Source organism: Rhinopithecus roxellana, chromosome 15, assembly GCF_007565055.1.
Source record: "Rhinopithecus roxellana isolate Shanxi Qingling chromosome 15, ASM756505v1, whole genome shotgun sequence".
NCBI classification, from domain to species: Eukaryota; Metazoa; Chordata; class Mammalia; order Primates; family Cercopithecidae; genus Rhinopithecus; species Rhinopithecus roxellana.
This window is the reverse complement of record NC_044563.1, coordinates 14,604,251-14,892,608: the sequence shown is the minus strand read 5'-3', so window position 1 is coordinate 14,892,608 and position 288,358 is coordinate 14,604,251. Positions and strand designations below refer to the sequence as shown.

General features: G+C 39.8%; 3 protein-coding genes and 2 pseudogenes across 7 annotated transcripts in view; all 5 read right to left on the bottom strand.

Annotated features, from left to right (window-relative positions):
* The window catches only part of C15H11orf96 (chromosome 15 C11orf96 homolog), a 20,936-nt gene extending 5,880 nt beyond the window's left edge, over positions 1-15,056 (bottom strand). Inside the window, exons 1-9 of the mRNA XM_010378054.2 lie at positions 14,975-15,056; positions 12,583-12,686; positions 11,618-11,774; positions 10,892-10,988; positions 10,471-10,585; positions 6,883-7,036; positions 5,816-5,934; positions 4,002-4,055; positions 1,290-1,369 (exon numbers count right to left, since the gene is read on the bottom strand). Coding sequence (XP_010376356.2) covers positions 1,290-1,369; positions 4,002-4,055; positions 5,816-5,934; positions 6,883-7,036; positions 10,471-10,585; positions 10,892-10,988; positions 11,618-11,774; positions 12,583-12,686; positions 14,975-15,056 — 962 coding nt within the window. The remainder of the gene's footprint in view (positions 1-1,289; positions 1,370-4,001; positions 4,056-5,815; positions 5,935-6,882; positions 7,037-10,470; positions 10,586-10,891; positions 10,989-11,617; positions 11,775-12,582; positions 12,687-14,974) is intronic.
* Positions 15,057-16,738: 1,682 nt separating this feature from the next.
* Positions 16,739-57,172, bottom strand: ALKBH3 (alkB homolog 3, alpha-ketoglutaratedependent dioxygenase). 5 transcript variants are annotated; one of them, XM_010378060.2, is made up of 10 exons: positions 56,802-57,172; positions 55,259-55,407; positions 54,801-54,904; positions 53,953-53,987; positions 51,334-51,381; positions 48,147-48,250; positions 45,821-45,909; positions 35,828-36,037; positions 17,880-17,978; positions 16,739-17,117 (listed from the first exon to the last, which is right to left on the bottom strand). In XM_010378060.2, the coding sequence occupies exons 2-10, from the start codon at positions 55,335-55,337 to the stop codon at positions 17,067-17,069; spliced, it is 819 nt and encodes a 272-aa protein (XP_010376362.1). In that variant the 5' UTR covers positions 55,338-55,407; positions 56,802-57,172; the 3' UTR covers positions 16,739-17,066. The 5 variants fall into 5 exon arrangements, with proteins under 5 accessions (XP_010376362.1, XP_010376358.1, XP_030774183.1 ...); XM_010378056.1 differs by having other exon boundaries at positions 16,739-17,095; XM_030918323.1 differs by having other exon boundaries at positions 16,739-17,095; positions 51,334-51,378.
* Positions 37,483-40,407, bottom strand: LOC104673888 (annotated as a pseudogene).
* A 23,455-nt stretch (positions 57,173-80,627) lies between the features above and the next one.
* Positions 80,628-252,490, bottom strand: HSD17B12 (hydroxysteroid 17-beta dehydrogenase 12). Its single transcript, XM_010378061.2, has 11 exons — positions 252,063-252,490; positions 179,675-179,721; positions 176,544-176,619; positions 138,816-138,923; positions 121,200-121,264; positions 120,311-120,355; positions 106,364-106,398; positions 98,968-99,049; positions 97,300-97,365; positions 82,362-82,511; positions 80,628-82,082 (listed from the first exon to the last, which is right to left on the bottom strand). The coding sequence occupies exons 1-11, from the start codon at positions 252,220-252,222 to the stop codon at positions 81,978-81,980; spliced, it is 939 nt and encodes a 312-aa protein (XP_010376363.1). The 5' UTR covers positions 252,223-252,490; the 3' UTR covers positions 80,628-81,977.
* On the bottom strand, positions 199,336-200,146 carry LOC104673890 (annotated as a pseudogene).
* Positions 252,491-288,358: the final 35,868 nt, after the last annotated feature.

Genomic DNA, 288,358 nt, shown 5'->3' with positions numbered 1-288,358 from the left:
TTCATGGCATGTTTGTCGTTATCTAAAGAGTCTTCCTACTTGTCTGTTGACACTGTACTGTCCGCCTTCCCCACTAGGTGGTCAGTGTTGGCCACTGCCTTTCCAGCACCCAGCACAGAGCTGGCACGCAGAGGTCCCTGTGGCATGGACTGCTACCACGTGTGCCCTGCTCCCACGGCTCCCAACAGGCCAGCCAAGGTGCTACACCGTCTCCAACACACACAGCTCCTCTGGACCCCAAATTCTGAGGCCAGGGACTAGGGTACCCTAAGTCAACTTCCTCCACTCCCCTGGATGGGAGGTTCCCCATCCTGCCCCAGGGCAGTGAAAATAAGAAAAAGGGTGTGTGCTTCATAGCAGAGGTCCTAAATTAGCAATAAGATCATCCCCTCCTGGGTCTTGGGCCCTGCTCACTGGGGGCCTCTTAGAAGAGGGCAGGAGGGGAGGGTGGGGAGATTGAACCTCCCATGGAGGACCGAGCTCCCATACTGCCTAGAGCCCCGGGTCCTGCCACCCACCCTTCCCAGCCATGACTCCCCCACCTCAGGATGTCCCTAGGGCCAGGACCACCCCTCCCCGCCGTGGCCTTTTTATGCTTTCTCTGCCCTTCCCTGCCCAAGGAGCCAGCCAAAGGCCACCGTCAGGTAAGGAGAACAGAGACCTAGATTCTAACCTAAGCGCTGCCATGGACTCATTCTGTGACCTTGGTGGGTCTTCCGCACCTGGAAAGCAGAAGCAATGCCCCTGGGTGCCAGTGTGTAGGAAAGCGCCTAGCACAGTACCCAGCATGTCATAAGCATAAAATAAAAGTTCCTTTTGCTTTTATGATCTCATCCTAAAACCTACCCAGCCCCCACCTTGGTTGAGAAGATATCAGGGAAAGGTTCCAAGAAATTCCTGCTTCAGAGGGCATTTGGGGGTTTTGGTGGCTTACACCTTCCTGCCTGACTCACAATTTAAAAGAGGAAGCCAGCCTGAGCAACGCTGTGCTCTAATCATGTCTTCAAGGGTGGAGCTCCACACAGCAGCAGGGAACCAGGTTGGGGTGTTGTTACTGCTGATGCCCAAAGGTGGCCCTCGGGGGCCTTGGCAGATATCAACACCTCTTTCAACATTTTTCCTTCCTCCAAAGGCCTGAGAGCCAAGATGCAAAGGGTGGGCAGGCCTGGGAGGATTAGGGGGTCCTGCTTCCTCTTGCCCTCTGGGCCTTCCTGGGACTTGCTGCGTTTACAGGAGCTCAGAGCTGTGGGAGGGGTCAGTGTGGGCTTTTCCAGGCTACACGGCCTCACCCAGCCACCCCGGGACAGGGGTCGGCCCTTAAAAGGGATGTAGGACAGTCCCTCTTCTCAGCAGGTCTGTAGCTCTGGGGCTACAGAGGAAGGACACAGAAATGTCATTTGTTGCTGAGCATGGTGGTGCATGTCTGTAGTCCCAGCTACTCAGGAGTCTGAGGCTAGAGGATCATTTGAACCCAGGAGTTTCAGGCCAGCCTGAGCAACATAGTAACATAGTGAGACCACATCTCTAAAAAAACGAAAAATAAAAATAATAGTCATCTGTTGAACACTCACTCTGTGTCTGGCCTTGTGCCAACTGTGATTACGCTTGCACATACCACCTCATTGAAGTCATCCTCACTGTGTCCTTCCAGAGGAACCCTAGCATCACCACATTTTACAGCTGAGGACTCAGGTGGCGGGGGGGACTGACCCGGGTTACACTCAGTGCTGAGCACTGAAGCCAGCATTCAAGGCCAGGCCTGCCTGACTCTGAAATTGGTGCTCACTGCTTGCGCTAACCCATCCTGTAGTCTCTCTGGTGCAATGAGAACAGCAGTGGCCTGGAAGCCAGAAGCCTGGTTGCAGGTTAGTTGTTTGGGTTGATCTACACTTTGGGTGTGTTTGGCTCAGCCACCGCTTGTACGTGTGTGTGTGTGCACGCGTGTATACACACTCTGTGGCCTTGAACCATTGCTTCCGATCTGAGCCACAGTTCCCCTATCTGGGAAGCAAGGAGGCCAGACTGATTCACTGGGGATCCCTCTTGCTCTAACGTCCTAGAATCCTCTGGAGGATGAGGGCACCCATTCGCAGGAGTAGTTGCCTCCCCTTCAGCCAGAGCAGCCTGCACTGGGGCTGCAGGGGAAGACTGGCTTCCATGGAGGGGTGTCCTGGGGAAGCAGATGGGGTGGGGAGATGGAAGCAGAGAGGGGAGGGGCTTGTGCACCACCTCCCCCATCGTCCCTACCCACACTTTGGCTTTTGGGCAGAACTGGAATCTTAAAAAAAGCAATCACCAGTTCTTCAGCCATTAGCCGGGCTTTGTTTCCAAGGGAGCCTATGGTAACCTGGGCCTGATCACAGGGGAGCAGGGATGCACTGTGTCCTGGGATGCACATCAAGGCTGGAAGAACCAGGCTGGGGCAGTTCTGTTTACAGGTCCTCCTCTGTTTTTCCCTGGGGGGTGGGCAGGAAGGTCAGGCCCCTTCCCATGGCTGCTCTGTTGCCCTAGCTCAGACCCAGCACCAGCTAGAAGCATTGGGCAACTGGCCATCCCTGCCTCACCCAAAACTCTCCCCAGAGTGGGTCTCAGAGTTCCAAGCACTGAATGAGGTGATGATTATTCCAGATGGTACTGTTTGGGTCGATCTACACCTTGGGTGTGTTTAGCCCAGCCACTGCTTGTACGTGTGTGTGCGCGCGCGTGTGTGTGTGGAATGCAAATGTCAATGTGGCATAAGGGGTGGGGACGGGATAGCAACACACACAATGTCTCTAGCAGGTGAGAGACTGAGTCTTTTCTGGGTGGTCCTGCCCCTGTGCCCAGCCCTCACCTCCCACTGGTGCCCACTCCACCCCCAGGGGGGCCTCCACACAAAGTCTGTGACTTCAGCATTTAACCAACTGCTTCAGCCTTACTCAGAATTAGCACTTCGTCTGGTACGATTGGGAGCATAAAAGTGTTTTGATAATTTTGCTGGAGGGTTGCCATGACAATTCCAGGCAAGCTCCAAGAAGGGGTGTAGAGAGAGGAGAGGGAGAGAGAGAGAGAGGGAGGAAGAGAGTCCAAGACACACAGGGAGGGAGAGAGGGAGGGAGAGGGTCCAGGGAGACCCCCCGTGATAGCCCCCACATCGGTCCATCAGTTTCCTATGCCCTGCCCCAGTGGCCCCATTCATGCTGGGATGAGCTCACTGTAATCTGAGCCTCACTGTAACACTGCAATGGGATACCAGCTGCAGCAGCTGCCATGGCAGGGCTGGTCCCACTGGAGGAGGCACCCTGGCACCCCTGATTCCCAGGATGAGTTCCAGGGAACACTAGGCTGGAGTCAGGGGCTTGGAGATTCTTGGGGACTCTGAGGGAGTCAGAGCCCAGGGAGACCTCCCAAGAATCAAGCCCAGCCTGTGGATCTGGGGTGCTGATGTGAGTAACAAGAGCTCATTTCCCTGCCCAGGGTCTGCTTTCCAGCACAGCTTCACCCACCCAAGGTCTGTGGCTCAGCCCCTCCCACACGCTTTCTTGCAGGCCTGAGTGTTCCTCTTCTGGGACCACCGGTCTGAGAATCTTTACACGGCTGAGAATAAAATCCTTCACAATCTTTGGCCCTTAAACTTTGCAAAGTAGTTTCACCCGCTGTGACTTCAGCAAAACAGGAATATCTTTGCTGTCTTTTGAGATGAAGACAGAGAAGACCAGAGAGGGGAGGGGACAAGACCAAGGTCACACAGCCAGTGGCAAGGCAGGGCGGAGTCAGGATGGGATACCCCATCCTGGACTTTACCTTGAGCCTGGCTGCCTCCTGGGAGGGCAGGTTCTCTGGACTAGGTCCATCTGACATTACTCCCTCATATGTGGACAGGGACACAGAGGTCCAGGGACATCTGCCAGCTAGTAAGCATAGAGACTGGGCTTGCAGCCTCGCATTCTGAGACGTTTCGCTGCTCCTACTGAACCATGAGCCAGTATCATGATTCCATAAAGCAAGCCTGAGCGACTTACCTTATGCTCCAAGGTTAAAGTGCAAGTCTCTTCCTTGGAAGCAGAGTCTTCTGGCTACCGGAAAAACAGAGAAGAGGGCAGCTGGAGCCAGAAACGCAGAGGCAAGAGGGCTAGAGGTTTTCCTAGGTAGTACCAAGTCCCAGCTACACAGCACAACCCTCCAAAGGGCCTCTAGCCTCTGCTATTAAAGCTGTGTGACCCAGGGCAAGTCACTTTGGCTCTCAGAACCCCAGGCTCTGAAGCTATCAGGAGCTGAGGTGACAAAGCGGGTGGCTATTGAGTCAGGAGCCCTGGAAGAAACCACTTCCAAGTTTCTTGGAAAGCAGCTACCCTGGCATGGCAGTCCCTGGTAATGGAGGTGCTTACATCCCTTGTCTGTCTCCCAGCTTGGTTCAAATCCACCTTTCAACAACTTACCGCTGTGGGTGGCACCAAAAAAACGTGCTGTGGGCGCTGAGGACACCTGCAAAGATGACTTTCACGAAGCCTTGCTAAGAGGTAACAGCGTGAGGGTATGCAAACAGCATCTCAGGACTGCCTGCTCCGATACTTTGGTTCTGGTGTTTGCTAGAAAGTTCTTCTCAGCTGGGTGCCATGACTCACCTGTAATCCCAGCACTCTGCAAGGCCAAGGCAGGCAGATCGCTTGAGATCAGGAGTTCGAGACCTGCCTGGGCAACACGGCAAAACTCTGTCTCTACTAAAAATACAAAACATTGGCCAGGCATGTTTGTGCACATCTGTGGTCCCAGCTGCTCAAGGGGCTTAGGTAGGAGGGTCGCTTGAACTCGGAGGCAGAGGTTGCCACGAGCCAAGACTGTGCCACTGCACTCCAGCCTGGGTGACAGAATGAGACCCTGTCTCAAAAAAAAAAAAAAAAAGGTCTTCTCATGACCCCGGGATTTGGAAGTCTCATCTGTGCCCCATCCTCCTCCCTGGGTGGCAGTCCATAAGGATCTCACCAGACATTTCTGAAAACATACTAAGATAAAACGAGGCCACACAGGAGGACACACCACCATCCTTACAGGCCCACTTTTGGGGGCCCAGAGCCCCTTCTCCCTAAGCCCTGCCTGTGCTCCTCCTCAGACACAGCCTCAGGCTGCCCTGTGAACACTAGAGTGCTGCTGCACCCAGTTCTGCACTTTTAGGACAGGTCTGGGGCTGGGTGGGATTACTCCCGGTGCACCCAGTTTGGGACAGCCTCTCCCTGATGTTGTCCCCCTGTGGAAGGCATCTTCCCCTTCTTTATTCAAGATGGCAACAGCTGCCATTTCTCCAGCCATTCCCTTAAAGGGACGTGCAGGGGATGAGATTTAAAGGCACGAATTTTTCCTGAGCATCTAACTCTTGCCAGGCACCAACAAAAAGCACTTTGTGCCTATTATCCCACCCTTAAATTTATCTTCCCAGAGCAGTATGACTATCTCCAAGCTTTTTTCAAAGAAAGAGACTCAGAGATGTCAGGGAACTTCCCCAAGGCCACACAGCCAGGCAGAAGTGGAGCTGGGATGCAAACCCAGGTCCATCTGCTGCCAAAGCTCTTTTCACCCATCAGCACTTCCCACAGTGGTGACTTCTGGACCTGCCCAGGGAGAGGTTCAGTGGGCAGAAGGAGAAGGTGAAGAGGGAGCTAGCTGGGCCTGGGAAGGGTCGAGAATTCTAACCGGCAGCCGGACTCCAAATCCCAACCATTTTTCCAGGGAATAGACTGATGCAGTAGAGTCTTGCGACGGGGCACGGAGGGGAGTGTGGATGACACACGAACCCACTCTGTGATGATGGCAGAAGGCATGAAGGCCCCTCCCCACTCACAACACCCCAGCAGGTGGCTTTGAAGGCCTCATGCTGCTCAGGCAGGGGCGTGGGGGATGCACCTCCAGCAACTGGGCTCATGACCATGCCCTCAGCGCAGAGTCTGAGATTGGAAACCACTGTTAGAAGAGTACAAAGAAGAAAACCACAAAGACTTGGCTGATGGGGTCGTGAGGCTACAGGAAATGGAACAACACTGCAGCCTGCCAGAGCAGGAAGGAACCTTCTAGATGAGCTGGGTCAGTGTTTTCAGACCACGGAGTGTGGCTCATTAATGGGCTGCTGTACAATCAGTTTAGGGGGCCATGGTCAGCATTTTTTAATGATATACAACGGAACACAAAACATCAGAGTAAACATATGCCATCCAGTATTGTTTCATGAAGCTTTCGTTTTAGTTTTTGTGTGTGTGTCCGTGTCTGTGTGTGTGTGTGTGTGTGTGTGTAAAAACTTTTTCTTTTTTACCATGGGTTGTGGTCAAAGGATTTTTAAGTTGGTTTGTATCAGTCCATTTTGCATTGCTATAAAGGACTACCTGAGACTGAGTAATGTATACAGAAAAGAGGTTTGTTCGGCTCACCATTCTGCAGGCCATACAAGCACAGCACTAGCATCTGCTTGGCTTCTGGTGAGGCCTCAGGAAGCTTTTATTCATGGCAGAAAGTGAAGCAGGGGCAGGCATGTATCACACAGGGAGAGAGGGAGCAAGAGCGATACCTGGCTGTTTTAATTAACCAGCTCTAGCGTGAAATAACAGAGCAAGAACTCACTCCTTACTGCGGGGAGGGCACCAAGCCATTCATGAAGGATCCACCCCCATGATCCAAACACCTCCCACCAGGCCCACTCCAACACTGGGAATCACATTTCAACATGAGATCTGGAAGGGACAAATATTCAAACCATATCATGGCTCAATCCCTACATTTTACAGATGGGAAAACTGAGGCCAAGGGCAAGAAGAGGCTTTTCCCAGGAGCCAGAGGCAGGACAAAGATCCAGAGTGCTCTATGCCAGGACACAGGCCTGGTGTCTTTATGGACACTGACCACCTTGCCAGCCCTTACCCCAGGCTAGTGCGGAAGAATCCAGGGCTTTGCAGGGGCTGGGGGCCAGGTGGGAATCCAGCCCTGCCTCTGGCTGCTGGGACAGACGCTTTCGGGAGTGCCTTCCTCTCAGGGCTGCTCCTTCTCTGTTGCTTTCTCTGTGTTTCCTCTTCTCCTTTCAACAGTGAGAATGGCCCAGATTGAGGTCCCTTTCTGCCTTCCTCCCTTTCCCCAAGTCCTTGCTCTCAACACATTTACACAGACGTTGCTCTATGACTGTAAGACCTGCCCAAAGCCCACACAAGAGGCCAGGTACGGTGGCTCACACCTGTAATCCCAGCACTCTGGAAGGCCTGAAGCAGGAGGATCACTTGAGGCCAGGAGTTCAAAACCAGCCTGCACAATGTAGCAAGACCTCGTCTCTACAAAACATTTAAAAATTAGCAGTCAGGTGTGGTGGCTCATGCCTGTAATCCTAGCGCTTTGGGAGGCCAAGGTGGGTGCATCACCTGAGGTCAGGAGTTCCCGACCAGCCTGGCCAACACGGCAAAACCCCATCTCTACTAAAAATACAAAAATTAGCTGGGCGTGGTGGTGGGTGCCTGTAATCCCAGCTACTTGGGAGGATGAGGCAGGAGAATTGCTTGAACCCAGGGGCAGAGGTTACAGTGAGCCAAGATCATTCCAATTCACTGGAGTCTGGGCAAAAGAGTGAAACTCCGTCTCAAAATAAAGTAAAATAAATAAATAAAGTTTAAAAATTAGCTGAGCATTATGCCATGTGTCTATAGTCCCAGTTACTTAGGAGGCTGAGGTAGGAGGATCATTTGAGCTTAGGAGGTTAAGGCTGCAGTGAGCCACAACTGTGCTGGTGACTCCAGCCTGGGCAACAAAGGAAGACCCTGTCTCAAAACAAAAGCAAAAAACAACAAAAATCAAGGCCACGCACGCTCTTTCCTTCGCATCCACACACTGTTCCATAAGAATAGCTGCCGGTACTGAGTCAGATACATTTTGTCTCTCTCAATTCTTGTAACAACTCTGTTTTATAGAAGATGGAGAAACTCAGGCTAAGAATTTGCCAAAGATCATGTAGCAGTCGGTGGAGGAGCTGGGACTAGAACCAGGTCTACTGGACCAAAATTGCCACCACAGCACCACCCTGTCTGGCTGGTTGCTGGCAGTCTTTTCTCTGAAGCATCTTGGATTGGGCTGGCAAGAGCGACAGCCAGCATGAGGGCAGGGGCTGCCTCTCCTACCTTGTGTTGCGATGAAGGGAGGAACGCTGCACTCCCAAAAGGGAAGAATATTGGAAAGGCAGCTTCCACCCTTCTCCCAGCCTCCCTAACTCTCTTTCCCGAGAGCGGAGGAATGACTCATAAGTAGCTTGGGAGAAGGAGCTGACCTGGGGCATGGGGAATCTGGCCCTTTCCTGCCCACTCTGAGCCGCTTGCCTACAGAGAATGGCTGCTGCCCAGCTCCTGTGTCCCCCATGGGGAAGGGATGCCTGGGAAGGGCCAGCATCCACCTTTGGGAGACACACCTGGAGGCCCACCTCCTCTGCTCCCCGCTCACAGGCTCACCGAGGGAGGCAGCGATCCTCCTGGCGGTTAGCAGAGACCGGGCCTGCAGCACAGACTGTTTCCTCGGACAGAGTGCCCCGAGGCCTCGATAGGGTGAGGGCATATCAAGAAGTCTGACTGTGGTCATGGAGGTAAGCCAAGGTCTCCTGGCCTTATCGGTAATAACCTTGATATGCGGACCTTGTAGCTGAGTCCCGTGTCTGTTCTGTTGTTTCGGCACTCATGGGAAGAAGGGGTGTTACTGGCACTAGAAAATCCAACATCTTTTGTTTTCACCATTCCTAGAGGTGCCTCCCAGGCCACATGTGCAGCCTCTAACTTGGACTCCTACAGTCTCTCTCCCAGGTCTTCTCACCTCTGCCAAGTCAGCTCCTACGCCTGATGTGGGCCATCTTCCTCCCCAACCATCTCCCCTCCAGCTCAACACAAGCGACCAAGGGGTCCCTCCCTGCTCATCAGCCTTTCAGCTGTCACTTCACAGGATGCTCCTCCCCATTCTCCAAGTGCCTCCCCAACAGGCAGACTTCCCTGGCCACCACCTCACATTCTGCCAGCTCTAAGACTCATCATCAGGACCCCTCGTTCCACTTTCACCTTATTATTGATGTTTTTCAAGTGTGTGTCTTGTTTTCTCAACAAATGACACACAATATAACACCACCACCCATACTGGCTGAGATGTCCTGAGTTCTTGCTTACTCTGTGCCAGGCACAGCACAGCTTCTTCTCTGAGGAGGGAAATGGTATAGAAGACTAAGCATAGGGCCCAGCACACAGTCGGTGCTCAAGCAGGGCAGGAGTTTCTCAGATCTGCTCAAACACCACTGGCAGGTGGATATATTGGTGTACCCTTTCTGGAAAGTCATTTCCATTATGTATTCAAAGTCTTAAAATATGCATAGCCTTCCGGATCTGGGCCAGCGACCCCTCTTTTAGGAATTTATTCTAAGAAACAATCAGAGATGTACTCAAAGGTTTAACTACAGGACTGCACCCAGCCACACTAGTGGAAGAGCTGTGCCTCCGATTAACTGTAAAATGGAGATAAAAATAGTGCCTAGTCCATGGGCTGCTGTGAGGATTCATAAATCAGGTACCGATATACGTAGAGCACTGAATGCAGTGCCCAGAACATATTCCAGCTCTTCAAAAGTGTTACCTGCTCTTTTTATTATTTGAATTGAAGTCTGAATGAGGTCAAAGCCTGAAGGGGCTCCCTACCTCCCTCCCTCCATTCTCATGATTTCCAAAACCAACAAAAGGGTTACTAATGGCAAAAACAACATCAACACCAACCACCGTCTAAATATCCAACACAAAGGAACTGGTTAAATAACAATACAACTGTATACAACACTATGCAGCCACTCAAGATGATGTCATAGAACAAGAATTAATGGCAGGCACCATTGTACCTAAGTAGAAAAAGGCCCCAAAACTATTAGTTTAGTAAGCTGGTACTTTTTTCTTTGAAAAAGCACATAAATGTATAGAAAAAATATATATACTGCAAGTTGTGAAAAGTTGGCTGGGCTCTGTGGTTCACGCCTATAATCCCAGCACTTTGGGAGGCTGATGGGGTGGATCACTTGAGCCCAGTAACTCCACACCAGCCTAGGCAACATGGCAAGACCGTCTACAACAAATACAGAAATTAGCCAGGTGTGGTAGGGTGCACCTGTAGTTCCAGCTACTCAGGAGGCTGAGGTTGCAGGATCACCTGAGCCTGGGGAGGTCGAGGCTGCAGTGAGCCATGATTGTACCACTGCCCTCCAACCTGGGCAACAGAGTGAGACCCTGTCTTACACACACACACACACACACAAATGTAAAGAGTTGCCATGTCTAGCTTGTGAAGTTACAAACACTTTCTCTTTTTATCTTTCTTTTTAATTTCTTGCAAAGAACACAAACCTCTTTTGTAGTAAGGAGAAAAAACTAATTTTGCCAAGGAAAATAGAAGTCACATGGGTTTATTTCTATCTTTAATGGAAGGGACTGTGTCTTCCTTTCATGGATTCCTCACCGCATCTGGCCCACAATCTCTGGATATAAAAGCCCTGGTCTTGAACGGAATTCCAGCCTGGTAATCTTGTTTACTCTTGCAGGCCAAGGCGTTCTGTACAGAGTTTGGAAGTGGCCTGCAAGAACAAGAAAACAATACAGTCCTGTGGCAGTGCGTCTGAGCCTGGTCGGTGACCCTTGCCAGGTTAGGAAACGTCAAGAACTAACCCCAAGGGGACAAGGCGCTGGAATCCTGGCAACTGTCCAGGAATAGTGCATTAGGAAACCAATTACCTGGGGAGCATGTGGTGGGGCAGCCGAGAGTGAGCAGAGCATCACTGTGAGGCCACTTTGGCATCTGGGAGCTCTCTTCAGTTTGGCCTAAAGAACTTCCGAAGGGGGCTTAAGTGCAGCTGGATCTTAATACGATCAGCTCCACTCACACACAATTTTCATTTTGGCCATTCCCCAGAAAGCCTCTGCCCAATCCCACCCCCGCTCCCTTGCCGATTGCAACAGATGCAAGGGCATCAGGGGAGCCTGCCAAGGGGAAAGGCAGGGTCACAGGGCCATCCGTCAGCCACAGAAGGACCGCCCATTCAGCATAAGGGTTAAGGTTGGGGTTAGCAGGGCATGTGAAATAGTGCACTTAAAAAATCATATTACCAAGCGGGTGACTGTCAGGCACTATATGCATGGTCTCAAGCCTCACAGGACCCCCAAGAGGGGGCTGCTTCTGAGTCCATTTCACGGCGGAGGAAACTGAGGCTTGGAGGCTGACTGGTCTGAGGTGACTCAGCTAGAAAGGGCGAAGCTGGGATTCAACCCTGGGTTCACCTGACTGAAGCCTAGGCCCTTTCCACCTCTCCCCACAGGGCTCGGGCAGGCATTCCGACAAATGTGGAGGCGAGGGTAGGGGTGGGGTGTCAGAGCTGCTCCCCAGTTCTACCCTTGCAGGCACTACTGTGACTGTAAGAGGGGGCATGTACCCCCTTGCAAAGGCGAACGGGGCCAGTCTTGTCTGAAACTGTCCAGCTAATTCCCCTCATCAGTTGGTGCAGAGCTCAGCTGGCAGTAGATTCAGGAGGACGACGCTACCTCAAGCTGCAGCAGGGATCCTTGCCACATATCCAGCCACCTGGCTGGTGCGGCATGGAGACGATCAATACCGCTCCTTGGAGGGCGGTCCCGATAGGCACTGTGACCTTCTGGGGCTGCTTGTTCCCTGTGTTCCCTCTTGTCACCAGTCCTCTCAGAGTGGCAGAAAGAACACTGGCCAAAGCATTTGACTACTTGAGAGTAGTCCCCTATGGACACCCCACAGGGCTTCGGGGAGTCAAAGGGCAGTATGTGCATGGGAGTTCACCAGCTCTCCTCTCTGCGCCCCTCCTCCCAGCACAGGAGCCTGGAGGAGGGCACTGCTGGGCAGGCTAGTGGAGCGAGAAGCCACACATTCATGCCTCCCCTCTTGATTTTTACTTCCGGGCCAGCTGTCCTCCCTTCCCTCTCACTCCAGGTAAATGGAAGCTGAAAGTCAAAGAGAAAGAGAGAGAAAGCTGGGAAGAAACTGGTGGCTAGTCCCTTGACATGTTTTCAGAGGAAACATTCCAGGAAACAACCTGAAGGAGACACTTCCGTGGGGTTCCCCTCCTCTCTCTGACTTTCCTAAGTTCTCCCCGTTTGAAAGGCCCCATGGCATCCTTCCTCCAGCTATCCTACATTCTCCAGGCCTGCAGAAGCCCTCAGGGCAGATCCCACCTTCAGTGGGTTCACCCCTAGGTGGCCCCACAGCCATCCTCCAAACGCGGACTGGTGGCGAGGCTGGTGTCCTGACCGAGCCCCCAGGCAGGCGGTCAGACTCAGGCAGCGAGGACTCAGCTGGCCTCCCAGGGCGTGGGGGGCCTGGGCGCCTTCCTGCAAGGCGGCCCTTCTGGCTCCGCCACTCATGCCGCAGGAACGGGTTTGGCCACACATAGCCTGGAGGCTGCGGGGCTAGCGCTGGGTTCCCGGCCTCCGGCCTCCAGGCCCTTGTCCCAGCTCGCCTGCCCCTGTCCTTCCTGCGGCGAGCAGCCCCCCGCAACAGTCACAAGGCCCTCGGGTGCCCGTGCGGCCCAAAGCCTCCTCCTCCCGCTACCTGGCCCGTGGCGAGCTCCCACCGGGGCTCCCAGAAAAAGATGGGCACGGGGGGCTCTGGCTGCAGCGCTCCTACTGCCCAGGCTGCCGGCCCCGGGGCCAGGGCTGGGGGGACAGAGAGGTCACACAGGCCACAGCAGCAGGCATGACTTGGCTAGCCACCCAGGGCTGTCTCTCCCAGCCCACCAGGGACACCGGATCCCTGATCTGATAAATCCTCTGGGTACCTCAGTTTCCTCAGGTGTTTAAACAAAAACAGCCATAGGAATTCTTTTGGGAATAAATCAGATTATGGATGTTGTGGTCCCAAAGGAGTACTCTATAAGCTCCCTACCCACTTTCCCCTTTCCTTCCCTTTCAGATACCAGAATTTGCATCCAGAGCTAAAAGTCAGTGGGCTCAGCCACAGCAGTGACAGCAGTGAAGGCGTGTCCACATTCCTGGAGGCCACATGAGAACAGGGACTGTCCCTGTGCTGAGAGAGCGTGACATCACTGCTCCTATGAGGGGGAGTGATGGCACAGAAATCATCCTAACAGCGTCGTACACACAGGCCTCTGCCAGCTCCAAGCAAGCTCATTTGAGAAAACAGCCTTCTTGGTAATGCTGGCTACAAAGCTACAGCCTAATTTATCCTGTTTTCCTCCACTGTGCTCTGACACTGCCTCCTCTTCCCCCTCCAGCTTAAACGCTAACCGACAGCTCAGCCCAACATGGGGCTCTATTCACAGGCTTGGGAAGGCTTTTATAAATGGAGGCACATCAGCTATAGACCAGCTGGAAAAGGCACCATTAGTCACTCTAGTAAATAAACACTGAAGTCATTTCCCTATTGACACCAGGGGCAGGAATCACATCTAAGAATGGATTCCAGCAGCACCAATCTGACAAGGGTCTCACATGCGTGTTCCTTCCAAACAGAAAATGGGGTGGGGGAAGAGGGCAGTTGTAGACCAGGTCCCTCTGAGGACAGCATGTGGGTGGAATCATGTATAAGTAAAGTTTTAAATAAACAGAATGCATCACTATGGAAACATTCAGCTTTATCAAAGCCACCATTAAAAAAATAATCAAGACTTAAGATTCAACACTACAAGTGTTTATGACCAGAAAAGGCAAAGTGGGTCTTAGATATTCTGCAGCCAAGTAATAGCTGCCAGAACTCAAAGAAGAAATATTCCCAGCAGGGCAGGAACCTGTCATTTGTCAGGACTTTCTCTGAAACCCTCCAACTGGAGCATTCAGCGCACTGCAGGGCCTACTTAACTCTTCCAGCGTTGCAATGACACAATTCAGGAGACGGCTCTATAGTTACTGTGTCCAGACAGACCTGCCATGTACTAGGGCTGGATCACATCAGTCACAGAGGCAGAGAGTGGGTGCCACAAGGAAAGGGCAGGTTTATTAGCTGTGACTCAAACTTACCAGGAATTGTCAATGCCAGCCGAGCTAGTGGGTTAACAATGGATCAATGTGGATCCTGATTTCAACACTGGGGATGCAATCTGGTGCTAAGTGTTGAGTGTTCCAACCCATGTTTGGAGGCAAGTTGCCTGTCATAAAGAAGACGTTTTTAGTGTGGAGCCTGATGTTTCTTTGGGCTGCTGACTGGAGTAATGGTGTTGGTAAGTATTGTGAAAAAGCCTGATATGAGTTTGGTGTCATTCAGGGTCCCCAAGTATACTCACAGATAAGAATGAGGTGAGAAAGGATCACAGGGGAAAACTCATCTGTCTCTAAAAGTTTTGTATCTCTGAAGGTGGATATGGTCAGAAAACACTTGCCAGAAAGTCAAGGAAAGTTGGCTGAGAATTTGTCTAACTCCAGAAGTTGGATTCTGCCTCCCAAAAGGAGCTTCCCCAATGAAATGGGCAACTGCTAGTCCAGTCACCGGCAGTTTCTGGCTAGAAGATGCTGATGCTGATTAAGGGAAGATGAGATGCAGATGCCTGCCCTGATGCACAGGAAAGCCAGGGAACAAACAGGTGGCTTGTGGTCAACTGTGACTAGCTGGGCAGGAGCCAGCCCTGATGCTCAGGCTCCCAGGAGTGCTCAGCAGACCATTCTGCCTACATTCAGCATGGCAAAGGAAAACCAAACAGGCCGAGAGACTAGCCTGCAGTCTGAAATCCGGTTCTGCCACTACAAGCCCTGTTAACTTATCTAACGTCTTGGAGACTCAGTTTCCTAGGCTCTACAATGGGAATGGAATCTCTCTCTTGCACCGCTGTGGGAAAGATTAGGGATTATGTATAAAAGCTCCTAGGACAGTGCCTGCTGAAGCTCAGAAAAAGGGCAGCAAAAAACAAAACAAAACCGAAACTTAATTCATGCCACTGCTGTTATATTTGCTTCCTCAGTTTTACATGTAATGTAAGCAAAAACAGCTTCACCTCTAATTCCTAGTTCAGATTTAGCACCAGCAAAACACAGCAACAGGCTGCTGCAGTCACTGAGCATACTGCCCTTTGCCATGGTCTGGAATTCCTGTCTATGCCTACACCCTGTAGTTTTACTCTATGGCAAGTACCTGCGTGACATTTCAGAAGGGACATTATCTTACGGGTAAAGAAAAGGGCAGTTCTGGCATGTGGTATCTGGAGTGACAGCAAGAAAAACAAAACCAAAGGTTTGCTGCTCTCAGACCAAGAAACCCAGGTGGTGGCCAACCCCATCTGCTGTATAGTAGAAATGTTTCCCTGAAAGACATGGGTGTGACAAGTGAAGAGATCAAATGCACAGCTGCCGCAAGGGGAGATCATGACCCTCCATTAAGAAAGAGGGACGCTGGAAGACTTGGAACCATCTGCCAGTTCTTTCATCAGTAAGGAAGGGAAGATAAATGTCCTAGTGCCATGCATCAAACTTATCACCAGGCTGGCTGTATCACCTGGCCAGGTATTGTTTGCATTAATAGGAGAACAGCTAAGAATTAAAAAGAGGCTTTATTTTACTCTTACGGTGATTTGAACTTCCCTCACATGAAAGCTTGGTATGGCGCTCACATTTTATAAAGCATTCCATATTTCTTAGAGAAACAAGCTAGGCTCATTTTGTTTGTTTGGTTTTTTTTGTTTGTTTTTTAAAAGGGCAGGGGGACTACAATGCCAGGAGCCAGACAGCTTGTCAGAGAACAGCCTGGCCAGGCATGGTGCTCCATCTGAGTGCCGAGTCAGAGCGTGCCCAGCCTTTGGCATTTTCCTATGATCATGGGGAGCATCACTCTTACAGTCTGGAATGGAAACAGGATAAACAGCAAGAAGGCACTGTACCTTGCCCCGACTGGCAGAGAAACTGTTAACTCTCCCGCCCTATTTTCGTCCATTTAAATTCATTTCCTTTCTCTCAGGTTTTCTGTATCTTGGTTTGGAATTAATCTGGTACACAGCTCCTGAGTCAAGAGGTCAAGATGACACGTGGTTTTATGATGCAATAATCGGCAGTCACTCTGTTTTGTTTTGGGAACCTCAGTGACATCACAGACTAACCCTTGTACCTTGGGACCTTGTATGTAAGAAAACATTGAGTCAGAAGACAGCGTTAGTCATAGGGCTACTGAAACACAAGGTGAAGAGAACTATCAGGCAATTCAGTGTATTCCCTGCAGGGCTGCTCCCACTTCCATCTGACTTGGGTCTAGATGACTCAAGTGATTCCCTACGGGAAAATAATCTATGTGGAACAGCTGTCATGAGTAGGGCTTCTGCTGTTCTTCAGTCTCAATTTCAGCCTGCTATTTCCTGTGACATCATTCAGTGATTCCTCCCTTTAAGGGGACAGTTTTCTCTTGTATTACAGGTGACTGCTTGAAAGTGGCTAGACGAGAGCATACTGCCACCACTCTTTCTTTGGAGGCCTGTAACTGTCTGAGTGTGTCGCAGGAAGACTCAGTTACAGTGTTCCCTGGATATGTAGCTTTCCATTACAACAGTATGCAAGCCAAGATGAAACCACCTCTGTTTGGGTTTCAGCAGCTGTCTGCCTACGGAAGGCTCCAGAGTCCCTGACGCATATTTATATCTCCACTTCACTGAAGTCACAAGGAACAAACACGTGGAGATTTTCCCCAGAAGCACAAGTCCATTCTTATTTCTTCAAATGAAGGTGGGTTGGGGGGAGGGGGAGGGCAGGAGGAAAACTGCTTACGAACAAAATCATCCATGAGCACTGCCACATAGATTTTAATTTGCCTAAAGATGATAGCGATTTTCAGCTGTGATTAGGGATAACAGTTCCCACAGTAGACCTATTACCAACATGAGTTGCTGGCTCTCATTTAATAGGACTCCAAGCTGGGAAACAAAACCCACCATCTTCCCAACAGCCACATCACGAGATCTAGCAGCACCAGCCTCTTGAAGTTGCTTCTCAGTGAAAGGTTTGCTCCATTTCAGTGAAGCTTCTCTCTCAAAGCTCTGATGTCACCAGGGCGCCCTTCGAGGGTTTGGATAGACTGTCCGAAAGGTCAGGTTCACTCTCGGTTCTCTAGAGTGGTATTCTTTGGGCACTCGATGCTAAATGGAAATACACATAACTCTGACATAAATACACACACACACACACACACTTTTAGTTCAAAGCGGCTTAAAACTTATTCATGAGAATACAGAAGTATTTCCATCTAACCCCCTTAAAGAGCAGTAAGCTCTTTGAAGTCTTATGGAGAAAGCTTCCTTCTTTGAAACACATTTCCATCCCCAGCCCCACTGTGCTTTGCCAGCACCTCTGAAGTGAGATATTTTCATCTTTTCTAATTGTTGCTGTTCCTCTCAGACATCTGCCATTTCCCAAATCTCATAAATATATAAATGGATGAGACCAAAGAGAGGCATGAGATTCCATTCTCATGGTAAGTGTTTTGACATTAACATGTGCACCTTAGAAATGATCTGGCCTAAAAATGGCATGGCCTAGCTGCGGAACTGTGTACTCCAATAAGATAGTCACTAGCTACCCTGAAGCTATTTAAATTTAAATTAATTAAAACTAAATTAAAAACTCAGTTCTTTATAGCATGCAAGCCACATTTTAAGAAGTCAGTCATATGTGGCTAGTGGCTACTACATTAGGCAGCACAGATACTGAACACTTTCATCATCACAGAAAGTTCTACTGGACACACTAGTGTCCATCTGGATTGTCAGTAGTATCAAAACTCCTTGGAAAGAATGTCAGCTCATTCCCTCTGGCTCATTATAAAAGCAGCTTGCTTTTCACGATGTCTACTTAGAAACAGTCCTCAGAGTCGGGAAACTGCCTCCACATGAGAGTAGATTCATACTACTCGTACATCCTCACCTGCCAGTCAGCTTGTGTCGCTCCTTCCATGATTAACAAGGTCCCGTGATCCAAGGGTATCTTCACTCTTTCCACATATGTGTAGTCTCCATTCTCTTCCTAGAAAACAGCATTTGTTGCGCTAAATTTTTTGCCTGTGTAATTAAGACACAACAGAACCTGACAGAGGTCAAAAAAAATGGAAACTTCTGCTCAGCCAGACTGTGGGAATCCATATATAGCTCTGTCACTTGCAGCTGCTTGACTGTGGGCAAGTTACCTCACCTCTCTGTACCCTGACTTACTCATTTGTAAAATGGGGAGGATGACAGTAACTGCCACCTAGGGCTATGGTGAGCCTCCATTGATAGAATATGTGTAAATCACTGGAGATTGGCATGCAGTAAGCGCTAGCTATCAGTGTCATCACCATAACCCAAAATGCAGAAAAGCCCATTCTGGCCTACGAAGGAAATAAAAGTCACGTGTACAAGAATTCTTTACATCTGACTGATGCTGTGCTCTACATTTTGACATACTCGGTGTGGGGAAAATGTCCTTTTAACCAAGACTTGATGCGATGACTTCCTTCACCTTCTCACCATGGATGCTAATTTACTAATTGGCACCTACAGTCTCAGTTCTTCTCATGGCTACTTTGGAGTTTTGGAGATATACTCCTGCCTCTTTCCAGAACAGCCAACAGCAGGATTTTCTCAAAGGGAGCTCTGGCTTGACCAAAATAGTGCTGTCAAACTGAGATTGGCTGTTTACATCTTTGGGGACGGATCACGACTCCTGCACATTTAGGATACGAATGCCTTGTATTTACAGAGAGAGCACAAAAGCAATTTATGTCCAATATTCTCAGGAGTCTTCACAGCATAGGCTGCGAAGCAATCAACTGGTAGTGTGACTCCTCCACAGCTGAAAACCAGGCACATTAAACAACTTCTGTGCTCGCAGCGTCAAGTGCTGAGACTGGGACAGATCCGAGCTTCCAGATTTCTTCACCTCCATTCTGGGCAGAACTGATGGGTCTATTCATTCATCTGCTTCTCTTCCGATACAAGGGGTTACATTTGGGTTACTGCAGGAGTGATTTCAGTGCAAACTGTGTTTATGTTTATTATTGTATGGGTGCTTCTGAGAACTTAACTGTTTACAAAGATTTTCCCTAGGAAAATCAAAATCAAAACAATCATGAACTTGCATAAACAGTCTAAGTTCCAGGCCCCAACTTTTGGCAGTAACTTTGTCAAACATAGTCATAATTTTTATAGACAGAAGATAGAAGCAATGTTTAAAATCACTTTGGTTTCAGTGACTGATTTTAATTGTGTCTGCCACCTTTTCTCTTCCAGTAATAAGTGGGCACCGAAACATTTACCTTTGACCCCTCAGACAACCAGAGGGCAGTGGGAAGGTGACCCTGCCCTCACTGCAGCCCAGCTCCATCTCAGAAAAGCAAAAGGCTGCTCTCTGATTTAAAAAAATAAAAAAAAAAAAAAAAAAAAAAGCCAGACAGAGGAGACACATGTCTTACTGGAGAAAAGATATCTGGAGGGAGTGCACTGACCATGAGATTAGAGAGTCCAAGGCTCCTTAATTTAGGCTGTACAGTCAGCTACCAGATCAAGGTTCAACACAGCTAGAAGCAGAAGAATTTCTGCTACCCTCTACATAATCAGGGAGTATAACATGGGCTTAATTTACAAATCAAGTGCAGACACTGAGACAGAAGAATACAATAAAGTAGAAAGGAAAGACACTTAACCACAACATGAAGGCAATTCTGAGATGAAGATCTCTTAGAACATTGAAAACACTGTTGGGGGGAAGGGAGTGCTGGATCAGTGGAAGAGAATAGGTAAACACTATAGTTCCACCTGGAAACATGAAGCAGGAATGCACCTCACAAGTGAAAGAGAATTCCGAAATGCAAGAGAGAAATATCAGCACCGATGGAAAGTGATGTTCAACTATCACATTTCACATACTGTTCCTAAGATCTGAACTTTTCAAATGAGAGAAAGCCTCAGGTTGGTTTTGAACACATTACATTCAACAAAACCATTAGCCATACCAAAAAGCAGACAAGGGTGAGCCTTCATCGGGGAGGGAGCCACTCATCAGTCCACAAAGGAGACACCAATACACAGTGCACCCTCTGTGAGAAGTGATACCATTCTTCGCTGCTTGTTTTTATTCCTTCTAAGATCTTTGACTTAGAAGATGCATTCCTAATTTGCAAAAGGAGACAGACAGGAAAGAGGGCAAGGGATCCTACTAATACAACACAGAGCTCACAAATGCATCCTTCTCTTGAGGCTAGAGTGGCAACAGACCATACAGCCACCCTTCGACTGAAGCAAGATGCATGGAGACTTTTTCCACAGAGGAGTCAGATAAAAGGCCAGAGGAGCCCACATGGCTGTGCATAAAGGCTCCAGTTGATAAATGGATAAGCAACAGTGGAAACACAGGTCAGACTGTTTAGAGGAGCGCCTTCCTAGTATTAAGCGTGGTTAAGTTACCCAAACACATCTCTGTAGCCCTTTTGATTTACTCAGGGTTTTCTTCAAAACAAAACAAAACACACCCCCCCAAAACCAGGGCTAAGGATAAAATTTTCCATCCCTCATCCTGGTTAAAAGAAGCTTTTAGGGTCACACTCAAGCTACAGGGTGGGTTTTGTTATTGATGTTCTTGGTTTTCCAAATATTTGAAACCCTACAAGTACAAGGAAAAAGCGAAAAACATATAATTTTATACTAATGCTGATCAATATTCTCATTCCTCCAACTGCAGCCAGTTCATCTGAAGGCTTAATTATGCTTTTCTAAGGCTTCCCACAACTCTTACCTCCACCTCACAAAGATATTATCCTATTCAATTTCCTTTAAGAAAATGCTATTTGGGGTGAAAAAATCCGGGTGTATTTACTGTTATGTCATTATTAACCATCCAGCAGACGGGAAACCTAAACATTTTTCTTTTCATTGGAAAGGTAATTCATACTGTATGAGATTTGGATTTTTCTTATAATCATCCCTTTCTTGTCCTAAAATAATGCCTTAGAAGTTACAAACAATCATCAATGCTTTAAAATCATCATACAGGTTTTCTTTCTAGAATATAAAAAGTAACATAAGTTTACTAAAGTAAATGATGCACTTGTAATTACTTATTCGACCTCTGCTCTTATAAACTCCATGAGGGAAAGTTTATGTGGTCTTCCTGTTAAACATTCTCAGTGCCTATCACACATATCAATAAATATGTACTGAATGACAGGAAGAGTACACAGAAAATGTAGAAAATCGCCTGCAATCCTATCATCCAGAGTTTATACAACATACACACAGAGGATTCCAGATATACAATCGTGTACACTCCATTTTTAATATTTTATTGAGCATTTTTCTATATCTTTAAATATACATTTCAAAAATATAAAATATTCCTTTGTATGAAGATACCCTTCCTTTAAACTCACAAATACCTTTCGACCACCTGTATACATCAGGCATTATGCTAGTGCTAACGATGGAGCAGTGAGGAGCACATGCTTGGAGATTGATTTTCATACACCAGTTTTTTTTTTTTAAAAAAAAAAGGGAAAATAAACAAAAAGCTGCTGCAAGTAGATTTTTGGACAAAACATTTCTGCATATATTTCTAGGATATATTCTTAAAAATGGAATTACTGGAGCCAAGTGTATGAACTTTAAGGCACTTGATTTATACTACCAAACTGCTTTCTTGAGAAGGCTGTAGCAATCTGTAATCTCACCAGGGAAACATGACAGTATCTTCTGGCTGAACATTATCAATTGACAATAATGAAAAACTATTAGGGAGAAATGACAACTCATTCAAACTTAGAGATCTTGGATTACAAGCCAAGTTTGGTTTTTTTTTTTTTTTTTTTTTTTTGAGACAGAGTCTTACTCTGTCGCCCAGGCTGGAGTGCAGTGGTGTGATCTCAGCTCACTGCAACCTCCACCTCCTGGGTTCAAGCGATTCTTGTGCCTCAGCCTCCCGAGTAGCTGGGATTACAAGTGCCTTTCACCATGCCTGGCTATTTTTTTTTTTGTATTTTTAGTAGAGACAGAGTTTCACCATGTTGGCCAGGCTGGCCTTGAACTCCTGGGCTCAAGTGATCCGCCCGCCTCGGCCTCCCAAAGTGCTGGGATTACAAGCGTGAGCCACTGCGCCCAGCCCAAGTTCAACTTTTTTTTTTTACATTCTGTTTGCTGTTTGTGTTTCTTCTGCTGTGAACACTCTCTGTTCTTGTCCTTTGTCCATTGTTCCGTGGGGGTGTTAACATTGTTTTCTTATTGATCTATAACCACAGATAGTAAGACATTTGTTTGTCATACTTTTCGCAAATGCTTTTGTCAGTTGCTATTTGCCTGTTAACTGTACTTATGATATTTAACACAGAATAGCTCAAAATTTTACAGTCAACTCTACTGATCTTTCTTTGGCTCGTCTTCATGATTTTTATGCTTAGAAAGTCTTTTCCTATCCTGAGGAAAGTTAAATATACAACTGCACTTCCTTTCAGTTTTTTTTTTTTTTTAAAGAGTTTACATTTTTTAGATTTAACTCTTTAATCTACATGGAGTTTGTTTTTTGGTGGTGGTTGGGTTATTTTTTTTTTTTTCCATGCTTCTTTTTATAACAGTTTCCAGGTACTTAAACCAAAGCATCCTGCTAGACTTTTCCACAACATCAACCATGGCATGTGCTCAGGTGCCAGGCACATCTGGCACTCTATATCTGTTATTGCTAATGTTCACTACAACCTTGTAAGGGAGGCAAGGAAGGTGATGTTATCCATTTTATCATAAGCAAAGGGGACTGGAGGGAAAACACTTCTCTAAGGCAAAAGGCTAGCAGGAGGGCAGGCTAGCATTTGAATGTAGATCGGCCTGGCTCTAAAGCCCTATTCTTTCTACTATACCCTGCTCTCGAAAGTAAGCTCTATTCCTTCTGAGATCCTAATATTTCCTGTCTTGATTATATGGCAACCTGACTATACTGTAGGGGTCACAAACAGCAGCAAGTAGCATTAAGTGAGAGGTGTGGGCTGGGTGCAGCACAGGGAGGAGAGGGAGCCATGCAGAACCAGGAGCCTGCAGACAGGCGGTGGCTGCTCTGCCAATGAGCCGTTTCAGATCACTGTTCCCCTCAGTGCTTCCCCCTCTTCTGGGTTTTCCAGGGAAGCTGACAAGTGGGATTTTTATGTGAAACTTTCTGAGTCATAAATTTTGGCAAATAATTCAGTGTCTTTAAAAACACTGGGCAATTTAAACAAGTCTGAGGGCCAGATTCGGCTCCAGGGCTGCCCAGCTCTACTGCTGATGGGTCCATGACATGACTGCCTTCTTTGATTCCTTTGTCAGTCACCTTAGCTGACTTGTAAGCGTCTAAGACCAGTTGTCATATGATGTGCTTCTTGCATCCCCTTTGCCATTCCATGAAGTAGTGCCTGAGAGACACTTAGAACACAGGTACTCCTTCATCTTCAAGTATCATCTTCCTTTACTGAATTAAATCTAGAGGTAGAAACTGTGGGGAAATATCAAATACACGTACAATTGCTTTTAGTTAGCAACTGATTATAGCATAGGTTCCTCCAAGGTTTCAAGCAACAGGCAGAGTTGTAAATTATAGCGGATTTGTTTACTTTATTATTTTATAGTAATTTGAATAAATCTTAGGGGCCACTATCACTTAAATAATAGTATATCTAGGTCTTTCAAATTAAAATTATACCTGAGTAATTGAGGATGGAGGATGGGAGGGGGGTGAGAATGGAAAAACTACCTATCAGGTACTTTGCTTATTATCTGGGTGATGAAATAATCTGTATACCAACCCCCAAGACAAACAAGTTACCTATATAACAAACTTGCACATATACCCTAACCTAAAATAAAAATTAAAAAAAAAAATTAGACCTGAATGAAGCTGTCTGTACACATGAAGGATATCTGTGTACAATGGCCAAGTTTGTCCCCTGTACATTTTTTTTTTTAAACTGGAGTTATTTACTGTATTTCATTTGTGTCTGTCTATCATAAAGAATTGACCAATATGTAAATATGTGATTTGAACCATAGTTGACCTATGAGTCTTGCTACAACATTTTAGAAAACATAGCCTGTTCCATGTGTTAACCAAGGCCCAGGAGGGCCGGTGGGCTTGTCCTTTGTGTAGAGCTGGGAGAGGCCATCCATCTTGTCTCTCAGTGGACAATATACTTTCCTGATAAGGAAGGGAAGCGCCATGGAAATACACCTCAACTGTTTTATTGCAGTAATTTTTTTTTGTATCTGAAACTATATTGTTTAATATATTGAGTAAGATTTAAAAAAATAAATGCCATGATTTAAAAAAATTATCACATTCTTCATCTCACCCCCAACTCAATCAGAAAAAGTCATTTAAAGCAAAATATGCTTCCAAATTACTGATCTCAGATAACAGTGAGGCATTTGGTTTTCCACATGATTCCTTAGATGAGCGAAATAGAAAAACCTCCATCTTTGTACTAAGAAGATACTTATAAAAGTAAAACACAAACGAGCAGAAAGGACAAGGTAGAAGCCTACTACCTGTTTCTCATTTTCCAGGTTCACAGGAAGCACCTCACACAGTAACTATTATTAATTTCTGCACTGGAGGCATCAGGAAAGGCTTCACGCTACAGGGGGCCCTTTTAAGTCAAGAAGTTGGAGAACAAGCCTTGCGGAGAACAAAGAGATAACTCAGTAGAATAGAGCAACCATACAGGAACAGTGAGAGTCCATGGATCTCTCTGGGTATAGATCATGTATGGATTTGATGGTCTGGCTAAGGAGTTTCTATTTTATCCTTTGTTCCAACAGAAGCAAATTAAGATTTTTCAGGTGGAAAACAAAATGATGAAAGCAGTGAGCTCAACCTTTGAAACTCTATGCTCCCTTCTTCTTCTTTTTTTTTTCTGAGACGGAGTCTTGCTCTGTCACCCAGGCTGGAGTGCAGTGGTACAATCTTGGCTTACTGCAACCTCTGCCTCCAAGGTTCAAGCGATTCTCCTGCTCAGCCTCCTGAGTAGCTGGGATTACAGGCATGCACCACCATGCCCAGCTAATTTTTTGTATTTTTAGTAGAGATAGGGTTTCACCATGTTGGTCAGGCTAGTCTCGAACTCCTGACCTCGTGATCCGCCCACCTTGGCCTCCCAAAGTGCTGGGGTTACAGGTGTGAGCCACGGCGCCTGGCCACTCCCTTCTTTATTCTCTTTCTCTGAATGATAACGTACAATTCCACAGTTTTACACATGGTCTATATTATTAGTTTTAATTCGATTCAACATTCAACAAATAGTTGTCTAAGCCATCTTGGGCAAGTGATTTAACACTGAGTCTCAGCCACCTCATCTGTACAATGGAAATAATAACGGCATCAACTATATAAAATTATTGGAGAATTCAATGTAAAGAGGTAGAATAGAGCCAGGCACAGTCAGCACTATACACTTGTTATTTATTATTAGCATTTTACTATTGTGGTTATTCCAAAATTCCCAAATGACATCTCCAGCCAGGCCTGTTGTCTGAACTCCAGACTTATATAGTCGATTGCCTACTTTACATTTGGAGGCCTCAGGCATCTCAGATTTTGCATGTAGAAGAAGGAACTCCTCAAGCAAGGACAAAATCAAATGCAGAAATCCTGGCTTCTCTTCCACCTGAGTAAACAGCAACTCCACTCACCACTGCTCAAGTCAGATACCTGGGAGTCTGGATCCTTACCCCAACATCTAACATATTATTGGCAAGTTCTGTTGATTCATCCTCAGAAATATACCTCAAACCCATTAACTTCTCTTCATCCCCAATGCCAACTTAGTCCAAGCTAGCAGTCTCCCACTGCGACGACTACAACCACCTACTCTTTTAGTCTCCTACTCTTGCCTCTTCCCAAATTATTCTTCACACAGCAGCCAGAGTGATCTTCTAAAATAAAAATTCAGAGCTCTAACCATGAGTTGTAACTATCTATCTCTGTTCATTTGATTATAGTCTAGCTCCTGTAACCCCCATGGGGGCAGGGACTATGCTTGTCACGTTCACTGCTATATCCCCAGAGCTGAGCCTAGTATAATATTTGACACATAGTAGGGGTTTAATTAATATTTGGAGAGGGGAGAAGGAGAGAAGACAGTGAGAGAGAGGCAGGAAAGAACTGTTTCTGGAAATAATACCTGACATCTGGGTAATGGACAGAAGAAAGGGAGCAAAGATTGGAATTAAGGACATCAGGGTGAAAAAAAAAAAAGTCATTTTAGTACTGGAAGTATGGGGTAAAAAGTGCCTGGGATAAAGATGGTTGCTATAAGAGAGACGGATTCTTTAGATAGTTCGAGAAAGAATTCAGATGACTTGGGACTTGATAATATATGAGAAACAAGGGAACAAGGAAGAGCTGAAAATAACTTACGGTGTTAACCTGACCAAGAGAATGGTTAGGTTAACATGAACATAAATGAACTTACCAGCAAATGTGGAGTTTTTCTGAGAGAAAAATATGAATCTGATTTTATCATTACAGGGTGGAAGCCACATGTGCTGTTATTAAGTGGAAATGTCTCCTGAACACGTGGAAAGTGATGACTGGAACTTCAGATGAAAGTCAAAGCTGGAGATCAGAGATTCAGAAATCACCCCACCAAAGAAGGAACCGTTAAAGCTATTAAGAACTAAGGAAATCCTATTTATTTGCTTATTCAATCAGCAAATGTAGTACTAAATGCTATGAATGTAATGATAAATAAGATAGAAAGGGACCTTGACCATACGGTATTTACAAACTACTGCCAGTTCATAATCTCCTAAAATACAATGTAGAGAACAGTAACAGAATCAAAGATAATTTTGAACCTCTATATTTAAGGGGTTGAATGTAAAAGAAAAAGCCTTAATGGAGGCAGAAAAATAGCAATGAGAAAAGTTTGGGAATTCTAAAACAAGACAGTATTTCAGAGGAAGAAAACGCAAGTAATATACGGGCAAGTTTCACACAGTGATGATGCATCCTGGTGACCCATATTACAAGGAAGAGAGATGGTGACTGAGGACAGGCTGGTGGACTTGATTTGAGGTCAATGGTTTGAGGATAACTTCAGCAGAGTGGTGGGATGGAGCTAAAGAGCAGGTGTGTCAAGAATGAGTTAAGCTTTGAGAAAGGGGAGACTCCAGATGCAGACAACTCATTCCTGAATCTGTGCTTCAAAAACAAGAAAAAGGCCAAGATGTCAGGATATCTGCAGGGTCAAACAAAGGGTGTTTTCACGATGGTAATAGACAAAAGAGATTTCTCTAGCCCGCTGGTCTAAGGATCAGAGGGTGGAGGTGTTTGATAAGGACAGTCATGGCATGTTTTGCAGACTGAAATGATATTTGAAAATGAAATGCTAGCCTGTGTTATAGCTACTTACCTGCTGCGGACCAAATGTACATGTTTGCCCTACTGCCCAACTTATGGCTATGCCAGTTATGTCCTCTTTTTTTCCTTATCATTTCTTTTCAGCTTGTTTTCCCAAATTGTGGTGTTGCCTTGCCCTTGAGAACCCAGCTGAGGTCTAGATTGTTTCATGGATCATCTAAGCTTGCAGCTATAGTTGGGCTGCAAAGTTGTTCCTCTAGTGCTGATACAAGAACATAGCTGGACCTTTTGTTCATAGTGGTAAAATATTTTTAAAATCTGACATAAACACAACATATTAATTACAGAAATGATGGAGAAAGAATAAAGCTGGGACCCCACAAAGTCATCTTTGCAGTTATTCTGCTGACTCAAACCACACTTTAACTGATGACATCCTAGCAACGATCAGAAATACATTACTTTAAAAACAGAAGCTGTTTCTGAAATAAGATCTGCTAAAGTAAGAAGCCAGCTAGAAAAACACAGATTTTAAGTCACTGAGGTTATTGGTTCAAAACAGTTTTAAATTCACTTGCCACATACAAATCTTTGAGCTTTTCTAAAACTCTTTACTGATTTTTGGCATTTATTTGGCATGGAAAGTTCTGGCGAGGCAAATGAGAAAGGTAAGCAGAAAGGACTGGTGCAATCAATCATCCTATACCAGGCACACCCAGTGATATTAAAAGCTCAGTGACATGGGACCTCACCAATGTTTCACTAACTTAAGAGCATTTGGGAGGCCTGGGAAATTGTTGGCTGCGGCAGAGGCTCTCTCAGCAGGCATCGAAAGCACAGCACTGTAGCCCAAACTACCAGGCAGACTACTGCCTTTCCTTCTGGACTGCACACATTGAAATGTCAATGAAATTGAATTAAATATCTGCTGACAGGGTTTACTGTTCAGACTTATTGTCGCAATAGTACTAGGGATAGGGTGGGGGTGAGAAGTTACTGAATTTGGGCAAAAACAAACCTGGTTTTACACTCACAGTTGTAGCTGTTCCAGCTACGCTGAATGTGCATGTGAAATCAGAAGAGATCATGTGATGAAGATTCCATTCTTGGCAATATAATATTTCCAAAAAAATGCAACTTAAAAGAACTGCTATCTTGAAAGAGCTTCTATCTCAGGCCCTAGCACCAGAAACAAACGCCCTTCATCCTCTGAAAGTGTATGAGAATACATTCCGCCATACCTCACCTCCAGCTGAGCCCAGTCACTAGCAGAAGTGCAAGCCTCTCCAGCCATCTGTTAATACCAGAACACTAATTCCCAAACTGTTCCTGGACATAATCTGATCAGACACAATCCCCCGAAACTCTTTCCCTCCTGCACCCTTCCACTGTGTCCTCTGGAATTCCCATTCAAAGATGAGCAAACTCACCTGTATCTTCAATCTCAATGAGCTCTGAAGGTTCTCTCTGCTTCCTCATCCTAATTGAAACCTGGCTATCTCTGGAAGACTGCAAATTCCCTGAAACCCTCTCACATGGAAGGTGATCATGCCTCTCAACGCAGTGGCTCACAGAGCCAGGTGACAGAGTATTCCCCTTAATCCTCAATAACACGTTCAGATCATGATTCTGCAGCAGAGAATAAAACTCCCTGTTCCTCTGAGCTCATGCCATTGAATCGTCCCTTTTTTTCCTTCTCTACCTTGGTCCCAAGGTATATACAAAATCTAACAATGTCCTAATTGACCTCCTTGTTTCTTTCTAGTCCAGGCTCCATGCAGTAGCAATAGTGACCTTTTAAAATTGCCAATCAGACCATGTCACTCTTCTGCTTACTACACCTCACTGGCTCCCTGATGGACATAAAACAAAATCTGCTCCTTCCTGAGGCTCATGAGTCTCTGCATGCCCTGGTGCCTGCCCACTCTCCCAGTCTCACCAGCTATGACACGCCTCAAGCTGGCTCACTCTGCTCCAGGGCAGGGCCTCCTTTTCCTTCCTCAAACACACTTTGCTTTTCTCTGCCTCAGTGAGGCAGCCATCCTCCGTGAAAATGTGACTTGTGAAAGATGAAAAAAATCACCAGATGGTTTAGGAATAGTCCTTAAGAGTATGGCAAGGGGAGAAAAACCTCTACCACTGGGGCAAAGTTTAAAATAGTCAGGTTTGCAAGCCAAATCATGGTACACACAGAAACAACAATGAATCACTCAGTTTTACAAGGAAACACAAGTTTGTCCTACTAAAACTAAAAGTGCTGTCACTAGTTATACAAAACTGGGAGGCTTGTTGCAAAAATCAATTATTCCTAGTGGGAGTCAGGGCATGGATTCTAGCTTAAGACAAGGCTCCAAGGAAGCAAATGAGGACTCCAACTCCTAAAGGATCTCAAGTATGAAGACAATTCAAGTCTTACCAGGACTACCAATCTTTATCTGCTTATACACACACACACACACACACACACACACTCTCTCTCTCTCTTTTTCTACTCACCCTCACACTCTCCAAACCATTAAATGGTCCTAGAGATGGGAGCTCAAAAACTCAATCACCATTTATGATCCACAGGCCACCTTACCCTCCCTGAGGCTTCCCTATACTCTTTCAATGAATGCCATTTCACAGACCAAGGGTACCTTTGAGCTTAGTTTCACCGCTATTTCCTTTCTCAGTTTCTGTATCTGAAAAGTCACCATAGCATCTACCATTTACAAAGGCTTAAACATTCACTGATTACTGCAGCAACTTGTTTCAGTAAGAGTAGGAAACTTGTTATCTCCATGAAGTAGCTACCAATGATCATTCCCATTTTTTAAAAAAGGAATAAGTATCAATGAGACAGTTGAGTGCTTTTTGCCAATATCAGGGATAGAAACAGGAAATACAATCCAATTTTTAAAATTTCATTAGTATGTGTTTATAAATGATTGTGGCTATCAACAATTTATTTCAAGTATTTCTTTTTATTACTTATTATTTACTTGTATTTATTTTATTTACTTTAAAAAAACAGAGATGAGGTCTCACTATGTTACCCAGGCTAGTCTCAAACTCCTGAGCTCAAGTGATCCTCCCATCTCAGCCTTCCAAAGTGCTGGGACTGCAGGTGAGAGCCACCATGCCCAGCCTCAAGTATTTCTGATAATCTCTTAGAGGAGGTGCGATAATCAGCAGATGGATTAACAGGAAGGAGAGATGACTGGAACAGCAGCAACGAGGCTGCTGGCTAAGGTGGGGGTTGTTTCCACGCTATGAAATCCTGCATAGTACTAGCTTATCTAATTTCCAAATTTACATTATTTAGTATCATATTATTTTGGATTCGAATATCTTCATTTTTTCTAAAGTCTTACAAAAAATAGCAGTATTTATGACTTGACTGACCTTTTTATACTCCACTCTTCCCAGTAGTGTATAAAAAACCCACAACAATTAGCAAGGGAAGCACTAGGACCTCCAGTTCATTGGGTGCTCTCATAGTCTCTACCGTTAGACTTGGTTTTACAACCATCTCTCCTGGCAATACAAACAGGATTCACATTCTTCACTAGGGCTAAAGACAGGAGTGGTTAGAGGGCTCAACTTGCCACAGCTCAATCACCTCGAGGAGAATAGGAGCCCCTTGCCACAGCTCAATCACCTTGAGGTGAATAGGAGCCCCTAACATTTGCCGAATTCAGCTGAGGAAGGATACAGTTTATCCAGAGGTAATTTGCTACAAAAACAAGGCTTTTGGCATCTAAACCTCCAGTGCATCACAAACTTCCTGCTATTATCTAATAACACCCCCCAGCCATCACTGTTTCCATGGTAACCGACAGAGAAATAGCAGCCTGCCAAATGGCTTTTGTAGTTCCTTTTCCAGCTTGTTTTTTTCAGTATAGAATTAAAACTAGCTGGAAAAAGAACCAGACTAATCCTTGCAAACAGGAACACAATGCAGTTTGAAAAGTACAACTGGGTTTGGGACAAGAAGTATAGAAAACCTTTAATAAAGTCAGCCTGATAGAATAAAAAAGGTCTATTGAAGTATACTTGATAAGCTTTATGACAGTCTTAAGACAATATGGCCTGACATCAGCCAGAATACAGATAAGGTGCCCTTCACTTAGTCTTTGATTTGAACTAAACAAAAAAAGGAATCGGAATGAATGTAAAAGCAAGCTTAAACAAGTCTACTATGCCCCTGAGGAATGACAGTAATATCATTAAAGGAAAGGGTAATTTACTCTAAAATCAAAATGAATGAGCCGTAGTTGGCAGACTTGGACTACAGGACAGTGAAAAAAAAAAAAAAACCAGCACCTTGGAGGAGTGAAATGTTTAATCCAAGGGATGATGTCTACATGAAGCTGACTGAGCTGATGCATGAATCAGAGGGCACTGGTGCTTACAAAACAAAGACCTCCTTACTGTCTCAGCACAGGGCGAAATTGTTAGGAATACAGTGTGTGGAACTGGAGCAGCTTTCAGCAGATCAGCAGTTAACGGAGATCTGCTCAAGGTGCCAGACTACAAAATAAACAGCTGCTGCAAGGGTGGAGGAGTTTGAATTTTTAAAAAATCAAGACTATTTCTCTTTGAAAGTGGCCCCAAACAAATGCTTTTCTGTTTCAAAACTGCACACTTGAACAAAGTGCAGGAAATCTCATGACTCTTCCATGTCCGCCTGAGAGGAGAAACTGTGACTCAAGTCAAACAGGCATTAACTTCTCCTCCGAGGGGTCAAAGCTAACAGGGGTTTGAAAGATTCCCTCCCACAACCTCTAATAAACCCTGAATGTCTCGGTGACAGACATGAAAATTACAGTCTGTAGTAGTACACCGAGATAGGTCTCTAAGAGTTACAGGAAGTCAGACTCCTACAAATCCCACACAGAAGACTAACCTAATTTGTACTTTTTAAATTATGCTTTACCTTGGGCTGTATGAATCATGAGTCATGTTCTCATCGCTTGAGTTTATAAAGAAAAGTAGATAAAAATTTGCAATAATCACTTTCTTTCAATCCTTTGGAAAAGAGGATTATTTATAAGATAAAAATGATGCACTCTAAGATATATTTCCAAGGCCGTCAACTCAAAGAAAGGGTTCTGCACTTCGAGTTTAGCTACATTTGTAGAACTCCAGGTTTTTGGAAATCTGTTAGTGAGACCTGAAGGAATCTTCAAAAGTTTTAACTTGTATCCTGTTTACACAAAAATGGAATTTACAGGTTCTGGGGAAAAAAGGTCACTTTTTACTCACATGTGATTATAATTTCAAACATATTAATATTCAATTTCCCAATGTTAAACAAAAGCCAGAATTGAGATGATACTGCAAAATTTGCATGAAATTCAATCATAGTTAAGACTAGGCCAGAAGCCAAAACTTACTACAGTCAACAACCTGAAGTACCAACATGTTTATATTTCTTCCCAAATCCCTTTCCTCAGCCAACTTCGTAAGAATCTCAAATTTTCTTACTTATTGGATCAGTATTTTAATCAAATCAGCTACCATCGTCATAGTGCAGATTCCCTTGCCACTGGCAGACAATTACGTGGATGTTACCACTTCTGAGTATTTCATGGCCTGTATTCTCATTCATGTTCATCAAAATAAACTCCAAGAAGGCTGAGGAGAAGAGAAAGCTACAGCATGGGGCACGGCACGATAAGGTGCCGTTCCAAATGGTTGCCCACAGAAACAATGTATGCAGTAGTTATGCTCTCCATCTACTTGTTACCCTATAACATAACTGATGTGTACTACCAGGTGTACATGGTACCAGGTCACCATGTGTCACATCTTTATGTGAGAAAATGAAGAAATTCAGCTTCACTGGAGGGGAGAAGAAATGGGATATTTCTGGGCACCAGAATATTGTGAATGCATAATATTAGGAAATTGCTTGTACAGTAAAATGATTTATCCAAAAATCATACTTAGGGAATTCTTAAGCTCCAAATCTATAAATAGGCCCAAATTTTTAAAAAGGGTGGTGGTAGTGGTGAATGTCTGTGTGTAAAGAAACAGTAACTGAATACTTAAATACAGAGCAACAAAGAAAGTAAGTGTGAAAAACTAAAAACCATTATTATACCAAAGGCTATATATACTCTTTGCCAATCCGGCGGCTAGAAGGATGACTCTAGGAGGAAGGTGCAGTGCTAGCATATGCTAGATGAGCTCCAGGAGGAGAGAGATGATTTCATCTTACTCATTCACTGCTACAACCCCAGGTCCCAGCACAGGGCGAAATTGTTAGGAATACAGTGTGTGGAACTGGAGCAGCTTTCAGCAGATCAGCAGTTAACGGAGATCTGCTCAAGGTGCCAGACTACAAAATAAACAGCTGCTGCAAGGGTGGAGGAGTTTGAATTTTTAAAAAATCAAGACTATTTCTCTTTGAAAGTGGCCCCAAACAAATGCTTTTCTGTTTCAAAACTGCACACTTGAACAAAGTGCAGTTTTGTTCTGGCAACAAGCTGAGGTTCCATATATCCAGCTTCAGAAGAGGTTCTGAACTTAAATAATGAGACATACAGTGTTTCTCTACCATTTATGTAACAGGAGTCTTACTAAGGGCAGGATGAATTTTTCACACATGTGAACTTGGTATTTAACTGAGTGGAAGCTGTGTACAGAAGTATAATCATATCTAAAACGAATATAGCAAAAGTTGGTTTGTCTGATTCTCAAGTGGTACTCCTTGGTACATGAGAAGGCTGCTTGCCAATGAAACTGAAGGCTTAGGGAGCAAGTTCAGTCAGAAAAACACTGGCAACTACCAATCCCCTAACAATGATTCAACTTTTTATGTAAACATAACGAAAGAAAACCTAATCAATGGAAATTATACCTACAAAAGGTGCTTAATGGCATATATGCAAAATTACACAATATGCTTTAAAAATGCCACGCATGGAACCCCAATACACACCAGGAAAACACTCAGTCTGTTAACCGCATTCTTATGGAAGTATATCTGAGGAAGAACTGACATGAGTGCTAATAATGATGTGCTCTGGCTTAGGTCTATTCAAAATTCAGCCTGGGCCAGGTGCAGTGGCTCATGCCTGTAATCCCAGCACTCTGGGAGGCAGAGGTGGGCGAATCACCTGAGGTCAGGAGTTTGAGAACAGCCTGGCCAACATGGTGAAACCCCATCTCTACTAAACATACAAAAATTAGTTGGGGGGCCTGGCACGCGCCTGCAATCCCAGCTACTCGGGAGGCTAATGCAAGAGAATCGCTTGAACCGGGGAGGCAGAGGTTGCAGTGAGCTGAGATCGTGCCACTTGCACTCCAGCCTGGGTGACAGAGTGAGACTGTCTCTAAAATACAAGCAAACAAAAAAACAGCCTGTGGGTTGGCCTTCCACACTGACTGGGTCTGGTTTAATATTATAAGCTGAATGATCAGGAATGCTGGTTAGGAAGAGACACAAATCCTGAAAATAAAATAAGTTGTTCTTTTCTTGGCGTTACTATCTTTCTTAGTCCTAAGGTGCTACACTTTTGATTTTTAAAAAAATTAATAACCCGGCCGGGCGTGGTGGCTCAAGCCTGTAATCCCAGCACTTTGGGAGACTGAGACGGGCGGATCACGAGGTCAGGAGATCGAGACCATCCTGGCTAACACGGTGAAACCCTGTCTCTACTAAAAATACAAAAAACTAGCCGGGCGAGGTGGCGGCGCCTGTAGTCCCAGCTACCCGGGAGGCTGAGGCAGGAGAATGGCGTGAACTCGGGAGGCGGAGCTTGCAGTGAGCTGAGATCCGACCACAGTACTCCCGCCTGGGTGACAGAGCGAGACTCCATCTCAAAAAAAAAAAAAAAAAATTAATAACCCTAGTATTCCTCAAATGTCACACAATCGAGGTAAGAGCTGGGGTGGAAACTGAAGTTATTATATAGTTATTAATTTTCTGGTCACTGTTTTTCTACCTGAATGTGGACAGATCACCATCTCTGATAATCTGGCTTGAGTTTCCTCTCTCTGAAAGAGTTACAGATTCACATGTATTTCAGGAGAAGGCTGAGAAGGAACAAAGATACATGTAATGCTCCCTTACAGAAAAGTGGCCATATTACCATGAAGAACATTTAAAACAAAGGCTTCTTCAGGGACGTCTTCCTTAGCCTCCTTCCTCTTCCTTAGCCTCCCACTAGCTTGAGTCATCCTTCTAAGGCTTTCCTTCACAGCATTGATCACAATTGCAATAATTTGAGTAATTAGGAATATTTACCTACCCCAACTAGACTGTATCTCCAGGAGGACAGGGAGTTTATCATCAATGAAATGAGCCCCCAGCACCTAGCATAAGGCTGTCAATTCTTCTTGTATATGTAAATAAATGAAGGAGCACTTTGGAAGTCAAAAGTTAACCATGGGGAAGTAATCACTTGAAAATGTTTCATCAACAAAATGTGTATTCCCATGCTCGAAATCTGAAAGTAGAAGCTTTTAGGGGTTCTCCTTTTTTCACAGACTAATAAGAGGCAGGAAGAGCGTAAGAAGAAGAGAATACTCACTGGTGGTGGCTTCTTTCTCATCTCAAATATGCGTGTGGCACCAAAACTGAGTGAAGCAATAGTAGGGCACCTCCCTAGTGAGGGTTCATCATCACTGTGCCAGTCCACACTGTCCTTCTCATTGCGGTAAAGATTGCAGAGTAAGGAGTTGAAGGTGTGGCCAGTGTTCTCTTCAATGCGGTTCTTTAGTGTGCACAGCACAGGATGCCACTGCGATCCACAGACCAAGAAAAGGGCAGAGACAGTCACATAGCACACAAAATGGCAGCCGCGTGGAAAAACAGAAAGAAAGGGCAAAATCAGCCAAGTTATAACCAGGGCATGAAATAAGCAAACCATTTGGAATGCAATAAACAGAAGGCAAGAAAAGTAGTTTAATTCCCTCCCATCGTTTCTATTTTGAAGCAAGTTGATCTCTGCAATGTTATAAAAGTACTAAATTTAGTACAGCAATATCATGAGGACCAGAATCTATCTATCCATCTCATCCTTTCCATGTTAAATACATGGCCTTTGCAAAAAAGCAAATATCAGTATCTTCAGGGCAGCGACCTTGGTAAGTCATTAAGGTGGTAAGTGGAGCAGCAAAGCTGATATGTCACTAGGTAGTCAGCAGACCCAGACTAAAGCCTGAAGACTGGAAAAACTTTCTTGCTGGGTGGCCCTCTGTTCGTTCTATTCCTGTTTTATCTTGATTGGGAGAACTGCTTTTTAAAAATGATCTTTAATATTTCCAGAGTGGCTAACTTCCTAAAAACATAACCTGAAGAGTAAAAACATTCTTTTCTAGAGAATGAGAATCATAATATGCTCTTGACAAGTGTACGAGACGTCAACTACAGAAGACAAACAGGTTCCATGGACCTGCCTCCTGGGCACTGGTTTCACTGATGTAATTCATATTTGGAACTGTCTTGCCACGTATACTACAGGAAGCGATGAACCCTGACCTTAGATTGTACTTGAGAACTACAAACAACATAGCTTATATTGGTTCTTGCTAGAATTCTGTCTTTTCTCCCAGAAATCTCGAGGACTTTACAAAGCTTCCTTTAGAACAGTGGTTCTTAAACTTTACATGAGAAATTATTGAGGAGCCCAAATAACTTTTGTTTATATGGGTTACGGCCATCAGTTTTTACCATATTTAAAATTGAAACTGAAAAAATTTTCAACTACTGGTTAATTCATTTAAAATGCAACGACAGGCCAGGCACCATGGCTCACGCCTGTAATCCCAGCACTTTGGGAGGCCGAGGCAGGTGGATCACGAGGTCAGGAGTTCAAGACCAGCCTGGCCAAAATGGTGAAACCCTGTCTCTACTAAAAATACAAAAATCAGCTGGGCGTGGTGGCATGTGCCTGTAGTCCCAGCTACTCAAGAGGCTGAGGCAGAAGAATTACTTGAACCCGGGAGGCAGAGGTTGCAGTGAGCCAAGATTGTGCCACTGCACTCCAGCCTGGGTGACAAAGCGAGACTTCGTCTCAAAAAAAAAAAAAAAAAATTAAATTAAAATTTTTAAAAATGCAATGACAAATCCATTACATGTTAACATCAACATTTTAATGAAAAATAACTATAATTTCCAATACAAATAACTGAATAATTGATGAGAAGGGTGACATCATTTTGCAAATCTTTTTAATATCTAACTTAATAGAAGAGAGCTGATTCTCATATTTGTTTCTGCATTCAATCTGTTAAAATAGGTCATGTTTATTGAAGTATATGAAGGAAATTGGCTTCACATAGGTATGTAGTTCACAGCCTTTTCAAATAACTGTACATATTCCTCTTTGATATTATACCAAAACTCAACAAGTGCTGGTTTCTTTTTTCTGAGACCACGTCAATCATTTAATTGGTATAGAAACTACTCTTATTTCAAGAGAGCCCTTGTGCTCTGGTTTGATTTTGTGTACAACATATACAAAATCTATGGCTATTGAGTTAAAGTAGGATCAGAGTTAAAACTACCTGGCAAGATAGTTTTGGGATGAAATGACTACATTTACTATCTGGAGAGCTATTTGCTGTCTAGAGGTGAGAGGAGTCTGTACAATGTCACCACTGGGCGGGAGGGTAGAGCTGGCTGTCGGAGGAGGGTCAGCCATCCCCTCTGCACACTAAGCGAAGGCGGCGCGGCACTATCTGGAAACCATGGAGCTGGAGTGGGACTGGCTGGAGGAGGTGGTGGTGTGCTCAACTGGGAGAAGCCACTGTGGCTGGACTCCAGGCTTGTCATGGAACCTCTGAAACCCTCGGAGCCTATCACCTTGGTGTAGTACATCACTTTACAGTTGTGCGAAGAGATCTGCAGGGACGCAAGCACATCATCCACCTGAGGCAGGCTACTGGCGGTGTACGTGGGCATGCTGTGGAATTTCTACTGCAGGATGTAGAGGCCCGGCCAACTGGTCACATGGGAGCCTTGCACACCTTCTCTTTCTTTACAGATCAGAGGCAACTCCACCATGCTGCAGTTGTGGCCCCGCTGCCAGACTGTGTCTATGAGCTGCACATTGTTCCCACCTGGAGAGGTGGGGCCCCCAGGGAGTCCTTTTTGGGTGGCTGTGGCAACCTCTTAGAGTGATAGATGTTAAAGACAATGTCCCCTTTGTACACGTCGAAATTCCAAGTGATGACTGAAGAGGCATCCACAATCTGAATGAGAATCTTGTGTGGGGCTCCTTTGAAGATGCTTGCAGACTGGTAGACAGTCTCAGTTCAAGCTTGAAGTCTTCGTTCTCCAGCTCCTCCACGGTCCAGTACAGAGATCTGGGGACCAGTCCACCCTCTGGCGCTTTGCACATGCACTCTCCACTCAGGAAATCTGGAATAATCTGTCAGTGTAATCCAGCAGACCTCCAGGGCCCTGGTAGTCATTTCCTGCATAAATGAGGAATTTCTTTCTGGTGTTGTCATCAATAAATGGACTAACTAGTGTCCAGAGCACAGGAAATACCCTGGGTGCCCGCAGGATGAGAAGTCGGCTCAGTCTCTCATGGTAATTGGCCTTCACCACCTCGATGATCCGCCACAGCGCTTTGACATCAGGTATCCACAAGTGGCGCATGTTCAGCCCTTCCAAGTCCACCAGGCAGGTCCATGAGCTGATATGCCAAATAAAGACTTTTATATTCTCTTCACATTGCCTTAGCCCTTCTTCATTTATGGAGAGGATGTATCTCAGCAGGGCTTCCTCCCCAAACACTCTCACCAAGCCGTTGGTGTCCATCTGCCCCAGCCTGAGCACGCAGAGGGGCCGCCCACCTTTGTTGTAATGATGCCAGCCTCCCGTGTAGTAATCCTGAAGGAACCAGTGGAGAGGTCCAGGTAGCAAGAATGTAGTCTACCTGGTGCTGCTTCCTCCACGTCAAAGATTGACAAATGATCTCTCTGGCTTTGTCAATATTAAAATCCCGTGCACGTAGGAACTGAAGAATATGCTCATCTTTTGGAATTTTGCCCTTGTGGGTCTTCTGGAGCCACAGGTGAAGTCTAATGAGAGAGCTCTCCTGTAGCAGAGTCAAATTGCCCAGGTATCTCTTGATGTAGTCGGCATCTACATCATTTGTTGTCAGGGGTGCCCACCACGGGCTCAGGTGCACTGGGGCTGCTGACAGCATCGCCACTCAGGCCCTTCTTGAGGGCAGCATCTGGGATGACGACGGCCATGGACGCTGTTTGTTTCTTGCAGGATGACGAAGATGTCTCTGAAGAGGGCATGATGGAAGGCGGAGTCCAACAGGGCACAAAGGTTATGCGTTCTTCTTCTAAATGACGAAGGTAGTGTTCAATGATTTCCTTTCCTTTTTAAATGTTGCTGGTATATTGTTTCATTGCAATTTTTTTCCAGGGTACTTTCAAAATCAAAGAAGGATTTAATATCTAAACTTGAAGACTATTCAAAACAGGTCCAATCTTCATTTTCAGGGTGAATGGTGTAGCGATTGGAAAATGTTTCATTAAGAGCCTCAATATGCAAAGTACGCTTCCAAGAATTCAGTGAGTTCTTCTGGACGAAATAAACGTAATCAAATCCTGCAATGTTCTTCAGCAGTCTTTGTGCATCTACATCCAGCTTGCAGCACCTTTCAATGACATGAATAGCCCCATCTTCACTCTTGAATTCATTCACAGTGTCACTGCCCACAAACATCAGAATCAAAGGACACGTAGGGAACCTCCTTTCATAGGCAGCCATAATAATTCGAAGGGGTATTCGTACACCCTCATTGCTGACTGGTATTTTTGCGCCATGATTGTAATACAACACCAATCCCTTCACACCTGTCTTGCCAAAGATAATCATTAAGAATGGTATTTTATGCTGAACATGGTGAGAGGATATTCAAACATACAAAAACTGAATATCCTCAAGGAGCCCAAAGTCTAGCTCTTGCCAGAAAGGCTGGGCCTGGGATGTGGGGTGGCAAGGGGCACTCTTACCAACGGCTCTGTGGGGCAGTCATGGTTCCACTAACAAGCGCTGACTTCTTAAAAGTTAATTGCAATATGGAATTGGAAACCATATCAAACTTTTCATATTCTTTTATATACAAAGCCACTGTCAGCTGAGGCAATAAAGTGAGACCCCTCTCTACAAAAAATAAGCCAGGCACAGTGGCACATGTTTGTGGTCCCAGGTAGTTGGGAGGCTGAGGCAGGAGGATCACTTGAGTCCACGAGTTCAAGGCTACAGTGATCTAGGATTGAGCCACTGTGCTCGCTCCAGCCTGGGCAACACCTGAACAAGACCCTGTGTCTCTAAAATAAATGCTTTAAATAAAAAAATAATAATAATAAAGCCATTGCTCCAGCCTGCACTTTGAATAAATCTTTAACCTTGCATGGTTTTGTAACATCAACCACTGGTCATATGGAAAATATTAGTTCACTAAGTTATACAGATCTTCTAAAAGGTGACACATTTCATTATACAACAACAACAAAAAATTCTCATCCAACAGTATTACCACTGATCTCAGCAGAAAAGCCTAAATAATGGGAAGAAGTCAGGCTCAAAGTGGTTGTGATGGTTAATATTGAGAGCCAACTTGATTGGATTGAAGGATATAAAGTATCCTGGGTGTGTCTGTGAGGGTACTGCAAAAAGAGATTAACATTTGAGTCAGGGGGCTGGGGAAGGCAGACCCACCCTTAATCTGGTGGACACAATCTTATCAGCTGCCAGCGAATATAAAGCAGGCAGAAAAATGTGAAAAGGAGAGACTGGTCTAGCCTCCCAGCCTACATCGTTCTCCCGTACTGGGTGCTTCCTGCCCTCAAACATCGGACTCCAAGTTCTTCAGTTTTGGGACTGGGACTGGCTCTCCTTGCTCCTCAGCTTAAAGACAGTCTATTGTGGGACCTTGTGATTGTGTAAGTTAATACGTAAAAAACTCCCATATATATGTATATGTATCATCCTATTAGTTCTGTCCCTCTAGAGAACCCTAATAGTGACGGATACCAGTTTTCCAAAATTCTAATTTTTGCTTGAAAACTCAACTTTTATCATTAGTAAAAAATCTTGTCCATTGTTTTCCTTGAAGTGACATTCACGTCACTCATTTATGAGGAAATGTCTGCCAAATACTCAAGTTTGAATAACCACAGTCGGTCTGCTGGTTGTATTTTAAGTAAAAACAATCCACAACAAAAGTAGCTAGTTCAGCTTACAGCTCAAACAATCACACTTCAGTTTGTAGCAGGAGTGCTTTAGGTATACTTTTAATTTCATCAAGAAGACTATTTGGAAGACACATACTCAAAGACCAAGATTTAATAAAAGGAATAATGTTTCATCAACAGACATTCTTAAATGAAACTGGCATTTTTAAAAGTTTACATTGGAAGGGCATGATGATGATTAACACAATGACTACTAGTACAGTTTGGTGACAATGGCTTGATTCATGCTAAGACGCTGGCAGCTTTATCCACCATTACCATCAGTGCAAACCCAACACAGTGAAAATGCCATATGGACTTAGTATTATTATGAAAATAGTTTTACTTGTAGATTCCCAAAAAAGGTTTCATGAACCCTCACCAGGGATCTATGGATTATACTCTAAGAACTGCTACTTTAGGGAACTCCTTGAATGTGAATTGTATTAGTCTGTTCTCATGCTGTTAATAAAGACATACCCGAGACTGGGTAATTTACAAAGAAAAAGAGGCTCAATGGACTGACAGTTCCACATACCTGGGGGGGGGGGGCTCACAATCAAGGCAGAAGGCAAAGGAGGAGAAGCAAAGTCACATCTTACATGACAGCAGGCAAGAGAGCATGTGCAGGGAACTGCCATTTATAAAACCATCTGATCTCATGAGCCTTATTCACTGCCATGAAAACAGTAAGGAGGAAACTGCCCCCATGATTCAATTATCTCCACCTGGCCCCACCCTTGACACACGGGGATTATTACAATTCAAGGTGAGATTTGCATGGGGACACAGCCAAACCATATCATGTTATGTGCTTCGTAGTGAGGAAACAGATGTTCAGCAAAGGAAAGACTATTGCTGTTACTATTAAGTATATCCCATGGTTGTCAGGTAAAACTGCCAGGGAAGCTTACATAATCACTCAGCTTTACTCTGATGTGAAAACCATGGTTAAAGATGGAATTCCTTGTTGTGGATATTACATTATAATATTATATTCTAAGCAGAGGATTTTAAAAAATAAACAGCAAAAATAACATATAGTTGGCTAATGGAACACCTGCGGAGACTCAGGAAGCCTCTGGAAGTTGGAAGTTTCTGTATCTCTTGTTCTCCTTTTTTATTGTAGTAGAAAAACACATAACATGGGATCCACCCTCATAAAACAAAAATATTAAATTAACCTTTATTCAAGAGAATAAATTCAAAAGTGAAATTCCAATAATAATGTCAGCAGGCTGCATTTCCTATTTACTTTACAGTTTTAAATTTATCTTCATAGAGATAAAGATCAGATGCTAGAATTACACACTTAACAAGAAAAACAAGAATGTAAAGGAGGAAGATAGGTTTTTTTCCACAATGTCACCGAGAATCTAATTAGCACTTCCCTGACTTGCTTAAGGACTGAGTACTGAGATAACATAAAGTTTGCGTTATGTTTCTAAGTAGGTATTTTTTTTTTTCTGGGTTATTTTTGGTACTGAAATAGAGAGAAAGGAAGAAAAAGGGGGATAATGAACTAGAGGATTAATTTAGACTCTCCAACCAATACTCTATATACAGATGCCTCAGAACTGAATGTCTAAATTAAAATTCAGCATTATCTCACTGTTCAGTGAAGACATTTTATCCTTAAAAGACATTTTAGGAAAAGAATACAAAAAACATGAATCACAGAAGTGAAAGGGTCTATTCAGTGGATTTCAAACAGCGTTGTATAGAGTTCTAGGTACCTCAGAGGTACCTCTGGGTCTACAGGAGAAGAAAGGAGAGGTCAAGCTGGTGGGACTCCCAGCCAGTCAAGGCTCTGATCTGTTTTATACACTGGACTCATATGAGATTTAGTTTGAACAAAAACTAAAACAAGTTAAAAAACCCATGACTGAAATTGCTCCTTTTGTATGGGATATTAAGCTTCAGGTAATGACAATTTTTAAACTAAACAAGTACCCCCAACATATATATACACACATTCGTGAATCTACCTTTAAAAAAATCTGAGAGGTCGGCGTGTGGCCGATAATCACAACTATTCAAGGAAGCTGAGGCAGGAGGATCACTTGAGCCCAGGTGTTCAACACCAGCCTGGGCAACATAACAAGACCTTATATCTAAATTTAAAATGAACGTAAATAAAAATCTGAAAAAGGGCACCTCTTTTTTGTTCAATATAGTATACACATGAACTAAATATATTACCAATAAAGACAAAGTTATGAGCCAGCCAAATCCGAATTAAAGAATTCTAATTTGACCACATTAATATCCAACAAGAGGGCTGTTTGAATAAGCTATGGCACACATAGATTACAGAATACTGTACAGTGATTAAATATGTTGTAGAAAAGTAGTGATAACATGTTAATGATACACAGTTAAATGAAATGCTATATACATATATGTATGAATACATATATACGTATATGTATGAATACATACACGTATACTGTATATGTATATATGTACATATACACACATACATATATACGTGTATATACACATATATATATATTTGAATGACAGAGTCTTGCTCTGTCTCCCAGGCTGGAGCACAGTGGTGTGATCATAGCTCACTGTAACATCAAACTCCTGGGCTCAAGCGATCCTCCTGCCTCCACCCAGCTAATTTTTAAATTTTTGTAGAGAAGGCATCTTGTGATGTTGTCCAGGCTGGTTATGAACTCCTGGCCTCAAGCAGTCCTTCCACCTTGGCCTCCCAAAGTGTTGGGATTATAGACGTGAGCCACCACACCTGGGCTATTTTATTATTACAGAAAAAAAGATTCTTTAGGTATATTTGTCTAAAATAACAAGATTGGAACCAAAACATCGGGCAGAATTATCAAGAATTTTAATATTCTTCATGTTTATCTGCAGTTTCTAAGTTTTCAATAAGCACATACTACTAACATTAAAAAAAAAAAAAGGATTGTCATAAATTCTTTTGAAGAGTTGTCAAAATGTTGCCAAAGTGTCGGACAACAAGAGGCTACTTTACTCAGCAGATCCTATGTGCATTGTGTTTATTCCCACCGGTTCTTAACCACGGGCAATTTTACCCCCCAGCAGATGTTTACCAATGTCTTGAGTTGGTTTTGGTTGTCACAACTGGTGAGGGGTGCCACTGGCATCTAACAGGTGGAGGTCATGGATATTGCTAAACATCTTACAACGCAAAGGATAGACCCACAAGAAAGAATTATCCAGCCCAAAATGGCAATACTACTGAGGTTGAGAAATCCTGTTCTAAAAGATTAACTAGAATGAATGAGAAAGAACTTCCCCACAGCCCATTTAATCCTCAAATTCTCTGCTATGACTACTAACAAGAAGATAAATTAATTCTGACAGAAACAAGGAAAGCAGGCTCTGTTGGACTGGCCTAATTCCATTATCTCCATGTTTCAAAATCAACCTCAGATGTAAAGGTTCTTGGCACTTCCCCGGCTCACATTCTAAATGAAGCCCTCGAAACCAAAGCATGCAGCTATCTCCTTACGTGAAAAGGCCATGTTCCCTCGATCAATGCTTTCTCCCTGAACATTTTAGTAAATTGGTAGCTTGCAATTACACATTTCTAGAAGCTCTGAAATGTGTCACATTTCTGTGTATTCCAATGCCATAAGCAAAACTCCATTTTCTTCAAAGCCTCTTTCAATAAAACATAACATTATTTGCCAAAGGCAAGATTCCAGGAACTAAACAGGGAGCTACTTCTTGGACCTTAACTCTGTCCCCTGGATGAGCTTGATTTATACACTAGAATATCTTCATCTACTTTCATGGAAATTTTTTAAAAGCAAAAGCAGCAGCAGAAACAAGCCAAAGCAGTAATCAGATGGAAGTCTGAGAACTGCAGCCATAGAATAAATACAAAGTTAACAAGAAAAACACCAGATTTTTTTTTCACAAATAGCAAAAGAGCCTGAGAAACAGAAAAAGACATATTGACCTCACTCGTCAGTCATAAGGACTCAGCCCCACAGCAAATGCATACTAGCGTGTACACAGAAGGATTACAGCCAGAAAAGCTTGGGAAAGGGATATGAGGAGAAGAAATAGTTCATTTTCCTGAAATCCTAGACTCTGGTTCAGTTTACTCTAGTTCTAGTTTTTTCTCATCCTCTAGCTCATCTATGGATCAAAAGCACATGAAGGATGACAAGCACAAAGACTCAATGTTTCAACCCAGAGAGGTTTTTTGAACTAGGAACCAGCATGCATCTCTGCAAGGTAATCTGTTGTTATTTTATAGCACTCAACACATAGTATATTGTCTATAAAACCATACCAATGACAATATTTTGACATACGTGAGGATTTGGTTCCATAGTGATTCTTGAATAAGTGTAAGGAAGTTCTCCATACCATGCTGTAAGTCTCGGTTGCTGATAAGTTATATCTAAGAAAGAAAATACAGGCCTTTGAAATGGTTTCATACTATTTAAGGTGTTACTACTGAGTGCCAACTCTGTGCCTTGCAATGTGCTATGAGGAATACAAAGGAAAAGTAAGAATGGGCTCTGACCCAAAGTTCCACCTTCACAGAAGAGATGGGACTTGGCAAGTAGAATGAACAAGAGAAACCACTACGTTGGCAGACACTGCATGGGCAAAGGCTCTGAGATGAGAATGTGAGTGACTTGCTTGTATTAGTGATGACATAAACAAGAGAGGGCAAAGAGTCACACTGGGGAACAGTGGGGCTCAGACTAGGGGCGGTCTCAAAAAGCAGAATATGGAGCCTGAACCCGTCTGCAGAAATTTGTGTCACCAACATCCATATGAGAAACAAGACAAACTGCTCATTCATGTGTCCAATGTTGTGTAAACCTTTTTGATTCAAAGGAGGAAAAAGTGTCCTGACCAATGTAGCATGCAATTGATTTTCGTCAGAAGGCTTTGATGTTCCAATTTATAGAAGCAGTTATCCATAGATCTACTCTTTTTCCCACAACTGGTATAACCACAACAATAAGAACAATAATAATAATAATAATAATAATAATAGCAGCAGCTAACACTCACTGAAGGCTTACTACGTACCAGGCAATCTTGTGTTATCTCATTTTATTAACACAGCCACCTTATAAGGTAGACAGTATTATTAGTTTAATTTTACAGATAAGAAAACCGGGGATCAGAGTTACTTAACTGTAATTTGCTTAAAATTAACAACTACTTTGAATGAAAGAGCCAACAATCAAAGCCATTCTGTCACCAAAAGCCCTGCTGCAGAAACTGCGGGAGTTGAGAGAAGGCTGTCCTGAAGGCTGAGAGAAAGCTGACTCCCATTCTGATGCATGAGTAACAGAAATGAAGCCAGTACAGTCGGCCTTTCGTATCTGTGAGTTCCACATTCACCATGATCAAAAATACTCAAACCATGGATCAAACACACACACAAAATATATAAAAATTAAAAATAACAATACCATGGATGAAAAATACTCACAAAATATATAAAAATTAAAAATAACAATACCACAATAAAAACAGTATAACAACTATTTACATATCACTTACATTGTATTAGGTATTATAATAATTTAAAGGATACTAGAGGATGTGCATAGGTTATATGCACATACTATGATAGTTTTTTTTTTTTTTTTTGAGATGGAGTCTCGCTCTATTGCCAGGCTGGAGTGCAGTGGCGCGATCTTGGCTCACTGCAACCTCCGCCTCCCGGATTCAAGCAATTCTTCTGCCTCAGCCTCCTGGAGTAGCTGGGACTACAGGTGCGCACCACCATGCCCAGCTAATTTTTGTATTTTTAGTAGAGATGGGGTTTCACCATGTTGGCCAGGATGGTCTCGATCTCCTGACCTCGTGATCCATATGCCTCAGCCTCCCAAAGTGCTGGGATTACAGGTGTGAGCCACCACGCCCAGCCACTATGATAGTTTTTATAAAAGGATTTGAGCATACATGAATCCTGGAACCAATCCCCTGTGGATACTGAGGGACAACTATGTATACTTTGCCTCTTTACAGAAAATTTAAATTCACTCAATGTGCCAGAAAGAAAATTCTATGCTAGAGCACAGACGCCCCCCCGTGACTGCCTGTGGTATAACAGGCACTGTTGGCTTGTGGATGCCCACAGAGATTCAGGTTCCAACTCAGGTAACAAACTGCTGTGTCACTTTTACAAGCTCAGGAGAGTACAGATGCTGAAGCTAGAGGAGACTGGACTCTTCTGGTGAAAGTTAAAGAAGAATACAAAGTCAGCAAGGAGTGTGAAAGAATGTATGCAAAATGGGATCAGAAAAAAAGAAAGCTCTGTAAGTTTCTATGAAGAAAGTAAAAAGTTGGCACCATTTGAAGCAACAGTCAGTGAACAAACACAAAAGGAGGTAAGTATATGAGCCATAGTTCAGCCAACCAAATTTCTTTTGGTTCCTTGAACTCTCACCTCTATCCTCTTGCCATGGTCTCTCTGATCTCTGGGCCTTCCACCTGCTGTTTCTCCTGCCTGGAATACTTTTCCCTGTCCTTTCTGGCTAATTCTACTTTCTTAGGATCTCAGGTTTTGAATTTCTGTTTAAGACTAGCTAAGCAGAGGCGATGGTATTAGGAAACATTCCAGAGAGGGAGAACACGCAGCACCAACTGTGACCTCTGGGATCTACTTACCCTCTCTGATGCCGGTCCTCTGTTTCCAGGGAACATCTTGACAAAGCTGCTCCAACATCCAGTCAGCTTCTTTTACATCAACAAAGCCAGGATATAAACAGACCCTGGGTGTAGAATGAACCATTGTTACCCAAAGAACATGGAAAATATAAGTTAGACTCTAAATGTTAGCGGAAACAGTTAATCGGGATGCAGCCTCTAATGGGTAGATGAAATCATCTTACCACAGCTCCCACAGCAAGCAGAGCCTAACATCACCCAGGTCATGAGGCTCCATATGTAAAATAAGCTCCTTTCATGTTGGGACAAACAAAAGAGGCAATGAAGGATAAAGGGATGATAGGTAAGGGCTTTTATAGATCATAATTCAAACACTACTCCAGTACTGCTTAGCTGTGAAGCCCTGGGCAAGTTACTGAACCTCTCTGAACTTTGGTTTTCTCATCTGTAACCTGAGATGACATCAACCTCATAGGTTCACTGTGAAGAGTAAACAGAATAAGGCTGGGTGCAGTGGCTCACACCTGTAATCTCAGCACTTTGGGAGGCTGAGGCAGGTGGATCACCTGAGGTCAGGAGTTCGAGACCAGCCTGACCAACATGGTGAAACCCCGTGTCGACCAAAAATACAAAATTAGCTGGGTATGGTGGTGCACACCTGTAGTTCCAGCTACTTGGAAGGCTGAGGCAGGAGAATCGCTTGAATCCAGGGGCGGAGGTTGCAGTGAGCCAAGATCATACCACTGCACTCCAACCTGGGCTACAAGAGCAAAACTCCGTCTCAAAAAAAAAAAAAAAGAATAAATAATAAAATGCCTGGCCCTGTTTTATTTAAACAATTGGTAGTCTTCTGAGACTACACTAATTCTAGGGAAAGCTAGAGCTCATTATGACTGTATCAAAATAAACACAGCTAATGAGGGTTCTTTCTCCCACTGAATATGTGTTTATTTCAACAATGCCAACTCAGCTCAAAATAATTTTGGATATCTTTCTTAAGACATTTTCTGAAAGCCCACGGAAGATTGTCTTAAACTGCCTTAGTAGCAAATCTTCACTCTTTGAAGGTGCATCTGATTTTCTGAAAGAGCCAAAGCTTACCTGAAGCCATACCTAGTTAACAGTAAGATATGACCAAAATGATAAAACTGGTTTGAGTGACTTGCTTTAAAAAAAAAGTTCCAAAAAGGGTTATAACCATGGCAGAGCCATTGTTCCAGCAGAAGCTCTTAAGAAATTCATTTAGGGCTGGGCGCGGTGACTCACGCCTGTAATCCCAGCACTTTGGGAGGCCGAGGCGGGTGGGTCACGAGGTCAGGAGATCGAGACCATCCTGGCTAACACAGTGAAACCCTGTCTCTACTAAAAATACAAAAAATTAGCTGGGCGTGATGGCGGGCGCCTGTAGTCCCAGGTACTAGAGAGGCTGAGGCAGGAGAATGGTGTGAACCCCCGAGGTGGAGCTTGCAGTGAGCCGAGATCGCGCCACTGCATTCCAGCCTGGGGGACAGAGCCAGACTCCGTCTCAAAAAAAAAAAAAAAAAAAAGAAAAGAAAAAAAAAAGAAATTCATTTAGATGTGTAAGTTCTAATATATTTGTTTTAAATGTCTCATTATTTTTTAGTGACAATTAGTATACTCAAGCATTAAGGTGATTTTAATGTTTCAATGTTTTTAAAACAATGACTAATGCCTAATATACCCTAAATAGTATATGTTTAACTACTGAAATCTACCCTAGGCCAGGTATGGTGGCTCACGCCTGTAATTCCGACACTTTGGGAGGCCAAGGTGGGCAGATCACTTGAGCCCAGGAGTTCAAGGCCAGCCTGGGCAATATGATGAAACCCCATCACTACCAAAAAAAAAAAAAAAAAGAATACAAAAATTAGCCAGGTGTGGTGGCACACACCTGTAGTCCCAGCTACTCAGACGCTGAAGTGGGAGGGTGGCTTGAGCCCAGGAAGCAGAGGTTGTAGTGAGCCGAGATGGTGCCACTGCACCCCAGACTGGGCGACAGAGCCAGACCCTGTCTCAAAAACAAAAAGACAACAAAAAAAGAAATTTACCCTAGTGTAGCAATATGTAATATTATATTCAATAATATATAATATGTAATATACATGAAATACAATAATAATATAACGTAGCACTCACAGCACAGAAGTCCAGGCTAGACCCAACTCTAATATCAAGTTACTATGTGGCACTAAGAAAAAATATTCAGGCCAGGCACGGTGGCTCACATCTGTAATCCCAGCACATTGGGAGGCTGAGGCAGGTGGATTAGCTGAGGTCAGGAGTTGAGACCAGCCTGACCAACATGGTGAAATCCCATCTCTACTAAAAATATAAAAAAATTAGCTGGGCTTGGTGGCACATGCCTGTAATCCCAGCTACTTGGGAGGCTGAGGCAGGAGAATCTCTTGAACCTAGGAGGCGGAGGTTGCAGTGAGCCGAGACAGCACCATTGCACTCCAGCCTGGGCTAACAAGCAAAACTCCGTCTTGAAAAGAAAAAAGAAAAAATATTCAATCTTCCTAGGTCTCATTTCCTCATCTAAAAAACTGGGGAAGTAATAGCTATGATATCTCACAGAAAGGTTTGGAACTATATCTGAAAATGTTTTGATGCTAGAAATATTATATAAAAAGGAGATACTATCAAATTTTTGCTCCCCAAGAATTTAAGGGGCAGAAGTTACCTATTTGAAACAAGGGAGTAGATTTTTTTAAACTTTAAGTTTGGGGTACATGTGCAGGTTTGTTATATAAGTAGGCTTGTGTCATAGGGGTTTGTTGTACAGATTATTTCATCATGCAGGTGTTAAGCCTAGTGCCCATTAGTTATTTTTCCTGTTCCTCTCCCTCCTCCCACCCTCCACCCTCCGACAAGCCCCAGTGTCTATTGTTCCCCTCTGTGTGTCCCTGTGTTGTCAACATTTGGCTCCCACTTACAAGTGAGAACATGCAGTATTTGGTTTTCTGTTCCCACGTTAGTTTACTGAGGATAAAGGTCTCTAGCTCCATCCATGTTCCCGCAAAGGACATGCTTTCATTCCTTTTAATGGCTGCATAGTATTCCATAATGTATATGTACCACACTTCCTTTATCTAGGGGAGTAGACTATTTTAAGAGACTATAACTCAGTGATAATTACAGTTACTTCTTGTGAGGATTCGCTTACCTAGATACACCTGTGGGTGACAGGCTGATTTCATACACACCCTCTCTGCTAAAGAAACAAAGGAAACAGACGTGTTAGTTTGAAGCAAAACAATATGCTCTACCCAGTGAAGAGTTATCCTTCCTAACTGCCAAAGTCCTGGCTCACCAAAGTCATTTAATTATGAGAGAGGCACAATCCCCACCTTCTTCTACCACTGAGATAAAGGGCAAGATCATGGTATATCATTAATGACACTGGGAATGGAACTGTGACAGGATCAGGCCATGGAGACAAAAACTGGGATAAAATCAATTCTGACTCTACCTCTTTTATTCTGCCCATAATTGAGGCAGATATGGTCCAGGAATCTATTGCCCAAAGAGGGGTCAAATAGAGCACTGCTCTGGAGAATGTGGAATAGGGGATACATTTAACAGGCAGCAAGCACATCTCAGGGCTCTGGGCTTCTGTTGCTTTCAAAAATATACATCTGATGAGGTTCCTCTTCTGATTAAAATCCTTCGATGGCACCCCAAAACTGCATTCAAGGTCCTCATAATGCAGCTCTATCTTCTGACAGCTCCAATAAACTCATCATCCTCTAGCAGCAATCAACTGCTTGGAATCTCCTGAATATACACTATGTTTCTAACTCCATGTTTTTCAACATGCTGGAATGCCACCCCGTCACCCGGCATCCCCAAACCAATCCACCTTCAGTTATGGTCTAGTGGAAAACTCTAATTCACCTTTCAAAAATCCTAGCTTCAGCATCACCTCCTTTAAACTTTTCCTGACCTTTAATCTAGGCAAATAATATTAACCTCTCATCCTCTGTGTTACCATTAGACCTTAGATACAGTCTATTTTTTCATGATGTACAAGATTACAATTTATCTGATTAAATGTCTATTTCATTTACTAGACAGTGGGGTCCTGAGGTACAAAGAATAGGTAGGTTATTGTTTCCCAGTGTCTGCACATAGCAGATGGGCAATAAAGGTTTACTGAATTTAATCAAATGTGAAAATGTATAAAGCTGTTGCAGAACTGCCAGGTGGTAAGGCCCATAATGAGAAAAGTGACACAGACTGGATAGGTATATCAAGACAATTGTGTCAGATCCTTCTCAGAGAGAGACACGTTATAGAGAATAATGCGAAGGGGCACTTTTCACATCACCTTCTGTCACAGGAGTTAGTGGTTCATGATCTGAGCTAGGCTTTTAAGTAGACGTATGAGTGCCTTTCAGTCAAAATGTAGGTATAGCTGTCATACATATTTACTACATTTTCTCCATGCATTGTCTATAAAGTTTCCCTGAGTATACGGAGAACAAAGTGTTTCAATATGATATATTTTTGGCCCACATTCAGAAATGGCTCACGGAAGACATTTCCGGCTTTTTTTTTTTTTAACCTAGCAAACTTTAGATAACCAGAATTAAGATTCCAGGACCAAGTAGGAATGAGTTCTGTCCTTTTTCTCTGACAATTGCCAGTTTTTGGGGGGCTGAATGTCGCATCTGTAGCTTACAACATGTTTCATGGTTTTGTTTATTCTCCTTATCACCAATGAAGGCACTAACACACTTGTTTTTTAAAAACAACCAATGGCCTGGCATGGTAGCTCATCCCTGCAATATCAGCACTTTGGGAGGCTGAGGTGGGAGGATCATTTGAGCCTAGGAATTCGAGACCAGCCCACGCAACATAGGGAGATCCCATCTCTACAAAAAATTGTTTTAAAAATGAGCAAGGCATGGTGGTGTGCGCCTGTGGGCCCAGCTACTCGGGAGGCTGAGGTGGGAGGATCATTTGAGCCTAGAAGATGGAGGCTACAGTGAGTTTTGATTATGCCACTACACTCCAGCCTGAGTAACAGAGTGACAGCCTGTTCCAAAAAACTAAAAAATAATAAACAACCAAAGACTATTAGAACTAGCCTGTGACTTTTTCTAATATATACAAGCCAATCTGCAAGCAAACAGCATAACAAACAGATTGATCATGGGCAAGAACATATATCTAATGCTAATTTGCTAAGATAAAAGAATAGTTTCTACTGACAATTTATCTACATCAGATGAAAATTGACAAGCATAAAAAGAGGAGTCAAAGCATCTCTCACCAACTTTGGACAAGAACATTTAGACACAGATCAATATAAGAAGAATGTTTACTATCATTTAAACTGTTCTGGAATAATTACACGGTTTTAATAAATGGACTGTAAGCTCATCTACAGCACTAGCAGCTTTCACAGCATTGCTAGTAAAATGGCAATTAATGGCTTCTCAAAGAACCATGCTTCAATGACTCAAGAAAAATCCCTCTCTGTCTTTGCCTGAGAGGTTTAGCTTACTGTCTACAGATATTAGTGAAACAGGGCCAGGAAATCTACACGAGTCAAAGTTTAACATATGGCTATCTTTGTTGCATTTTCCATACCATCAGCAAATTCAGAAAGTCTTCTCAAAAGATCAAGTTTAAAGACATTTGAGATGGGAATATCCCAGACTAAAATTAAGACACTTATTGGGCCATTCTCTTCCAGACAGAAAAAACAGTAAGGAAAGATTCCAGTCTCTTCATTTCACTGTGGGCAACAACTACAGGAAGACAGCAAATTACTTACTCAATCACTCGTGGCTCGGGAGCTCTACGTACTACCTGCAAGGGAATAGGTGGATCTTACTTCTGGAATGTTCTTAATCCTCACAGATACTGACTTACCATATCTTCCCATTTCTGGTCAAAATAAAGTTAAAAACTATCTCTTTTCTATTCCAACTTCTCACTAACCCACCAGAGATCCTTGTCTCTGCTCTTCTTAAAACTACTTCACATTTGCTAGTAGACAGTAAAAGAAGATACAATTATTAATAGAATTAATAAATTTTCCTAGCAGCCAGCAGCTCTGGAAAATCTTGACAATAATCTTTTTTAAAATAGAAAATATGCTATAAAATAAGGAGTTTCAATAATTATTTATAGAGTTGTTACTATGGCAAGATACCCAACTTTTTAACTTTTCCACATTATTAAAAAGTAAATCTTCACTGTTTCCCACATTTTTCCTCATGCGAAAAAAGGGCTAAAAATCAGGTATTTTGCTATAATAACTGAAATTTTAATCTAATTCCAAAGACGCTGAAGTGCAACAGCACTGAAGACAGCACAGTTTTAGAACTGCTGGAGCTCAAATAACAAATGCAAGCAGGCTCTCATTATGGTGTAACCTCCTTGCCAAAAATACGGGAATAACTAGAAGACCATTAACTAGACCGTTAACTAGAAGCAGACTACGAAGAATCCCCAGACATAGAAAGGAACTGAAATACTTTGCATTTCATTATTATTAGAGTTCTTCTGCTCTGCTATTAGTGAATTTATTCAGTCATTATTTATTTGAGTGTCCACTGTGTGAATATCACTTTTTAAAGCAAATTTTTGTCACTATTGAAGAAAAAACCAAGAATTTACCTGCAGAGGTTCTTTGAACACAAACTCTCTGTCAGAGAGATGATGCTCTTTGTTCTTCCAGGTCTGACCAGGCTTCTGGTGGAGATGGCTCTTAGCAGTGGTAGCTGAAGCAAGAGAGGGGACAGCCCCAAACCAGGGGAAAGTCTGTTCTCAGCACCTTCTACTGAGCAAGGGCCAACAAAGCCCACTTGCAGATGATCTCTATGACATGTAGAAACTAACTGGTAAAGTCAACAGAAGACACTGAAAGGTTTGAGGGTGTGGACTAAATATGAGGAACACTAAAGACCCACCCTTAGCTCACCATCAACAAAACAGACAACATTTCAGCCACATTTTAAACAATTCCTTGACATCAATTGAAATGGAAGTCCATTATAAACCAAAAGGATATAAAGAAAAGAGAATGAGAGTTGTCCATATCCACACACACACACAAAATCCCTACAGATTCTTGCCTGGCTGAGCAATGGCCTGGCTCTTAGCAGGGGCAGCCCAGGCTCCCTGAACTCGAGCTCGCCGTCTTTTTTCCTCCATGTTGACCAAAAAGGCTTCTGCTCCGAGCTTGGGGAAGATTTTGTTTCTGCTTCAAACTACTCCATGATATCTGTTTATTAAAACAAAACACTGTTTTTAGTTACGGTTGTGAACAATTACTCCTAAGGCATAAGTAATTTCAGGCGGAAGACTCACAATGGCAAGAGCCTCTATGTAAAATCAGTTTCTGTCATCACAGCATTTCAATCAAGAAGCCTAAGTCATTTGGGGCTGCTGGCTTTAGCATTTACCTTTTGTAATCTTATCATCGTACTTTTGTTTCTTTCACAAGAAAGTGCATTTTAAGAAATTCTAAAATCAGGACCTATCATAAACCACATTCCTCTTAATATTCTCCAAGAGTAGAATATAAGGAAACTGTACTATTCCCATTTTCAGCTACATGGACATTGAGAAATAGGCTAAGACTGTTTCCAGGCATATATTCCATTATCACTGGCTGCATCAAACTTCCCTGGAAGTTTGTTCAAAACACCTACGGTCCACCTCCAGAAAATCTGATTTAGGATGGATACAGGTATTTGTCTTTAAAACAAGCAGTGTAAGATTTGACACTATGCAGGTATGCATGTGGACCGCAAAGTTTAGTGATGTACCCAAAGTCACTCAGGAAATCCACAATAGGCAGATTAACATTCAACTTTTATTAAATTCCTGTCTCCAGCTAACTGATAAATCCACCTCATAATGGCTAATAATACTAATTTGACAGTTGTACCAGTAAGTTTAGCCTACAGCAAATACAGAAGCACGTACAGCTACCAAAACAACAAGGAAATTCAAGCCACATGTTCCAAATCTGTAATCTATTTATTTATGCTTCTAAGAAAGCTTCACACCTCAAGTTCTCAAAGGTAAAAGCTCATTTTATATTAATAGCTTGCTTAGCCTATAGATTTCCAGGTCCCATCTCCCACCTCTTCTGACTCAGTAGAGCTGAGCCAGGTCCAGGGATCTGTGTGTTTAACGAGTTCCCCCAGGTGATAAGCATGTAATTAATTTCATTTAATAGGTGGGGAGACGACAGAGGCTGCCATCTGCCCAGAAGAGTTAATGACAATCAAATACCAATTCTTCAATCCCAGGAGCTCCCGTTTGACATGTTCTCTCAATTGAGGCCCTAAAAGCGTAACACAATTACCTACAGTCCCCGCAGAGGATACAACTTGCTCACCTTCTTGCTCCGTTCACTGGGGAGCCATATGTTATTTGTCAGGGAACAATTGTCGACAATACAGATTCCAGAGCCCCATCCCAGACCTACTCAATTTGAAGAGTCCCAGAATTTGTTAACTAACGCCACCCTCAACCCAGGAATTCTTAATGCACACAGAGCTTGAGAACCAGTGCTGTAAAGGACAAGGACTCTGGCGCCAGCCAGAACTCGCTTTGAATCCACATCTGTCACTTCCCAGCTGCAAGACCCACAACAAATGACTTCACCTTTCCGAACCCCCGTTTTTCCTCAGTAAACAGGGGAGTCACTTTCCGCACGGTTGAGGTGCAGACAGCGAGCTCCGCAGGTGGAAGAGCTTGGTCCTGGCTAAGGGTACTTCCTTTTCCTAATTTAGATCCTTCTCTTTCAGGAGGCCTAGAATCAGGCCCCGGAGGTCGCCCAGGAAGAGACTTCAGGGGTGGTCCTCACACCTCCAGCCCCGCGCACCCAGCAGTAAGTGGGAAAGGCGCACTTACGGGCGGAGCTGGGCGCGCCAGTCCAAACCCGCTAGGACTTGGGGCACCCCTCGCAGCCCGGTACCCACTCCGCAGTCTGTGGTCGGAACCTTAAGAGTGAAGCACCGACTCCAGCAACTCCCAATTACAGGCCGCGGCGTCAGGCACTTCCCTTCGACGTTACGCGGCGCAGGCACCACTTCCGGTGCACCGTCCTCAGTCCGGGTAGTCCCACATCCCCCGCACCTGAAGGGCCTAATCACTGAAGGTGCTGATGAGGGTATAGGGGTTGCAGCGGACAGGGATTGACAGTGCGGTGGAGCGGTGTGAAGGGGTCGGGGTTTGGCAAAGATGGAAGTGAAGGCGTGTCTCCTACGTGAGTTCCTCGAAACTGGAGATGTTTAAGCATAGGCATCTTTGTGGAAGGAAGAGCGACCGGGTCCCTGCGGGGCTAGATAAAGGGAGAGGAGTTTGGGGGACCTGGTTATAATGTGCTAGGCAAAAGGATTTGCATTTTATCCTAAAAGCCACGGAGAGGCTGAGATGAGCCTCCTTTGCGTTCCTATTGCAGCCTGTGCACGCCTCCGAACACAGAATTTACAGCAGGGCATAGGACCACGCCTTAATTCGCCTTGGCTCTCTCCAGTGCTAAGCAAATTTTGCTTGAGTGAACAGACCTACTTTTTGGTCCAGACAACTACCATTTACTAGGTGTATAATCTAGGGCAAGTACTCTGCCTCTGTTAAATGGGTATCGCTCTAGTAGGGAGGATTAAGTGAGATAATGCATTTAAAGAATATAGCACAATGCCTGGAACACAACAAAGACTCAAAAAATGGAAAAGAGCTCACCCCATTTAAGCTCCTGAGAAACATCTTTAAAGTGGTCATGTTAAACCATGTACTTTACAGTATGAAAATAGCAAAAGTAGCACTGAATTGACTGTTTTATGCAAGTCATTATCTAAGATCTGCCAAAGTATAGTCACTGTGGAAATCTTTAAAATAAGCCTGGTACGAGTGTTTACCTGCAGGAAGCTCATTATAGGTACACCTCATTAATGTACCTATATTGTTGCTACTATCAAATCCATTTTCACAGCACTTATTATTATTTGTTATACTTTGTGACACTGAAGGAAAAAATGATTTATCCTAGAGCTGAAAGGAGAGAAAATGCAAAGGCTAGATTACAGTTTTTTTCCCCATCAACTAATTTGTCAGTGTCTGCTTCTGGCTCAGGAACTTTGGCTGTATCTTCTAAAAGATGTCATTTCTTTCTTTTCAGTGATTATAGTTTTGGAACAGGAACAAAGAAGTCTGGATTGAGGAGATTCCTAAAAGTAGTGATTAACACCTCTTCAGCCTCTAAGTAGTGTATTTCTCAAAAATCAATCCATGATTTACTTGCATCTGAAATCACCGCTATTTTTTCCAGAATCACCTGCGTTTTTAACAAGTACCCAAGTGATTCTGGTGGACAAAATTTTTGAAAAACTCTAGGACTCATGTAGAAAGACAAATTATTCTGGTTTGAGTGGGCCTGAGGAGTTTCCCAGGACACAGGACTTTAAGTGCTAAAGCCAGGACAGTCCTGGGCAAACTGAGATGGTTGGTTACCCTAGACAATGCGAGTATTTAGTATTAGATGTTCTTAATGGTCTTGGCATTCTCATTAGGGTCTTGATTTTCTTATTTCTATTTGTAGTATTTGGGTTTTTATCAGGAGTTGGTGGTAGAGACCATGGGAGAAGGAATGAAGGCGAAGTGTGTTGCCAGTTTTCAACCTATTGAGTCTCTATTCCAAATCCACCCTTCACTACCCTGCTTACAATATTGGAAGGTTTCTCCCTTGCCTTTTGGTTCAATGGGCAGTAAGCTTCATCAGTTGAGGGTGCTGGAGGAACTTTAGAGGAAGAAGGGGCTCTTTTCTTCTGGTTCCAGTGTGCTCCTCTCAGCTGTCTCTTTTGTGCACAGTGGCCCACAGTATGTGACTACTCCGTGTGGGCTGAATTACAAGGTTAGTTTCTCTTGTGAAAGTTAAGGCATCAATTGGGAAGGAATGGAATCCCAAAATTTGAAATAAGCATTCTGCTTAGACCCAGATAACTGACAGTCTTGAACACCCATATCACTCTGAGCCTTCCTTGGCAGTGGAAGTAGCTTGCCCTCCCAAGTCTGAGGAGACTAGTCATTCTTTGCTTGAAGACACTGTTTTGCCCTTAGTTGGGGCAGATGACTTCAAAAGGGAAGCTCATTCTCTACAAGACCTGCCAGAATTTACTTCCCCTTCTTCTGCCCCATTGCCACTAGACCCTAACTAGGTTCAAGCCTCATTAATGTTTCAGGTAGGCTGATACACACTATGATCTAGGATAAAACAGTTTGCACGCTGAAAGAATTATACTAATTACACATACTTTGCTAATGTGTGGAATGTGTGGAAGTAGATTCTAAATGTTTTAAACTAAGGAAGGCAGTATATATTACCGTATCAGGCCAAATTATATGGAGGCACTTACTAGAGTGCCTTTACAGACATTGTGTTGACTCATGCAACTGGAAATGACTTTAACAGCATATTTGGTGGATTTCTTGAAGATTTAACTCAACAGTAGTCTATAGTTAATACTATTGAGATGCCAAGGCATGATGTAGAGGAGGGAACCCAAAGACTGAGAGGGGTAGAAATGTTGGACTGAATTTATCAAATGTGACTTTGACCCACATGCAATAGACACAAACACAAAAACTATATCCTACAACAAGATCCAGAAGATGCTCCTGTTTCTAAGGCATTGAGAAATACTTTAGACAAGGGAGCGCTTGCATCCTTGGAAAGCTCTGTGGTTGCTCTCCTTTGCAGGCCAGGTATGATCATGGAAGATACCAGCATTGAGTTATGTTCCCTGGTTTTAGTGGAGATGATGAGTCCAAGTGGCAGTACTTAATTGTTAAAGGTAGGGACATCGATCCTATACAGAAGCCAGGACATACCAGTAATCAGAATATGTTAGTCTATAAGGATCTTTGGTAGTGGCCATGGTGTCCCTAGGAATGAAACAGATGGGCAGCCTACTAGAGAATTGTTTGATCTATCTAACAGAAAAGAAGTCTATGTCTAGTAGCCAAAAACCTTACCTGAGTGCCACAGTGGATAGACATAGTCTCTTACCTAGTTTCCAGACAAGTCATATCACAAACCCAAACCTCTTGATTGACAGGGAAGCCACATCTCTTGGAGGAAGGACCCTGCACCATTGACACAAGTATATACTGTAAATTTTCCTCCAAGCCTTCATCCAAGTGAATGCAGCCATTTACTCAAATGGTTACGCATTGGGGAAAAGTAAGTACCCAGGTATTTTAGGGTTTATTGGGCAATGGCTCTGAACTAATTCCTGGAAACCTAGAACACCACTATAGCCCACGAATGAAAGTGAGGGCTTATGATGTTCAGGTGATAGATGGAATCTTAGTTCAAGTTTGACTCTCAATGGACCCAGTTGTCCACAGATCCATCCAGTGGTTACTTCTCCAGTTCCTGAATGTATACAGATGCTCCCTTGACTTTTGATGAGGTTGTATTCTGATAAACCCATTGTAAGTTGAAAATATCATAGGTCAAAATGCGTTTGCTACACCCAACCTATGGAACATCACAACTTAGCTTAGCTTGCCCTAAACACACTCAGAACACTTACATTAGCCTAAGCTGGGCAAAATAATCTGACACAAAGCCTGTTTTATAATAAAGTGTTGATCGATCATGTAATTTATTGAATACTGTACTAAAGTACAGTTGTACTAAAGTACCACTCTTCTAGTATTGTCAAGTCAAAAAATCAATGGAACCATCATAAGTCAGGGACCGTCTATAGTTGGATTAGTTGTATTTGGCAACTGGCAGAATCCCCAGATTGACTCTCTGACCCACAGAGTGAGGGCCAGTTGGTAGAAAAGGCTACAGGGAGACTCCTGGAACTTCCCCTCCTTACTAAGATAGTAAAGACTAGCAATACCGCATTCCTGGAGGAATTGCAAAGATTAATGCCACAATCAAAGACTTGAAAGAATCAGATGATAATTCTGTCACATTCTCATTCTCATTTAATTTACTGTTGGCCTGTGCAGAAATCAAATGGATCTTGGAGAATGATTGTTGGCTGTTGTAAATTTAATCGGGTAGTTACTCCATGACTCCAATGCAGCTGCTGTCCCACATGTGCTATCTTGACTGAGGCAATTAACATAACCTTTTGCCTTTGGTATGCAGCTCTTGACCTGGCTAATGCCTTTTTCTCCATATTAATTTACAAGAAACATTCTGCCTTGGCTGGGCGTGGTGGCTCAGGCCTGTAATCCCAGCACTTTGGGAGGCCAAGTCGGGCACATCGCCTGAGGTCAGGAGTTGAAGACCAGCCTGACCAACATAGTGAAGCTCCATCTCTATTAAAAATACAAAGAATTAGCCAGGCATCGTGGTGCACACCTGTAGTCCCAGCTACTCGGGAGACTGAGGCAGGAGAATTGCTTGAACCAGGGAGGTGGAGGTTGCAGTGAGCCGAGATTGTGCCACTGCACTCCAGCCTGGGCGACAGAGCGAGATCCTGTCTCAAAAAAAAAAAAAAAAAAAAAAAAAAAAAAAGGGAACATTCTGCCTTTACTTGGCAGGGCAAACAGTATACTCTCACAGTCTTGCCTCAGAGATACCTCAATTCTTCTGCTGTCATAGTATAGGGCCACCTCTTATCCTGACATCCTACAAAACATCACACAATAATGATGACATTGTGCTGATTGGATATGGTGAACAGAAGGTAGAAAGTGTTTTAGATGCTTTAGTAACACATGTGTGAGCTAGGTGTGGTGGCTTATACCTGTAATCATGGTGGCAGGGATGGAGGATAGGCATGGGCTCAACAATTTGAACTTCATTTTCTCAAAGTTGGCCTGGCTAACGCTACTGCTGCATACTTACCCTACAAATAGCCAAGACCAATACTGAGCTCTCCATATGTCACCATTCGTCAGGCAACCATCCAGCCACTTGTAGCAGTTTGATTACATTGGACCTTTTCCATCAAAGAGAGGGTGGAAATTCATCTTCACTGGGATATACTCATATTCTGGATATGGGTTTATTTATCTTCCTTGTATATACTGCTTTGGCCAGCATACCATCTGTGGACCCACCAAATGTCTTATTCCGCTTCATGGTATTCCCTGATCAAGGAACTCATTTCACAGTAAAGGAAGTACATCAATGGGCTTAACTTCTCACCCATTGGAAACAGTTTGGCTAATTGAAAGATGGAATGGCTTACTGAAGACTTAGTTATGGCCCCAATCAGGAGACAACCCCTGAAAGGTTAGAGTTCTGTATTATTGGATGCAGTTTATGCTTTGAATCAGAGATCAGACTATGGTGCTCTTTCTCCCTTAACCAGAATACATGACGCTGGGAATGAGGGTGAAAATGAGAGTGACCCCTTTCAGTCATATAATTATTAACCCACTTGCTTCCTGTCCCAGCAACACTGAGCAGTGCTGGTTTGAAGGTCTGCTTCCTCAGGGTGGGAATGCTTATACAAGGACTATGTCTGGAACCAAAAGTATTTTCGCAGGTTCCTCCTGGTACTTTGTGTCCAGTAAAAAAAACATAAAGAAAACTACAAAAGCAGCAACAACAAAACAACAGAATGATGAATAACTTGGATTAAGAGTGAAGATTTGTGTTGTACCATCAGGTAAATAAATCAGTCAACTGAGGTTCTGGCTAAGGGCAAGGGAAATATGGAAGAAGTAGTGGAAGAAGCCACCTGTGATGTTATAACCAATAACAGAAACAAAGACTGTTTGAGCTTTGTATGTTTTCTCTTTGCTAGTTATATGTATGTGCCTTTGTATATGCAAATCATGTTCTTCTCTTTCCATTATTTTATACGCATGTAGTTGGAGATTACATTTACAATTTAGTTTCTAGGTAGCAGAACATTCAATAGGATTATGGTTGAATTTGAAGATCATTTAATATGGTCAGTAGTAGACGTGGTGACTGTTGGAAGTTCATTTGGGGGGAAACAATGAGAATGCATTCACTTCTATGAAGGATAGCTGTATCTTGTTAGGTGGAAACAGAGATGTTGTGTTGATCCTACAGAAGTTGAAATGTGTGTGGAAGGGTGGTGCATACAGAAACTGAGTAGCTGAAGGAGTGGACTCTGTGAATCATCAATCCTTATTAACTCTCAGCTCCAAACCCACCCTTTATTGCCTGCTTGTTATACTGGAACATTTCTCCCTTGTTAGCTGATTCAATAGTAAGCTTCATTAGTCAATAGTCCTGAAGAGACCCTGAAGGAGGAAGGGGCTCTTTAAAATTTTTTTTAAATTAGCCTTTATAAAAGAGGAAAAGGCTCTTTTGTCCTTTTCCCTTTCCCTTTCCCTTTCTTTCTTTTCTTTCTTTCTCTCGCAGAGTCTCACTCTGTCTTCCAAAGTGTTAGGATTATAGGCATGAGCTCTGTTGCCCAGGCTGCAGTGCAGTGGTGCGATCTCTGTTCACTGCAACCTCCGCCTCCCGGGTTCAAGTGACTCTGCCTCAGCCTCCCGCGTTGCTGGGACTACAGGCGTGCACCACCACACCTGGCTAATTTTCGTATTTTTAGTAGAGATGGCGTTTCACCATATTGGCCAGTCTGGTCTCAAACTCCTGACCAGAAGAGGCTCTTTTTCATAGTTCCTGTGTGTTCCTCTGTACTAAGTTGAATAATATCCACCCCTAAATTGATGTCCACTCAAAACCTGTGAACATGACCTTATTTGGAAGTAGGGTCTTTCCAGATGCAATCAAATTAAGATGAGGGCAGAGTGGATTAGGGTAGGTCTGAATCCAGTGACTGCTGTCCTTATAAGGAGAGGGAGATTTGGAGACAGAGGGACAGAGAAAGACAGGAGAGGATGCCATGTGAAGGTGGAAGCAGAGCTTGGAGGGATGTTGCCACAAGCCAAGGAATGTCTGGAGCCACCAGAAGCTGGAAAAAGTCGGGGAAGGATCATCCCCCAGAGCCTGTAGAAGGCACATCCCTGCCAATACCTTGATTTGGGACTTCTGGCCTCCAAAACTGTGAGAGGATGAATTTTTGTTGTTTTAAGTCACCCCATTTGTGGTAATTTGTTATGGCAGCCCTAAGACATGAACACATCTTTGCAGCCAGCTCTGCCATGCACCGTGGCCAGCAGAACTCGGTACCTCCTCTGAGCAGCTTCCCAGCACCACAGTGAGTTCTCCTGGTGCAGCACGCCAGCAAATTTCGCCATCCAGCAAAACACCTCCATGTCTCCTCCAGTGAGGTTTGGATCCTTAACCCTGGCAGATGGGAGCTGTTTCTGAGTTGTTTCTTCCTCGCTGTTCTGCCTCAAACTAGAGGTAGAGGCTGTTCCCTGCATCTGTTACACCGTCTGAAAGGAAAATAAAATCTCGGGAACCTAATTCACTCTGCCAAAAGGAAAAATAAAGCTCAAAGCTGAGTCATGCAAGAAACTGCCTTTCCTTTTGTTCCCCAACAGAGAGCTACAGATTTAGGTTAAATATCTCCATGGGTAGCCCCTCTGTGTTCACCCTATCTAATGTAAAATGCCAATTTACCGGGTGCAAGATGAATACATAATTGACTATTCCCCTACCTGCTCCTTTTCTCTAGTGTCGTGGATCACCAGACCCTCTGTCTTTCCCCTCCAGCCCACTTTTCCCCTTTAACTATTAAAGCCCTCAAAAATCATCTTTGGAGAAAGGCACAGACCACAGACTTTCTGTGATTCCATGTTCTTTTCTTCCAGATGTGTTCATAACCTTGGCAAAAATAAACCTCTAAGTTGATGGAGACCTATCTCGGATACTTTTTGGTTTACACTTGTGTTCTTAGAGTTCTCTTTTTCCCTTTGTCAGTAATCCCCTATTACAGTTAATAATTCTTTCTTTCTTTTCTTTTCGACAGAGTCTCACTCTTACCCAGGCTGGCAGGCTGCAGTACGGTGGTGCAATCTCAGCTCACTCCAACCTCCACCTCTTGGGTTCAAGCAATTCTCCTGCCTCAGCCTCCTAAGTAGCTGGGAGATGTGCACCACCAAGCCCAGCTAAATTTTTTATTTTTAGTAGAGACAGGATTTTGCCATGTTGGCCAGACTGGTCTTGAATTCCTGACCTCAAGTGATCCACCCGCCTCGGCCTCCCACGGTGCTAGGATTATAGGCATGAGCCACCCCGCCTAGCCTATTTCTTTCCTGTCCAAGTGATTATGTAGCTTCTGTCTCCTGATTGAGTCCTGATGGTTTCAGTGGGAATACGGCATCAGGAGTTGAATGCAAAGGCTAACTCCCTGGGCCCCAGGTTGGCCTCTGTACATCACTGATTTGCCTCTGAGTTGGGTCCTTGCTATCCTAGCCCATCACTCTTGTGTTGCTTGCTCTCTCTAGTTTGTCCTCACCCAAGACTGCCCTCCTAAAGTAGATGTTGCTGGTTGTCTTGCTACTTTGAAGCCAGCATTTCTTAGCATGTGGTTGGAAGGGTAACTGCATGAGAATCACTAGGGGATGCTGCAAAAATGCACATTCTGGGTTAAAAATGCACATTAGGATTCTGGGTTAGTAGGTCTGGGGCAGGGCCCAGCAATGTGTGTGTGTTTTTTTTTTTTTTTGAGATGGAGTCTGGCTTTGTCACCCAGGCTGGAGTGCAGTGGCACGATCTTGGCTCACTGCAACTGCCACCTCCCAAGTTCAAGCATTTCTCCTGCCTCAGCCTCCTGGCCACCACGCCTGGCTAATTTTTTGTATTTTAGTAGAAACAGGGTTTCACTGTGTCTCAAACTCCTGACCTCAGGTGATCTGCCCGCCTCAGCCTCCCAAAGTGTTAGGATTACAGGCGTGAGCCACCCACGTCTAGTAGTAATGTGTATTTTTAACAAGCTTTGTTCCGTTTTGCAGGTACCTGCACCATTCTCTGTACCCTTTCCCTCTGTTTTCCAGAGGTGATCCCTTCCCACTCAACAGTTATCTCATACCTTGGATGGCAAAGCTGATAGATGCTTTAAGTGCTGGTAACTCTTAACAGTGATTCTGAGTGAGCTACACCCTCTAGCCTATTTTCAGTTGCCGATTTTCACACCAGGTTCTTGCCAAACGTTCCCTGTTTCAATCATGTGCAGCTTGTGGAGCACCTGCTGCTGCATTCCTGAGAAAATCCAACCCAAGGAAAATAAGGGCACATCATGCTAATAGCTCTCAGTGAAGGTGTTGCATAGAGAAATTCCCATCCCATGTCTCACTGCCAAAGGTTTAGCAGCGCCCAGCTTGAGCAAGGAGGGTGGGAAGGGAACTTGCCAACCCTGAGGCAGTTTGCTATGAGGCTTTCAGCTCTCTGCCAACTTTCAACAACGTTGAAGGGTAGAGGACACTTTCCCAGACTCCAGACAGGAATACCTTCTGTTCAATGCCCAGCATGGTTGTAGATGCTGCAGGAGGTAAAATCTCCTTCCAGTGAACCACAGGGTAAACTGTGTGAGATACAATTACAAAACAGTGTAATTGGATGTGAAATTATGGAGGGCAGACAAAAATCTGGGGAACAAGAGATCACTAGAGGTTATAGTCATTAGTAAAATCATTATGGAGTATAGGGAATTATGTCAAGGTTTTAAATTATGTAGCATTCAGACAGCTTGAAGATATTCTGATAGTTACATAACCCCTAAAAAGAGTAGGCAACATTTACACATTCTTATTTCTAAAAAATAGCAAATAATAACATTAGTTAACATTTCATGAGCGCTTCTTACATGCCAAGTGCTGTTCCAACCACTTATATGCCTACACTGATCTAATTCTAAGAACCCAGTTACACAGGCATTATTATTATTAGACCCATTTTACAAAGAAGACTGAACCACAATGCCACATGATTCCACTGTGCCACTTCTCTGCAAATACATGCCAGAATGAAAGCCAAATTAGGAAAGATAGGACTATTCCTGAAATGACATATGAACTATTTCTTGGGACCTCATTGCTGGTGTCTTTCAGTGACTTCAAAAAAGAAGAGTTGGTAGCAGTGTAATCCAGCAGCCCCTGAGTTATCAAGCATTATTGATGGTTTTATCTGGAGAGCTTAGCAGATTGCTCTGTAGAGCTGCTGAGTCCTCAGAACCATGGGAATGGCATCATTTTGAGTCTCTGAACTATGATGTCAGACAAGACTTGGTTCAGATCTCAGCTTCACTACTCCATTGGTGGGTAACTTCAAACAAGTCACTCAGTTTTCCTCATCTGTTAGACTGTGTGAAGATCCACCCATATATTCATTCATTCATTTAATCTGCACATACTGAGTACTGACTGCAGCTAGCAGTGTGCCGGATGCTAGGGACAAAGTAGTGTTCAAGACAGACTTGGCTCCTGCCCTCATGGAGGTTATAGTCTAGCAAGGGAGGGGAGGTAGACATTTTTAAAATAAGCAAATGTTACAGTTGCCGTATTTGCTATGAGTCTATACCATGGGGGACCTAACCTAGCAGAGTCATATCCCCAGTGTGTGCTGAGTCCCAGGCTGGCTGGGAATTTTGCCGATCTGGGTCAGGTTCAGCTGGGAGGTCAGCAGCTGAGGGCTGGCTGGTCTAGACTAGCCTTGACTCCATGGGGTCCCTCAGCTTTGAACAAGCTCACCAGGCATGTTCTGATATCAGTGGCAGAGAGAGAGAAGTGGGTAGAGGAGGGGGTCATGCATGCAAACACACAAGAACTTTTGAAACCCAGGCGTGGAAGTGGTATGAAATCACCTCCACTTCATTTATTGGCCAAAGCGAGCCAGCTCATGTTTAAGGAGTGGGGAAATTGACTTCATCTCTTGACTGCAGTTGTTGAAACGTCACATCACAGAGGGCATAAATACTGGGAAGAGCAGAGTAGAGTAGAAAGAGCCATTTTTGAAATCAATCTACCACAGTCAGTGAGAAACTGAAAGGGGGTTCTGTGGGAGTAGAGAGTGAGGAAATGAGTCATGAGATGGGGTAAAAAGAAGCCACACCATGCAGGCGTTAAGAGGCACTAAACAGTAAAAGTTAATTTAATTGCTTCTTGGCCTTTGGCTGAGACCAAGTGTAGTAAATGTTAATTTACATATGGCAGGAGCCATATGATAAACATTGAACACTCACTCTCCCCTTATTTTCCGTCTCATAGAATGATGTCACTTGGACATTGTTGTCAGGTTCATTTGTTTTAGGTGTGTACCTTAGGCAGGGATTGTTCTTTCCAGTGCTTAGGATGCTTGTCAGCAAATATTCAATAAAAGCTTCTTACTGAATAAATAACAAAGTACCTGAAATTATTAAGTTAATGATTAGTAGACCATTGCTTCCTGTGTCGTGGGAGTAAATTATCCACTTTCTGGAAGCAAAGTCATTATGTTGAGAAGCGTGAAAACTAAATCAATGTGCCTAGGTTGTCTTTTGCACTGAAAGAACCAAAGAAAGCATGGCTGTGAAATACAATATTCATCTGAGTTTCCATTTACAGCTTTTCCATAGGTTGTGTGGTGCTTGGCATTAATGACCATTGATTTGTCCATTTTTTTTTTCTTTGAGACGGGTTTTGCTCTTGTTGCCCAGGCTGGAGTGCAATGGCGCGATCTCAGCTCACCGCACCCTCCATCTCCCGGGTTCAAGCAATTCTGCCTCAGCCTCCTGAGTAGCTGGGATTATAGGCATGCGCCACCATGTCTGGCTAATTTTTTTGTACTTTTAGTAGAGACGGGGTTTCACCTTGTTGGCCAGGATGGTCTCGAACGCCTGACCTCATGATCTGCCCACCTTGACCTCCCAAAGTGCTGGGATTACAGGCATGAGCCACCACGCCCAGCCTGGTTTGTCCGATTGTTAAATGCAGCCAACATCTGCACTCAGCAGGGATGCATGAATAAGAAACACAATAAGCTCAAATTATTACCATACACTCTGGATGAATTGAGCATTTAAGAAAGTGGCCTTATAGCTTTCAGAAGATTTCTAGTACCATTAGCTGGGCAGAAACCACATTTATAAGGTGTGAGTCTGAAAAAATTATTCCAGGTCTTGCACCATTGTTTTCCCAGGGACAGAACCATGGTTTTGCAATGATGAACTAGTTGGTGATACATTAGATTAGGTAGGAGAATTTGAGCTGATGTATTGGAGCACACAGAGCTGCTACTTCTAGAAATGAGATAAGTTGGAGATCTTGAAGGCTGTCTTCTACAAAACACCTCCAGATGAAAGATAAAATACCCCTTTAAATGAATTAGCCTGTGCAAAAGATACTCTTCTGATATCAGGACAACGTAGGAACATGAGCCCAGAGAGATGAATAAGCTGGCACATGTACTGCTCCTGGGTGGCCTAATTGCTTGGATATTCCTGGGTACAGATGGAAGTAGATGGATTGGGACAGAATAGGAGACAAAACCCATGAAGGGGAATCATAGCAGAGACCTTCTGCATAAAGCCGGGACCCAGGAAGGGGCTACACGTGCAAAGGATGAACCAAGGAAAAATTAAACAAACAAAAAAAAAAAAAAAAAAAAAAAGAAAGGAAAAAAAGAGGAAAAGAAAAAGAGAGAAAAAGCCCAAAGAGGAAAACAGCAAAACAAAACAAAACAAAAAAACCCTTTCTCTCTTGAGTTTAATTCAGGGTGAGGGGAAAAGTCTCCCCCAGGAATTCATGGTGACCCAAATCTTTACATAGGTGTGGGGACTGAACTAACTCCATTTGCCCAATGCTCTTCCCCATCCACCAAAATATAAATAGATAAACAAATATCCAACACACAACAAAAACCCAACAACTGTGTAAGCTGAGAATTTTAATTTAAAGATCAAAATTGGTAGTGTCCCCATGTCTGCTGCAAACAAACACGAATTCTCCCATGAAAAATTTACATTTAGGGCCTTGAATAATTTGCATATAGTTCTAATGAGCATAAAGTCACACACATACATACACATCATGAAAAATACAGGGGAATAAAGCACCATTAGCAAGAGTCAGCATAAACAATAGAAATATTGGTAAAGATTATTGGATTACTGGAACTATCAGATACAGAATATAAAGCTGCTTGATGTGTTTACATAAATAAAGGAAAACATTTAAAACATAATTATAGTTCATAACTACTAAATAATGCATTTTTGAAAAACATCAAAATATAATAATTAAAATTGAAAACTTAATGGAGCTTTTGCTTTTTGGACATAGCAACAGCAAGCCATTACTCCACCATAACTTAGAAGTACATTGTATATATTTTTTTCTTTGAAGACACTGGAGACCTATGTAAACAATGACTTAGCTTACCTAAAATTCTTAGGAAGGAAAAACACTTCCTGAGTGAGCTGGCCATATTGTTCTCTGAGGACATTTTTCAAACATGAGAGCTGAGGACTGGGCCTGCTAATAGTACTGGAATCTTTACTAGAGGAAAGAGAATCCAACAGACATTTTGACAGCCATTGGGATGGCATAATGGATTGGAATCTAGAAAATCCCACAAATGCATGGCCAGTTTGCCCTATGGGGCATTTGCTGAGTACTAGGGCAGCATGGAAGGGTGGAGGGTGGGGCTGGGAAGACAAGAAAGGCAAGGTAAAACCTTTCATAGTCTTTTTTTTTTTTTTTTTTTTTTTTGAGACAGGGTCTCACTCTGTCACCCAGGCTGGAGTACTGTGGTGCAATCACAACTCACTGCAGTCTCAATCCCCCGGGATTAAGTGATCCTCCAGGCTCACCCTCCTGAGTAGCTGGGATCACAGGCATGCACCACTACGCCTGGTTAATTTTTGCATTTTTACAAGAGACAGGGTTTCACCGTATTGCCCAGGCTGGCCTCGAATTTCTGGGCTCAAGCGGTTGGACCACCTCAGCCTCCCAAAGTGCTGGGGTTATGGGTGTGAGCCACAGAGTCTGGCCCCTTTCATAGTCTTGATATGCTTGGAAACAAAATTCTGAGAAAGACAAGTCCACAATAAACACATGGCAGGCCTCATTCTGTAGACATTTGAAACTATAGAGCACTGAATCTAATCAAGGTGGCTTCCTAGCCCTAGCCCAGTTCAATTCCTAATGAAGTGACGAGTTCTCACCCTACTCAGCAGGGAAAGGGCAAATCCTCTATGGAGGAAAATACGATCAACTTCAGTCTTTATGGGTCTTTAAAAATGGAATGTCTGCCATACACTTAAAAAAAGCTGTGGAACGTGCAAGGAAGCAGAAAAATGTAACTGATCAAGAGAAAAAAAAAAAAAAAACACAGAAGCAGACCCACAGATTATCCAAATGTAAAAGTAATCAGACAAGGACTTTAAAACAACTATCATGAAAATTTATGAAAATAGAGGAAAAGAACAAAATGTGTGAAAAGGGAGAATTTTAATAGCGAATTTGAATTTACTCATTTATTTTTGAGATGGAGTCTCACTGTGTCGCCCAGGCTGGAGTGCAGTGGTGCCATCTCAGCTCACTGCAACTTCCCCCTCCTGGGTTTGAGTGATCCTCCTGCCTTAGCCTCCTGAGTAGCTGGGGCTACAGGTGTGCACCACCACACCCAGCTAATTTTTGTATTTTTAGTAGAGACGGTGTTTTGCCATGTTGCCCAGGCTGGTCTTGAACTCCTGACCTCAGATGATCCACCTGCCTTGGCCTCCAAGAATTGGAATTTATATAAAAGAATCAAATGAATATTCCAGACATGAAAAACAAAATACCTGAAATTAAGAGCTCATTAGATGGATTTAACAGCAGAGTATACCCTAAATTTAGTAGGATTCGTGAATTTGAAACATACATAGTAGAAAATAAGGTAAACTAAGCCAAGCTAAACTGTTCTTACCATATGATCCAATAATCATACTCCTTAGTCTTTATGCAAATGAGTTTAAAAAAACTTTTGTCCACAAAAATACTCACAAATGTTTACAGCAGCTTTGTTTATAATTGCCAAAACTGGAAGCAACTAAGATGTCCTTCCAAAACTGGAAGCAACCAAGATGTGAATGAACAAAGTGTGATACATCTGGACAATGGAGTATTATTCAGTGATAAAAGGAAATGAGCTATCAAACCTTAAAAAGCCATGAATCTTAAATGCATACTGCTAAGTGAAAGAAGTTTGTCTGAAAAGGCTACGTACTGTGTGATTCCAAGTATCTAAGATTCTGGAAAAAGCAAAGCAGTAGAGACAGTCAAAAGATCAGTGGCTGCCAGAGGATTGGGGATGGAGGAAAAGAGAGGGATGAATAGGTGGAGCACAGGGGAGTAAAACTATTCTGACATTAAAATGGCAGATACATGAATGCATTTGCTAAAATCCATAGAAAAGCATGACACCTAATGTAAACCGTGTACTTAGTTGTTAACAATGTAACCATATGAGTTCATCAGTGGTAACAAAGGTACCACACTAATACAAGATAATTAATAGAGAAAACTCTAGGGGTAGGGAATTCTGTACTTGCTGCTCATTTTTTTCTGTAAACCTAAAACTACTCTAAAATACAGTACAATTTATTAATCTGTTTAAAAAAAGTTAATAGAAACTATCTAAACCAAAGCACAGAGAGGAAAAAAGAAAACCATGGAGACTTCTGGCAGTATAGCTAAAAAATCCTAGATTCCAGCTAAATTAGAATAAACATGAAGAGTGGCCACAAATACCCTAGGTATGCTAGTGAGAAATTATCTGTATTTCTCTTCTGTTCTCTGTAGAAATTTAAATTTTCCCCATGCTGTCTTATCATCTACCTGCTATTATACTGAATCCCTACCTAGGAAAATGCAAAACAAATAATTAGCTCAGGAGCCAAACTCCTGCATAATTAATCTGTTACCACTGTATACATTTTTAATGCAAGGTTGAATTCACAAGATATAAATGAAATTCTCCAAGGACAAGAAAACAAAACAAAAGGGAAAAAAAACCTGAAATCAGAACTTGAGGCAGTGAGCAGTAAAAGAATAGGAAATCAGTGGTCGCCCCTTGGGGATACTGGCAAAACCCACTGAAATCACTAGAAGGTAAGAGAACCAAGCCTGAGACTCCTGCACTGGGGTAAGAGCAGTGCCAGCCTGGTAGCAGCTCCAGGCTGGTGAAAGCAACAAAAGAAAGTCAATATCCGAAGGAGAGCATCCCAGTTTAGCCCTCAGAATTAGCTTCCCCGGATTAAAATAAAACAAACAGGATTTCAAAATAAAAACACTAGCCCGGTGCAGTGGCTCATACCTGTAATCCCAGCACTTTGGGAGGCCGAGGCAGGTGGATTGCTTGAGCCCAGGAGTTCGAGAACAGCCATGGGCAACATAACAAGACCCCATCTCAAAGGAAATACAAAAATTAGCCAGGCATGGTGGTACCCACCTGGAGTCCCAGCTACTTGGGAGGCTGAGAGGTGGGAGGACTGCTTGAGCCCAAGAGGTCAAGGCTGCAGTGAGCCATGATTGTGCCACTGCACTCAGGCCTGGGCAGCAGAACATGACCCTGTCTCAAAAAATAAAATACCAAACAAAGAAGAAAAGTAAAGCGCTTTGAGTGATAGCCACCAGAAATACAATGGGTTTAGACTCCTAAGAATTTAAGATATTGGTATCATCAGATGTGGACCATAAAATACCAATGTATTACATAGTTATGTAAACTTTTAGCACTGAATTTTAAAAATGAGCAAGTAGTAAAAAACTATTAGGACTGACCAAGCAGGTTTAAGTGAGAACCAAACAGACTTCCCCCTCCAGCCTCCCAAAAGACAGGGTCTCGCTCTGTCGCCTAGGTTGGAGTGCAGTGGTGCAATTGTAGCTCACTGCAGCCTCAACCTCCTGGACTCAAGTGAGCCTCCCGCCTTAGCCTCCCAAGTAGCTATGACTATAGGTGAGCACCACCACATCTGGCCAATTTTTAAATTTTTTTGAAGAGATGGGAGTCTTACTTTGTTGCCCAGGCTGGTCTTGAAAACCTGGCCTCAAAGAATCTTCCCACCTTGGCCTCTCAAAGAGCTGGGATTACAGGCATGAGCCATTGTGCCTGACCCCAAATGGAACTCTTTAAAATGAAAAACATTTTAAATTAAAATTATAGTGAATGGTTTTAACAGCAGAAAAGACAGGAAAATTAGAGAAATGGAGTATATATGTGAAGAAATGATGTGGCATGCAGCTCAGGGAGACAAGGATGGAAAGTACAAATGTAAGATTAAAAGACAGAATGGGCCAGGCGTGGTGGCTCACCCCTGTAATCCCAGCATGATTTGGGAGGCCGAGGTGGGTGGATCATTTGAGGTCAGGAGTTTGGGACCAGCCTGGCCAACATGGTGAAACCCCATCTCTACTAAAAACAAATACAAAAATTAGGCAGGCATGGTGGTCGGTGCCTGTTGTCCCAGCTACTCGGGAGGTTGAGGCAGGAGAATCGCTTGAACGCAGGAGGCAGAAGTTGCAGTGAGCTGAGATTGTGCCACTGCACTCCAGCCTGGGTGACAGAGCAAGACACTGTCTCAAAACAAACAAACAAACAAACAAAAAACCAAAGAAACAGAATGAAGACTTGACACTTGTAACTTGAGTCTCAGATAGAGACAATGGGATAATGCCTGATAAATTTTCAGAAATGACAAAAGGCATGAATTCATAGATATAGGAAGCATACTGTAAACCAGGTAGGATAAATAAAGAGTTCCACACTTAGACACCTTGGCATGAAACTGAGTAACACTAAGTCAAAAGGTATCATAAAAGAGGCCAGAGATATATCACCTACCAAAAAAAATGGCATACTGATTTCTGAAAACCAACAATGGAAGCCAGAAGTCAGTAATATGATCCAGTATTTCATTAACTTTAAGTTGCCATCAATGTTAAATTACACCACTATTTTATACAGCATCAGTAAAGAAAAAAAGTAATGTCAAACTATGATATGCACCAGAATATCTCAAATGTAAGAAGTAAAAGTATACAAGGAACTTGATAAACAGGTGGTAATTTATTTGATACAAAAATGTGTGTATAAGATAACAAAATTGTCTAACTTATGGGGTTTTAAAAATCAGAGGTTAGGCCAGGCACGGTGGCTCACACCTGTAATCCCAGCACTTTGGGAGGCAGGATTACAGGCAGGTGAGGTGGATGGATCACCTGAGGTCAGGAGTTTGAGACCAGCCTGGCCAAAATGGTGAAACCCCATCTCTACTAAAAGTACAACAATTAGACAGGCATGGTGGCACACACCTGTAATCCCAGCTGCTTGGGAGGCTGAGGCAGGAGAATCGCTTGAACCCAGGAGGCAGAGGTTGCAGTGAGCCAAGATTGTGCCACAGCACTCCAGCCTGGGTGACAGAGCAAGACTCCATCTCAAAATAATAATTATAAAAATCAGAGGTTAGAATATTGGCCTAAAATAGCATGTAAGTAGGGAAGGGTTGATCAGGCTTACGATGTTCCAAAGTCCATTATTCTTAAAGAAGGGGTTATGATACCAGATAACTTTAGATTGTATTGAGTATGCATTGAAAAAGCTCAGGAGTAAACACAAGAAAAACATAAATAGAATGTAAAACTTTAAACTTAGTACAGAGGGAGAAATGGAATAATAACAATAATAAAATCAGTCAATCAAGAAGTAATGGAAAAAACGCATGAAAGATAAACAAATAGCACAAAATAACATGATAGAAGTCTTCATGTTTTAAGAATTATAATAAATGTAAATGTATAAACTTGTCTACTAAAGGCCAAATGAAAAACCAAAATCCAGGTTTATTTGACTTACAAGAGACAAAACTAAACGTCAACACGTGGGAAGATAGGAGGTAAAAGGATTGAAAGATACACACTAAATACCAACCCAAGTTATATTGAGATCACAGAAAACAGATTTTTTTTTTTTTTTTTGCTAAGGCAAAAAGCATCAGCAATAAGGAAGTCACTACATAACAAGAAGAGTTCAACTCACCAGGACAACACAAGAATTCTAAACTTCATTCACTCAATAGAATGTACAAAGTTAAAACTGATAAAGCAGGGGAAATTGGCAAATCTACCATTACAGTAAGATAATTCGAAATACCTTTATCAATTATTAATAGGTCAGACGAAAGTTAGTAAAGATATGAAATATTTGAACAACAGAATTAACAAGCATTGCCACATATGTAGAAAACAACAATTAGAGGCCAAGTGCCTTGGCTTACGCCTGTAATTCTAACACTTTGGGAGGCCAAGGCCAGAGAATCATTTAAGCCCAGGAGTTCCAGACCAGCTTGGGCAACGTACCCAGCTACTCAGGAGGCTGAGGTGGGAGGATTGCTTGAGCCCAGGAGGTTGAGGCTGCAGTGAGCCAAGACCGTGCCATTGTACATGCCTAGGGGACAGAGTGAGACCAGTCTCAAAAAATAAAGAAAAAATAAAAATAAAGAAAACTAAGAACAATTAGGAAGCATATGTGAAACACTTAAAAAACTGGCATACCATGGCCGGGTGCAGTGGCTCACGCCTGTACTCCCACCAGTTTGGGAGGCCAAGGCGGGTGAATCATGAAGTCAGGAGTTCGAGACCAGCCTGGCCAATATGGTGAAACCCTGTCTCTACTAAAAATACAAAAAATTAGCTGAGAGTAATGACTGGTGCCTGTAATTCCAGCTACTCAGGAGGCTGAGGCAGGAGAATCACTTGAACCCGGGAGGTGGAGGTTGCAGTGAGCTGAGATCGTGCCACTGCACTCCAGCCTGGCGACAGAGTGAGACTCTGTCAAAAAAAAAAAAAAAAAGAAAAGAAAAAGAAAGAAAAGAAAGACAGAAAGAAAGAAAAGAAAGAAGGAAGGAAGGAAGGAAGGAAGGAAGGAAGGAAGGAAGGAAGGAAGGAAGGAAGGAAGGAAGGGAAGCAAGCAAGCAAACAATAAAAAAAGTGGCCATACCTGGACATAAAAAAATTTCTAGCTAGGTGGGGTGACTCATGCCTGGAATCTTAGCTACTTGGGAGGCTGAGGCAGGATTCCAGGAGGCCAGGTGTTCAAGACCAGACTGGGCAGCATACTGAGACCACCATCTTTAAAAATAAAAATTAAAAAGCCAGTGCCTATAGTCCTAGCTACTCAAGAGGTTGAAGAGGGAGGATCACTTGCAAGAACCCAGGAGTTCGAGGTTGCAGTGAGCCATGGTCACGCCACCACACTCCAGCCTGGGCAACAGAGGGAGACCCTGACACTAAACAAACAAAACCTCTAGTAGGTCATACAATTTACATTTGTGTTTCCTCGGGCTGCTGGAACAAATGATCACAAACTCAGTGGTTTAAAACAACAGAAATTTATTCTCACAGTTTCCTGGAGGCCAGAAGTCCAAAATGAGTATTACTGCACCAAAATCAAATTGTTGGTGGGATGCTTCATCCTCCAGAATTTCTAGGAGAGAATCTGTTCCTTGATCATTCCCTTTTTTTTTTTTGGCTACTGATATTCCTTGGTTTGTGGCTGCATCACTCCAATCTCTGCCTTCACGATCACATTGCCTTCTCCTCTTCTGTCTGCACTCTCCCTGCCTCTGGTTAAAGACACTTGTGATTGCATTTAGGACCTACCTAGATAATTCAAGAAAATGTCCCCCTCTCAAGATCTCCAATTTAATTACATCTGCAAAGACCTCATTTCCATCTAAGGTAATATAGGGTTCATGGATTAGGACCTGATGTCTTGGGGGCCATTATTCAGCCTACTGCAACATATATTTATATACTTGTGCCTGGATGAGTTCTCAGTACACTAAATGTCTTAACTTCCTCTCAAACAATATATGACATTATTTCCATTTTCAGATGGCAGAGCTGAGGCAGAGAAAGGTTATAATTTGCCCAAGCTTTATCATACTCGCATGTTCTTTGACCACATGCAATTATTTAGAACCAACAACAAAAGCTATTTTTAAATTTTCTATTCTGAAATGATTCCAGATTTACAGTAAATCTGCAAAACAGTACAAAGTATTCATATACCTCCACTTAGATTTTCCAAAGGTTAACATCTTACCCCATTTACTCCACCATTTTCTCTCTATAATTTTTCCAAAACGTTTTGTGATTCAGTTGCATATACAATATTGTTAACCCTAAATGCTCCAGTGTCTATTTCCTAAAAATCAAGGACTTTTTCAAGTAACCATGATGTTATTATCAAAATCAGGAAGTCACACTGATATAATGCTATTAATAATTTACAGATCTTACTCAAATTTTGCCTATTGTCTCAAAAATGTCCGAAAGAACAAAAGTTTAGAAAATGCTTTCTTGACCAGGATCCAGTCCAGAAACACGTGCTGCAGGTACTTGTCACGTCCCTTTAGTCTCCCGAAATTATCGACAAGTATAGGCTGGTAATTTGGTAGGATATTCCTCATTTTAGCTTTTTCAGATATTTCTCTCTACTATGTTCATGTTATGCATTTTTGGCAGGAATATCACATAATTAATGTTGTGTCTTCAGCACATTTTATCAGGATTCACAAAATATAAAATTGTCTTATTGACAGTAATATTAACAATACAAAATTTTTTTGAAAAAGAAATACATTTATAAGACTCTTAAGTCTGTGCATTTAAAAATACTTTAAAATAATTAACAGGTCAAATAAATCATAATGTAAAGATATAAATGGAAAATCAATAAAAATGTGAATATACATGTTTGTATACACGCATACACTCAATCATGGGGTGAAGCAAAGGATATAATTCAAATAAACTCAGATACTTACTAAAAATTGAAAAAACCTTGAACATGAATGAGTTAAATGTCCAATTTATGGAACAAGAAAAACAACAGAACAAACCACCAGAAAGCAGAACATAAAAGAAAGAATGAACAATGCTAAGGTTGGTTCTTTAAAAAAATAAAATAGACAAACTTCTGGTAAAATGGCCAAGGAAAAGAAAGTGAGAAGATACAAATCGTATCAGAAAAGGAAGTATGCATATCCAGGAGAGGTTTAGAAATAAGAAAATTCCTTAAGCTACTTTATGCTAATAAATTGTAAAATGGGTAAATGCTTAGTTTTTCTTTTCAAAATTTACTCAAGTAAAAAATAGAATTCCTGAATAGTCTAATTACAGTGGTTAAAGTCTTCCCACCCATAAATACTAGGCCAGACAGCTTTACAAACTTTTAACAAACAGATCATTCCAATCTTTTACAAATTCTTATGGAGAACAGGAAAATAGGCAACACTTTCCAATTCATTTAATAAAGTTATAATCTTGACACCATAAACTGACCAAAAAAGTGTAAGAAAGGCAGGCTGCAGCCCAATTTCATATAGATGCAAGAATCCCAGGTAAAATACTTGAAACAAACTGATTTCAGTAGTGTATAAAGATAATGAAATATAACCAAGAATGGAGAAGTGATTCTTGTCTACTCTAGTCTTTCTGTGTTCAAATCTTTTTTTTTTTTTTTTTTTTTTGAGATGGTGTCTCACTCTGTCGCCTAGGCTGAAGTACAGTGGCACAATCTCTGCTCACTGCAACCTCTGCTTCCTGGGTTCAAGGGATTCTCCTGCCTCAGCCTCCTGAGTAGCTGGGACTACAGGTACGCACCACTGTGCCCAGCTAAGTTTTGTATTTTTTAAAGGCAGGGTTTCACCATGTTGGCCAGGCTGGTCTTAAACTCCTGACCTCGTGATCGGCCAGCCTCAGCCTCCCAAAGTGCTGGGATTACAGGCGTGAGCCACTGCGCCTGGACCGTCTGTGTTCAAATCTTACCTAGTATGCATTAGAACATAAAATCAAGTCAACATAAAATTAAGTTTAAAATTTTTACTTCACTATTTTGAAGGTTTGGAGTATACTGTTTTCTCTTTTAACATAATTTTTCTTTTCGTGTGCCTAGAAAAATACATTTTTACGTCATCATCTTCACCCTTGAATGTCAAATACAAGTGGGTGCTTGCCAAGTTGAAGCAATCAAAGCCACAGCTCAGAAGTTTTGAAATTGTTAAGGGATTTTCCAGCCAGAATTATAACTCTTTTCTTTATTTTAAGAGGGTCTTACTGTGTCAATCAGACTGGAGTACAGTAGTCCAACCATAGTCACTGTAGCTTCTAATCCCTGGGCTCAGGCAATCCTCCTGCCTCAGCCTTCCAAGTAGCTGGGACTACAGGTGCATGCCACCACACCTGGCTAATTTTTTATGTTGTAATTTTTTTTTGTAGAGACAAGAGCTTGCTATATTGCCCGGGCTGGGCTTGAACTCCTGGGCTCAAGCAATCCTCCTGCCTTGGCCACCCAAAGCATTGAGTTTACAGGTGTAAGCCATTGTGCTTAGCCTACAAGTATTTTCTAACTGGGATAAAAGAAAAAGTATTTTATATACTTGCAAACGAATCCCTCCTCTATCTACCACCACTACCAACTACTACACCAAAACCAACGCACCAACCAACCAACCAACCAACCAACGTGTGAAAGCAGATACAATACTGCCCACATCATTGTGGTGTCACCATTTCTACAATAAAATGAGAGGAAAAAAGGGCAAACAATGTGTTTTTCATAAAGCTATGTTTATTCAATTTAAATGACAATCTTTATTCTGAGATTACATTCTGCCTAATTTTAGGGGCTAAAATATATTTTCTTTTACATAATGATGCTGATAGCAGATGGTTATTTGTTTCTGTTTGTTTGTTTTTGTTTTATGTCTTTAGCTGGCAAAATTAAAAGCCAGAAACTAAGGCCCCATTTTTTCTTTTTTTAATACAAATCTACAGGTGCTTAAAACTCAGAGCTTAGGAACCACAGCCTAGGTAAAGGCCAATCTTCTTGCTGCATATTTCACAGTATTGAATTCTTTCTTGGTGAGTTCCCCATACAAGTTATGAAGCAGGATAAAAGTCAGCCTTATATTAAGTCATTGTAAATATGGCCTTAATTTCAATCACCAAATAAATGTATTTTTGTTGGTTACAGCATGTTTTATTAAAACTAATTATATCAGCACCTACCTACAGAGTATCAATTTAAAAATTATAATGCCATTTTTATGAAGTCATTACTTTTATAGGACTAGCCTGTGTCACATGTGTGATCAATATTGGTTCAATGCAGAAACAAAGAAGACTGGGTGTCCAAGCAAGCCACTTTTCTGGGTCAGGGTTTCAGTGGTACATAGATGGGTGCCAGTCTCAATGTGCACTTTGGCCCATTTATCTTTATAAATCATACCATATAGCTTTGATATTTACATACATTTAAACTGAGAAGAAATATGCGTTATAAGAAAGCGTAGTTTGGTGGGTTTCATGTGTCAGAAATAACTCCATATCTCACAATTACTTTCACGTCATTAGCTACCCTTGATAAAGAACAATTCCATATAAATGTACAAACTGGAAGATAATTTTATAAAACCTTAAAGAGATCTTTGTAAATTGCAGTGTGTCTGCTTATAAACAAATCAAATCAATCTCCATTTCTTCAAAGTGTCAAACACAAAAGAGTAGCTGGACATTGGTTTTTACAATCAGCTTCAGAGAAAATACAGGAATAATGATCAATGGCATTTTGAAGCAGATAAAACTGCCGAGTTTTATGTTTGAGTCTGTGATTTGCTATAATAGTATTCCTTCCTATTAGCTGTTCTCAACAATATTAGTTCTATATTCATTTGATATGAGCATTTATATTAAACTTCAAAATTACCTCTGGTAGTATCCAGAATGTATGTCAGAAACCCCTAAAAGCAACTTGTTTTCCTCTTAGTTAAGATAATATTTAGTCATGTTAATAACTATTGAAATGACAACTTCAGATTTTCAAAATCAGTAGGGTGTCTTGCAGTGAACGTGCATATGCTGGAGCATCTGGCCAAGTTACAACGCAGTTATCAATGCTTAGTTCTTCTTGGCTTTCTTCAGATAGTGAGCCCGTGTAGCCTTGTTCATATTCATGACTATTTTCAAATAAATCCAAGAAGGCAGGTTTGAGATTATCCATCCCTAGGGAAACAGAATGCAAGAGATATGTAATTATAGCCTACAATTTGGGCTAAACTGAAGCATATGATTTAACATTTTATTATAGTGTTGTTTTTATTTAGAGGTAGATTGTAAAGTTCTTGGGTATACAACCATTATAATCATAACAGGACATAGATGTCTTGTTACTATGGCTGGACAATGTATATATGCTAATCTATTACATACTATCCTGTAACTCAATGGGAAAGAAACCCCAAGCCAGAAAGTACTGATTTGTGACTCAAACAATCTACCTACCATAAGAACATGGATCAGGTATCCATTGGTTCGGGATTGCAGGCCGACTGTTTTAATTGCAGACTTCACAAACGTCTCTGGAGTGGGTTTATCCAAAGTTGGCTTTCGGATTTTAGCCAGTTTTGTAGCTACGAAGTACGGCAGGACACTCTAGAAAGGTAACACCCACCCCAGAAAACATGCTATTGATTAGTCAGGCCACAAACTCAGAATGTACAGTGGTGCTTGACTGCTCTTAGTGGCAGAAACATCTGTATCTTTACAGAGAGAGAAGAAAAGAGAAGTGGCTATCTAAAGCCAACTTGATAGAACGTATGATACCATAAAACAAATTGTAACAAACCAGTCTCTCAGTAAAACAGAGTTTGAGACCAGAGAAAGTATTAAAAATAAGCAGAAATCTACCTTTTTGAACCTTTAGAAAGGAAAGCATTAAATAATCTAGATAGCACAGATTCAGGATAGGATATTTTTTCCACTTAGTAAACTGAACATTGAGACAGAACCACCAAGTAGGAGATGTTTGATACTTTATTCTCCTAACGGGATAATACCAACTTTCTCTATAATTCATGGCTAATTAAGTTTGTTCTATCAGCTTTGAACCTTCTAAAACAGACATCTTATTTTCTCAGCCTTGCGTTACTACTTTTCTTCCCTAGTTTCTCACCATTCTACTTCTGAGTTTTACAAAGAATTTTATTGATATAAAAGACAGAACCACCTCCCTTTTTCTTCTTTTTTAGAGGGAACACAGTCTAACAATATGGAAACCGTTTGAGTAACTAAAAGACACCTGACTGGATGGGTGTGGGGTGACAAATCTGGACATGACCTTTAGAGGAACTTCAATAATGTTAGGTTCTTTATTGCTTATGCTTTCTGCATTTTGGATGTGATTCAACACAGAGTGTAAGGAAACCCTGTTATAACAAGTCCTGAGTCATGATACAAGAGGTCCTTCCATAGTTTGAAATAACCTGGGCATGGTAGTTCAACAAAGGGTGAATGTATTGTTTATCTCACATGTGTGAAGTATCATTGCAATGATACTTCTTTTTTTCTTTTCTTTTCTTTTCTTTCTTTCTTTTTTTTGGGGGGGGGGGCAGGGTTTTGCTTATTGCTTAGGCTGGAGTGTGGTGACACGATCATAGCTCACTGCAGCCTTGACCTCTTGGGCTCAAGTGATCCTCCGGTCTCAGCCTTCTGAGTAGCTGGGACCACGGGCGTGCACCTCCATGCCCAGCTAATTTTAAATTTGTTTGTAGAGAAAAAGTTTCAACATGTTGCCCAGGCTGGTCTCAAACTTCTGGGCTCATGTGATCCTCCCACCTCAGCCTCCCCAAGTGTTGGGATGACAGGTGTGAGCTACCACACCTGGCCCAATGACACTTCTATTAAAGAAAAGGAATGGTTCTAACACATGGTGGTCAAAATCTTAAAAGTTCAATCAAATTGAGATCTGTTCCATTCTATGGATTTCCTTCATGCTGAGACCTAGAAGGAGTGGTCTCATGTCTCTGGGTTTTTGTGTATGTGTGTGCTTTGCATTTTTCCTACTCCAAAGTGTAAGTCAAGGAATGCAACCCACTCTCCTTGACAGGTTAGATGAAACCTCAGCCTCCCCATTAGAACCAACAACCCCAGATGGAGTGCTGTCACTCTCCAACTTTCTGTTTCCCTGTCCCTGCAGGCATGAACTCATACTAAGTAAACTAATTTCACTGAAGTACTTCAATATTTGAGCCAACTTTGATTAGGTAACTTTTGATTTCTGAGAATTTGTTGATTGGGATTATCACTATACATTTATCCCTCACTTAGCAAAAAAAAATTTTTTTTGTCAAATCTTTTAAGAACCATTTTGCCACAAGGATATAGTCTATGAGAGCACACACTATGGTGAGATCTCAGACTCAGACCGAGTAGGAAATGCAGAGTTCAATGAGGATCTCACAATGGGTCAGTAAAGAAAAGGTTATTCCCCAGAGCAAAGCTGAGTAGTAAGGAAAAAAAGAGCATATGCAAATACTCTGGTCTCACATAATGAAGGAACATAAGCAAACCATTTCTCATTTCTATGTGTTAGGTTTAAAGGTCACAAAATAGTGAAGATTTTTTAAAAATCCCAAATATAGATCGCAAGCCTGCTAAAGGTATTGTAAGATTTTAAGCTTCTAGAGGTAGAGATGGTCTAATCATTACACTTCTCAATTGCATTATAATTCTTTGTTCCTTTCTTCCATCCTTTCTGCCATCTTCTTCCCTCCCTTCATAGGTACATGGTATAAATTGGACTACTTTGATCTTGTAGGAGAACTAAGTTGCACTGCCTGACGGAACCACTTGGTGGTGCCACAAGTTAACTCTTCATGCAGCTAAACCACAGAGAGAGTCTGGAGAACCCCCAGATCAAGGGGTGGGGACGAGAGAAGCATACTCAGGAATTCCAAGCTGGGTTATGTTTTTCCAGCTAAGAAATTGTAAATTCTTTTCTAGAAAGGATACTTATTTCCACAATGGTTTAAAATCAAGGCAGTTAACAGTTATGGCCTAGTGGAGGGTTCAAAGATGAAACAGCATTTGAGCTAAGTCTTAAATGAAGTGCAAGAATTTGCCTGATTGTAAACAAATAAGGGAACAGCAGGAGCCAAGACACAGCCACAGAAGAGCATGATGTTTTTCAGGGAACTGCATAGCTCAGGATGGTTCAAATGCTGGAAATGTGTGAAGAGTAGCAGGAGGGAGGCAAAACGGTACAGAAAACTGAATCCATTCACCAAGCTGTATCCATTTCTAGAACACAAACTCCATGAAGACTTGGTCATATTCACCACTATATTTTTAATGCTTTAGAACAGTACTTGATACAGAGCAGGGACACAATTAATATCTATTGAATGAGTTGGCAAAAGACACTTCATTATGGACAGCACTGAAGAAGAGCACTGGGGTCTCTTTCCACTACTGCTATGATCCAGAAAATTAATTACACCAAGAAGTTGATAATATGAACATTCGAGCCAAAATTTTAGAAATTCTGAAGCATATATAAGACCACCCATCTAAACAGGCATACTTATTGCTACTTGCCAATGATTTAAAAATAAATATTCCAAGTTATGTGAAAGTAAAGAAATATCTTAGATATCAAAAAGCCATCTAGGTACACCCTTAAAATGTTAAATAAAGCCCAAAAAGTGGCTGGGCGTGGCGTCTCACGCCTGTAATCGCAGCACTTTGGGAGACCGAGGCGGACGGATCATGAGGTCAGGAGACCAACCTGACTAACACGGTGAAACCCCGTCTCTACTAAAAATACAAAAAATTAGCCGAGCGTGGTGGTGGGCGCCTGTAGTCCCAGCCACTCAGGAGGCTGAGGCAGGAGAATGGCGTGAACCTGGGAGGCGGAGCTGGCAGTGAGCGGAGATCATGCCACTGCACTCTAGCTTGGGCGACAGAGCGAGACTCCGTCTCAAAAAAAAGAAAAAAAGAAAAAGAAAGAAAGAAAAAACCCCAACAAGTGATAATTAATTGATTTATCCTGCTTACTCAGGAAAACATTATGGGAAACAGGTCAAGAAGATACTCATACTTTTATAGGAAACTGTGGGCAGAACAAATTTTTCAAGTTGCTCAAGCTCAACAAGTTCCCATTACAAATACTGCCAGCTCAGAAACAACCTGACCTTGAGAGCTGCAGATGTGGGCAAGTACCCTGGTCTTCAGATTTAGAATTCCCAAATGGCAAATAATTAATTAGGCCATAAAGCAAAGCTGTTGGTGCTTCCTTGCTTAGCCTATTTAAAAAAATAAAAATAAAAAAAATAAAATCACTGGAGACAACTTGGACAACTTGGTTTTTTTTGTTTGTTTTTGTTTTTTTTTTTTTTGTTTTTTGAGACAGAGTCTCGCTCTGTCACCCAGGCTGGAGTGCAATGGCGCCATCTCGGTTCACTGAAACCTCCACCTCCCTGGTTCAAGCAATTCCCCTGCCTCAGTCTCCCAAGTAGCTGGGATTACAGGGGCCTGCCACCACACCCAGATAATTTTGTATCTTTAGTAGAGACGGGGTTTCTCCATGTTGGTCAGGCTGGTCTTGAACTCCTGGCTTCAGGTGATCCGCCTGCCTCGGCCTCCCAAAGTGCTGGGATTACAGGCGTGAACCACCACACCCAGGCCCGACAACTTGGTATCTTTTTCTCACCCACTGGAGAAGCTTGCTTAGATAACTGGACTTCATAGTACACTTCAGGGGTGCTTGATTCAGAAGAGGAATGCTTATGGCCTTGGAGTAGTGGAAAGAAAGATGCCTGAAACTGCATGGCAGATATTCAAAAATCAGGGATTGAACCTTGGAACTTAACATGGTAGGGCATCTTTCAGGTGCCATCATCTGTGTACTAAACATGCTTTTCAATGGAAAAATGACCAGAATATCACAAGACAATGACTTGGGAAAATGTAGACCCAGAAGACACCAGGGTCTAATGTATTTGCACAGTATGAGATTTCAGACATGGTGTCACATCTGCCTTTACTGAGCATTAAATTCAACCGTGTAGCCAGCACACACTCTTAAGGCAGAAGCTGGGGCTCCTAAGAAGAATATTAGGAAAACTTCTTTTCCTGAAATCTGTGTATTCATCTACTATTTCAGGATCTGGTATACAAAAACCTAAATAATTATACACCTATATTCTAGTTTTGGAGTATGTATTGCTTTACTTGCAGAGCATGAAATTAGCCTTTCCACATAAAGGCCCTTGATTATCTACTTGGCAGAAACCCTTAGACTTTCTAGAAATTTTAGGAAAAAGGAATCGTTCTGATGGTGCAGAGATCCCTGGTTACACAGCAATGAAAAAAGGCCCTGTAATAACAATACATATAAATCTTAGCATCAAAATCCAAAATGAAGGAGTTCAAAATATGGTGCTCTACACAAAGATCCTTGATAAATGTTGGCTGATAATCTTGTAAATAACCTACCTCCAAAGATATGGAATTTGTATGTTAACATTCAAGGAACAAAAAGAAAAACAGTGTAATCTCACAAAAGGCATTCACTTAACACTAAACTATTTCCTGAGCACCTACTAGAACAATGTTTTAGGCAATGGGAACTTAATGAATACAATTCATTGTGAATAAAAACAGAGTCCCTCATCTTACAGAGCTTACATTTCAGTAGGCGGATATAGACCACAAACAAATAATAATAATAATAATAAGATGTACAGTATTGGCAGGCGATGATAAAAAAGGAAGATGAAAAAAATACCTAGGTAAAAGAGCTAATAGAGGCTGAGCCTGCACATGGGTTCTCAAGAAAGGCCCCTTTGATGTGGTGACTTATAACCAAAGATCTGAACAAAGAGACAGAGTTGGCCAAAAGGATATCTGGGTGAAGAGCCTTTGAGACTGAAGGAACAAGTGCAAGGCCCTGAAGTGAAGGTGTCCTCAAGGTATTTCCAGAACCGCAAGGAGGCCACGGAAGTAGGAAGGCAGGGAGGGGACATGATAACGTGGAAGTTTGAAATCAGAACATTGAGGGTCATAAGAACTCACGGTTTTATTGTGAAAGAGATGAGAAGCCATGGGAGAATTTTTAGCATAGCAGTGAAGTAACTGGATTTTTTTTTTCTTTTTTCTGAGACAGTCTCACTCCATCACCCAGGCTGGAGTGCAGTGGTGCGATCTCGGCTCACTGCAACCTCCACCTCCTGGGCTCAAGCCATCGTCCCACCTCAGCCTCCCAAGTAGCAAGGACCACAGGCACACACCACCATGCCTGGCTAATGTTTGTATTTTTTGTAGAGACAGGGTTTCACCATGTTGCCCAGACTGGTCTTGAATTCAGTGAGCCCAAGCAATCCATACGTCTCAGCCTCCCAAAGTGTTGGGATGACAGGTGTGAGCCACTGTGCCCAGATGGATTTTATTTTAAAGAGATCACTCTGGCTGCTATAAGTAGACTGTAGGGGCTGTTAAACCACAATGGGTGTAGGAAGGCCAGATAGTAAGATACTGCAAAATGTCCAGGACAAGCTATGATGGTGGCTCAGATAGAGTGGTAGCAGTGGAGGTCATGAGAAGTAGTCAAATCGTGGGTATGCTGCAAGGATTTCCTAAAGGATTAAGTTTGGGATGTGAAAACAGAGGTGGTAGGGTAACAGGAAAAAAAAATCAGCATTGGTTAAAATCAGACCAACTTGGATTCAAATTCCAGCTTGACCACTTACTAGTTGTGTGATCTTGAGCAAAACACTCAATGACTGAGCCTTAGTTTCTTCCTCTGTAATTAGAGGCTATAGAATCTTCCTTATTATACTATCGTGAGAATTAAATAAAATATTATCAGTTAGAGAGTGTGGGATTTGAACTCTAGTTATGTATTAGCAATTATTTTCTAAGTTTTCCAATATCTATATTTTTAGAATGAATTTGGAAAGAAGAACTTGGCTGACTTTTTATATCGAATAAGACATATAAGAATGCCACTTTCCATGGAGAATATCTGACTGTTGAGGTAACCAACTGAATATTAGTTCTCCTGGACACACATGTAATGGTTTGGAGGGACCTCTTAAGCTTATAGGTCTTGTGGTACAACACTGTTGTAAACGGCCAAGAAAAAAGGACATTATCACTGAAAAAAATCAAGATTCAGCTGGTTGGAAGGGATCTGAGTTCAATGATCCCAACAGGACTAATTTTACTATTCTTAAGTCATTTTTCAAAACTGGTGTAGTTGGCCATACATGAACATTTCCAGTGAGAATCTTTGTATTGCTTTATAACTCTCCCTATGTAGACTCCATATGCACAAAAGATACACTCTATTAACTCCTTTCATAGTCATTGGCAATTAACAGGAAGAAAGGATGGAGACTTACATTTGTAATCCCGGTAGCCATTTCTCAATATTTAGCTTTCTAGTTATTTGAAGCCCAATAGAACTATAAGAATACTCTAAGCAATAAAATACTGTAACAAAAATACAAAGGAGGAATATCTTCTTTCATTAAAAAATTCTTAAATTTTGTTTTCGCTCATCTCAATTTGTCCTATTTGTTTTCTGAATTTCATGGATTAACGCAAATCTAGTCTATTCTGATTAAAAACTACATTTTTACCTGAATTAACTAAACCACCAACTCTCATCACCAAGACAAAGGCACTGGAAGGTAGTAACAAGGGAATGGAGCCCAGAGGATTTCTTTTTTGTCTCTCTCCTTTTTTTTTGATGAGACAGGGTCTTGCTCTGCCACCTATCACCTGGGCTGCAGTGCAGTGACACCATCACAGCTCACCTTCAACCTCCTGGGCTCAAGTGATCCTCCAGTCTCAGCTTTCTGAATGGCTGGGACCACAGGCATGCACCACCATGCCCGGCTAATTTTTTTCTACTTTTTGTAGAGACAGTGTCTCACTATGGTACCCAGGCTGGTCTTAAACTCCTGGGTTCAAGCGACCCTTCTGCCTTGGCCTCCCAAAATGCTGGGATTACAGGTGTGAGCCACAGTTTATAGCCCCTAGTGGATTTCTTCAGGACAATAAGTTCAAATGCAAATGGAGTATTCTTTTGTAATCTCCTTTTAAGAATGAAAAAGTCCACTTCATTTTCAGGGCAGCTGAAAGTTCTCTGGGTTTAGATGGTCTCTATATGCATCCCCACCTTTCTTCTGGTAAAGAAAACCTCAAGGGATGGTGTCCCTTGGTAGATGACCTCCTTGTTAAGAGCATTTCCAGAGACCCGGCCTCCCAGGTCAAAGGAAGGAAACTGCATGGCGCAGAGCAACACCTCTTTGCAGATGGAGTTACTCACACCAAGATCGGTACATTCTCTACACTTCCCCATGTTTTTGAACATATCACTCTTTTTTAGTTTCTTTTCGAGAACATATCACTCTATACAATTGTCTTATTCGTGGATTTGTTTAATGTCTGTCTCTCTCCTGATAAATGTAAATTCAACCACAGCAGAGGCTCTGTCTGTCTTTGCCAGATTATTCGGTGCTTTCTAAATATTTCCTGACTGAAGACATGTGGAACATGATATATACCTCTAGTTTTGGACTTACTGTGGGTATGTGTTTAAATATCTGTTTTTTCTCTGTGTGTGCCTTCAGGACAGGGACTGGGTCTTATTTACCTTTGTTTCCTAGATGTCTAGCCAACGACCTGGTAAAAGCAGGCACGAGCTGTTTGATAAACTAAACTGACCTTAAGCAAGTTTCAAGACTCCTCTTTATTTTCATTTTTTTGAGACAAACTCTTGTTCTGTTGCCCAGGCTAGAGTGCAGGGGTGCGATCTCGGCTCACAGCAACCTCTGCCTCCCAGGTTAAAGCAATTTTTGCACCTCAGCCCCCTAGAGTAGCTGGGTTTATAGGCACGCACCACCACACCTGGCTAATTTTTTTTTTTTTTTTAGGAGAGATGGGTTTCGTCATGTTGGCCAGGCTGGCCTTGAACTCCTGACTTCAAGTGATCCACCTGCCTCGGCCTCCCAAAGTGCTGGGATTACACGTGTGAGCCATCGCGCCCAGCACAGGACTCCTGTTGATCTTGTTTCCTATTTGTAAAATGGGACTAGGTTAATATCTGTGTAAAATGAGAAAACAAAGGAGGTGAAAACATGGGCATATTGCAGATACCCAATAAATATAAGTCTCTTTCCTCTCTTCTTCACCCTTATATATCATTTCCCAGCTTGGAGTGTTTTTATCTCATATCATTTATCCTACTTGCCAGAAGGGGAGATTAAGGTGTAAAGTAATGAAGCAACTTTCTGTAGGTCAGATGATCACTGGGCGTTGAAGGCAGAACTCAAACCTTGGTCCACCGACTCCAAGCTCAGTGTCCTTTCTTCTCTGCCTCTAGGCACACTGATGACCAATGCAGTTTTCATAAAACCACAGCCTGGACTGAGGACACTGTGACCATGCTTTAGCTGTGACTTTTCATCTTGAAATGATGAAATATCCAGGCAGGGCTTCAGGGATTCTTTAGCATCAAAAATCTCTTTATGAGGCAGGTTTGTGAAGAAACATCACTGATGCTATATCTAGGGGAAATTTTGATAAGGGCCAAAATATCTGCACGGTTTTAGGTCTCCCTACAGATTGCTTCTTAGTGCAAGGGAACTAATGGTAATTATATGGCAGAGGAGTTGGGTAGCACCTGGAGTGGGAGGTCAGAAACATCGCCACCAATGAAGAGCAGATGGATCTTGTGTGTCTCCCCACGTGAGACCCTGAGGACACAACATCACATACATATGTGATACTTTGGCCGGGAAAGCATAACCCGAATCTCACTTTTGGGTTTCTCTAAGGAAGCATCAAAGAAACCCCAAATGAGGAATGTATAATTAAAAAGGAGGAATACTGTACTCTTAAAAAAGTCACTGTCATAAAACAAAGGTTTTAGATATATCCCAGGTTAAAGGAAACAAAAGAGACAGGACAACTAAATATAACACCTGATCGTAGATTGCATTTACTGGAGGAAGAGGACAGGATGAAGAATATTATAAGACCAGAAATTGGGCACAAATAATACATTAGATAAAATTATCGTATCACTGTTAAATCTGAGTTGATAGGGGTATTGTGGTTATATACGAGGATATCCTTATTCTGGTTGGGTGTGGTAGCTCACACCTGTAATCTCAGCACTTTGGGAAGCCAAGGCAGGAGAATCACTTGAGCTCAGGAGTTTGAGACCAGCCTGGGTGACAAAGCGAGACCCTGTGTCAACGAAAAATGCTAGGCTTGGTGGCATGTGCCTGGGGTCCTAGCCACTCGGGAGGCTGAGGTGGGAGGATCAGTTAAGCCTGGGAGGTCAAGGCTCTAGTGAGCCGTGATAGCTCCACTACACTCCAGCCTGGGTGACAGAGTGAGAACCTGTCTTCAAACAACAAACAAACAAACAACTCCTTATTTTTCAGAAGTACACACTCAAGAGTTTAGAATTGGAGGACCATAATGTTTGCACTTACTCTCCAACGATAAAACAAATGTGGTAAAATGTTAACAGTAAGTAAATCTAAGCAAAGGGTATCAGAGTTTTGTCTGTACTATTTTTATTCTTGTAACTTTTCTGTAGATTTGAAATTATTTCCAAATAATTTTTTTAAACCAGAAGGCTTATGAAAATTTTGCAGAATAAGAGTTCAAGAGGTATAGTTTTAGGATTTAGTCTTAGTCTTAGCTACTTCCTGCTTGCTCAGTATTAACTGGTAGTCAGTACAGGGTAGACAGAAGCAGCCCAGGGCTAGGGCCCACTACCTAGCCAGTCAAATTGCTTATAATAATTTTATCTTTTGAAAGACACAAGTGTCTTTTTTTTTTACTGGACTTTAATTATAAGGTAATGAGAACAAACAGTCCTCATCAACAGACTACACTTATGATATAAGCTTTCCTTGAGAATGTGCTTCTCATCCTCTGTTCAAAATCAAATAGTCTCTCAGGCCCATCATTCACCTCCAGGGCATTTACATCACTTGTTGTTGTTATTGTGTTTTTGCATTTCCAGGAAATGATTATATAATGGCAAATCTGAATTCTTGAAGGCAATTTTAAATGATCTTATAAAATTATGAGAAAGAAGTTAAGAAGTTGAAGGAAAGATGGGGAGAGAAATGCAAAAGAAAACTATTAAGAAGTAATATGAAACAAGCTAGAATTTGAACAATATACCCTCTTTCTTCCCCAAAAGAGCAATCCGATGTACATTCACATGGAGGTAGACCTAAAAAGATAGCGTTCTTTGCAAGGATTAGAAAAAAAAACGGAAACATAGCCACATAGCATTAGTCTAGAAGTCATTCTGATAAACAGGCTGAAATTACATACACAACCAGAGTTTTCTGTGATGCCATGGAAAAGGCAGGTCTCCCGTTTACCACAAACAACAAGTGCCACCAGCAAGACTGTCTCCTCTCACATTCTCACAACTTGTTTCCCTCAAAGATCTTTTCTCCAGATTTCCCACCTAGTAATCTGGTGGGACTAGAAGCTACTGTAAAAACACATTAGCATTTGTCTTCTGAAATATTTTATTTTGATAAACTTTTGTTTTTCTCTAATAATGAATTATAAACTGTCATTTCAGCCATCATTGTGTTTTGTCATATGAATTCATTCAAGGTTTAAACTCTGAATTAATTTGATGAAAAAATAAAGACTCAAATGTTTGTGAGGGAAGGCACAGTCATCATTCTGTGTGAATACATCAGAATGCTGAAGTAGAATAGAAAGAGAATCTCTTATTAATTCTGATCAAAGGGGCAAAAAAAAAAAAGTAGTCTAAATGAAGCTCAGAGTTAAAAATGATTGGCTTTTCTTTGGTGGTGTTTTATGCCCACAAATTTTTTGGACTAGGAGTATTTATCAGCTGATTCTGCCTTGTACTCCAGCCCACACATGTTTCCTGGGTGATCTTATTAAAATACAAATCAGATAATGTTGCTTTCCTTCCTAGTCCTCCAGTGGCAGCCCATAGGGTTTAGGATTAAATTTGAACTCCACAAGGCCATCTCCTTTCTTGCCACTCCATCGTCCTCCCCCACATTCAGGCCAGAGTTGACATCCCAGTGTCTAGTACATGCTCTGCTCTCTGAAATGCCCATGACTGGCTCCTCTGTTGGCATCCCTTCCCCAACTCCTCTCCAGTTCTACTCACCATATCTTCTCCCAGCCCCATTTGCACCTGAGCCCTATGGCCCCTGTCCCTCTCTTAAGGCTTGGGCCACAGTTTGCCTGCCCTGGAAATCTTTCTCTCAGCCCTTTGGCGCTTTTGGTTAGGCCTGCTTCTTACAGCTTCTGGTCACTCTGCTTATAGGTCAATCACCAACGGACCTTTTTAGGATTCCTGCCTAGTCACAATAGGTGTTTACAAACTATTCAGTTAATAGTGTGATTACAATTAGATTCATCAGAAAGAAAATGGTATACCATTGGATGGCATGTGATACCTTCCCACGAATACCTTCTCATGGAATGTAATAGCTTCTCACGAATGTTTTACTGGTTTCCTTGTCACTAAAATATAACGTATTCTACACAGAACATTGGCGTTACTAACATTAAAACGACTGGTGTCAAGGAAAGAGGAAAAAGAGAGTACGGTAATTTTGTATAAAATCCAGGATTCTAGAAAACATGTCCTTCTGAATGAAACCTACACATATGGGAAGCTGCAAGTTAGAAATAACGCCAAGTGGCTATGACATCTAAGGTTCCCTAGGATGAAAGCTCAGGTCGGGGTTTAGAGGAAGCAGGCTCTTAGTTGATCTTGGAAGATGAGGAAACAGTCATCCCTGCTTCCTCTCATTACCATTCTATCTCATAGTAGGTGATTTAGCTCCCACCAGTATCTATTCAATAAAAAGGTTTAGAAGCTACATCTACATGACATTTAGGCCCATCTGGATGGTCTACAGGCATAAAGGAGGAAATGGAACTAACCAAGCAACCACCTTCTGGTTCCATCACTCCCTGAGCACAGATGGATCCAGAAAGTATTCAATGCTGACCTACAGGCCTGCAGCAAGTAGTCTAGTGTTTAAGAACAAAGGCTTTAGTGCCAAATAGACCCAGATTTGAGTACCAGTTCAACATGGGCAAGTGGCTTACCCTCTCTAAGCCCCAATTTCTGCAATCAAAAATAATAATAGTCATCATCACACCATCATATGAGATTGATATGAGATACAGTGAAATGATACATATAAAAGTGTTTAGCACTGTACCTGAAAAGTATCCACTCAAATATTCACTATTATTATTTTGATCGATCATTTGGGGCTTCAGGGTACAAAAGGTGAAATACTTGCCTCACAGGAACGAAAGCCACAGTAAACACCAGACATGCATAGAGGTGGGGTAGCTGATGGGCAGGAGCAGGAAAGAGGTACAAATCGCAACTTCTCCCAAGACATTTTTAAAAAGTGCCTGAGCACAGAAATATTATTTATTTCAATTGAAGAATGGCTAATTTGAAATTGCCACCCACTAAAACTCCTATATTTGCTTTCTCTCATATTTTGTATTTTCACAGCATTGTATCTGCTAGCTACATAATAAACTCAAAAGTATGTAAAAATTAACTCAAAATGGATCAAAGAACTAGAACTAGAAAACTCTTACAGGAAAACAGGGGGAAAGCTTCATGACACTGGATTTGGCAAGCATTTCTTGGATTTGACACCAAAAGCACCAGCAACAAAAGAAAAAAACAGATAAACTGGACTACATCAAAATTAAAAACTTTTGTGAATAAAAAGGCATTATGCAGACTAAAGTCAAAATAAAATGGCAACTCATGAAGTGGGAGAAAATCTTTGCAAATCGTGTATCTAATAAGGGGACAACATCCAGAATATATAGATCATTCCTACAACACAATGACAAGAAACCAAACAACATGATTTTATTAAATGTACGCAAAGGACTGGAATAAACATTTCTTCAAAGATGATATGCAAATGACCAAATAAGCTCATGAAAAAATGCTCAATATCACTAATCATCAGGGAAAAACAAATCAAAACCACAATGAGATACCACTTCATATCCGTTATGATGTCTATTACAAAAAACAAACAAAATAGAAAATAACAAGTGTTGGTGAAGACGTGGAGAAACTGGAACCCTGCACACTGCCAGTGGAAGTGTAAACTGGTGCAGCTGACATGGAAAATGGCAAAATTCTTCAAAAAATTTAAAACAATTACCATATGACCCAGCAATTCCACTTCTGTATACATATACAAAAGAATTGAGGGCCGGGCACGGTGGCTCAAGCCTGTAATCCCAGCACTTTGGGAGGCCCAGACGGGCGGATCACGAGGTCAGGAGATCGAGATCATCCTGGCTAACACGGTGAAACCCCGTCTCTACTAAAAAAATATAAAAAAAACTAGCCGGGCGAGGTGGTGGGCGCCTGTAGTCCCAGCTACTGGGAGGCTGAGGCAGGAGAATGGCGTAAACCCGGGAGGCGGAGCTTGCAGTGAGCTGAGATCCGGCCACTGCACTCCAGCCCAGGTGACACAGCGAGACTCCGTCTCAAAAAAAAAAAAAAAAAAAAAAAAAAAAAGAATTGAAAACAGAGTTTGCAAGAGGTATTTGTACACCCATGCTCATATTAGCATTATTTACAATACCCAACAGGTGGAAACAAGCCAGATGCCCGTTGACAGGTAAATGGATAAGCAAAATGTGGTCTATATACAATGGCATTTTATTCAGCCTTGAAAAGGAAGAAAATTCTGACACATACTTCAACATGTGTTGAACTTGAACCTTGAAGACATGCTAAGTGATATAATCCAGTCACAAAAGATCAAATACTGTATGATTCCACCCATATGAGGTAATAAGCGTAGTCAAATTCATAGAGATGGAAAATCAACCAGTGGTTGCCAGGGGCCGGAGGGAAGGGGAAATGGGGAGTTCATGTTTGATGGGTACAGAGTTTCAGTTTTGGAAGATGAAAAATGTTCTGGAGATGGATGGTGGCAGTGGTTGCACAATATGTGAATGGACTTAATGCCATTGAACTGCATGTTAAAAATGATGAAAATGGTAAATTTTATGTTTATTTTACCACAATTAAAAAAGAGAGAGATGCTGATAGTCTTGGTCTCTCATAATAAAGCGCTAAGAACTAAAAAATATGCTTCAGCTATTTATACTGTGTTTAGTTCCACTTTAGGTATCCCTACTTGGAAATTCTAAGGGATAATTTTTTAAAAATCGAGACAAGTACATTAAGGAAAAAGAAGCCATGTTTTTAATGGTGTGCTAATGTCACATTCAGTTACTTAGGAATATGATATTTTTTTGTTGTTGCCAAGACAGCAACAGTTGCTGTTGGAAACCACACAAAAACAGGGATACTTAAGTGAAACAAAACTCCACTCACCTGCACAAAGATGCCCTTGCTCCTATACTCCTCATGGAGGCACTGAGAGAAGAAATCTACAAAAGTCTGGGAGGGGAGTGGGAGTGAGAAGAAAACACACACATTACATCAATCTGCCTGATTTGTAGCCATGGAAACAAAAATAATAAACGAATCATTTAATGCTATAATTTCTCATCTTTTTTTCATTTCAAATGCAGAAGAGAACTTAGAAAAACACCTCAAAACCTCAAGTGGTTTTTATCTGCCACTAAATGAAGTATTATATTACCAAATATAATATCCAGATCAAATTCTGATTTAACTGGAAAAGATTCTTTTTATGCTTTTCTCCCCCCAGAAAGTTACTTTCCAAGAAAAAATATTTTTCTCTTATATAACAAAAGATGCATTTCATCTCTCCACTTGCCACTCAAACAGAAACATGACATGAAGTCCATTCAACTCTATTCTATGGGGATTTTGTTGTTGCTAAAAAGAACAGAACAAGCATCCTCTTGGTGCTTTGGGATGACAAGATCCAAGAAATACAGAGGTGAATGTGACAGCCCATCTTCTTCTGATAATACAACCTTAAATCTATTTGTAAAATACAATGTGCCATTTTTCAAATGTGAACTCAACCTCAGACTAGAAATGCAAAGAATCAAGTGACTTTTCAAGGGTCCTAATTAAGTCACAGTTTTGTATCCATGGAGTAGAACAGGTAAGTTGAAGTTCACGAATCCCTTCAAGAAACATGGCATTCATTTTAAACTTGCCTACAGTATGTTCCCAGATACAGAAAGTAGATTGTAGGGGTTGGGAGGTGGTACCAAATTGTTCAAAACACAGTAGTGACTGTTTTTTCACATGAAAAAGAAGTCAGAGGTTTTGCTTTTTTCCTTCCCTGAAATGTTTCAAGTTCTTACTGTACATATTTTTGTTTATTTTTCCCTAAAAGTCTGCTTAATTTCAACATCTGAGTGATCATTTTCCCTTCAGAGATGTATTCGATGCCTCAACAATGTATCTGAAGATGACGCCATTGACCTGCAGGCAGTAGGAGACACACTCTAAATTACTTTCCTAGCAGTAATGTGAAGAGGTTAATGGTGATACTGTATGAAATTATGACATTGTCCAGAGAGCTCTGGAAAATTCTTGTCTCACCCCAAAGGTGACAAAGAATATGTATGAATTCTGGACAACGTGGCAAAATACAATCTCGCCCAGTCTATCTTGTGCCTACTATGTACATTTACACGTTGACTGGATGCATTTCTTCTATGCTGTGTGAAGTGGACTCATTCATATATCAAATCTCTAATCTTAGACTCATTAACATCATGTTCTAATTAACTAAGCTAACTGCCTAGGTCATCTCTCTATGGAAGGCACAAGTATCACTTTCAAAATCAGTAAAGTACTGAGGGGAGAAAAACAGCATCTGTGAATCTGATATCCTGGTGTCCCATCTGTAAGTTTACAGTAAGTTTACTGTAAGTATATAGTATGTCTCCAACTCGGGTTCTTTTGAAACTCAAGTAGGGTATTTTCCTTTTCTTCTCAGTCTATTGGAAAACTGCCAAGAATAGAACTTCAGGAAAGTTAAATCTACATTAATTTCTCAGATTAAAAATTACTCCTTATTACTATATTGACATTATTTAAGAAAACACTGTTTACCTTGGTTGCAGAATAGATGGTCAACAGTGGGACGGGGAACATGCCACTGCCAGATGAAATGTTCAGAATAGCCCCTTTGGATCTAAAAAGGAAAATGTACCATGTAAAAGGAGTGAAACCACAGTATGCAGTTGTTTGTGAATTACAGATTGAGATATATAATTATTTGAAACAGAATAATGTAGCTGTTTTTCTAACACACATCTCTCCCTGCCTTTCATCAGTATGTGCTATGCTCGGTCAGTAAATGAGACATAATTCAATCAACTAAAAATAGCTCTTCCTCACGATTAGCTCATTTCCCAGTCTTAGTAATCCAGGGCATGACCAGATGAGATCTCCAGTCTCCTCAAGTTGATCTCTACCCTCTGAGGTCTTCTCTAGCCACAGTGCCAAGAATTTTTATTTACAGATCTCTTATACTCCCTGCATGCACCTTTATTTTAGCATATCAACACATACTACTTTACTGTAAGATTTAATCATTCTATGTATATAAACATTCTCTCCTCTCCCCAACAAAACCATAAGCTTCTATATATAATAGCCCACTTTCCCTCAAAATATTCCACACGGTACTGAGCACATAACCAACAGGTACTTAATAAAACTTTCTGGCAATGAGTGAATGGCTCTATCCTTTCCCTGGGTTGTAGATTCTACTTCTACTTTCGACTTCTACTTTCTCTGGGTTGTAGAGACTTGGGCACCAACAAAGAGTTGACTCTAAAATTATGTTACTCTCTAGTTCATCAAACTGTGTCTTTTGCCAAAAGGCAAAGCTCAATTGTTACTGCAACTTTTAGAGACTACTGAAAGTTAAAAAATCAAAGTTACCAGGAATTTCTAATTCTACAAAAAAGTGAAAATTAGCTTGAGAAAAGCAATGCTATAAAGATACCAGTTGTTAAAAAGTATGTATAGGTTAGGTAAAGTGTGGAATTATGGTTTAGGAATGTCACAACTACCAACTCTTCCTCTCAAATCCGTTCTTCTCAGAGGATTCCCTTTTTTCAGCCACTGCAACCTGATCCCACCCACCTCCTGTCTCCCATATTAGGTTCCTTTTCTTAACCCACTTTCTCATTGTTCTTTGTCTGAATTTACTTCCCAACGCCTTTTTAGCTCAAAAAGGGACTATAAAGACCCCCTTTATGCAAAATAATAAAGAATACATGATTAAATGGCATCTAAGTTAGTTCAGACACAAATCTTAAAGGAAATAATCCCCAAAAGTCAACCGCTCCATCTGCCAGCCTCTAGGTGAGATGCCACTTCAACCATCAAATGGAAGTGGGAGTCCTCGGCTTAGTTGTATCACTGGAAAAAGTGTTGTTGTTGTTTAACAGAAGTCCTTATTAGTATTATGTGCCTTCCTAAACTGTGAAATCCATTAAGATTTTGATGATAAAAATTACATTTCAAATTTAAAAATATTAGTAGGGTTTTGAATAAAGTTGGAAATAAGTAGCCGATGGTTTAATTATATCATTCTGGTATTTTTTGTTTGTGTTTTCCTCAGAAACAGAAAAGTCTTTTCTTTTTAAATTTTAAGGTAAGAGTTTGTATCAGGAGTTAGAACTCAACAATTCTAACATAAAAACTGGTAAATTAGCAATGAATATCTAGTCCTTTCATTTTATCTATATTTGTGAGAAATTCCTTTGATGAAACAGAAAAACCACTTTTGTTACAGGAGATTTTTAATTTAGTATTAATTTGTAATATTTAAAATATCTTTATCTTTTTTGGGGTATTGATAATGTTCAAAAATTAGACTGTGGTGATGGTTGCACAGCTCTGTAAATACCCTAAAAACCATTAAAGTATAAAAACCATGTATACTTTAATGGGTAGATTGTTCGGTATGTGAAATTTATCTCAACAAATCTGTGAAAAGAGCAAGAAAAATATTTATGACATATTGGAATGTATCACCTTTAAGCTGGGAGCAGATCCCAATCAAGTGAAAATGATCATATTGCATGTAACACAATAGGCTTTCTAAGAAGTAACCCTCAATCTTGACAAGTCAACCCCCCTCCTGTATCCTAAGCATCCTTGCAGGTATGGGTAGTATTTTATTTTCACCTTTTCTCATATAACTGGCAACAGCTATGTCCAAACTCATTCACAGCAAGTGAAGACACAACCAGTTTGAAGTAGATGCAGAAAAATGAGGCTTTCCAGTGAAACTGCAACCTATCACTGCTTGGCCTATCAGCTGGATTAAATGCTCCATTATACTCAAGTTAGCTGGGGGGGTGGTTATATGTGACCTTGAACAGAAACCTTACATTTTAAATTCCATTTCTCACTAACAAAATGCAATTTAAAAATCTGTAAAAGGTAAAATGTAACATTATCAAATGCACTTCAAAAATTAAATCTTGACCTGATCAAAACAGACCCTTAAAACTTCACTCACCAAAGCAATGATCTAAATACAGGAAAAGTCATTTAAAGCTAATAAAAGTTTCTTTCCCATATTAAAATACAATACAGATCAATTATCCGATGTCACATTCATGCAGTCATGCTCCCTTACTTGTTTGCTCCTTGAGGCAACTAAGATTTTGTTTCTCAAGTATTTTAATTCTATTGAAAACTTCTAGGAGGTGGAGTTGCTTTGAATTAGTGAAAAGTCTGAGTTTGAGGGTACTTCATACAAAATACACTATTTGCATGCTAAAACACATGAAAACAAATCTAAGACTAACAAAGGATAAAGCAAGAACGCACTCGACCTAAGTAAATAAAAGAGTAGCATTTATAATTGTACCAAAGTGACAGTAGAGAAAACAGCCCTTCTACAAATCTCTGTCCTGCCATTAAGCTCACATATTTGTCTAGCAAAAACCTTCCTCCCACACCCACACACACAACAGCGGAAAATTCTCTCTCTCTTTCTTTCCCAGGGCAATAATATTCAACTTAGTTCTGTCTGAATCATAGATAATATACTGGTATAGCCTGCCTTAATCTTTGTACTGTATACAGTATCTGTTCTCTATGTAGAAATGGTGCTGAGCATTTGGGACTGCAAGGCACAAAAGACTCGCCCTTAAAATCAACCACATTGTCTAGCTCTAATCCTCCATCTAAGCAGAATTAGTGACGTCAAACCAGTTTCCATGGCACAGCCAGACTCATGACAACTCTGTTATATCAAGCAGAAGGACAAAATGGGCTGTGCTTAATTGCACACAGAAACAAATATGAAACCAAACCCTGGTTAATCTCTCATTTTCTGGGGACTTGGGAACAATTCTAAGATTGGAAGGTACATCAAGAATTTTTGTTGAAGTTCTATAATGAAGACTCATGTTGCTCATACTTCAGCGCATTTTCTAGTTCGTTATGACAAATATCCAAATAAACAAGTCAAGCAATGTTTTCCGTGATGCAACATTCTTAATTCATCATACTGCTTACTTGCTAGCAGCCACACAACGGTGTCTCAGTGGTACAAATTACTGAGGATCTACCAGAACTAAAATGTTGTGAAAAAACCCAAAGCAGAAAACACCAATTGCTGACAGGAAAGTACCTTTTCCTATAAACATATTCTCTTTAATTACTAGTCCTCCCACAAGCCAGACATTAAACTCGCCCAACTCTAAAACTCAGTACCTCGCACTTACAGCTTCTTATAGATATGCTCTCTCATGGAATTCCCTCAGACCTGTGAAATTCCCAATAAGACTCCCTTAATTGTCACCTGGGTTAAAAAAAATTGCTAAGCCTTTATTTTATAAATGCCTTAATATTCAATCAGACTGTTGTGGTATCCTTGTCCACACCTCTGTAAAAATACTACTGTCACAGAGGACGTAATAGGTCTCCTTTGAAGTAAGTCACTGCTTTCTACCTTCCTCAGAAACCTCATCACTGTCCCACAGCGCAGGTGGGAAGACAGACGTGCTGCTGTGAGGAACCGAAACTGCAGGGTCAGTCCTAGTGGGGACTGCTAACTGCATACAGAATTTGATGGTAGCCAAGGAAGAATGTACAAAAAAAAAAAAAAAAAAAAAAAAAAATTCCATCCCAATTCTTCACATTTCCACTTCATATCAAGTAGTACAAAAGCAGGCTCTTGAGGGGGAGGGTTGTCATTATATATATATTTTAAAGCTTAAACATAATACTGAAATTGGCACAGACAGTTCTCTAACAGACTCTCAAGAAGACTGAGAAACCTATAAAAATAGAGATCTATGTCAAAAAGAATCTTGGAACACAGGGGTCAGGTGTATAATTAGAACCAGCAATCCAAATACTTACATTGTACAAATATTGCTTTGTGGAAGAAAGTTTGCAAACATTTAGCACATGAAAGAGAATTACCTGCCCTAAAACACCATAACATGTCATAATTCCACCTTAAGCAATACAGTTATGAAAGGGGCTATTTTTAGCTGTCCCACGGTTGTTATGGCAACCTCCTCCTGGCTCCAGCTGTACACAATGTTTATAATTCCAGGGAAGTAAAAAGAGCAACTTTTCTCTATAATGTAATTATGTACTTTCTACATCTATGGTAACAATACCTTAGTTTGATTATAGATACTTGTTTAGTGATAGTCAATTGGCCCTAGGCTATAGTTCTAGAGGGTTTGGAAAATCTCATACATCAGAGGTGGAACCAGTGGAAGGAAAACAACAACAAAGGATCACAATAAAGGACTGCTGTTACTCAATGGAGATACTAACGCTATGGAAACCAGCCATAGGAAATAAGCCACTTGGGGATGGTGTAAAGAGCAGGCTATAATGAAACCACTTATAATGTGTAAGGTAAGCATGCTTTCAAGATGATGTGCTAACTTGGAGTTTTTCTCTCCTCTTTGGGCACACAGCTAACATTTCTGGCCTTCTGTGCAGTAGTTGTAGCCTATGACTGAGTTCTGCACAATGAAATGTGGGTAGAAGTGAAACTTCCCTTAAAACCATCTTTACTCTCTTTTCTTTCATCTGTCAGCTGGATGCAGAGAACTCCAAGATCCTAGAAAATTATGATGCCCCTAGATGGAAAGAGCCGCAGATCCCTGAATGACAGGTAGAGAGGGGAGGGAAAAGTAAACCTTTATGTGTTAAGCCACTGAGATTTGGGAGTGGTGTGTTTCAGCAGATAGCTTACCTTGACTGACACATCTAGTAACTAAGTTCTTTAATTCAAGTAGACATAGACATTCCTTTTCCTAACCAAAAGTATTGATTCATAAAATCCACATATATTTCTCACCAGTTCTTAACAAGTATCAAAATGGTAATGCGGTGTCAGGTTCAGTCATAGCTTCTGATAACTTTCCACCATTTCTCAGCCTCAATTTAAAATTAACTTGATCATTCCTTTTTTTTTTTTTTTTTTCCGAGACAGGGTCTTGCTCTGTTGCCCAGGCTGGATGCAGTGGTGCTATCTTGGCTGACTGCAACCAGCGCCTCCTGGGGTTCAAGTGATTCTCGTGCCTGAGCCACCCGAGTAGCCGGGATTACAGCTGTGTGCCACTGCACCCAGCTAATGTTTTTGTACTTTTAGTAGAGATGGGGTCTTGCCATGTTGGCCAGGCTGGTCTTGAATTCCTGGCCTCAAGTGATTCACCTGCCTCAGCCTCCCAAAGTGCTAGGATTATAGGCATGAACCACTGCACCAGCCTCAACTTGATTTCTTAAAAGGCAAGGATCCAACTCATCCACAATACACTTGACTCAATGAATGCCTATTGAATGGATGGACTGTCTTTTTATGCATTGCTTTTATGTAATGCTCCAGCTGTGATCATGGCTGTCAGGTCTACAGAGATAGCAGTGAAGTTCCCAGTTCCTTGGTTTTGTATTATTTACTAACTGTATAGCTTCACAGCACTCCATCTCTTTGGGCCTCTATTTTTTCATCTGTCAAATGAGGGAGGTTACTGTCAATTAATTTAATGCACTGGATTTCTATGACTCTTTGACTCTAAGACTTTATACTGTAAAATGATTTTGCAACCATTATCTCTTTTGATATGGTTTTCATCAATGCAATTAAAAATTCCTTTCACAATACCTCTGTGGTTTATAAGTGTTTCTTTTTTAATGGACAGATTTACTATTCTGAATTAATGCCATGTTACCTGCAGATGTCAAAACTAGGATTAAGGGGAGGCCCAAATTTAATCTCTCCTGAGTTCTACTTTGCCCCAACTCTACTATCTTCTAGGGTTCTGGTCTGGTCTAACCACTGCCATTTATGTATCTGACCATCAGGAGTCCACTCCCACTGGCACCTAATAATAGGCAGTTTGAAGATTCTAAAGGGAAGTGTTACTAAAATAAAACAATTAAAATACACAAAATCGTGTATAAGCACCTTTGCTGAGAAACCATTTTTTAACCAGTCCCTGTAGATGTTCAACAAATGGATTCCTAACCTCAGTTTCCTCATCTGTACAATGGTGGGAGGCTATCAAAGTTAAATGAGTTAACATTTACTAAGTTCCTGGCACTTACTATATACTCAGTAAACATAAGCTGTAATCCCTGCCTGGAGTGGGTCATAGAGGTTTCCTAACAGAAGTATGGTCCTTGGGTCTTCTCTTTTCGAAGCTGTGATTCCTCTGGGTCTCTTCCAAACTCATAGTTATTTTGCAGAAAAAAAGATGACTACGATGCCCTAAATTCAGCAAATGATTGAGCTAGCTCAGGATGCAAGCCCAAATTTTTTTAGCAGCTTTTCTTTGAAGGCCTAGACATCACTCAGGTTTTTCCAAGGAAGAAACAGCTTAATTACAATTTTACACTTCATGCTATTTCAAATAACAGAACTCTACAACATATTTCTCAATCAAAATGAAGACATTCAGCACGTACTAGCAGAACCAATTCAAACTGGAACAAAGATGGGGCAAGTGGACATTGCCTTTTCCTCCAAGGGTTGGTTTGACATCTTATAATCACTTTATATAACATGCTTAAGTTCCTCATACAGCCATTCGCCCAGTTAAAAGTGAAAAACCAGAGGAAGAGGTCTTGCTTAATCCAACTCTACTGATTTTGGCTTTGAGAGAATACAGCTTTAAGAAGGTATTCCCGGGAATATCCCAGGAACTCTATCCACCCCCTCAGAATAGCAGGCAATTGAGTTAGTGATGGTGACTCAGGCAGGCTTTTTTATCCTGATCTAAAGGAACCACTACAACCCTAGAGAGAGAAATAAAAAGGGAATCGAGTGGAAAAGGCCTCCACCACCGATGACTCATGCTCTACTGTGACTCGCCTGGCACATCACTCTGTGGCTAAGACATGGAGGCTTGGTTCATTAGTCACTTCAGTGATTTTTTCAAAGCAAGGATTCTCCCTCTAAATAATCATGAGCTCTGCTTCCACAGTGTTTGTGTGTGAGCTTGTGACTCACCTTTCCACCATGCCAGGCAGTACCAATTGTGTCATCTGCAAGAGAGAAAGCAAAACATTCATGATGGCCGAGGATGCAGGCAACAGGAAAAGAGTGAAGAAAACTCACCCACACTAAAAAGAAGAGAATCATGAAACCATTCACCACTTCTACAGACAGCAGGTTATTTTCTATACTCTAGAATGTGACTGTGTCAAGAGGGCATAAAAAGGAACCAGCTGAAATTACTGGAGAGAACACAGGGAATACTTTCAATGAACTTGGCTAAAATTAGTCTTGCCTGAAATGTAATACTGGCACAGAGTTCTTCAAACAATGAAGGATTTACAGTGAAAATCTATGTTTCCCAAAATGCATTCTCAGAAAAGAATATATGTTATCAGAAGAAATATCCTGCTTACCAAGATGACTTAAGCTTTCTAATCTCAAGAGCTCACATAAACTTTTCCAGCCAAAAAGTCTTTAAAAGAATGCCATAAAGTGATATGTTGGCAAAGAGTAAATGTATCTTCACATTCATTTCTCTTGTTGCTCTAGTTAGCTGTAAGTAAAACTCATCCTTAAAGAGAGTTAAGATGTGATCTCTAATAACCAACAACGAAAAGGTGACATCTGCATTTTTTAAGGACTTCATAATTGTTGACTAAATACATATAATGAGAGGGGCTATTTCTAAACTCTGTTTTGATACATTATTAACCAAGAAAAGTTCAGAAGTCCAATGGTTTAGTCAAAATCACCTCATAGTTAAATACTGAGGTTGTAACATAAATTCCTGACTCCTAGATATCATCAGTTCTCTAATAAACAGATGCTGTTTTATAATAATAAGGTTTCAATGCATGCTATGCCTAGAAATTTTATTGTTTCGATCTTGAATAATACTTCATATTAATTAAAGTAGATAGCATTCTGATGAGAAGGGAATTTTGTTTTCCTAGAAATATTCTGAGAAAGAAAATGCCATCCAGATTTAACAAGGTAAATTCTGCTATGTGGACATCCAATCCAGATGTATCATGAACAGCTTTGTATGGTAGTACAGACAGATGTACATTAGGCATATTAACAGTGGTGGAGTATTTTATTGTAAAGGATAGATTATACAAAACCCTAACAGTATTTGAAAACATTTTTTTTTTAAATTTAGCACATTTCATCAGGGACCATAATGCTTAACTAAAATGTTATCAAGAGTTCCCCCAGCATTTTGTGAAGGGAAGCTATAATTCAGTTCTCCAAAGTCCTGAGATCACCGGAAACAGAATGAGGAAGGAGACTGGTAATAAAAATGTCTTTACCCAGGTGTGTGTGTGTGTGTGCGCGCGCGTGTGTGTGCATTTGTATTAAGGAAATGAGATCTGTTAACTACAAAGCAGCTAAGTGGAGTCCAGAAAGGGTAGCCACTGCCTGTTTGGCTCTCTTAAACAGGCTTTCTTCTATTTCTAGTTAGAATAGTGGGGGCAGGGAGATGGGGGAATATCAGGAGCTATTTTTTCCCTTATACCATATGCATGTCATGTATATATTAAATGTCTGCTTTCTGAATGCCTAAAGTTATCTAGAAAATCACGAGACAAAACAAAACCCCATAACATAAAACCATACTTACAAAATTATGCCAATGGGATGCTAAACATTAAATGTTTCCTTCGTCAAGAGGTCTTTTATGTAGGGATATGTTCAAAATACACTCTTTATGTATATGAATTAAAACTCAAGAAGTTTTAATAACTTGACATAAACACTGATTTCAACTCCTGGCTATTAAAGGCCAGAAATATTTGTTGAATGCCCAATGACTAGATGATTCATCAGCAAAGACACAAGTTCTCCCCTGCAAAAGTTAATTTCTTTCTCATAGCTCATGAGCTCCTCCTTTTACATTCTGACTCTAAATTCTCTCTCCTTGTCATAAAATGTAACATCTTTTTAAAATCTGTCAAATAATAACAATGAAAAGCCTGAGAAAAGTTAACCTGAACTCTGCATGCTTTTATCAAATTGATCAATGCCTTCATCTATATTGAAATTATCTTTCCTTCTAATCAGATTATGTCACAATAAATTCAATTTCAAGCCTTCTTTATTTGAGTATATATATACAAATCATTATGTTCAGATCAAATTAAATTTTCTCTAACACCAAATTTTTGTAGGATTTTTAGCTAAGCTATTAGCAGAGTTATCTGTATGCATCAGTTGGTATCTTGATATTTGGTTATTTATACAAATATACCAGGCATTTCTGTGAAATCTCACTATCTGAACTCCGTTTCACAGCTCACAAGCTGTTTCTGGAGTTAACTCAATGCTAATTTTAGGCCATCTGTAGGTGATAATTGCTGTACCAGAAAAATTTTTGTTCCTCTTAACATACTTCTAAAAAAAGGTTACCGTAACTTGCAAGTTCAGTGGTTAAGAATATTAGACAAGTAATAGTAAACGTGATTTCCAGACCCATTTTCTTCCCTGTGGAACTGTTTCCAAAAGTGTACAGCAAACAAATTTTAATTTAATTCTTTCCTAAGAAGTAGACAAAAGTTTCTACAATAGTGCTTCTACAACAATGAGAGTGTGAAATCCTTGTCCTTGCAGGAAAAGTGTTTACTATTTATATACATATATATTTTCAGTGACAGCATCATTAATCCTCACTACAAGAAAATCCTAGATGCCTAGAATCTAAAGGGTATAGTTTAATATATATGTTATATCACACTTAAGGTATTGTTATCACTTTATATGCAAGCAAGTCAAAAAGTATACAAATATATGAGGAAAAATGAATGTCTTGATGACAGTTAAGTTTAGAATTTGATTCAATGTCAAGAGTAAAATATTTACTAGTATTTACTGGTACAGCGATGTATATTCTGGCTGGGAAGTAAGTAAGAGGCTTACTTAGTTCATACAAAATCAAAATCAATACTATTAGATTATCTAGATAATTAGATTATTCAGCAACAATGCATTGGCTGGCCTAGAAAATCCTTGAAAATATTATATTAAATGTAACCATCTGTGGTTATGACTAAAAGTGACTTATTTTCTTCTTAGTGTTTGTATATATTTCTCATACTTTTGTCAACAATCTTGCATTGTTTTTACAATTAGAAAAGCCCCCGCAATCTTATTTCTAAAAAAAACCTAATTTGAATAAAACTTTTTCTCTTTTACTCCTGTAGTATCAGTAATAAACAGTTTGTAGAAGGAACTTTATTTTATACCCAGGAGCCAATGTAGATTTTCCCACTCATTAATTTAGTATGAAAAATGATCCAATTTAACGTTGTGTCACGTAACCTTTGGCATTTGGTCATTTTTAAGAGAGAACAGTACGAGAAAATATGATTGCATAATGTTCAAAAAGACAATCAAAAGCTCAAATTAAAAGATTACATTAAAATTCAAGATGCTTTAATCACCTGTATTATCATAATATATATGTAGAGAATAAAGTATAACAATTCACCCTGGAATCCAGGTAAAGCCCCAGGAATCCAGGCTATTCATACCCGAAATTAGGATACCACAAATAGCCACTTTGTCCACCTCTGCCCTCCCTCTACCCCAAAGAAACCTGCTTACCATGAATAGGATCTGAATTCAAGTAACTAAAAACGTACCCACACAATTTGGAAGAAAACCATCTCTTAGATGCAAATACCTTAAACAAGTTTTCAACTGTAATCATTAACAGTAATTTTTCAAAATCACAGTATAACAGTGAAAATAATTACAGAAAGTGACAACCATGTTACACAATGCCTGTTTTGGAGAAATTAGATGGTAACTCCATTGAAAATCATGCTACAATGACACAGCACACATTTCCTTCGGCAAACTGTATAATTTGAGCACCGTGGTAAAAAAGAACACAACTTAATTAGAAATTCTTAGACTCTCACCTGTATAGCTAACAGAATATTTACTGCACAGGGGGTGGAGAGCTTAATTAGATAAAGTTTCTAAAAGTGCTTTGAGATCTCCAAGTATTATTTGGTTTTCCTTTATATTAATGTTAAGTTTTTGTGAAAGTTGAGTCCCCCCTTGCCATTTTCCCAGCCCCATATTACTTAACCTTAAATTCAACACTATATCATTCAAAACAAAATTTTTCCTTTTGTAATAAATATGGTTTGATCTACATTAATTTATCAAAAGAAAAAGAACTTTTCAGAACAAAGAGCTCCATGCCAATTAATAATGATTCCAAAGCCGTAATTTATAAACTCTAAACAAAATTTTTAAAAAGAATGGATATACCGGCCGGGCGCGGTGGCTCTCGTCTGTAATCCCAGCACTTTGGGAGGCCGAGGTAGGCGGATCACGAGGTCAGGAGATCGAGACCATCCTGGCGAAGACAGTGAAACCCCGTCTCTACTAAAAATTAAAAAAAATTAGCCGGGTGTGGTGGCGGGCGCCTGTAGTTCCAGCTACTCGGGAGGCTGAGGCAGGAGAATGGCGTCAACCCGGGAGGCGGAGCTTGCGTTAGCCATCGCGCCACTGCACTCCAGCCTGGGCAATAGAGTGAGACACCGTCTCAAAAAAAAAAAAAAAAAAAAAAAAAAAAAAAATGCGTATACCATCATACACAGTTTTTCTAAGTTTCACATACTATATATAGTATGCTATGAGCTTCCAATACCTAAATTTTTCCAAAATAAGCTAACTTCTCACAAGTGACAGGTTTGGGGAGGAGAAAATAATTTCTAAAGTTCTCAGAGATTTTTCATTTTCATTCGTATATAAGGCGTTTATCCTATAACCTAGCTTCCTTTGGAGCTGAAAAGAACATCAGTACCAATCTATAACTACTCCCTCATTTTGGAAAGAAGAAAGCAATGCAGAGTGGTTATCGTGCCTTTTGGCAAAACCATCATTTTGTAGTTATGCCTGAGGTAGCCCATTACTATGACACTCTAAGGACTAAATGTATCCAATAATTTGTAATTTTTTAGGAACATAATGATAACTAATTTCAAAATGAATTAAGACTAGCTATTAACTTGGAATGCCTTCATCTAGAAAAGCCATGGATGGAGATCAGTGGTGAGGGTTTTACTCTCCTTCCCATAATTTATCATATTCCTAATGCTGTTAAATTCTTGAGGCAGGGTGCCGGGATGCATCCTTAACATAATCCCTAAATGAAATACAATTAGACTGCTGAACGGAGACTGGTCTCATGGATTTTCAAATTAATAGAGGGCTCCCCCTACTGGCATTGTGTCACATGCCAGAGGCAAATCCAGGTGAAAAAAACAAATGTTTCTGTGCTTTTCACTCATCTGTCCATTCATCTAAACTTTTATCATCTACTCCATGGGCAGTGCATCGCATAAGGCACTTCTGGCTAAGTGACATACAATGAATACACTGTGGTATAAAAAGGAAAAAATATATTTTCAAAAACCATGCAAAGGGCCTCATACTCTTATTTCAGAGAATCATGGGGTAGAAGATGCCATAGTCTAAATGTTTGTGTCCCCCTTCTCCAAAATTTTTTTTTTTTTTTTTTTTTTTTTTTTGAGACAGGGTCTTGCTCTGCCAGCCAGGCTGGAGTCCAGTGGCACAATCTTGGCTCACTGCAACCTCTGCCTCCTGGGTTCAAGCAATCCTCCTGCCTCAGCCTCCTGAGTAGCTGGGACTACAGGTGTGAGCCACCACCCTCGGCTAATTTTTGTACTTTTGGTAGAGACAGGGTTTCGCCATATTGACCAGGCTGGTCACGAACTCCTGGGCTCAAGTGATCCTCCTGCCTCAGCCTCCTGAGTAACTGGGATTACAGGCGCATGCCACCATGCCCAGTTAAATTTTCTATTTTTGGCTGAGACGGGGTTTCACCATGTTGGCCAGGCTGGTCTCAGACTCCTGGGCTCAAGTGATCCACCCGCCTCAGCCTCCCAAAGTGCTGGGATTACAGGCATCAGCTGCCGCACCCAACCCCTGCCCCACCAAAATTTGTATGTTGAAACCTAATCCCCAATATGGTGACATTAAGAGGAGAGTGGGGCCTTTGAGAAATGATTACATCATGAGGGTTCCACCCTCACACATGGGATTGGTGCCCTTATAAAAGAGGCCTGAGGGAACTTGTGTGCCTCTTCTGCCACATGAGGACATGGCAAGAAGGCTCCATCTATGAAGAATGGAGTCCTCACCCGACACCAAACCTGGTGGGGCACTGATCTTAGACTTCCCAGCCTCCAGAACTCTGAGAAATAAGTTTATGCTCTTTATAAACTACCCAGTCTAAGGCATTTTGTTACAGCAGCCCAAAGGGACTAAGACAGAAGAGATTAATTTAGTCGATGTCATTCTAATCCTTCAATTTCTCCAAGCAGTTATTCCGTTTGAATAGATTGAACACTTGGAGTCGCCTGGAACAGAAGAACCCAAACTCCAGTGCCTGAAAGGGTCAGAGAGGTAATGTAAATGAGTGAGAGAAGTCAAACAATAGGGACTGGTGGGGACTGTGGCAATCTAGAGAGCTGTAGGCCTAACTAACTGCATATATCCAAAAGCTACTCAGCTCTAGTCACTTGGTGCCATGTAGTAATTCAGGTCTGTGTTACCCAATTTTCAGATGTTTCCCAAGAGAAGTTAGAAATCTGGGTGTAAAATTTCCTAATTTTGAAAACTGAGCCAGTCAAAATGTGTTTGTCAGCCACATCTGGCACACAGACCAACAGTTTACAACCTCTGACCCAGCATACTCACCTTCTGCCTCTTCCACTTCTGGCAGATTCAAAGATTAGGAAGTTCTCACAATGTACTTTAGTATAAATATCGAATGATTCAAGTTCAACCTTCTAGAGCTACATAAAATCAGTGTGACCCTTATTCCCAAAGAACCTGAACTAAAACTAGAATTTTCAGTTTTTAAAAAAGCATTCATTTATTATTATTTCTTAGAATAAAAAAAAAAATGTGTTGTGCACCTGACGTATGTGAGGCCCAGGGTAGGATTCAGCAGGAAAGGAAAAGGACATGATACCAACCCTCATGGTGCTTACAATCTGTAGAAAGGCTCTAAACTGAAAAAGAGACTCAATCTAAGAAAAACTCTAGTCCAGGCATGGTGACTCACACCAGTAATCCCAGTACTTTCGGAAGCTGAGGCAGGAGGATTGCTTGAGGCCAGGAATTCCAGTCCAGCCTTGGGCAACATAGTAAGTCTCCATCTCTATAAAAAATTTAAAAATTAGCTAGGCATGGTGGTGCATGCCTGTAGTCCCAGCTACTCAGGAGGCTAAGGCAGGAGGATCGCTTGAGCCCAGTGGTTTGAGGTTACAGTGAGCTATGATAGTGTCACTGCACTCCATCCTGGGTGACACAGTGAGACCCTGTCTTAAAAAAAGAAAAACACAAAAACAAAAACAAAAACAAAACAAAAAAAAGAAAGAGTCTAAAAATGAAATGCTCAGTGAATGGAAGACATGCAGTGGGCACGTGACAGTCCGGAGGGTTCAGAAAGGCGCCCTATCCACACCCACCCCTAATAAGAAATGGTTTCAAGCCCCCATCTTGGTTGAATGTCTGATGAAGGAAGAACTAAATGATAAGCCTTTGCTTTAAGTATTATACTGACCCCCCAAAAAAGTAAAAAATTAAATTAATATAAAAACATTAAATCTCAAATTGATTTAAAAAAAGTAAAAAGAAATTAATTTATAACCCCTGCTTGAGATGCTCTTCCCCATTCCCAAATAAAGCAAACAACAAAACACAACAGTATTTCACAATATGTGGAGGCTGTTAATATATTTCACTTTGGGCTGCACCCCCATCCGTTTTCTTCTCTGCTCTAAGAAAAAGGTAATAAAGAAGGTCAGAACATCCCCTCTATTTGTCAGAATGGTGGCCTGGACATTTCCTCAGAGGTTCAGCTGTAGGCAGGGCCATTCTCTAGCTTCCACCTCATTCACTAAGTGCAGCAGCAGTTTTACGATCCAGCATCACCTGAAGGAATGGTTTTCCCACCTTTCCATAGGCGCCACAGGCAGTTCAGGTAATACTGTTTGGACAGTGCTTATCTGAAAAGGAGTGAAGAGTCTAGGGTCTCTTGAGGTCTGAAAATTGTGAATAAAAGAATTAAAGAATAATCTGACCCAGAAAAGTAAGGCAACCCCAAATTTGGTAGCTGTTAAAACAAGTGATCTCAAATCAGAAACAAACGGCACAATATTTGTTTTAGAATCTGTCTTGGGACTGATGTGAAGCTCAGTGTACACCCTGTTTGAAATGAAACCTACATTTGTCTGCCTCTGGAGTTGCAGCACTTCTCCCATTCTCCATGATTTCTCTAATAGCAATCAATAGTGGTCTAATAATTTCATTTGCAAGCTCTCTCAGTATTCTGGGATGGAAATCCCTCCAGGTATGAAACTAGAACTATTTTTAGAAAAGTGTGGTTCAATGTCTTGAGGTTCAATTGTCTCTATACTCCACCATTTCTGGGATAAAGGTCATTGCTCTTGATGAGAAATAAGATGTATCTTAGATTTTAGTCACAGAGCATCTGCAATCAGAAGAAAGCCCTGTCTAGTAGGACTTCTCTTACAGTTTGAGACTGATCTACCTGCCATGTTGGTTACCCACATAGAGTTTCTACATCAGTTAACTGTATGCAGGCAGGGAAGAGGAACAAGACTAAATTTATCCCTGAAGAATTTAAGAGTAAAACTGGAAAAGCAGGCAACAAGGCTTCGAAACATCCCTCGTAAAGGAAAAGCCCATTGAAGTGAGCCACTGAGAGGGAAGAAAGGAATAAACTCAAAATACTGGACAAGATCAAAAAGTAAAACCATCAGATAAAACTGGAGAACTAAGTGGCCTGGAAGAACTGCTTATGATTAAACATCAAGGGTCTATAGTCAAAACTTTCTGATTAATATTTCTTCCCCAATATTTTTCTGGCCACATCACTACCATTTTATCTGGTGGTGACCAGCAATTTCTTTGGTCTCAGGATATTTCACTTCTTTCATTCCTCTATTGAAACATGGAACTTTTACAACATGGAGTTTTACAATCATCTGACCTACTGATCCAGAACATAAATATGTGGGTCTGAAGGAGTGTAAAGCCAGGTAATTCAATGTTCATGGCACACTACAGACCTTACAATAAGATGCTGGGGCCCTTCTCAGCAAACATCTCCAAAGTAGGGACACAAGCCCAAAGTCACAAGGCCAAGCTGATTTCACCAATCTCTCCTGGAACACTCCTCAGCCAGTTATTCCCTGTCATGTAGTGTAGTGAGGAGATAAAACCTGGCCCAACACTGATGGTGAGAAGAGGTTGTTCTCTTCCTTATACAGGTCTTTTCTGAGAAAGTCATTGTGGCGTTAGGCTGCAGACATCCATGCCCCAGTTCCCCTGATGTCCAGCCACAATAAAACCTTTGGAGATTCTGTAGCTGCACCAATTTTCATCTTCTTTTAAGTTACCCCAGGGCTCCAAACAGCCATTGCTACTGAAAATGTGGCCCTGTCCCTGGCAACGTAACACAGTCAACTAAAGAACAATAGGTGTAATTCATCCAAATATATTATAGGGCAAATCACAGCAGCATCAAAGAGCCCTAAACCTGGGAGCGTTACACACAAAATTTCGTCAAGGTGAATGCCTTTCTCTCAGTAAAAATAAGAAAAACACATGCATCATAAAACACCTATTACCATGTCATTCTGCCATTAGAACTGCCTTTCTAAAACATAGATCAGATCACACCTTACATCTGCTTGAAGGCTTTCTGTGGCTCTCTAGCCTGTTGAGCACAGCACTCAAGCACTTGCACAATCATGCCCTAACTTCCTTTTCTTACCTGCTGGTTAGCCACTGCACATCACTCACCTCCCACTGCTCCAGTCAAGCCATTTCCATATCTGAATGGTCACCAGTCAACTGTGCTCAGAGATGTCAACTACATTGATTCTGCATATAGTACAACAAAAACTAATTGGCTAAGCCTCCAGATGGTATTAATTCCATGATCCATTGATTCCATACCTTGAGAGTTTTGATTTGTTTTCTATTAGACATACATTTCACAAAGGAACAGGAAAATTCAGATTCATACTAAAGATGAATGAAGGGATGCTTATTTGGCTCCATGAAGAAGTGCTTTAAATAGCAAACTCCCTTAGTGCTTTTTAAATGGGATTAGGTTTGCAAAATAAAGCTTATGTATAAAAATTGTAAGTAGATATCCAGTTCTGCCAATGATACTTACCATCAATATGGCATGCAAGTGTTTAATAAATTAGCATTTGTCTCCACTAAATCATTTCATGGGAACAAGTATATATGCCAATGTCAATAAAGAATGAAGAAGAGGAAGGATGAAGAGGTGGGAGAAGCATTTTATAATTTGTCAAGATATTAAAAATCATATCTCATTTTTATTTCGTCATTATATTTAAAACACTGAAAGTTACTCTATGGTGCTCTTCGATTTGTGCTGTTTTATCCATACTTTCCCCCATTTGGTCTTTAAGCAGAGGCTCACCGTGATGACCACTGAACATGCTGATCTGTGCTCAGATGCTGCATGAAGGATAAAGTCTGTGACCATGAATCACAGCAGGATGACTGATTCTCACAGATTAAGGCCAGGACCTTGGCTTTCTATCATTAGTTTTCTGCAGACTGCAAGCCAAGGGATGGCATGTTCATAGAGACAGAAGAGGCCAGGGTTTTACACCATAAGAGTATACAAACATGTAAGTGTAGACAAGCAGGAGATTATAAGAGAAAATACTAATGGATCTAAAGTAAATGGCTTACATGGTTTATCTGACAGAGGCGTTAAAATTATCAGAAGACTACTCTGAAATTAGTTTTAACAATTCTAGAAAATAAAACTGAAACAAACATATTTTATCATTAACTCAGCACAAGATATTATGAAACACATGTACATTGTTTTTAACACTTATTATTTTCAAGCACTTGGCCAAATGTACCAGAAAAGGTATATCAAAATAATAGTACACATTGGTCATTTCAAAAGGCAAAAATTATAAAATATATAAGTTGTAGACTAGAAGTGATATTAACTTTGATCAAAAACCTTTGCTTGCTAAAAAATAAAGTCATAGTTCCACATATTATTAAAATCTGTATCAGCTCTGAGTTTAAGAACAACAGTAACATTTTGAGAGCCCTTAAAATGATCTTGGGACTATTAGATATATTCCTGTTAGCCATGTTTTAAAAGCATCAATTTTGTGCATGAGAGTCTTAATCCAGACTCACTCACAGGTCCACTTGTAATTAGTTTACCTCACTTAAACTGAATCTTACATGAGAAAAAAACTTGGCTAATAACAACAAAGTTAAACATTGAGTTAAACATGTTTTGAATTTCCTTAAACTAGTATATATGAGTTATTGAAAATGGATTTGGCTTTCTATGAGTATGTTCAAATTTCAAGTATCTGATACTGCCCATGAGAATTCTGCCTCAGGCAATTTTTTTTCACTGCTCTGGTATGTATAACCAAGGTACAGTATATTTTTATAGTTACTAATACAATATAAGAAAAAAAGGTGTTGAGATGCTCATACTCGCTAAGTATTCCTTCTTTTGGCAGGTATTGGCTTGTTGTTTTTTGTTGGCACATACGTGTGACATGACTATAACACGTGCTTAGCAACTAGCAACCAGACAAGTTATTATGAGTGACTATTAAAAATCACACCCATTACTTTATAGTTCCATATTCCCCATACAATGCTTTATCACAACATTTAAGTTCCTCAACTGAAAAGAACCACGGGGAAGACAAAATGGAAACAATTTATCAGTGACAAATAGAGTGTGGATTAAGTCTTTGTAAAAATAAGTCACCAGCCTAAGTTTTTGTAGTCCCAATACCTACCACAGTGCTTGCACATAGAAGGCATTTAATAAACAAAAAGCATTTAATAAACTACAAAACACTGCTGAAAGAAATCATAGATGACACAAACAAATGGAAACACATGCCATGATCATGGATGGGTAGAATCAATATTGTGAAAATGACCATACTGCCAAAAGCAATCTACAAATTCAATGAAATTCCCATCAAAATAACACCGTCATTCTTCACAGAACTAGAAAAAACAATCCTAAAATTCATATGGAACCAAAAGAAAGTCCACATAACCAAAAAAAAAAAAAAAAAAAAAGAAAAAAGAAAAGAAAAAGACTATGCAAAAAGAACAAATCTGGAGGCATCACATTACCTGATTTCAAACTACACTGTAACGCCATAGTCACCAAACAGCATGGTACTGGTATAAAAATAGGCACACAGACCAACTGAACATAATAGAGAACCCAGAAATAAAGCCAAACACTTACAGCCCACTGATCTTCAATAAAGCAAATAAAAACATAAAGTGGAGAAAGACACCCTATTTAACAAATGGTGCTGGGATAATTGGCTAGCCACATGTAGAAGAATGAAACTGGATCCCTGTCTATCACCTTATACAAAAATCAACTCAAGGTGGATCAAGGACTTAAATTTAAGACCTGAAACTATAAAAATTCTAGAAGATACCATTGGAAAAACCCTTCTAGACATTGACTTAGGCAAGGATTTCATGACCAAGAACCCAAAAGCAAATGCAATAAAAACAAAAATAAATAGTTAGGACTTCATTAATTAAACTAAACTCTTCTGCATGGCAAAAGGAACATCAGCAGAGTAAACAGACAACCCACAGAATGGGAGAAAATCTTCACAATCTATGCATCTGACAAAGGACTAATATCCAGAACCTACAATGAACTCAAACAAATTAGCAAGAAAAACACAAATAACCCCATCAAAAAGTGGGCTAAGGATATGAATAGACAGTTCTCAGAAGACATATGCAAATGGCCAACACACATATGGAAAAATGCTCAGCATCACTAATGATTAGGGAAATACAAACCAAAACTACAATGCCATACCACCTTACTCCAGCAAGAATGGCAGTAATTAAAAAATCAAAAAATAATAGGTGTTGGCATGGAGGCAGTGAACAGGGAACACTCATACACTGCTGGTAGGAATGTAAACTAGTACAACCACTATGGAAAACAGTGTGGCGATTCCTTAAAGAACCAAAAGTAGAACTACCATTTGTTCTGGCAATCTCACTACTGGGTGTTTTCACAGAGGAAAAGAAGTCATTATATAAAAAAGATACTTGCAGATGCAAGTTTATAGCAGCACAATTCACAATTGCAAAAGCGTGGACCCAATCCAAATGCCCACCAATCAATAAGTGGAGAAAGAAACTGTGAGATATATATATGTATATATATATATTATATATATATGGCATATATATACGTATATATATATGATGGAATACTACTCAGTCATAAAAAGGAATGAATTAATGGCATTTATAGCAACTTGGATGAGACTGGAGACTATTATTCTAAGTGATGTAACTCAGGAATGGAAAACCAACATCCTGTGTTCTCACTCATAAGAGGGAGCTAAGCTACTAGGATGCTAAGGCATAAGAATGATACAATGGACTTCGGGGACTCAGGGGAAAAGGATGGGAAGTGGGTAAGGGATAAAAGACTACAAATTGTGTGCAGAGTGTACTGCTCAAGTGATGGGCGCACCAAAATCTCACAAATCACCACTAAAGAACTTACTCATGTAACCAAACATCACCTGTTCCCCAATAAACTATGGAAATAAAAAATTAAATAATTAAATAAAATAAAAATAAATGAAAAGTCAAATCATACAAGCACCTGCTTGGTCTTCAGTTCTTTACACTTTCTGAAGAAATAAGTTAATAGACCACTTTTATCTGGAATACATGTATCTGCATCTAAACAAGAGTAGATGCAGGTGAACAAGCTGATTATGTCAGTGTTTTTAAATAGAAAGAACCAAAAAAGGATGACATCTTTATAACGAGGCTGCTTACCTTACAAACAGAAAGAATATTAATATTTATCATTTTCTTGATCACCTGCAAAAAAATTGAGAATTTTATATATACTTGATGATGAAAGTGACCCTATTAAATATCTACTTAGGCAATCTAGAGAAGCATTAAATATTTCTCCAGATATTACAGAGATTTTGGAAAAATGACAAGAGCTGGGGTAGAGAGGCAGATTTTATTTTACTCTCAGTGTTATACTTTCCTAACTAAGGTGATAAGTGATGCTAACATGCAGAATCCAAAGTATATGTGCAAGTAAAATCTGGAAGCAAAACAACACATTAAATCTAAAATAAATAGAATACTTTGCAATCTCCTTTCTGCTAGTACGGAGCATAGAAATCACTGAACCTAGGATTTTCAATAATTTTTAAAATTTTACATAGTCCTTCAATGATATGCTTTTCTCGTTTTCAGTAAAGGATTATGCATGCATCAAGGATGTCACTTTCATTTTGGTAGAGCTGGTTTACCTGAATCAATTATGGTACTGTATATTAACATATTTGCAATTTTTAAGTTGATGTTTAGAATCCTAAAACTTAAAACAGATCTATTTTGATATAACACAAACAAAAATAAGAGTAATAACAAAACTAGAGCTATTATTTGAATCTAGCACTGTATAAGTGAGGTGATAAACATTTTCTCATTCCATCCTTCTAATATCCCTATGAAGCTGCCCATTTTATGAGCAAGGAAACTGAGACTAAGCATGGCTAGGCCCATACCCAGGGAACTCAGGTAGTAAGCAGAAGAGCCAGGGTGTGAACCACAGGCAGCTGGACTCCAGTGTCATAGTGTGAATCGTTATACCAATACCTGCATGCATTCTTTTTGTTACCATGATATACAAAGAAAGACTTACATTGTCCAAGTCAGGAACATCCAAAAAGTATTCAGGATACTCATACGACATTCCCACGTTGTTCACTGAAATAGAACAAGATCATTAGCTGAGTAACATAGGTATATTTTAAAGATTTATTAAAATAATGACATTAAAGATATCAAGACTAATATGATATATATGTAATTATATAAAATACTGTTTATGGCTAGAATAACCTTTTCCACACCTTTCTATCCAAAATCTATCCTTAAAAGTCCAACTCAAATGTCTCTTCCTTCATTAAACCTTCCTGTACTTACCATCCAGCAACTGACAGAACTTATACTTGCCTCTCACTTTCCATAGCCCTTTGGGATTTGTATATTCTGCATCTATCATACTGTTATTTGGAGATATTACTTAACTCTTCTCTAGACCTTAAATTTTCAGAGTGTAGTAGAACGAGTGGAAAGTACTATTGTCCAGGATACTGGAAACTTGAGTTCTAGTTATAACAGTTTTCAGAAAACATGTGATTTGGGATAAGTCATGTACAATACGCATCACATTTTGTTCTGCTCCAGAATGAGTTCATTTAATAATTCAACAAATATGTGCCATACACTTTTGAGTAAGACATGTGCTAGGAACTTTAAAAAGTGGGGGGGGGGGGGGTGGAAATGTTGGCATCATGGAGCATACAATCTAGTAGGAAAAGAAAGAAACAAACAATTATTTCATGACAGAGCACAGTGCCATAGGAGCCTTTTCCGCAGAGCCTGACTTCAACTGGAAAGTGAGGGAAGGCTTCTTTCTGGTGGCCAAGGGAGTAGGTCAGACTAAATGTCTCCAATAAACCATCTTTCAAAAGTTGAGGTCATGTCTTAATTTTTCTTTTACCGTACCCCCTTACCTTCCCAATCACCTAAAGTTGGGGCTATAAGACAATGGACAAGATATGAATAAACCTATATATATGTAGACGTAATATTTTAATACTCGAATATCCTATGGTTTTCCCTAGACCTAGAAAGACAAAGACAATCCCAGAATAAGGAATATTTGCAGGTATCAATCAATAAATAAAATATCTTAGAATTTAACTAAATAAGTAACTCATGAGATAGATGATCTATCTATCTGCCTATCTACACTTAATCATCACAACAACCCTATTAGGTAGTTCCTATTATTATTTTCCTCTGACATGTTAGGAAACTGAAGTTCACAGCAGTTAAATAAATTGCCCAAGGTGATAGAGCAAAGTAGGCCAGGATTCAAACTCAGGAAATTTGGCTTCAGAGACTAGGCTTTTAACCACTATGTTAAAACCTTCATACACCTTTATCCAGTATTCAATTCAGAAAAAAAAAAAAAACTTGAATAATAAGCAAAAATCTCATAGCAATGTTTAATAAAATTATGAAGTATTTAAAAAAGAGAAATTTCAGTTGCAAGCAGATGATGACATTATGATCAGTCTGTTACAGCCTATAAGGAAATATGCCAGATAAACCTGATAGTAGTAACAATAACTTTTCAATAGTCTAACAAAATTAATAGTTTCAAAGGAACTCAGTAAGGGTTTTATATTTAATTATAAGCCAATCACTTGAGGCTGTAGGTCGCAAGATTTTACAACAATCCCACTGAAACTTGTCAGAAAATATGTAAGCAAAAGACTATGACAAAGCAAACTTTATTAAATTAGGATTCATACTCATCTGAATAGGGATAGTATCTAAACATAATTAATAACAGAAGGTCCAAATCCATTTTTATTTTATTCAATAGGTTCTCCACCTACCAGGCATCCCAAGATTCAATTCTATAAAAGATCTGTTAACAATTAGGCCAAAACTAGTTGAAGGTAAGGCTTCATGTTCACTTGACTTTAACCACTTACAGAATTACAAAGGATGAATAATTTACAATACGACTAAAAGAAACAGCAAAACCCAAAATATCTGCTAAAATATTGCACATAAACAAAATATTCTTTACATCAGTTTAAGATAACAGAATCTTCCAGGAAAGGCTTTGCCAAGTTGTAATATTCATCAGAATTTTAAAAAATTTCATGACATACAGTAAACTATCTCCCTTCACTCTCCATATCAAGAAAACTTTCTTCAGATTTCCCTCTAGCCTATGAGAATATTAATGCTATATTTCAAAATGTAAAAGAAAATTGAACAGTGTAATTATAAATCTTTTAAAATCCAGATTTCATTTTTTTAAAAAAAAAATCTACGAACTTTGCAAGCAGCACAGTTGACTTTGTAATCTTAACATGTACTATAAGTACAAAGTTAAGCAAAGGAAGTCCCTGAATAACTAAGCAAGTAGAGAAGTGTTATTCTGGTTATGGCTGTATTAACAATAGAGAGTCGCTGGGCGTGGTGGCTCATGCCTGTAATCCCAGCACTTTGGGAGACCGAGGTGGGCAGATCACGAGGTCAGGAGATCTAGACCATCCTGGCTAACATGGTCTAGACGGGTGAAACCCCATCTCTACTAAAAATACAAAAAATTAGCCAGGAACGGTGCCACATGCCTGTAGTCCCAGCTACTTGGGAGGCTGAGGCAGGAGAATTGCTTGAACCCAGGAGATGAAGGTTGCAGTGAGCCGAGATCACGCCACTGCATTCCAGCCTGGGTGACAGAGCGGGACTCTGTCTCAAAAAAAAAATCCAAAAAAACAACAGAATCTTCAGCTGTGTCTCTGATAATTGAGCAAAGGAAAGCTATCAAAGCTATCTATGCAAACAATGAAAATGTGAACATCTATTTAACATAGCTCTATAAGAAAACATATTCAACCAAAAAGCGTCTGCACAGCAAAGGAAATAATCAACAGAGTGAAGAGACAACCTGTTGAATCGGAGAATATATTTGCAAACTATCCATCTGACAAGGGACTAATATCTAGAATACACAAAGAACTCAAACAACTGAACAGTTTAAAAAACAAGTAAATTTATTAAAAAGTGGGCCGAGGATGTGGATAGATATTTCTCAAAAGAAGACATACCAATGGCTAGCAGATAAATGAAAAAATGCTCAACATCACCAATCATCACAGAAATCCAAATCCAAATGACAATGAGATATCATCTTACCCCAGTTAGAGTAGCTGTTATTAAAAAGTCAAAAAATAACAGATGCTGGCAAGGATGCAGAGAAAGCGGAATTCTTATCCACTGTTGGTGGGAATGTAAATTAGTATAGCCACTATGGAAAACAGTATGGAGGTTTCTCAAAATATTAAAAATAGAACTATCATATGATCCAACAATCCCACTACCAGTATTTATCCAAAGGAAAATAAATCAGTGTATCAAATAGATACCTGCACCCCCATGTTTATTGCAGCACCATTCACAACAGCAAAGATAAGGAATTGACTTAAGTGTCCATCAACAAATAAATGGATAAGGAAAAATGTGGTATATATACACAATAAAATACTATTTGGCCACAAAAAGAATAAAATCCTATAATTTATAGCAACATGGATGGAACTGGAGGTCACTGTGTTAAGTGAGATAAGCCAGGCACAGAAAGACAAATATTGCATGTTCTCATTCATATGTGGGAGCTAAAAAAAGTTGGTCTCATGGCGTTGAGTAGAATAATAGATACCAGAAGGTGGGGCAGGTGTGTGTGGGTGGGTGAGGGATGAAGAGAGGATGGTTAGTGGGTACATATAGTTAGATAGAAGGAATAAGTTTTAATGTTCAATAGCAGAGTAGGGTGACTATAGTTAACAACAATGTATTGTATATTTCAAAATGGCAAGAAGAGAGGACTTTTAATGTTCCCAACACATAGAAATAATACTCAAAGTGATAAATACTTCAGCCACCCTGACATGGCCATTACTCATTCTCTGCATGTAATAAAATATCACATGTACCCTATAAATATGTAGAAATAGTATGTATCAGTTTAAAAAAAAAGAGAGAAAACCTGTTCAACACTGAGAACTTTAGTCCAAAAAAATAAATAGTATTGTGGAGAAGGGCTATGCTTTTATAAAAAAAGTACACACAATAAAACAACGTTAAAGCCAGAATAAGGCTGTTAAGAGCGCTGAGTCCAATTTTATGAGGTGAAGTACACACCAAGGTCACAATGGCAATTTGTCCTATTCTAGGGATTAGGACTCCTACATTCCCTCCTGCACTATTAGTTCCACCTTTTGCTTGTGGAATGAATGATATGCATGATCTCCCTACCACAGGGAATCACTTCAGAATGCTCTTATTTAGGAATATAGAGAAAAAACTGTGGCTCTCAAATACTTATTTCCATAAAATGCAGAACAGTGCGAATCTTTTGGAAAAAGCAAACCCACTGCAATTTTATTTTGAGACGTCAGGTGGCAGCAATAACCAAACAGCAGGCAAAAAGCTTTCAGGGAATTGCAAAAGAAAGAACAGGCTTTGAGTAGGAGTGAAGGATGAAAATACTCCCATTATAATTTAATCTCATTAAGAATGGGTTCACGCGATGCCATCTTTACATATTACAGGATTCATTATAGGATTCACCAAACCAAACAATGGCACATGTTGTTCCAACATTATTCAGATAGTTGAAAATCCCTTCTAAATGGTCGCGTCTTAAATTAGCATTAAACATGTTTATTAGTGAGTTTTCTTGAATTCTTCAAGTGAGGCGCCAGAGACAGATTTAAACATTTTTTTTCAGTGACCCGAAAAACCTTTTTATTGTGTAACAACACATGATGTCTCTCAGGAAACAACAGATAGATATCTATGTCATCACGGAATTCCCACCACCATCCCAGTCACTGTAGGGTGTTGGACAGCAACAAAATCTTTCCCATTGGTTTCTGACTAGAGGTCTAAGACTGGGAAGAGCTCTACAGAAGAGATGAGGCAGGCAGAGAACAGGTGAAAACAGACTAAGAATAACACCAAAGGAAGTGGAAAGAAAAGGTGGTGGAGGGCAGAGGAGCCATTCTCCTAAGAGTCGATCCTTGCAAAGAAGAACTGACAGAGGCCATGCTTAGCTACGCTCTCCTCGGCCCCCATCCAGAACCTCAAAAAACACTAATATCATTGTGTGTTGCATTTTAAAGACACAGGAAATCCACGGAGTAATTCTGAATTTTATACACACACACACACACACACACACACACACACATACACATACACATACACATACACACATATATATATATAATTTCTAAATTATACTGCTTTAAAAATCATTTCCAAATTTCACATTCTTAAAAAAAAGAATATTTACAAGATTTCTGTTTCTTCTAAGTTCATTTGCTGTTGATCTCACTGAACTTAGACTCCTCTCTCAAAGCCAGCTGCTATAGAGATAAAATGATGTCATCAGAAAATTAGATTTTTGGTATCTGGGTTGGGCATGAGAGAGGAGCAAACAACAATAAATTACTAGAAATTAAAAATCCATTTGAACAAACAATTCTAACAGATACAGGTAGCCCTCTACAGATCACCTTCAACCTGCTTCTTTTTCCAGATTAATCAGAGATATAGGAAATTAAGGTGGTTTACAAATATGTTGCCTAATGGCCGGGCTTCCCGACATACATCACATAATGCAAAGTATCCCCTCCTGTTTCCTTCTCATTGTATCAAAGCAGAAAGTTTATATTTCAGTAACATTTGTGGTTATAAATGCTAATCCAGTTCCAGCACTCAGAGTTAATGAAAAGAGATTTTAAAAATGCTGCTACCTCATTATATTTCAAAACAAACTGAATTTTTAAAACGGACACTTTACTAACAGTGTATATACCAAAAGTGGGGGAAACTTCCTGTCTTACATTTTTGAACTAAAAGAGTACAGACCCCAGAGTCCTAACAGAACCAGGTTTCAGTCCCAGCTCCACTACTACCAGCTCCTAACAAGAGACTAGTGATTGCCTCATTGTCCTTAGACACAAAATGGGGATAGTAATTTAAGAATTAAATGAGATCATACACATACTATCTTTAACCCAATGCCTGGGACATAGTAATATGTTAATAAATGGAAGACGAAGAGTTGTTATTGTTGCATGGTCATTTATTCAACAAAAATTTATCCAACTCCTATTTTGTGCCCAAGCCCAAAGTACCCTGCTTTTATTATGTATGACCAGCATCAAAGTGGAGCGATCCTTCTGAGAGAGTGGACTCTGGGCATCAGTTAACCAGAGCTGCTGCTATTTATACTGATTACATTTATCCTCATTGCTCCTCTACCCTCTTTATTTCATTCAATTAGATCCACTCTTACAGCCTATAGAGAGAGTTTGGAAAGTGATGCAAAGTAAATTCCATCTTTGCCTTATTTAACATATTGCTTTAGCTAGCACATGTTCATACTCTGACAGATGATATTTGGAACACCATGTAAAACATTTTGCAAACTTTACAGTTTTCATACATTTGTGAGTAGCAATTTCCAAATAAAAGAGAGTTTACAAGGCTTTAAATTTGCAGTGCTTTAATCAGAAATTGAAAAATTAAGACTGAATCAGAAGCAACAACAGAACATTTCACTTCCACTGTTTAATTATAAATTGCTACATGATCTTCATTACAAAACTAGGTAAGATTTGCTATACATAAAATTGGAAGAGGGAATGAAGAAAGATGACATGAGGTTGGTAGTTAAATGTTAGCTGGTGGGAAGAACATTCATCAATTTCATGACTTACAGTTCTATTTATATTTCTGAAATAACAGAGCTAATTACCCAGTTTTAAGTAAAAGGTTCTGCTTTAATTAATACCATTAGCAAGCGGTTTTCAAGTAAACGGAAATAAACATGAATTCTAAAAGTCCTATGCTCACTTTACAAATCCAATCTCAGCCAACATATCTAACGGAACTACAAGGCACTATACTTAGTCTGGTAATGTTCCTGATGAGTCTCCTAGCACATTAAAAAAAAAAAAAAAAAAAAATCCATGCACCTATTCTGTTTGCCATGATTGTCTACACCAGGCTTCTTCAACATTTAACACAAAGAAGGTTCCCTTCTAGCAAGGAAGGGCATGTGTGCCCAGCGACTCAACTACTTGAATCCCTACTTGGCTTTCTCACCACTCTCTTAAGCTTAACATATCCCAAAGTGAAATCATCATTTTTCTCAACAGACTTTGCTCCTGATCCAGGGTTTCTTGTCTTAGGGAAATGGTACCCTGTTGCTCAAGTCAGAACCTGGAAGTTGTTAACTGCTAGTCATCTAATTCTGGACAATGTCTAACTCTATAACTGTTTCTTCTCTGTAAAACGGGCATAGAAATATCAATATCTACCTTATAGGGTTGTTGAGGATTAAACAAAATTCATTAGCATGGTGGCTGGCATGAAAGAGTGCTCAATACATGTCGGCAATAATGATTTAAAAAACACAAAACCATTCTTCTACTTTTCTTCTTCTCCTCCTCCTCCTCCTCCTCCTCCTCCTCCTTCTTCTTCACTCAAGACCTCCGATGAGGACCCTCATCAGAAATTGGTGCTATTTCTATTTCCTAAACACCCCTCTTTGTCATTTCACTTCTGCTATCCTCCTAATGTAAATTATCATCATCTCATGTCTCACTGCTGAAATAGTCTTACTGGCCTCCTCCTATCAATTCTTGTCTTGTTCCATGTGGGAGTCAGAATCTCTCTAAAATTCTAATATGTTGTCAAGTCATGCTTACAATTCTAAAATGGTTTCCCATTGTACGAAACTTATGGTCTTGCTTTTCTCAGACTTTCATGATCTGGGTCTGCTTAATCCCCAGAATCATCTCTTGCTACTGTCCCCTTTGAAACCTCTGCTCTGGATTCACAGGGCTTTTGTCAGTTCTACCAACACACCAAGCACATTCACCTTAGGCCTTTTGTACATGCCGTTTCCTCCACCTGGAAACCCTTCCCATGTCTATTCTCCCAGTATTATTCAGCCTTCAGGTTTCCACTTAAATATAACTTTCTCAGGGATACTATCTGTGACACCCTTAGCTTTCTTAGTAACATACTCCTTCATTACATGCAACACGTTCCCACCACTTGTTCCATGGCTATCTTCCAGAAAAGCAGAAACAGTATTTCTTTTGTCTACTGTTATAGCTCTGGAATTTTACTTGTTTAATGAATTAATATACGGTTGATTGAATGAATCAATCAACAAAAAGGAAAGAAAAGGTACTCTACAGTTAACATTTTGTCTGATCTTTGTTAATAGGATGGAGGTTCTAAACCACTGGAATTTCCTGATGAGAGTGTCTTTCTTATTCATGGCAGGCCCTTGGATCACATCTGTGTTTTTATTTTTAAAACTGATACATGTTAAATGTACAAGTTTCCAGGGTACACGTGATAATTTGGTACATTCATATAATCAAATCAGGGTAACGGGGATATTTATAACCTTAAATCTTTATATTTTCTTTTGCTAGGAACATTTGAATTATTCTCTTCCAGCTATTTTGAAATATACAATGGATTATAGTCATCCTGATGATCTAACCCAGGTCTTATTTCTTCCATCTAATTAGACAATTGTACCCATTAATCAACCTCTCTTTATTCCCACCCCACCATTCCTAGCCTTTGGTAATCACCAATGTACTCTCTATCTTCATGAGATCTACTTTTTAAGCTCACACATATGAGTGAGAACATGTGATATTTGCCTTTCTGGGCTTGGTTCATTTCAGTTAACATAATAACCTCCAGTTCCATCATGTTCCTGCAAATGACAGGATTTCCAGTTTTTTTTTTTTTTCATGGCTGAATAATATTCTATTGTGTACATATACTATACTTTCTTTATCCATTCACCTGCTGATAGACTCTTAGGTTGATTCCATATTTTGGCTACTGTGAATAGTGCTGCAATAAACATAGAGTGCAGATATCTCTTCAATATATTGATTTTCTTCCTTCTTGATATATACTCAGTAGTGGAATCAACACGACCCAGGATGGGGGTTGAACACCAGAAAGACCAACTCTGTGACTAGAGGGCTGGGGCTTTAAGCCAGCCCAACCTAAAGAAAAGAGAGGAGGATTGGAGATCAAGTTAAACCACATGGCCAGTGATTCAATCAATCATGCCTACTTGCATAATGAAACCCCCAATAAAAACTGAAGGCCGGTAGAGCTTCCTGGTGGCTGAACACAAGGATGTGCCTGGAAGGTAAGGTGTCCTGACCCCACCAGGACAGGGCTTACAAACTCTGTGTTGGGGACTGCCCCCAGACCTTGCCCTGTGGTGTCTCTTCATTTGACTAATCCTGACTTTTATCCGTCATAAAACTATAAGATCATGAGTAGAGTGCTTGCCTGAGTTCCATGAATCACTCTAGCTAATTATTGAACCTGAGGGTGTCACAGGAACCCACTAATTTGTAGCCAGTTTATCAAAAGTGTAGATAGTCTGAAGATCTCCAAACTTGTGGCTAGCATGTGAAGTGAGGGCAGTTTTGTTGGGGGCTGTGTTCCTGAACCTGTGGAGTCTGCAGTAACTCTGGGTGGTTAGCAACAAAATGTGATTGCAGTATTACAAAAGGGAAGTTTTGGAAGTGTTTTATACCCTTAGAAAGCACAAAAGTTATATCCTGCCCTTTCCCCAAACTATCATCCCATGATCCTCCTATAACCCTTTCCTATATACCTAGAATAATAGCATCTGCTCTTTCTTAAGCCTGATCCTCATATACTGGGCTACAGAAAAAAAGGATGGGGGGTAGGGGATAATAATTCTAACTACATGAAGTTTACCTTTGGTGCTCTCTCAACATAATTTTATTTTGTCCTTTTGCGTGTCTACATCTCTGCACCCCACTGATTATCAACCTACCACATAGTTTCCTTTTTTAAGACTATCGTTCTCCATTTTAAAATGACTTTTCCATGTCTTTCACTAACTAAAATAGCCAACTGACCCAGCAAGAAGTAGACAAGGAATAGACTGAATATACTAGTTCCAATAAGAATTAAATGACAGGTGCCATTAGCCCTTTAGAGGTGTTTACACTTCAAATGAGAGCAATTTAAAACGAATTGTAACACTGAGAACAGCAAGAAGAGAATCTGTAGCATTACGTATTTCTAAAGCCTCTAAAGAAATAAGACTCTTTTATTTGTGACTTCCTTAATCAACAGGGAGCAGGAAGCTGCATAAACTCCTAGTATGCTCCATTTCCCTTCCTTCCAAGCAATCCTAGAAAAGTTTTTCTCAGCACTGTTCCTATAGTGCTTTGGTTCTCTCTCCTAGGCCTACATCTATTCCTCTTCCTTTGCTTCTCTGGGGACTGAATTATAAGGAAGCCATCTCTGGATCCCAAACCAATTAATTGGGAGTTTGCCATTTGGAAGCTAACTAGTCCTTTCCCCAAGTAGCTAATAATACTCCTGGGTCTTTTGTTAAGAAACTTTGAAAATGTAAGTATACACAGAGACAGAGTTACTCTGATCTTAACTCTGATGGGTATCTTTGCTCAAACTATCTTTTAGTTTAGTAAATAAAATATTTATATTCAACTATTATCTATCCCAGAACCTTCTGGGAAACATCAGGTTTTCGGGAGAAAAATGCAACACAATTGCTCCCCCAAATCCACAAGGTTTAATGAGGAAAGTGGTTGCACAGGGAAGGATAACAAAGAGTTTGCATTCAGCTGAAAAAGGAAGGACACTAATTAAAAAATAATTCACCAAGAACATTAGTGGAGCAAGTGTTCACTTATAAAGGGCACAGGAAGAAAAAAGAACAATACGTTCTAGTCCAGCTTTGGCAATCAGTGATTCTTTGCAATCAACTGACCTTTATTATCTACACATGTTGTTGTTGTTAAACTGAGGCTTCTTAAAATTATGAGCAATGTGTATGGAAAGAATCAAAAAAGTCGACGGATGACAAAAGTCCTGAATGCACTAAGCCAGTAGGGCAACACAGGTCACCTTGTACCAGCTGATTCTCTTGATGCTACAACTTGTATACACCATTAACACTATGGGCAGAGAAGGCCTTGAGAGCATCTGGCATGGGGAAATTCTTGTCTAGAATGCATTAAAAGCTTGAATAAAGCTTTGGTTGATTTTTTAAATGAATCGCAAACTAAGTATATTTTTCCAAGAGGACCTTTCTTTCTCCTTCTATAATACAGAATCTCACAAAGTTAAAAAAGTCATAGTAGTGGAATTTGAAAAAAGTATTGTCTGTGGCATACTTCAAATCCAAGCCTACTCCTTTGGCCTTGGTAAATTACGCCTCCCTGAGAAGTATTGTGCAAAGTCCTCCAAACCAATCTGGAGCACACACGAGAGTCTCTCCTAAGGAATCAAGTAAGCATTACAGCAATCATACTTTGTTAACCAATTGTTTGCTTATTCAAAGCAGTAAGGATGTCATTTTCTCTAAACAGCCAAAGTTTTATAAGCTTTCTGAAATCTGTATTTCTTGGCATTTGCCTGAAAGAAGACAGTAGATGCTTAGTTTTTTTACATAACAGAGTTAAGAATCTAACTTCTCAACCTTAAGCATTTATAGTCTCATCAAGTTACAGTAACCTTTCAGGATAAATTCTCACAATTCATGGCTGCTTTCTTTCCACTTATCTTACTGAAAACTTAATGTTTCTTTCACGACTAAGGGTTTTAGCATTTTCCTTTGTAATTCTGAAAATATTAATTTTCTTTATTAAGCACTGACTGTTTGGTGCTTAACACTATTCAAACAAATGGGGTGTTCCCTGCTGATTTATTTTTCTTATTATCCTTACTAGTTTCATTAAAACTTGGTAGAAAAAAATTCCTTCCTACGACTTAATATGGATTCCTAGGTCTTACTAGAAATCAATCTATACATAGAATATTTTAGGGAATGTTATAAAAGTGAGAATTGCATAAGCAGAGGAAGGAGACTAAGTTATTTTGCCCTTACTAGACAGAGGTGAGAGTACGTGGGATGGATGGGGATGAGGGAGAGAAGAAAGTTGATGGAGCTAGAAATTCAGGTAATCATAAGAGTAAGAAAACATACATATCAGACCTCCCCACAACAAGTTCTAGAGGGTTATACCCACACTAGTGAAAGAATCATAAGAATGGAGTTGAAATATGACCTAGTAATAAAATTTAACTCACAGAAGTATTTTAATAGTTCCATCAAAAATCTTGAGAAATTAAAATTACAATCCAAGTGTAAAATATTTGCTAATAAATGTCAATAATAATTACATAAATCTTATGATTAAGGAGACATTTGTGGTAGAGTAGGAAGAAAACTAAACTTACAGCCCAGCTAATGAGATAATGTATGCAAAAGTTCAGCTATACACTTTAAAGGATTATGTAAACATTAGCTATAATTATTTTTATTATTGATTTGCAACCAACTAGAAATCAAAATCAAAGTTGTGTGAGTATCTTTCAATAAGTATCCAATCTGAACTGTTTAAGGACAGTATAACTTTAAAGCAGGGTTTCTCAACCTCAGCACTACTGATATTTTGGACGGATCATTCTTTGCTGTGGGAGGCTGTCCTATACACATTATAGGATGTTTAGTAGCATCCTTGACCTTTACCCACTAGGGAACAGTAGAACTACCCTCCCCTAGCCAAGAAGGACAATCAGAAATGTTTCAGAACATTGTCATACACTGCAAAATTGTCCTTGGTTGAGAACCACTGCTAAATGCTAAGAAAAATCAAAAAATTATACTTACAATTCTCTCATACAAACTGAGGATGAGAGATGGCCAAGGTGAACTAGAGTTGAGATGTCAAATACAGTAACCACTGGCCACATGTAGCTACTGAGCACTGAAAAGTGTGGCTAGTCTGAATTGAGATATGCTGTTAAGTGGAAAACATATACTAGATTTCAAAGACTTAGTATTAAAAAAGAATGCAAAATATTTTAAAATTTTCTTGTATTGATTATATATTGAAATATTAATAATATTTTAGATATAGTAGGCTAAAATACATAAAAATTAACTTCATCTGGGCCAGGCGTGGTGGCTCACCTGTAATCTCAGCACTTTGGGAGGCTGAGGCGAGCAGATCACAAGGTCAGGAGATCGAGACCATCCTGGCTATCACGATGAAACCCCGTCTTTACTAAAAATACAAAAAATTAGCCAGGTGTGGTGGCGGGCGCCTGTAGTCCCAGCTACTTGGGAGGCTGAGGCAGGAGAATGGCGTGAATCTAAGAGGCAGAGCTTGCAGTGAGCCAAGATCGTGCCACTGCACTCCAGCCTGGGCAACAGAGCGAGACTCCGTCTCAAAAAAAAAAGAAAAAAAAAATTAACTTCATCTGTTTCTTTTTACTTTAAAAAAAAAAATGTGGCTATTAGAAAAGCTAAAATTACTATGTGGCTTGTGTTACATTTCTATTGAACAGTGCTGAGTTCATGCAGAAAACTATCACCTGCTTCATGCTATCTATTCCAGGCAGCCTTTGATGAGAAGGAAGGAAACTCAAAAGAGCTCTGTCTTCAGTTTTCTCTTTATATTCTCTCCATTCTCCTTGGATGATCTCCAGGCCCACTGTTTCAATGAAATTACTACTCATAGATGACTAATCACCAAACTGTATCTGTAGAACAGAGCTCTATTGAAATCTGGATACATATATACATATAAATACACACATATATATATATCTCCAACTATCAACTTAACAAGCCAACTTAGACATCTTAGAGGAACCCCAGATTTCCAGTTTTAAATGATCTTGACTCCCCAAAAGGCTCCTCAAGGTATTCTCCATTTCAGTAAATGGCAGTGTTGATGCAGATGATCAAGCCAGAAGCTGAAAGTCATCCATAAATTCTCTCTTCTCCTTCCCACTTGGAATCTCTTACAAAGTCTTGCTTCATCTACTTCCTTTATAAATGTTTCTGGAATCCTTCTCTTTCCTACCCCACTGGCTAGGCCAAGCTACTATTATTTTTCCCTGTATCAACTCCCCTGTCCCCCATATACTCTTATTACACCCTGTCCTTCCCTACTCAAAACACTTATCCCATAGATAACTATTTTTCTTATTAGAACATTATACTACATAAATAATGCAGTATAGCTTTCCTTTTTTTTTGAGACAGAGTCTCACTCTGTCACCCAGGCTGGAGGGCAACGGCGCGATCTCAGCTCACTGCAACCTCTGTCTCCCAGGTTCAAAAGATTCTCCTGTCTCAGCCTCCCGAGTAGCTGGAACTACAGATGTGCGCCACCCTGCCCAGCTAACTTTTGTATTTTTAGTAGAGATGGGGTTTCGTCATGTTAGCCAGGTTGGTCTCAAACTCCTGACCTCAGGTGATCCGCTCGCCTTGGCCTCCCAAAGTGCTGGAATAACAGGTGTGAGCCACCGTGCCCAGCCCAGTATAGCTTTCTTGTTCATTGTTGTATCTCTAGTTCACTGATGAAAGAATGAATGAATGAATGTGGAGGGGTACAAATTGTTAACTCACAGCAACTTACTAAGGAACTAGGCTATCAAAACAATGGTTCATTAGTGTATGAGGCCTGGGAAAATATCAGTCCTTATGTCTAAATATCAACGCTTATGTATTGATACAAGTGCTAGGATTCTAGAAACAGGGGAAAAGTGTTTAGAGACCATGTGTCCTGTATGCTCATCCTCAACAGATCTATCATGCCTAAACTCATATTGAAGCCTTTCCATATAGGGGGTAGGAAAGAACAGCCAAAGAGTTCCTTGTACAACCCTCCAGCCCTGCAGCAACCTGATGCCCAACGTTTTCCAATGCCACTGCCATAGTCCCAGAGCATCTGCAGTTTCTGTGAAAAGCAGCTAAAGTTTATGTAAAACTAAACACAATTGTGATGAATTTAACTATTTCTGAAAGTAAGTCATTCTCTAAGAGCACAAGTTCAAGAGAAGCAGTAAGATTTTCTCCCTCAGTCTCTTTTCATTAGGGATTCTCAAACTCCCTTCCAGCCTAAACTAGCCTTTATCCCCTAGTCCACCGCTAGTTTGAAAGGAGGTTAGGATGAAGTAAGACAGCTTCCATACTAACCATAAGTTACGATTGCTGATTTGGATTTTTACAGATGTCAGTGGTGACTTATGTATTCCAGATATAAGCTGAGGAAGTCAAGATTTTTTACAGATGTCAGTGGTGCTTTATGTATGCCAGATCTAGGCTAAGGAAGAGGAAATTGTGAAGGACTCCCGGCAATATGTATATTTAAGAACATGCAGACACAAAGGCAAAAACCAGACCTGTGTTCTCATTCATTTTTGCCTACTGGTCTTCCTATAAGTGAGGGAATAGTGGTGTCAGTATACAGGGCATGGTGATGTGTGATATGGACCAGGCAGGAGCTGGGAAAGGATAGCATGTGAAAGCCACGGCTAACCCCAGGTGCAACAGTAGTATGTGGGGCCATACTTGTTTAATTGATTTTTAATAATTGTCTTATCTATTATGGAAATTATGTAAAAGACCATTCTTTTATAGAATGAGGAAGGCAGGTGGGGTCTTTATGACTATAGAAATGTTAGAAAATGTTTTAAAAAATTATCTTAATTTATCTGACTTTTATAGCCCAACTAAACAAACAATGGCAATTAGTTGGTTCTCACCAATTTTGGCAGTGGGATAAACAGATTTAATGAGGAAGTTTAGTTTTTTTTTCAGAACTAGATGCCCTGTTTCTTTCTAGAAATGACTCTCAAACAGTGGTGGGAAAGTTAACAAAGCCCTTTCTTTTTCCTATGCAATTTTCTGAATTGTTTCCATAATAAAGTTCAATATTCTGATTATCCAAATAAAAGCATCTGTTTCTGGTAATAAGAGCAAGGTGGCTGAGATGTAACAAAAAGGGGCATAAGAAAAAAAAATACAAGACTGAACCCCAGCTGAATCACTCAATCTTTATGTGCCTTCCCTTGTAAACAATCCGTTTTCAACTGGAGCAGAGCTCCACAGAGCAGATGAAACTTGGTCAGGGTGGAGTGGGAATCTTATTTGTATTTTTTTTTTTTTATAAAGCAGAGATATACATATAGTACATAACTGCATATACAGTGTATTTGTGGTATTAAAATTTCATGAGAGTTAGATTAGGAGAAATCGCTAAAAAGTCTTCTCATACAGCCAATAGACACATGAAAAAATGCTCATCATCACTCGCCATCAGAGAAATGCAAATCAAAACCACAATGAGATACCATCTCACACCAGTTAGAATGGCAATCATTAAAAAGTTAGGAAACAACAGGTGTTGGAGAGGATGTGGAGAAATAGGAACACTTTTACACTGTTGGTGGGATTGTAAACTAGTTCAACCATTATGGAAAACAGTATGGCAATTCCTCAAGGATCTAGAACTAGATGTACCATATGACCCAGCCATCCCACTACTGGGTACATACCCAAAGGATTATAAATCATGCTGCTATAAAGACACATGCACACGTATGTTTATTGCGGCACTATTCACAATAGCAAAGACTTGGAATCAACCCAAATGTCCATCTGTGACAGACTGGATTAAGAAAATGTGGCACATATATACCATGGAATACTATGCAGCCATAAAAAAGGATGAGTTTGCGTCCTTTGTAGGGACATGGATGCAGCTGGAAACCATCATTCTTAGCAAACTATCACAAGAACAGAAAACCAAACACCGCATGTTCTCACTCATAGGTGGGAACTGAACAATGAGATCACTTGGACTCGGGAAGGGGAACATCACACACCGGGGCCTATCATGGGGAGGGGGGAGGGGGGAGGGACTGCATTGGGAGTTATACCTGATATAAATGATGAATTGATGGGTGCTGACGAGTTGATGGGTGCAGCACACCAACATGGCACAAGTATACATATGTAACAAACCTGCACGTTATGCACATGTACCCTAGAACTTAAAGTATAATAAAAAAAAAAATTTTTTTTTTTAAAAAGTCTTCTCAGGGGGGTAATAGTGAACAAAAGGCTGAATAAACTATTCTAAGCCTTCATTTCCTCAACTGTATGGAAATGAGTCAGCACCATCCACCTTAAAGGATTATCGCACTATAACTACCATTAGTCCTATTATCTGTGAGCTCCACATTTATGGATTCAACCAACAGTGGGTCAAAAACATTGGGGAGAAAAGAGACAAATCAAAAAATTGGGGGGGATAAATTCCACAAAGTTCCAAAAACCAAAACTTGAGTTTACCAGCGTGTCTACACATTAAATCTGCACAAATGAAGTGATATGTAGGCATTGTTTTAGGTATTATAAGTAATCTAGAGATGATTTAAAGTATACAAAAGGATGTGCATAAGCTATATGCAAATACTAAGGCATTTTATATAATGAACTTGAGCATCTGCAGAGGTCCTGGAACCTATACCCATAGATACCCAGGGACAACTGTATATCTAAATATACACAGAGAGTAACAGAAATAACAAGGAAAATAACCAAAATTGTATGTTGTCAATATAGAACTAAAAACACAAATTCAAACGTATCATGTCATCTAGTGATATTATTCACTAATAATGTCTTAAGTAATCATAATACAATTTTCTCACTAGTCATTTTACCACTTAACACCCAAAGTCATAAAGTCAAATAATAAATACAAGAAGAATCTATAAATGTGGCAAAAATACAAACCTAAGACACCGATTTCAAGACCAGCCAAGCCTGTTTTAATTTTATCATAAATATCTTCTAATGTGAAGTCAACAGCAATGGTTCTTGTCTCCACTTTGAATTTTTCTTCTAGGGAAAAAGAAAACACAAATGGGGAGAGTAGGGAAAATTAGTACATGGCAGTGAAGATTAAGGCATTTGATAGCATTATCCTTTCAGACATTTCCCCCCACCCAGTTTGATACAAAATTTAGACCAGGATAAATTTAAGCAATCATGAGACCATCTAAGAGATGATATAGGGTCACATTAGTCCTGCAATAAAAATTCCATTGTCGTCACAGAGAGCTGGCTGAATGTTCCTTAATCAGTTCCTCTTTTGTAAATCAATAATGAGAACTACTTTTAGACCCTTAGGTACAAATAATAAAACATGATTCATATAAAGTTATATACTCTTTAAATATCACTGGCTTTGTGATTTTAATTGTAAATTGGTGCTCTATAACTTCAGGAAGAAGTCTTCATGTTGTAAAATATTTTAAAGTGTGATACATTAAAACAAAAAGTCTATCTTATCACAATGGAAATAAAATGAACAGGATCTTATTATAATTTGGGAGCTTGGTTAATAGTTAATAATAACTACATTTTAAAATCCACACAAAATGCACAGTAATAAAGGCATAAAGTGACACAAGAAACACCTCAGTGTTCTACTTTACACAAGTCTATTAAGGTCCAAACAGTGCTGATGAAAATAATAGCTTCAGAAATGAGACCCTGAGGAACAAAACTCATCTGAGTTAATGTACAGTATTTACTTTTGCCTTCACTAGTCAGCCCCTGTGAAGAGACAGTACAGGTTTTGAGGTCACACAGACATGAGCACCAATTTCATTTCTACATATATTTGCAAAATGACTTTAAGCAAGTCACACATCTTCTTTGAGCCTCAGCATCCTCTTGCGAAAATGAAGATAATTCTACCTAACCGATGACGTGAGGCTCACATGATACCTGTGGTACACGGAAGGCAGTCCATAAAGGCTAGACTCTCTTTCTCTCCTCAACCATCTCCACTCAGTTTACTTAGCCAAGTCCAGTGAGCTAGGAATGCTTACTCTTTAGAACTTGCAGAGAATTCAAAAGAATTAATTTTAAAATCCTGCTTCCAAAAATAAATCTTTCTTCAGTCAAAGTCAGTATCAGCTCATCACAGAGTATGCGGGATTAATCCTCGTAGGAAGTATCTGTTCTTGACCTAAAAGGATTTCTGTCTAAAACTAAAGAGCTGGTTCATGAGAGATCTGATACTTAGTTAGACTCAATGAAAAGTAGTGACAGGTAGTGAAAAGGTAGAAATCCATGAATAAACTGAAAAGAAGAATTGACCTAGAAAATACCTTATTTGGTGTTAAAGGTATACTTACTGTTCTAATATAAATGAGTTATATGTGTGCTCATGTAGTGGAAAGTTAGACACAGAGCTGTAATTTCACAATAGCTGGTCCAACATGGCTACTTTAACATTTCACAGAATTTACCACCAGTAAATAAAGAATGCTGATTTTATTATAGCCACAGATTCACAAGGGAAAACAAAAAGCCCCAAAACAAAAGGTTAAAAATACCTTTGATTAAATGAAAAACTTCATTAGAGAATAACATAAGGTAAATTTATCTATTTATTTTGAAAAGCAAAGCATATTTCCATACTAGTATTATGTATTGACCTTCAGGAAATTTTCTATCAATAAAAGCCACCTCACAACTCCTGAACCAAATTCACTCTTCTGCATCTCACAGGATTAGATGAATGTACATACTTACATTGTAGAGTTTTGTATAGATCTAAAAAGATTCAATGACACTTTTACAAATAATGTTATTTAGTATTGAACCAAAGCAAGCTCTTTGTATTCACATTAGGATAAGCAAATGGCTTCTGGTACAAGTTTTTCAGGTTAATTAAAATATCTGAATTCATACCTAGATTTCCCAGAATCATAGATTCTGGAAAATCTAACTGAAAAGTGAACACTGCCTTTTTTAAAAAACAACTTTTCTTCACTGCCTGTATTGTGAGCCTTTCCATTTTTTTTTTCTTTTAAGAGGTTGGGTCTCAAGCCTGAGCTCAAGTCTCCTTAGTAGCTGGGACTACAGGCACACACCATCGTTCCCGGCTTTTCCTATTTAACATAGGTCAGACCATGATACCCACCTCTTCACAAACCTCCAGAGATTTCCATCTCACTCAGAGTAAGAGCCAAAAGGCGTTGGCAACAGCCTAATAAACAGCGTGAGTTTATTAGGCTGAACTCACCTCCAACTACTCTCCCCGTTGCTTCTCAGTTCTAGCCATAGGGGATCCTAGCAGTTGTTTAGATACAGAATGTTGTCCACGTACACTTAGGACTTAAACTTACCATTTCCTATGTTTGGAATGCTCTTCCACATCCCTTGTCTCTGTTGGGTCCTTGAGCAAATGTTACCTTCTCAGAGAAGCCTGCCTTGCCCACCCTTTAATAAATGCAACCATCTCCCCAGCACTCCTCATGCACTTCCCTGCTTGATTTTATTCCATTGTACTTACTACCTTCTAATATACTAGGTAGTGTATTTTAATAATGTACATGCTTGTCTATATGTCTTGACTCAAATTAAGCTTCAAGAAGACAAGGACTTGGTTCTGTTTTGTTTAGTTGCTCAACAATGGCACAAATGATCTGGGATCTTTCCACCCTCCTCTCTTTTCCCTTAGGCTGGCTCCTTTTCTGGAGGGCCACTGCCATTCCATGCATCGTATGCAAACAACAGTGTTCGGAGGCAGAAATCGTATGTCTCTGTGATATGTCCCTTTTATAGAGAGAAAATTTCCCCAGAAGAATCCAGCAGACTCCCACCACGTTTCCTTTCCAAGGATTATGGTACGTGCATGCTACTGACCAGGGGCATGAGTGGGTGGGCTTTCGGAATTCTATGAACTGCCTCCACTTCCACCATCGAGTTCTGTCAATCAAAGATAGATGTGCATATATAAGAATAGGACAGGAACTGTCTCTTTCTGGGCCAAGGCAATTGAATAAGAATTATAATGGGGGGTTCTAGAAGGTTAAGGTGGGAGGTAGCTGGCCTATGTTACAAAGGAAAAGCCGAGAATGATGGTGTGTGGCTGTAGTCCTAGCTACTCAGGAGACTTGAACTTGGGGCTTGAAGACCAGCCTAGAAGTAAATCTAGGCATCTTCCCCCTTCCCATAGCCTATCACGCTGCATGTGACCCTGCCAACAGAAGGGAAGACAAATGGACAAGAATCCTCTAACTTTAAACATCAGTACAAGGGTGAATTAAGCACCTGAAACAGAAGTAGATCCCAGATACCCGTAACACAGCCCTCATTTCCACCTTCACACCTCCCCAACCTGTTTTTTTCATAAAACCACTAGTCTACAGCTCACCAACAGCCCACCGCGAGGGAAGAATAAGCACCTTACCAAAGCTTTTGGAGTAGTACTTCTGGAACTCTGATCCTTGACTGATCTCAAAGGTCTAAGAAATGATGCAGCCTCTCTCTGTTTTCCAGAGTAGGAGTTGAAATAAGTTAAAATCAATATCCTACAAGTGTGTAGGATAAAGATGCAAAAACAGTTGGATTTGGAGGTTGCAATGAACATGAGATGAGCCACACAATCGCCCCTTCAATGAAACTGATGTTGCCCTAATTGTGGGAGCATCACCAGCAGAAAGCTTTTGGGTGTCAGCCTCCGCTGCAGAGTTAACTTGTCCAGGATCACGCTCTTTCCATAGCATCCTCATCCAATGGCTGATCCAGGTGAACGTTTAAAATGATTGGACAGCTTGTACCTACAGGATTCTGATTCCAGAAGTATAGTCTGTTTGTTATCTTATTTTTCTGTTCTTTCACAATGCCCTAGATTTAGTTATTCTAGATCTAAAATGGGTTTTAATGTTTCTAGTAATGCAAGTCTACTTTGTTGTTCTTCTTTAAAAATTTATTGCTTATCCTCACCTGTTTAGTCTCAGTTTTGATTGGGATTGCATTAAACATTTCAATTAAAGAATGACAATGTGGCATTTCCTCCGGGCTCTCCATTTATTCAAATGTTTTGTTTAAATGTCTCACAGTAAAATCCTGTGATTGCAAATTCTTAAAGAATTAAAGAATTCCATGATAAGAATAGTATACACCATTATATACAGATAGGTAGTACTATTGATGCCTATTGACAAGCTGTCGGTATTTGAAATTGTATGAGCTGGCATCCCACTACTTACAGTTGTGGTTACATATATATAGTCATGACCCATCCCAACTTTATTTTCAGATGAAAATAATTCTCAGATGGTCTTGACCAACTGCCTCTCAGCCTAGTGGCTAAGACCAAACACCAAGAAGAAAAAGGCTGGTATGAACTACTCAAGGCAGTCAACTAACTAGAAATGGAGGCAGAAATGCAACTCTGGCATAAAAAGCGGGGAATGAAGCTAAGCTACGCTGATACTATTCACTCCCTTTCTACCTACTGCTCCACTGAAAACCAGATAACTATAATTGTGGAAAAGCAGAAAGCAAATATTATTTACAACAATAGTGCTATAGAATAATGAATATTGTCATTGGCCTCAAACCATTCCATCACCTGCAAGAGCACATGCCCCACTCCTACAGTCACACTGCTGTTTACGACACAGAGTATTCAGAATTCATTCAAGGTCAAGTCTGGAATTGACAGAAAAGGAACTGAACCCTGCAATCGTCTCAAGATGCTGCTGAAACACCTCTCAATATTAAAACTCACACATTTTTAGGTGCAAGCCAAGAAAGGTGATAAATATATTCAGAATGGCCTTAGGTTTAACTTACTTCCAGCTATGGTCATTATCATTTTCATTTTGCTCAACAAATTGGCATCTCCTTTTAAATTTCTCTTTCTGTAAGAATAATTTTATAGGTTTTAGAAGGACTTTCCTCAAATTTTTGCCCTAGGTGGCTAGGGATATTAAGTCTGGGAATGTTATAAAAGAAGTCTAATCTATATAAAGTTGTGTGTTATTTGTGTTTTTTTCTATTAATAAAACCAAAATATATATGTTGACACTCCTTTGTCCCTACATCTGCTCCAAATAAACAGCCTGCCTTCCCCTGTAAGTTTCAGGTACTATCCATCATGAAATTCCTGTCATATCACCCTTCCTCACTTTTTCCATATTATAACATTATTATAACATTCTTTAAGATTCGAGTCATGTTACCGCATCCGTGGACATATTTTTCACTATTCCCATTTCCTCCAAGGTAAAGCTACTTCCACTCTCTGCTGTGCTCCTAGAGACCTTCTATACAACCCTACGAGGCACTTAATATATTAAGCAAAGAGTCTGTTTCTTAAACAGGGAGCACTCTTTGCCATCTTTGTATTCCCTGCAGCTAGCACCATGTCTGGCATAAAGCAGAGGTCATTCTGCTCAATGTTTTTTAAATGAGTAAATAAAGCTAGGCCAACACAGCTGATTCATTAAAATCATCTTCTCAATACTTCTTGAATCCTCCCTATAGAAATTACATTTCTTACATGCTAGTAAGAAATATATGTAAAAGACAGAACATTAGGCATATTAAAATATAAGCTAGAGTGGGGTGCAGTGGTGCACACCTGTAGTACCACCTACTCTGGGGGCTGAAGCAAGAGGATCATTTGAGCCCTGCAGTTTGAGACCAGCCAGGACAACATAGCAAGACTCCAGCTCTCAAAAAAAAAAAAAAAAAAAAAAAGACAAATTGAGAGACAGTTCAGTTACTCCATCTGTCATACACAGGTCTGGACTATCATTCTCATATAAATTCAAACATTTTAGAGTTATAAGAAACCTTAGAAACCATCCCATCTCATGAATAAACTACTCCAGGAGCTTGGCTCAGGTGCACATATATGAAGGTTGAGGATATTTTAGTCATGGACCAATCTCCCTTATTCCAGTCTTGGAAAAGATAATGAGTTGGGGAGAGGAGACTCTTAGAGAAATAGCACCATATTCAATGCGTACCAATTTTAGCATCTTAAATCTAAATTCATAAAATTCAGTTTGTAACCATAAAAATGTCTCATACTCTTTTTTTTAAAAAAAAAAAGCTCTCAATTTTCACATAAAATTATGTTTTACAGTATTTAGAGATTTAAAAGATGCAAGACAAGTCTTTTGTACTTTCTCTAATTTTAAGGGGAAAAGAAAAAAACGAAGTCCCCTAACCAATTTCTCTCCACTTCCCTTCTTTTCCTGTCTTCTTTTCCCCACAACTCCCAGGACTTACCTATCCTTACATCCCTATCCCTTGGGGTGAGACAACCCCCAACAAAGAAAGCCTGCCTTATATGGCTTTGGAGAAGGTGATTGTGTCCTAGAAGGGAATAATTGATCTGACTCCATTTTTAAAGGCCCATTTAATTACAATTAACAGAGATGCTACACAAATAATGGTCTATTTCCTTTTTTTATGTTGCCCTTGGAAAAATATTCATGACAATTTTAATCTCATATGAAGAGACCCACTTTCAGTCAAGCCAAAAAATTAATCATAGCTCATCAGGATTCTAACTCAAACCAAGCATTTCTTTATTTTAAGCCAAGGTTATTATATTTTTTTCATTATAGCCTCTTTAACTAGAACAAACACCTGCAATAAATAAAAACCTTATGCTGCGTGAATCTATTCTATTGATAGGACGTGAATAGGCCCCATCCTTTTGAAAGCTTTGAGTTCTACAGTTGGTCCAGGCATTGTAAACTCTTGGACAAACCACTCTTGAAGAAATTTTCATATAGCAATGTTGATTTTTCTGCACTTGGTAAGCAAAAGGTCCATAGAAGTATCTGAATTTTATCTTTTGAGGGGAGAAAAAAGCAAAATATTCATTTTTTTTTTTTTTTTTTTGAGACAGAGTCTCTGTCACCCAGGCTGGAGTGCAGTGATGTGATCTCAGCTCACTAAAACCTCCGCCTCCCAGGTTCAAACGATTCTCCTGCCTCAGCCTACCAAGTGGCTGAGAGTACAGGTACCCACCACCATGCCCAGCTAAGTTTTGTATTTTTAGTAGAGTCAGGGTTTTGCCATGTTGGCCAGGCTGGTCTCGAACTCCTGACCTCAGGTGATCCGAAAGTGCTGGGATTACAGGCATTAGCCACTGCTCCCGGCCCAAAACATCATTCTTAAGATTACTACACTTAAGATTCCAAGATGCTACTGCTAGCGATATGAAAGCAGAGTTCAGTGGAAGAGCCTGGGATGCAGTTAGAAGCCCTGCACTTGAGTGCCAACTCAACTGGTTGTTGGCCTAAGGCCCTTCACTCAAGCCTTTGAACTTTCAAGAATACCATTTCTTAGCCTATAAAACCACAAAAAACAATACCCACCCTACACAGTTTTTTTTTTTCTTTTTTTTGAGATGACATTTTTCTTGTTGCCCAGGCTGGAATGCAAGGGCGTGATCTCGGCTCACTGCAAATTCCGCCTCCTGGGTTCAAGAGATTCTCCTGCCTCAGCCTCCCAAGTAGCTGGGATTACAGGCGCCTGTTACCACGGCCCGTTAATTTTTGTATTTTTTATTGGAGACGGGGTTTCACCATGTTGGCCAGGCTGGTCTCGAACTCCTGACCTCAGGTGATCCACCTGTCTCAGCCTCCCAAAGTGCTGGGATTACAGGCGTAAGCCACTGTGCCCAGCCCATAATAATTCATAAGTTTTAAATTGCATGCCATTCTAATTAGCATGATGAAATCTTGCACTGTCCTGCTCTTAGTGTGAATCATACCTTTGTCCAGCATATCCATGCTGTACACACCACCCACTCTTTAGTCACTTAGTAGCTCTCTTGGTTATCAGAACAAAAAAAGAGCATATATAGGTATATAGGGTTCAGCACTATCCACAGTTTCAAGCATTCACTGGGGATCTTGTGGCATATCCCCTGCAGACACAGGGGGACTTCTCTATCTGCCGATATCTACCAAGATAGCTGCTTGACAAATAGTTGTTTTTTCCTTAATAGCATAGGCTGCTGTAGGTATAATCCATATCGTTAACTCTTACCTCCTTGCATCAGCTGCATATTTTTTCAAGCTGACATGAACATCTGATTCTGCTTTAAAAAGTGATTCATTACCATATCATCCATGGAATCAATGGTCATGATGTACTATTTTTAGCCTTGCCTTTAGCGTCCAAGTATTTCCTTGACTCAATTTCCTTGTAATTAACCTTTAAATTATTGTATGTTATCTATTCCAAGGTGTACATTTTAATTCACTTTTCATCTCTGAAATCAAGGTGTTTCATAATTTATGGCAAGTCAGTTTAATTGGTGAATTTTCCTTCTTAGTGGTTATAAGCTGCATCGTTGCTTCATGATCAATGGTATCTCAGATTTGATGAAAGAAGCCTGGGAACCTTGCTGACAGTCACCCTTCTCTCTCTTTTTGGGAGGAGGGGGCGGTAGGCAGTAGGACAGGGTCTCTCTCTGTCACACGGGGTACAGTGCAGTGGCGTGGACATGGCTCACTGCAGCTTGGACCTTCTGGGTTCAAGAGATCCTCCCATCTCAGCCTCCCAAGTAGCTGAGACCACAGGTGCAGGCCACCATGCCCATCTAATTTTGGGGGTTTTGTCATATTGCCCAGGCTGGTCTCAAACTCGTGGGCTCAAGTGATCTGCCTGCTATGAGCTCCCAAAGTGCTGGGATTACAGGCGTGAAGCCACCATGCCTGGCCCACCCTTCTCTTTAATGTCACCAAATGACCTGGGTCAGCTTCCAAATGCAAAATTCCCAGTACTCTAGGGATCATAATATTCCACCACCACTGGTAGTCAAAGAGACAAAAAGATTTCCCATTCTAAACCAAGGCCCATGTGCTCATTCATTTAATCAGGAGCACGGCCAGTTGCAATCTGGCAAACCATCTCACTCCCTAAACTGTAAGCTCTATGAGGGCAGGATCTGTGCCTGTTTTTTTGCTCTTTACTACTGTATACTCAAAGCCCAACAGTACCTGGTACTTTATAGGAGCTCAATAAATGTTTTGATTGAGTAAATTCAAGAAATACATACTAAGTCGTGCCCATGTGTCAGGCTTCACCCTGAGGACAATAACAAATACCCTCAAATAGGTTATATTTGGATGAAGGAGATATGTGTAAATCCAATTGCTGCTCTAATAAATATAAACAAAGCATCAAAGAGAAAGCAACTCATTCTTGCAGAGTGCTATTTTACATAGGAGGTAACATTTGTGTGGAGTTTTTGGTGAAGAGTAGGAATTGGCCCTACCAAGAAAGGGCAGATGTTGGCAAAAACAGAAAGCACAGAAAACAAATAGCATGTTTTAAGAATCTCTGTGGATGGCATATGTGGTGCACACAGAGAAGCGGAGAGAAAATTTGTAGATGAGAGCTGGTGGAGGTTGTATGGTCTGAGATAACAAATAGGACTAGCTACTTCATTTGTGGGACCCAGTGTAAAATAAAAATGTGGGACACCCTTGTTCAAAAGTTATTAAGAATTTCAAGATGGTAACAGCAGAGCATTAAACCAAGTATGGACCCTCTAAGAGTGGAGCCCCATGCAAATGCTCAAGTCACAGGCCTATGGAATCAGCCCTATAACAAGTTTCTATTTCCTCCTGTGTGTTATAATTACTTAGGAGAGGTTATTACAGTGAGAAGTTACAAGATCACACTTCATTTTTTTTTTGAGGAAGGAAATGACAGTGGCAGAGTAGAAGATACACAGCTTGTTATAAAAAGCGACAGGTGGCAGGCAGAGAACAAAGCAGCTGCTTCATTAGTCCCGTGAGAGAGGAGGGTCCCATGGAGAGAGAGACAGCAGTGGGAAGAGGAAGGCAGGCTGGGCTGGGAGGGACTTCTGAGTGACAGCCCGCAGGACTTTACAACTGAGCAGACAAACAGCTCTACGAAGACAGAGAATACAGTGGTTTTATACATTTGCTTTAGAAATCTAGTTAATGAAACGTCACATTTTATAGCTAAAACAGTCCTTCTAGTTCTGCATATGAGGCAATGCTCCTGTGATTATGTCCCAGCATTTTTTTAATCATATGAAATGTGTCTCTCTGTTAGTAAAACGAGCCTTTCCTTGAGGTAAGTTGCTTTCTCTCTCTTTGTTAGCTTGAAAAATGAAATGACTACCAAGATTTGGGCCAGAGCTGACCAATTTTCCATGCAGGATAACCGTGACCTCCAAATCAAGTTAGAAAGCAAAAAGAGATATTCTTGTAACCCACCATACTATTTCTCCCTTCTTCTTTCACGCATAAAGATTGCTAAAGTTAATTAGAAGTCAAATATCACACAGTACCTTTATTTTAAAAATGCTGATTGAGCTAATTTTTTTTTTAAAGTAACCCCTTTTTATTTTAACCTGTCACTTTGTTCTTACGAGATTCCACTCTGGTTTTGTAAAATCTTGCCACAGGAAAAAAGTATTCTTTTCAAAGGTCTGGATCTCCCACTTTGGTAGTTAGAAAAAAGAAGCCTTAACAGTTGATTTTGTTTCTTTTTCTTTTTGGAAAGGAACTTTGGGGCAGAAAACTCACCATAAAATTTAAAATAGCTATTGAAATGAGTATTTACTTTATTATTAGTAGTAGTATTTTTGTTTTTCCAAGACGGAGTCTTGCTCTGTCACCCAGGCTGGAGTGTAGTGGTGCAATCTTGGCTTACTGCAACCTCCACTTCCCAGGTTCAAGCAATTCTCCTGCCTCAGCCTCCCGAGAAGCTGGGACTACAAGCACCTGCCACAGTGCCCGGCTAATTTTTGTATTTTTAGTAGAGATGGAGTTTCACAATGTTGGCCAGGCTGGTCTTGAACTCCTGACCTCAGGTGATCCACCCGCCTCGGCCTCCCAAAGTGTTGGGATTACAGGTGTCAGTCACTGCACCCAGCCAAGTATTTACTTCATTGCCATTTACACTTAGATAAAGATATTTCAACAATATTTTGTCAAGAGTTTAACAATCTTTCTGTTCAACACAGAAAACACCCTCTCTTCATGTATCAAAACAGCATAGTTTTTACATATTAATACAAAATAAAAGCAAAGGCAGTTGATACACAATCTGTTCTCCTATACTTTCAGAACAACGAATAAGAATTTGAAGACAAGGCTAGGTGGCTCACACCTGTTATCCCAGCACTTTGGGAGGTGGAGGCAGGTGGATCATCTGAGGTCGGTAGCTCACGACCAGCCTGGCCAACATGCTGAAATCCAGTGTCTACTAAAAATACAAAACTTAGCCTGGCGTGGTGGCACATGCCTATAATCTCAGCTACTCTGGAGGCTGACGCATGAGAATCACTTGAACCCAGGAGGTGGAGGCTGAACTGAGCCAAGATCACCACTGCCCTCCAACCTGGGCGACAGAGCAAGACTCTGTCTCAAAAAGCAAACAAACAAAGAATAAGAACTTGACACAAGTCATTTTGACCCTAGGATTCCCTAAAAGACACAGAGATACCATATAAAATGTATAGAGATATAGTTAACATTCTACCAACAAAACAGGAGTAATAATACAGTTATCAATTTCTGAGCATCGACTATACGCCAAGAACGCTACTAAATAACATTAAGTTATCCAATCTGTACAATAACTTACTGGTATATTGCTGAAGTTTAAAATAATTATTCTCACAAATATCAGTTTTCAACATTTGAAAGGTCGTGTTGTTTTTTAAATTTTGAAATAATCTCAAACCAGGAAAGCTGCATATATTCTACAAATAACTTTTTTCCCCTGAATCATTTTAGATTAAATTGCTGACATGATGCCCAGCACCCAAAAATACTTTGATGTAGTGGTTCTCAAAATGTGATCCATGATCCCTGAAGAGTAAAAAATACTGATATTCTCTGCCCTCTTCACTATATTGAGAAAAGCAAGGGTGGGTAAAACTGCTAGAACCTAAACAAGAATCAAAGCAGTGGCACCTTGCTGTATTGGAAGTCATTGTATTCTTCACATGTAAAAAAGAAAAAAATCAGTTTCACTTAAACATACCCCTTGATGAAGCAGTGAAAATCATTAATTTTATTAAATCTCTATTTGAGTATAAATCTTTTTAATGTTCTGTGTGACAAAATGGAAGGTATGCATGAAGCACTTTTTCTGTGTTCCTAATACAATGGCTGTCTTGAGGAAAAGCATTTGTGCAATTGAGTCGTGAGCTGAATTAGCCCCTTTTTTTCAGGCAACACCACTTTATATGAAAGAACAACTGACAGAAAAACGATGCTTATTTGAATTTGGCAGGCATATTCTCAAAAATGAATGAGATTAGTTTGTCACTTCAAGGAAAACAAGCAACAATATTTGCTGTCCATGATAAAATTTGAGCTTTTAAATGAAAATAAGAGTTTTGGAAAACTTGTATCCACCCCCATCAGCTTAAGAGAAAAAACTTTTCTGATAAGATTGGGGGTGATATTAACAATTGTGATTATCTTTGATACTGTGTCAACATTTGGAAGATCTGCAAAATTCAGGAACCAATATTTTCCAAGTGATCAATGCATAAAGTTACAAAGTCATGATGGATAAAAGACCTATTCAGACTGTGAGGTAGAACAATGAATTTAATATTTTAATGTCACTGAGTATAAAAAATTGATGTAATTTCAGATTTCATATTGCAACTAACTTTTAAGAAGCTTTCACTTAGAATGTTTTGATGTACCAAAAGAATATCCACAATCATCCAAAGAAGATATTAAAATAGCTTTCTCTTCTCCAACTACGCATCCATGTAAAGCCAGATTTCCTCCTACTTCAACCACAATAACAAATTGCAGTAGACTGAATGCAGAAGTAGATATGCAAATCTAACTATGTTTTAGACTAAACTATGTTTGGACTAGAGCAAGCTCTGCTCTAGTCACATCCTGGAAGCTGGCTAGTCTACGCACAGCCAAAGCTTGAGGACTCCTCAAGCAAGTAAATGTAGTTAAAAATCTTAAAGACTAATAGTTTTCCTGTAATATTAACTGTTTTTCCCAGGAAAGGACCTCTTTTGCCCTTGCTAGACAGGAATATGCTGTACATTGCTTTGTTGTTGTTATCCCCCTTAATCATGCTAGAAGAAACACCTATCTGTAGAAAGGTGTCCCCGGCTGGGCGTGGTGGCTCACACCTATAATCCCAGCATATTGGGAGGCTCAGGCAGGCGGATCAGGAGGTCAGGAGATCTAGACCATCCTGGCTGACACGGTGAAACCCCGTCTCTACTAAAAATACAAAAAATTAGCCGGGCGTGCTGGCAGCCCTGTAGTCCTAGCTACTCGGGAGGCTGAGGCAGGAGAATGGTGTGAACCTGGGAGGCGGAGCTTGCTGTGAGCTGAGATTGTGCCACTGCACTCCAGCCTGGGCGACAGAGTGAGACTCTGTCTCAAAAAAAGAAAAAAAAAAAAAAAGAAAGTTGTTCCCACTGTACACACACTACTTGGTCAAGGAACCCAAACCCATCTGGCCCAGCAACAATTCTGAGTCTTTAAGTCATTCTTTAAGCATATAAACCAGAAGTTACCAGAGCCTCCTCCTTTAGCCAAAAAAACCCCTATTTACTTAGCTGGCTGAAAACATTGTCAGCAGCCTAAGCGTTTCCTCATGTTATGTTTATAGAAAAGCTAACATGAGAGACCAATAGCCTTAAGAAGCAAAATAGTTAACACTTCAAAATAATTTTACTTTAACTGACTCTTTCCCCAAACAGATGCCCACAAGTTCGAGCATCTGACTCTTAAACACTTCTATTATTAAGAAATACTACGTTGCTCGCTAAAAAAAGGCTTTTAAGACCCAGGAAAAGAACTAACCTGCTTAGGACATGATAAAGTTGGAACATGTGCCTGTACAGGTTTAGCACAGGTTTAATCCTAAGTGTTTATTTAGAAAAACAATTTCCAACTATAAGAAGAATTAAAACCCTTATTATAAGTATACTGCTAGTAATAAGAACTTGCTTGCTGCTTCCCTGTGTATTACCCTTGCTCCTTCAAATGATAAAAGGTTTTGTTGCTACCTTGGTTCATCAGAAAACTTCAGCACAAGTGTATTACATGAATCACTATCACTCTGTCTCACAAAGAGACTTGGAAAGTAAAAATAAAAGTGAGAGCTTCCAGTAATAAGTGGATATCTCAAAGGTGGGGAATAAGCCAGGAGACCACCACTTCTCCTGCTGCCCTCCACCCCCACCTGCCCTTGCCTAGTTTATAAGACAGGGGAAAAGAAAAAAGCAAAAAGTTAAAAAGAAACAGAAGTAAGATAAATAGCCAGATGGCCTGGCATCACCACCCAGCCCTGGTCGTTAAAATAATAATAATAATAATATCAATCCCTGACCTAAACTACTTGTGTTATCTGTAAATTCCAGACATTGTATGAAAAAGCATTGCAAAACTTTCTGTCCTGTTAGCTTATGCATGTAGCCCCCAGTCACATTCCCCATGCTTGCTCGGTCTATCACGTGGACCCCTTAGAGTTATAAGCCCGTAAAAGCACCAACGATTTCTTTTTGAGGGAGCTCAGCTCTTAAGACACAAGTCTGCTGATGCTCCTGGCCGAATAAAGCCTCTTCCTTCTTTAATCCGGTGTCTGAGGAGTTTTGTCTGCGACTCATCCTGCTACAATGCCAGATATTAAAGAGATTTTGTAAATGTAAAACAATGTGATTGTTCTCACTACATTTTGTTTTGTTTCAGACTATATAGTTATTTTCCCTCAAAATGTGTAGTGTTAACATGTAAAGGGTTTATTGTTATTTTTAAGTGAGTTAAATAATTATTTTTTAAGTTTCTCAGTTTCAATTTATAATGTGATAAACATTGATAGTGGTATCCTATGTAAACAAAGGCTCTTTGGGGATGAGTTCATGTCTTTTGCAGGGACATGGATGAAGCTGGAAACCATCATTCTCAGCAAACCAACACAAGAACAGAAAACCAAACACCGCACGCTTTCACTCATAAGTGGGAGCTGAACAATGAGAATGAGAACACATGGACACAGCGAAGGGAGCATCAAACACTGGGGCCTGTTCAGGGGGTGGGTGGCAAGCAGAGGGATAGCATTAGGAGAAATACCTAATGTAGATTACGAGTTGATGGGTGGAACAAACCACCATGGCACGTGTACACCTATGTAACAAACCTGCATGTTCTGCACATGTATCCCAAAACTTAAAGTATAATTAAAAAAAAAAAAAGGTGGAAAAAAAAAAAGCTCTTTGGAGTCCTCAATAATATTTAAGGGTATAAAAGGGCTCTGAGACTAAAAAGTTGAGAATGCTGCCTTAGTATGTACTTACTACAGTCTCCTAAATGATACAATACAACCATCGAAATCAAGAAATTAACACTGATGAATAATTACTATTGATGAATAATTACTATCTTGTAATCCTCAGAGCCTGTCAATTTTTACTAGTTGTCCCAACAATATCCTTTACAGCAAAAGGATCCAAATCAGAATCAACTGATGCATTTAGCTACCATTCTGGTTAGCCTCCTTCAATCTGGAACAGTCTTTTGGTCTGTCCTTGACCTTCATATCCTTGACACATTGAAGATTACAGGCCAATTACTTTGTAGAATGTCCCTCAACTTAGGTTTGTACACTTCCTCATGATTAGACTCAGGATATGCACTTTTGGCCAGAATATCACAGAAGTGATGCTGTGTTTCTCACTGCATCCCATCAGGTGGCACATCATTTTGATTTGTCCCAGTACTGACGATGATAACTTTAGTCTCTTATTAAGGTAGTGTCTGCCAGTTTCCTCCACTAAAAAGTTACTATTTATCCCTTTTTAATTTGCAAGTTTTTTTGTATCCTGTGGGAAGATACTTTAAGACTACATTAAATCCCATTCCTCGTAAAAATTTCATTTCATTCATTTACCTATCATTATTATGATGGGAGGTGGGCTCATGCTTTCCTTTTTTTTTTTTTTTTTTTTTTTTTTTTTTTTGAGACGGAGTCTCTCTCTGCCATCTAGGCTGAAGTGCAGTGGCGCGATCCTGGTTCACTGCAACCTCCACTTCCTGGTTCAAGCAATTCTGCCTCAGCCTCCCGAGTAGCTGGGACTACAGGCTCGTGCCACCATACCCAGCTAACTTCTGTATTTATAGTAGATGGGATTTCACTATGTTGGCCAGGCTGGTCTTGAACTCCTGACTTCAGGTAATCCTCCCGCCTTGGGCTCCCAAGGTGTTGGGATTACAGGAGTGAGCCACCGCACCCGGCCATGGTCTCCTATTTTAATCGACAGATTAAAATTTGTTTCCATCATTTTAGTTTTAATGCGCAATTTGTCCCAGTTTGGTTAGACAGCATCCCTTCAAGCTGGTTAGTGGGAATCCCTTCAAGTATCTTTGAAATATATGCTGCATAATACAGGCTGATTAAATGCTATAATTTAAGCCTTGATTTGAGAAGAGAGAGTTTTATTTGTGACCTTTACTTGGTGGATAAAGGGTCTATATAAATATGTGAGCTTTATAAGGGCAAAATAGTTTCTTAGTTGTTAATACTTACTGAGTTTCATGCTGATGATATATAGGTAACTCCACACTTTGCCTAAAGCATTCCCAGAAAGTGTATCAAACACATATTGAAAAGTAGATTGTATGTGCCCACAGAAACAATTTTATAATTGGAATTTGTTATTAAATCAATCATAGTTAAACCTAATAACCATAACATACACACATATAATACCATTAGTCTCTGGAATAACTTAAAGTAGTAAAATTATGTTCCCAAATACTGATTGTCTTAAGGATCCAATAACTATAAAGTATATATATAGCTTATAAAAATGTGACTATCAGATCACAAATTTGGCCTTAAAACGCATTAGTTAATTACACTTAATATATAATAAAATTTCATTTTTAAAATTCAGGAGAATGACTTGGACAGTAAGGAAAGTTCCTAAAATTATTGGCAAAATATTCTGTGTGTATATATATACATGTATTTTTGTAGGAATAGACGTTTTACCATTTGGATTCACAAGAAGGTCCATGACACTCAAATAATAAGTTTGGTTTTCTTATTGCCCAGAGATAGCCACGGTGAAAGGTCTGGGCTGTTATCTTGCAGAACTTTGTTGATGTGTATCTACATGTTATCTACAAACAGAATTGGTTCATGAGTTTTGGCATTTGTGTGAATGTGGAGTATTCTTTTTTTAAAACAAAAGACAGACCAGACTTTCTCTAAAAATGCTATTCTGCAACTTGCTTTTTTTTCACTAAAGATGACCTTCCACGTCAGCATATACAGACATTTTTAATGATTTCATAGCATCCCTGCATAATATTACATAGAATAGCTATGCCATAATTTCTTTAATCAGGCATCAAAAACAGTGTTAGGGGTGCAGATCAAAGGAAGAATTCATTGTATTGGAGAAGGAGACTTGTATCATGGAAAGTTAAGAGCAACAGGAATAGGTGAAGCTGGTGAATTCAGAGAAACTTTTATAGGTCACCATGACCTTATAAAGAGGTGCTGGGGGGAAGACAATAGAAGAATGGGGAAACTGCAGAATGCTTATATTTGTTACCACCAAAGCCAAAAACACAGTTTGAGGAGAAGAGGTTATAGGTGTGACTAGGCTGCATGCACATATGCCCCAGATTCTGGGATTCCTTCTCATGCCAAAGATATAACATTTTTATTATAAAATACACATATCTGTTATAATATATATAAAAAATAAAGTATGTAAAACAAATCATAATCCAAGGCAGGGCCACATATACTCTAGTTAAGGCCACCTTGGGGAAAGGTGCAGGAAGAATTTGAGAAAAGATGTACCACAGGCAACAGCGAAAGGCACAAAGTCATAAAGAAAAGAATGCGAGTAATACATTAAAGAGCCATGCTGAGCATTCTGGAATATTTGTGAACCCTGGTCACCTATTTTATCCCAGTGGCAATGGTAAAGACAGGTGATAAGTCACGTTCTAATAATCTTTATTTAGCTTCTAAACATTTTCCTTAGAAAGACTAAAAACAATACATATGAGATGATATCCTGAGCAGCCTAATTGATGTATGGTTATGTAACATATGTATGGTATGCACATGTATTACATATGTAACATATGTATGGTATACACATGTATTACATATGTAACATATGTATGGTATACACATATATTACATATGTAACATACGTATGATAAGAATATCATACACATAGGCCAGGGGCAGTGGCTCACACCTGTAATCCCACCACTTTGGGAGGCTGAGGTAGGCAGATCACCTGAGGTCAGGAGTTTGAGACCAGACTGGCCAACATGGTGAAAACCCCGTCTCTACTAAAAATACGAAAAAATTAGCCAGGCATGGTGGCGGATGCCTGTAATCCCAGCTACTTGGGAGGCTGAGGCAGGAGGATCACTTGAACTCGAGAGGCGGAGGTTGCAGTGAGCTGAGAACACGTCATTGCACTCTAGCCTGGGCAACAAGAGTGAAATTCTGTTTCAAAAAAAAAGAAAGAAAAGATAAGAATACCATACACATGAGATGATACCCTGAGCAGCAGAGAGCGTGTGAGGTAATATGATGTGCAGTAACAGGGAGTGGAGAGGGCACTGGGGGATGAGAGGCAGCAGACCACTTGCATCCTGCTACCAATACTTCCCATGAAATCTCAGAGACTATCTCAAATATCCAGATCAGCAAAAATTATTTTGCAAATGCCAATGGATTACCAATAATTCTGCAGCCAATTAGGATAAAAAATGAAAAAAGAAGCCAAGTTTTCTTTATCAGTAGGTACTAGATACCAGGATGATAAACAGCAGTAAGATGAACGAAATTCAGTAACTCTCCTTGAACATCTTACCCAATGGGAAAGCAGTAATGCATCATGTGGAAGATATTTTGCACACTGTTCAGGGCAGATGGCAGTTTTATTTCTCATTTTGGCCCATTAAAGCAAGGAACATACTATACCAGCAAAGGGAAAGACTGCAAGTTAAATTCGCCTTACATTCAAAATGTTCTCCAATACATTCTCATTTGATCCTTAAAACAACCTTCTCACTTATGTGGAACACACAGTCTTCAATCACAGATGTGAATTCAGTCACATCTGTTTTACACAAAGTACAACAGACAGCCAGGTATCTCGGGCCACAAAGATCCACAGAGGAAGACGCAGATGAATCTGGGTCTCCTAATGACTAATCCATGGTCACAGCATCATGCTCCAGTAACAGCTCTTGGTATTTTAAAGAACATGCTGCATAAAACTAATGTTGTAAGTTTATTTCCCATTCCAAAATAGAACATTGTTTTTAAGCCTGGATTTCAGGCAATTTCAGAATCTTAGTAATTCTTAATAATTAGTAACTAGGATTCAGTCAAATTAATGCCTATATGAAGAATTGATAAATGCCTATTATGTTTTCGTTAGAATTTTCACTGCCCACTTGGTAGATTATACTCCACACCATGTCCTCTCCACTAATTTAAGCAGGCTTCATTTCACATCCACATATTTGAAACTAGATGAAGATAAGAGTGAAAAAAGATAAATTCTATCTCATGATTTTAAAATGTAAGGCAAGCCATAAATTTTGAAGGTCAAAATATTTCAGATGAACCTCATTGAACTGCCAAATTCTAAAATATTACATCATCTTTAAAAAAATTTGAATCTAAGAAAATAGTTTCTACAATACTATAAAAAGCTTTCAGTAAATACATATTCTAAAATGCTCAGTGTTTAACATTTTATTCCTATGAGATTATAAATATTAAAATTAGTTCACAATACAAAAGATATATTATTTTTTAATAAACTAATTTTTACATGGTATGTATACTTGTAAAGAGAAAAACTTTAAGAAATAAATTTGAGTTGCAAATAAAAGTGGATTTACAAAGCAGAACTTCATATAATGGAATACAAACTTTGTGTTCACAAAAGAATTGAAACCTAAAAAAAAAAAAAATCTTAAAATTATTTGTTCAAAACTTCTCTGGATCAGGAGCCACCAAACGATCCCTGACAGTATGCTCTGTAGTTGGGCACCTGGATCCAAAACCTGCATCTGTCACTCATCAGCAATGTGAACCTAGGACTATGTATTAGTTTTCCACTGCTGCTGCATCACAATTACCACAGAACTTGGCTGTTTAGAACAATATATATTTATGATCTCTCTGTTTCTGTAGTGTAATTGACTCCTCTGCTCATCGTCTCATCAGGCTAGGATTTTATCTAAGGCTCAGGTGCCACTTTCAAGCTCACTGGTTGCTGACAACTCAGTTTCTTGCAGTTATAAGACCGGGGTCCTCTGCTTCTAGAGGCCTGCCATTCCCCGTCACATAACCCTCCCCACAAGACAGCAGTTTACTTCTTCAAGGTCAAAAGACGAGGATTTCTCCCGCTTCAAGTCTCCACTTGGGCCCTCTTTTTAGAGGGCTCACTTGACTGGGTGAGGCCCACCAAAGATAATCTCCTTCTTAACTCAAAGTCAACTAATTAGGTACCTTAATAATATCTATAAACTCCCATCAGCTTTGCCATATAACGTAACCAATCACAAGAATGGCATCCCTGATGCTCGCCGGTCCCAACTAATCTCAAGGGCAGGAAATCACATGGGGTGTATATACCTGAAGGTGAGAATCTTGGGGAACATCTTAGAATTCCACCTACCTTAGAATTCTTACCCCTCTGCATCTTACTTGGATCATGTCTCAAATGACAAAAATATAAGTACCAATCTCAAAGGGGTTTTCAAGGATTCAATGAGTTGATTTCTCTAAAGCTCTTAGAAGAGTCTCTAGCACATTTAATTGTTATAGAAATAATGACTTGATAAAGATACATAAATGAAAATAGTGGTCCATGGGTTGTTGGACCCTCAGTTTTCTTTGATTCCAATTAGGGCTGATGTAAAATTACAAAGTCTTGGCCAGGCGTGGTGGCTTATGCCTGTAATCCCAGCACTTTGGGAGGGCGGATCACGAGGTCAAGAGATCAAGAACATCCTGGCCAACATGGTAAAACCCTGTCTCTACTGAAAACATAAAAAATTAGCTGGGCATGATGGCGCGTGCCTGTAATTCTAGCTACCTGGGAGGCTGAGGCAGGAGTATCACCTGAACCCGGGAGGAAGAGGTTGCAGTGAACCGAGATTGCGCCACTGCACTCCAGCCTGGCGACAGACGGATACTCCATCTCAAAAAAAAAAAAAAAAAAAAAAAATACAAAGTCTTACATTAAACATCTTGGTTTTCTTTAAAAATTCTTCAAAAATAATTGGAAAATGTGGCACCCCTGGGCTTGCCCTACTGCTTGGTAACAGTCAGCTAAAGCTGACACATTTACATGGGGCATGTGTTCAGTCTTGCCTCACCCCAGCCCACTTGGATGATTCCTATCATCTGCCTGGTTTCTATAAGCATACACATGTGTGACCTAACATCTACCTGGATCCCTTTCAGGCCATGCCCAATGTACAACAGAAACAGAAAAGAGATGCATCGAGTAAAACATACTTTCCAAAGACATTTAATATTAAACTTAAAAATATAAAAGGGCAAAAAGCAAAAAATATACTTTCTGTTCCATTTGCAAAAAGTCAAAGGAGAAATAAGCTAAGGAATCAAAATGCAGACATCTAGGAAAAACATTTTATAGGTAGTATATACAACAAAAACTTGAGATTTAAATGTATTCCTTCCAAGGCCATGAAAAATTTATACTGCACTATGAACTTTAGGTGATAATGATGGTCAGTATAGGTTCTAATCTAACACTCTGATGTGGGATTTTTATAGTAAGGGAGGCTGCATACATATGGGGACATGGGGTATTTGGGAAGTCTCTTTACCTTCTGTTCAATTTTGCTGTGGACTCAAACTACTCTAAGAAACAAGGTCGATTTTAGGCCAGGTACAGTGGCTCACTCCTGTAATTCCAGCATATTGCGAGGCCAAGGTGGGAGGATCACTGAGGTCAGGAGTTTGAGAGCAGCCTGGGTAACAAAGCAAGATTCCATCTCCATGAAAAATTTAAAGATTAGCTAGCATAGTGGTGTGCACTTGTAGTGCTAACTACTTGGGAGGCTGAGGCAGACCTGCTTGAGCCCAGGAGTTTAAAGTTACAGTGAGCTATGATCACACCACTACACTGCAGCCTGGGTGACAAAGAAAGACCTTATCTCTGAAAAAAAATTTTTTTAATTCTATTTGAAAAATGAATAAACCACAAAATATTTTTAAAATCTAGTAAGACAAAATGTTCTTAATAAAATATTCTTCAAGAAATTTCTGGACATTTTCAAAATGGCTTCAAAGTTTGTGGAGTTTTTTGTTTTGAGACAGGGTCTCACTGTCGCCCAGGATGGAGTGCAGTGGCATGATCTCTGCTCACTGTAACCTCCGCCTCTCACGTTCAAGCGATCCCCCTGCCTCAGCCTCCCAAGTAGCTGAAACTATAGGCACGTGCCACCACAGCCAGCTTTTTTTTTTTGTATTTTTAGTAGAGATGGGGTCTCACTATATTGCCCAGGTTGGTCTCAAACTCCTGGGCTCAAGCAATCCACCTACCTCGGCCTCCCAAGGTGCTGAGACTACAGGAGTGAGCCACCATGCCTAGCCAAAAGCTTTTTCTTTTCCCCCTAAATCAGGTGAAAATCTGTTAATCTAAAGAAAACTCATTCACAAAAAAAGATTAGAAATAGCTCACATTCCCATGATACTCTGTTCTATTCAAGAAAAAGTAATCACTCTCATGGACTTATTTTCCATTCATACTGGATCACAAGCTAGTACATCGGCATTTTACTTGTTTTTTAAATATATTAATACTCCTAAAAGTCTGTGCAGCAGTACTTGATTTCTTTCATCTGCCAAAGCAGTTGCATTGTATAAAAGTCCCAGAGGCAATGTTGCTATGTAAAATGATGATTTAAATAACATTAGGCCCTCGTTGCAGAAGTCATCTTGTAATTGTGCCAAGAGAAAATTCAATTAATAATGTTTTAGCACTGTGAGTGAAGGGGTGATGGAAAGAAGGCAATGCCAAAAACAAAAATGTTTAACTCATCATTTGCTGAGATAGTACACGCCAACTTAAATGAGCACACCTATTTGTTCTATGACATTTTCAAGAATGAACTTTTAAGAGAAAACAGGAGTAGGGGGATTTTATGATGGCTTATTTTCCAATTAACACAGTAAGCTGCAGCATATTTACTCTCCATGAACAGGATCTTTAAAATGCACTTTATGTCTCCTCACTATTAAGGACTCAACACTTAGAACCATGCTAAATGAAGGCAAACTTCCACATGAACCAACAGATAAAATTTTGTATGTTGAAAACTTTAAAAAGCAGTTAAATAAAAAAGTTAGGTGTTCAGCTTTCAGGATATATATATATATATATATATATATATATATATATATACACACACACACACACACACACACACACGATTACTTTTAAAATTTATAAAAACTACCAAAGGAAATGAAAACAGTTAAGTTTGCAGGTCTCAATAAATGTTTTTGGTTTGTCTTGTTTTGTTTTTAAGGTGACAGTTTATAGAAGAAACGAAGGTGCAGATTCTGAGTCTGCTACCGTATTTGTAATATGATCTTCAGAAATGTACTTGGTATCTCGGTACCAAAGATCCTGAAAGAAACAGCAATGCCTTATACATGAGAAAGAGACTATCAAGAATATGAGGCCAGGCACAGTGGCTCCCACCTGTCATCCCTAGCACTTTGGGAGGCTGAGGTGGGTCGATCGCTTGAGGTCAGGAGTCCAAGGCCAGCCTGGCCAACATGGTGAAGCCCCATCTCTACTAAAAATACAAAAATTACCTGGGCATAGTAGTGTGTGTCTTTAATCCCAGTCACTGGGGAGGTTGAGGCAGGAGAATCACTTGAGCCCGGGAGGTGGAGGTTGCAGTGAGCTGAGATTGCCTCACTACATTCCAGCCTGGGTGACAGAGCAATATTCTGTCTCAAAAAAAAAAAAAAAAAAAAAAAAAAAAAAGAATATGAGTCCACTCCTACCTACATATTTATCCAACAGAAATGAACGTATATAATGTATATATGTGCTCCAAAAGACATGTCCAGGATTGTTCAGTCACATTACTGATAATAGCCAGAAACTGGAAGCAATCCAAAAGTCCATCAACAATTGGATATACAACTAAATTGTAATACATTCATAAAGCGATTAAAAGGAGTGATTTATTTATAGCTACATGTAAAAGTACGGATGAATGTCACAAACATTAATATTGAGCTGAAGAAGCCAAAACTCAAAAGAAAATATACTGTATCATACAATCTATATAAAGTCCAAGAAGTCAAAATTAAATGATAATGTTAGAAATTAAGATAGTGGTTCCCTCTGGGAAGAAGGAAAAAAGTAGTAGGGGGCATGTGATTCTCTCCCTCTCTAATCACTCACTAACCTGTACATGCGTATTTTTGTGATTTTCCTATGTCCTAAGTTTACCTTGTTTTAGTATTCATATTTATAGATATTTCTGTTATGTGACAAAAGCAAAATTCAGTGGAGAATATTTATAAATATACCATAATAGAAGAAATAAATTTCGCTGAAAATCAGGCAAATCCAATTGCTAAAACATTCTATGTGTCTTACAAATATTCTGAAATGGCTTGCAAACAAAATAGAATTTCTCTTTAGATGTCCTGTAAGGCTAAGAGGTCCTTAAAGGATAATAAAGACTGCAAACTTGTATTTCTTTTTCTTTTGAGACAGAGTCTCACTCTGTTACCCGTGCTGGAGTACAGTGACGACACAGTGGCTCATTGTAGCCTCAACCTCCCAGGCTTAAGCAATCCTCCACCTCAGCCTCCCCACTGGCTGGCACCACAGGTGCACACCACCAAGCCTAGCTAATTTTTGTATTTTTTACATTTGTAGAGACGGGGTCTCCCTATGTTGCCCAGGTTGGTCTCTTGAACTTCTGGGCTCAAGCCACCCTCCCACTTTGGCCTCCTCAAGTGCTGGAATTACAGGTGTGAACCACTGTGCCTGGCAGAGATTGCAAGTTAAATGTTATCAGTGCCAAGTCCATTACTTAAGCAAGTGGAGAGGTCCTAATAAAAGCGGGTAGGTGCTGCACTGTATAAGTGGGCTGGGCTAACTTGACAGGAGCAATCCCATCTAAAGGACAACTGGTTCATAGCTCCAGTAGATTGCTGCCTTGCAAGAATGCTGGGCCCAGGTTTAACAGATTCTTTAAATTTTCAGAAGAAAATATAAATTAAGATACATATGTAAGTGAAATGCACTGATTTTGAAACGAAACAATCAGCTCAACAAAATTTGTCTATAGTGTAACTGTCTGAGACATATCAGATGGAGACGAATGCTATGGGAACAAGTCCCTAAGGAACCAGGAAGACACTGGGGATCAAGATACCAGGGAAAAGTTAGCTTTTAGAGAAGATAGGCATTTCTTTCTCTGAGGATACAAGGCTAGGCACATAGAGACATGTTTTGAATAACATAAGTCCTTTGTTGGAAGGAAGCAATAAGGATTGGTAGAGAAAATGTGGAGAGTTTTCTAAGCAATGATTTTCAAACTTTATTGCAATAGGCCCGTCTATCAAAAGAATATAAAACTGAATTTACAAAACTGACCAAAGCAAAATGGCCAAACCGAAGCAGGAGGAAAGCTAGAGACTCACATATGAGGGTGGCCCCTACATTGCTGGTCTGACATCCAGGCACATAAACCACTAGTAAAAGGCACACAAAGACTGAATAAAGGCTTTCTAGAAATGGGTAGTGACAGCAGCATCCTCCATTCTATTTCTTCACTTCAGAAATAGAAGTTGAAAACACTGATTTTAAGTGATTCTTAATTGAAAAACAATGGCATACATTCAAGAGGTCTTGAGATTCTAGATTAATACCATAAAGGAAAACTGGAAGAGGGTGAACAGTTAGAAATATCATCACCTAGGAGTGGAATGAGAACTACACCTGCAATTAGTCTAGTTCTAATAGCAAAGAAATGAAATAATTCAAATACGTGAAAATTCCTTTTGGTGTTAATGAATTCCTCTTCTCTTTGATTCTGGTATTAGACATAATACTAGGTCATTGAAATTACCTAACTAATTGGTTTGTAGTTATTTTAAAGATTAGCATGTAACAAAAATATGCATTTAATAAATAATGGCAAAATAAGATTATCAAAACAACTGATAATTGATCATAAAATATGTAACTTCACTTGATGGAAAAATCAAGTTAAAGTGAACCTTTTCAATAAGTTTCAAAGTACTTTCTTTTCATGATAAAAAAGGAAGCAATCCCCACATAAAACTACTAAACTTTATAAATGTTTCCAAGAATATGCCTTTCTCCAAATTCTTCTACAGCTGAAGGTTCTACCTCAAATTACAATTATCCACTTAGAACAACAACCAACAACTTAAAAGTGGGAGGAGAAACATTCTCTACTTAAATGGTACTCATTTAATAACACCTTGGTCCCACATTTCCCAACCAAAAAAAGTGGGTTTTTTTTACACAAAAGTCACTGAACCATCAATAATCCAATTGGAAAGACCCCCTACTGTTTTAAAGAAACCATACAAACATAGGCAAATATGCTAATTGAGAGGTACAGCTAGTGTCTGGCCACGGTGGAGTACACTCCCACATCCCTAATGCCAGCTGTAGAACAGCAACATTCAAGCAGCTGCCTTAATTGGAGATGCAGACCAACACATGCTAATTTAGCTGGGCTAACTAATTGGTAGGTATGCTACATTTTTAACAAAATATCCACCCATATTACAGATGTTTTTCTCTATCAGAGTAAACGACTGGTAACAAACAGTAATAAAGTAGAATTAGCTACGTTTGGAGAAAATGTTTAGTTAGACAGTTTTACAACATGGTCTCATATTGGCTTAAAAAACCATGTGTGCCAAAATTGGACCATAAGCTAAATTTCAAAAGTATCTTTCTGTGCAAGAGTAAGAATATGAGAAAGTTTCACAGCAGTTCTTCAGTCACCAAAACAATACTTACTAAGTGCCCACACCCCCTAAACCATGCTAGGCCTGGTACAACCAAATACAAAAGAATTATGTCCTTGTCTCTCTTTAAAAGTGTGATGTAGACCAAACATTTATGGACACATGCAATGATGGTAGTATTTACCAGGAAATCTATGATGGTTAACAAAGGAGGGGAGAGGGACTTCTGCTTCTGGCCATGATGGTGTAACAGAGACTAGATTTACTCATTGGCCTTCAACTAAAAAACTAGACACCATTTGACCAGCCTGAACAAAAATGGGCAAAATATATGGAGCAATGGTTTCCAGACATTGCATGACAGCAGTCCCTAAGAGAAAGAAAACAAATGAGGTGAGCCCTATGATGGCCCTAGTTTATAGTCTGGAGAGATTTTCTAGGCCATTAAGAGGAGAAGACGAATTCAAATAGAGCCCAGCAGTCAAGTCTATCTACTAATTAGCAGTCTACTAATGGAGGAATTTGTAGACAAAACACTAAACACATTAAAATAATTATTATAGATAAATTCTGTATGTTCAAGAAACTAGAGAATGAACATGTTAAGAAAAGGTGAGGAAGATATAAAATTAGCAGACAATGTCTGGATTAAAAACACCCTAAAAGAATTAACAGCATATTAGACACTGCAGAAAAAAATGTTAGTGAATGTGAAGGCATATAAATAAACACTGTCCAAAAATGAAACACAGAGAGAAAAGAAACTCAAATAAAAACTGAAGACAGCATCAGTGGGTTAAGACAACTTCAACCAACTTAATATATACATAACTAAAGTCCCAGAAAAAGTGTGTGAGATGAAGAAACTATCCGAAAACTATAAACACTTAAATTTAAGCTTAACAAACTCCAAGTAGGGAAACTACAACAAGAGGCAAAATAATAATTAAAAAAAAAAAAAGTAAGTGATAAAGAGAAAAATCTTAGAAGTAACCAGAAAAGAGAAAAACCTCACATTATGCATGGTGATAAAAAGGTAAGAATAACAGCTGACTTCTTATCAGAAACAATGCAAGCCAGAAGACAGTGAAGCAAAGTAGTTTAAATACCGGAAAACAAAAAGAAACCCTCAATCTATCATTTTACACCCAGAGAAAATACCTTTCAAATGTAAAGGTTTTTTTTTTTTTCAGATATACAAAAATAATTAATCATCAGCAGACCAGCCTACAAGAAATGTTAAAGGAAGTCCTTCAGACTGGGCAAAAGGGGAAAAAAGATTCCTGATTGAAATCATTTACATAAAAGAATGAAAAGCATCAGAAATGTTAATACATATGTAAATATAAGACTTTTAAAAGAAAGAAAAAAAAGATATACAGTCAACAAACCAAGGATAGAAATAAAATTATAATTCTAAAAGCATGCAGAAAAAAATCCAAAAGCAGGCAGAAAAAATGAAAAAGGGAACAAAGAACAGACAGAATAAATAGAAAACAAAAGCAAATTGGTAGATTTCAGCCCAATGAACAATGATACTGAATACAGATGGTCTGGGCGCCCCAACTAAAGGGCAGAAACCATCAATTTAGATAAAAAAGCAAGATCGACTCTATAAGAAATCTATTTAAAATATAAAGCACTTATAGATTAAAAGTAAAAGGACATACCATACTAACACTAATCAAAAGAAAGCTAGACAAAGTACATTTCAGTCAAAGTAGATTTCAGAGCAAAGATTATTATCAAGAGTAAAGAGGGTCATTCCATAATGATAAAAGGTGAATTCATCAAGAGGACATACAACTCTAAATGTTAATACACCTAATCACAGAGAAATAGAAAAATTGTAAAGGACAAATCCATAATTATAGTTGGTGATTTCATTTCCCTTCTCAAAATAATTGATGGAGAAAGTGGAAAGGAAATCAATAAGGATACAGAAGACATGAACAATACTGCCCATCAATTCTCTCTTTTAATTTCGAAGAGCCCCTGTTCTGGATAGCTTATAAAGACTAATAAATGCTTATTTAAATCTAAGAAGAAAAAAACTAAAAAATTATTAGACAAGGACAAAACTTCTGAGGCTTTAAATGTGCTGGCAATCTCAGAAATATCACTCCCCACAGAAATGGCCAGCTCAAACAGTGATAGTTTTTAAAATTCAGATCTTTGGCCAACAACTAGTCATTATTTTAAAAGGTACTAACATAAACTTTTGAAGCATTTCTAATATTGGTAAATAAATGCAGAGTTTATATAAGAATCCAAGTTTCACATTACACTCCTAATTAAGGTAAACCTCTAACCAAATTAAAACTGGTTTGATAACTTTAATTTTAAAAATAGCTATATATCTGCTGATATTATCACAGTATGAAATATAATGCCAGTGTGACATTTCATTCTTGGAGTTTAAATTTTCTACATAGGTTTTACCAGTTAGGTATCATGGCTTCCACAAACCATTTAAAGTTGAGGATTGATGTCTTAATAAAAGGCTTGACTCTTGTGAACTTCAGACATTCCCCAAATCATTTAAACTAAGTAACTCTTCACAGCGTCTGTGGAAAACTTTCAAATGTCACCTCTTGGACAAATGTGGTATCAACAATGATCATGTTGCTCTGCAATGTCAACTTAAATATAATATCTATAATTCTTAATTGATCTTAAAATATTATACAAATATCATAGCGAGTGAAATAAAGAGACTGTTTGGTTACCCTGGACAATTTCTAAAGATTAACATTCATAAAGAAATTCATATATATATATGTAAGGGTATAAAATAAATTGAAATCAACAAAGAAAGCTTATGAATTAAACTGTCTGGAACCAGTTATTGATAAGAAAACTGATCTTTGAGAATATAGTCTTCTCTTAATGATAAGGCTATAAAAATTACTGTGTGCCTCAGTATCCAGCCTGGCTAGCAAAGGTTCCTTATCTCCTTAGAATACTCTCACTTCCTAAGAGCCTGTTAACTTTTTGAGTTTTTGTGTTGACTTTTGTTATGTTGTTGAACGATTTTTTAACAAAAGTTTCTTGTTTCTGTATATGCTAGATTTGCTAATAATTATTATTTCTTATAGCTATGCTTTAATTACTGTCATGCCAAAGTAAGACTGTAATCATTTCTTGTCTTGGGTACCGAAGACTTATGCTTGTATTTCAGTATAACGACTAGTCTCTTCACAAATTTGGGCCTCAGATGAAGAAAAATAAAATTGTTAAGATATATTTTACACCCAAACTATCTTCAGTGCTTCTTGATTAACTGTTATGTAGCACTATTGCGCAAGGAGGACATTAGGAGTAACTAGATACATAGCATATTCTCCACATCTTTAATTAGTTCAGCTCTCTTATGAGACCTGCTTTGTTTATCAAGTGAATGATATGGGAAGAACTATTAAATCAATAAGAGAAGCTCAACACCCTGGTCAATTATGTGTAGGCAAGGTGTAACCAATAATAAATATGGCTCAACATGTACTACTTTTCAGGATGAAGAGAAACATATTCATGATTCTATGCACTGGCACAACTATGAACAAATTGATTGATAAGATTATGTTATCAACAAGTTCAAAATACTCTTAATTGTTGGCAATTTAAAAACACACATTATGAAAGTCTCTGGAGGTATCAATTCCTCTAATGCCCATGATAAGGCTCATGCCCTCAGGATAATCACTGACTAAATCATATTAATTAGTTTCATATTATATCCCACTAGGGGATTCCATTCTGACACTGGTAATTATTATAATAAATTAACCATCAGTCTTATTAACAGGTGGTTGCTACTTTTCCTTCAAGCTTGTCTAAAGGCCCCGGTCATAAGCTGAATGTCAGAAAATAGAGTCTTTAGGAAGATCATCAAAAGACTAATTAGCCTCAGTGAGGGCTATATCTGGACTCTTGGCTATTACTGATGCTGCAGAGAATCAACTCATGGGTCAGGCTTCCTGCTCAGTGTAACCCAACACTGCCACAAAAGCAGACGGTCTGACCAATTGTACCAGGAAATTGAGTTAGTATCTATAGGACACTATATTCCAAAATTAAACATTTTGTAAAACCATGCTGCTGACCAATGGAACAAAAATTAATTTTGCAGGACTAAATAGAACCAGAAAAAACTTAATATTTTGAGAAAATGTCTTTTTTTTTTCTTCTTAATTTTTCACTAATCCTCATGGTAGTTAGGGATACTTGGGCAAATTGCAACGAACACTCTTGGAATTCTATGTTTTTCCTACTGATCTCACAGAATTCAGGAAAAATATTCTCTGGGAAACTCTAACATAGCTTATAAATTGGCAGATTGTATTTTCCAAAACCAGATCGTATTTTTCAACAATATCTTCTATCCCATATGTTCTCTGCCAAAGTTACCATGCCACTCCCTTATCAAATGGTAGTCTATTCCTCTCCCCTTAAATCTGGGCAGACTCATGACTGCTTTGACCAACAGAGTATGGCAGTAATAATGCTGCATGAATTCTGAGACCAGGCAACAAAGACATAAGCCTCTGCCTGGTTCTCTTGGAATGTTCACTCTGGGGGAAATATAGTTACCATGTGAGAAGTCCAGTAACCCTGAGATGGCTTTGCTAGAGAGGCTACATGTAGGTGTTCTAGTCAACAGTCCCAGCTAAGTCCAGCCTCTGGCCATCCCTCTGAAGTCACTAGACCTGTAAGAGAAGCCATCTTAGATCTATCACTGAGTGACCTCAGTAATGCCATGAGGAACAAAAGGATTGTCCGAGTCCTGACAAAATTCCTGACCAGAAAAACTTGTGAGCATCTAAAATGGTTGTTCCTTTACCACAGTGATGGTTTGTTACGCTGCAACAGTAGCTGGAATATAAACTGGCAAATCATTAGATAAATTTAAAGATGTTAATTATATAGAAAATACAACACATATTGATTGACCTTGTCTGTAAAACTAATCAAAGCAATGGCCAAATATGCTACAACATGCCTTTATTGAGTTCTTTTACTTTACATGACAATGTAATTATTTGCATTGTCTCAGTAAGAATCTATCCTTCTCCCTATCAGGATATAATTAGATAAAACAATTTTGTAACCATGACCATGCCAGAAATGTTTCATTTAATGGTAAATTTCATTTAATTAAGCATGACAAGCCCACTAGTAAGGAACAAGGATTCTCATATGTGGAAACAATGCTTCAAAGACCTTTCAGGAAACTATCCTGGGACTAGCTCCCTGCCTTGTGGAGTCTGTCTTACAGGTAGTACAGAACATCACTTTCTGGAAGGCCAGGAACATTGACAAAATTGGCGATCTTCGAGTAAAAGAATATCTCTACAGTTACAGGTACTACAGACAAAACCAGTAGAGGGAAAATTGATAGGTTTTGATTCCTGGCCCTGTAACATATAAACTCTAAGTGCAACAAAGATTATTTCTAGCATTAAAGGAGCAGTTTTAAAAATATGACTCATGGGGCTAGATGAGATTAACTCTCTAATCCTAACATCATGTGGTTTTAGTTTTATTAGACATAAAACAAAAAGGTCTGTAGGTGTTTACTAACACCTCCTGTTGTCCTTATGAAAATGAAACAAGTTAAATATAACAAGGCATCATATTAATGATACTATTACTGCATCAGAAAATTGTGGAACAAACTTATTTGGTCAAATTCATATCTTAACTATACAAATTTGATTCCAAGTAAGGCCTGAAAAAGTGAAATGGACATTTTTTACCTTATCCTCTGTTTACTATAGACCAGTAAGATTTACATTTCTAAAAAAGCATTGCATTTCAAGAGATAAAGCTATGGAGTTATAGGACCATCCAAAAGCTTTATACTCTGAGATAAGTTACAAAAAAGAGAAATCTCATGGTTTGATTTTTTTAAATCTAATAAAGAAATATGTAGTTTTAAAAATCAAAGCTTATTAAACTGCATCCAATCAGAAATACTGACTGTGGGCCGGGCACACAGTGGCTTACACCTGTAAGTCCACACTCTGGGGGGCCCAAGATGGGAGGATTGCTTGAGCTCAGGAACTGGAGAGCAGCCTGGGTAACATGGCGAAACCCTGTTTCTACAAAAAAATACAAGAAAAAAAAATTAGGCTGGGAGCAGTGACTCAGGCCTGTAATCCCAGCACTTTGGCAGGCCAAGGTAGGTGAATCAATGAAGCCAGGAGTTCAAGACCAGCCTAGCCAATATGGTGAAACCCCCATCTCTACTAAAAATACAAAAATTAGCCAGGCATGGTGCCACATGCCTGTAATCTCAGTTACTCAGGAGGCTGAGGCATGAGAATTGCTTGAATTATCCGCTGGGAGGCAGAGGTTGCAATGAGCCGAGATCGCACCATTGAACTCCAGGCTGAATGACAGAGTGAGACTTTGTCTCAATAAAAAAATTTTTAAAAAATCAGCCAAGTGTGGTGGTACAATACAAGCCTGTAGTCCCAGCTACTTGGGATGCTGAAGTGGGAGGATTGCTCGAGCCTGGGAGGTTGAGGCCACAGTGAGCCATATTTGGGCCACTGCACTCCAGCCCCTGTGACAAAGTAAGACTCTGTCTCAAAAAAAGAAAAAAAGAAAAGAAGGAAGGAATGACTGTAAAATAATAATGTGAATTATAAATATTGCCATCTCTACAATCTGTGAACCAAAAAGTTGTTCTGAAAGCTAGTCTCCTTTTTATTATGCTTTATTAAAAATAAAAATTCAGCTCAGTGTCAAAAAATTGTCTAGTTTTTTTCTTTGATGAATCAAAATTGGCAAAAATATTTAATATATGAATAATCCTGGCTAAGAATGATAATAAAATAAGCGTATTACATGTGCGATGGCTTTCAGTTTGTCTTAATTAAAAGGGTGACAGGTATCCTTACAAAGAACTATAATTTCATCAAAGCAGTCAATCCTGACAAAGCACTTATCCATTGTTGGTGAAACATTTAGTGTCCTACTAAACTACATATAATCCATTCAAATTTTTTCTTAAAAACTTTGACACTGATGAGTAGGCTACCCTCCACATTCATAAGGAATTACTTCTTCATATAAAGTGCCCAAGTTTATATGATAACAGATTTCGAAGGTGAGAGCAACCAAAAAAAGTCCCTGAATTTTTTCACTTGTCAAGTAATTTCCTTGTCAATCCCTCATTTCCTCTTTTTGTGTTTCAGTCACACAGGGAAGTAAGAACGATGAGTTTAACCCACTGGAGTAGGTTTAAGTGTTGGACTAGAAGAGACAAGTTATCCCAGTTAAACTAAATTGTGTGACTTGTTTCCTGACTGGGCTCTGCCTGATACAGGAATTAGTTTCAGGAGTAGGATCACAAGACATAAACCTCTAAGGACTTTTGCACTGGTTTGATTGTGTCTTGGGCTTAGACACAGTGTTAAGCCCCTTCCCAATGGGGAAATGGAACACTAGCAATCCATTATGCAATAAGTGATACGACAGTCCATCAAATTAACCCTGGCTGTTAATTGTAATGAAGTACCCATTGAAGAAGTGCCTTGAGTGACCAAATGGTGACTACATTTGAGTTTGGCAGAACCGATGCATACAAAGACTGTGCTAAGATGTGGCTTCTTCTGAATATACTGGAACACTTACAGAATAAAAACGACAAGTTCAGATCACTAAACTGTCAGCTCACATTTAACATGAGAGAACCAGAGAACTTGCATGGTAGCCCCAGTAAACAGTTTTATGTTTTATAGCCATGGAGTTTACCTTGCTAACATCAGATTCAAATGTGCCAGTTACAGAATTACAACTTAAAAGTTGAATTCCACAGACACCTAGTCTCATTTGAAAGCCCTGAATGAGAAAAAGTATGACCCTGAGATTTGGGACGGTGATATTTGGGCAGACTCAACGGAAACTGAGAATCCTGGACTCTCAAGCTACTCTGAACCTCCCTTCCAGTGGAAATAGTACTAGTCTATTCTCCTGCCTGTGTCTGCCAAGATCGGTGTTCTCTGGCTTGAAGATCTCTGCCATAACAGTAAGGGCAGTTTCCTAGCAAAAGAGTTCCTCTTCTCCTCAAGACCTAACTCAAATATCCCTCATGGATACCCACAATAGAAAACAATATAATACCAGATTGGGCCAAATATTTTTATGATTCACTTACTAGAGATTTAGGATTTAATGTTTAGCTCATATAGTTGGTTGACTTGGTTGGCTGACTGAAACTTGGAACTTGGACTCCATGATAGGCTACAGTTTAATGAGACTGGGAGACCATAAATTTCCTTGCATAACAAGGCTTAAGAAAATAGAAACAGGCCGGGCGCGGTGGCTCAAGCCTGTAATCCCAGCACTTTGGGAGGCCGAGACAGGCGGATCACGAGGTCAGGAGATCGAGATCATCCTGGCTAACACGGTGAAACCCCGTCTCTACTAAAAAATACAAAAACTAGCCGCGTGTGGTGGCGGGCGCCTGTAGTCCCAGCTACTTGGGAGGCTGAGGCAGGAGAATGGCATAAACCCGGGAGGCGGAGCTTGCAGTGAGCTGAGATCTGGCCACTGTACTCCAGCCTGGGTGACAGAGCGAGACTCCGTCTCAAAAAAAAAAAAAAAAAAAAAAAAAGAAAGAAAATAGAAACATTAGTGCATGTACCTATGCAACTTGCACATACACAATCCCTCCACCATTATACCTCCAAATGGGCCCAGAGGATAGGTCTTTCAGTAAAGCTCCAGTTTCATTACTGGAGTGCTGTTATATGGGTAAGAGGCCATTATTCTGGCCGTTTTATCACCCTGCCAATCGCAAGACTCACCATGCTGCAACAAAATAAGAACTTCTCTACTGTTATCTCTCTAGCCCTTTGTTTCCTTTGTGGCATTCAATATAGACTGCAATTATTTATTTGTCTGTTTTTTTGTGTGCTTTTTTTTGGTTTGGTTTGTTTTTTTTTTACCTATTTGTTTTTACTGTCTCCCTCACTTAAGTTATTTGAGAACAGGGACTGCATGTCACCTTGTTCACCATTGTATCTTCACTGCCTAGCACAGTACCTGGTACACAGGCATTCAATAAAGATGTGTTAAAGGCATAACCAAAGAAATGCCGAGTTAGTCTTTCTTTGACAAAATTAAAAACTGGTCCTTCTTTCTCCTGGAATAAATATGTTCATGCAAACATTATTCTCCCAAAGAGGTGATTTACATCTCAGTTAAAAATCTGTCTTAACTTATAAATCTCCTCTGTGTATTTTTTCAGCTTAAAACAGAAGACATAGTCTGCTGATATCACCTCTCCTATTAAATTCATATTATGCCCAGAAAAACATTTTTCAAAAATTTTAACAAGGATAAAAACTCATGCCTTTTAATAAAGGTCAATTCAATGTCTTTACCATCTGTTCCTTCATGAAAATGTTTGAACAGAATCCTGTCTTTCTCCAGAATCATATTTCTGCCAACAGTCACGTGCCACTTCATATCATGAGTTAACCAAATTCTCAAATATCATTAAAGCACATCTTCTGAGTCATTGAGCAATTTTTGTACAGGCTGCAGTACTTGCTCAAAGTGTCATGAGGTAGCTTTTCTTGTTTCTGTATCGAGTGGATGGTAGATTCATTCATATCACAGCATTTCAAAATGCAACATTCCATTTAGTCAAAAGCATCTACTTTCTCCCTATGAACCTTTACTTCTAGCAACTAGTAGATGCATTCATTAAGTGCCAATTTCTAGACACACCCACAAACACAACATTTTTTAAATCACTTTAAGAGTTATTATATACAAGATTCCAAGAAACTAAGAACGAAAGAGTGCTAAGATCCAGGTAGTATGTTAAATTCAGCTACTATCTCAGTAACTACCTCAGGCTCATTAGTGTCATGGCTTTATTCAGATTCAGAATTTCAAAACTGCAAAATACTGTACCTCTTGGCCCTTTGGGGTTGCATTTACATAGCTGAAATCTTGAATGTCAAACTCTTCAAATGTCAAAGATACATTGTATATCTGTATACTACATGCTCAGCTTTGTAAAGATCTGTACTCTCAGCAAGGTTAAAATAATTAAAAAAAAAAAAAAAAAGATGTAACATACTTAATATTGGGAATCTCCAGTAAGACACTGTGAATGGTTTGGCTGTGTCCCCATCCAAATCTCATCTTTAATTGTCTCTCCCATAATTCCCACATGTTATGGGAAGGATCTGGTAAGAGATCATTGAACCATGGGGACGGGTCCCCCCATACTGTTCTCACGGTAGTGAATAAATCTCAAGAGATCTGATGGTTTTCTAGGGGAAACCCCTTTCGCTTGGTTGCATGCATCAGACCCATATTCTATAATTTATGATTACAGTTTTAGTTCTAGTAAAGTACAGCACAAAACTGACCTCAGGTAATCCACCCGCCTCAGCCTCCCGAAGTGCTGGGATTACAGGCGTGAGCCACCACCCTCAGCCTAAAATTGATGATCCATTTTTAAAGCATTCTGTGCTTTTTCATGCTGTTTCATGATATCTCTCCTTGAAAAAGAAGTTTCCTGAACTAGAAATAACTATGTCAGTACCAGATAACTGGTTGAAAACATTAATTACCTATGTATTCCTTTTGTTTGATGTGAGAACTTACTTATTTCACTGGAAACCTGGTCAAGTTTATCCTGTGATCTGCTGATAAGGACAACCTTCATTCCACGCTTTGCTAACTGAAACAGTAAAGGAGATTTGAATCACGCCTGTGCATGTCACTGAAAAACATTAATGAGCTATAACCCCCATTTTAAGAAAACCTGTCCAGAGTATAGTTCAAAATAAAAAACGTATAAACCCAAGTGTAATGAAGACACAATCTAAAATAGAGATTTTACCAAAAAACTTCCCTAAAAAGTTATCTTTCTAAATCAAGCTAGTATTTCAATGTCAAAGGGTTTTAGAAGGAGGGAGACTTTTACTTTTTCATTTTATACCATCTATACTGTTTGGGTTTTTTAAACCGTTAAGTGTCTACTACTTCCATAATTTTAAAATTAGCTTTAAAAAAGTTTTTGTGCCAAGCACAGTGGTTCACAGCTGCAATCCCAGCATTTCAGGAGGCCAAAGTGGGAGAATTGCTTAAGCCTAGGAGTCCAAAACCATCCTGGGTAACATAGTAAAATCCCATCTCTACAAAAAATTTAAAAAAAAAATTTTTTTTTTTAATTATCTGGGTGTGGTGGCACATGCCTATAGTTCCAGCTACTCAGGAGGCTGAGGTAGGAGGATCACCTGAGCCCAGAAAGTCTAGACTGCAGTGAGCCATGATTGCACCCACCCTACACTCCAGCCTGGGCAACAGAGCGAGACTCCATCTCAAAAAAAAAAAAAAAAAGGTTTTGTTGCAGAATGGATATATAAAACAAACATCAGAGGACTGGCAAAGGAAACTACTATTAAAATGTTAAAAATTCCTAAAAATATAATTATTTTTAAAATTTTAAGTTGAGCGTTTTACTTTATGGACCATGGCAAACTAAAGAAGTTAATTGAATAAATTAATGAAGAATTTCCTGAGGAACACCTTCTGTGTACATACCCAGCATGTGTAAATATTGTATATAATGAAAAAGATTTACACAAACGTGGTTACTATCCCAGGACACATAAATATAGTAGTAGAGGAAAAAAAGCACTAATCTGCACAAAACTATTTAGTGAAATATTCTAGACAGTTAGGTGCTATGAACTAAAAGTGATTTAGCAAACTAATATTCCAGTCTTAAATCCTAAAGTCAGGGTTTATTAAGTAGTGAGTGATATTGCAAATGAAGCCATGGAAGAACATTTTTTATAAAAATAAAAAGGTTGGTGATGATTTGCAAAATTAATCTGCTATAACACCACTAAAAAAACCATTAGCCCATACTGATACTTTCTTTTAAAAAAATTAATAGGGGAAGAGGGATAAGGAAAAGCTTTTATAGAAAAATACCATCTGAATAAATGTAGGAGAGATAGCATTAGAAACAAATCACTTTTTTTTTTTTTTTTTTTTTTGAAATGGAGTCTCGCTCTGTCACCCAGGCTAGAATGCCACGGTATGATCTCGGCTCCCTGCAACCTCCACCTCCCGGGTTCAAGTGGTTCTCCTGCCTCAGCCTCCTGAGTAGATGGGATTACAGGCACCCACCATCACGCCCAGCTAATTTTGTATTTTTAGTAGAGATGGAGTTTCACCATGTTGGCCAGGCTGGTCTTGAACTCCTGACCTCAGGTGATCCACCCACCTCGGCCTCCCAAAGTGCTGGGATTACAGGTGTGAGCCACCACACCTGGCCAAAAATCACCATTTTTTCACCACCATGGTAACAATCAATGTAGGCAAAAAATGTCAATGAATCCTAACACCACTGGATAAAAGATTCTTGGGAAATAATATATTTATACAGCCCCAAAGTGTCATTCCACATATTCCTTATTAATTACATTTATAATCAATAATGGGACAAATGAGACTTCTTGTGCTTCCTACTAAGATGAATTCAGAAGGATAAACCTGTGTAGCCTTCCTGATGAAAACATGCTTTTTCTGAATCTAATGAGAAAACAAAGAGACAAATCCAAATTTGTCTGCAAGACAGCTAACCTGGATTTTTCAAAAATGGCATTCTTATAAAAGAAAAATAAGGCTAACTTATTCGTTTAGATTAATGGAGACTAAGAGACAGGACACCAAATGCAATGCATAATCCTTACCTGGATCTTGGAACAACAACAATAAAAAAAGAGCTTAAAAGGAGGTATTGGGGCAACTGGAAACCTGCATAAGGGCTGCATGTCATTGTGACCAACGTATTGGGGTTGTAAGGGTGAATGTTTTAGTTCTTAGAAGATTCAACCTGGAATATTTAGGGGTGAACTGTTACATCTATAACTAACTTACAAATGGTCCAGTGAAATAATTAATAATAATAATAAAGTAAATTAAATGTGTCAAATATTAACAATTAGTGAATCCAGGTGAAGAGTATACAGGTGTTTGTTAACATTCTTGCAACTTTTCTGTAGTTTTGATATTCTTCGAAATAAAAAGCTGGAAAAATTAAAATGAACAAAAAGACCTTTTGAGAATGATAAATGGAAGATCCAGTGAATCTGCTGGGATCTTTATAAGAATCACCCCACTGTTCCAGATAACTTCACCATAGGCTGTAGGTGCCTTCTCAGGGACCAGAAGGCAGAGAAACTTGCCTAAAGAATACTGCCCCGGCTCCTGCTTTGTACAACGGTCTTCAAACTATGATGCTCTCCTGTTCTTTAATTTCATTGTGGAGAATCTGAACCCTTTGCCTGTGTCTATCAATACCTGTCTGCTAATCACAGTCCTTCTTGTGAAAATGATGTCATGGACTAGCCTAGAAATGTAACCACCTATAATAATATTTTCATTTTTTGGAAAATAGTTCAAAATAATTGACTTTCAAATGTGAAGATTGTACACACTTACATGATATAAAATAAATTTACACTAAATTGTCCCCAGTTCCAACTACCCAGTACAATCAGAAAGTTTTATACTTATTTTACACTGAAATTTGTTTCAAAAAATTGCGTCTGTTTAAGCAAATACGGTATTTCCAACGAGGTAGAAACAAAAAGCATCTATTGTACCACACAACATTGTACTTGTGTTTTTTACTTCAAAAATCAAAACTACTGTAAGAAATCATCCCATATTTATTCTTATTTTTTATATCAAAAGGAAAGATCTTGAAAATCACCTACCTCTTCTGCATATGATTTTCCAATTCCATCGGTACCACCTGTGACAACTGGGAAAGGGAAAAAAGCAATAGTTTAGTCTAAGAATTACAATGAAGAACTGGTCATAGTTAGGACCCACCAATTACATCCAAGAGGACCAGTGTGATACTTTGATGTAAAAGACAGAACAATACCAGTGGTTCAAATCTAAGGCTGAATACACACTGCAATAGCTAAAATTTTAAAAAGACTTCAAAAACAAGTGTTAAAAAGTATGTGTTGTGACTGGACTCTCACACATTGATGGTGGCACTGTAAATTGGTACAATTATTTTGGAAAATACTATTTGCCAATATATTCAGAACTAAAAATATGCCTACCTTAACCCACCAATTCTCAAGAGATAGAAATGAATTAATATCTACCCAAAGAATGTTCACGGCAGCTTAGTTAATGCATAGTAGGTAAATGCAACTAAATATTAATCAACAGAAGAATAAGTAAATTGAGATATAGACAAATAATGGAATACTAAACAGCAGTAAAAAAGAACTACTGATACATGCAAAACATGAATGAATCTCTAAGACATTACAAAAGCCTGCCATAAAAATGTAAGTTCAAGAAAAGGTAAAACTAATCTATGGTTATAGAAGTCAGAATACTGGTTACCTCTGGATAGTGGAGTAGATAACAGGGAAGGGCAATACAGGAATCTTCTGGGATACAGGAAATATTCTGTATATTTTTAGGGTGGCAGTTACCACTGTGTGTGTGTAGATTCACTGAGCTGTACACTTAAGTACATACTTACTGTATATATCTTCATAAGCTGCTTTTTAAAACAAAGGGTAGTAAAAGTAAATAGAAAATGATTTAATTATTCTATGAGAAACCATATTTACCTTACAACCTCAAAACTTTATGTAGCAGAAACATTTGAAAATTATATAGGGCAGGCTATACCGTGATATCTTATCTCTGGAATACTAGAATCATGTTACACGTTCAAAGCACAGATGTCTGCTTCTCTAAATATGAGTTTTTCCAAAACATTTACAGATTTTAAAAAACAAGTTATGGTGTAAAGTAGGATTTTCTTGTATTTGTCCACTTCTTTCAAATTATACAAGATGGTCCCTAATTTTACTATTTAGAAATATCATTCATATTCTCCCTAGCCATATCTCTCAGAATCTTATAGACTTTCATCATGTTCTTGCTTAGCTGATATCTTTCCAGAATTAAAAAAATAAAAATAAAAAATAAAAAAGTTGAAATATCTAGAGAACAGTGTAACAAACCCCTAGGTATCCATAGCCCAGCTTCACCTTGAGGTTAACCTTGCTTCATCTAACATCCCCTCCTGTTTCCTCTCACACTGGATTATTTTGAAGTAAAAACATTATGTCACTTCATTCATAACTATTACAGTATGTTTCTGCTATTAAAAATAAACACAATACCATTATCTCATTCCTAAAATTATAATAATTCCTTGACATCCAATATGTAATCACTATAAATTCTGCCAAATGTTTCAAAAAAACTTCTAACAATTGTTCCAATCAGAATTCAATAGGTTCCATAATAAAATTTGTTAATATGTCAATTAGCCATGTCTATAACCTCTCTCCCCTTTCTTCCCTTCACCCTCTCAATTTATTGGTTTAAGATACTAGGTCATAGGTTTGTGCTTTCTCAGCCTGTCCTTGATATCCTTGATATCATTTAACATGTTCCTCTGTCCCATGGTGGTTGGATATAGATATTGATCAAATTCAGGTTTGGTTTTTTTGGTAGGAGTACTTCATAAGGGATAATGCATTTTTACATCAAGAAGCATATGTCTGGTTATCTTTTGTTTTGTTATATTAACAGCCACTGCTGGTCACCACTGAGATCCATTATTTCATTAGGGGTTGCAAAATGGTGGTATTAGAGTTCAATCATTAATCTTCATCTATTAGCTGGAATATTTCCAGAGACAAATTATTCCTCATTAGTTAGTTACCATGATATATAGATTGCATAAGAACACAAGATAAATGTTGGAAATTTTTTTGCCTTTATCGGTTTTCAAAATAAATTGGTACTCTGGCATCTTCCAAAGGTAACCCATGTGCTTTTGTCACTATTGTCCTGTTTATAGGAAACATTAGTAACTAACAGATTTAAATACTTGTGGGAGAACCTAACTACAGAAAACTGAGCATCTTATGAAATCTCCTCCAACCTCATGATCAATTTGTAACTTTTGTTTTTCTTTTTCTTTTTTTTTTAATTTCAACTTTTATTTTACATATAGAGGGTACATGTGCAGGTTTGTTACATGGGAATAATGCTTGATGCTGAGGTTTTGGGTATATATCCCACCACACAGGGAGTGAGGATAGTACCCAATAGGTAGTTTTTCAACTCGCCCCCTTTCCTTCCACTCTCTAGTAGACCACAGTGTCTATTGTTCCTATATTTATTTCCACGTGTGCTCAATGTTTAGCTCCCACTTATAAGTAAGAACATGCAGTATTTGGTCTTCTGTTCCTGTGTTAATTTGCTTAAGATTTTGGCCTCTAGTTTCATCTATGTTGCTACGAAGGACATGATTTTATTCTTTTTTATGGCTGTGTAGTATTACATGGTGTATATGTACCACATTTTCTTTATCCAATCTATCATTGATGGGCACCTGGACTGATTCCATGTCTTTGGTATTGTGAATAGTGTAGCAATGAGCATAATTTTCTGTAACTTTTCATCTCCTGACTGTTTTCAGAGGCACAGGAATCCAAATTTTATACTGTATTCTTGTTATTGATTCACTAACGTTTCTTAAGTGATGGATAAACATATTCTAATTGTTTCCAATTTTCTCCTCTTCCTTTTCTCTGTGATAAACTTTTCTCCCCTCTCCAAGATCCCAGAACTGTTGGGGACCAGCCTCAACACCACCCGTAGGGTACCCAAAGTCCAGTGGCGACGAAGGAATGAGAAGAGACAGGTCAAGAGGGCATAAAGAGTTGGGGTCAGGAGGCCAACTGCAAAATGGAGGCTGCAAAAGGCTCAGAGTTCTGGTCTCCACACTTTTTATTTAGTACAATCACTTAAATCTAAGAAGCAGATGTTCAGGGTGAAGCGGTGAAAGGGAGGCAGTGCGTCATATGCATAATCTAGCAGTGGCGGTTTAAGTGAATCTCCTTTGTGCTCAAACAGCATATCTTTAACTTATCAGAGAGTAGCTGGTGGGAGCAAGCTTAATTAGGAGCCTGCATATCTGTCCACATTCCAGTGCTTCAAAGGAGTGTCTTTCTCCTTGAACACAGTGTTTACAGATAAGACAGCAGGTCTTGCTCTGAGCATGGGAACATAATGGCAATTAGGAGGCTTTCCTCCTCAGAGGCCTCTTGTGGCTTTCCACAACTTATTGTCCCATACTTTTACGGCCAGTTTATGCAGGCACCCCACAAGCCCTTTTCTCCACACAGAACCTCACCTCCTACCCTCTTCCATCAAAGCCTTACTGAAGATCCATCAACTCCACTGTTCCAGATCACTTTACGCAAAAGAAAACTTCCTCTTTCTAAACTCCCACAACACTTGACACATCTTTATGTCGATGGCACTTTACCACTCTCTTTTGAATTGTATTTCCTAACATCTACATGTCTTAATTCTTCTGTAAGATTCTAGGCTCCTTGCTAGGCAACATGCACAAGGTAGGTGTTCAGTAGACATTTGTTGAGTGTTTGAATGATGATTGGCATTTAGTTGGTCTAAAAAATTGCAAAACACATAAGACTTGGATTGTTTTCCTGACAACCTGGTTTCTCAAAAGTCTTTATTTACAAGTACAGTATGTTTTACTTTCCTACACTAACACCTATTAGCCACTGACCTATTTACAAATCCTGTTGGTAACTAGATTATTCTGCATTAAGCCTACAATTGTGGAGCAAGCAAACCACATACAGTCAGCAGCTGCATAACAATGTTTCGGTCAACGAAGGACCACATATACATCTCTGGTCCCCTAAGATTACAATGGAGCTGAAAATCTCCTTTCACCTAGTGACACTGTAGCTGTCATAACGTTGTAACGTAATGCATTAATCATGTGTTTGTGGTCATGCTGGTGTAAACAAACCTACTACTATGCCAGTGATAGAAAGGTAGAACACATACAATTATATATAACATATAACGCTTGATAATCATAATAAACAACTATGATACTGGGTTATGTATTTACTATAATACTATACTTTTTCACATTAGAGTATACTCTCTCTGCTTCATAGAAAAAAAAGTTAACTGTGAAACAGCCTCAGGCAGGTCGTTCAGGAGATACTCCAGAAGAAGGCACTGTTACCATAGGAGATGGCAGCTCTATGTGTGTGATTGTGTCTGAAGACCTTCCAGTGGGACAAGACATGGAGGTAAAACACACTGATATTGAGGATCCTGACCGGTTGTTGGCCCAGGCCGATGTGTATGTTTTATATCTTTGTTTTTAACAAAAAAGCTTCAAAAGTAAAAAAAAAAATTTAAAAATTAAAAATGGAATAAGGATATAAAGAAGATATTTTTGTACAGTATACAATGTGTTTCTTTTTTAAGCTAAGTGTTATTATAAGAGTCCAAAAGATAAGCAAGATAAGTTTATAAAGTAAAAGGGTTACAGTAAGCGAATTTATTATTAAAGAAAAAATTTTAAGGTTTTTATGGTATTAGGTCTAACATTTAAGTCTCTAATCCATCTTGAATTAGTTTTCGTATAAGGAGTAAGGAAAGGATCCAGTTTCAGCTTTCTACTTATGGCTAGCCAATTTTCTCAGCACCATTTATTAAATAGGGAATCCTTTCCCCATTTCTTGTTTCTCTCAGGTTTGTCAAAGATCAGATGGCTGTAGATGTGTGGTATTATTTCTGAGGACTCTGTTCTGTTCCATTGGTCTATATCTCTGTTTTGGTACCAGTACCATGCTGTTTTGGTTACTGTAGCCTTGCAGTATAGTTTGAAGTCAGGTAGTGTGACGCCTCCAGCTTTGTTCTTTTGACTTAGGATTGTCTTGGCAATGCGGGCTCTTTTTTGGTTCCCTATGAACTTTAAAGCAGTTTTTTCCAATTCTGTGAAGAAACTCATTGGTAGCTTGATGGGGATGGCATTGAATCTATAAATGACCTTGGGCAGTATGGCCATTTTCACGATATTGATTCTTCCTATCCATGAGCATGGTATGTTCTTCCATTTGTTTGTGTCCTCTTTTATTTCACTGAACAGTGGTTTGTAGTTCTCCTTGAAGAGGTCCTTTACATCCCTTGTAAGTTGGATTCCTAGGTATTTTATTCTCTTTGAAGCAATTGTGAATGGAAGTTCATTCATGATTCGGCTCTCTGTTATTCAGGACATAGGCATGGGCAAGGACTTCATGTCTAAAACACCAAAAGCAACGGCAGCAAAAGCCAAAATTGACAAATGGGATCGAATTAAACTAAAGAGCTTCTGTACAGCAAAAGAAACCACCATCAGAATGAACAGGCAACCTACAGAATGGGAGAAAATTTTTGCAATCTACTCATCTGACAAGGGGCTAATATCCAGAACCTACAAAGAACTCAAACAAATTTACAAGAAAAAAACAAACAACCCCATCAAAAAGTGGGCAAAGGATATGAACAGACATTTCTCAAAAGAAGACATTCATACAGCCAACAGGCACATGAAAAAATGCTCATCACCACTGGCCATTAGAGAAATGCAAATCAAAACCACAATGAGATACCATCTCACACTAGTTAGAATGGCAATCATTAAAAAGTCAGGAAACAATAGGTGCTGGAGAGGATGTGGAGAAATAGGAACACTTTTACACTGTTGGTGGGATTGTAAACTAGTTCAACCATTATGGAAAACAATATGGCGATTCCTCAAGGATCTAGAACTAGATGTACCATATGACCCAGCCATCCCATTACTGGGTATATACCCAAAGGATCATAAATCATGCTGCTATAAAGACACATGCACACGTATGTTTATTGTGGCACTATTCACAATAGCAAAGACTTGGAATCAACCCAAATGTCCATCTGTGACAGACTGGATTAAGAAAATGTGGCACATATACACCATGGAATACTATGCAGCCATAAAAAAGGATGAGTTTGCGTCCTTTGTAGGGACATGGATGCAGCTGGAAACCATCATTCTTAGCAAACTATCACAAGAACAGAAAACCAAACACCGCATGTTCTCACTCATAGGTGGGAACTGAACAATGAGATCACTTGGACTCGGGAAGGGGAACATCACACATCGGGGCCTATCATGGGGAGGGGGGAGGGGGGAGGGGGGAGGGATTGCACTGGGAGTTATACCTGATGTAAATGACGAGTTGATGGGTGCTGATGAGTTGATGGGTGCAGCACACCAACATGGCACAAGTATACATATGTAACAAACCTGTACGTTATGCACATGTACCCTAGAACTTAAAGTATAATAATAATAAAATAAAATAAAAATTTTTTAAATAAATTCAGTATAGCCCAAGTATTAAGTGTTTATAAAGTCTACAGTAGTATACAGTAATATTCTAGGCCTTCACATTCACTCACCACTCACTCACTCACTTACACAGAGAAACTCCAGTCCTGCAAGTTCCATTCACAGTAAGCGTCCTATACAGATGTGCCATTTTTAAACTTTTGTTTGTTTATTTTTAAGAGTCAGGGTCTTGCTCTGTCACCCAGGCTGGAGTGCAATGGTGTGATCATAGCTCACTACAGCCTCTCACTGTTGTGCTCAAGTGATCCTCTTGCCTTAGCCTCCTGTGTAGCTACAAGCACATGCTACCATACCTGACCAGCTGTTTTTTTTTTTTTTTTTTTTTCCTGTAGAGACCAGGTCTTACTATGTTGAACTCATGGCCTCAAGCAATGCTCCCACCTCGGCCTTCCAAAGGCTGGGATTATAGGCATGAGACACCATCCTTGGCCCTTTTTAATCTTTTGTACCATATTTTTACTGTACTTTTCTACGTTTGATATATTTAGATACACAAATACCACTGTGTTACAACTGCCTATTCAGTATAGTAACATGCTATTATATATAGGTTTGTAGCCTAGGAGCTTTAGGCCATACCATATAACCTAGGTATGTACAGTAGGCTAAACCATCTAGATTTGTAGAAGTACACTCTGTTGATGTTTGCACAACAACAAAATTGTCTAGCAACACATTTCTCAGAATGTATCCCCACCATTAAGTGACATATGACTATATATGATTACAGCAATGAATTGATGGCAGTGTCATCAGAATTCTCGGATTAAGGGCTCAGAAATCTCTTAATGAGAATATGCTGAAGAATGAAACTATGTAAAGTCACTCAGTACTGTGCATCTAAAAATTTGACTGGAATCTCTTTCAAAAGAATACAGATAACTGTTGCATGTATGTATCCATGTTTAAAATTGCCAACTCTGGGCTGATCTAAAAACCAGCATACCATAAAACTAAAAACAGTCTTAGAAAGGCCAGAATATGCCAGGTCTAGAGATTCTGAAATCTGCCTCATGTATATTGTCTTCCTTTTCCCGATTCTCCAGTTGTTGGAGTTTGTAATGGATACTGTTAGTGCATCAGCCAGATCCTCCCTTCTGGCACAGAGGTACTCAATCAACCCTTTCTTGCCAGGAGTGTTAACTGCTGCCAGTAACCGCTCTCAGCCAAAGAGGGGCTGCCTTGCTCCCCTAGGCAGTACATGTCTCTTGGCGAGGCCACACTCAGGGACAAAGGTTGGGCTCCCTTACCTCACTTAGGCATCTCTCTAGAGCCATCCTACATTCAGGGCCAATGGTATCAGCTACAACCTTTGCCACAACTGCATCACAGTTCGACTTCTCCCTCTGCTCAATTCTGCTTCTTTTGCTTCCTCACAGGTGTTATGCCTGAGAACATTCCTGAATACACCTCACATACACATGAACCAATATTGATACAATTAATTAAAGTCCATATCTTATTCAGATTTACTTACCTGTTACTGAATGTCCTTTTTCTGATCTAGGATCCCATCCAGAATATCACACCACATTTAGTCATCATGTCTCCTTATATGACAGTTTAAAAGACAGCATTTTTAAATTGTGTGTATCTTTTTATAAAAAGTCTATTTTCTAACCACACGCATAATAGCTTAACTGGGTATAGAATTCTAAGCAGGAAATCATTTTTAACAAAAAAATTTTAGACAACTCTCCGTTGTCTTCTAACACAAGTATCATTTTAAAATGTTTCACCATTCTTATTTCCCACCATTTCTAAGTAACCTTCCTTTTTTTTGTCACTGGGGCTTTTACAATTATTACTTAGTCTGTAGGACTCCATCATGAAAACGTACCCAAATGAGCGGGTGTTTTTCCACTCACTGGTGCTAGGCATTGGTGGGTCTTAAAATTCATGATCTTCAGTTCTGAAAAGTTTCTTAGGTTAATTGTTTGATAATATCTGCCTCACATTTTTCTCTTCCTAGAATCCCTATAAATCAGAATTTGGACTTAATAGTTTCCCTATTAATCTTACTTTTCTTTTTACTCTACTTTCCTGTAAATTTCTTCAACTTTATCTTCCAAACCATCTATGTACTTTTTAAATGTAGGTTGTCAATTTTTCTGCTTTGAAGAATCTTCCATATTCTGACTTGCTCTTTTGAACACTCTCACTCTCTTTCTCGCTTTTAACAGCATCTTGTTCTTATTATAGATCCATTATCTAATCTCTGAGGATATTAATTACAATTTGTTTACACATTTACGTTTTCTTCTACTCTATATTTTGTTCCTCTAAGTTCCTTCTTGATTGTTTTGGTCACTCTCATCTTGGCTGCATTAAAATATTGATTAGAGTTCACAGGTGAGGTGATTACACCGTGGCCCTCAATACAACTCAATCAATGGGCCAATCAGCTTTTTCATTGGGGAATCCACAAAAGTCAGTATGTGTCTCTTCTCTGGGGGCCTTCAGTGTCTCTTAAAAAGCATTCCCTAATTTCCAGTCTTCTGGCTGCTGGGCAGTTATTAGTTTGCAGGTGTTTTACTTATCCTCTGTTCTCAGTCAGGTGTCTCATCTTAGGGCTTCTGCTGCTTAATTTCCCTGAGTTTCAAGCACATCTGCCCCATGCCTGTCTTTTGAGGTACCTGATAATTCCAATTCCTGTGCTGTTCTGGGATCCAAGGGACAAACCTGCTTATTTCCCAATGGTGGCCCCACTATGAGGACTCAGGTGGCTGCTCTGGAAGTCAGTTACCACTCCACCACCTTCAATAGCTGTGACTGGGGGTGAGGGATGACAGAAGTTCCCTAGTTGCATCAAAATGGAGCTTTCCATTTCTTATTCTTCTAACTTTTAGAGAACATTTCCAAGAGATGAAAGGCCAAAAGTATTGCTATTTCATCATTTTAAAACTAGAAACACCCACGGTTCCTCTTAAGCATATTATACCAAAGTACACTAACTTTAGTTGAGAATGATGCTAAACACACTTAGAAAGATTTATGCCCAGCAAGAACATTTTTTCCTATCTCCTGTTAGCAACCATCAAATTTAAATGAAACTAACAGCCTTCAGAAACTATTATGTGTATGACTATCGAGAATACAATGGTTCACATTCAATATTAGATATTCTATAAATTACCCACTTCATGGTTAGGACTTTAAATATAAGCAGAAACAATATGATTACATTGTACAAATATTAAAAATATAACTTCTGATATTTCAGATAAAAATATCATTTTTCCATTTTCTCATACTTCTCAAACCAAATCCAACATTGTCCAGTTACATGTAAGTCAAATATTACCTCACAAGTAAATATTTTTTCTGAGAAAATAGAAAAGTGCAAAAATTATTTATGGGCACAAAAAAAAAAAAAAAAAAAAAGCAAAACTGGAAATCCAGGGCCTCTCTTAGGCATCTCTGTAGCACCACTGTAGTTCTGCAATAATTAGTGCTATATACAGTGGTCAGGTAATGGGAGACCAAGTGTCATTTCCCCAGCAAAGGAAATGACAAAGCCTGTAGATCTACAAGTTACATGATGGGTAATGTATTATATTTGCAATAACGTACAAACATACCCAAGTTTAAGCCAATTATGAAAGAACAACTCTTACTCAACAAACATGGAAAAAATTCAAATTTGTTTAAGACAATGGGAACAAGGACTGTCCTGCTTTTGGTTTTAAAGGTATTTTCATGGGGCACAGTGGCTCATCCCAAAACTTTGGGATGCTGAGGTGGGAGGAATGCTTGAGCCCAGGAGTTCAAGACCAGCCTGGGCAACACAGTGAGACCCCGTTTCTGCAAAAAAAAAACTCAAGAAAATTAGCCAGTATGGTGGCACATACCTATAGTCCCAGCTACTTGGGAAGCTCAGGCAGGAGGATCCTCTGAGCCTAGGAAGTTGAGGATGAAGTATGACTGCGGCACTATACTCCAACCTCAGTGACAGAGTGAGACCCTGTCTCAATTTAAAAAAAAAAAAAAGATATTTCCTTTGCCTTAAAGCTATATATCTTCCGCTGGGCGCGGTGGCTCAAGCCTGTAATCCCAGCACTTTGGGAGGCCAAGACGGGTGGATCACGAGGTCAGGAGATCGAAACCATCCTGGCTAACACGGTGAAACCCCGTCTCTACTAAAAACTACAAAAAACTAGCCGGGCGAGGTGGCGGCGCCTGTAGTCCCAGCTACTAGGGAGGCTGAGGCAGGAGAATGGCGTGAACCCGGGAGGCGGAGCTTGCAGTGAGCTGAGATCCGGCCACAGCACTCCAGCCTGGGTGACAGAGCGAGACTCCGTCTCAAAAAAAAAAAAAAAAAAAAAAAAAAAAAAAAAAAAAAAGCTCTGTATCTTCCAACAGTAGTAGCAGAGATAGCAGCTGTAGTTGGATAGAAAATCCCTCAGTAGCCGGGCACGGTGGCTCACACCTGTAATCCCAGTACTTTGGGAGGCCTAGGCGGGCGGATCACGAGGTCGGGAGATCGAGACCATCCTGGCTAACAAGGTGAAACCCCGTTTCTACTAAAAATACAAAAAGTTAGCCAGGCTTGGTGGCGGGTGCCAGTAGTCCCAGCTGCTCGGGAAGCTGAGGCAGGAGAATGGAGTGAACCCAGGAGGCGGAGGTTGCAGTGAGCCGAGGTCGTGCCACTGCACTCCAGCCTGGGCGACACAGCGAGACTCCGTCTCAAAAAAAAAGAAAATTCCTCAGTTACGTTCAATAATTTTTTATTTTTATAAAACAGTAGTGTGATTTTCACTATTTTAAAATTAAACTATATTATCTGGTGAGTCAATTCATCATCATAAATTTTAGAAAGGTAAACCAAAGCATAACATCTCAAATCAAACGTCTATTGATAGTTGCTTCTGGGGGATTAGGGAAAGATGGGAAAGAGATTACTTTTTATCATTATTTTAACTCTTTGAATTTTTTTAACCATGTACATGAACTGCATTTTTTTTTAAGTCCTTTGCTACTATGAATAGAAAAATGGTGTAAACTGAGCCAGCAAACTCATCTATTCCAATTTCCCAAAATCAGGGTACTATTGCTTAAATCAGTGTTTCTCAAGGCCACTTAAGTTTTCTTAAAATTGAAATTTTTTTCTTAAAATTTAATAGAAAACTTGATTACTTAATTACTCTTTAATTACTACTTATAAAGGACCATCAGTTTCAATTAACATAGATATTAGTATAAAAAACATATGAATGCCAAAATTGAAAAATATTAATCAATGTGGTACCTAAGATCATCTATTGGTTGATCTTTGGGAAACACTGACCTAAACACTCCCACCCTTATAATACCAATTTTCAATGAAAACCAAATAAAACAAAGACCAGCTTCCAAGTCATCCAAATCAGAAGTACTGCTTGTTTTTTTGTGGTTTCTTAAAATGAAAAGACTAAGCAGTCACAGCAACACTGAAATGATAAGATACAATATGCAAAATCTACCCTGGGGATGCCATCCTTCCTGTGTTAAATGCACATCTGGGCCAGAGCCTGCTGGTTGCCTTCCTTAATACCCATTCTACCCTTCTTCCTTTGCAAGAGAATACTGATTTTTAACCCAGCATAATTGTGGCCTGGAATAAAGACTTATATTCCAACCTCCCTACCAGCTAGCAGTGGCCATATGATTAATTTCAGGGAAATTAATAAGGTTGTGAAGGACTTTGAAAAAGGTTGCTTAATGGAAGCTGACTTGGCAGAGAGAGGCCCCTTTTGCCCTTCATCTAGCCAGTTCTGAAGTGATGGCTATAGCTGCAGCAGTCTCTTGAACCATGAAGTAATCTTAGGGTTGAAGCCATGGGCTAAGATAATGGAACAGAATCATAGGAATCAAGATCCCTGAGAACACTACTGAATTACTACGCCATTTTAAAATCCCAATCATTTCTTCTTTTACTGTTTATCATAAGGAATCAAACATATACAAAAGTTCTAGTCTTTAAAGTGGGTGAAAAATAAACTTCTGTCTTATTAAAGTAACTATGATAGGCCCAGAAAAGCAAGTGTAAACTGTCAATAAAATAAATTATGAAAACAAAATAATATTCACGCCATTATAAGAATATTTGCTCAAGGCATGTCACTGATATCCAGTTAATTCTCACAACTACTACCCCAATCTACACTATCGTCCCAAACACAAGGACTTGTGAGAGGAATCTTTCATCCCTCCTCACTCAATTCATGCTATGCACAGTTAAAAATTATCTTTCTCAAACACCATTTTTTCCCTGCCAAGAAGTTACATTTCCCCTTTGCCAACTATATAAAAACTGAAACACAAATTCATTCACTTCTTCCCGTTGCTACCACCAAGAGCTACCATCATTCATCTCCTATAAGAATTACTGTTAACAGCCAGCATTCACCTGGTCCTGTTCTTACTCCTCTCCAATTCATTCTCTGTATTGCAGCCAAAACAATCACTCCAAAGTGCAAATCTGAACTTCACTTCCCTGCCTAAAACCTGACACCGGCTTCCCACTCCCCTCATTCTTTATAAGGTCTTCCATGAGCTGACCTTACTCCTACCACTTTCTTCCTTCCACTCAAGCATTCCCCAGTTGTGCTGAAATTTTTCCAGTTCCTCCAAGGTAACATGCTTTCTCTTCACAAATGTTCCCTACACCTCCAATGTACACTCTGCTATGGTTTTAATGTGTCCCTTCCAAGAGTCAGGTGTTGAAACTTAAGGGCCAATGTGACAGTGGTAAGAAGTGGAGACATTAAGAGGTGATTAGGCCATGAGATCTCCTCCCTAATGAGTGGAATTAAAGCCCTTATAAAAGAATCTTCATGAAGTGTTCCTTCAGCCAACTTGCCTTTGTGCCTTTTGCCCTGTGAGGACACAGCATTCCAAGGATGCAGCAACAAGGTGCCATCCTGGAAGCACACAGTATCCCTCTCCAGACAACTGAACCTGCAGGCACCTTGATCTTGGACTTCCTGGCACACAAAACCGTGAGAAAATACATTTCTGTTCTTTACGTATTTTATTATAGCAGCACAATGAACTAAAACACACTTCTAGCTGTGTTTCCCTCCCATCCTTGAGGTTTTCCAATTAAACCATCCAATTAAACCATTAAGCCTTCCTTGACCTGTAGACTAATTTAGAACTTCATACAGAAATCTCTGCCCCATAGTACTCTGTACTCCCCCTTTGTGAAAGCTGATCATGCCAGTTGGGTCATTCTTGTCATACCTGACTGAAACAGAGACAAGAATCCAGGGGGGAAAGCCCTGAGGGTACAAAACATTGCTCCAAGAATGTAATTCTCTGCAAGCCTGACTGCTGAACCGGCTGGTTGTAACCTGACAGCAGTTTTATCTATGTTTGCTGCAACTCTAGAACTAATTTTGTCCACAGCAGTTGCTCACCAATCAGGACTTGCCACTTCCCCAAACCCTTACCCAAAGCCAGTGAACTTTCTCAAAGAGCAATAGGTAACATTCTCCTTTTTATAAAACCTCTAGTTTTCTCTTTTTGCTTTGGAGAAAGAGCTTTTGGTTCATGCTGGAGACTCTCTGCTTTGCAAACTGATATTGCCAATAAAACTCTCTTTCCTACTATCTAGCCATCCTGGTGGTCCTTTGGACGACATCGTCATGACATTCATCACACAAGATTCCGTAAGAGCAGAGTCTGTCTGGGTCATCACAGTCTAACTGCTAGCACAGAACCTGGCAAAAAGCAGGTGATTAATGAGGTTTTACTGTATGAATGGATGAGTGAATGAATGAAGGGAGATTATAAAAGAAAAACTAACCTTTTATGACCCTACCCACTGCTTTTTCCCCACCTTATTTAGAAATAATTACACAACCCCTACACTCTTCAGCCTCCTCTCAATGTCAAGAATCAATTATCTAAAAGTGAGATTTTCAAGAAATTTAGATTTCTTGAAATTTTAAATTAAATTTTCAAGAAATTTAACATAAATGTTATGATAAACCTGTAGATTTGCACTTTCACAGAATTCTGAGGCTGTCCTTGAAAAGTGATGATTTTCGGGGAACAACACACACTGGGGCCTGTTGGACGGGGAGGGGGTGGGGGAGGGAGAGTATCAGGAAGAATAGCTAATGGACACTGGGCTTAATACCTAGGCGACAGGATGACCTGTGCAGCAAACCACCATGGCACATGTTTACCTATGTAACAAACCTGCACATCCTGCACATGGACCCCTGAACTTAAAAGTCGAAGAAAAAACAAGAGAAAAGTGATGATTTTCAGTGCTAGAGAGAACTACTTCACTCATAATGTGCCAGTGAAACATGCTAAAACATGTTAAATTACCAAAGTAGTGACAGTTCATTATTCTTTTTTTTTTTTTTTTTTTTTTGAGACAGAGTCTGGCTCTGTCACCCAGGCAATCTCTGCCCACTGGAAGCTCCGCCTCCCGGGTTCCCGCCATTCTCCCGCCTCAGCCTCCCGAGTAGCTGGGACTACAGGCGCCCACCACCACGCCCGGTTAATTTTTTGAATTTTTAGTAGAGACAGGGTTTCACCATGTTAGTCAGGATGGTCTTGATCTCCTGACCTTGTGATCCACTCGCCTCGGCCTCCCAAGGTGCTGGGATTACAGGCGTGAGCCATCGCACCTGGCCTGACAGTTCATATTCTTGTCTTTAAGATTTGCTTCTTCATTTAACACTGGTGTCCTCAGATTCCATTTTGCTATGAAATACGTGGATAAGTTAGGGTAGTTTTTAACAATACAGAGAAAAAAGCTATATAGTATCACCCAGAACCATGTGGGTTGGGACAGTACAGATGATGGTCACAGGTAGCACTATAAGGTAGAGGAAGAAAAGAAGGAAAGGGGAAAAAGGAAGATTTTTTTAAAAAAGGCTTATGTCTTCATATGCAAATATAACACCAGAACCCAAATTTACAAGCCTTTGAGAAGATGGAAACCGACAACTATAAAGAATAGACCAACTTGGCATCCAGAAGCGTCTAGCTTGCTACAGATTATATAAAATACTGGCAACTGACCAGGGCTCCACTTCCAGATTTTATACAGTCAACACAAATACTTTAGTTTGTGTAGGTTAAAAATATTCTACTCTTTTTGTCCTCAACTTGCTAGGAACAGACATTTTTAGTAAGAACCCAATCAACCTTATCAAAATCAAACATCAAAAATAGACTAGAGCAACACTGGAAGCAAACTCACTATTTTTAGCTCTTCTGCCTATTCCCTGCCACTACCCACAAAATTCTGACTGTAAAGTCCATGCCTAAGAGCTTAGTTATTCCAAGCAGTTTCCTTCTTGTGACCCCTTTTTCCCCCCCGAAATCCTGAATGCAGAAAACACTCGATTGATTAAAGATTAATACTGCCGCAATCCATGACAGCTGCCTTTCCTCTGAGGGTTTTGGGAGCGGGGTGGTAGGAATAGAAAATGATAGAGAGCTTGCATCAGTATTCCTCTTGGGAATCTATTACATGGAAAGAAAATTGCTATTTCAATCCCTTTTTGTTGCTAAAAATAGCAGTCTCAATTGATTCAGGCAAACAGTGTAGGGGCTTAGCAGTGCTGAATTTAGAAACCACAGAAGTCCCTGAGAGCAAATGCTAACGTAGACTTAACACACGCCAGCTCATATTTAACAAAGAACAAAGAAGAGAAGCATGCAGGGTGCAAGTTAATAAAACAGCAGCAACTTCCTCCATTTTTATTAAAGAAAAACAGTGAAAGTGATGCAATATAAGACCACTCTAACTTGTTCTCCTAATCAATTATAAAAATAATTTTACAAAAAATATTAGTTTATGCATACACCCAGATATTGTGGGCATTTTCCAAAAACCCATGGTATGAGGAAGCACACGTCTTGCTATAGAAAGAAAATGCCTGGCCGGGCGCGGTGGCTCAAGCCTGTAATCCCAGCACTTTGGGAGGCCGAGACGGGCGGATCACGAGGTCAGGAGATCGAGACCATCCTGGCGAACACGGCGAAACCCCATCTCTACTAAAAAAACAATACAAAAAACTAGCCGGGCGAGGTGGCGGGCGCCTGTAATCCCAGCTACTCTGGAGGCTGAGGCAGGAGAATGGCGGGAATCCGGGAGGCGGAGCTTGCAGTGAGCTGAGATCCGGCCACTGTACTCCAGCCTGGGCGACAGAGCCAGACTCCATCTCAAAAAAAAAAAAAAAAGAAAATGCCCAGTTTACAAATGTCCTGTCCCAATATAGAGTCCCCTTTTTCCCACTCAGTCCTTTCAGGTTCCCCACTAAGCAGCCCTCTCTTCGACTCTTTACTCCCCTTATTTTGACCCAACCAGACACTGGAGACTCTTCTACTTGCCACTTAAAAAACTGGCAAACCCAAACAACAATAACAAAAATTCAAAGCATCTATAAGTCCAGAACAGAAAAACAAACAAACAACAACAACAAAAAAAACTGTGAAAAGCACGATTTGCTTAAGGCAGTTGCTCTCCTGGGCCAACTTCCAGGCAAGGCCCTGCAATTCCTTCTAGTGGCACCATAACCCGAAAATGCCTTCTGCCTGATTTTTTCACTTTATTTGGTTAACTACAAACCCTTCCAAATAATGATTCATTTTGGTTAATGCCACATCCTCTTTAAAAATGCAAACCCATGTATAAGAATTAAAAGGTTATCAATCTTTATGCCTCAGTGTGATCTAACTGATTTAAACTACTTTGTGGCTTCCTTTGGGAAAACCCAAAATGTGGGAGTAACATGGAAGGGGCCTCATGAGAATAGGAATTCTGACTGGGAACAAAGCAGTTACTACTTTTGAATCACAGGGCCTGGTAAGTCACCACAATGGAAAGGCTTTTACTATTTTAGTGCAAATACAATATGAGAAGTGGTGAAGAACATGGACACTAAAATCAAACCAGCAAGGTTCAAGTATAGATTCAAATCCCAACTCTGCCACCTCTATTTAACTTCTGTGGCTAGTTAATTTCTAGCAATAGTTAACCACTATTGTCTTGGTTTCTTCATTTGTAAAGTGAATACAATATTATCTGTCCCATAGAGTCATTGTAAAGATTCGATTGGGCTGGGCGTGGTGGTTCATGCCTGTAATCCCAGCACTTTGGGAGGCCGAGATGGGCAGATCACAAGGTCAGGAGATCGAGAGCATCCTGGCTAACACGGTGAAACCCTGTCTCTGCTAAAAATACAAAAAAATTAGCCAGGCGTGGTGGTGGGTGCCTGCAGTCCCAGCTACTCGGGAGGCTAAGGCAGGAGAATGGTGTGAACCCAGAGCTTGCAGTGAGCCAAGATTGTGCCACTGCACTTCAGCCTGGGTGACAGAGTGAGGCTCCACCTCAAAAAAAAAAAAAAAAAGATTCAATTAAATGTTAATAATAGCACCCACCATACTGGACTTCTTGCAAATTAAATGGAACAATGTATGTAATGTATTTAGCATGAGACCTGACACATAAGAAATTCTCAATAAATGTTAGCAATTAGACAAGGTGTGCTAGAAAGTAGAGGGGATACAGAAGGCAGAGAAAAAGCTAACTAAGGTCAGCTGTGAAACTACAGCAACAAAAGAAAAAGTAGGGAAAACAGACTTCGTCAAAAGTAAAATTTTTTTGTACATCAAAAGATATTATAAGAGAATGAAAAGACAACTGATATGGTTTGGCTCTGTGTCCCCACCCAAACTCATCTCCAATTGTAATCCCCATATGTCAGGGGAGAGTCCTGGTAGGAGGTGACTGGATCGTGGGGCAGTCCCCTCATGCTGTTCTCATGATAGTGAGTTATCAGGAGGTCTGATGGTTTAAAAGCATGTGGCAGCTCCCCCCTTGATCTCTCTCTCCTGCCACCATGTAAGACATGCCTTGCTTCCTCTTCGCCTTCCACCATGATTATAAGTTTCCCAAGGCCTCCCCAGCCATGCAGAACTGTGAGTCAATTAAACCTCCTTTCTTTATAAATGACCCAGTTTCAGGTAGTTCTTTACAGCAGTGTGAAAACAGACTAATACATCAACCCACGCATAGAATGAGAGAAAACATTTGCAAATCATCTATATAATAAAGGTTTAGTGTACAGAATATATAAAGAATTTGTACACCTCAGTAACAAAAAGATGACCCAATTTTAAAATTGGGCAAAGGACTTGAATAGACATTTATCCAAAGGGGATATACAAATGGCCAACAGGCATAAGAAAAAAGCTCGACATTATTAGGGAAATGCAAATCAAAACTACAGTGACACACTAGGTTGACCGTAAGTTTTAAAAATGTAAATTAAGTGTTGGTGAGGATATGGGGAAATTAAAGCCCTTGTACATTGCTAGTAGAAATGTAAAATGGTGCAGCCACTGAGGGAAACAGGTTGGGAGTTCCTCAAAAAGATCAACACAATTGCCAAATGACCTGGCAATTCCACTCCTAGGTATATAGCCCCCTAAACTGAAAACCTGTATTCAAAGAGAAACCTGTATATGAATGTTCCTAATAGCACCACTGCCAATAGCCAAAAGGTAGAAACAACTCAAATGTCCAACAAATGACGGCTGAATAAACAAAGTGTAGTATATCCATATAATGGAATATTATTCAGCCACAAAAAGGGATTAAGTACTGATACATGCTACAATGTGGATGAACCTTATATATGAACATCATGCTAAATGAAAGAAGCCAGACACAAAAGGTCATCACCGTATTCTATTTACATGAAACATCCAGAATAAATAGGTAAGTCCATAGAGAAAGAAAGCAGATTAGTGATTGCCAGGGACGGTGCAAGTCAGGATAGAGAGAGAGTGCTTAGTGGATATGGTGTTTCCTTTTGGGGTGACAGAAATGCCTTGAAACTAGATAGAGGTGAAAGTTGCACAATAGTGTGAATGTACTAAAGCCCCCTGAATCGTACACTGCAAAGTGGCTAATGGTTAATTTTATGTAATGAGAATTTTACTTGAATTTCTGAAGTGATTTTACTTTTATTTCCTTCACTTTAAGTCAATCACGAAATTTCACAGTGATTTCTAGGGTGGGGGCAGAAGGAAGGCAGTGTTAAGAATCATCGGGGCTGTGGCCCAGTTGGCCCGTGGAGATGCAGGCAAGGCGGGCCCTCACTGGGGCAGCTGGAGGGGCATGGACTGCCCTGCCGGCAGGTAGGTGATGTTCCGAGAGCAAGAGCTGGTACACGATGTCCTCCATGGCTTCCAGCTTACACAGCTCGATCAGGCTGTCCCCTGCAGTGGCCAGTGAGTTGGTGATCAGTTCGGCTGCCTTGGAGTCACCCTCAGCAGAGATGACGGCTGCCTTTTTCTGCTGCTCAGACTTTTCCACCACAAATCTGGCCCTCTCTGCTTCCTGCTGAGCTACCTTTTTGGCTTCCATGGCTTCTGTGAACTCCTTCCTGAAAGTCAGACATGTCAAGAACACATAGTCCAGGATGAACCCAAAGGTGGCTGCTCACTCCATAAAGGTCGTCACTCACCTGCCTGGAGACCAGCTCTCTCTGGGTGATTAGTTCTCCAGCATCAAAGCGTGCCACCACTGACTTGAGGATCTTGGTAGTGATGGGCAGCACATGCTCATCATAGTCCTCTCCAATGCTGGTGAAGATGTGAGGAAGCTGGCTAGTGACAGGCCGGAAGAGGATGCGCAGTGTGATGTTGACAATCTGTAAATCTTTGCTACTAGTGATGACTGGCGCATTATGTGGTCGAGAATGACAAAGATAATTGGTTTCCGTACCCATGGGATGAGAAAGTGAGTCTCTTCCCCTACCACAATGTCCTGTACTCCATGGAACTGGTCAAAGATGATAGCTCTGTGCCCAGCATCCACATTATGTAAGGCAGAGTTTACCACACCTCCTGCAATGGCTAAGGCCAGGCCAAACTTGCCAATGGACTCAAACACTTTGGCAGCCATGTTTTCTTCTGCGGGGCCCTCTCACACCTGCTTCCACTCTGACCTCCACATGAATTCCCCCTAAACCTTTTTCAAAAGTTACTAAAGATTAGCTTTTTAGCAAAGGCTAGATCAGGAAAGGAACAGAAATTGCTATTTTGCTTGGTGTATCATTCCTTGAATTTGGGAAGTAAAACTAATCAATATATCACTCAATTTACACTACAGAATACAGAGAAACCTAAGTTTGGACTGCTCCTATGGGTAGAACAGCCTTTTAAAATTTAAATCTAAATGTATCAAGTGCCTAACATGTGCCAAACACAGGAGCAGATACTTTACAGACAATGTCTGTTTTAATGGTCCCAACACTCTATGAGGTACAATCAGTAGTTGCCCAAACAACCCTAGGAGGGTGGTAGATAATAAGACCTGATTAAAGCATCTAATTTAACAGATGAGAAGTGACAATCTCAGAGAGGTTAAATGACTTGTCACTCATCACATCATAATCTGATCACCACAACATAAACCCAACCACACAATACAGTATTTCTTTATAAACTAGGAACTACCTATAACAGACACATTTAGCAATAATGCACTGTGCATACACAAATACTCCAAAGAGTGGATTCCGTATTAATCTGATAATGCTGAATCCAACTTTATTTTTCATTATCTTTAACTAACATTTTAATTTCAAATGGTCCACCTGGTATTTCCCAAATATAACATGCCAGGGAATCAGTTTCATATTGTACCCAAGTCACTCTTCACCACTGAGAATGACATTTTTCTTTATTCCCCATTCCCATCAGCCACTTTTTAAATAACCTGAGGCTAGGCATTGTGGCTCACGTCTGTAATCCCAGCACTTTGAGAGGCCAAGGCAAGAGGATTGCCTGAGCCAGGAGGTTGAGGTTGCAGTGAACCATGATCATGTCATTGCACTCCAGCCTGGGCAACAGAGACTGTCAATTAATTAATTAATTAATAACTTGAACTTCAACTGAGCACAGTGGCTCACATCTATAATCCCAAGCACTTTGAGAGGCCAACGCAGAAGGATCACTTGAGACCAGGAGTTCAAGACCAGCCTGGGCAACAGCAAGACCCTGTCTCTACAAAAAATAAAAAAGGTTAGCCAAGCATGCTGGCATATGCCTATGGTCCCAGCAATTCTAGAGGCCGAGGAAGGAGGATTCCTTGGGCCTAAGAGTTAAGAGGCAGCAGTGAGTTATGACAAGGCCACGCAGCACTTCATCCTAGATGACAGAGGCCCTGTCTCTAAAAAAAAAAAAAAAAGATCCACCACTGACTGCAACCAATAGCCTGACTGCTGCCCCCTCGTTTTGCAGTTTCAATGAAACAACTAACCAGCAACATTTCTTCCTGATAAGAGATCACCAACCAGAGAGTATGTATAGTCCATTCTCACGCTGCTGATAAAGACATACCCAAGACTGGATAATTTATAAAGGAAAGAGATTTCATTGACTCGCAGTTCAACATGGCTGGGGAGGCCTCAGGAAACTTATAACCATGGCAGAAGGGGAAGCAAACACATCCTTCTTCACATGGTGGCAGCAAGGAGAAGTACAGAGCGAGGGCAGAGGAGAGCCCCTTATAAAACCATCAGATCTCATAAGAACTCACTATCAGGAGAACAGCATGGCGGTAACTGCCCCCATGATTCAATTACCTCCCACCAGGTCCCTCCCACCACATAAGGGGATTACGGGAACTACAATTAAAGATGAGATTTAGGTAGAGGGGACACAGCCAAACCATACAGAGTGGTTCTGGCCAGTCTGCAGAGGAAGCACAGTAAATGTTTTCATGTGCTCTGCTTCATCTTTTGATGTCAGAAGACCAAAAACTCCACCCTGAGATCATGCTAATGCTGCCATTTTTTGGACATGGGTTCCATGCCATGGAAAGGTCTGAAGCTCAATTGCACATGTGCACATTTTCTCCTTTCATGAATATTCATGATGCCTCCTAGAGCTTACTGAACATATATATTTAGCCACCCTGCCCAGCATAAATTCCTGTTCCCTTTGCCCCTCCCTGGAAGTGTCTGTTTCCGACTTCTGGTGGGAGGCTTTGCTTCCCAGCCTGTCAGGATGACCACCCTGCAGGCTGCAACCATTTATGAGAAATAAAGCTCTCCTTTCCAAATTTATGACCCTTTTCATTCTTCAGCTGACATGATTACATTAAAGATCTCCTTAGCTTATAAACAGTATGCAAACACACCAGTAGGACAATAGCGTCTACTACACAAGTGCCCTTGAAATACTGTATATAATTCAGGTCTAATAAAAGTGAAAGAGGTGTAATGAGATCTACCTGGTAATTTCACTAGTTAACTTATCTTCACTGGTCCACATTTATATCCACCAGGATAGATAAACATAAGGGAAGGTCTAGTGTAGATTATTTGATTTATTTCAACCTAATTCATCCAGTTTAAGATTTTAGGGCACGGTGGCTCATACCTGTAATCCCAGCACTTTGGGAGGCTGAGGCAGGCAGATCACCTGAGGCCAGGAGTTCAAGACCAACCTGGGCAACATGGTGAAACCCTGTCTCAGCTAAAAATACAAAAATCAGCTGGGTGGGGTGGTGTGCACCTATAATCTCAGCTACTTGGGAGGCTGAGGCAGGAGAATTGCTTGAACCCAGGAGGCAGAGGTTGCAGTAAGCCAAGATCACACCACTGCACTCCAGCCTGGGTGACAGAGCAAGACTCTGTCTCAAAAAAAAAAAAAAAAAAAAAAAAAAGATTTTAATAATATTCTTCATATAAGAAGTGGGTAAATTCTCCAAAAACAGAGACCCTGGATTTTATTCACTCTGTCTCACCTCACTAAGAGATTTAGAAATGAGATTTAGAAAGCTATTCTCCTTTTAAGCCATCATGCTTATCACAGTAACACTATAATTAAATTTGGGCCAGAGTCTCCTGGTGAATAATTACCTCTTCTTTAAGGATTAAATATATCTTAAAGGCACGTGTTTAAACATACTAATGCTGAGGCCCAGCACACTCCTAGGTACTTTACAACTAGGAGAAATCAAGTCAATTACTTGTCATGCCTGAGTCAGGCCTGGTCAAGAACTTCAAAACAGTCTCGCCAAAAGATAGTTTAATAAACAATTTATTCATCTTGAAGACTGAAATAAATAATGGTAGCATCAACAACAAATGTGAGAAAAGAAAGGAAGAACGCTCATCTATTCTCAACTGATGTTTTTTCTCATCCCTGAGAAGTCAAAACCATGGAAGCTCAACACAATTCCTTCTTGTTATACAACATCCAGCTGGATCCTCTTTCCACTTTTTGGTAAACCCCCAGACTGCCAATAAAATTATGTTAAACAACTTAATGACTAATAGACTTTTCAAAACGAACGCTCAGTGAAATTCACTTCCAACTAAATCTTTTTAAAGGGGTTTCATATAATCCAACACAATTTTTCTCAGTTACAGAGATTATATGCTACATAAAATAGTGGTGGATTGACCAATAGTCAGAAAACCTATTTTCTGGTTCTGGTTCTGCTAGTTAAATCAACCTGGACAAGTGGTTAATATTTCTGAGCCTTAGTTTCAGCATCTTTACAATGTAGTTGCAAACTAAATGAATACCCAAGACCCTATAAGTCCATGACTACGATGAATATAAAATCACAGTAATGACTTCTCTCATCTTTAATTTCTTTAAAAAAAAAAAAAAAAAAAACCCACACATCCACAAGTTTTAGGAACAGTATAAGTCAAGTTAGAGCTGTGATTTAAAATAATAAGCCTACAGCTGGCTCATCTTCAAAAATTTAAAATAGAAAGTACATGAATAACTGAATTAAAAGAAAAACTTTTTATTATTTTTACCTTCTCTCCCACAGACCTTTAACAAGAAAAGAAGAAACCTTGAGGCTAGTTTCTATGACTTTTATTTCTTCTGTGAACCCATAGGTGGAAGTGCTAAAGACTGGTGAAATAACTTTCTGTTTATCATTTGAAGTTTGTTTTATTCCACTTCTTAGCTAAGCTACCCTTTCAGATGCAGCGGATGGGTAGCAGGTACAGCTGACTGTGAGCTTCACGGAATCAAAGAAAGCATACTTTCCTCCCTTCAAGAAGCTACCTCTCATAAGTAGAACTTTTAATAAAAGTCTGATTTAAATGTCCTCTTACATACTTTTCAGTGATTTCATTTATTTACTTACATGGCTTTTTATTCTACCAACGCATCATAGAAATTTCCTGGTCTCCAGCAAAAGTTTAAATGCAAATTATTTAACAAAGTTTCGCTGTCTGGACTAGAGCTCAAAGAGAGAAAAAACAACTTCTCTGATGTCTGAAGCTATAGTTGTACTGTTACTGACCTCCTCACCTACTTTGCAATTAATTAATTAAAAAATTAATACCATCTGCTATCTAACATTTTGAAAACACCTTCAATCCATCACAAGATTAGGACACTACTAAACATATAAACTTAGTATCTTATTAAATTCTATTAGATGTACAATAGTCCTCGTTTTACTTAAATTGTCATTGATCTTTAAGATAAAAGGACATCTGAAACAATTCTTTAAATGTCGTAACTTTCTATGCCATTTGCTGGCCCTTGCTAACTTACTACTCTATTGTCTTTCCCTTTTAGTTTGTCAGAATGAACAAGACCTTTAAGATGCTGGTATGTGGCAGCACTGTTTACAATACCAACATTGCAACCACAAGGGGCCACCAGATACATTATAATATGTAATTATAGAGCATATATAGCACATATAATAGCATATAGATATAGTATATAATTGTGGTGCATACTAATCTTTTATACCCATATCTATATCTATATTATATAGCATATCTATATTACATATATTATAGCATATCAACACAACAGAACACAATATAGTTATCAAAAATTGTGGCACCAAAGAAGGGTGACTGGCAGTGAAAACTGTCTATGATACACAGCCAAGTGAAGAAACAATGGATTATTTTTAAAATTAATTAACAAAAATTAACTATTTCTGTTTTAACAATGTTTATTTCTCCAGAAGATCTTTAATTGAAATTTCTAAGGATCATCACCTAATGATGAGTCAAAAGAAGCTTACCAATAATCTAGCTCATAAATAATCCGATTCCCAAATACAGTGGAAGGAGTAACAAGTACAGTAGCCATTTTTTGTATTGGGAAAAAAATGTAAAGAATCTAAAAGAGCCACAGACCAAAAAGTTGATGGTAGTTACCTCTAGATAGAGGAATATAAGTAATTTTTCTTTTCTTTTCTTTACTTAGCTGAATTTTCTAATTTTTCTATAAGTAAATATATTTCTTGTATAATGTTTTTATAGTTTAAAATTCAAATAAAATTATATTCTGTATATTAGTTAAACACAATTGGGCCGGGTCCGATGGCTCATGCCTATAATCCCAGCACTTTGGGAGGCCAAGGCGGGCGGATCACCTGAGGTCAGGAGTTCGAAACCAGACCGGCCAACATGGTGAAACCCCATCTCTACAAATATAAAAATTAGCTGGGCATCGTTGCAGGCATCTGTAATCCCAGCTACTTGGGGGGCTGAGGCAGGAGAATTGCTGAACCCAGGAGGTGGAGGTTGCAGTGAGTGGAGACTGCACCACTGCACTCCAGCCTGAGCAACAGAGCGAGATTCAGTCTCAAAAAAAAAAAAAAAAAAAAAACAGAATTACACTATGCAAGCCCCCATGTGGTTACTGCCACAATTGAGATGTCTGCTTAATTCAGGTAGCATTTAAGGCCTACGACAGAAAAACACATACACTCAAGTTTTCTAGAAATGAAACAAACAAAAAAGGACCAAACCTATTCTACCACCTCGGGAGAAAGAGGAGGCCACTGCCCACTCTACGTTACTGCCATAGTTCATCTCTCTCAACCTGAGATCAAGAAGTACACTGGCAAAGCAGAGGAAGAAAGCTCTGATTAAAAACCAAAATGGATTAAAGGGTAGAAAGAGGGTGCATTATTGTGTTTTTTTCCTACTGCTTTACCATAACACCAAGTACTTGGAGAAGGAGAGTTGTAAAACTCAGCATTAAGAGGTGGTGGTTTGTCCTATGACAGGAATTTATATCAACAAAATGCCTTATAAGCCAGGCAGGGTGGTGTGTGCCTATAATCCCAGCTACTTAGGAGGCTGAGGCAGGAAGATCAGTTGAGACCAGGAATTCAAGACCAGCCTGGGCAATACAGCAAGACTCTATTTAAAAAAAAAAAAAAGCCTTATATTCATGAGTTATTTTTTAGCATGCTCAAGATTCAAACAGAATCAAAGTTCACACAAAGTTCCCTCTAAACTGGGACTTCCCTGAAACCTTCTAAACTCAAGATTTTATTTAAATATAACACAGCCATCTTTGGTTAGTTAGCTGATCCCAATAACGTAAGAGTAGCTTGGGAAACACCTACTGAAAATCGCAAGGACTGCTGTAATATTTTACATAGAATATTGTCTGATGGAATCTAACATTCCTTCTGACAAGGGTTACTCAGTCTAACAGCACCAGCAAGGCCACATTCAGCTTCAGGAGGCCTCTTGGCCTGTGATGCCTCAGTCCTTTCTATCACATGTTATCTGACTATACAATCGTCTCCTTCACTGAAAATGAGCATGACGTTGTACCATGACTGAATCCTTAATATAAAGTGTATTTAAGTAAGTTCACCCTTTATGTAATAACTGTGGTCTCACATTTATACTACATAAATAAAATCTATTCTTTGAATTATTACATAAAGCAAACTTTCCCAATTAACGGAAGCCTTTAAAATTTTTTTAGAACACAAGTACTCTCCATGTCCCCCTGCCCCCCACTTTGGTTATTTTTATAAATTTATATTTTCTTATACCAGGTTTTAAGAGTGGACCATACTTGTATTTTGACAGGGCTGGCAGCTTCTAATTAGAGATAGAATGTGTACATGAATACAGACAGAAATTTTAATAGGCAGCACATATCATAATATTTGTTCTATAAGAGCTATTTAGACACAACCTAAATGTGCTCGAGAATTTGGTCCATTTGAAAGCTCATGTTGAAATTGGAAAATTCTTCTTTCATTTAAGAGATAACCAAGTAAAGAAACAAACAACAAAAGACACTCTCCTTATGAGAAAAGGATTCTAATGGTCCCTGCTGGGTAAGATATATGCATGATGCTTAGCATTGGAAAGCCTGTCTCTGAAATATGATAAAGCTCTGGACCTAATCTCATCTAATGGTAAAATTCTGCCAGAGTTGTGGAAATTGTGGGTAACTGTGTTTAGATGAGCCATCTCAAGCCCTACTAATGCCCTCAATTTCTCCTTTCTTCCTTTGCTCGGGCTTTAGGGGTTCAACCTACTTATATTCCCTGAACATTTCCTCACCCACTCTATCCCCTGGACTATGGAATGAGAGGCTATCTCTCCAGCTACCTCTTCTCTTATTGTCCTTAGAGACAAATAAACCTGGCCAAGTTACCAAACTATCTGAATTTACTTATCTATAAAATGAGAATAGTATTAGTACTTAACTCAGAGATTAGGATATGAATACCAAATCTTTAGACTACTGTGATACATAATTAGCATTATGTAAGCGTCAGCCCATATGCTTTTATTATCGTTAGTATTATTTAGAACAACGTTTCATTTATAAGCACTACATATTACTATCACTATTAAGTATTTGATTGTTAACTGTTACATAAAGTGAAAATAACATGAAATTTTTTACTTTAGAAATCTTAGAAAAATCTTGCATTCATGGCTCCTGACTACTTGATGACCAACAAAGCACTGTTGCCAAAACTGCATTTTGAGATGGCTCAAAATGGCTCCTCCATTGTTCTCATATCTGTTCCTCTGTTGTGTCTTTCTCTCACCTAGCCTCATTTATTCAAACTCTGTTGTTCCCTTATGGCCTAACTTAAATGGGCCCTCCTTCACAAAGCTTTCTATGAAGCCCATCTTCTAACCGGTAATAACTTACCATTTTTATATTACATTGTTTTGCTTGTTTTTGCCTCTCTCCCCAATTGGAATGTAAGCTTCATGAGGACAGGAATAACTGCATTTTGTTAGTGGGATGAATCTTTGTGCCTAGAACAGTACCTGGCGTATAGATTATCGATAAAAATTGTTGAATAATTAATATTCAATCTGGTCTATGTCAGACTTGTTAGATTAATAAATCCTTATCTGTTTAAGCCACCATAGCTGTTATTCTGTTACTTACAGTCGAAGACATTTCTGATGTTAAAGCATTATAAAATATGCACAGAATATTTATTATCCCCATCATTGTTATTCCTGTTATTATTAATTAACCAGCATTTATTATGTGCTTACCATGTGCTAGGCATGATATTCAGTATTTTTAGCAGCTTGCTAAATAAGCATCATCTTTTTTAACCTTTACAGTAATTTCTGAGGTACATACCAATTTTATAGATGAAGAAACTGAGGCTCAGAAAAGCTGAACAGTTTGCTCAAGGTAACAAAACTAGGAAATGACTGGCACAAACTATAAACGCAAATTTCTGGCTCCAGTATCTATACTCTTACCTAGTATGTTGTACTGCCATGTCTGTGAAATATACATAGAAGTATTTTCCTCTTAAAATAACTATAAGCTCTACAAGTCAGAAATCCTATTATCCAAGCCATGGTATCCACCAAGGCAATTAATATATTGGGCCCTCAAGTAACTACTCAGTAAATATTTGTTGCAGAGATAGACGAGTGAATACCAATCCTGCTCTGGGAATCTGAGTTTTTATAGAAATAAGATATGAATATACACTGTTTAAAAATTAATTTACTGTATTCACAAGTATGTGCCCCTAGTTTCTCTTGATTGCAGGAATTTTTCCTTCTGTTTTGGTTATATTTGTCACTCAGGCATCCAGAATCAAAACATCATCTCTGCTATGGTCTGAATGTTTGTGTTCCCCCAAAATTCATAGTTGAAACCCTAACTCGCAAGGTGATGGTACTAGGAGGGAACATTTGTGGATGGTTGGGTCACGAGGACAGAGCCCTCATGAATGGGATCAGTCTTCTTTTGGAGGTCTGAGAGAGCTCATTTGCCCCCTCTGCCATGAGAGGACACAGTGAGAAAGTACAATTTGTGAACCAGGAAACAGTCCCTCGCCGTATACCAAATTTTCCAGGACCTTGATCTTGGACTTCATGGTCTTCAGAACTGTGAGAAATAAATTTCTGTGGTTTGTAAGCCACTTGGTTTATGGCATTTTGTTTTAGCAGCCCAAACAGGCTAAAACAGTCTCCTAACAAATTAAATAACTGGTGCACTATGTATTTAAAGATAATGGTGGATTTATTTTCAATATATGGCTTTCTGCCACATATGGTAACCCCTAGGCCCTTAGACAACTATTTTTTTATGCAAAATATTTTATGCCAGTCCCTTGTTGGGCAAGACAAGTAAATAAATAACACACACACACACACACACACACACACACACAGCATACACATACATATGTAAAAACATATATGGAGAAGGCAGTCAAAAACTGACTGGATCCATGAAGAGAATCCCCAATGCATGTATTTCTCTTTTCCTTGCCTTCAGCTTGGTGATCTATAACAGCTTCCCATATCAGACAGTAAGCAGAGATGTGTAAGCAGATGCAGATAGATGAATGAACTGGGCGATGCTGAAAATCTGTGAATTGAAGCATCTAATACATGAATTGAAATAAAAAAAAAAATTCTCTTCCTCCAAACAGTTGTATGAACAAATCAAAAGGAAAAGAAGAGTTGGAGGGAAAATGAGACAAAGAACAAAATCTGGTCTATTTTGTTCTGACACATTTATAAAACTGATGGCCTGTCAGCAAGACACTGATGAATATTTTTGCAGGATAAAAATGGCAACACAGGTCTAAAAATAAACCACTGCTCTGCAGACCTGTCTGGTTCAGCTACACCACTGGAATATAAACATCCTCACTTGTACATTTTGACTCAAGGTTTCACAAAGAAGGAAAAACTGAACATTTTGTTAGTAAGACAAGATATTTTACATGGTTATAAATGGGTTATGTTCCCTACATAGTATACACTGAATTTAAGTATAATGATTTTCATTTTCTAAAAAAGTAAAATAAATGGTAATGGCAATACGCCACTAACTAATCTTTTATAAAAGACTATTTCCTTCCAACCCAATTATAATAAAATAAAATAAACATAAAATAAAATTATAAATTATTTCTAAGCTGACTTGAATGGCAGATCTAGTCAAAATGCTATCCCAAATGGCTCTTGAAAAGGGGTGAAAACTCTATTATCTCATCTTGCATCTGAATTTACAATAAAAGTTACTACCTAAAATGCAAAAGTGAATTTACTATCCTTTACAAGTAGCACTGTAATTCATCAAATCTATTCACCTTATTCAATCTTGCCTCATGTTACGATCTTGGTCTTAAATAGTGATTTCAATTCTAAGAGTTACAAACCTCTGGAAGGTTCTCCCAGAACATTCTGATGACTATCATGCCACCTTTTTTTAATAGTAAAACTGAATTAATTCCCCATAACAATAAAATGTGAATAATAAATTACACTTGATCCTTTATGACCACACTGAATTGGAATAAATAGAAAATTAAAAATGACCATCCTGCTTCTACCCGTGGCCACTAGTCTATTCACAGCACAGCAGCCAGGGCATCTTTGCAAAAAGTAAATGACATCACATCACTGCCCCTGTTCAATTCCTTCAGTGACTTCCCACTACTCAAAATAGCACACCACCATGGCAGGCTAATTCTTAATTTTTTTTTTCTTGTTGCCCAGGCTGGAGTGCAATGGCGCAGTCTCAGCTCACTGTAACCTCTGCCTCCTGGGTTCAAGCAAGTCTCCTGCCTCAGCCTCCCAAGTAGCTGGGATTACAGGCGCCTGCCACCACTCCCAGCTAGTATTTTTGTATTTTTAGTAGAGATGGGGTTTCACCATTTTGGCCAGGCTGGTCTCTAACTCCTGGCCTCAAGTGATCGGCCCATCTCGGCCTCGCAAAGTGCTGGGATTAGAGGCGTGAGCCACCGCACCTGGCCAACTCTTAAATTTTTTGTAGAGACGAGAGCTCACTGTGTTGGCCAGGCTGGTCTTGAATCCCTGGCCTAAAGCAATCCTTCTACTTCAGCCTCCCGATGTGCTGAGATTATAGGTGTGAGCCACAGTGCCTAGTCTCACTACCTAATTCTTGGCAGCAGATAGCTACACATTAAAATATAAATACATCTTCCAATATACATCTGTATACTTCCTCCATTGCAGCTGGTATGCCATCCAAGTAATGGCAAAGTCTTCTAATGGAGAGGAAGAAAAAAAAAAAAAAAACATATAAAGAGCTGTAAGATAAAAACAATTTCATTTTAGGAATTTTCATTTTCAACCTTATTTTTGTAGTAGGGTCACAAAGTTAAGAGAAAACTCTTAATTCCCACTTCGAGCTTGCTCCTCTGTCAGAACTCCCCATGGGACTACCCATTTATTCAGTTGCTCAAGCCAAAAGCCTCAAAGTTGGCTTTGATTCCTCGCATTCCCATATCCCATATTCAATCCTCCATAAGACCAGTCTACTCTCTCTAACACATACCACATATTACCACTTCTCACTCCTAAAAGTACCACGCCCTGGTTCAAGGCCTTATCATTTATACCTCCCCTAGATGACTGCAAGCCTCCTTAACAACATCCTACTTCCACCTTTTGCCACTAGTCTATTTACTACACAGCAGCTACAGATATCTTTGCAAAAAGTAAATGACATCACATCCTTAGCCCTGTTCAATTGCTTCAATGACTTCCCATTACTCAGAACAAGATCTCAAGTTTTTTTATGTCCTACAGGATCTTTCATGACCTCGTTCATGCCCCTCTTCTACTACCATTTTCTTCTCTTATACTCTTGGCTTTGCCTTTCCTCAAACACCCCAAGCCCAGGCCCACCCATGGGTCATTTCACTCATTTTTTCCTCTGCCTGGAACATTCTTTGTCTTTTTTGAGATGGAGTCTCGCTCTGTCAGGCTGGAGTGCAGTGGTGCGATCTTGGCTCACTGCAACCTCTGCCTCTCAGGTTCAAGCAATTCTTCTGGCTTAGCCTCCCGAGTAGCTGGGACTATAGGCATGTGCCACCGTGCCCAGCTAATGTTTTTGTATTTTTAGTAGAGATGGGGTTTCACCATGTTAGCCAGGATGGTCTCAATCTCCTGACCTCATGATCTGCCCACCTCGGCTTCCAAACATGCTGGGATTACAGGCGTCAGCCACCATGCTCAAAATGCCTGGAACACTCTTACCCCATGTTTGGCTCCTTCTCACACTAAGGCCACTCAATGTCATGTCTTCAGAGAGGCCTTCCTGACCACCCTAACTAAAATATCCCCACCCCAACCACCCATTTACTAGTTACTTTCTATCCCAGATTCTTGCTTTATTCCACTTCCATGTGCAATTACATTATTTATGTAGTATTATTGTCCATCTTCCCCTACTTGAATGTAAGCTCTATGACTGTCTTGCTCATCACCGTATTCCCTTAAAAAAGCTAACATATAAATTAATAATCTACAGCAGCAAAAACTGCAAACTCAAATACCTATAGGAGCCAGGAGGTCATGAAAGTGAGTAAATCAGGCAATTTCCAGCTAATACGGAAATGAAGGCCCAACACAAAAACAGCTTACTATTTTTCAAGAGAGACCTGATATACAACCTTCTAGATAAAATCTTCCAATTGTTTGATGATAAATTATGTTTCTTTTTTTCATTAAAACTCTACTCAAGCCAAATATACCATATTTGTGAGCCAGATACATACACAGGCTACCACTTGTTAACTTCTCACCTATAGTAAATCTTCTAAGTTTAAACTTACTAGGTGCAATAGATTATTCTAAAGATGACTGTAAGTCATCCCATTCCACATGCTCTTTTGCAACGTGAATTTGCCATTCCTCCCATCAAGAGATGGAATCTATTTTCCCTTCCTTGGATATGTGACTTGCTTTGACCGACTTGCTTAAGGGAAGTGTCAAACAACCTAAAATATGCAGCGTTGGTTTTGGGACCTAATGGCAGGCAGAGGCTGAAAAAGTGGAAAGTCAGTTGTTAGCAAAGGCCAAGAAGAGCCATGAGAAAATTGCTATTAGATACAGGACAGACAGTGACTCATGTTACATAGTGGTGGAATGTTTGGCAAGACTGTTGTCTGCAATAATATTTACCTAATTTAATAATTACATAAGATAGAATATTTACCTAATTATCGACTGACTAAAGATATTTCCAGGTAGAACACTGAAAGTAAGTGCCAATTGGCTTCTTTTAGCTGCATATGATAAAGTACGGGGAACAGAGAAATAAACTAAAGAAGGACCTGTTTAATTTTTAAGCAGAATTTAGAGGAAGTAAAGAGGGCCCAAAACAGTCTCTACAACTGGCAAAAGATCTGGAATTTAAAAATGGTCTCTGAGGAGATATCAAATCAGACGTTTGTCCATAAGATCTTTTGTTGAGACCTTGAAAATATAGACCCTTCTCATCTATACAAAGGAAATTCTAAGAATCTTAATGACCTTTTCTTCAATAGACAGATCCAAAGTAAAGACAGTTCTGTCCTGAAAAGGGATTATGAATGTGGCTTTTGGGACATAGAATCAATCCCTAACAACATTCATAGAAAACTCTCAAAGTTTTAAAGAAAACTATAGTACTAAAAGTACCACCAGTTTGGACTAAAAGAGGAAGAAACAGTTCAAAATGGGAGAAATAAAATATCTGTGGGTTCCCAACTTCACATAGGTAAGAAGCAGGTTGAAAAGCTACTCAGCTACAAATATGACCTATTTCTTATTAAAAAGAAAAAAGGAGGAGAAAGCCAAGAGCCCAAAGGGTAGAGCTAATAGTCTTACAAAACAATGTACTAGGGAACAACTCTCAAGGAGCAGAACTGGACACTATTCAAGGTATGTGTGTGTGTGTATATATATATATATACATTTTTTTTTTTTTTTTTTTTTTTTGGAAGTCCTTGTCCTTTATTGGGCAAGGAGTGAGGGAAGCAGACAGACCGGTTGGACATAGTAGATGGTTGTAATAGGACAAAATGCTACCTGAAAGCCAGCCAACCCACACTCCCCTGAAATGGATGCTAATACCCTTCAAACTCTGGGCATTGGTTGTCTTTCAGGGATAAAAGATGGGGTTCTTGTAAAGCTTCTTGTTACCCTCAACCATGGAGGCAAGTTCTGAGTTCTGGTTTTCCTACAACACTAACTCTAGTCACATAGATCTCTGGAGTGATCAAACATGGTGGAGTGGCAGGGTGAGTGTTCCAAAAGGATAAGTAAAACAGGAGTCTTGACCAAGCCCTGTCACAATGTCAATGCCTGTGTATGGCCTCCCAGCCCAACCAGAAACTGACAGAGGCATGTATATGGTGAAAAGATACACATATATTTAGAATTAGCCAGCTGGACTCCATTTAGATGATCCCAATTTTGTTGGCAACATCCACAGCAGTGTAATCAGGAGCCAGTGGAACATAGGCCTTCTTCTCTCCATCAGGCTGAATCAGGGTGTTGACCTTGGCCACATCAATGTCATAGAGCTTCTTCACAGCCTATTTGATCTGGTGCTTGTTGGCTTTAACATCCACAATGAACACAAGCATGTTGTTGTCGTCTATCTTCTCCATGGCAGACTCAGTGGTCAGCGGAAACTTGATGATAGCATAGTGGTCAAGCTTGTTTCTCCCGGGGGCACTCTTCTGAGGACACGTGGGCTGCCTCCGGAGTCTCGGTGTCTTGGGCCGCCGGAAGGTGGGTGCGGGTCTTATTTTTTTGGGGCTGTGAACACCTTTCAACACTGCCTTCTTGGCTTAGCCTTCGCTTTGGCTTCGGCTTTAGGAGGGGTAGGAGCTTCCTTCTTTGCTTTCGGTGCCATCTTGTGAAAAGGCTATGCAAGGTATATTTTTTCACACATGGGGTAAGAGACTTAGTAACATGTGCCCAGATGAATTTCAAAATTGCTATGGAACAGTGCTTCCAATTCTTCCTCTTTTTAAATGGGAGCGACTACTACAGTTTTCTTGCCCCTGTCTCACCACTGTATGTTGGATGGGGGATGTGAGACAGAGGCAGGAAACTTATCTTTTCATTCACAGATTTCTACATCTAAGGAAGCTGTACTGGAGCAGCTGTGCCTAAGAAATCTCATACGCATCTGGACTTTAGTTAGATGAAAAGATACTGGACTCCAGGTCGATGCCATAATGAGATAAGACTTCTAAGAGAGGAGTAGGTATATTCTGCATGTGTAAGAAATGTGAATTGTTATGTTCAGAGGGCAGACTGTAGCAGACTACTTCCAAAGATAGCTGCAACAATACCTTCTATCTCATGCCACTTTGCTATAGGAACTTGACATTCTCCCATCAAAAGGTAGAATATTTTCCCTTCCACTTAAATCTAAGCTGGTCCTGTGGCTTGCTTTGACCAACATAATTTGGTAGAACTGGCTGGGCGCAGTGGCTCATGCCTGTAATCCCAACACTTCGGGAGGCCAAGGTGGGCGGATTGCTTGAAGCCAGGAGTTTGAGACCAGCCTGAGCAACACAGCGAAATTCCATCTCTACTTAAAATACAAAAATGAGCTGGGTGTGGTGGCACATGCCTATAATCCCAGCTTCTTGGGAGGCTGAGGTATGAGAATTGCTTAAACCCAGGAAGCAGAGGTTGCAGTGAGCCAACATGGTGCCACTGCACTCCAGCCTGGACAACAGAGCAAGACTCTGTCTCAAAAAAAAAAAAAAAAAAGAATGTGGCAGAACTGACAGTGTATGACTTTCAGATCAAGGCCTTAAGATATCTTACAACTTCTGTTTTCACCTTGGAATAATCTCAGTACCATGTAAGGAAGCTCAACCTAGTCTAGTGAATAATGAGAGATCACATGGAAGAAAACTGAGGCTTCCTAGGTAACAACTAGTATCAAGACCCCAGACACGGAGGTGAGGCCATCATGAACCCTCTACCCCAGCCAATACCATGTGGAATAGAAAAAAGTTGTCTCCAATAAGCCCTGCCCAAACTCCAGATCCACAAAATCATAAGCAATAATTTTTTTTTAATCACTAAGTTTTAGGATAGTTTGTTATATAGCAGTATGTATCTAAGACACTGGAGACAAGGCTAATCTGAATAATGGAAATGTGTGAATTCTTGAATTTTTAAAAAACACATTTCTAATATGGTTTAAGCATTCACAGTGACTTTTAGGAAAACAGCCTAGGATTCATTCCTTCATACACCAAATATTTACTGAGCTTCTAATATATGTCAGGTACTGTTCTAGGCCCTCGGAAAACAGTGAATTAAAGTCCTTATGGAATTGATATTCCAGTAAGAGGAACAAAAACAGGCTTCTAAGATCTGCTTTAATAAGTAAGATGATTTCTTATTAGCACATCAATATTGTAAGTTAGTGTTTGCCAAATAACTAAATCTAGTCTTAACTTTCTCCTTGAAATCGTTACTTGGATGCTTTATTGCTGTACCAGGAGCTATTTTTAGCCCAGCCTTTCTTCAGACTGAGCTAGAAAAAAAGCAAGGTCAAAATGATATAAGACCACTAGCAAATTTTGTGCACCTGAATATTCAGGTACCTTCTATGTACTAAATTTATTCTGATTTAGAACACTAGCACTTTCTCACCTTTACTCCTGACATATCCTCTTCTGGGGCACCCTTCCTTCCCCTGCCTCCTTCACCTGGGAAACTCCTGACTCCCTCAGGTCTCACCACCATGCCAGATGTTTCTCTTTCTTCTTTCACTGCATCCTATGCATATATATATATATATATATATATACATATATATATATATAAAATCTTATTGAGTACAGTATAATTTATTGTTTCTTTGTTTAACTGTCCCAACTAGATTGTTAATTCCTCCAGGGCAGGAACTGTTCTTTCATTCCTAACATAGAAATCTACATGAATAGTAAGGTAATCAATAGTAAGTGATCAATAAGTGTTTGCGAAATGAATGAGCCTTAAAATCTTGATTAAATCATCGTTCTCTTGTCTGTAGAATGGGGCTAATATTCCAAGGAGAAGATGAAATTGCAACTGCCTGGCAAATTATAAAGCATTATTCAAGTGTTTTATCATTATTTACCAGACATAAGCACAAATTGCCTCTTTATAATACCCAAATTTATCCTCAAAGTAGGAAGACTTGCTATACTTAAGGACACAGAAAAGCATACCAACTTTCAAATAAAATTCGTACACAGTAGATATAAGTTCTGGTTTGTGGTTGCTCTTGTTTTGGTTTCATCAGTCCCTCCATTTTGCAATCACCTGTTGTATGCTATCTGCATTTTAACTCAAAAGCACAGAAGAAAACCTTCAGGGTTTGAGACACATCCAAAGGGTAAATGCAATTTAATCTATGGGTTTGTTAAAAAGTCAGAGGATTTTTAAAATTAAGTTAAGTTTCAGGTTTAACCTAAACTTAACTTAATTTTCAGAACACAATTCCTCTTCTTTTCACATAAATGTGGCTATTTGAAAACAAGGTGTTTGCATGTTACAGTACCTCAGGCAGGATTATAAAAGTTCAAAGGACTAAACAGATACACACCTGCACCATCAGAGTCATAATTCAATCCCTGATACATCTATCACCTAGCAAGAGGACGTAAAATCAATGCAGTCCAACATGGGAACCACTAGATACATGTTGCTATTAATTTAATTTTTAATTAAAATGAAAAAATTAAAAATTCAGTTCATCAGTCACACTGGCCACATTTCAAGCTCTCAAGAGCTGGTGACTACCAAATTGTACGGTGTAGATACAGAATAGTTCCATCATCATAAAAAGTTCTGTTGTATAACAGTGCCTTCAATGAGTAAAACATAGGTTTCATATCAAATTACTGAGATAATTTTTCTAATATGATTTCTAATATTCTCCGCCTGCAGTAATGAAAACAGTGTGATATTTCTGAAGAAATGTTAAACAAAGGGGTAGTCTGGAAAGACATCACTTTTTCAAAGGCTGACATCATTCTTAGAAGTGACTAATACTCCAATTAAGGATAATTCACTTTGTTTAGCAAAGTTTTCTCACTATAATACAGACCATTTGTTAACGCGGTGAACTCAAAATCTGAGAGAGGTTTCAGTCAATTTAGAAAGTTAATTTTGCCAAGGAAGCACCCGTGACACAGCCTCAGAAGCTGTACCCCAAAATAGTTGGGGTACAGCTTGCTTTTATACATCTTAGGGAAGACATATACACCAATCAGTACATGTAAGATTTACATTGGTTAGATCTAGAACGGTAGGACAACTCAGTGTGGGGGAGGGGCTTCTAGATCATAGGTAGATTTAAACATATTGTGACCGGCAATTGGTTGAAAGAGTTATTATCAGAGAAAAAAATGTCTGGGTTAAGATAAGGGGTTGTGGAGACCAAGGTTTTTTGGTTGTTTTTTTTTATTTTTTGAGACGGAGTCTCACTCTGTCGCCAGGCTGGAGTGTAGTGGCACCATCTCAGCTCACTGCAACCTCCGCCTCCCAGGTTCAAGCAATTTTCCTGCCTCAGCCTCCCAAGTAGCTGGGACTACAGGTGCACGCCACCACGCCCAGCTAATTTTTGTATTTTAGGTAGAGACGGGGTTTCATCGTGTTAGCCAGGATGGTCTCAAGCTCCTGACCTCGTGATCCGCCTGCCTCAGCCTCCCAAAGTGCTGGGATTAGAGGCATGAGCCACCGAGCCAGGCAAAGACCAAGGTTTTATCATACAGATGAAGCCTCCAAGTAGCAGACTTCAGAGAAAATAGATTGTAAATGTTTCTTATCAGACTTAAGGTCTGTGTTGATGTTAATGCCTGAGGGTTTTAATGAGGCATGTCCAACCCCTACTTCATGGCCTGAGTCAGTCTTTCAGGTTAAATTTTAGAATGCCCTTGCTGATGAGGAAGTCCATTCAGATGGCTGCAGGGGGCTGGGGACCCTTCAAATTTTATTTTTGCTTTACAATGTATGTCTTTATCATCACCATCTTTGAAGTTTGGGTTAAGACAGCAATTTTCTAAAAGCTTTCCCATTTGAAAAGTCTGAAAATTTTCTTCAAATTAATACATCACACTGTAAGCCAGGCGTGGTGGCTCATGGCTGTAATCCTAGCACTTTGGGAGGCCAAGGTGTACAAATCACTTGTGCCCAGGAGTTTGAGACCAGCCTGGGCAACAAGGCAAAAACCCAGCTCTACTAAAAATGCAAAAATTAGTCAGGTGTGGTAGTACACACGTGTAGCCACAGCTGTTTGGGAGGCTGAGGTGGGAGAATCACTTAAACCCGGGAGGTTGATGCTACAGTAAGCCGTGATTATACCACTGCACTCCAGCCTGGGCAACAGAGCAAGACCCTGTCTCAAAAAAAAAAAAAAAAAAAAAAAAAGCAACCAACCAAACAAACAAAAAAACACACTATAGTTTTAAAAGTACTCTATCTGCTAAAAATATAGGAAGCATACATTATTGTAATACCTAAATGTTAGTTCTGTAAAGCCTAACTTTAGAATGTGCTTTTTGAATAGCTTCTTTCTAAAGATAAAAATAAATATCTGTGCAAATGTAACTAAATTTATAAAATGATACACTAATCCAGTACTAAGATTTATATTTATATGCATGAAGTAAGTTCTTTTCTTTTGAAATATTAAGCTTTCAAAAGCATGATTTAAAGGTAGTTTACAGAAATCCCACAAATTCAATGAAATTTTCAGAGTTTCTAAGAACAATGGTAAATTATTTATCTACTTTAAAAAGACTGACAACTAGTCCGGTGGCTCATGCCTGTAATCCTAGCACTTTGGGAGACTAAGGTGGGTTGATCACTTGAGGTCAGGAGTTCAAGACCAGCCTGGCCAATATAGTGAAATCCTGTCTCTACTAAAAGTACAAAAATTAGCCAGGCATGGTGGCACATGCACCTGTAGTCCTACCTATTTGGGAGGCTGAGGCAGGAGAATCACTTGAACCCAGGAGGCGGAGGTCGCAGTGAGCTGAGATCGTGCCATTGCACTCTAGTCTGGGCAACAGAGCAAGACTGTCTCAAAAACAAAAACAAAAACAAAAAAAACCCTGACAACTAAGTATTTTTGCTCTAGGCTCTCTTGGGAGGGCAAAATATGGTTCATTTCAAAATACTAGATTAAAACCCCAAAGAAACTTCATTTTAATAAAAATCGTCTTCAATATAAATCTTTAGGAAGTCTTCAGTGCTCATTAGCACCCTCTAGAGTCAGTTATAGTTCATAATGAATCAGATCTTAAAACACAATAATTCATTATTTAAAATAAAAATAAAATATAGATGAATTATTTTTAAGGAACTTAAATCGCATATCATTTCCCCTCAAGAATTTCCAAATTTATCGCTAAAAGTTCACATATCCTGCTTTTTCTAAAAGTGACTTCACTCTGGCAGTGTCTCTGAGATATTTATGTTATTTTGCAAAAGATGGTTCGAGTAAAAGATACTACCATTTTGAAAGTCTACCATGCAAGGATCCCTGCTTTAAAACCTATAAGTCAAGTATTTTTATGTCTAATTGTCCCAAATGTGCCTAAATTTTAATAATCACTCTAACTGTAAAAAGGTTTGCAGAAGATATGCTCCATTAAAATAAGATAAAGAAGGAAACATATTTCTTGAGTATGTAGAAAACTTCAAATGACAACTCATTGTAAGGACAGTTGGCTCAGGTTTTTGTAAGAGTTAAGAAAAAGAAAGCCTCTGTTTACTGTTTCTCAACTATCACCCACTATATTCTTTTAGGGAAACGTATCTCCCAATTTCTACCAACATGAAACCATCAAGCCTCCTTTAACATTTTAGCTTCAACTGAGTGATCTAGTTCTCCCTCCCTAGAAGGGCAGAAACACAGGCAGTCTAGCATCCCCTAACCCTGGCTCCATTCCGCAGCCCAGAGTTGCACACGTACCAGCCCATGTTCTGAACATGTGCCTCTGTAACCCTCTCAGATGCTCAGTTACACATAGTCACCATTCACACTGATGAAGCCCAGTGTTCACCAAGAGATCAGGTTCAGGCCAAGCCACAGAGGTCAGGCCAACTCTTTCCCTTTTCTATTCAAAAAAGGGGGGAGTCGTAGTCAATTAACAGTTTTCTGAGTGCTTTGAATATACAAGTAGCAGCAAAACATTTCTTGTTTATATCCACTTAATTGAAGGTTTTCTTTAGTCTGTTCAAAAAATTTTTTAAATTTAAAGTTATTATTTGAGTTCATTCTAGGGGAGAAAAAAAATCCAATTACTCACATCCTATTAGACTTGCCTAATGTTTCAAAAACTGAATACATCCTACCAGAGGGGACAAAAGGCTGAAAAGAATTGCATCAAAGACATTAAGCCAGAGAACTGATAATATATCCTTCTTTGATTTATCAACAAACTCATAAAGAGGAGGACTTATGCATAATAGTCTTGCTCATGGGCCAGGTGCAGTGGCTCACACCTGTAATCCCAGTACTTTGGGAGGCCAAAGCAGGCGGATCACCTGAGGTCAGGGGTTTGCAACCAGCCTGGCCAACATGGCAAAACCCCGTCTCTACTAAAAACACAAAACTTAGCCGGGTGTGGTGGCACGTGCCTGTAATCCCAGCTACTCGGGAGGCTCAGGCAGAAGAATCACTTGAACCTGGGAGGCAGAGGTTGCAGTGAGCCAAGATTGCACCACTGTACTCCAGCCTGGGTGACAGAGCGAGACTCTGTCTCAAAAAAAAGAAAAAAAAAAAGTCTTGTTTATGAGGAGTGAAAACAACTTCTTTCTTTTATGTAGAAAAAAGCTACGCAGCTTGAACTTTACCTGGCTGTGTTACATCCTCTCCTCTCTGCTCCTTCTTACCTGAGCTATTTCACTGCCCTGTGTTTTCTCCACTGGAGGGCACAGTTAGCTTAAAAACAAAAAAAGGTGAAATCTCATTTGGTCTGTTGTATAGTTCCAGAAAAAGCATGGGCGAGAAAGGTTATAGTTGCTATTGGGAATGATGTTTTAGTAATATTTCGGAATTTATCTCTGTTATCCTTGAAAACCATTATAAAAGATAATCACTAATTGGCTAATAGCCAAATATGCTCCAAATATCACTATCTATGAAGTATAAATAAAATATGAGGTAGAAAACAAGGAAGATAAAATACAATGGTAGAAATGATCCATTTTAGGCACAGAGTAACCTACATACAAATAGAAATTCTCCTTTTCAACAATAGTACACCCAGCTACTGTGGTCCCAGTAAGACATCTCCATGAGAATGTGGTGTTGAACCATTCAGTTCTTTTGCAATGATAAAATTCAGATGTTCAGCAAAAATGGGGTTATTCTTATTTTTTGCATAATTATTTTAGAGTTGATCCAATAGGGGATGCAATTCAGCATTTCATTCACAGCTGCCTTTTCTTTATAAACCTAATCAATCCTGAGGGTGTACTGCAACATATTTTCAGTATGTTTAGGAGAAAGATTAATAAAGAGATACATAGTTACTGCCCTTCTAGATAAAGTCAATAAATGTATAGTTTTCAGAGAGATGTGTAAAACAGCAGACTACTGTTGTTTTAAAAATTGCTTTAGAATAAAATGTTATTCATCTTCAGCTTACCAAAAAGCTTTCCAAGCTTTTATTTGTGTTAAAAGTAATGTGATTACCTCTATGCTGTTACTCAGGATATCATGTTTTATTAGGTCAACTGACAAAATATTATAACTTATGCTATGGGACCAAATGTTTGCATCCCCCCAAATTTATATGTTGACGTTTAAATCCCCAATGTGATGGTATCTGGGGGTGGGGCCTTTGGGAAGTAATTATTAATGGGATTAATGCCCGTACAAGAAAAGACACAAGCATGTGACGACGCAATGAAAGTCAGCCATCTGCAAACCAGGAAGCATGCCCTCACCAGACATCAGAAGCCTTGATCTTGGACTTCCCAGCCTCCATAATTTTTAGAAATAAATTTGTTTTGTTTTAGCCATCTAGTCTATAGTATTCTGTCATAGCAGCCCAAACTGACCAAGACAACTTAGTTTTTTGTTAGATAGTCCACGTTAATTTTTGTAAAGTAACAAGTGGGGCAGAAATAACAGGTGAGATTAAGTCTTCAAAAAAAATTATCCTAAACATCATGTATATTTAAACAAAGTATGCATGTTATTTGAGAAGTGATTCACTAAAGAAACCATAATTCTACACAATTCAATGGCTGCCAGACCCAACCTCTGCACTTCTAAGAGAAGAGGGAATTCCATTTGCCTGGTAACACACCTGATAACTCCCAATCCTTTTCCCTACTTATTTAAATTGTGACTATCTCTCAGAAGCAAATTCTAGGCAAAGGGATAAATTAGTACAAAGTTTGTGCTGTAAATACACAAGGAATGGCAAGGAGGTCAGTATGGTTGGAGTGGAGTAAAGAAATTCCATTCAAGTCTCAGTCTAAACGTCAACTTAATGAGAAAATCTTCCCTAACCATCATCCTATGTAAAGAAGCAGAGATATATACTTCCTCTCCATCCTCCTCTATTATTCTATCATCTACTTTATTTTTCTTCTTAGTACATTTCACCACCAAACTTACCAAATGTCTGCTTATTGTCCATCTTTCCTCATTAAAATGCAAGCTCCATGACAGCAGACTTTGCCCATTTTATTCACTGCTATGCCCCTAGGCATTGCAAAGTGTCTGACATACCAGTGGTGATCAATCAATTTATTGAATCAGTTAAATAAAATAACTATGGGAGTATAGAGAGAACCTAAGAACAGATGATATAACTTCCCTGATGTTATAGCTTACTCTTGATGATATATCTATGGTATATGTAATATCCTTGATATGAGGCATCAGTATCAAATAAGGGGCAGAAGTGATAGTAATATAAAAATATAACAAAAAAATGGAAAAAGAGGCATAAAACTTTCAAAATTAAAACCTGTAATAATAGCTTTCCTATTCTTCTTGTACTTGACTTTGGCCCATTATCAAAGAATCAAGATTCTTTTACTAGTCAGTATAATACTGTACCTTAAATATAGGAAATGTCGTCTTTCCAAGACCCAGTGAGTGTTTCTCCTATAAAACTAGAAGGCAGGAAAAGAATGCACACCCACCCCCTACAACACACACACACACACACACACACACACACACACACACACACGCACACACACCCACACACACCTTCATTCACACAGACTGAGGTCTTTTTTTTCTGTTTTGATGCAGAGTTTCACTTTGTTGCCCAGGCTGGAGGGCAGTGGTGCGATCTTGGCTCACTGCAGCCTCCACCTCCCAGGTTCAAGCAATCCTTCTACCTCAGCCTCCCGAGTAGCTGGGATTACAAGTGTGTGTCCTAATGACGGCTAATTTTTGTATTTTTAATAGAGACGGGGTTTCACCATCTTAGCCAGGCTGGTCTCTAACTCCTGATCTCAAGTGATCTGCCCACTTCGGCCTCCCAAAGTGCTGAGATTACAGGCATGAGCCACCACGCCAGCCTGAGGATTCATTTCTTATTATCCTAGAGTCCTTTTAGACTTGGGCCTTATATTACTACTATTAAAGATAAACAATCTCTATCTTCTTTTTTAAAGCCATATTTATACACACACATCAGGCTCTCCTGGTTCTTAAAGTCTACATCAGTATGGACATATCCCCACCCCACCAGGGATGCAAAGTAGAGTCCATGTCCCTGAGTTCCAAACATCTTTGCTCCAGCTTTTCAGTGACCCAGATGGTACATTTCCCCACCATTTCTATTTTAAAAATAAAGAAATCTACCAGCCTGGGCAATACAGCGAAACCCTGTCTCTACAAAAAATACAAAAATTAACAGGGAGGGATGGCATACACCTGCAGTTCCAGCTACTAGAAAGGCAGAGGTGGGAAGGATTATTTGAGCCGGGGAGGTCAAGACTGCAGTGACCATGCCACTGCACTCCAGTCTGGGTGACAGAGCAAGACCCTATCTCAAAAAAAAAAAAAAAAAAAGAGAGAGAGAGGGAAAGAAATTTAAATGCCATTGAATCTGTAACCTCACACTTCCCAAACCAGAAGCATCTGAAATGGATTTCACAACCTTTATACTTAACACATTAATATGGAAAAATGGCACAGTTAAGATGATACCCCCAGCATAATGAATACAATTGACTTCTTATTGGCTTTAGAACGTAATTAGAGAGAAATATGCACAAAGGAAAGTAATGTATCCCCATATACATGTACCCACTCAGCCTCACTTCATAGCCAGTCCTGATCCTTTTCAAATTCAATTGAACTACTTTGGGCCACAGTCCCCCAGATTACCAGGTACTTGCTAAAAATATTTAGAGTAACTAAAAGCAGAGCATCCTAAGAAACTTACTTCAATTTAATTAAAAAGCCAATATTCCTGAATCATTTGTTAATAGTTCTCAAAGAATAATGGCAATCAGACAATTCCCACATACCTCCACTCTTTGGTTTTATAAACTATACACCTGGGCACTAAAATAATTTAACAACCTGATATGGACAAGAACTCAATAACAAGCATAATCAGGAATGAGACTTTATTTATTCAGTGAGACTTGCAACCATATCCCACACAAAAGTCTTGTCCTTTCATCTGCTTCTGTTTTCAAATGAATAGCAATAAATTAGGTTCACCCAAAACCCACAGGACTTTAAATCAATTATAACACTTCATTTGAAACAAGAAAATTTCCCTCCTTTTTTATTGAATCTGTAGCTTAGGATGCTTTCAGCTGAAACTAACAGAAATACCCTTTAAAAAAAAAATGGAATTTTTGGCCGGGCGCGGTGCCTCATGCCTGTAATCCCAGCACTTTGGGAGGCCGAGGCAGGTGGATCACGAGGTCAGGAGATTGAGACTATCCTGGCTAACACGGTGAAACCCCATCTCTACTAAAAATACAAAAAATTAGCCGGGCGTGGTGGCGGGCGCCTGTAGACCCAGCTACTCGGGAGGCTGAGGCAGGAGAATGGCGTGAACCCGGGAGGCGGAGCTTGCAGTGAGCCAAGACCGCACCACTGCACTCCAGCCTCGGCGACAGAGCGAGACTCTGTCTCAAAAAAAAGGAAAAAAAAAAGGGGAATTTTTTATCTCAAAATAACAGGAAACAAAATAACAGGAAACAGGCACTTCCAGAGTGGGCAAACTGAGTGGGTCACGGATAGCATCAAGGTCCCAGAAGCTTTCCATCTTTCTTCTCTGCGATCTCAGGGTGTTGGTTCTTTCCCCAGTTTATTCCGTCTGATCTTTAAGGTGGCTGCAGGTATCCCATTCTCACATAATAACAGGCTTTCTTCTACCTCTTCTTTTTTTTTTTTTTTTTTCTACCTTTTTTTGAGATAGAGTTTCGCTCTTGTGGCCCAGGCTGGAGTGCAATGGCGCGATCTTGGCTCACCGCCACCTCCGCCTCCCAGGTTCAAGCCATTCTCCTGCCTCAGTCTCCCTAGTAGCTGGGGTTACAGGCATGTGCCACCACGCCCAGCTAATTTTGTATTCTTCTGCCTCTTCTTAAAGCTCGGAAAGTCTTCTCAGAATCTCTCCCTCCAGCAAATCTCCTCTCACATCTCATTGTCCAGAACTGCGATATGCATGCTCCTAAACCAACCACTAGCAAGAGGAAAGAAATCACCAAAATAAGCTTAAGCTAATCAAGATTGGTCAACTTTTCCTAAAGTATATGATTATACGGTACCTACACAGATGTGGGATTCTGTCAACTAGCAACCAACTATATTTGCCACATCTTCCCCAAGTGTTGTAGTCACTCTGTACTGAGGAGACCATGTGGAAATCATCTCCCATTCAGTAGATCAGAATTAAATTATAAACAAGAAGAGACTAATTCATACTTTAACACAAACACAAACCTACAAGGTTCATTCAGTATTTAGTCAGCAGTCATTTGTATTTACTGAAAATATCTAAAACAGGCTAATCCATCAACTACCCTAAGAGGTTACAGAAACTTTACTCACAAAGAAAGTACACATCAACTACACCAATTTATACCTCTAATCTACTATATTTTTAAAATTATCTCCTGGAATTAAGTGCTTTTCTACCTTTTCATCAGGCTTACTTTGTTGCTTTGCTTAAAGAAAATGAAATCCAAGGCAAATATTCCAATGGGAATTACAGCTAAGCTAGCGGTGCCTTGCCCATGTCTCCTCTGACCATACCACCGTGGAGCACATTCAAAATACATCTCTTTGCCCAAGGATTTTGTGCCTACATCAAAAATGAGGAAAAACTTCAAATAAACCATCTAACAATGCATCTTAAAGAACTAGAAAAGCAAGAGCAAACCAAACCCAAAATTAGTAGAAGAAAAGAAATAATAAAGATCAGAGCAGAAATAAATGAAATGGAAATGGAAAAAAAAAATACAAAAGATCAATAAAACAAAAAGTTTTGGTTTTTTTTTTTAAAGTTAAAACTGATGAACCTTTAGCCAGAATAAGAAAAACAGAGAAAGATACAAATAAATAAAAAATGATAAAGGAAACACTACAAATGATACTGCAGAAATTCTAAGAATCAGAAGTGGCTACAATGAGTAACTAGATGCCAATAAATTGGAAGATCTAGAAGAAATGGACAAATTCCTAGACACATACAACCTACCAACATAGAACCAGAAAGAAATCCAAAACCTAAACAGACCTATAACAAGAAATGAGACAAAAGCTGTAATAAAAAGTCTCCCACTAAAGAAAAGCCCAGGATTGGATGGGTTCACTACTGAATTCTACTATTGGAATATTTAAAGAAGCTAAATTCTAATTCTACTATTAGAAATATTTAAAGATGACATAATACCAATCCTTCTCAAACTATTCTGAAAAATAGAAGAGGACGGAATACTTTCAAACTCTTTCTATGAGGCCAGTATTACTCTGATATCAAAACTAGACAAAGGCACATCAAAAAAAAAGAAGAAGAAGAAGAAGAAAGCTACAGGCCAATTATCTCTAATGAATACTGATGCAAAAATTCTCTACAAAATACTAGCAAACAGAATTCAATGATACGTTAGAACAGGGGTGTTCAATCTTTTGGCTTCCTTGGGCCAAATTGGAAGGAGAAGAATTATCTTGGGCCACACATAAAATACACTAACATTAACAATAGCTGATGAGCTAAAAAAAAAAAAAAAAAAAAAAAGAAAGAAAGAAAGAAAGAAAAGAAAAGAAAAGAAAAGAAAAAGAAATGCAAAAAAAATCTCATGTTTTGGAAAGTTTACAAATTTGTGTTGGGCCACATTCAAAGCCATCCTGGGCCACATGTGGCCCATGGGCCGCAGATTGGACAAGCTTGCATTAGAAAGATCCAGCATGACCAAGTGGGATTTATCCCTGGGATGCAAGGGTGGTTCAACACACACAAATCAATGAATGTGGTACATCATATCAACAGAATAAAGGATAAAAGCCACATATTCCTTTCAGTTAATGCTGAAAAAGCATTTGATAAAATTAAATATCACTTCATGATAAAAAAAAACCTTCAAAAAACTGGGTATAGCAGGAACATACCTCAACAGCCCCTAAGCCAGCATTATACTGAATAGGGAAAAACTGAAAACCTTTCCTCTAAGATCTGGAACATGACAAAGATGCTGACTTTCACCACTGTTATTCAACATAGTACCGGAAGTCCTAGCTAGAGCAGTTGGACTAGAAAAATATATAAAGGACATCCAAGTTGGAAAGGAAGAAGTCAAATTATCCTTATTTGGAGATGATGTAATCTTACATTTGGAAAAACCAAAGGACTCCATGAGAAAACTATTAATATTAGAACTGATAGACAAATTCAGTAAAGTTGCAGATACAAAATCAACATATGAAAGTAAGTAGCATTTCTATATGCCAACAGTGAACAATGTGAAAAGAAATTTAAAAGTAATCCCCTTTATAATAGCCACCCATGAAATTAAATGCCTAGGAAATAACCAAAGAAGTGAAAGATCTCTATAATAAAAACTATAAAACACTGATGAAAGAAATTAAAGAGGACACCAAAAACTTGGAAGATATTCCATGTTCATGGATTGGAATAACTGATATTGTTAAAATGTCCATACTACCCAAAGCAATCTACCGATTCAATGTAATCCCTATCAAAATACCAATAATGTTCTTCACAGAAATAGAAAAAACAATCCTAAAATTTATACAGAACCACAAAAGAGCCAGAATAGCCACAGCTATCCTAAGCAAAAAGGACAAAACTGGAAGAATCACATTACCTGACATCACATTATACTATAGAGCTATAATAACTAAAACAGCATGGTATGGGCATAAAAGCAGACACAGTGACCAATGCAACACAATGGAGAACCCAGAAACAAATCCACACACCTACAGTGAACTCATTTTCAACAAAGGTGCCAAGAATATATACTGAGGACAGTCTCTTGAATAAATGGTGCTAGGAAAACTGGATATCTATATGTAGAAAAATGAAACTGGACCCCCTATCTCTTGTCATATGCAAAAATCAAATCAAAATGGATTAAAGACTTAAATCTAAGACCTCAAACTATGAAACTACCACAAGAAAACATTAGAGAAAATCTCAAGGACATAAGTCTGGGCAAAAATTTATTTAGCAATACCCTACAAGCACAGACAACCAAAGCAAAAATGGACAAATGGGATCACATCAACTTAAAAAGCTTCTGCTTTGTAAGCAGAATCAAATACAATCAAAGTGAAGAGACAACTCACAGAATGTGAGAAAATATTTGCAAACTACCCATCTGACAAGGGATTAATAACCAGAATATATAAGGAGCCTAAACAACTCTACAGGAAAAATTCTAATAATCCAATCAAAAATGGGCAGAATATGTGTACAGACATTTCTCAAACGACAGACAAACGTCAAATAGGCGTATGAAAAGGTGCTCAACATCACTGATCATCAGAGAAATGCAAATCAAAACTACAATGAGATATTATCTCACCTCAGTTAAAATGGCGTATATCCAAAAGACAGGCAATAACAAACGCTGGCAAAGATGTGGAGAAAAGAAAACCCTTGTATACTGTTGGTGGGAATGTAAATTAGTACAACCACTGTGGAGAACAGTTTGGAGCTTTCTCAAAAAACTAAAAATTGAGCTACCATTTGATCCAGCAATCCCACTGCCAGGTATACACTCAAAATAAAGGAAATCAATATATTTGAGAGATATCTGCACTCTATGTTTGCTGCAGCACTGATTACAATAGCTAAGATTTGGTAGCAACCTAAGTGTCCATCAACAGATGAATGGATAAAGAAAATGTGGTAGATATACACAATGGAGTTCTATTCAGCCATAAAAAAGAATGAGATCCAGTCATTTACAACAACATGGATGGAACTGGAGATCATATATTAAGTAAAATAAGCCAGGCATATAAGACAAACATTGTATGTTCTCTTACTTATGGGCTCTAAAACTCAAAATAATTGAACTCATGGACAGACAGCAGAAGGATGGTTACTAGAGGCTAGGAAGGGTAGTGGGGGACTGGGAGGGAGGTAGGGATGGTTAATGGGCACACAAAAAAAGAAATACAAAGAATGATTAAGACCTACCATTTGATAGCAGCACAACATGGTGACTGTAGTCAATAATAACTTAATTGTACATTTTTGTTTGTGATTCAAAAGATAAAAGGTTGAGGGAATGAATACCCCATTCTTCACGATGTGATTATTTCACATTGCATGCCTGTATCAAAATATCTCATGTACTCCAAAAATATACATACCTACTATGTACCCACAAAAATTACAAATTAAAAAATATATATAAATAAATAAATAAGGATGTTCCCTGGTGGCTGAAGCCAGCAATGCCAAGTACATGGTAGACTAGAAGTCCTAGGGAATTCATGCTCCTCCCCATCAACAGCCCTCATCCAGTGACTAAGGCCACTGGTGTATAAATACCCAAACTTCCCAGCCCCTCAGATAAGAGTTCTGAAACTGGAGTTCTGCTCTAGCTCCAGAGTTACTGTGTGGGCTAAAGCTCCAGTGGGTCACAGTGCTTGATAATGCCCTGTGAATATAAACCATAGCTGGGTAAGATGATATCTCACTGTGGTTTTGACTTGCATTTCTCTGATGATCAGTGATGCTGAGCACCTTTTTATATGCCTGTTTGCCATTTGTATGTCTTGAGAAATGTCTGTTCAAATCTTCTGTCCATTTTTTGATTGGATTATTAGATTTTTGGCCAAATTGGCCGAATTCCCTTCTCTGTCTCCTCCCTACTGGTGTTTCTTGGGATCACCTTTCAAATAAACTGAACTTGAATCTGTGTCTCAACATCTGCTTCTAGGAGAACCCAAACTAAAATAGGAACACAAGAGAAGGGAAAAATAAATGTCTCCATTTGCACTAACATTAACAAACAATTTGAAAAAAATAAAAAGTGATTCACAATTTTCAAATATACATATTTTGAAGCTAAAATTATTAGAAGATTTGGATATATACTCCTTAGTATTTTTTAAAAATCGAAGCAAAGTACATTCTGGAAAATATTTTCTCATTTCAAAGATGATACTTTTGCTACGGATATCTAAAAGGTACTATTATCTCATTAACATCATAATTCATCAGAATCTAGCTTAAATAAAAATGAGAACATTCCTTTCTCACTTCCCTAGAGGAAAAAATGAAAAATGAGAATAATAAAAAGCCTTTAGCTAAAGAAAAAGAACTCTAAATATCTTTTAGCATGAGATGGGAACAGTGGGGTATTGAGTGAGAAATGACAGGAACTTATAATTATCTCTCATAATAATGCTTATAATAAAATACTGGGATTTTAAACAGTTATGTCAAACTATGAAAGTCTTCCAATTATACCATAGAGAAATGATACTTCACTAACAATAATTTAACTGTATCTTTAGTCCACTGTAGTAACTAGCCATACATACCTTTTGTATATGTTAAAAATAAAGTTGAAGCTTAAGGCATCTCTTTAAAATACAGTTAGTGGTTAAGTTAGTTAAACTTTTAATTTAGAAACAAGCTTACATTAACAAAAATTGCTTTAAAAGACCTGTTATATCTGTTATAAAATTGATATATATTAAATAATCACATCAAGAGACTCAGGTGTTGATCACAGCAAAGTTGCAACAGATCCCAAAATAAATCTTGAAGCAACCTGAACCTCACACAAGCCGATCAACTCACGAGACAATTCTAGTTTTAGGTTTCTAATTGAAAGGGGAAGAGAGGAAAAGGCCCAATGACTTTGTATGTGCATAATGCTTTGTACTTTCTGCCACACTTCCAAAGACTCTTAATATCTTAGACAAAGTAGGGATTTGTTAACACATTTGACAGATGGAAAAAAACAGAATAGCTGATCGAAGATTCCACACTAATAAGTGCCAAAGGTGGGAAGGTAAGATATGAACTCAGGTCCCGTGATAATCCTGTACCCGTTTTTTCCACTATACCTCCTGCCCAAAGAGAAAATAGCAAACTGATTGACCCAACTACAGCAATATGTGCTACATAGAATACACTCAACTTATTAAAAAATAACGTTTTCCTTTTCCTAAACTATTACATGCTGAGGCACCAAACTTTTCTGTAGACTATAAAATATAGCATATAATTTAGAACAACTTAAATGATGGCTACACCAAAGGACTTAGGCTCAGCTTGGTGCGAATCTACAGTAAGACTGATATCCACTTAGAACCTGTCAGAAATCAACCTCATTATTTTTTCCCAAAGTCTGTTCCTTCTCTTGCTGTTTATGTCAGTGCCCAGAGCTCAGACACCTCACAGTCCTTTTGGACTCTGCTGTCTCCCTAAGCCTCACAACCATAAGTTTATGACAAGGGCCCATGACTTTATCTCCTATCTCTTTCTTGTCTGACTCCCTCTCCCAGTCCATCTCAGTTTCCTTAATCCAAGCCACCACCACCTAATGCCCGGTTTACCATCACCAGTCTCCTGCTGGCCTCCCCACCTCCTGAGTTGCTGCTTCCACATCCATTCTCCAAAATGCCAGAGTAAACTGTCCTAAGTACAAAGTTGATCATGACACTCTACTGCTTAAAATCTTTCAACAACTTCCCACTGTCCTTAGGATAAACAAACTCTTACTGTAGATTCAAGGGCCTGTAGGATCTGGCCCCCTGCCTACATTTCTCTAGTCTTATCTCTTACCTCTCTCCTCTCAGGATTCTCAGCCTCAGCTCTCCCAACCTTCTGTTAGAAAAGCTTCCTGAAATGTTCTGTTTCCTCAAGGTCTTCACCCAAGGTGTTCTCACTGCTTGAAACAGTCCCCTGTCCTCCAAACCCCCTCACCTGCCCATCTCTAACTTATCAATGCCGTTTAGCATAGTGGCTAAGAGAGGAAATTGAGGAGACAGACTTCAGTTCAAAGCCCAAGTGCTCCTCCGCTTACCATGTGACTTTGGGAAAACTGCTTGACCTCTCTATATTTTAGTTCTCTTTTACTAAAACAGGGATATTAATAGGATCTATCTTATTAGATTATGTGCAGACTAAATGAGTCAATTAAGATATTTAGAAAAGTACCTGGAACATGGTAAGCTTTTTAATAAACATTATGTTTTATTACCATTATGAACATCATCATCTTCTACTTTTCTTCCACATATTGGATTAAATGTTGCTTCTTCCAGAAAACCTTCCTTAAGCCCCTGAACTAGGTTAGTGCCCCCATAGCTGGCTCCTATAACACTTTTTGGAGCTGCTTATATAATGTCTGTGTCTTCTGTCGGACCAGCAGAGATAGAGACCATGGCTTTCTTTTTTTGTTTGTTTTACTTCAAGTTCTGGGATATGTGTGCAGAATGTGAAAGTTTGTTACGTAAGTATATATGTGTCATGGTAGTTTGCTGTACCTATCAACCCATCATCTAGGTTTTAAGCCCCACATGCATTAGCTATTTGTCCTGATGTTTTCCCTCCCCCTTGCCTCCTACCCCCCAACAAGTCCTGGTGTGTGCTGCTCCCCTCTCTGTGTCCATGTGTTGTCATTGTTCATCTTTCATTTATGGGTGAGAACATGTGGTGTTTAGTCCTCTGTTCCTGTGTTACTTTGCTGAGGATGATGACTTCCAGTTTCATCCATGTCCCTGTAAAGGACATGATCTCATTCCTTTTTTGGCTGCATAGTATTCCATGGTGTATATATACCACATTTTCTTTATCCAGTCCATCATTGATGGGCATTTGAGTTGGTTCCATGTCTTTGCTATTGTAAATAGTGCTGCAATCAACATATGTGTCCATGTGTCTTTATAGTAGAATGATTTATATTCCTTTGGGTATATACCCAGTAATGGGATTGCTCAAATGGTATTTCTGGTTCTAGATCCTTGAGGAATTGCCACACTGTCTTCCACAATAGTTGAACTAATTTAGAGTCCCACTAAACGTGTAAAAGTGTTCCTATTTCTCCACAGCCTCGCCAGCATCTATTGTTTCTTGACTTTTTAATAATCGCCATTCTGGCTGGCATGAGATGATATTCCATGGTGGTTTTGATTTGCATTTCTCTAAAGATCAACGATGTTGAGCTTTTTTCATATGTTTGTCAGCCGTATAAATGTTTTTGAGAAGTGTCTGTTCATATCCTTTGCCCACTTTTTGATGGGTTTTGTTATTTTTTCTTATAAATTTGTTTAACTTGCTTGTGGATTCTGGATATCAGACCTTTGAGACCATGGCTTTCTTGCTCACCACTATATTCTCATACCCAGCACAGGGCCTAGCATATAATCACCACACAATGAATATTTATCTGCTCCATAAAAAAGAACAAGATCATGTCCTTTGCAGGAACATGGATGGAGCTAGAGGCCATTATCTTTAACAAACTAATACAGGAACAGAAAACCAAATACCACATGTTCTCACTTTTAAGTGGGAACTATAATAAATGATGAGAACATGGACACACAGAGGGAAACAACATACACATGGGCCTTTTGGAGGGTGGAAGGTGGGAGGAGGGAGAGGATCAGGAAAAATAATGGGTACTAGGCTTAATACCTCAGTGATGAAATAATATGTAAAACAAAATTCCATGACACAAATTTACCTATGTAACAAATGTGCACTTGTACCCCTGAACTTAAAATAAAAGTTAGAAATATATTTATTTATTTATCTGCCAAAGGAATGACCCAACCCAACTGTTTAATTACTACAAAGGTCATCCAGATGGCCAACTAAAATCTAAATTTCTTCTGGTAGAACCTAAACCCATTTTCCTCCTTCCTCATCATTTAAAGGACTTAAAAAAAAAAAAAGAAGACGACTAATTAGAACATCCTCTTTAGTCTATTGCCTCTTTAAGAATCATCATTAAAAGGTATCATTTAGGCCGGGTGCGGTGGCTCAAGCTTGTAATCCCAGCACTTTGGGAGGCCGAGATGGGCAGATCACGAGGTCAGGAGATAGAGACCATCCTGGCGAACACGGTGAAAACCCCGTCTCTACTAAAAAAATACAAAAAAAAACTACCCCGGCGAGGTGGTGGGCGCCTGCAGTCCCAGCTACTCGGGAGGCTGAGGCAGGAGAATGGCGTAAACCCGGGAGGCAGAGCTTGCAGTGAGCTGAGATCCGGCCACTGCACTCCAGCCTGGGCGACAGAGCCAGACTCTGCCTCAAAAAAAAAAAAAAAAAAAAAAAAAAAAAAATATATATATATATATATATATATATATATATATCATTTATATTAATTTCATAACAAAGCTTTTTTTTTTTTTTGAGACAAAGTTTCACTCTTGTTGCCCAGGCTGGAGTGCAATGGTGCAATCTCGACTCATTGCAACCTCTGCCTCCCAGGTTCAAGTGATTCTCCTGCCTCAGCCTCCCAAGTAGCTGGGACTACAGACGTGCACCACCACGCCCAGTTAATTTTGCATTTTTAGTAGAGACCAGTTTTCACCGTGTTGGTCAGGTTGGTCTCAAACTCCTGACCTCAAGTGATCCACCTGCCTCGGCCTCCGAAAGTGCTGGGATTACAGGTGCAAGCCACCGCGCCTGGCCAATAAAGGTAATTTTTTTTTTTTTTTTTTTTTTTTTTTTTTGAGACAGAGTCTCGCTCTGTCGCCCAGGCTGGAGTGCAGTGGCCGGATCTCAGCTCACTGCAAGCCCCGCCTCCCGGGTTTACGCCATTCTCCTGCCTCAGCCTCCTGAGTAGCTGGGACTACAGGCGCCCGCCACCTCGCCCAGCTAGTTTTTTTATATTTTTTAGTAAAGACGGGGTTTCACCACGTTAGCCAGGATGGTCTCGATCTCCTGACCTCGTGATCCGCCCGTCTCGGCCTCCCAAAGTGCTGGGATTACAGGCTTGAGCCACCGCGCCCGGCCAAGATAATTTTTAAAAAGCCATCTGGGCTGGGCGCAGTGGCTCACTATTATAAACCAAGCCCTGGTATCTAGAAGACAGTTGGTTAAAAAGCCTGCATGGATAATCCACTGATTTTTCTAGGGCTAGTCCAGTGTTTCCCAAAATGCTTGATCTTTTGAGGCAGAGCCTCACTCTGTCTCCCAGGCTCAAGTGATTCTCCTGCTTCGGCCTCACAAGTGGCTGGGATTACAGACACATGCCACCACTCCGGGCTAATTTTTGTATTTTCAGTAGAGATGGGGTTTCACCATCTCTACTAGATCAGGCCAGGCCGGTCTAGAACTTCTTGACCTCAAATGATCTGCCCACCTCGCCACCCAAAGTGCTAAGGTTACAGGTGTCAGCCACTGCGCATGGCCCGCAAAATGCATGACCTTAAGAATCATCTTATTTGTTAAAAATACATGGTCCCATGCTTTTTTCTTACAGATTTTTTTTCTGTAGGTCTGTAGTAAAGCCCTAGAATACAATGTTAACAAGCACACTGGACTGATTCATATGATCTAGATGAGTTTGAATACTGCCATGATATAAACAGACCTTTAACTTTTATTTTTCTTTTTTGAGACAGGATCATGCTCTGTTACCCAGGCTGCAGTGCAGTGATGCAGTCATGGCTTACTGCACCCTCAACCTCCTGTGCTCAAACAATCCTCCCACCTCAGCCATCTGAGTAACTGGGACTACAGACACATATCACCATGCCTGGCTAATTTTTTTTTTTTCTTTTCTTTTCTTTTTTTGTACCCTGGCTGATCTCGAAATCCTGGGCTCAAGCAATCCTCCCACCTCAGCTTCCCAAAGTACTGGGATTACAAGCATGAGCCACCACACCTGGCCAACCTTGCACTTTCAAGCAACATTTGAGAAAGTATCCACTTATAAGCTCATGTGCAAGTATTCCAAATGGCCTTAAACTCACCCTTATTCAGCAGCCTTGGCAATAAATTAGAAAGAACATGGAGTCTAGTCAGAAAACCTAGATTCAACTTCTGCTACTTCACTATCTGTGTAACCCTTATACCAGTCACGGCATCTCCATCTGGTCTTGGTATATTACATGGAAACAACAAAACCAACCCTAACCTGCCTCATAGGCTTGTTATGGAAATAATTCAAGATACTTGAAAAGGGCTTTGTAAATTAAAATGTCACCATTACAGTAATTATTTTATTAAATCAGCCTGCTCTAATTCAGAATGTATGAATGTTGTTGTCTAGCTCAAGGTGGCTTTTTTTTTTTCACATTATCTATAAGGAGATCATCGCCTCCTTACACATGACAGGCAGTGATAGGCACTGGAACACACAGATAAGCAGTAGCTTCCTGTTCCACAGCAAAATTATAAGATTGGATGTGTAAGATCAGGGGAGCATGTCTACTGTATGAGTACTGCTTCTACAGGACTGCAGTCTCAGCTATCAGTAAAGCAAAGCTGGCAATATTCCTCCTGGAAGTTAGCTTGGTTATGAGCAGTTAATGCCAGTCATTAGAGTAAAATCAATCTGAAGAAGAAGTTTTCTCCAGACTAGGAATATTAAAGGATTTTTTCACACTGGTATTTAAATTTCTAAAAAATACTATACTCTTTTTTGGCCACCTTGAGGAACATATACTAAATGCAGTATTTTCTTGGCAATTAAGTATCATCAACATAATCAGTAGTTTGGGGTATAAGCACAGCTAAGACTCTGGGTAGGAGATATTGGATCAACTAACTTAGCTTGCACCACTATATACAATGAACAAGTGCCTCCCAGTCTTAACATCTATGTAGGGTGTACCAAGAGCATGGCATAATGGTGTCCTCAAGGGCTACAAAGGTACATGTCATTTCTTTAAGAGTTTAGGCTCAGTCAGACGCAGTGGCTTATGCCTGTAATCCCAGCACTTTGGGAGGCCGAGGCAGGCAGATCACAAGGTCAGGAGTTCAAGACCAGCCTGGCCAACATGGTGAAACCCCATCTCTACTAAAAATAAGAAAATTAGCTGGGCATGGTGGTGCATGCCTGTAATCCCAGCTACTTGGGAGGCTGAGGCAGGAGAATTTCTTGAACCCAGGAAGCGGAGGTTGCAGTGAGCCAAGACTACGCCACTGCACTCCAGCCTGGCAAAAGAGCGAGACTCCATCTCAAAAAAATAATAATAACAACAACAAAAAAAAAAGAGTTTAGGCTTTTGTATTGAGAGGACTGTTTCTTGCCTCATACCAGTTTCGGGAATGTGTGATGAAGTCCAGTTCCGCCAGCATCCTCATTACTACCACTAATCACCTCTGTTTTCCTCCTCGCCACTTTCCTCTAATTCAACCCAGACAAATCTCTTCCACTTTGCTGTCAGAGCCTGCTGCTCATCGCTGCTATCATTGCTTTTAATCAATCTACCACAGACGCATCCACCACTTTTCCCTTTGCCACTGAACTGTCTGGTCTGGCCATTCTCTAACTGGATGCATAATCTTGGGCAAGTCATTACCTTTTCCAGCACGTATTTCCCTAATAATTGAAGTGAAGAGGTTGCTAACATATCTTCCAGTTCTGCTATTCTATCATGATTCTCTTCTGCCTCCTGATTGGTTTCATTTTCTCAAGTTTTTTCACAAAATGGCTGACTAAACTTGTGCAAAAATTGTCAACCAACTGTAGTATTCATTTCTTTCCATGAAGCAAATAAACTATATACTCAATGCTCTATGATTAACTTTATAGCAGTTTCTGTTTCTATACACATACTATTCAATGTATTTACTGTCAAAGAGATTTTCCAGGGAATTTGGTTCAGAGTCTTCAACAATTCAAAAAGAATGGTAGTTCCAGAAGGTATGGACTTATTTTATCATACTTTCAAAATTAAAAACTACATTTTGGTCAACATACCCTAGAATTTAATTTTTCACAAATTAGTCTTACCAATTAGCCTTACCAATTAGCAAGGTTTTACTAAAACTGTAATTGGATAAATCTTTCTTACTAAAGGAAAATTTACTCACGACAATTTTGTAAAGATTTGGGAATGAATAATAAATATACAAACAAGTTTATATTTAATGTTTATGAAATGTGGCAGAGTGTTCAGTTCCCTGTAACTCCCTGTAATTTCCTGATACCATAGAGGAAGAAAGGTTAGCTTGTTACCAATACTATTCAAGGACATCTTTTTAATCTCAGTGCATTAAAACTAGTATGACAGCCCTGCTATCATAACTCTGTAACCAGCTTTGTCTAACCAGCCTTGGTTTATTTTCAATCTAGCATTTTTAGATGTATAGCACTTGAGGTTTCAGAAGAAAGAGAAAAAATAGTTTACAAATTATTTTGCAAAGTAGAACAAAAAATAGAAAACTAAAGCAAAACACCTGACCCCCAGCTGAAATACACCAGAACCTCAAGGAAAAAAGAATTCACTCATGAAATATTATAGTGCAAATACACTTTTGAGCAAATGAAGTGATACATGCACATATATACATACACATGACTAATAAGGTAAACTGTGAAAAAGCCCACCAGAATGAATACAAGAAATACTATTAGAGTGTCAAAAGTGCACAATCACTACCATCTAGAAAGCTCTCAATGCAAAAAGTCATAACTGACACTCTGGAACATGAGTAGAATTTCACAAACAGGAAGAATGTGGAATATGAGAAAGAGCACTTCAGGCAGAGTGAAGCCAACATGCAACAACCACCAAAACCTACTAAATGCCTCTGCACAAGCAAGGCCTTGGAGGCTGCAAGAAGCAGGAAAGCACAGGCACATCTGGGACACAGGACGTCATCTAGGATGCATCCAAGGAAGTGTGCAAAGGAGATGACATCAGAAACAGACACAAGGCCAAGATCAAAAGGACCAAGGAGGCTGATATTTGCATAGACTTTATGAAACTTCTGACATGTTTGCGTAAGGTATAAGGAAGGGGTAACTTGATTGGAGGTTTCACTGGTAGATTAAACTTGCGCCAGAGTGAGTGTAAGATTTGGTAGGGAGGCAACATATTAGGAGAACATAGAGGAAGGTATGGATGCAAGAGAGACTGTAGTGGTAGATTCAGCAAGATTTGGCAATTTCCTATCTAGATGTGCAAAGGAAAGCATGATTCGAAGACCTAAAGAATCTGAGCGATGAGGGAGCAAACTGGCCACTTGATGCATCTGGCCACTGACATAATTTATTTGGTCCTTAGAGTAAACCTGGGAAATTTGCATCAACTCTAAACAATTAAGAAACTTTCTATGTGGAAATCTAGATTTGGGCTGCTGGTGAAAATCTGAGAGGACTGTGCCAGTGCTGCTCAAGGGTGCTACTAGAGACCATGCCTGGTTACCTGGACAGTCTTGACATGCATTACACCTGGTCCACGTCACTCATTTTACTTTACCTGCCTGAGGCATCAGAATTTGCCGTCTCTGATTTGGAGCTAAGTGACTAGCAAGACGATGACATAATTAGCAAAAATAAGGAAGTCCAGAACAGGCTGGGGACAGTAGAAAAGCTAAATTTTAGACATACTAAAATTGACGATTTTGATACTCATCTAGAAGGAAATATGCAGTGTCTTTAGAAATTGGAGGGAAAATTGGGAAAAGATGCATGTGGATAAAATCAGAATCATCCCATCAGATAATATCTCCTATCATTTCTATATATATATATATATATATTTTTTTTTTTTTTTTTTTTTTTTTTTTTGAGATGGAGTCTCGCTCTGTCACCCAGGCTGGAGTGCAGTGGCCGGATCTCAGCTCACTGCAAGCTCCGCCTCCCGGGTTCACGCCATTCTCCTGCCTCAGCCTCCCGAGTAGCTGGGACTACAGGCGCCCGCCACCTCGCCCGGCTAGTTTTTTGTACTTTTTAGTAGAGACGGGGTTTCACCATGTTAGCCAGGATGGTCTCGATCTCCTGACCTCGTGATCTGCCCGCCTCGGCCTCCCAAAGTGCTGGGATTACAGGCTTGAGCCACCGCACCCAGCCCATTTCTATAGTATTTACTACTGAAATGTCAGGTAATGTTCTCAGTAGTCTAAGTATTCCACACCCATTAAATCAGTTAGCCCCATTTAATCAGTATTTCCAATCTATAATTATCCCAATTTTACAGATGAGGAAACTGAGGCGCACAGAAGTTAAGGTGATAACACTGTAACTAGCTGAGCTGGGATTCAAAAGTCGGTAATCTAGTTCCAGAGTCTGTATTAGGAGAACTTCTTCCTGAGGTTACTCTATATTTTTAGATTAAATAATTTCATTTTTAGAGGTTAGGAAACTGCTAATATTTGTTAGATTTGTAGCTGATAAGAGAATGTAAAAAGAGAAGATAATTCACAGAAATCATTATCCCTTAATCTTAAAAAGACTGGAAGCCAGACACAGCTGGGACACATGCCTATAGTCCCAGCAACTCAGGAGGCTGAGGCAGGAGGATTGCTTGAGCCCAAGAGTTTGAGGCCAGCCTAGGCAATATAGCAAGACACTGTCTCAGAAAAAAAAAATATATATATATATATTGGGATACCTTACTTAACAGATATTTTCATTCAACAAATGTACATTGGCACTTACTATGTACAGACATTGTTCTAGGTGCTTGAGATTCAAAAAAGACAAAGATCCTTGCCTTCACATTGCTCACATTCTAACAGAAACATCATAAATGAGCAAAGTATACAGTAAGGGAGATGGTGACAAGCGCTATGACAAAAAGGAAAATTGGGGCAGGGTAATAGATAGGAGTGGGGGTGGGGGAGAAAGGACTGTGAGTTTCTAGGTAGGAGGGGCGGTTCCATTGAAAAAGTGATATTTCTGCAGACTTGAAGGAGAGTAAGAAGAGTCAGTCACATGGATATCTGGGGGAAGAGCATTCCATTAAGAGCAAAAAGCAAAGGCCCCAAGGCAACAATGCCAAGGCTGTTCAAGGAACAGCAAGAGGTGTATGTGGGTGGAACGGAGTAAGAGTAGTGGAGATGAGGTCAGAGGTCAATGGAAGAAGGAAGCAGGTGGTTTAAAACCTTGTTCAGACCAGGCGCAGTGACTCACACCTGTAATCCCAGCACTTTGGGAGGCTGAGGCAGGTTGATCACCTGAGGTCAGGAGTTCAAAACCAGCCTGGTCAGCATGGTGAAACCCCGTCTCTAATAAAAAATACAAAAAAAGGATTAGGGTGTGGTGGCACTCGCCTGTAGTCCCAGCTACTTGGAGGGGCTGAGGCAGGAGAATTGCTTGAACCTGAGAGGTGGAGGCTGCAGTGAGCCGAGATCACACCACAGCCCTCCAGCCTGGGCGACACAGCAGGACTCAGTTTCAAAAAATAAAAATAAACATAAATATAAAATAGGATAAAATAAAATAAAGCTTTGTTCAAAGCCACGAGACAAATAATGAGTTTTAATCTGAGTGGATGAGAAGCCACTAGAGAGGTCTAGGCAGAGTATCACATAATCTGACCAAAGCTTGTCAAGGATCACTCTGGCTGCTGTGTGAGAATCAACTGCAGGAGAGCCAAGGTGGAAGCAGAGAGATAGGAAACTTGTCATTAGAGGGACAAGAGTCTGTGGTGGCTTAGAACTCACTGGATTCTGGATATTTTGAAGTTCAGAGTCAATGAGATTTCCTAAAAGGCTGTATGTGGTGAAGACTTAAAGATAACTCTAAGGTTTTTACAAATGTAATTGAAAAGTTGTACATAACCAAATTTTTTAAAGTCCTTCCTATGTTAGATTCACTCACTAAGGGGATCTCTATGTAAAGGAACTGCTTAGTAAATCTTTTCACCAAGCAAGGAATTCTTCTGCAGTAACACTAGTCATCTCCTAATTGATCTGTTCATAATTTTAGATTTTCAACTGTATGCCTGCTGAGTGAACTACAATTATTTCTTAGTTTCAACCATCCCTTTTCATCCAATAAGAGTAATCTGTACAAACAAATGATGCTCTTAAATATATGTTACTTAATATCCATAAAAATACAGTAAGGACTATACTAGAACCTCATTTACATCTCATTTAATTATCATAATAATCCTGAAAAGTATCATCCCCCTAAAAAAATGAAAGAAGTTATGCTCAGAGGTTAACTATTTTTGCCTAAGATCAACCAGCTTAGTAACGGCACAGCTCACCCGCTGACTCCAAAGCCAATCTGTTTGTTAGCTATACTGTTTCCCAATGTAATACTCTTGAGAGGCACCAATTGTTCAAGTTCTTAAACTGTCTAGCCCTTCCTCTCTTCCACAATGACTAGGTTATTTAAATGGAAATAACTTCACGAAATGGTGGCAAAGATAACTTTCCAGAAACTGGATAGTTTTCCTGGAATTGCCAGGTAGAGATAGGGCGAATGCATTGTTTCACTAGACAAACATCAACAAATAAAACAAAGCATTCCTTCTGATACAGATTTGTGGCAAGCTTCTCAACTACCACACCATGGTATTATGGAGCTACCATGACAAAGCAATAACCTAGTTTCAGGGTTTCAACAACCCCATCACTCAGTAGTCCCTGTAAGAGAAGAACTTCCCATACCACAGTGATCAGACCTTTCCCCCAGAGAGAAATGGTCTCTGAGAGACGATAACTAAGAAGTGCACAAAAGTGGCATCCCTTACAAAAAGCATAAATTCTCATTTTATTGTATATTCACTTTTTTTTTTTTTTTTTTTTTTTTGAGACAGAGTGTTGCTCTGTTGCCCACGCTGGAGTGCAGTGGTGCAATCTCAGCTCACTGCAACCTCCACCTCCTGGATTCAAGCTATTCTGGTGCCTCAGCCTCTTGAGTAGCAGGGACTACAGACGTACACCTCCACACTTGGCTAATTTTTGTATTTTTAGTAGAGATGTGGTTTCGCCATGTTGGCCAGGCTGGTCTGAAACTCCTGACCTCAAGTGATCTGCCCACCTCGGCCTCCCAAAGTGTTGGAATTACAGGCATGAGCCACCGCACCCAGCCAATTGACATTTTTAAAGAGACAGTTTTAACTGAGGTTATCTAAATACCTACACTGATGTATATCTGTGTAACAATGTTTTCTCAAAGAGGGCCCCCAATAACTTTAGGGAAGTCACAGAAACAAGAAATTCTGCTTACAGCTGCAAACTCAACAGTGTTACCCTTCTGCTTAAAATCACCTCAACTGCTTTCCACTGCTCCAGGATAAAGGCTGAAGGCCCTGCTCGTTGCGCTTCCTTGCCTTTCCAGTTCCATGGCACTCATGTCTGACCATTCCTGGCTCCAGTCACTCAACCCTCATTTCATGAGGGCCCAGCCCTTTCCTGCCCTAGAAATTCAGCAACTGCTCTTCCTTCTGCCAAGAACATTCTTCCCTCTGCCCTTCCTGTCACTCCAGCTGGCTCACTTACACTCACCCATCAGATCTCAGCTGAGGCATCGCTTCCCCAGGGCAGCTCTAGAACTTTCCCTCAGATTCTCACAGGACCAAGTGCATCCTGTTCTCACCACTTACCGTAGCACAATTTATTCATTTGATTACTGTTTGCCATCCCACTGGACTATTATATGGTCTATAGTTGGCACTCAACAGTATTTGTGGTAGAGAAATGGGAAAATGAATAGCGTTACGTCATACTCTCCTCCAAGCCCAGTGAGGGCTTTGTTCACCCTGCCTCCCTAACCTTAATCTCAATCCATCCCAGATGACATGCATGTGAATTTCTACATGCTGTTTTGCTAAGAGTGACAAGAAGGGAAATGAAATAAAGGATGCACTATTTTTAAAATATACATTTAACTTATCCTTATCTACAAATAGCTTTTAATGCACTGAAACTGATCTATTCAAATCCATTTACCCATGCATTCTAAACTTATAAATCTTGTTATCTAAGTCTTCTGACAAATTTTTTTGAAACTGAAAGATATAAATTATCTTCAATTCAACCAACCAAAACCAACAACAACAACAAAAAATTAGTTTGAAAGCTCAACACTCTCAGTTGCAAGTAGCAATGGTAATCTCAGTTATCTGACAATGTCGTCACCCAGGTATCAACTCTTTCTTACTAAACCTTATCCTGGCAATTAGCTCAGGTATCAGAGCACAATGTTACTAACGCTAATAATACTATTAATAACAAGTTATAAAGCACTTATGTACTATCTGTTTTACAGAGAATAAGTATTCTCATTTACACTTCACAATAAGCCTATGAAATCTATAGGGAAGCTAGAATTCAAGTCCAGGTTTGGGTCTCCAAGTTCAGGTTTGACCTCTAAACAGGAAAGTTAGTGTTGCACAGAAAGAAAGAACAGAAAAAAAAGCCCAAAACAAACAAACAAACAAAACAGGGTGGAGCAATGGGGGCTGGTGAGGAAGGGAGTGAGGGAAGAAGATATTCAGGGAGTGTAGACTCAGGATCTGTAATCCCAAGAAACCTCCCTCTTTGGTTTTTCCTCCAAATCAGATAAAGGTTTGCTTTTAGGTCCAATCCTTCAGTTGCATCTGTTTCCTCTTATGTAGTAGACTCCAGCACTAGTACTTGAAAGTTGCCCTGCTAACTCTAACCTGCAGAACTTGTTCCATTTAGGCACACGTACTCCCTTTTGGGAGCCAAAGGGCAGAATGAACAAATATTCAAAAACATTTATGACTAAGTTTGTTTCTCTGCCTTGCCTCACCTGCCCTGCCTCTGCGAAAAATATAACCCATGTAATGACTACTGCAATCAACATCCGCTCACCAGTAAGAACAGGTATCTATACTCTAGTACTAGAATGTCAACAGCAAGCATATGACCTTTACCAAGCTGGGCCTCCAGGGAGTCACTAAATCCATTCAAGAATGCCAGAGCGATAAACAGAAAATAGCATTCAAAGTCAAATCCTGCCATTCTGATGACTGTCAAACCCTTTGCTTTATTAAGTACCTTAGTAACTTTCCAGTATTTTCTCATACCACAACAAGATTCATGGTTGTAAATCTGAAGAAAATCCCAAGCTACTTGATCCTAAAATGTGCCAACTATTTTGCAATCCTTCCCGAAAAATCAAGAATGTGCAAATTTGAAATTGTGCCTGCTTTTTGTCTGAGATTGTTCTTAAAAATAAAACAAAAATTTAAATTTTAAAAATTGAAAGTATGTCTTCAAAAATATTTTTTTGTTTTGTTTTGGTTTTTGGTTTTTTTGTTTATTTGTTTTTTGAGACGGAGTCTCACTCTGTCACCCAGGCTGGAATGCAGTGGCGAGATCTCTGTTCACTGAAAAGTCCACCTCCCGGATTCAACGCCATTCTCCTGCCTCAGCCTCCCGAGTAGCTGGGACTACAGGCGCCCACCACCATGTCCGGCTATTTTTTTTTTTTTTTTTTTTTTTTTTTTTTTGTATTTTCAGTAGAGACGGGGTTTCACCGTGTTAGGCAGGATGGTCTCCATCTCCTGACCTCGTGATCCACCCGCCTCGGCGTCCCAAAGTACTGGGATTACAGGCATGAGCCACCGCGCCCGGCCAACCAAAAAGCTTTTAATAAAGTTTGTAGGCATAAGGAAATCTACTCCCGAGTACGCATCCAGTCTGTAGGCCCATCACCAACGTACGGTGTATGAATGTTGCAGAACGGATGACTTAGTTTCAAATCCTGACCTGGCAATTTAATAGCTATGAAACTATAGACAATGAAAGCAATTTACTTAACCCCCTGATTCTTCCTCTGTCCACTGGGGACAATGGAGCACAGCTCAAAGAGGTTAAAAATAATCTCAAGTTCCTGGCACATTTCAAGCACCCATTCAATAAATGATAGTTATTAATAATTCTTCTGGGTTGTCAATTTAAGTAACTAACATTTCATATATAATTCTTCAAATTATGTGATATCACAAACTCTTGTTAAAGAAAGACACCTACTATTAATAAGCTCTAGTTACACAAGTATTCTTCAGTCATTTGAGGTTAACCCTGTGCAGTTAACCAATGTGAAAACAGAAACTGTGATTACACCTGTGATTTTGAGAATTCTTTGATTCTCGAGCATGGCTAAGCAAAGCATGTTTTCATGAATGGTTTTTCCAGAGGAGAACCACACCATTCCTGCCATTTTTAAGTCCTCACTATCTACTGAATTAGGAGAACCTTGGACTACTACAAAGCCAAATGAGTTCCATCAGCAACCAGAAGCTACAACATCTTAGGGATTTGCTAATGTAAATATCCAGAGGGCAAAACAAAGGGTTGAAGACTTTTTGTGAAATCTAACCTTACTCCACAAAACAGAATATTATTCAGCAATACAAACAAAATGAAGTACAGATTTCATAGATGAAACTTGAAAACATTATGCAAAAATCAAAGAAGCCACTCACCAAAAAAAAAAAAAAAATGCCTATTGTATGATTCCATTTATATGAAATATCCAGAACAGGCAAATCTACATAGGCAGAAAGTAGAATGGTGGTTGACTAGGGCTGGAGCGGGTGGGGGTCAGGGAGTGAGGCGTCTAATGAGTTCAGCGTTTCTTTTAGGGAAGATGAAAATGTTCTGAAATTGGATTTGATGATGGTTGCACAACCCTGTGAGCATAAAAACCTTGAATTGTACACTTTAAATGGGCAAACTGTATGGTATATTAATTATATCTCACTAAAGTTGTTTTAAAAAATCTAACTCACTGATTAGTGGATCCTTTACTCGTCACTGCGTGGAACAATATCCTCTTCATTAAAAACTAAAAATAAGTGCTCAGAGTGCTGTCTTATGCTTAAAGTTATAAAATATCTTGACATTGGAAGTCTACTTACCTTGCCTTTGCATCTGTCATCTCCACTTTACTTCAATAGCAATCATTTGAGATGAACTCCAGTAATGGAAACTACTCAAATACATGCAAAATGTATTTATGCTCAAACCACGTTTTACAGATTACATTTTTTATTGCTCTATAGCAGTGACTGTTCTTTCCTTTATTTAATACAAACTGACCACCTTTGTTATCAATCTCCTTTTGATTACTTGCTACACTGACCTTCAAACAACTGAAACTCCACATTCACAGGATCTCCTTTTGTTCTCCTAAGAAATACAGGAAGTATTCAGGTAACAATGACAGACAAAGAAGTCTTACCTACTAAATTGGCTAAACCCACCTGCTAGGGGTGTAGGGAACACAGGGGATTCACCTGAGTGAGAATGCTACTGGCGAGAACTAGGAAAAAGAGATGGCCCAGCTCTTGACCAGGAGATGGAGATAAATTAGAGTCTGGGCCAAATAATGGACAGTCTTCAAAGTCTAACAACACTAAGGAACCCGTTACCTAGAATATTTTTACTGATTGTGAAGCATACATGTATTTCAAGTTTTTTCAAAGTTTTTGTTCTTAAGTTTAGAAGAGCCAATTTGTGAGAAAAGACAAAGTGAGAATCCATGCTTTCTGCCCCTCAGATCCTAAAATCTGAGGCAGACAGATTAAACATACTCACATGAAGATACTCACATGAAGAGACTAAGAATAACAAGAATAAAAATATGCTATCAATTCAACATATGCTAATATAAAATACTTAAAATATATAAGTGGTTATAAAGAGGAAAATATTAAATATTAGTACTAGAAAGTAGAGTCAAAGGCTGCATAAGAACAGAGACTTGAGATTAAGATAGTAATTTTGTAGGGAAAAAAACTTACTAGTACTATTTATATACAACAATTCTAAAATCATAACTTTGGTAGAACAATATTTTTAATCACAACTCTAATTATTCAAGTGTCATCTCTGCTAGTTTGTTTTTCAAATTATTTCAGTTCACCCCTCCAAGTCATATGAAGAACCTGTTTAAGATGAGCTGCTCTTAATTTTGTTTTTGAAGAGTCCCAGAATTTGAAGATAAAGGAAGTGTTTTCTTTTAAGATCACTTAAAAAAAAAAAATTCCAACAACCCAGGGCAAATTGAACCTGTCAGCATTTCCCTTCAATTATGATACTATGATCCTCTGCTGTTCCAGTGTTCCAGTTCAAATTTCGTATCTAAATCTTATACAAATACTTCCCTTAATTTATCAATTATCCTTCCTCTGGGGCCAAATCTTTTCAACACAAATGTTACTTCTGATGTTACATCACTTGCCTTTTACTATAGACTCATATGTAGATGACTTGGACTTATTTGAATAATCAACCAATATGATCAATCTTAAACAGAGAAAAAAAAATCCAGGCATGGTGGCTTACACCTATAATCCCAGCACATTGGGAAGCTGAAGCAGGAGGATCACTTGATCTCAAGTGTTCAAGACCAGCCTCTGAAACATAGTAAGGCCTTGTCTTTACTAAAAACCAAAAAAAATTAGCTTGTGTGGTGATATACACCTATAGTCCCAGCTACTCAGGAGGCTGACGTGGGAGGATCACTTGAACCCAAGAGTTCGAGGCTGCAGTTGGCTATGATCACACCACCACACCACTGCCCTCCAGCCTGGGTGACAAAGTGAGACCCTGTCTCAAAAAAAAAAAAAAAAAAAGAAAAAGAAAAAGAAAAGAAAACAATAAGTTATTAACATTAGTCTTTGCTTACCAATTACAAATTTTATCTTGACAAAATTCCCTAAGGCATAACTGTCTTGTGTAACTATAGCAAAAGTCCTCAAACAGATTTCCCAAAACGGACAATGAAGAATGTGGGCAAGTCAATTGGGAAATCATAATCTTAATTATCACCAAGTTGAAAACTTCACTTTCGTTTTTTTTGAGATGGAGACTTGCTCTATCTCTCAGGCTGGAATGCAGTGGTGCAATCTCAGCTCGCTGCAACCTCCGCCTCCCAGGTTCAAGGGAGTCTCCTGCCTCAGCCTCCTGAGTAGCTGGGACAACAGGCGCGCACCACCACGCCCGGCTAATTTTTGTGTTTTTAGTAGAGACAGGTTTTCACCATGTTGACCAGGCTGGTCTCAAACTCCTGACCTCGTGATCCACTCGCCTCGGCTTCCCAAAATGCTGGGATTACAGGTGTGAGCCATCGCACCCAGCTGAACACTTCACTTTCTTTCTCAGAGAAACAGGTGATTGTGAAACACTATTATAATGTTGCTCCACATCGTGCAAAGATTTCACATACATATCCACTGCTAAGATGTTTTCTCTTAATGTTAACATAAACCCAAAAGGTTAACATATGTCTTTCCTACTAAGTTGTTTAAATGTTTCTGAATAAACAAAGAACATGGAGTAACATTATTAGTGGATCTTACCTGAGCCCAGTCTGCAGGCAATGCCTAACTGCCCCAAAATTCAATAAAATGCTTAGGAAGTGCACATTCGATCATAAAACATCAAAATAAATAATCATCTCAGGGAACGACCACAAGCATATCACAAGTAATCACTTGGTTTAAAGGGAAAAAAGGCCAAAAAAGACGAAAATAAAGCAAAGAAGGAAACAAAACAGGATGAAAAAGAAAAAAAAGGCGGGGGGGGGGAGGACAAAACTTCCCTGCAGATAATTTTCCCTATTTCCTCAGTCTGACCTTCGTCCTCCATTTTAAAAATCCTCCGACTACAAGTTCCAAGTGTTTAGTTCAGTCTTTATGGGTATACTCTTTCCCACAAACGTCCTTGTGCCAAAAAAAAAAAAAAAAAAAAAAAAAAAAAAATCTGATTTTAACATGATGAGTTATCATTTTACAGAAGCAATAGTTCTTGCTACTCGTTAGGACTCCAGAACAGTTTAGCGAGAATTCCTTTTAAAGGGGCTTTGTAAATTGTATGAAACAGGCCAAATCCTGATACGATTACTATCTTAATCGTAACTGGGGAGGTACGATTCCGCCGTGCAAAAAGCCTTCTGAAATTCTGTGTCCCTACACCCCGTCTTCCGTCCTCAGCCCAAACATGTTAACAGAATGTTCTGCATCCTTAGCACAGGGTCAATATTCAAACCAAGCAAAAAACTTTATTTTAAAAACACTTACAAGGGGCGAACCAAGGAGGATAGCGTGTAACTGAGGAGGCAGCAGGGCGACTGACTGGCTCCATGAACCCAGAATGGCTTAAAGGACACAAGCCGCAGGGGCTTAAGGCAGTTTTCTCCTACACCCCAAGCTGCGCTTTAGATTCCCAGGATTGAGCGAGCAGTGTATTTCGTACTTTAAAACTCTGCAAGTAGTCTAAGCAAGCAGAAGACAGCCAAGGGAGCCAGGAGGGGCCCGAGGGACGCAGGAGCCTGAGAAAGAAGAGAGCTAGGGAGGGGAAGGCCAGGAGCAGAGCCCGGAACTGGTCATCACGGACCAGGCCTGGTCCCGGCCGCCACAGGAGCGAAGACGCGGCGCTGCATCCGACTCACCTGCCCATTCTCCGAGCCCCGGGCCGACCCCCGCCTCATTCCCCACTCCCCAGACCCGGAAGGCCGTGAAGAGCGAGTACGAAATGCGCAGGGCTAAGTAGGCCACGGTGCCCGCGCCCACCCAGTACAGGAAACCGGCGGCGGGCAGAGCGCTCTCCATGGCTTTCCACTAGGCCTCACTACCTTCGTGAATGAAAAAAGCGAATGAATGAATCCAGGAGGGGGCGCCGGCCGTGACAGTGAGGATGACACTAATAGGCGCTGCTCCGACATCACTTTGGGCCTAAACCCCGCCCGCGGGACCATATGCGTGTCGCTATTGGTGATCTGTCTTTCCCTCTGCGCGTAGTGCGTCAGCAATTGGCTGACTCTAGTTCCACTGCCCAGCCCACACTGCCCCGTCAGCATGCCCCCCAGGGTTCCGCCAGCTAGCGCCCTGTCTCACCCCACCGAGGCGCCCCGGTCTCTCATTGGCTGCAGCCGTACTCGCGACTGGGGAAGAATGCGCTCGGATTGGCCAGTCAGATCCAGGCTGGTTTGAGCTCAGGTTCGAAGAGGAAATGGGATCAGAGAAACCGCTAGTGAATGGAAAGATAGTAGTAAGAAGTGGGCTTGTGGGCAGGGCGCGGTGGCTAACACCTGTAATCTCAGCACTTTGGGAGGCCGAGGCGGGCGAATCGCTTGAGCTTAGGAGTTCGATACCAGCCTGGCCAACATCGAACCCCGTCTCTACTAAAAATACAAAAATTAGCTGGGCGTGGTGGCGCGCGCCTGTAATCCCAGCTACTTGGGAGGGTGAGGCAGGAGAATCACTTGAACCCGGGAGGCGGAGGTTGCAGTGAGCCGAGATCGCGCCACTGCACTCCAGCCTGAGAGAAAGAATGAGACTCCATCTCAAAACAAAACAAAACAAAAAAAGAAAAGAAACGGGTGTGGAGCCATGGTTTTATTTTCAACTCTTTATTAAATAAATATATATTTTACATATATGATATAGTTATATAATAAATATATCATGGTTAAGCGTGCTGTCACTGTTTCCATAAACTTTTCCAGATAAAGGCTTGCAGTCTTCTGTGTCTGTGCCTTCCTCGCTGCAGGCATTAGCTCCGGTTACACTCACTCACAGAGGGCCCTCTAAATGCCAGACCTCCCTCCCAGCCGAGCAGTAAACATCACTTAGTTCCCAACAATTTGGAGTTCAAGGCAAATAACCTGATGGAGTCTAATAACTCTAATAACTGTTACACGATGGCATCAGAGCTGTACAATGAATGAAAAATATAGGAACACAGCTTGCTGAACTATTAGTTTTGGAAGGAGATTATATCTTTTAATTTGTCTTCAAAGGAGGATAGAAAATTTTATTTTCTTTTTTAAATTTCCCTTTTCTGGTTGGGGGGCGGGGGAGTGGTATTTCCAAGGGGCACAGAAGTGTGAAGTCCAGATAGAGGCATGGGAACTACGTTAGCAAACTTCCAGAGGAGAAAGACCACAAGGTAAGTTTAAAAAATTATGTAAAACAATAAAGTGCTTCACACTTACTTTCTACCTTTCTTCAAGAGTTTTTATTCCCTTCTCTGGCATGGATTTGGGCTCACAAACGTACCTAAAATTTGTTCTTAGCCAATGGGGGCTGCTGTTTCAAGACTTAAGAGTTTTTTTTGTAAAGCAGGAACTTAAGGATAATAATTCTAAGGGTAACAGTTCAACATATCTTGCAGCTAACTTTATAGTTTAATAAGATTCAATTTGAGCCTGATTTCTTGCTGCCCAACCCCCCCCCCCCCTTTCTCCATTCTCTTACCAGATTAATTAGGTCTAACCCTAAGGCTGTAAATGTAAACCATCAATTACCCTCCAGAATTCAGCCATGTGAGTTGAGCTGACATCATATTTTATTTTAATTGAATTTGGTACCTTTGGCTGGGGCCACCTCTTCAGTTCAGCTAAAAGCCCACCACTCTTCTCCCTCAACTTCTCCCTCTTCCCCAAATCTTTGCCTACAGTGTAGCTATATCCCCAAATTTATATATCCCAGCTCATCATTGCTCACCAACAAAGCGCCCTCTAGATATTCAGTCCCATTCTCCTTAGAATAGGCTGGAAGGGGGAGAAGACAGTTATTACAAACTAACAATACATAATTTTTTGTTGCATATGTCTGTCTGTCTGTGGCCCCCACTAGAATCTATGATTACAGGGGACGCTATGCTGTGAATCCACAGGACCTAAAACAGTGCCTGGTACCTATGGGACCCCAACAAATATCTAAGAAATAAACAGAAGTGAAGATTCATTCATTCAACAAATATTATTGTGCTCTAATTACGTGCCAGTCCACTGAGCTAGGTACTAGGTATAAAATAGTGAGCAAATGGGCAATTCTCAGTCCTAACCCTACTCTACCATTCAACAGGGAGTGACCAGTTTTCCTCTCAGTGTCCTTTGCTGGCCCCTTCTCTTACTGGCCTCTAAATTACACAATGCCCTCAGGCTCAGACCTCAGCTCTCTTCTCTAATATATGATTTTATCCAGTCCCTTGGTTTTAAATATCAACTGTAAGCTGATTACTTCTAAATGTCTCTGTCCAGGCTCAACTTCTGCTTAGAGGTCTAGACTTCTATACGGTATATATATATATATATATATATATATATATATATATATATCCACCTGCCTATTCGCATCTCTACTCGGATATAAAATAAACATTTCAAACTTAACATGTTTAGAATAGAACTCTACGCTCAACACATGCGCGCACACACACACACACACACACACACACACACACCCTCTTCCTCTTTTTGTTCCTATTTCTGTTAATGATAACGTCATTTACTCCCTTTCTAAGGCCCAAGACTTAGGGATGAACGTTGATTCTTTTCTTTTTCTTTTTTTCCACTCTTTCCGCCCAGGCTGGAATGCAATGGTGCAATCTCAGCTGACTGCAACCTCCGCCTCCCGGGTTCAAGTGATTCTCCTTCCTCAGCCTCCCAATTAGCTGGGGTTACAGGTGCCCGCCATTACACCCAACTAATTTTTGTATTTTTAGTAGAGACAGAGTTTCACCATGTTGGCCAGGCTGGTCTCAAACTCTTTACCTGAAATTATACGGCTGCCTAGGCTTCCCAAAATGCTGGGATTACAGGTGTGAGCCACCATGCCAGGTCTGAACATTGATTCTTTTCTTTCCATTACATTCCATATCCAATTCTCTAGCAGGTCTTATTCATTCTACTTCCAAAATATATCTTGATGGGCCACTACTAACCTAATTCAAATCACAAGCATTTTTAGCCTGGAATATGGCAATAGCCTCCTAACTGGTCTCTCTAAAGCCTGGGGTTTGTTGTCCATGTAGCAACTAGAGTGTTTTTCTTTTCTTTTTTTTTTTTTTTTAAAGTAAATTAGATATCATTTCTTCTACTGAAATCCCTTCAAGGACTTTATATCACATTAAGAACAAAATCTTCCAAGTTGAGATTGTCTGCCCTGACCTCTCCAGCAACACTGACCACCCTCTCCTGTGCTCACTTGATTCCAGCCACACTAACTTCTTGCAGTTCCTCAAATGAGTCAATTTCATTCTGGTCTCAGAGTCATTCTATTACACTTCTGCTTCCCTCTGCCTGGAACCTCTTACTGTCTTCCCAAGGCTCACTCCTTTGTATTATTTAGGCTTTTGTTCACATGTCATCCCCCTTAGAATGGTATTCCCTGACCTCCCTTCATAACTATCCGAAATAGCTTTTTCCTCTGCTCTAGCAATCCTTATCCTTTTACCTTACTTTGTTTTCCTTAGGTTTTTGTCCATCTACCTAATAGAATGAATATAAGCTCATTAGTACAGTGAACTTTCCTTGTTCACCACTGTATCTTCAGCTATGATGTGCACCCAAGAGTAATTGACACTTGATATGTCAAGTGTCAATAAATACCTGTTGAATGAGTGATGAATAAATGAAAATAGACTGTCTAGTGGGAGAAACAGCCATTCAGCAAATTTCCAACTAATTATATGATAAAAATTGTAATACATACAAAGAAAACAATAATAGGACATAAGGAAAGAGGTTAACAACAGGACATAATTTATGTGGGGAAGAAGAAACAGCCTTGAAACGCCTTTCTAAGGAACCCATATTTAAACTGGGATCTGAGAATATGCAGGTAAGGGTGTGGTAGAGGAGAAAGCAACAAACATCGGAATGAAGATTTTGATGTGGTTTTGAAGAACACACATCTGTGCCTCTTGCAACTATCACAGCATATGGCAAAAAATTAAATAGGCAATAATTGTTGGTGTAGGATTATTTGAAATAAATACATATACCTTGGAAATGGAATTTCCATTGCTGTTAGAATTTAGTTATTTTAACGGAAAGGTAAGTTAAAGACTGAAACCATCTCATTTTGGTATCCATTCTTCTTCTAAAACGCCTAGGCACTACCCATGCAATTAATAGGAATAATCGTTATTTAAAATGTACACATTTATTCTGATCACCTCAGCCTCTTTTTAGGAATTAGGAATACTAATTGTTTTATCTACTAAGAGAAAAAAACAATGACTTCCACAAAGTGAGGCAGTACACTCCAGATAGCCCTTTGCAGTTCAGGTGGTCACACACTTTTGGAATTCAACAATCCTTTGTCTCTGAATAAATTTTATGAACCACAGTAAACTCTAATGCATTCAGGACCCTATAATGACCCACTCCTATTCAGCAGTATTCTGTGCTGAAATTTAACATCTAATGAGAGGTTAGTAGAGTCATACTAACCAAACATATGAATAATAGCTCTTCAAAGAAGAAGCAATACAATAAAACTCTGGCCTTTAGTGTCAGGTAAATCTGGAATCAGATCCTGATTCTGCCTCTTATTAGCTGTATGATCTTGTATAGATTTAATTACTATGCATTCAAATTCTACATCTGTAAAATGAGAACAATACTACTTAAGCATTTAGCAGTGATTGGCAGATAGACATTAAGTGTTCAGTGAGGTAGGTACTACTCTTATTCCCATTTTACAAATGAGGAAACAGAAGCTTGAAGCAAGTAAGTGGAAGAATTGGAATTTGAACCAAAAAGGCATGACTATGAAATCATATCTCCAGAACTAACTCAGAGAAAGCAACATCTAAAAAATGGCTAAGGACTGGGCGCCATGGCTCATGCCTATAATCCCAGCACTTTGGGTGGATCCCTTGAGCTCAGGAGTTTGAAACTAGCCTGGGCAATATAGCGAAGCACCTTTTCTACAAAAAATACAAACAAACAAAACTAGCTGGGCTTGGTGGTGCACACCTGTAGTCCTAGCTACTTGGGAGGCTAGGCAGGATAATTGCTTGAGTCTGGGAGGCGGAGGATGCAGTGAGCTGATATTGCGCCATTGAACTCCAGCCTGGGTAACAAAGTGAGACCCTGTCTAAAAAAAAAGAAAAAAGAAAAGAGAAAGACTAAAGGAGAGTAGAAGAGTCTCTAGAAATATTTTGCTGTTGTACAAATAAAACACTCAGACACAATCACATTAGATTTTAGCTTCATTTATTAACAAATTTAGAGTTTAGAATGGTATTTAATATGAAAAAATAAGCAACAATATTGTATCATATTAGTATACAAATATTCCCATGTAGTTGAAAACTCATTTTTAATATTTATGTAAATTGAGTTTCAGATCAGAGTTTCCTGATGAAATCAGGAGTAGTTCTACAGAATGAAAGAACACTTTATAATCAGGGAATTTCATAGAAGTGAGGAATTATTAAGCATACCATCTTGTTTAATCCTTTGGGACATAGCTGAATCCTTCACTTGGCTGTATAATAAAATCTTTTAACAGTTCTGTCTTCCCACTCATCTTCATTTAAACATTGTTCAAAATATTGAATTTTAACTTGCCTTTAAATTCAGTTGTCCAACCCTGGGTCAAAAAGAAAAAGTGGTGTGATGAATAAGCCAATTTAAAAGAAACTGAGTCTTCAGCATTAGAAATTGGGAGGTTTCCCAAAAGTTAATATGTAATTTATTTAACAAGCAATATTACCATAAGAAAGGAAGATTAACATTTATTGGCCAGGGTGCAGTGACTCACGCCTGTAATCCCAGCACTTTGGGAGGCCAAGGCATGCGGATCACCTAAGGTTAAGAGTTCGTGACCAGCCTGGCCAACATGGTGAAACCCCATCTCTACTAAAAACACAAAAATGAGCCGGGTGTGGTGGCCGGTGCCTGTAATCCCAGCAACTCAGGAGACTGAGGCTCGCTTGCTCCCAGGAGGTGGAGGTTGCAGTGAGCCGAGATCGCACCACTGCACTCTAGCCCGGGCAACAGAGTGAGACTCTGTCTTAAAAAAACAAACAAACAAAAAAACTTATTACGCTTTAATATTGCAATATCAACTTCAAAGTCACTTCACATACATTACCCCATTCAAATATCACAATAACACCCCCGTTTTTCCAACAGGGAAATTAACTCTTTAAGTTAACCTTCTTGCATAAGGACTACTTTAGTGCAGCAGGCCTGTTTCTAGAACCAAGATGTCTGCACTAAAAATGAAGAACTCGGCCAGGTGCGGTGGCTCACGCCTGTAATCCCAGCTCTTCGGGAGGCCGAGGCGGGCACATCACGAGGTCAGGAAATCGAGACCATCCTGTCTAACACGGTGAAACCCCGTCTCTACTAAAAATACCAAAAATTAGCCAGGCGTGGAGGCGGGGGCCTGTAGTCCCAGCCACTCAGGAGGCTGAGGCAGGAAAATGGCGTGAATCCGGTAGGCGGAGCTTGCAGTGAGCCGAGATTGCGCCACTGCACTCCAGCCTGGGCGACAGAGAGAGACTCTGCCTAAAAAAAGAAAAAAAAGAAAAAGAAAAAAGAAGGGCTCTTTCTACTCTGCCACCTATTTAGACTCGCATTCATAGTCTTCTTTCTGTAAACGTATTTCCCAAATAAAACTGAAATCAGTCATTTTGAAACAAGTGATTACAAAATATAGTTTTAACGTTTTACCACTTTTTTAGTTTCAAGAGCACACAGATTTATATGAAATGAAAAAGCATCCCACCCCATTTTCTATTCCCACTAACAGTTGGCAATTTGTACTGTATTCTTCCATTTCTTTTTCGTTTCATTTCCAAGTATGAAGCTATATAATATACACAACATATACATATATACTTTACAGAAGTAATAGCTGTGATTATGCAAAAATAATTCAACAACTTTCTTTCTCCACTCAATAATATATTAAAAATATCAAATGAGGCCGGGCGCAGTGGCTCAAGCCTGTAATCCCAGCACTTTGGGAGGCTGAGACGGGTGGATCACGAGGTCAGGAGATCGAGACTATCCTGGCTAATACGGTGAAACCCCGTCTCTACTAAAAAACACAAAAAACTAGCCGGGCGTGGTGGTGGGCGCCTGTAGTCCCAGCTACTCGGGAGGCTGAGGCAGGAGAATGGCGTGAACCGGGAGGCGGAGCTTGCAGTGAGCCGATATCCGGCCACTGCACTCCAGCCTGGGCCACAGAGCGAGACTCCGTCTCAAAGAAAAAAAAAAAATCAAATGAAATCTTGACATATCAACATTGCACACTAACTAGTTTTCTTTATTGCATCAGCAGATCTAACAATCGTTCCATCAATCTTACTCAGAATACTTTTGCTTAAAGAAAGGAATTAGTGCCATGGTAAACAAACCAGTTTAAAACCATGTGAAAGGGGCTGAGCATGGTGGCTCACACCTGTACTCCCAGCACTCCAGCAGGCCAAAGTTGGCAGATTACCTGAGGTCGGGAGTTCGAGACCAGCCTGGCCAACATGGCAAAACCCTGTCTCTACTAAAAATACAAAAATTAGCTGGGCGTGGTGGCCTGTAATCCCGGCCTGTATTACATGCCTGTAATCCCAGCTACTCGGGAGACAGAGGCTGGAGAATCACTTGAACCCAGGGGCCAAGATCGTGCCACTGCACTCCAGCCTGGGCAACAGAGCGAGACTCCATCTCAAAAAAATAAAATAAAACTATGTGAAAGGGAAAGTAAACCATAATATCTTACCCACATCATATTTCCAGCGTAACTGTAGGACGGTTATGCAAGCAAACTTACGGCAGACAATATAGTGGAATTTCAGGAGGTTTTCTTTACCTGAATCCTTACTTTAGCAATAGGTTCAAGGATTTGTTATCTTTACCCACACTTTTTTTCTTTTCCTTTTTCTTTTTCTTTTTCTTTTTCTTTTTATTTTTTTTTTATTTTTATTTTTTATTGTTATACTTTAAGTTCTAGGGTACCTGTGCATAACGTACAGGTTTGTTACATATGTATACTTGTGCCATGTTGGTGTGCTGCACCCATCAACTCGTCAGCACCCATCAATTCGTCATTTATATCAGGTATAACTCCCAATGCAATCCCTCCCCCCTCCCCCCTCCCCCCTCCCCATGATAGGCCCCGATGTGTGATGTTCCCCTTCCCGAGTCCAAGTGATGTCATTGATCAGTTCCCATCTATGAGTGAGAACATGCGGTGTTTGGTTTTCTGTTCTTGCGATAGTTTGCTAAGAATGATGGTTTCCAGCTGCATCCATGTCCCTACAAAGGACGCAAACTCATCCTTTTTTATGGCTGCATAATATTCCATGGTGTATATGTGCCACATTTTCTTAATCCAGTCTGTCACAGATGGACATTTGGGTTGATTCCAAGTCTTTGCTATTGTGAATAGTGCCACAATAAACATATGTGTGCATGTGTCTTTATAGCAGCATGATTTATAATCCTTTGGGATGACTGGGTCATATGGTACATCTAGATCTAGATCCTTGAGGAATCGCCATACTGTTTTCCATAATGGTTGAACTAGTTTACAAACCCACCAACAGTGTAAAAGTGTTCCTATTTCTCCACATCCTCTCCAGCACCTGTTGTTTCCTGACTTTTTAATGATTGCCATTCTAACTAGTGTGAGATGGTATCTCATTGTGGTTTTGATTTGCATTTCTCTGATGGCAAGTGATGATGAGCATTTTTTCATGTGTCTGTTGGCTGTATGAATGTCTTCTTTTGAGAAATGTCTGTTCATATCCTTTGCCCACTTTTTGATGGGGTTGTTTGTTTTTTTCTTGTAAATTTGTTTGAGTTCTTTGTAGATTCTGGATATTAGCCCTTTGTCAGATGAGTAGATTGCAAAAATTTTCTCCCATTCTGTAGGTTGCCTGTTCACTGTGATGGTAGTTTCTTTTGCTGTGCAGAAGCTCTTTAGTTTAATGAGATCCCATTTGTCAATTTTGGCTTTTGCTGCCGTTGCTTTTGGTGTTTTAGACATGAAGTCCTTGCCCATGCCTATGTCCTGAATGGTACTACCTAGGTTTTCTTCTAGGGTTTTTATGGTATTAGGTCTAACATTTAAGTCTCTAATCCATCTTGAATTGATTTTCGTATAAGGGGTAAGGAAAGGATCCAGTTTCAGCTTTCTACTTATGGCTAGCCAATTTTCCCAGCACCATTTATTAAATAGGGAGTCCTTTCCCCATTTCTTGTTTCTCTCAGGTTTGTCAAAGATCAGCTGGCTGTAGATGTGTGGTATTATTTCTGAGGACTCTGTTCTGTTCTGTTCCATTGGTCTATATCTCTGTTTTGGTACCAGTACCATGCTGTTTTGGTTACTGTAGCCTTGTAGTATAGTTTGAAGTCAGGTAGCGTGATGCCTCCAGCTTTGTTCTTTTGACTTAGGATTGTCTTGGCAATGCGGGCTCTTTTTTGGTTCCATATGAACTTTAAAGCAGTTTTTTCCAATTCTGTGAAGAAACTCATTGGTAGCTTGATGGGGATGGCATTGAATCTATAAATAACCTTGGGCAGTATGGCCATTTTCACGATATTGATTCTTCCTATCCATGAGCATGGTATGTTCTTCCATTTGTTTGCGTCCTCTTTTTTTTTTGTTTTTCTTTTTTTTTTTTTTTTTTTTTGAGACGGAGTCTTGCTCTGCCACCCAGGCTGGAGTGCAGTGGCCGGATCTCAGCTCACTGCAAGCTCCGCCTCCCGGGTTTACGCCATTCTCCTGCCTCAGCCTCCCGAGTAGCTGGGACTACAGGCGCCCGCCTCGTCGCCCGGCTAGTTTTTTTTGTATTTTTTAAGTAGAGACGGGGTTTCACCGTATTAGCCAGGATGGTCTCTATCTCCTGACCTCGTGATCCGCCCGTCTCGGCCTCCCAAAGTGCTGGGATTACAGGCTGTTTGCGTCCTCTTTTATTTCACTGAACAGTGGTTTGTAGTTCTCCTTGAAGAGGTCCTTTACATCCCTTGTAAGTTGGATTCCTAGGTATTTTATTCTCTTTGAAGCAATTGTGAATGGAAGTTCATTTATGATTTGGCTCTCTGTTTGTCTGTTACTGGTGTATAAGAATGCTTGTGATTTTTGCACATTAATTTTGTATCCTGAGACTTTGCTGAAGTTGCTTATCAGCTTAAGGAGATTTTGGGCTGAGACAATGGGGTTTTCTAAATATACAATCATGTCATCTGCAAACAGGGACAATTTGACTTCTTCTTTTCCTAACTGGATACCCTTGATTTCTTTCTCTTGCCTGATTGCCCTAGCCAGAACTTCCAACACTATGTTGAATAGGAGTGGTGAGAGAGGGCATCCCTGTCTTGTGCCAGTTTTCAAAGGGAATTTTTCCAGTTTTTGCCCATTCAGTATGATATTGGCTGTGGGTTTGTCATAAATAGCTCTTATTATTTTGAGGTACGATCCATCAATACCGAATTTATTGAGCGTTTTTAGCATGAAGGGCTGTTGAATTTTGTCAAACGCCTTTTCTGCATCTATTGAGATAATCATGTGGTTCTTGTCTTTGGTTCTGTTTATATGTTGGATTACATTTATTGATTTGTGAATGTTGAACCAACCTTGCATCCCAGGGATGAAGCCCACTTGATCATGGTAGATAAGCTTTTTGATGTGCTGCTGAATCTGGTTTGCCAGTATTTTATTGAGGATTTTTGCATTGATGTTCATCAGGGATATTGGTCTAAAATTTTTTTTTTTTGTTGTGTCTCTGCCAGGCTTTGGTATCAGGATGATGTTGGCCTCATAAAATGAGTTAGGGAGGATTCCCTCTTTTTCAATTCATTGGAATAGTTTCAGAAGGAATGGTACCAGCTCCTCTTTGTACCTCTGGTAGAATTCAGCTGTGAATCCATCTGGTCCTGGACTTTTTTTGGTTGGTAGGCTATTAATTATTGCCTCAATTTCAGAGCCTGCTATTGGTCTATTCAGGGATTCAACTTCTTCCTGGTTTAGTCTTGGAAGAGTGTAAGTGTCCAGAAAATTATCCATTTCTTCTAGATTTTCTAGTTTATTTGCATAGAGGTGTTTATAGTATTCTCTGATGGTAGTTTGTAGTTGGGTTGGTGGTGATATCCCCTTTATTATTTTTTATTGTGTCTATTTGATTCTTCTCTCTTTTCTTCTTTATTAGTCTTGCTAGCGGTCTGTCAATTTTGTTGATCTTTTCAAAAAACCAACTCCTGGATTCATTGATTTTTTGGAGGGTTTTTTGTGTCTCTATCTCCTTCAGTTCTGCTCTGATCTTAGTTATTTCTTGCCTTCTGCTAGCTTTTGAATGTGTTTGCTCTTGCTTCTCCAGTTCTTTTAATTGTGATGTTAGAGTGTCAATTTTAGATCTTTCCTGCTTTCTCTTGTGGGCATTTAGTGCTATAAATTTCCCTCTACACACTGTTTTAAATGTGTCCCAGAGATTCTGGTATGTTGTATCTTTGTTCTCATTGGTTTCAAAGAACATCTTTATTTCTGCTTTCATTTCGTTATGTACCCAGTAGTCATTCAGGAGCAGGTTGTTCAGTTTCCATGTAGTTGAGCGGTTTTGATTGAGTTTCTTAGTCCTGAGTTCTAGTTTGATTGCACTGTGGTCTGAGAGACAGTTTGTTATAATTTCTGTTCTTTTACATTTGCTGAGGAGTGCTTTACTTCCAATTATGTGGTCAATTTTGGAATAAGTGCGATGTGGTGCTGAGAAGAATGTATATTCTGTTGATTTGGGGTGGAGAGTTCTATAGATGTCTATTAGGTCCGCTTGGTGCAGAGATGAGTTCAATTCCTGGATATCCTTGTTAACTTTCTGTCTCGTTGATCTGTCTAATGTTGACAGTGGAGTGTTGAAGTCTCCCATTATTATTGTATGGGAGTCTAAGTCTCTTTGTAAGTCTCTAAGGACTTGCTTTATGAATTTGGGTGCTCCTGTATTGGGTGCATATATATTTAGGATAGTTAGCTCTTCCTGTTGAATTGATCCCTTTACCACTATGTAATGGCCTTCTTTGCCTCTTTTGATCTTTGATGGTTTAAAGTCTATTTTATCAGAGACTAGGATTGCAACCCCTGCTTTTTTTTGTTCTCCATTTGCTTGGTAGATCTTCCTCCATCCCTTTATTTTGAGCCTATGTATGTCTCTGCATGTGAGATGGGTCTCCTGAATACAGCAGACTGATGGGTCTTGACTCTTGATCCAGTTTGCCAGTCTGTGTCTTTTAATTGGAGCATTTAGTCCATTTACATTTAAGGTTAATATTGTTATTTGTGAACTTGCCATTATGATATTAACTGGTTATTTTGCTCGTTAGTTGATGCAGTTTCTTCCTAGCCTCGATGGTCTTTACATTTTGGCATGTTTTTGCAATGGCTGGTACCGGTTGTTCCTTTCCATGTTTAGGGCTTCCTTCAGGGTCTCTTGTAAGGCAGGCCTGGTGGTGACAAAATCTCTAAGCATTTGCTTATCTGTAAAGGATTTTATTTCTCCTTCACTGATGAAACTTAGTTTGGCTGGATATGAAATTTTGGGTTTTAAATTCTTTTCTTTAAGAATGTTGAATATTGGCCCCCACTCTCTTCTGGCTTGTAGAGTTTCTGCCGAGAGATCTGCTGTTAGTCTGATGGGCTTCCCTTTGTGGGTAACCCGACCTTTCTCTCTGGCTGCCCTTAAGATTTTTTCCTTCATTTCAACTTTGGTGAGTCTGGCAATTATGTGTCTTGGAGTTGCTCTTCTCGAGGAGTATCTTTGTGGTGTTCTCTGTATTTCCTGAATTTGAATGTTGGCCTGCCCTACTAGGTTGGGGAAGTTCTCCTGGATGATATCCTGAAGAGTGTTTTCCAACTTGGTTCCATTTTCCCCCTCACTTTCAGGTACCCCAATCAGACGTAGATTTGGTCTTTTTACATAATCCCATACTTCTTGCAGGCTTTGTTCATTTCTTTTTCTTCTTTTTTCTTTTGGTTTCTCTTCTCGCTTCATTTCATTCATTTGATCCTCAGTCGCTGATACTCTTTCTTCCAGTTGATCAAGTCGGTTACTGAAGCTTGTGGATTTATCACGTATTTCTCGTGTCATGGTTTTCATCTCTGTCATTTCATTTATGACCTTCTCTGCATTAGTTATTCTAGATATCAATTCTTCCACTCTTTTTTCAAGATTTTTAGTTTCTTTGCGCTGGGTACGTAATTCCTCCTTTAGCTCTGAGAAGTTTGATGGACTGAAGCCTTCTTCTCTCATCTCGTCAAAGTCATTCTCTGACCAGCTTTGATCCGTTGCTGGTGATGAGCTGCGCTCCTTTGCAGTGGGAGATGTGCTCTTATTTTTTGAATTTCCAGCTTTTCTGCCCTGCTTCTTCCCCATCTTTGTGGTTTTATCTGCCTCTGGTCTTTGATGATGGTGACGTACTAGATGGGGTTTTGGTATAGGTGTTCTTCCTGTTTGGTAGTTTTCCTTCTAATAGTCAGGACCCTCAGCTGTAGGTCTGTTGGAGATTGCTTGAGGTCCACTCCAGACCCTGTTTGCCTGGGTATCAGCAGCAGAGGTTGCAGAAGATAGAATATTGCTGCACAGCGAGTGTACCTGTCTGATTCTTACTTTGGAAGCTTCCTCTCAGGGGTGTACTCCACCCTGGGACGTGTGGGGTGTCAGACTGCCCCTAGTGGGGGATGTCTCCCAGTTAGGCTACTCAGGGGTCAGGGACCCACTTGAGCAGGCAGTCTGTCCATTCTCAGATCTCAACCTCCATGTTGGGAGATCCACTGCTCTCTTCAAAGCTGTCAGACAGAGTCGTTCGGGTCTGCACAGGCCTCTGCTGCTTCCCCTGTTGTTTTTTAGCTGTGCCCTGTCCCCAGAGGTGGAGTCTACAGAGACAGGCAGGTTTCCTTGAGCTGCTGTGAGCTCCACCCAGTTCGAGCTTCCCAGCGGCTTTGTTTACCTACTTAAGCCTCAGTAATGGCGGGCGCCCCTCCCCCAGCCTCGCTGCTGCTGTTTTGGTTAGATTGCAGGCTGCTGTGCTAGCAATGAGGGAGGCTCTGTGGCCGTGGGACCCTCCCGGCCAGGTGTGGGTATAATCTCCTGGTGTGCCCGTTTGCTTAAAGCGCAGTATTGGGGTGGGAATTACCCGATTTTACAGGTGTTGTGTGTCTCAGTTCGCCTGGCTAGGAAAAGGGATTCCCTTCCCCCTTGCGCTTCCCAGGTGAGGCAATGCCTTGCCCTGCTTCAGCTCTTGCTGGTCGGGCTGCAGCAGCTGACCAGCACCGATTGTCCGGCACTCCCCAGTGAGGTGACCCCAGTACCTCAGTTGAAAATGCAGAAATCACCGGTCTTCTGTGTCGCTCGCGCTGGGAGTTGGAGACTGGAGCTGTTCCTATTCGGCCATCTTGCTCTGCCCCACAATTTTTTTCTAAAAATTCTAGCTACTTTAGTTTCTATTACTTTTGCCTAGTTCTTTCCTTTATTCCCCTTATTACCTTTTTAAAAAATTTGTATATAGAGAGAGACTTGCTCTGTCACCCAGGCTGGAGTGCAGTGGTATGATCATAGCTCACTACAGCCTTGAACTTCTGGACTCAAGCAATCATCCTGCCTCAGCCTCCCAAGTAGCTAGGACTACAGGCACACAGCAACCCACACCCAGCTATTTTTTTTTTTTTTTAAAGACGGAGTCTCACTCTGTCGCCCAGGCTGGAGTGCAGTGGCGCAATCTCAGCTCACTGCAAGCTCCGCCTCCCGGGTTCACACCATTCTCCTGTCTCAGCCTCCTGAGTAGCTGGGACTACAGGCGCCACCACCATGCCTGGCTAAGTTTTTTTTTTTTTTTTTTTTTTTTTTTGTATTTTTAGTAGAGACGGGGTTTCACCATGTTAGACAGGATGGTCTCAATCTCCTGACCTTGTGATCTGCCTGCCTCTGCCTCCCAAAGTGCTGGGATTACAGGCATGAGCCACTGTGCCCAGCCAGCTAATATTTTTTATAGAGACAAGGCCTTGCTATATTGCCCAGGCTGGTCTCCAACTCCTGGGCTCAAGCAATCCTCTTGTCTTGGCCTCCCAAAGTGCTGGGATTACAGGCATGAGCTACTGTGCCAGACTCGCTTGCTATCTTTCAAAATATATTTGATGCATATGAAAGATTAGATGAAATATATGTGTTTATATAAAGCATAATATAATGAAAAACTGTAAACTCACCTACCTAACTCAAGAACCAAAAAACCAAAAACCTACCCTAGCCCATTCTCCAAAGGTAAGCCCAGTCCTAAATGTTGTATATCGTTCTACTGCTTTTAAATATATGCTTTATATCACAAATATATATGAAATAATAATGTTGTTTCATTTTGCTTATTTTTGAGCTCTATTTAAAAAGGACGATACGGTGGGTGCTGGGGAAGTCATCCCAGATCTTCCCTCCAGGACCAAAACCTTCATTTCCACATTTGCTGACAATCCTGGTCTATGTCCCTCTATGGGACTTGTCCTTGGGCAAAGGGAGCTGCTTTGCCCCTCCCCAATGGCAGCCTACATCCAATGACTGGATGATGCAGGAGTACAAAAGCCTGGACCACTTACCTCAATTGTGGACATCTCTGAAAACTCTTCCCAGCTTCAGAGCTCCCAGTGGAATTTCCTGAAGCTTCCATTATACTGCAGTGCAGTTCAACTTCTCTTTCAGCTTAATCCAGCTTCCCTCCGTCCCTTAAGGATGTTGTTCCCCAATGTATTCCATTACAAATCCCCTGTAAGCAAATCTCAATATCCAAGTCTGTTTCCTGGGAAACATGACTGTTGTGGGCTGCAATGTATCTCCCTAAAAGATATGTTAAAGTTCTAACCCCACAACCTGTGTCCTTGGCCTTATTTGGAAATAAGGTCTTTGCAGATGTAATCGGGTTATGATGAGGTCATACTGGATTAAGGTGGGCCCTAAACCCACTGTCTGTTCCCTTATAAAAAGAGAGAGATTTAGAGAAACACAAAGAGACAGAGGGAGAGATAATGGAAGCAGAGATTTTAGTAATACAGTTTCCAGCCAAGGAACGTTCAAAATGGCCGACAACCACCAGAAGTTAGGAAGAGGCAAGGAAGGATGCTTCCAGAGAGCCTGCAGAGAGGGCACAGCCCTTCCCAACACCTTGATTTTGGACTTCCAGCCTCCAGAACTGTGAGAAAATAAATTACTATTCTTTTTTTTTCTTCTTTCCTTTTTTTTGTTTTTGAGACAGAGTCTAACTTTGTTGCCCAGGCTGGAGTGCAGTGGCACCATCTTGGCTCACCGCAACCTCCACCTCCCAGGTTCAAGTGATTCTCCTGCCTCAGCCTCCCAAATAGCTGGGATTACAGGCACCTGCCATCACACTCAGCTAATTTTTGTATTTTTAGTAGAGACGGGGTTTCAGCATGTTGGTCAGGCTGTTCTCGAAATCCTGACCTCAAGTGATTCACCCACCTCAGCCTCCCAAAGTGCTGGGATTACAGACGTGAGCCACCGTGCCTGGCCAATAAATTGCTATTCTTTAAAGCCACCTAGTTTGCAGTGATTTGTTGCAGCAGCCCTAAGGAAAGTCACAGGTAGACCTAAGACACACACTTGGGTAGCCTTCTGGAACTTGTTTTTTTTTTTTTTTTTTTTTTTTTTAGCTCAGCATCATGTTTCTGAGAATTATTCCTGTCGTTGACTCTAGTTGTGGTTCTCTGTTTATTTTCTTCAATATCAGTGGCAATATCTCATCAGAGATATATTAACAATATACACAGCCAGGTGTAGTGGCTCATGCCTGTAATTCTAACACTTTGAGAGGCCAAGGACTGCTTGAGCCCAGGAGTTCGAGATCAGCCTGGGTAACATAGCTAGACCCCACCTCTAAAAAAATTTTTTTTTTAATTAGCTGGACATGGTGGCACACACTGGTCACCCCAGTGTGGGAGGATCATCTGAGCTAGGAGTTTGACACTGCATTGAGCTATAATCATGTCACTGCATTCCAACCTGGGTGACAGAGCAAGACTCTGTCTCAAAAATATATATTATAATAATAATATATTATTGAAAAACCTTTAATTCTATTCTTTCTAAAACTATTATGCCTCTGTTTTGGGATAAACTCTCTCATAGTATTTGTGTTTATTTTATTTCAAATGTTTGAGAAAAATTTCTATATACATTTTAAAATTAATTACATATTTATCTTTACACATATGTGTTTGGCAGAATAATGACCTTCTAAAGATATCCATGTCTACATATTTGTGAATGTTACCTTGTGTGGGAACATATTATAAGGATGTGATTAAATTAAGGACCTTTGAGGTGAGTGGCTACCCAGGTGAGCCTAATCTAATCAATCCCAGGGGAGGTCCTTAAAATTGGAGAACTTTTCCCAGCTTTGGTCAAAGAGAGAGATGTGACTGTGGGAGAATGATTAGAGATGCAACATTGCTGGTTTGAAGATGGAGCATGGGTCCAGGAGACCAGGAATGTGCATAGCCTCTAGAAGCTGGAAAGGCCAAGGAAATGAACTTCCTCCTAGCACCTCCAGAAAAGAGTGCAGTGACTTTAGCCCAGTGAGATCCATGTTGGCGTTCTAACCTATAGAATTGTAAGATAATTGTTTTAAGTCACTAATCTGCAGTAATTTGTAACAGCAACAATTGAAAACTAATTGTGTGTGTGTGTGTGTGTGTGTGTTCCTTAAGGAACTGTATCATGCTCTGGTCCCCAACCTCCTACCTTGCTCACCACACTCATGCATTAAAGGCCTTCTCTACAGCCCTCAAAAGCACCAAGGTCCATCCTACATAGGGTTTTTTACACATACTGGTCCCAACCATACTTTAAGTTTCATAAAGACCTGTTTGTCTTATTCACCATTTTGCCGTCATATACATTTAATAAATACAGGTTGAGCATCCCTAATCCAAAAATCAAAAATCTGAAATGCTCCAAAATCCAAAACTTTTGAGCACCAACACGATGCCTCAAGTGGAAAATTCCACGTATTAGTACTTAACACAAACTTTGTTTTATGCAGAAAATTATTTAAAATATTATATGAAATTAACCTCAGGCTATGGTATAAGGTGTATATGAAACATGAATGAATTTTGTGTTTAGATTTGGGTCACATCCCCAATATATCTCATTATGTATATGTAAATATTCCAAAATCTGAAACACTTCTGGTCCCAAGCATTTCAGATAAAGGATACCCAATCCGTATTCATTAGATGAATGAATGGATTATTATGGCAGAAGGAAAAGGGTAAAGTTAGTTGCAAGGAGCAATAACTTCTAGTTAAAAAAAGAAACTCAGGCTAGGTGCAGTGTGGTTCACGCCTGTAATCCCAGCACTTTGGGAGGCTGAGGCGGGCAGATCAGTTGAGGTCAGGAGTTCAAGACCAGCCTGGCCAACATAGCGAAACCCTATCTCTACTAAAAATACAAAAATTAGCCGGGCATGGTGGCACACACCTGTAATCCCAGTTACTCAGGAGGCTGAGGTAGGAGAATTGCTTGAACCTGGGAGGCGGAGGTTGCCATGAGCCAAGATTGCACCAGTGCACTCCAGCCTGGGCGACAGAGTGATACTCTGTCTCAAGAAAACAAAAAGTAAATAAACTCAGTCAGAATTTTAAAACTATATAGTGTATCAGTTATCTCTACTTTTCTCTTAATTTATTACTTACAAATTGTTCATTTGTAGAAACAAGAATTGAAATGGTGTGACTATGGAAAGAAACTGTGCGTTTATTGCCTCACCTATCCCAAATCAGTTGGTTTGCTATCTGCAGGGCGTAAAGAGCAAGTTATTAAAAGCAGTAAAAGTAAACACGCAATTATTGAATAGTTGATTATTCGTCCTCATTCCATTTGGGCTGCCTGGCAGATGTACCGACTTCATTGTCAACTCTTAAGAGTGATCTTAGGAAAATTGTCTCATCTCGCCCTGTTTACATGGAACATTTAATAATCAGAATACCAGAAAATGTCATATGAAGTAGAGTATAGTGAACGACATTCATATTATCTATACAGGGTATCTGAACACATTTTCCTGTCGCTAGCCTCCTTCCATTAATTTTCCTTATTTTGTATTATGAGAATGTTAATGAGCCCCCTCAAAATCTTCTTTCAAACTAGGCAAAGAATGAAAAATAGGCCAGGTGCGATGGCTCATACCTGTAATCCCAGGACTTTGGGAGGCCCAGGCAAGTGGATCACTTGAGTTCAGGAGTTTGAGACCAGCCTAGGCAACATGGTGAGATACTGTCTCTACAAAACAAACAAAAAATGGCCAGGTGTGGTGGTGTGCGCTTGTAGTCCCAGAACTTTGGGAAGCTGAGGCAGGAGGATTGCTTGAGTCCAGGAGTTCAAGACCAGTCTGGGCAGTATGGCAAATCTCTGTCTTTGCCAAAAAATAAAAGTTACCTGGGCAGGGTAGGGTGTGCCTAAGGTCCCCAGCTGCTAGGGGAGCTAAGGTGGGAGGATCGATTGAGCCTGGGAGGTTGAGGCTGCAGTGAGCTATGACTGTGCCACTGCACTCCAGCCTGGGTGACAGAGTAAGACTCTGCCTCAAAAAAATAAAAATAAATATTTCCCCTTTCCTAGCACCCACGTATTGAGAAAATGGAGGGACTAGCATGCCTAAGGGCTCTAAAGTGGAAAAAGTACAGGAGGGAAGAAAGAGTAGCATGACTGGAGTGGAAAGGAAGGGAGGGTGGGAAAGGGAATGATGGAAAGCTAATTTAAAAGTGAGCCAGGTGTGGTAAGATGCACCTGAGTCTGTGGGTAACCACATACAACCATAAAATATTGCTGGCATACAATAAACTCCATCTACTTCTCATTCCCAACTTATCTGCTCTGTGGGTTGACAAGAATTTGGCCAATATAGGCTGACATCAGTAGGCTTTGCTCCAGGCCAAGGGTTGGATTTATCTTTGCTCAGTTTCTCTCCATCAGCTGCGATCACCCAGCTCAGAAGATAATTTTAGACAAGGCATGATGTGTGTGTGTGTGTGTGTGTGTGTGTGTGTGTGTGTGTGTGTGTGTGTAGAGCAAAGCATATCAGGAATAGAATCTTCTTTTTCTTTTTCAGAATGAGCCCTCAGTTTTGTGACCTTGGCCATTCTGATATTTAGTTAGCTCACCTGTAAAATGGGGATGCAAATAATGTCTACCTTTCAGGGAGGATGACACCAACAAACCTGAAGGACCTACTAGATTTACACTTCCACTGGTGGTCAATGGATTATTTGCTTCATCTCATTTTCATCAATAGTAGTTACCGCTAGGCATGGTGACTCACTCCTGTAACCCCATCACTTTAGGAGGCTGAGGCAGGAAGATCACTTGAGGTCAGGAGTTCGAGACCAGTCTGGGCAAGATAGTGGGATCCTATCTCTACAAAGAAATTAAAAATTAGCTGGGCATGGTGGCACATGCCTGCAGTCCCAGCTACTCAGGAGGCTGAGGCATGAGAATCGCTTCAACCCAGGAGGTGGAGGTTGCAGTGAGCCCAGATCACACCACTGTACTCCAGCCTAGGCGACTAAATAAATAAATAAATAAATAAAATGAACAATAAAACTTTAAAACCAGAGTTTTAGTTAGGGAAAAACAACCTTTGTCAAGACATTAGTAATTCTAGGGCTTTGTTTTCTGCTTCCAAGCTATACACTGTGTCAGACATTTCTCCTTCAGAGTTGCCTTACTTACAACTATTAATATATTCTGTATTACATTATAGGTGTATATTATGTGTTTAAGAAGGATATGAATGAACACTTTTTCTATAAAGACTTTGACATGGATCTCTTTCTGATCTGGATTTGCAGGAAGACCAAAAGGCTCGATTTTAATATTTTCACAAGATCCTCATAAATAAGCTCTTCATTCATCGTTTCATGAATGAGATATTTTAATCTTTTAAATGCAAATGTTAAAAAGACTTGCTTTCCAGAAACCAAGAATATTCCTTACTCATGCAAGATGTTTAGTAAACTGGGCTTAACATTAAGAACTCCGTTAATAGAAATCCAATTAATTGCAAATTTATGGAGAAACAACAAGAAACAATTTGTGTATGAGACAAAGCAGGGACCCCTCTTAGGGTCAAGTTCAAGGGAAGTTCCAGGCTCCTAGCTAGTCTTATTAACTTCCTTCTAGTTAATAAGCAACAAGGTAAGAGTAGCCTAGAACAATAGCCATGGAAGTCAGAGTGATGTTTGGTTCCCTAAGTAAAAAAAAAGCTAAAGATAACATCTTAACATATGTCCCTGTGTTATTTTTCAGAAACATAGAGCAATCCACGAACATGGTATCTTTCTCACTACTTATGTATTCTTTAATTTCTCAGCAATGTTTTGTAGTTTCAGTGTTCAGGTCTTACACATAATTTGTTGTATGTATCCCTAGGTATTTCATGTTTTCTGGTGCTATTTAAATGGTTTCATGGCTGAGCACAGTAGCTCATGCCTGTAATCCCAGCACTTGGGGAGGCTGTGCATCTTCAACACCACTTAGTATTGTCTTTTTAATCTCATTGATATTAGTGGTATCTCAATGTGACTTTAATTAGTGTTAATTCATTCATATTAATCTTCAATTAATAACTTATAGCATTATCTTTGCTGTAAAGATAATGAGCATCTTTTCATGCTTAAACGTTTAAATGTCTTATTGGACATTTGTTTATCTTAGTTTGTGAAGTATCTGTTCAAATCAAGTGAAGGGTTTGAGGGACTTGGGTGCTGATCAAAGAAAAAGATACGAAGCAGTAATAACACACGGCAAGCTTTATTGAATGGTTCTTGAAAAATGGTGCATGAGAGAGGAAGTCCTTCACAGCATGAGACTTTATGGATGCTAACAATGAGGGGCCTACCCTCCAGCAGGAGAGGGAGGGTATGGGAACTCCTTAGGAGAAGAGGAAAATCAGAGAGGCAGTTTACATGCCTGGGTGATAACACTCCAGTAGCATGGCAGGGGAGTCTCTGGATCAGAGAACATTGAAGGACAGCAGCAGCAGTGATTTGGGTCCTGGGGCTTATCTTATATATGGCTAGCAGGCGTGGAGTGATTTCATGGCTTATACCAAGCAGACAGGTTCTAAAGTGCTGAAAATCTTGTTTGGGCTTAAAAAAAATAATTAGATGTGTAAAAAAATTGACTTTGGCACTCATAGACTTTTGAACTAATAAGTCTCAGCCTTCAGTGATGAAATAAACAACCTAGAAGCCAATACATCCAGGCCATCTTTGGCTCACTTATAAGAAAGGTTTTGCTCATATTTTTAATTAGGTTGTCTGTTTTATTACTGAGTTGTAAGAGTTCTTTATAAATCCTGGAGATGAATCCTTCATCAGATGTCTTGCAAATACTTTCTTCCTTTTGTGTAGCTTGCTTTTCATTTTCTTAACTGTATTTTGAGAAGGAAAAGTTTTTAGTTTTGATGAAGTCTAATTTACCGATATTTTTCTTTTATGCTTCCTACTTTTTATGTCTTATTTAAGAAATTTTTGTATCAACTAAGACCTCAACGATTTTCCTCTTATTTTCTTCTAGAAGTTTTATGGTTTTAGTTCTTACGTTTAGGTTTGTGAGTAATTTCAAGTCCATCTTTGAATAAAGTATGAGGCACAGAACAAGACTCATCTTTTTGCATATGGATATCCAACTGTTCCAGCACCATTCCTGGCTCATAACTCCCATATCCCTTGTTATAGTCTTTTGTTATAATGTTGGGATGCTTTCAGCCTCAGAAGAAAACAGATTCTTCAGAAAACAGAATCTCTCTCTGACCTTCCTTCCCCTGCCCTCCTCCCACCAGCCCAAGGCAAGACTCTAATCTCCCCTACTTTTCTGATTGTGGGTCATAAGACCCTCATTTCAGAAGGGTGCTACCCCATACCCTGGAAGAAAAAAAAATGCTGCCAGAGAGGCCAAGAATCTGAACAGACCAGCGTTACTGGGTTTCCTCATTCAGTAATAGTAATAAATAGTATGATCTTATTAATATTAGATCATACTCGTTTTATCCATTCATATTTCCACACAGTCCTCATCGTGTCTATCCAATGAATTCTCCATAGAAGCCCCAAGAGGACAGAGTGTGAAGAACTTCCAGATATCTGAACATGTGAAGATTCCTGAAGGGTGTGCCTGGGGAGGGCATGGAAGCTCTTCATCCCTTCCTCCATACTGCGCCCCGTGTATCTCTTCACGTCTTTTTTTTTTGGTAATATCCTTTAAACCAGCATACATGTTCTGTAAGCCATGCTAGCAAATTAATTGAACCCAAACAGGGGTTTGTGGGAACCCTATCTTGAACGTGGTTGGTCAGATGTTCTGGAGACCCAGACTTGCAACTGGCATCTGAAGGGTGATGGCAGTCTTGTGGGACTGAGCCCTCAATCTGAGGCTATCTCTAGATAGATAGTGTCGGAATTGAATTGGAGGACACCCAGCTGGTGCCTGCTGCATAATTGCTTGCTTGTTTGGTGTGTAGGGTAAAAATCTCCACACATTTCATAACAGACGTCTTCTCTGTGTTGATTATTGTGTGGTGTGAGACCACAAGAAAAAGTTCATTTTTCCACACCTATTGTTTTATATAGCATAAATTTATAAATTTGATTATTTATATAATCAAAATCACACTGTCTTGATTACTGTGGTTTTAAAGTCTTAAAACCAGGAAATGTAAGTCCTCCAACTTTCTTGTCTTGGCTACCCTAGAGCCCTTGCATTTCCATATATATTTTAGGATCAGCCACTTAAGTTTTGTATTTTTTAAAAAAGCTACCTGGTATTTTGATTGGGATTGCTTTGAGTCTATAGATCAATTTGAAGAGTTGAAATTTTAACAACGTTGAGTCTTCCAATCCACGAACATGGTATCTTTCTCACTACTTATGTATTCTTTAATTTCTCAGCAATGTTTTGTAGTTTCAGTGTTCAGGTCTTACACATAATTTGTTGTATGTATCCCTAGGTATTTCATGTTTTCTGGTGCTATTTAAATGGTTTCATGGCTGAGCACAGTAGCTCATGCTTGTAATCCCAGCACTTGGGGAGGCTGACCAGGCAGGTCACTTGAGGTCAGGAGTTCAAGACCAGCCTGGCCAACATGGTGAAACCCCATCTCTACTAAAAGTAAAAAGTAACTGGGTGTGGTGGTGCGCAACTGTAAAACCAGCTACTCAGGAGGCCGAGGCATGAGAATCACTTGAACCTAGGAGGCGGAGGTTGCAGGGAGCCAAGATTGCGCCACTACACTCCAGCCTGCGGTGACAGAGCGAGACTCTGTCTCAATCAATCAATGTATTTTTTTTAACTTCAATTTACAAACGTTTATTGCTAGGATATGAGCATTTTTAAGGATTTTGATGAACAACTGTACTTTATAATGGTCATACCAATATACATATCCAACAAAATGTGAGATTGCCTGTTTGACCATACTTCTGTCTGTAACTGAACTCATTTAAAAATTTGTTCCAAGTGAGGCAGACTGAAAAAAACGGTTCTATTCTTTCACTTTACTTTGAGAATTATAATCTTCTCTTCTTGGAGTGAGGGAGTATTGTTTGACCTCCAGTCCAGAAAGTGTGATTAGTATGTCTTGGTTCACAGCACATTATCATCATTGGCTTCTCAATTTATTTAGTTTCTTTCAACTCACTCTCCACTATCCTCTCCCTTTCTTCTTTCATGGGCAATATTACCTTGCCCTTTAGGTATTCATTCCAACGTGTTTTACATACCTTTTTGAACATTTCTAGATTCCACTTTTTATTTCATGAAACACTGTACTTCTCAAACATTATGTGTGGTAGATATATATAATCTTTTGCTTCTATCTGATGCATAGTATATTATTCTCCCCTATGGGATACATTCCAAGACCCTCAGTGCATGCCTGAAACAAGGATAGTGCTGAACCCTATAGATCCTGTTTTTTCAATCCAACTGAGATAGCTACTAAGTAACTAATGGACAAGTACAAGGTTTCTTCACACGACTCAGAATGGTGCAAAATATAAAGCTTATTAAATGTCTGTTTCCAGAATTTTCCATTTAATATTTTCAAACTGCTGTTGGCCACAGGTTGAAACGGCAAAAATCGAGACTGTGAATAGTGGGGACTACTGTACTACATGTGCGCATCCACCATATTTTACTTATGTATTCCTCTGGTGATGAAGAACCTCAGGTTGGATCTAAGACTCTGCCATCAAAAACAATGTGATGAACATCCTCACGTTTCTTCCTTTAGAGGCCATATACCCAGAAACAATTTAAGATCTATATTCATTTAACTAAATTCTGCCAGGCTGCTCTCCAGAACGGCTCCACTACTCTATATTCTCACCAGCAGTGTATGAGGGTTCCTAACCCCCATCCCCACCAATACTTGGCATCATCCATCTTTCTCATTTTTCTTAGTCTACTGGGGATAAAGAGATATTTTACTGTTGCTTTAATCTGAATTCCTCTAATTACTGAGTTTGAGCATATCTTTTCATGTTGTTAGCCTATTGGATTTCCTCTTTGAAATAACGCCTGTTCATAATCCTGGCATTTTTCTATTAGGACTCTTGTGTTTGTTTTATTTTCATTTGAAAAACAAACAAAACTCTTTATCGTAGATACTAATTCCTTATCAGATTTAGACAAGCAAATTGTATCCATTAGCAAACAAAAATTTTCCCCCAGTATTTGTTCCTGTTATCTGTCAAGGCACAACAAACCACCCACAACCTTAGAAGCTTAAAACAAACCATTTTATTTGGCTCATGATTTTATGGGGCAGAAATTGGGAAGGGCACCAATGGGCAATTTATCTGATTTACATAACAACTAGGGCAGCTGGGGCTGGAGGATACATTTTTGAAATGGCTTCTTCACTTAGTATTCTTTGGCCTCTTCCTTGGTGCTCTTTTGCCTCTACACTTGATGTCGCATCCTCCAGGGCTTCTTCACTTGCCTTTGGGTTTCTCACAACATAGTGATTTCAGGGTAATCACATTTCTTACATAGTGGTCGGCTTCCAAGAGGCAGGAAACCAAACTTGTCAGGTGAAATAAGAGCAACACCTGGAACCAGAACTTCCTTCTACCACATATTCTTGGTCAAAACAGTCAAAGGACCCACTCAGATTCAAGAAAGTGAAAAGACTCCACCCTCTGATGACAAAGCGACATTGTCACAATAGAGAAGAATACACAGAACTGGGAGATACAGTTGTGGCCACCTTTGGTAAACACAATTTGTCACATTATTTATTGACATTTTTATTTTTTCTTTTGTGAATTATCCAGCCATGGCTGTGCCCTTCCATTTTTTTCGATTGATGTATAAAACTATAGTACATACCTCAAATCTTCTGCACTTACAAAAATTGTTTTTTCCAAGTCTTAATTTAGAATTCTTCTACCTCAAGTAGAAGAATAAAATAAGAGTGTGTTTCATTTACTTTATATACTTCCTTTTAAAAATCTGTTAGGATGAAACAATTACAGAATCCTATGTGTCTAAAAAATTAATATGATATATATAAAGCCATTTCACAAATATTTTAAAATTAACTCCATTATATTACGAATTCAAATTCTATCAGAAAGTAATTATAGCAAATGGCACAGAAAAGCTAAAAACCACTGTCTTCATTTTAACCCTCTACTACAATGGGCCCTTTTTCCTCCTTATAAACTACACATAATCAATACCTTTGGTTAACAATTCAAAAAAAAAGACACAAGTTGGCTACTCTTTTACTACAACTTTATTGAAAACATATGGCTCTCCCTACCAAAAATGAATTATCCTTAAAAACAATTTCAGGTCAGGTGCAGTGGCTCAAGCCTGTGATGCCAGAACATTGGCAGGCTGAGGCAGGCAGAACGCCTGAAGTCTGAAGTTCGAGACCAGCCTGGCCAACATAGCAAAACCCCATCTCTACTAAAAATACAAAAATTAGCCAGGCATGGTGGTGGGCACCTATAATCCCAGCTACCCGGGAGGCTGAGGCAGGAGAATCACTTGAACCCAGGAGGTGGAGGTTGCAGTGAGCCAAGATCAATCACACCACTGAACTCCAGCCTGGGCAACAGAGTGAGACACTGTCTCAAAACAAAAAACCATAAAAACAATTTCAAATCCAGACACATAAATTTATTTCCGAGTTAAGAAAACAAGAAAGTAGAAAGTGGTTTACTAAAAAAAAAAAAAAAAAAAAAAAATTTTTTTTTTAGATTGGTAAACATATATAGAACTGCTTTCTTCAATTCTTCATGTGAATTCAAGGATTTCTCCCTATACTGTCCTAACACCATTTTCACATTATATCTAGTGTTGGGCAAGAAGTGCTTTTCAGATTCCTGCTGAAATGGCCAAATCATGCATCTCTCGTCATTGTCTAAAGACGGTTAATAATAGAAAAAGAAGTTACAGCTATACATCCCTGGATTTTTTTGCAGGCCAAATTCTGGAACTCTGTGAATCTCATCTAAGTAACTAGCTCATTTTTACCCAAAAAAGAAATTCAATATTTATAACATTTTAATTATAAAAATGTAATATGACAATGACTTATTAAAATCATGTTATTATGAATAATTTAGGTGAAAATGGTTCTAAGTTGAAGCAAATAATTTGAAAAATAGTCCAAAATAAACAAAAATGTCATTTAAATTCTGGAACCCCACAAAGGCACACTGAGAGAGAAAACTGGACAAAAAGAAAAATAAGGAAGGCAAAGGACAAAGCAAAATGATCATTTATGATTTTTTTTTGAGGCTTTAAGATACAGAATCCTTTAACTGGTAGGACATATGCATATGATCTTGCTTTATTTTTAATGGAAATGAATATCTTTTAATCTACATTAGGTATTTTGAAGTAAGTGTTGGTTTGCTCTGTCCTGCCCATAAAAATCATCCAATACTCTGACTTCAAAAACACAGGGCCCAGCAGGGCAGAGATAATATATTCTGTCCTGGAAATACATGTAGGAAGAATCAAAAAATAAAATTCATCATTAATAAGCATAGAAGTTTTAAAAATACCATTCCTCTTTCTCTCAGAAATCTTACTATCCTGTCAGGGTGATGGGTGGAAATACACTCCTATGTTTAAGGGTACTGGAATCTAAAACGAAACGTACCAAATTTAAGTGTATGAACTACAATCAACAATTCTTCCTTTTCAAATAATATTAATGAAAAATAAAGATCAAATTCGGAATGGGTGATTTTGTTGTTTTATACGCAGTTTTACCCTTACAAATGTTCACAAATGCAGAAATGCATTAATAAGAACTGCTTAGGGTCATGCGTGGTGGCTCATGCCTGTAATCTCAGCCCTTTGGGAGGCAGGAGGATCACTTGAGGCAAGAAGTTTGAGACCAGCCTGGACAACACAGTGAGAAACTGTCTCAACAAAAAAAAAAAAAAAATTTTAGCAAGGTGTGGTGGTGCATGCCTGTGGTTCTAGCAACTCAGGAGGCTGAGGCAGGAGGATAGCTTGAGCCTGGGAGTTTGAGGTTATAGTGAGCTATGATCATACTACTGCACTCCAGCCTGGGTAACAGAGTGAGACCCTGTCTCTGAAAAAATAAATAATTGCTTACTTTCAGCAATGTGAATAGTTATATGTGGAAAACAAGAGATTAGAAAGAACCTGAGTAAAGGCCCCAAACAGATATACTCTGTTCCCTTCTTGGCGTCTCCAAATTTTGGCTACTGACTAAAGTGAAAATTTTTTTTGGTCATGTTCCAAGTCCTATTATTTGGAAATAAATTTCCTTTTTTTTTTTTTTTTTTTTTTTGAATGAACACAAGAATTAAAGGCTTTCATAACATCCTAGTCAAGAAAGTTACCCTTTGGTGTTATATCTCATTGAAAACAGTTTCGTTGAAACTGTGCAAAGCCTGGGCTTCAAAAAGACGTATCTTTTGACCTATCTATCAAATAGGTAAACACAACCTTATGAATCATGCTCTCCAGAAAACATAAGTCGATTTTACCACATTTTTTTTCTGAAACATCTGTTGCCTTTGTATATTACACAAAACATTTCATACTACCAACAGAACTGGAGTGATAAGGATGGGAAGCAGAGTACCAAATAAAGGATTAAATACCAAAGTTCTTGGACACAAAAACCTCACCACTTTGTAGAGATGTGACTACTTGCAAATGTCTGGAAGGGCTCTATGCAAATGCAGAGATGAGTTTACCTCTAAACTCAACAAAGTATGTACCTTTCCACTCTCAAAGTCCACGCAAAGCACCTTCTAATGAAGTATTTGTTCTGTTTAACTCAAGCCAGAGGTAACTTGGCAATTAAAAATTCATGTATCTTCTTTCAAGGCAAATGGGCACTGTGGCTGTGGTTCATTCTAAATGATTCTACACATCTACAAAGTCTAGCCATCCAGTCTTCCTAAGATACAAAACCAATTCACCAGAACAATAGTATTTGACCACATCAACAAACAGTAACAAATATGGACAATATGGATCATTTAAAAATAAATTTCTCAAACTTTTTTTTCAATTGCCAAGTTAGTTAATATTCTAAGACACACTTAGGTCAAGTTAGAGGGAAGGAAATACTTTCCTGAGGCCTGACTAGCAAACCAACAATATTAGCCTATCCATACCTGAAATCAGTTTCAACAGAATCACATGTACAAACCCAGCCAGCGTTGCTGCTTTCTCTACCATTACTATACATATATTTTTTGAGATGCAGCCTCACTCTGTTGCCCAGGTTGGAGGGGTGGGGTACAGTGAAGTGATCTTGGCTCACTGCTGACTCCACCTCCCAGGTTCAAGCGATTTTCCTGCCTCGGCCTCCAGAGTAGCTGGACTACAGGAACCTGCCACAACACCCAGCAATTTTTTTTTTTTTTTTTTTTTTGAGACAGGATCTCGCTCTGTCACCCAGGTTGGAGTGCAGTGGCACAATCTCAGTTCACTGCTATCTCCACCTCCTGGGTTCAAGCGATTCTCCCACCTCAGCCTCCCGAGTAGCTGGGATTACAGGCGTGCGCCACCACACCCAGCTAAATTTTTAGTATTTTTAGTAGAGACGGGGTTTCACCATGTTGGCCAGGCTGGTCTCAAACTCCTGACCTCAAGTGATCCCCTGGCCTCGGCCTCCCAAAGTGTTGGGATTACAGGCATGAGCCACCATGCCCAGCCCCATTACTATATTCTAAGCAAACCCAGACAATAGGGGAGTTATAAAAACCTCATTCATTGCAAAACATCAAAGGACTTTTTAATGATATGTGAAAGTGGTTTATTTGGTTTTTATATGCACTACAATAGCAAGAAAAATGGAACACAAGTTTTACTCTCTCTATAAATCATTTCTGTCACGTGGTGGTCCCTAAAACTAAGACTTGATAGCTGATTTCCAAAACCACTCTTGTACCTTATTTCAAATCTCCCACCTTACCAAACTTGAATGAAAAAATGTTTTGGATACCAGTTCTATTTGTGGGAAAAAGCTTTTAAATACTGCCTGAAAAATGGCTTTTCATGACCAGTTAGGTTTCAAAACTTACAAACAACAACCAGACCATGGAAATAAAGCGGAATTTATGGAGCAGTACATGGTGGCAGAAACTGAGGTCCAATTCGTGTAGACAGATAAAACAGGTACTGCCATGCCTGGCTATCTGTTACCCTGAGATTCTGATACACGAAATTACACATCAGTACACAGTGCTTCATTTAGCCTCAAGTGTTGAACGAGTACCCAATATCAAATATCAGAGTCCCAACATGCAGAGAAACTCTGAGCCACGAGTAAGGTAACACAGCTCAAAGCCAACCTAATTTCCATAAATAAACTCAAACAACTTCACAGCACCAGGGAAGCCTGGGTGAGCTGGCTCCCTAGAACTAAAGGTACCTGCAACCCTGGTGTTCGTTTTAAATTCAGTTTTGCACACATATCTTTCTACAAGCAACTGCAAAGCTCCCAAGATTTAGGAACACATCCAAGTTAATAAGAAGGCATTTCACAGGTAGGAACTGCCTGACACTGCCTCTCAGCATTAGCAAATGAGGGGAAAGTTCACCACATGCAAGGGAAAGACAACCACACGACCATGGGCACGTTCATAACTCCTGCAACTTCTCACACCCCAAACCAGACAGACAACACCCAGGACACTGCTGTACATCTTACAAAATTGCAGTTCTTGCTTAAGTCCCACCAGACCCAAGAAAAAGAGCCCAGTCCAACCCCAAATTGGGCCATGAGTACCAACAACCATATGGACAGAGCCAAATGCTCTAAGAACAGTGGAGGGTGCAAGCTACAAATCACAACACAGAAAGCACACCCCCATATGCCTAGGCGCTGGCCACCCAGATATTTCAAAGGCAGAATGCCAGACGACCAAGGTCCGGCCGGCTGGGACCCCTCACCGACCCTGTAGCCGCTACAGGCCCCTTGACCGCTATAACGACGGCAAATCCCAATGTTAACCCGTCAGGCTGCTCGCCCACCTTCCAGGAACACAACTAACAGACCCTTGGCAACCTGGGGGGCTGTTGGTGGCCTTCTAACGGGACCGACAGCCTCCCAAACCCTCCGAAAGGCAGAAACCCTCAACTCCCTGCTTCGGCGACGGCCATCACGGCAAAAAAGCAGGCTTTTACGACAACTCCCACAATGCCCGCGGCCTACAACTCCCAGTGTGCACCGGGCGGCGCCGCGGTTAACCCTGTAGTGGCGCCGGGCTGGCGAGCCCTGCACCGTTTCCCCTCCCCACAGCCAATTGTTGCACCTACTTTCACCCTTTCAATCTGAAAGTAACTTCGGAAATTTTCTCAAACACCTACAGTTATGCTATCTAGCCGCCTTCCCTTATCACACAAACAACCTCAACTGCCCAGAAAATTATCCCTGACAGAGAAGCATTTGTTAATCTCCAGAGCACTCCTCATAGTGTCAAATGTTTCCCATTTGAAAAGGGGACACTTAACTTCAATTAATCTTCCCCTTAGCCTTCATCATTTTCCAACATTTTTCTAAATTATTATACTCCAGAGATGCGTGTACTCAACACTATTAATTTAAAATCTGTTTTCTAACTTCTGGGAAGCAACAAGAGAGAGACTATCCTACAACTGCCCACAATGTTCTACATCTCTCCATTTTATAAGACAAATTTCCTCCAATATATGGTCTTAAAAAAATTATGCGAATCCAAGTAAGTCCTAATAAGAAATATCAAATATGGGCAATATATTTTTTCAATTTGAAGTTAGTTTTTTTTTTTAGGGGAAAACCTGGGTTGTGTCAATATACTTTGGTTTCCCTTTCACTCTATTGATAGATAATCGGAAATATAATAATGCTGCTTTATTACTTTTTAATTTTAAAATGCCAACAAGCAACAGGTAAAGAAACATTTTAATAAAATTTGAAAAATAAACTAAGAGTTCATTCTTTCAGGCGACTGCACAATTACATATTTTATTCATAAATGAACTCCTTCAAAGTTTTTCTCATTTTAATCAAAAATAGGAGTTTAAAAATGCATTTTTTGAAATACTTTGCCCATAATTTCAGTAAAGATTAACAATCACGTTTAGAGATCACTGTATCATCAATATAAGTTCAATATCCTGTTTGTACATACAGTACAAACTGTAACATGCCCAGACGTATAACTGAGAGAAAAAGATAATTGTTTACTATTTGATGCATGCACTAAGGCAACAACTAGAATTCTCCCAAATTATCTGCTATTTTTCTCACACCCAAATATAAAACGAAATGTACATAATGTCTGATTTTTCCACAGAAACAATTTGCCATTTGAAAGGGCAGTCAAAATGTATCATGAATTTCAAATCACAAAACTCAGAAATCCTAATACACACGCAAAAACCTAAAGCCTTGTTGGAAAGACACGTATTCAGTAAAACTCTACAAAATTATATTTTAAATGTGCCCCTTACTATTACATTTAGCTTATTAGTAAATTTTTAATCTAGTAAACTATGATGAGAAAATACTTCATCATTTACGTCTTCACTCCTGTACAATATGTAGTTTCCTAAACAATTAAGACAAATGCTATATACCAAGATATACAAAATTATATATTCATATATATTTGGAATTTTAGTTTATTATACTAGTTTAGCATCTGTACATTTCTAGTTCTCACCTAACTCTTTAGTTAGTATTTTGCTAGGCAAAGCTCTATTTTTTTCCCTGTTTTTTTTTAATAGCTGCCAGGCTATAATATTTTAAAGCATATTTTATATATTATTCTCCTGATGTTAAAATATATGATGATTCATAAGAAAGGCTCGAAAACGAGTCAGAAATGAAACTGATCTCATATATTTATTACGTGTTCACAACTCTCTTCTCAGTACTATAAGATTATATTTTCCATTAGGAGATTAGTCTTTTTTTTTTTTTCTTTTAACGGTTCAAAATATAAGAGGTAAAAATTGATATATTAAAAGGCTTTACGTAAAGATTACATTGGAAATAATTTTATAATCTTTTCAGTTTACCCACATTATTCTTTTAAAAATAACTTACAAGTTTAGTATATTTTAATTAAGTAGTTTAAGTAGGTCTTAATCTATATACTTAATATTGATGTAAATGTCTTTATAAGAAGAAAACAAATTTATTCTAGAAATGAACTCTTCAAATTTATACCAAAAATTTTAGTATTTTCCCTCAAGTTTTTAGATTCTATTTCACCACATGAATTTTTAACATATATTTTTTAAAACCCTAAACTTTATACTAAGATTTAAAAAATATTTATATGTAACAGTATTAATATGTTTAAAATTAGGAAAAATTTTGTATACTTTTAAGAATATATATATATGCTAATAGAAGACAAACATTGCAGTCTATTTCTTTTCCCAAATGTGGCATTGGTGACAAAGCTAGAATGTGCGAATTTGCATATTTACAACAGATTCTATAATTTCTGAAACTACTTGTTTTATTCTATTAATTTCATAAAATACTTCAAAGCATTTAAAATGTTTGTTTAGACAATTTAATTGCACTTTTAATCTGCTTTCAAAAATCTGATTTTCACATATGTATTTTATACTGTTCATGGAAGTAAACTGCACTAATAGAATTATTGCCAAAAATAGAATGAGTTGCAAATATTCTAATAGGCTTAAAAAGTTAGTCTGTCTCCTTTTCATATGTTACCAACATAACACAATTACCAAACACTGAAAAGAGTTCACACAAAGTACAGGTTCTTGCCTGATTAGGCAAATTATTTATATTTGCATTCTGACTCTACAAAACAGTATTTTCGCAGCATATGAGTATATACCAAAGTTTATGCTTCCCTGTTACTGCACAAATCTTAATTAACTTTAATTCATGGGCCTGCTTTTAAAACAATGACCAGTCTTTCAAATTTATCAAAATAGTTTCTTTATCACATTAGTTTACATCTATGTTTAGGAATATTTTAAATGTCTGAAAATTCTCTTGTTTTTGATTTGGTAAATATTTTTGAAAACTCTGTGCCAGAATCATAACTTTTATTTTAATTTGGTTAGGTCTTAAATATTTTTAAAAGATGACTCACGGGAATCCTCTTATTCAGTCTATGAGAAAGTGCAAAAAAGGGGTCTGTCTCATTTTTTCCCCAACAAATTAATCTTTTTTAAATGAAAAATTTCTAACTACTTTTGTTTTATTTAAATTAAAAGTCCTGCTTTCTATCATCTTCATGACGTTTTACATCAGTTAAGACAAGCAAAGTTTCAGTACATGATACTTCTTTCGTCTAGTTGAAATGCTCTTTTCAACCCATGGATAAACAATAGAAAACGTTTTCTTACCTAAAGAAGAAAAGTTTCACCTTTAAAAGAATCTCCAAAAAACTCTTCAAATTTCTTCAGGAGATGAAATTTTTGCTATTTTCCTATAGAAATAAAAAAAAAGTAAATGATTATGATTACTTCTATTCTGTAAAAAATCATGATAGGCATACAGATATTTGTATTTTTTGTGTCCTAATTTTATGTAGCAAGTCTGAAATATAATTAAATTAAATTAATGCTTCAATTAAAAACCCCATTTTGAATTTTATCACAGATAGTAGTTTCTGATATACTTAGTTTTTCTGCATTTTACCCTGCCACTGACATATTTTGGGGGTCTTATTAATGACTCAATAGTTTTAATACTTTCAATATATTTAAGTAATTAACTAGCCTTATCTATTTAAAAATATTTCCTAATACATAACAATTCTTATTTTATATATAGTTTCTATAGTCTAAGCTTCAATAAACATATGAAAGAAAAAATCTAAACCCTAGAATTTCTAACTTTCGAAAGGCCTTTCTATCTTCAAATCAATTTCCTCAAACAGAGATATTTAAAACCCTGCATACTCTAAGATGGAAATACTAAGTACTCAATTTAGGCTGAATTTTTAAAAACAATTATACTGCTTCTCCTTCTCCCTCTTTCTGCCCACAATTTTCTCTCCATTTTAATGCAGGTTTACATTCATGAACTCACATGCCTCCTCTCCAAAGAAAAATTATTTTCTGCTTAGAAAATTTTCCGATTTCTTACGTATTCCCTTCATTTCCCATAAGGATCTACTACTTCAAACTCTAGAGGGGGAAATGAGAATTAATTATGCTGCTTTCCCCCCGACCACCCAGTGTTTTTCCTATACCAGTTTTCTACTTATTTCATCTATGATTCCACCATTCCCCACTTAGCTTTTTTTTTTTTTTTTTAACAGACCAATAAAATTTGCCTAACATTCTTCTCCCCAGCATTTGAGGGCATATTCTGATTTTATTTTTATGTTTTCATGTTTACTCACAGTTTAGTTAAGCTTATCTCTCCATACTCCAAACATAACCAATTTTCACTCCCTATTA

Bases quoted from the DNA above. Each gene is read 5' to 3' on its own strand.
- ALKBH3 (XM_010378056.1), bottom strand. From the start codon at position 55,337: ATGGAGGAAAAAAGACGGCGAGCTCGAGTTCAGGGAGCCTGGGCTGCC. The intron at 48,251-51,333 runs GTAAGCGAATCC...TTCTACACCCAG, and splicing joins TCACCCACAGGTGTATCTAG to GGTCTGTTTATATCCTGGCT. The intron at 17,979-35,827 runs GTGAGTATTCTC...GCTGTTTTCTAG, and splicing joins TGAGAAAGAAGCCACCACCA to GAAGAGAATGGAGACTACAC.
- HSD17B12 (XM_010378061.2), bottom strand. From the start codon at position 252,222: ATGGAGAGCGCTCTGCCCGCCGCCGGTTTCCTGTACTGGGTGGGCGCG. The intron at 97,366-98,967 runs GTAAACAGTGTT...CTCCCCTCCCAG, and splicing joins CCATCTATTCTGCAACCAAG to ACTTTTGTAGATTTCTTCTC. The intron at 82,512-97,299 runs GTGAGTGGAGTT...TTACCTTTCTAG, and splicing joins GCAAGGGCATCTTTGTGCAG to AGTGTCCTGCCGTACTTCGT.